This window comes from Theobroma cacao, chromosome 8, assembly GCF_053813885.1.
Source record: "Theobroma cacao isolate CCN51 chromosome 8, ASM5381388v1, whole genome shotgun sequence".
NCBI lineage: Eukaryota > Viridiplantae > Streptophyta > Magnoliopsida > Malvales > Malvaceae > Theobroma > Theobroma cacao.
Genome location: NC_142646.1, coordinates 2,389,117 through 2,655,707, shown reverse-complemented (window position 1 = coordinate 2,655,707; position 266,591 = coordinate 2,389,117). Strand labels below are relative to the sequence as shown.

At 36.9% G+C, this 266,591-nt stretch overlaps 50 protein-coding genes, 2 long non-coding RNA genes, 3 other non-coding genes and 2 pseudogenes across 72 annotated transcripts in view; 32 read left to right on the top strand and 25 right to left on the bottom strand.

Moving 5' to 3' along the window:
- Positions 1–5,815, top strand: part of LOC18591691 (pre-rRNA-processing TSR1-like protein) — a 6,533-nt gene extending 718 nt beyond the window's left edge. Inside the window, exons 4-21 of one of the 2 annotated variants that reach the window (XM_088809211.1) lie at positions 48–179; positions 385–435; positions 544–675; positions 763–885; positions 1,006–1,083; positions 1,336–1,428; positions 1,533–1,625; positions 1,733–1,816; positions 2,387–2,485; positions 2,602–2,817; positions 3,011–3,086; positions 3,497–3,600; positions 3,687–3,946; positions 4,045–4,131; positions 4,210–4,440; positions 4,641–4,719; positions 4,837–4,900; positions 5,350–5,815. In XM_088809211.1, coding sequence (XP_088665337.1) covers positions 48–179; positions 385–435; positions 544–675; positions 763–885; positions 1,006–1,083; positions 1,336–1,428; positions 1,533–1,625; positions 1,733–1,816; positions 2,387–2,485; positions 2,602–2,817; positions 3,011–3,086; positions 3,497–3,600; positions 3,687–3,946; positions 4,045–4,131; positions 4,210–4,440; positions 4,641–4,719; positions 4,837–4,900; positions 5,350–5,468 — 2,121 coding nt within the window. In that variant the 3' untranslated portion in view covers positions 5,469–5,815. Of the gene's footprint in view, positions 1–47; positions 180–384; positions 436–543; positions 676–762; positions 886–1,005; positions 1,084–1,335; positions 1,429–1,502; positions 1,626–1,732; positions 1,817–2,386; positions 2,486–2,601; positions 2,818–3,010; positions 3,087–3,496; positions 3,601–3,686; positions 3,947–4,044; positions 4,132–4,209; positions 4,441–4,640; positions 4,720–4,836; positions 4,901–5,349 lie in introns of both variants that reach the window. The other variant, XM_007017944.3, reaches the window with a different exon arrangement.
- Positions 5,816–5,884: 69 nt separating this feature from the next.
- LOC18591690 (limonoid 7-O-acetyltransferse-like) lies at positions 5,885–7,274 on the bottom strand. Its single transcript, XM_007017943.3, is given in 2 exon segments — positions 5,885–5,918; positions 5,921–7,274. Coding segments are annotated over 2 exon segments (1,383 nt in total). The 3' UTR covers positions 5,885–5,889.
- A 789-nt stretch (positions 7,275–8,063) lies between these two features.
- LOC18591689 (limonoid 7-O-acetyltransferse pseudogene) lies at positions 8,064–9,396 on the bottom strand (annotated as a pseudogene).
- Positions 9,397–9,994: 598 nt separating this feature from the next.
- On the top strand, positions 9,995–17,032 carry LOC18591688 (Tetratricopeptide repeat (TPR)-like superfamily protein). 2 transcript variants are annotated; one of them, XM_018126046.2, is made up of 13 exons: positions 9,995–10,245; positions 10,380–10,437; positions 10,548–10,741; positions 10,963–11,070; positions 11,330–11,512; positions 11,757–12,242; positions 12,489–12,584; positions 12,682–12,855; positions 13,371–13,598; positions 13,685–13,828; positions 13,935–14,123; positions 15,050–15,169; positions 16,045–17,032. In XM_018126046.2, exons 1-13 carry the CDS (start codon positions 10,177–10,179, stop codon positions 16,453–16,455), a joined length of 2,460 nt encoding a protein of 819 aa, XP_017981535.2. In that variant the 5' UTR covers positions 9,995–10,176; the 3' UTR covers positions 16,456–17,032. The 2 variants fall into 2 exon arrangements, with proteins under 2 accessions (XP_017981535.2, XP_007018003.3); XM_007017941.3 differs by lacking the exons at positions 15,050–15,169; positions 16,045–17,032 and adding an exon at positions 14,789–15,033.
- LOC18591687 (uncharacterized) lies at positions 16,988–19,890 on the bottom strand. Of its 2 annotated transcripts, none has more exons than XM_018126047.2 (7): positions 19,431–19,890; positions 19,256–19,348; positions 19,079–19,159; positions 18,839–18,970; positions 17,963–18,181; positions 17,530–17,622; positions 16,988–17,348 (listed from the first exon to the last, which is right to left on the bottom strand). In XM_018126047.2, the coding sequence occupies exons 1-7, from the start codon at positions 19,647–19,649 to the stop codon at positions 17,187–17,189; spliced, it is 999 nt and encodes a 332-aa protein (XP_017981536.1). In that variant the 5' UTR covers positions 19,650–19,890; the 3' UTR covers positions 16,988–17,186. The 2 variants fall into 2 exon arrangements, with proteins under 2 accessions (XP_017981536.1, XP_007018001.1); XM_007017939.3 differs by having other exon boundaries at positions 19,256–19,345; positions 19,431–19,889.
- Positions 19,891–21,261: 1,371 nt separating this feature from the next.
- On the top strand, positions 21,262–21,341 carry TRNAL-UAG (transfer RNA leucine (anticodon UAG)). The gene has a single exon. It is a non-coding gene; the product is annotated as a tRNA-Leu (tRNA).
- Positions 21,342–21,349: 8 nt separating this feature from the next.
- Positions 21,350–26,919, top strand: LOC18591686 (O-fucosyltransferase family protein). The gene is made up of 10 exons (XM_018126195.2): positions 21,350–22,016; positions 22,109–22,165; positions 22,288–22,378; positions 22,539–22,615; positions 23,186–23,274; positions 23,388–23,571; positions 24,338–24,522; positions 24,925–25,027; positions 25,408–25,739; positions 25,820–26,919. Exons 1-10 carry the CDS (start codon positions 21,849–21,851, stop codon positions 26,277–26,279), a joined length of 1,746 nt encoding a protein of 581 aa, XP_017981684.2. The 5' UTR covers positions 21,350–21,848; the 3' UTR covers positions 26,280–26,919.
- A 1,374-nt stretch (positions 26,920–28,293) lies between these two features.
- Positions 28,294–32,792, bottom strand: LOC18591685 (inactive purple acid phosphatase-like protein). Its single transcript, XM_088808954.1, has 11 exons — positions 32,099–32,792; positions 31,603–31,694; positions 31,269–31,462; positions 30,813–30,852; positions 30,506–30,587; positions 30,280–30,357; positions 30,039–30,164; positions 29,562–29,683; positions 29,050–29,089; positions 28,820–28,894; positions 28,294–28,735 (listed from the first exon to the last, which is right to left on the bottom strand). Exons 1-11 carry the CDS (start codon positions 32,389–32,391, stop codon positions 28,573–28,575), a joined length of 1,305 nt encoding a protein of 434 aa, XP_088665080.1. The 5' UTR covers positions 32,392–32,792; the 3' UTR covers positions 28,294–28,572.
- A 1,466-nt stretch (positions 32,793–34,258) lies between these two features.
- DWA2 (DWD (DDB1-binding WD40 protein) hypersensitive to ABA 2) lies at positions 34,259–38,748 on the bottom strand. Its single transcript, XM_018126001.2, has 13 exons — positions 38,589–38,748; positions 38,421–38,504; positions 38,199–38,331; positions 37,655–37,766; positions 37,430–37,529; positions 36,909–37,036; positions 36,549–36,618; positions 35,733–35,821; positions 35,470–35,515; positions 35,142–35,215; positions 34,972–35,045; positions 34,841–34,899; positions 34,259–34,549 (listed from the first exon to the last, which is right to left on the bottom strand). The coding sequence occupies exons 1-13, from the start codon at positions 38,631–38,633 to the stop codon at positions 34,508–34,510; spliced, it is 1,056 nt and encodes a 351-aa protein (XP_017981490.2). The 5' UTR covers positions 38,634–38,748; the 3' UTR covers positions 34,259–34,507.
- Positions 38,749–42,688: 3,940 nt separating this feature from the next.
- On the top strand, positions 42,689–45,053 carry LOC18591682 (uncharacterized). The gene is made up of 2 exons (XM_007017933.3): positions 42,689–43,458; positions 44,157–45,053. Exons 1-2 carry the CDS (start codon positions 42,931–42,933, stop codon positions 44,934–44,936), a joined length of 1,308 nt encoding a protein of 435 aa, XP_007017995.1. The 5' UTR covers positions 42,689–42,930; the 3' UTR covers positions 44,937–45,053.
- A 1,726-nt stretch (positions 45,054–46,779) lies between these two features.
- Positions 46,780–47,278, bottom strand: LOC18591680 (transcription activator-like protein). Its single transcript, XM_088809176.1, has one exon. It carries the CDS (start codon positions 47,221–47,223, stop codon positions 46,945–46,947), a length of 279 nt encoding a protein of 92 aa, XP_088665302.1. The 5' UTR covers positions 47,224–47,278; the 3' UTR covers positions 46,780–46,944.
- A 4,437-nt stretch (positions 47,279–51,715) lies between these two features.
- Positions 51,716–52,818, top strand: LOC18591679 (DUF241 domain protein (DUF241)). Its single transcript, XM_018125628.2, has one exon. The coding sequence runs from the start codon at positions 51,776–51,778 to the stop codon at positions 52,673–52,675; it is 900 nt and encodes a 299-aa protein (XP_017981117.2). The 5' UTR covers positions 51,716–51,775; the 3' UTR covers positions 52,676–52,818.
- A 4,180-nt stretch (positions 52,819–56,998) lies between these two features.
- LOC18591678 (uncharacterized) lies at positions 56,999–61,615 on the top strand. The gene is made up of 4 exons (XM_007017929.3): positions 56,999–58,219; positions 58,298–58,470; positions 58,939–59,162; positions 60,432–61,615. Exons 1-4 carry the CDS (start codon positions 57,283–57,285, stop codon positions 61,180–61,182), a joined length of 2,085 nt encoding a protein of 694 aa, XP_007017991.3. The 5' UTR covers positions 56,999–57,282; the 3' UTR covers positions 61,183–61,615.
- Positions 61,616–64,256: 2,641 nt separating this feature from the next.
- Positions 64,257–68,721, top strand: LOC18591677 (serine/threonine-protein kinase BSK1-like). The gene is made up of 9 exons (XM_007017927.3): positions 64,257–64,970; positions 65,080–65,215; positions 65,505–65,638; positions 65,727–65,832; positions 66,408–66,493; positions 66,966–67,154; positions 67,314–67,478; positions 67,578–67,691; positions 68,213–68,721. The coding sequence occupies exons 1-9, from the start codon at positions 64,602–64,604 to the stop codon at positions 68,465–68,467; spliced, it is 1,554 nt and encodes a 517-aa protein (XP_007017989.1). The 5' UTR covers positions 64,257–64,601; the 3' UTR covers positions 68,468–68,721.
- Positions 68,722–68,787: 66 nt separating this feature from the next.
- VAR1 (FtsH extracellular protease family) lies at positions 68,788–72,273 on the bottom strand. The gene is made up of 5 exons (XM_007017925.3): positions 70,798–72,273; positions 69,995–70,241; positions 69,729–69,912; positions 69,292–69,463; positions 68,788–69,191 (listed from the first exon to the last, which is right to left on the bottom strand). Exons 1-5 carry the CDS (start codon positions 72,079–72,081, stop codon positions 68,970–68,972), a joined length of 2,109 nt encoding a protein of 702 aa, XP_007017987.3. The 5' UTR covers positions 72,082–72,273; the 3' UTR covers positions 68,788–68,969.
- A 493-nt stretch (positions 72,274–72,766) lies between these two features.
- On the top strand, positions 72,767–75,463 carry LDL1 (LSD1-like 1). Its single transcript, XM_007017924.3, has one exon. It carries the CDS (start codon positions 72,807–72,809, stop codon positions 75,156–75,158), a length of 2,352 nt encoding a protein of 783 aa, XP_007017986.1. The 5' UTR covers positions 72,767–72,806; the 3' UTR covers positions 75,159–75,463.
- Positions 75,464–76,004: 541 nt separating this feature from the next.
- Positions 76,005–77,197, top strand: LOC18591674 (uncharacterized; annotated as a pseudogene).
- Positions 77,198–78,171: 974 nt separating this feature from the next.
- LOC18591673 (uncharacterized) lies at positions 78,172–78,801 on the top strand. Its single transcript, XM_018125672.2, has one exon. It carries the CDS (start codon positions 78,172–78,174, stop codon positions 78,799–78,801), a length of 630 nt encoding a protein of 209 aa, XP_017981161.2.
- A 5,310-nt stretch (positions 78,802–84,111) lies between these two features.
- On the bottom strand, positions 84,112–85,944 carry LOC18591670 (cytokinin riboside 5'-monophosphate phosphoribohydrolase LOG5-like). Its single transcript, XM_007017918.3, has 7 exons — positions 85,699–85,944; positions 85,448–85,545; positions 85,313–85,343; positions 85,103–85,202; positions 84,938–85,008; positions 84,703–84,846; positions 84,112–84,550 (listed from the first exon to the last, which is right to left on the bottom strand). Exons 1-7 carry the CDS (start codon positions 85,813–85,815, stop codon positions 84,452–84,454), a joined length of 660 nt encoding a protein of 219 aa, XP_007017980.1. The 5' UTR covers positions 85,816–85,944; the 3' UTR covers positions 84,112–84,451.
- Positions 85,945–91,484: 5,540 nt separating this feature from the next.
- LOC18591669 (DUF241 domain protein, putative (DUF241)) lies at positions 91,485–92,327 on the top strand. The gene has a single exon (XM_007017917.3). It carries the CDS (start codon positions 91,518–91,520, stop codon positions 92,205–92,207), a length of 690 nt encoding a protein of 229 aa, XP_007017979.3. The 5' UTR covers positions 91,485–91,517; the 3' UTR covers positions 92,208–92,327.
- Positions 92,328–93,972: 1,645 nt separating this feature from the next.
- On the bottom strand, positions 93,973–95,701 carry LOC18591668 (NADH dehydrogenase ubiquinone 1 beta subcomplex subunit). Of its 2 annotated transcripts, none has more exons than XM_088808803.1 (4): positions 95,478–95,701; positions 94,889–94,934; positions 94,728–94,790; positions 93,973–94,184 (listed from the first exon to the last, which is right to left on the bottom strand). In XM_088808803.1, exons 1-3 carry the CDS (start codon positions 95,579–95,581, stop codon positions 94,728–94,730), a joined length of 213 nt encoding a protein of 70 aa, XP_088664929.1. In that variant the 5' UTR covers positions 95,582–95,701; the 3' UTR covers positions 93,973–94,184. The 2 variants fall into 2 exon arrangements, with proteins under 2 accessions (XP_088664929.1, XP_007017978.1); XM_007017916.3 differs by having other exon boundaries at positions 93,973–94,212; positions 95,478–95,699.
- A 5,434-nt stretch (positions 95,702–101,135) lies between these two features.
- On the top strand, positions 101,136–104,207 carry OPCL1 (OPC-8:0 CoA ligase1). Its single transcript, XM_007017910.3, has 5 exons — positions 101,136–102,444; positions 103,186–103,331; positions 103,485–103,552; positions 103,707–103,809; positions 103,926–104,207. Exons 1-5 carry the CDS (start codon positions 101,226–101,228, stop codon positions 104,037–104,039), a joined length of 1,650 nt encoding a protein of 549 aa, XP_007017972.3. The 5' UTR covers positions 101,136–101,225; the 3' UTR covers positions 104,040–104,207.
- Positions 104,208–105,205: 998 nt separating this feature from the next.
- Positions 105,206–108,550, top strand: LOC18591665 (peroxisomal OPC-8:0-CoA ligase 1-like). The gene is made up of 5 exons (XM_007017909.3): positions 105,206–106,830; positions 107,457–107,602; positions 107,689–107,756; positions 107,964–108,066; positions 108,202–108,550. The coding sequence occupies exons 1-5, from the start codon at positions 105,609–105,611 to the stop codon at positions 108,313–108,315; spliced, it is 1,653 nt and encodes a 550-aa protein (XP_007017971.3). The 5' UTR covers positions 105,206–105,608; the 3' UTR covers positions 108,316–108,550.
- Positions 108,551–109,094: 544 nt separating this feature from the next.
- LOC18591664 (auxin-responsive protein SAUR36) lies at positions 109,095–109,929 on the bottom strand. Its single transcript, XM_018125618.2, has one exon. It carries the CDS (start codon positions 109,745–109,747, stop codon positions 109,394–109,396), a length of 354 nt encoding a protein of 117 aa, XP_017981107.1. The 5' UTR covers positions 109,748–109,929; the 3' UTR covers positions 109,095–109,393.
- A 4,800-nt stretch (positions 109,930–114,729) lies between these two features.
- Positions 114,730–118,287, top strand: LOC18591663 (lysine histidine transporter-like 8). Its single transcript, XM_007017907.3, has 5 exons — positions 114,730–115,226; positions 115,370–115,506; positions 115,914–116,338; positions 117,443–117,574; positions 117,645–118,287. Exons 1-5 carry the CDS (start codon positions 114,859–114,861, stop codon positions 118,131–118,133), a joined length of 1,551 nt encoding a protein of 516 aa, XP_007017969.1. The 5' UTR covers positions 114,730–114,858; the 3' UTR covers positions 118,134–118,287.
- Positions 118,288–120,001: 1,714 nt separating this feature from the next.
- LOC18591662 (lysine histidine transporter-like 8) lies at positions 120,002–123,037 on the top strand. The gene is made up of 5 exons (XM_007017906.3): positions 120,002–120,613; positions 120,774–120,907; positions 121,587–122,014; positions 122,104–122,235; positions 122,324–123,037. Exons 1-5 carry the CDS (start codon positions 120,231–120,233, stop codon positions 122,810–122,812), a joined length of 1,566 nt encoding a protein of 521 aa, XP_007017968.3. The 5' UTR covers positions 120,002–120,230; the 3' UTR covers positions 122,813–123,037.
- A 152-nt stretch (positions 123,038–123,189) lies between these two features.
- Positions 123,190–125,720, bottom strand: LOC18591661 (uncharacterized). Of its 2 annotated transcripts, XM_007017905.3 has the most exons (3): positions 125,574–125,720; positions 125,326–125,485; positions 123,190–123,890 (listed from the first exon to the last, which is right to left on the bottom strand). In XM_007017905.3, exons 2-3 carry the CDS (start codon positions 125,436–125,438, stop codon positions 123,683–123,685), a joined length of 321 nt encoding a protein of 106 aa, XP_007017967.2. In that variant the 5' UTR covers positions 125,439–125,485; positions 125,574–125,720; the 3' UTR covers positions 123,190–123,682. The 2 variants fall into 2 exon arrangements, with proteins under 2 accessions (XP_007017967.2, XP_017981620.1); XM_018126131.2 differs by having other exon boundaries at positions 125,326–125,711.
- Positions 125,721–128,015: 2,295 nt separating this feature from the next.
- LOC18591660 (dehydrin COR47-like) lies at positions 128,016–129,409 on the top strand. Its single transcript, XM_007017903.3, has 2 exons — positions 128,016–128,510; positions 128,684–129,409. Exons 1-2 carry the CDS (start codon positions 128,238–128,240, stop codon positions 129,113–129,115), a joined length of 705 nt encoding a protein of 234 aa, XP_007017965.3. The 5' UTR covers positions 128,016–128,237; the 3' UTR covers positions 129,116–129,409.
- A 1,916-nt stretch (positions 129,410–131,325) lies between these two features.
- On the top strand, positions 131,326–134,552 carry LOC18591659 (neutral ceramidase 2-like). The gene is made up of 9 exons (XM_088809207.1): positions 131,326–131,636; positions 131,732–131,940; positions 132,052–132,357; positions 132,485–132,740; positions 132,838–133,096; positions 133,205–133,330; positions 133,458–133,521; positions 133,742–133,911; positions 134,001–134,552. Exons 1-9 carry the CDS (start codon positions 131,326–131,328, stop codon positions 134,550–134,552), a joined length of 2,253 nt encoding a protein of 750 aa, XP_088665333.1.
- A 65-nt stretch (positions 134,553–134,617) lies between these two features.
- LOC18591658 (Zinc-binding alcohol dehydrogenase family protein) lies at positions 134,618–138,306 on the bottom strand. 2 transcript variants are annotated; one of them, XM_018125320.2, is made up of 10 exons: positions 138,119–138,306; positions 137,876–138,012; positions 137,729–137,775; positions 137,112–137,437; positions 136,565–136,647; positions 136,403–136,478; positions 136,082–136,146; positions 135,647–135,742; positions 135,212–135,376; positions 134,618–134,912 (listed from the first exon to the last, which is right to left on the bottom strand). In XM_018125320.2, exons 1-10 carry the CDS (start codon positions 138,171–138,173, stop codon positions 134,796–134,798), a joined length of 1,167 nt encoding a protein of 388 aa, XP_017980809.2. In that variant the 5' UTR covers positions 138,174–138,306; the 3' UTR covers positions 134,618–134,795. The 2 variants fall into 2 exon arrangements, with proteins under 2 accessions (XP_017980809.2, XP_088665334.1); XM_088809208.1 differs by having other exon boundaries at positions 138,094–138,288.
- A 1,232-nt stretch (positions 138,307–139,538) lies between these two features.
- On the top strand, positions 139,539–146,987 carry LOC18591657 (Ubiquitin-like superfamily protein). 2 transcript variants are annotated; one of them, XM_018126117.2, is made up of 18 exons: positions 139,539–139,796; positions 140,510–140,661; positions 140,789–140,906; positions 141,726–141,833; positions 141,932–142,050; positions 142,213–142,296; positions 142,673–142,840; positions 142,922–142,988; positions 143,066–143,220; positions 143,879–144,043; positions 144,161–144,232; positions 144,497–144,617; positions 144,712–144,993; positions 145,117–145,208; positions 145,294–145,506; positions 145,686–146,306; positions 146,429–146,584; positions 146,765–146,987. In XM_018126117.2, exons 2-18 carry the CDS (start codon positions 140,533–140,535, stop codon positions 146,834–146,836), a joined length of 2,742 nt encoding a protein of 913 aa, XP_017981606.2. In that variant the 5' UTR covers positions 139,539–139,796; positions 140,510–140,532; the 3' UTR covers positions 146,837–146,987. The 2 variants fall into 2 exon arrangements, with proteins under 2 accessions (XP_017981606.2, XP_007017960.3); XM_007017898.3 differs by having other exon boundaries at positions 139,541–139,796; positions 145,683–146,306.
- Positions 146,988–147,551: 564 nt separating this feature from the next.
- Positions 147,552–150,949, top strand: LOC18591656 (2-thiocytidine tRNA biosynthesis protein, TtcA). Its single transcript, XM_007017897.3, has 10 exons — positions 147,552–147,872; positions 148,021–148,135; positions 148,247–148,389; positions 148,567–148,686; positions 149,298–149,410; positions 149,490–149,582; positions 149,684–149,724; positions 149,882–149,948; positions 150,042–150,153; positions 150,325–150,949. The coding sequence occupies exons 1-10, from the start codon at positions 147,774–147,776 to the stop codon at positions 150,487–150,489; spliced, it is 1,068 nt and encodes a 355-aa protein (XP_007017959.3). The 5' UTR covers positions 147,552–147,773; the 3' UTR covers positions 150,490–150,949.
- Positions 150,950–151,481: 532 nt separating this feature from the next.
- Positions 151,482–152,033, top strand: LOC18591655 (uncharacterized). The gene has a single exon (XM_018125884.2). The coding sequence runs from the start codon at positions 151,570–151,572 to the stop codon at positions 151,885–151,887; it is 318 nt and encodes a 105-aa protein (XP_017981373.2). The 5' UTR covers positions 151,482–151,569; the 3' UTR covers positions 151,888–152,033.
- A 4,989-nt stretch (positions 152,034–157,022) lies between these two features.
- On the top strand, positions 157,023–161,175 carry SKS5 (SKU5 similar 5). The gene is made up of 8 exons (XM_007017893.3): positions 157,023–157,336; positions 157,410–157,519; positions 158,520–158,790; positions 159,386–159,488; positions 159,620–159,965; positions 160,070–160,435; positions 160,525–160,603; positions 160,685–161,175. Exons 1-8 carry the CDS (start codon positions 157,199–157,201, stop codon positions 160,895–160,897), a joined length of 1,626 nt encoding a protein of 541 aa, XP_007017955.3. The 5' UTR covers positions 157,023–157,198; the 3' UTR covers positions 160,898–161,175.
- Positions 161,176–162,497: 1,322 nt separating this feature from the next.
- Positions 162,498–167,082, top strand: LOC18591653 (TCP-1/cpn60 chaperonin family protein). The gene is made up of 12 exons (XM_007017891.3): positions 162,498–162,646; positions 162,929–162,973; positions 163,098–163,154; positions 163,320–163,385; positions 163,487–163,598; positions 163,824–163,952; positions 164,467–164,538; positions 164,759–164,874; positions 165,083–165,159; positions 165,460–165,945; positions 166,029–166,344; positions 166,733–167,082. The coding sequence occupies exons 2-12, from the start codon at positions 162,968–162,970 to the stop codon at positions 166,877–166,879; spliced, it is 1,584 nt and encodes a 527-aa protein (XP_007017953.3). The 5' UTR covers positions 162,498–162,646; positions 162,929–162,967; the 3' UTR covers positions 166,880–167,082.
- Positions 167,083–167,202: 120 nt separating this feature from the next.
- ECH2 (enoyl-CoA hydratase 2) lies at positions 167,203–170,469 on the bottom strand. Its single transcript, XM_018125847.2, has 11 exons — positions 170,177–170,469; positions 170,046–170,068; positions 169,862–169,967; positions 169,483–169,553; positions 169,244–169,316; positions 168,894–168,933; positions 168,477–168,549; positions 168,250–168,400; positions 167,968–168,038; positions 167,622–167,795; positions 167,203–167,503 (listed from the first exon to the last, which is right to left on the bottom strand). The coding sequence occupies exons 1-11, from the start codon at positions 170,231–170,233 to the stop codon at positions 167,416–167,418; spliced, it is 927 nt and encodes a 308-aa protein (XP_017981336.2). The 5' UTR covers positions 170,234–170,469; the 3' UTR covers positions 167,203–167,415.
- Positions 170,470–171,004: 535 nt separating this feature from the next.
- LOC18591651 (Pseudouridine synthase family protein) lies at positions 171,005–175,112 on the top strand. 2 transcript variants are annotated; one of them, XR_001929063.2, is made up of 15 exons: positions 171,005–171,323; positions 171,445–171,773; positions 171,909–172,029; positions 172,190–172,307; positions 172,396–172,556; positions 172,689–172,760; positions 172,901–172,969; positions 173,071–173,151; positions 173,227–173,346; positions 173,445–173,519; positions 173,626–173,706; positions 173,814–173,868; positions 173,991–174,051; positions 174,269–174,324; positions 174,590–174,614. XR_001929063.2 is itself a non-coding variant. In XM_007017884.3 (15 exons), exons 1-15 carry the CDS (start codon positions 171,180–171,182, stop codon positions 174,672–174,674), a joined length of 1,647 nt encoding a protein of 548 aa, XP_007017946.3. In that variant the 5' UTR covers positions 171,009–171,179; the 3' UTR covers positions 174,675–175,112. The 2 variants fall into 2 exon arrangements, 1 of the variants encoding a protein (XP_007017946.3); XM_007017884.3 differs by having other exon boundaries at positions 171,009–171,323; positions 173,814–173,887; positions 174,590–175,112.
- A 619-nt stretch (positions 175,113–175,731) lies between these two features.
- On the bottom strand, positions 175,732–179,636 carry LOC18591650 (uncharacterized). Its single transcript, XM_007017883.3, has 12 exons — positions 179,338–179,636; positions 179,030–179,249; positions 178,745–178,945; positions 178,588–178,658; positions 178,338–178,500; positions 177,509–178,102; positions 177,041–177,421; positions 176,858–176,933; positions 176,716–176,779; positions 176,349–176,484; positions 176,091–176,204; positions 175,732–175,994 (listed from the first exon to the last, which is right to left on the bottom strand). Exons 1-12 carry the CDS (start codon positions 179,619–179,621, stop codon positions 175,929–175,931), a joined length of 2,370 nt encoding a protein of 789 aa, XP_007017945.3. The 5' UTR covers positions 179,622–179,636; the 3' UTR covers positions 175,732–175,928.
- Positions 179,637–179,723: 87 nt separating this feature from the next.
- On the top strand, positions 179,724–181,299 carry LOC148761112 (uncharacterized). The gene is made up of 2 exons (XR_016027892.1): positions 179,724–179,817; positions 180,151–181,299. It is a non-coding gene; the product is annotated as an uncharacterized LOC148761112 (long non-coding RNA).
- On the bottom strand, positions 180,374–184,236 carry LOC18591649 (uncharacterized). Of its 2 annotated transcripts, XM_018125914.2 has the most exons (12): positions 184,037–184,234; positions 183,703–183,922; positions 183,382–183,582; positions 183,222–183,292; positions 182,768–182,930; positions 182,079–182,672; positions 181,591–181,971; positions 181,433–181,508; positions 181,289–181,352; positions 181,050–181,185; positions 180,792–180,905; positions 180,374–180,691 (listed from the first exon to the last, which is right to left on the bottom strand). In XM_018125914.2, exons 1-12 carry the CDS (start codon positions 184,153–184,155, stop codon positions 180,626–180,628), a joined length of 2,205 nt encoding a protein of 734 aa, XP_017981403.2. In that variant the 5' UTR covers positions 184,156–184,234; the 3' UTR covers positions 180,374–180,625. The 2 variants fall into 2 exon arrangements, with proteins under 2 accessions (XP_017981403.2, XP_088665125.1); XM_088808999.1 differs by having other exon boundaries at positions 180,792–181,185; positions 184,037–184,236.
- Positions 184,237–186,910: 2,674 nt separating this feature from the next.
- Positions 186,911–190,281, top strand: LOC18591648 (rop guanine nucleotide exchange factor 1-like). The gene is made up of 5 exons (XM_018125915.2): positions 186,911–187,558; positions 188,016–188,132; positions 188,230–188,768; positions 189,114–189,467; positions 189,735–190,281. The coding sequence occupies exons 1-5, from the start codon at positions 187,267–187,269 to the stop codon at positions 190,092–190,094; spliced, it is 1,662 nt and encodes a 553-aa protein (XP_017981404.2). The 5' UTR covers positions 186,911–187,266; the 3' UTR covers positions 190,095–190,281.
- Positions 190,282–191,102: 821 nt separating this feature from the next.
- Positions 191,103–193,962, bottom strand: LOC108662993 (uncharacterized). The gene is made up of 2 exons (XR_001928909.2): positions 192,753–193,962; positions 191,103–191,598 (listed from the first exon to the last, which is right to left on the bottom strand). It is a non-coding gene; the product is annotated as an uncharacterized LOC108662993 (long non-coding RNA).
- Positions 193,963–204,663: 10,701 nt separating this feature from the next.
- On the bottom strand, positions 204,664–208,964 carry AMY2 (alpha-amylase-like 2). Of its 2 annotated transcripts, XM_018125278.2 has the most exons (13): positions 208,763–208,964; positions 208,383–208,446; positions 208,256–208,280; positions 207,843–207,880; positions 207,429–207,555; positions 207,095–207,321; positions 206,821–206,963; positions 206,614–206,726; positions 206,374–206,462; positions 205,986–206,108; positions 205,518–205,553; positions 205,157–205,255; positions 204,664–205,072 (listed from the first exon to the last, which is right to left on the bottom strand). In XM_018125278.2, the coding sequence occupies exons 2-13, from the start codon at positions 208,398–208,400 to the stop codon at positions 204,878–204,880; spliced, it is 1,233 nt and encodes a 410-aa protein (XP_017980767.2). In that variant the 5' UTR covers positions 208,401–208,446; positions 208,763–208,964; the 3' UTR covers positions 204,664–204,877. The 2 variants fall into 2 exon arrangements, with proteins under 2 accessions (XP_017980767.2, XP_017980766.2); XM_018125277.2 differs by lacking the exons at positions 208,383–208,446; positions 208,763–208,964 and having other exon boundaries at positions 208,256–208,304.
- Positions 208,965–211,149: 2,185 nt separating this feature from the next.
- LOC18591646 (F-box protein SKIP23-like) lies at positions 211,150–212,815 on the top strand. The gene has a single exon (XM_007017878.3). The coding sequence runs from the start codon at positions 211,380–211,382 to the stop codon at positions 212,565–212,567; it is 1,188 nt and encodes a 395-aa protein (XP_007017940.3). The 5' UTR covers positions 211,150–211,379; the 3' UTR covers positions 212,568–212,815.
- A 1,747-nt stretch (positions 212,816–214,562) lies between these two features.
- LOC18591645 (uncharacterized) lies at positions 214,563–215,908 on the bottom strand. Its single transcript, XM_007017877.3, has 3 exons — positions 215,638–215,908; positions 215,253–215,517; positions 214,563–215,014 (listed from the first exon to the last, which is right to left on the bottom strand). The coding sequence occupies exons 1-3, from the start codon at positions 215,762–215,764 to the stop codon at positions 214,792–214,794; spliced, it is 615 nt and encodes a 204-aa protein (XP_007017939.3). The 5' UTR covers positions 215,765–215,908; the 3' UTR covers positions 214,563–214,791.
- Positions 215,909–219,706: 3,798 nt separating this feature from the next.
- LOC148761111 (small nucleolar RNA snoR8a) lies at positions 219,707–219,802 on the bottom strand. The gene has a single exon (XR_016028095.1). It is a non-coding gene; the product is annotated as a small nucleolar RNA snoR8a (small nucleolar RNA).
- A 1,839-nt stretch (positions 219,803–221,641) lies between these two features.
- LOC18591642 (Tetratricopeptide repeat (TPR)-like superfamily protein) lies at positions 221,642–224,878 on the bottom strand. The gene is made up of 2 exons (XM_018125840.2): positions 222,113–224,878; positions 221,642–221,821 (listed from the first exon to the last, which is right to left on the bottom strand). Exon 1 carries the CDS (start codon positions 224,876–224,878, stop codon positions 222,998–223,000), a length of 1,881 nt encoding a protein of 626 aa, XP_017981329.2. The 3' UTR covers positions 221,642–221,821; positions 222,113–222,997.
- Positions 221,646–222,949, top strand: LOC18591643 (uncharacterized). The gene is made up of 2 exons (XM_007017875.3): positions 221,646–221,838; positions 221,941–222,949. Exons 1-2 carry the CDS (start codon positions 221,646–221,648, stop codon positions 222,699–222,701), a joined length of 954 nt encoding a protein of 317 aa, XP_007017937.1. The 3' UTR covers positions 222,702–222,949.
- A 43-nt stretch (positions 224,879–224,921) lies between the features above and the next one.
- LOC108663004 (syntaxin KNOLLE-like protein) lies at positions 224,922–225,349 on the bottom strand. Its single transcript, XM_018125465.2, has 2 exons — positions 225,328–225,349; positions 224,922–225,277 (listed from the first exon to the last, which is right to left on the bottom strand). The coding sequence occupies exons 1-2, from the start codon at positions 225,347–225,349 to the stop codon at positions 225,153–225,155; spliced, it is 147 nt and encodes a 48-aa protein (XP_017980954.2). The 3' UTR covers positions 224,922–225,152.
- LOC148761110 (U4 spliceosomal RNA) lies at positions 225,100–225,250 on the top strand. The gene has a single exon (XR_016028137.1). It is a non-coding gene; the product is annotated as a U4 spliceosomal RNA (small nuclear RNA).
- Positions 225,350–225,365: 16 nt separating the features above from the next.
- LOC18591640 (HMG (high mobility group) box protein with ARID/BRIGHT DNA-binding domain-containing protein) lies at positions 225,366–228,841 on the top strand. 2 transcript variants are annotated; one of them, XM_007017872.3, is made up of 6 exons: positions 225,366–226,408; positions 226,633–226,711; positions 226,823–226,985; positions 227,152–227,250; positions 227,975–228,336; positions 228,535–228,841. In XM_007017872.3, the coding sequence occupies exons 1-6, from the start codon at positions 226,233–226,235 to the stop codon at positions 228,646–228,648; spliced, it is 993 nt and encodes a 330-aa protein (XP_007017934.1). In that variant the 5' UTR covers positions 225,366–226,232; the 3' UTR covers positions 228,649–228,841. The 2 variants fall into 2 exon arrangements, with proteins under 2 accessions (XP_007017934.1, XP_007017933.1); XM_007017871.3 differs by having other exon boundaries at positions 225,436–226,408; positions 227,957–228,336.
- A 146-nt stretch (positions 228,842–228,987) lies between these two features.
- On the top strand, positions 228,988–231,758 carry LOC18591639 (thiosulfate sulfurtransferase 16, chloroplastic-like). Its single transcript, XM_007017870.3, has 7 exons — positions 228,988–229,555; positions 229,663–229,743; positions 229,841–229,954; positions 230,241–230,317; positions 230,904–230,977; positions 231,059–231,112; positions 231,477–231,758. Exons 1-7 carry the CDS (start codon positions 229,476–229,478, stop codon positions 231,549–231,551), a joined length of 555 nt encoding a protein of 184 aa, XP_007017932.3. The 5' UTR covers positions 228,988–229,475; the 3' UTR covers positions 231,552–231,758.
- Positions 231,759–232,341: 583 nt separating this feature from the next.
- Positions 232,342–233,869, bottom strand: LOC18591638 (Ubiquitin-like superfamily protein). The gene is made up of 4 exons (XM_018126373.2): positions 233,580–233,869; positions 233,358–233,463; positions 233,109–233,208; positions 232,342–232,727 (listed from the first exon to the last, which is right to left on the bottom strand). The coding sequence occupies exons 1-4, from the start codon at positions 233,800–233,802 to the stop codon at positions 232,632–232,634; spliced, it is 525 nt and encodes a 174-aa protein (XP_017981862.1). The 5' UTR covers positions 233,803–233,869; the 3' UTR covers positions 232,342–232,631.
- Positions 233,870–234,357: 488 nt separating this feature from the next.
- LOC108660428 (glutathione S-transferase-like) lies at positions 234,358–235,478 on the bottom strand. Its single transcript, XM_007017869.3, has 3 exons — positions 235,241–235,478; positions 235,115–235,163; positions 234,358–235,020 (listed from the first exon to the last, which is right to left on the bottom strand). The coding sequence occupies exons 1-3, from the start codon at positions 235,445–235,447 to the stop codon at positions 234,563–234,565; spliced, it is 714 nt and encodes a 237-aa protein (XP_007017931.3). The 5' UTR covers positions 235,448–235,478; the 3' UTR covers positions 234,358–234,562.
- A 548-nt stretch (positions 235,479–236,026) lies between these two features.
- Positions 236,027–239,562, bottom strand: LOC18591637 (mechanosensitive ion channel protein 6-like). Its single transcript, XM_007017866.3, has 5 exons — positions 237,925–239,562; positions 237,451–237,574; positions 237,069–237,362; positions 236,761–236,963; positions 236,027–236,634 (listed from the first exon to the last, which is right to left on the bottom strand). The coding sequence occupies exons 1-5, from the start codon at positions 239,412–239,414 to the stop codon at positions 236,346–236,348; spliced, it is 2,400 nt and encodes a 799-aa protein (XP_007017928.3). The 5' UTR covers positions 239,415–239,562; the 3' UTR covers positions 236,027–236,345.
- A 1,130-nt stretch (positions 239,563–240,692) lies between these two features.
- LOC18591636 (serine/threonine-protein kinase STY46-like) lies at positions 240,693–248,233 on the bottom strand. 7 transcript variants are annotated; one of them, XR_016027896.1, is made up of 16 exons: positions 247,734–248,233; positions 247,216–247,330; positions 246,925–247,022; positions 246,679–246,792; positions 245,967–246,021; positions 245,745–245,855; positions 245,395–245,445; positions 244,602–244,777; positions 244,419–244,526; positions 243,356–243,429; positions 243,067–243,242; positions 242,367–242,462; positions 242,052–242,145; positions 241,544–241,672; positions 241,325–241,378; positions 241,087–241,101 (listed from the first exon to the last, which is right to left on the bottom strand). XR_016027896.1 is itself a non-coding variant. In XM_007017864.3 (15 exons), exons 1-15 carry the CDS (start codon positions 247,925–247,927, stop codon positions 240,964–240,966), a joined length of 1,641 nt encoding a protein of 546 aa, XP_007017926.3. In that variant the 5' UTR covers positions 247,928–248,228; the 3' UTR covers positions 240,693–240,963. The 7 variants fall into 7 exon arrangements, 1 of the variants encoding a protein (XP_007017926.3); XM_007017864.3 differs by lacking the exon at positions 242,052–242,145 and having other exon boundaries at positions 240,693–241,101; positions 241,544–241,624; positions 247,734–248,228; XR_001929102.2 differs by lacking the exon at positions 242,052–242,145 and having other exon boundaries at positions 247,734–248,232.
- Positions 248,234–256,744: 8,511 nt separating this feature from the next.
- Positions 256,745–258,536, top strand: LOC18591634 (ornithine decarboxylase). The gene has a single exon (XM_007017862.3). The coding sequence runs from the start codon at positions 257,098–257,100 to the stop codon at positions 258,331–258,333; it is 1,236 nt and encodes a 411-aa protein (XP_007017924.3). The 5' UTR covers positions 256,745–257,097; the 3' UTR covers positions 258,334–258,536.
- Positions 258,537–266,591: the final 8,055 nt, after the last annotated feature.

Below are 266,591 nucleotides of genomic sequence, written 5' to 3'. Positions count from 1 at the left end.
TTGCTTTGAGTATGCTGTTTTCATCCTTGTGGTTTCTTTTATGACAGCTTCTTTTCCCGCTTTCTCCATCTGTGAATGTAAATTCACTTGCTGAAGATCTTTTGAGATTGCTATCAACAGAAGGTGCTGGAGCTTTGTCATCAACGGTTGCTTCTTCTGAGTACAAACTGCGAGCAACGGTAGGCCTCATAACTCCTTTCTCCGCATTGTTAGTTAAAAACAGCTGCTATATATGAGAGGGTTTTGGGCATTATTTTTCTTTAATTTGTTATTTTCCGTGATGGACATCTGATTTATCATTCTTAGAAGTTAGATGTAACAGCTTTCAATCCATGATATGAAGTGCTAAAATTTGCAAACTAACTTTTAAGTTGTCCATTCTAGGTACTGCAAGCTCCTCATGGGGATCTATTATCATGTATGGAAATGGCCAAGGTACATATTATCCACAGCATGGTGATATTGTGTGTTGACCTGGTTTAGTGTGATGCTTCTTTGTTTTATTTTGTTCCAATTAATGGTTGACTGCCTTTTGAATTGTAGGTTGCTGATTTGATTGCTTTTGTGGCATCAGCTACTGAAGAAAGCACATGTGACTATATTGATTCATTTGGAAGTCAATGCCTTTCAGTGTTCAGGTCTCTTGGTTTACCAAGCACCGTTGTCTTGATTCGTGTATGTTCTCAGTTTATGACTTTATGTGTTGGGTACATGTGACATTTCTACGAAAGCAAGTAACGGGGTTAAAGTTTTTTTCTCCAGGATCTACCTATTGAGCTTAAAAGACGAAATGATGCAAAGAAGACCTGTACTTCTAGTCTTACTTCTGAATTTCCAGAGGATTGTAAGTTCTATCCCGCGGATACAAAGGATGACTTGCACAAGGTGATTTTATCTGCCATTGATATGCGTGTGAATGAATGAAATTGAGATTGAATGTGCTTGTGACCATTTATTCTCATGTTTTCTTGCTTCTAATACTGTCCACTGATGCGTTGATTGCAGTTTATGTGGCTTTTTAAGGAGCAAAGGCTCACAACTCCTCACTGGCGAAATCAACGACCTTATCTCATGGCACAAAAGGTCTTACTAATTCTTGCAACTTTTTTCTGGAATTCTACTTCATTAGAGGTAGCATGGTGGGGAAACTAACAAATGGTCTTTTTCCAATGCAAATCTTGCAAATCTAAAGGAAAAGTTGAATTATAGGTTGCACACATTCATTTTGGGATGGGTGGTTGCCAAATTCTTTTACATTCCTGTTAATTTTATTTCAGATTACTTGTTTCTGCCAAAATCTTTGAAGGTTAAATTTTACATGCTTCTATGTTTTAGGTTGATATGGTTCCAGATGATTCCAATCCAGGAAAGTGTACTCTTCTTCTCACTGGTTATACACGTGCTCACAGCCTATCAGTGAACCAGCTGGTAATCATATCTCACTAAGCTTGTGCTTTTATGTGTTTATCGGGTGGTTTGTTTCTTAGCCTCTTTTACATTAGGTTCATGTTTCTGGTGCTGGGGATTTCCAGTTGGGAAAAATTGAAATTTTAAAGGATCCTATCCCTTTAAATGCTAGAAAAGAGCATAATGCTATGGATTCTGATGATATTCAAGATGTTGAGGTAAAGAGAATTCCCCACCATATCATAAACAAGAAAGTGTTTATTTTGTATACCGGGTGGCAATGAAGTGGGTAATAAACCTTTTCTTTTTGATTCTTGGTTTATAGGTTATTCGTTCCCTAGCTCCTGATCCGTTAAACGAGGAGCCTTTGCTTGTTGAGAATGTTCCAGATCCACTTGCTGGAGAACAGGTAACATAGACAAGTACCAAAGCTTTAAATATCATGTTCCTATCCTATTATTACTAATACTGTCATAACTTGCTTTATTGGCATGTACATGAACATAGTTACTCCTCCGGCTCCTCATTCTTGTTGAGGCAAACAGAATACTGACTTCCCTAATATTGTTTCATCTCATATTAGCTGCTGCCTGGAGGTATATGACATGTAATAAAAGAATGTTTTCAACTATTTGCCAAATGTGGTCTTTTTGGAGTAATAGTAATCTTCATGCAACTAAACATGTAATAGGGAATGAAGTAGGCTTCATGTTAAAAGATACTGAGTATGCTTAATACTTGAGTATAATTGAATTGAATTAAGACATCAGAACCAATAGTTATATTTTCATACTTCTGCCTCCATTTTAGAGGTGTGCCTTTGATAAAATGTTTAAGTTGCCACTTGCCAGCAGTCCAACCTTCACGCTATTTTTGTATAAGCTTAGCGAGCTGACACACACACACACACACACACACATACATTTAGTGGAGGCTGGGGATGTTGAGCACTACTTATAATGTTGTGTTATTCTGACAGACATGGCCCACAGAGGCAGAAATGGCTGAGGCTGATAGAAATCAAAAGCAAAAGAGGCTGAGAAAGAAGAATCTCCCTCGAGGCACTTCTGAGTATCAGGTCTGAACTTTCTTGCCAATTTTTGGGACTTTAAATGGCTGCTGTCAACCTATATATTTTTATTTATCATATTGATGCATAAAGACCAAGTTGTGATGAATTCACTGTCTTTGCAGGCTGCTTGGATCATAGATGATACAGATGAAGAGGATTCTGATGCCAAGGATGAGGATGCTGATGACGACGACGAGGATGATGATGGCATGGTATTGGATGAAGGAGAAAGTGGATTTCCTAGTCAAGAAGGCACTAATAATCCAGACTTTGAGGACCAAGCTTCCTTGTACTTAAGGGACTCTGATGAAGAAACTGAAAATGATTCAGTGATGATGGTGCGTCTCTCTAATGCATCTTTTACGATGCAACTTTTACATAATTACTTGTAAGGAAGTGTTGGCTATATGTTCTTGCATATGCTTATAGGTGTTTATTTGTTTTGCTTGTAGTACACTGCTCCATCCATGGCATTTTATTTTATTCTCTTAGATGCTCAGAATGTGAATATTTTGCCTTTTCTTTATGCAGGAAGGGGAGAATTTGACGAGGGAGCAGATCGAGGCCGAGATTAAAAAAATTAAAGAGGCACATGCTGAAGATGAGGGTATTTATCCTTTTTGACTAATAGTAGAGTTTGTTCGGAGCATTGCTAATTATTTGTTGTCAACTTTTGTATAAAGTTGGAATAATCTACATGTTAATGGGGGAAAAAACCTGTATTATAATCTTGAAATTATCTATTGTGGCAGAACACAAAATTTTTACTCTTCCAATAAGTTTAAGCCACTAAATTTTGATCTTCAAAGTCTAGTACAGGTGAAAGGGCTTGCATATTAGTTGGCTATTATAAGTGAAAATTATGAGATTGGGCAACTCTCCCTATACCAAATGCACATGCATATGCATTTTCTCTTCCACTCTTTTTAAATCATCACATCTATGTATAAGCACCACTTGTCATCTAGATGCAAATGTACTGTTGATTAGTTGTTAACACTTAGTTTGTAATTTCAGAATTTCCAGATGAAGTGGATACCCCGCTAGATGTTCCTGCTAGAAAGCGATTTGCCAAGTATAGAGGCCTCAAGTCCTTTAGGACATCCTCATGGGACCCCAAAGTAATCTTATTGTGATACCTTTGTAATAAGCTATATAGTGGGTTAATTTTAAAAGTGTTATTAAAAGCTTACTTGGTGATTATTAGGAATCTCTACCTCCGGAATATGCCAGAATTTTTGCATTTGATAACTTTGCAAGAACACAGAAGCATGTTATTGCAAAAGCCTTAGAAATGGAGCAAGAGAGCAGAGACAACCGTGTACCAGCTGGTTCATATGCAAGGATTTATATCAAGGATATACCTCTTGATATTGCTTCAAAATTATGTGCAGTTTCAAGGAGAGCCCCCATTATATTATGTGGTCTCCTGCAACATGAGTCTAAGATGTCTGTCCTACATTTTAGGTATCTTCTTTCATAACACATTCCTGTTTACACTTTTCTGGTTATGAGTAATAGCAATCTACCCCATATTGGTTTTTTTAATATGAAATTTTTTGCAGTATAAAGAAGCATGATAGTTACGATGCTCCTATTAAATCTAAAGAAGAATTCATATTTCATGTTGGTTTCCGCCAGTTTGTTGCTAGGTAATGATCCTTTAAACCTTACTACTGCCTTAGATTTTTGCCAAAATTCTGAAGCCTGTCTTTGTTTCTTTGTTGCAGACCAATATTTTCGACTGACAATGTCAATTCAGACAAGCACAAGATGGAAAGATTTCTTCATGCAGGGCGTTTTTCAATAGCTTCAATATATGCTCCTATTTCTTTTCCACCTCTTCCTTTGATAGTTCTGAAGGGTGCAGGAGGAGCCAGCACACCTACAGTTGCTGCTGTTGGTTCCTTGAGAAGTATTGACCCAGATAGAATAGTTCTAAAGAAAATTATTTTAACTGGGTATGGATTTTTTTTTTGATAAAATTTAATTGAAGTTGTTATGATCTTGTATCTTATAGTAGGATTCTACTGTTTAGTTTTTAATGCAAATATCTGTTGAATTAATACCTAGAATTTCAGGCTTAAGAAAAACTACCTAACAAGTGTAGGAATCATTTTAGTAGCTTGGATTTGTTAATTTGGATTAAATCTTGATGCAGTTACCCTCAACGAGTATCCAAGTTAAAAGCCACAGTACGATATATGTTCCATAACCCAGAGGATGTGAGATGGTTCAAGGTAGGATAATGTTTGCAAGTGCTGTAAAGTACTTTTGTTTAATAGTGGAATAGCCAGTGGAAGAATTACTGTTGCATGGATTATTATTGAAATTTCCTGATTTGGATGTGGTTGCAGCCTGTGGAAGTGTGGACAAAGTGCGGTCGCCGTGGTCGAATTAAGGAACCTGTTGGTACACATGGTATGTGATTTTCCTATCAAATATACCTATGTAGCCTATGTGGCCATCAAATTTGTGGAACCTATTATTTAAAGAACTCATTTCATGAGGAAGTGTTTTCTTGCCATCTATCTGCTGGTAACATTTTCTTTTAAATCCCTTCTTTCTGGAGAGAAAGTAAGAGTGGAGAGAGGAAAGTGGTTATGCATAATGTCTTGAGGTTCTTTGGAGATTATACTTTTTCTTAGGACAGTGATGTTTGTTAAAATTAAGGTATCTACGTCAGTGGTTTTAGCTTTTTGTTATGCTGTTATAAATGCCTTCAATTTTTTATCATCCGTAGGAGCTGAATGTGTTGTGTTATGTACGACTGACATAATGCACGGATCTTTTTCTTTTGGTTGCAAGATGTTAAAATGCACTAGTCTTTGTGGAAAAAGCTGAGTACTGATTTTTCCATTTTTTATCAGGCGCAATGAAATGCATATTTAATGGGGGCCTTCAGCAACATGACACTGTTTGCATGAGTTTATACAAGCGTGCATATCCTAGGTGGCCGGAACACCGGTTCCCTGTCCTAAATGCTTGATCAAGAGCTTCTGTTTTCTAAAGATAGGAGACATGCTTGCTCATGTTGGGAATGAAGCACCGGTTCAGATTATCAATTCCGAATTTCATGTTCGCTGTTTATAAGCTACATTCAGTTGGGGGAATGGTCCAATTTACCCTGCTGTCTTCTTCCTCTCATTGCTGTGTTAGGGTGTTTGGTGTATATCCTATGTGGCGTAGTTTAATAATATATATATGTTTTTATTCGACAAAAACTGATGAGGGAAAAACCAGGAGGGAAAAGAAAAGCTCTATTTTTGTAAACTGATCAGATTTTGTTTGTTATATTTGCTCTGAGCAATGCTATATAATTTCCATTATATTTAATTGATTCACACAGCATAAAGATCATATTCTGTGAAAAGAAATGAGAATTCTTTATGGGGTGGTTATTTAGTACATCATTTCAAGCAGAGTAACCCACGTCGGATGGACTTGCCTCCAAGGAGCCAAATGCAAGGAGCTCCTCGTTCTGCTCTAGCTTGGCCATGTCCTGCTCATCCAAGAACACCCACGCTTCAATCCCATCTCCTAATCTTGTATCCATGAAAACAACCGTATTCGAGAACACAGTCTCTGATTTGTTGGAAGCAGTGCAAGTAACCCACGCAGGCTTTCCCCAGCCAAAATCTATCTCATAAAGACCAAAGTTGCACCAACTAGTAAACCCAATAAAATCAGTCTCACCAGCTGCACCATACGATGCCTTACCCATCATCTCCTCTATGTGCTCGCAAAATTTAAGCAATCCTCCCTCTCCTTGTAGGCTCTTAACGAAATCACCATCAGCTTTTCTTATCTCTTTCCTTAGATGGCAAACCAAGTCATCCAACTCTGTTTCTTCACCCATCACCAGTGCAGTCGCCATGCACAGGAAATTTCCCATCGAATTCTTTGGGACTGGCGGCACTGCCCTTCGACGAAGGTTCACAGCATGGTTTATAACAGTTGGCTTCTGGAAATCGGATTTTGCTTTGAAAGTAGCCATGAGACACTTGCAGAGGAGGGCTGACACGGCCTCGACTCGTGTTGGATCTGGTACACTTGAACTAGCTGTTTTGGCCTTCAGAGAAGCTATTGCCGAGGCGTCAAAAACAATTCTCCTCGACCAACATATTCCTGTTTTGAGAAATGGGGTAAACAGAGCTAGAATGGTTGCCTCCTTGGGGTATGCCTCGCTCTGTGGAAAGACAAAAGAGGCATCGAAATTGGGATATGCAGCTTCTTCACCAGACTTGCGAGTCACTGCAGCCCAACATCTGAGAAAGGTTGTAGCCGCAGGTCCATCGGCGATCATGTGCGAGAGAAATGTGCCAATAACAATGCCACCGCAGGCAAAGTTGGTAACTTGTATCATGGCTACATAACCTCCTGCGCTCGTTGCAGTCCAACTAGCCTCAGCTGGAAGGAGTTCAGGGATAAAAGACGAATCAGGGTGCCTGAGAAATTCATTAAGAGACCAATCAACTCGAGCCTCAACATAGTAAGCTCCCTCATCGTTACAATCAATGGAAAGACAGTCTTTGATCCTTCCAGCGAACGGATAGAAGAGAGTTAAGGTTTCTGACAGAGACTGCTTTAGCAGTTGTGACCTTTTGGAGTTGAAGGCAATAATATCAGTTAAGGGAATGCTCGTTTCTTGGTTCATATAAAAGAAGACCATAGGAACATAAATTAGAGGAATGAACTGATCCAAGAAGGAAATCCTGTGAGTTCTAAGATGATGGGGTGTCGGAGAAGCGGGCTTGATAAATTCTTCGGAAACTACTTCGACCTCCATAACCATTTTCTCTCAGGCAGGAAGACAGAAAGCCAGACACTGTTAAAAGTATGTACCCTTGTAAGTTTTAACAAAAACTCGAGTTTAAAAAGAAGAAAACTGAGTGACCTGTTTTTTCGTTGTCATTACTCCTGAGATCTCCTTCAAGTGATATAGGCCTATATAGCATTCAATGCCTTCCTTATACTTTTAACCCAGATTATATAATCTTTGACCCAGATTCTGAACTAAAAATTAGAGGGCCCCTTTTCTTCTTTGTGCATTTTTTGGTTAAAAAATTTGATATAGTCAAGGGACCTTGAATGCAATTAATTACTAGTCGTAGACTTTCCTGCCTGCCTAGTGTCTAGTTGCATCTTTTCCCTTAAGGCCGAAAGTGCAAGTTCGAGAGTTTGATACAACACCTTCTTCAGATTTTATTGTATTACTGTAAGAACAAATTTGCTCTGTTGTTAAATATAAAGTAACCTTAACGTTTGATCTATTGGAAAGATGAGTGTGAAAATTCTCTCCTCTTGCCCTGGTTGACAAAATTATGGTAATAGATTTCACCAAGTCAGAGAGAAAAAATCACAGTAATCATTTTAGTCTGAATCTCCTACGAGGAGTCCTTAAATCTGACAGCTACAAGCTTTGCAGAAGGACGCGAGAGAGTTTTCTAAGTGCGTTCCCTTACAGGTTTATAAATTGAAATCAAAGATCAAATTTCGTTCTCTCATGTGCCTCTAGAAAAAGATCGCCTCTTCTAGCAGAATTTAAAACTTAAAACAATCACCAGGACAAACAACAGTAAGCTTAATCCTGAGGTTCAAAAGGACTCGGATCCAGGGAAGCAAATGAGAGGTTGTAATATTGCCATGTCTTGTTCATCCAAGGTCACCCATGCTTCTATTCCATCACCATTTCTTGTTTCAATCAAAAACACCAAATTCTGAAACACTAATCCATCTATGCCACCAGGACTCACCCACATGGGCTTTCCCCATCCGAAATCAGCTTCATAGATACCTACCTTGCACATACTGCTAAATGCAAAATAATCAGCTCCTCCATTAGAGTGCACTTCCCCTAACTCTGTGAGACACTCGGGGACCTTTTGGAAACCTTTCTCACCTTGTAATTGGTCAACGAACTCACCACTAGTTTCCATTATCGATTTCCTCAGAAGAGCCCCCAATGACTGCAACTCTAAATTGGCCACTGCGTGACACTGTGCAGTTGCCATCCAAAGAAGATTTCCAATTGAATGTTCAGGCAAGGATGTTGCCGTTTTTCCACGCAAATTAACTATATGGGACAAAACAGATGGCCTTAGGGATCCATATCTTATTCTGGAGGCAGCTGTAACACATATCCATATGAAAGCTGATACAGACTCAACAAGAGTTGGATTTCGCACAAATGACGAGCTAGAAGCTTTGGCCTTCAGAGTGGCTATGCCTGAAGCATCAAATACAAATCTCCTCGTAACACACTTGCCAAATTTTAGTAAGGAGGGCCATATAGCCAACATTGTATCGCTTGGCAACAAACTATTCTGTGGGAAAAGCAGCGGTGCAATGAAACTAGGCCTTGGTGCTTCACCTGAACCTCGAGCAGAAGCCGCCCAGGCCTTGAGAAATGTGGTTGATGTAGGGCCATCAATGATCTTATGCGAAGTTTGCGTGCCAATGGCAATGCCACCGCATTTCAGTATGTTTACTTGAATCATTGCGACAGGAATTCCAGCATTCGGTGTTTCCAACCGGCTGAGGTTAGAAGGAAGCAATTGCCGTATCATTTGGCTGTCAGGTTTGCTAAGAATTTCTGATAGAGAACAACTAATCTTGGCCTCAAAGTACTGAACGCCAGAGTTGTTGCAATCAATGTAAAGACCGTCTTTGATTCTTCCTGCAAATGGGTAAAAGCTAGTCAAGGTTTCTGATAGAGATTGCTTCAGCCTCTCTAATCTTTCACCAACAACACTCATATTGTTAGAGTCACAATTTATGGGCCTGTAAAAGAGAATCATTGGAACATGTGCAGATTGCATAAGCTGATCCAAAAGGGAAAGCTTATAGGTTCTCAAGTGATGGGGTGTTGGGCATGATGGTTTGATGCTTTCCTTGGACATGATTTCAACCTCCATTTTCTTTGTTTTTCCTGGTTTTCTTATCAGTACATCAATTCATTTAGCTTGATGACGCTTTTAAAAAGTATTCTGATCGTGGATACCTAGGAACAAGATTAAAATGTGACATAATTTTTATGTCTCTGCTTTTGCAATCAGTTGTTTATGATTTTCATTGGTAAAACTATGAAGGATAAAGGAACAGTGTGCAATCTGCAGATAAAACTATAGCACCAGACACATCCAACATAGATTTTATCACAGCAAAATGCAACTATTGTATTTCACAATCTCCAGGCCGGCTTTATCTGATTTGTTTGTTCCTCAATCCTCATCATTCTCCTCCCTCTTATCCCACAATTTGAATTCACTTTGTCAGTAAACTTCTCTTTTGAATAGTAGCATCTTATGTTTTGTTGTATAACTTCTAATGTCTGGAAACAATAGTTGATGTTAAGCCACTTCACATTCACTTCTAGTGGATGATAGGTCAGAAGGTTTCGGGCCTGGGAGCAGGTCTTATTGGGCCAACTCTTGACTCAAGGCCCGCCACAATGCGGAGATTAAGATCCGCTGGGTGCGCCTGTATGTAACTATGTTAACCATGTTTGCAACATAGCCGAATCGTCAAACAAATTTCAAAATATTTTCCGCTAGGTCCGACAGTAGGAAATGAACGAGCGATTGTTGAGCTTTCAGCCTTCGATTGAACGCGGGTAATTGTTTCTACTGCTTAAACTCTGAAAGGAAAAGCCGGGTGTAAACTGGGTCGTGACCCAAGAACGTAACGGAAAAGGAATGCGTAGAGTGAGGATTCCTTTGCGGTCAGTCGCAGATACCTTATGTAAATCGAAATCACGTGAACATGTACGTTTTTTTTTTGTTTCACTTCTTTTTCTCCTTGAAGAATTCGATGTTTCTATTTTGGTAATATTTTTTTTCTTCTAATTTGTGGAAATTTTGTTCATAGTCCTATTGGTTAATGATTAATGCTGTTTCAGGGACGAAGAAATGTGAACGGAAGATTGGAATTATGTAGAACTGTTGCAACTATCAATGGTTCGTTACCCCAATTCTTCGATTTTCCTATTTTATTTTGTTTGTTTGATGGAAACTCTTCAATTGCTTTAAGTCTTTGTTTGTTAAGCTCAAGGTATTGATATGAGCAGGTCATGTGTTTTTGGGATATGGGGAAGAGTCAAGAACAAAGACCTTGCAGCTTCAAATTGTTGATGCGCTTCGCTTGGGTGAGAGAAGTAGAGCTTCTAGACTGCTTTCTGATCTTGGTGATGGAAACCAGCCACTTAAAGCCGATGACATTGTTTACATTCTTAACTACTGTGCAAAATCACCTGATCCTCTGGTAAGCTGGAGTTTAGCAACATGCAAGTGTGTGAACCTGAATCTGTTTCTGTTGTATAGACTATAGATTTACAACATAGATAATGTGGACAAGGATCACAGTTGACAAACTGGAAAAGAAAAAAAAAAAAAAAAAGAAGAGTCCAGGAAAGGAAGAGGAAAAAGAAGTATGAATGGTTATACTTGTTAGTAACAGTTGTGGCATTTACTATTTCCATACAGTTTTTCATGGAAACGTGGAGATTGATAGAGGAAAAGGAGATCGGCTTGAATAACAAATGCTATTTGCTTATGGTGCAAGCTCTTTGTAGAGGAGGTTATTTGGAGGAGGTATACATTTTATAGACTAGTGTTAGCTCTTTGTATCCTTGGGTTGATTCATTAACTTAACTGGAACAACTTCGTTTTCTTGTGTTATTGTGAACAACTCCTTTTTGTTATTGCTACACTATTATTGGTACTATTTCTAATCATTAATATGGTTAGTTTTGCCACAATCCAATGTTCAAATGTCCGTATGCTTGTGCATTTGCTTTCCCTCTACTGCCATTACAAGTTTTCTCATTTCTTCTTCTTGTATTTCCTTCAGGCATGCAATTTGATCAAATTTCTTGGAGAGAATCGTGGCATCTATCCTTTTCTGTCAATCTATAACTCTTTCTTGGGAGCCTGTGCAAAAATGCAAACTGCAGTTCATGCTAATCAATGTTTGGATTTGATGGAGCGCCAAAGGGTGGGGAAAAATGAAATTACATATTCAGAGCTTCTCAAGGTGTGTAAAAACAGTGTTGTCCTTGATTTTACTAATAGTAGGTTTATAGTACTAGCTTTCTTTGTTCACAGTTGCCCACTATGTTTATAGTAACATTAAAATAAGTGGTTAGCTATCTTCAAAGTTTGGTTTTATCATCCATCTATATATAGTATTGGTGTTTTGCTGGACTAATTCATGATACTTCTAAACAGATTATCTTCTCTGGTTTTTCTTGCTGTTTTCTTATCCTTTATTCTTTCAGCTTGCAGTTTGGCAGCAAAATCTATCTGCAGTCCATGAAATTTGGAAGGACTATATTAAACACTACAGTCTAAACATAATTTCTCTTCGAAAGTTTATATGGTCCTTTACAAGATTGAAAGATTTAAAATCTGCATATGAAACATTGCAACATATGGTGGCTTTAGCCATTAGCGGGAAGATATTTGTTAGTAGGACTGGTGAAGGAAGGTTGTATTCTTCAAGACTGGACATCCCCATACCATCCAAAGGTGAATTAGGGTCACAAAAAGTAGAATTGGGAGAGAACGAGCAAGATTTTGCTTTGAAATTTGACACTGATGCGTCCAATGTAGAGATATGCAAGTCCGTGAGTGCTACAGTTGGTATGCTGAATAACTATAAGAGAATGCCTGTTATGAAAGTCCTGAGGTGGTCTTTCAGTGACGTAATACACGCTTGTGCACAAGCTCGAGATTATAAACTAGCAGAGCACTTGATGGTGCAGGTAGGACAACTTTCTTTCTAGCCTGAAATTCTGGTTGTTCTGCACAATTCTTATAATATTTGATTTGACGACCATAATTCTAGGCTAAAGACTTTAATTCTGAAATTCTCCTATGAGGAGATAACTGTCATGTTAAAAGTAACTTGAATAAAGTTCTGATCTCTTATGTGTCTCTCTTAGTAGTTAAAATCATTCAGCTGGTTTTTTTTTTAATCCTTTCTTTATTGATTTTTTATGTTTTTCTAGATGCAAAATCTTGGATTGCAACCATCAAGTCATACATATGATGGCTTTATGAGAGCTGTTATCCCAACAAGAGGATTTAGTGCTGGCATGGAAATGGTAGGTTGCATCTTTTTATTGCTTAAACTGAGTGTGTTTGGTGATGTTTCTTTCCTCTTGTACCAATAAATTTTCCATTTGGCCTTATTCTCTGTAGTTAAAAGTAATGGAAGAGAGGAATATGAAGCCTTATGCTTCAACTTTTGCAGCTCTTTCAGTACAATGTAGTAAAGCCTTGGAACTTGACTTAGCTGAGGCTTTGCTGGATCAAGTTTGTGAATGTCCACATCCATATCCTTATAATGCTTTCCTTGGAGCATGTGATACTATGGTAAGTAAACCTCGCACTCCATTGCTTTTTTTTTATCTCCCTTTCTTGTTCGATTGTTTTATTCATTGATTATTCATCTCTGAGCGCATAACAAAAAATTTTGTGCTCAGAAGATTGGAAGAAAACAGTAGTTATTATTCCTTCTCTTGTCCCAAAACAATTTGTGATTAACATAGTTAATGGATCAGTATTTTGTTGGAATCAGTCAGTTTTCATATTTGATTTATTATAAATTTGCTATTTTAAAAGCCTTTTGCTATTCACTATCCCATGTTGCTGCTACTCCTTTGAACAGGGATCCTTGTGGTAATTGGGGAATTAATTCCTCTGTATTTTGTTAGTTAATTGTAAATGAACTATGCTGGGGATTTTCCCCTTTTAATTTCTACTTTGCTTCTTTGGATGAACAAATACAAATTGAATTGTCCAAGAAAGAAAAAAGGAAAAGACACAAATATGAAAATAAACAATGAATGAGCATAATTTATCTCCATTGGTGCAAATTAATTTTGCAGGATCAGCCAGAGCGAGCTATTCGGCTATTGGCTAAAATGAGACAACGAAAGCTTCAGCCAGATATCCGGACATATGAGCTACTATTTTCATTGTTTGGTAATGTGAATGCTCCTTACGAAGAAGGTGATATGTTGTCACAGGTTGACTCATCCAAACGAATAAAGGCTATAGAAATGGATATGGCTAAAAATGGCGTTCAGCATAGTCATTTATCAATGAAGAACTTGGTAAACTCCCTGCCCATGTATTTTATTCATTCTACCTGGACCATGAACAATTTTATGTATGAGTTACTTGCATGGAAAATTTTCAGCTAAAAGCCCTTGGAGCTGAGGGGATGACAAGAGAGCTGCTTCATTATTTACATATTGCCGAGAAACTTTTCTGCCATACCAACACTTATATGGGAGCTCCCATCTATAATACAGTTCTGCATTCACTCATTGAGGCTGAAGAGGTGAGTGCTTCCAACACTGTACTTTACCCTTTGCAATTACTGCTTTGTTAGGTGTGGGTTTATAATTAGTGTTTGCATATAAATCATATCTTCACTCTATGTGCAGAGTGAAATGGCGATAGAAATATTTAAAAATATGAAATCATGTGGTCTCCAACCATGTGCTGCAACATACAATATAATGATTGATTGTTGTAGCGCTATGAGATGTTTCAAATCTGCTTGTGCACTAGTTTCCATGATGGTGCGTGATGGTTTTTATCCAGAGACAATGACATACACATCTCTAATAAAGGTATTCCTTTTTTAGCTTTAGTCCTTCTCTGTCAAATTCATTTGCATTGCAAATGTTGCCTCCATTGTATGCACATTGCAGAGAAATAGGAATTTATTCCTGCTGCCCAAAGTATATCCAATTCATTCTTGCTCACTAATACTGACCTTATCTCCCAGACTCGTTTTATTAATTTTTTCAAGTATTCATTCCTTCATGGAGAAAAAGAATTTAAAAATTTATAAGTTTTATCTTTTACATTCTTGGAAATCTTCTTCTTTAATTAAAAAAATAGCTGTAGAAATTGGCATCATGATACTATGGTGCATTTTCATGTTACCCTTTCAGATCCTCATCTTAAAGATACAATTCTAGTTTAATAATAAATTTCTGTGAGCTGTCCTGCATATTATAACTTTAGAACTAAACCCTGATGCTTTCTTGTAGATGAGAAAACAAGTAATTGCACACATTTTTAACCACCCAAAACTGTCTTCTTGCTATATTTTTAGTATGTATAATAACAAAGCATAGGATTGTCCTGTCTGAAAATATCCAGCTAAAGCAAAATTTACATTTGTCTCTCGACTATGAATACCTTTTGTGAGTAGCAGAGGGGAGCAATTAGTAGTATTTATCATGTAATTGGTCGGAGTTCAGTTTCTAACGCTTTTTATTTTATGAAGATATTGCTGGAATATGAAAATTTTGATGAAGCAATAAATCTTCTGGATCAAGCAAGTTTAGAAACTGTCTTCTTGCTATATTTTTAGTATGTATAATAACAAAGCATAGGATTGTCCTGTCTGAAAATATCCAGCTAAAGCAAAATTTACATTTGTCTCTCGACTATGAATACCTTTTGTGAGTAGGAGAGGGGAGCAATTAGTAGTATTTATCATGTAATTGGTCGGAGTTCAGTTTCTAACGCTTTTTATTTTATGAAGATATTGCTGGAATATGAAAATTTTGATGAAGCAATAAATCTTCTGGATCAAGCAAGTTTAGAAGGGCATCAACTGGATGTAATAATGTATAATACCATACTTTTAAAAGCAAGTGAAAAGGTATTCACCCTGTTCTCTCTCTCTCTCTCTCTCTCTCTCTCTCTCTCTCTCTCTCTCTACACATATATCTTTACTATTTTTGCAAGGCATGTTATTTGCAAAAGTAACCTGAGTAAAATTTTGTATCTTAATTTACTTTTCTGGCTTTTTTCTGTTTATGCATGTTTCATTCAGCATGTGGATTGAATGAGAAAAGGAGTTCTATATCATCTTTTCTTAGGGTGCCTTAGCAAACATCAGAATATCTAAGCAGCTTTCTGCCCTTCTTTGATTGGGTCACGTCTTGGGTATCCATGTGGGATTTCACTACTTTAGTTCCCTCTAGATGCCATAGATAAATGCCGATTCCTTTGCTGTTGTACCCAATGGTAATTACTTTTATGAAGGAAAACTCAAGATATGAGTTCTCGTGTCATAGAAGGTACTGCACCTCAGAGTTGTCTGCTGGCTTCTACTTGGATGTCCTGACACACTTTGGGTTACTAACACCTAGGATATTGTTTATGCTTATCATGCAAGCATCAGTAGAGTATTCAATAACTTGTATCTGGTGTTGCGTAAGAAGTAGGTGTCACCAAAATTCCTTATTGAAGGCATTTTCGTGTTTTTGGCCAGAACTTCTTGAAGGAATTGATAACACGCCGTTATTGCCATCAGAAGGCAGAATGCGCCTTAAGATTGTGTTAAAAAGTGTCCTGTCGCCACCTAGGGGCCTTTCTTCACTAAGTCTTCTTTCTTTATACTTGTAATATCAACTATGTGCATAGAATACAGTGGTAAATATGATTACTCTTGAACATTGATGGTCTTGTGATGGGCTGGTTGCCTTATAAGTTATTGACATTGGTTTTGGATTTTTCGTGGATGAATGTCAGGGAAGGATCGACATAATGGAATTTATTCTTGAGCAGATGCACCAAGACAAAGTCCAGCCTGACCCATCAACCTGCTATTATGTATTTTCTGCATATGTTGATCGTGGTTTTCACAACACTGCCATGGAAGCATTGCAGGTTTTGAGTATGTGGATGATCTCCAACGAAGACAGCACACTTGAAGAAAAGAAGAGACAATTTGAGGATGATGTTGTGCTTTCCGAGGACTTGGAAGCTGAGTCAAGGATACTCCAGTTTTTTAAGGATTCTGAGGAGCATCTTGCTGTAGCTCTTTTGAATTTAAGATGGTGTGCTATGCTTGGGTTTCCAATCTCTTGGTCACCTAATCAAAGTGGATGGGTTAGAAGACTCAAAACTAATTATGACACAGCAAGGAGCACTGTGTTATAAGCGTAGCAGCAGCTAAAATGCCTTCTAATCAGCTTCTATCTTTTTTCAGCATTCAATCTCAGAAACTGCCCTCGATGTCGTGAAAGCTTTGCTGTTCACAAGGGTGCCCCTGCACAGTAGAACACACCAAATTAGGCGGTAATGAGGCCATTGTAGATATCTAACGGTTTTCCATTTGCTTGCTTGACCTCAAGTCCGCATAAGATGAATGAAAGGTGCTAAGCAAGGTTCTTGACACCTTGCAACCATATTTATGCTTAGGAGTTTAGGCGGACTACGAGGATTTAATTGCTTGCAATCAGAGGAGGCAGCAGGACTCCCACTCGCAAAGTAATGACAAATCACAAGAGCCATTTCAAGGATATTAACTAATGTCACCAATGGCAGCGGAGCAAAGATTAAAAGAATGACAGAAATCCGTGGTGATTGACGACCACACAGAGATGTCGATGAGGACTTTGATCTTTTAACTTATTGGAACAGATGGGCATTCAAACTGTAGAAAGAACCATTATGCAGCAGTGTAACCGTGTTCAACCAAAACCTCAACTTAGCTGTGTTTAAAAGTTAGAATTCCTTTGGAAAAGGCTCGTGTAATCAATAAGTTTCAAGTTATTATAAGAAGCCAACCATGCATGGCATGCACAAAATTTTCACCTAAATCATAATATAGCATATTAATTGTGCACCAACTTCGCTATTTGCGTATGTTTGCAATTATCCACCAGCAACTAAATGTTTTCTCCTGGAGGCAACTCTGCAGGCTTTGGAGGAGTGCCAAGCACTCTTTCCATGTCAAAACGGACTTCAATGTTCCTAATGCTGTAACCAACCACCATCAGCCAACATAGAAGCTTGGCAAGTTCGGGTGCACTTGTCTCAGTTACACTTGCCTGTAAAACAATGAATATCAAAGTATAAGGAAGATTTTCAAATATCAAATGACATTATAGTATCTTTTGAGTTCCACATTCTGTCACAAGGTGCATGTATCCAATGATTTCTTCATATGAATGAACATTTAAACCATAATGCAAGAGAATATCCAACAACGAAAAGTAATAGGAAGGTAACCTTCATTTGGTCAGGATCTGAAACAGCTAAAAGACGCTTAATGAATGTGTTCATTGCAAACACAACATCTTCTCCAGCACTGCTTGTCAACTCCTAGAAAACATGTAATTTGAGTCAATACGTGGAGATAATCACTAATTCGAGTGAGATGGAATTTATTCTATTCGACCCTACTAGAATTCAGTAATCGAAAGAAACTTTTAGAGCTAATTCTCCGTACACAGTTTTCCCCCGGTATTTTTAACTTTAAAATACACTTTCAAGTTTCAAGCAAGTTAAGTTTGATGCAGTAAATAATGTAATGCAACAAGTACTCATTAAGTTCTCTCTATAATCATGTATCTATGCAAGCAAAATCGCAGAATCAGCTGGCAGCTATAACCAGGGCAACCAAATTATACAGTAAAAAAAAAGTGGAAATAGCTTTATTTACCTTCAGATTTTGTGGCTCAAGAGACTTGAGAAATTCTAATAGCTCATTTTGTCCGTTTGCAGATTTTCTACCGACTTGACGATTCAGTTCCTCAATCTCTGCTTCAAGTAACTCAATGTACTTTTTAGCATCTATTTTCTCCGGGCCAGAAACATTATTCCACCTAATAACTTCACCAGACACATTCTTTTGTGTACCAGGTGCATACTCTGGAACATCCTGTAAAGATGGAGCCCTTTAGCACCAACGAAAAAAAATATTTGGAGATTAAAGAGCACATCTCAGATGACAGAAGATGATTAGATCAGGGTCTATGATGTAGATGCAGTTGCCACTACACAGGAGTTGTAGGCAACATGGTGAAAATTAAATATAAAGCAGTAGGCAAGCAGTGTGCAGGACCCCAAAGCACTACAATGATTGACACCAAATGTTCTAACAAGAAATACAAAATGAAGTATTGCATTGTTGATTACTTTAGATAAAGCTATACCATCTAGTGGCCCCCAGATTAAATTTACAGTAGCATAAAACTGAACAACATAACTCTCTTGGATAACTTGATAGGATTGAATGACTTAGAGACAAGACAAATAATTCCTCTTGGCAAGTTCTGTTTAGACACCAATGATATGCAGTTACATCACTCTATCATTCCAAAGAGTAATTATTTTTCTTTTCTTGTCTCTACCATTGTGAGATTTCTCCCTATCAGAACCGACTCCATTACACATGGCTCCAGAGTATACCACTATGAAGCAGCTGAGATAGCCATTCCTTATCGGGGTATGGTTGAGTGGCAACCTCACAAGGTTTTCTCCAGATAACAATTACCACCTTGGTTTCTTTCAAGACGCAAAATGGGAAAAGACTAACCTTTTCTTCTTGGACCTCAGGAAGCGCGGCCTGCTCTATACTTTGTTGCAATTCCAATCGGTATTGCGCATTCCTAAACATATATCCAGTCATCATAACACTGTACATGAGTTGTGCAAGATTTTCAGCAACCTAAAAGGAAAATCAAAGAGTTCCCAATAACTGTCTAAACCGACAAGAGTAGATTTCAATAGCACTGAAAAAACATAAAACCAAAACGGAAAAGCATAATATACTTACAGTGGTGACTGTCACAGCAAAAAATTGCGGGGGCAGGGTTCCAATCATATTTGTCACCGTTTGCCGCATTGCCTCAACGACCTGAAGAAACCCAAAAAAAAAGTGTAACATTCAAATTCACTTCATTTCCAGAGCCTAAGAACTCCATAAATAAGGAATAAGAAAAAGAAATGAAACCTGCTGCGGCGCCCGTTTCACGAACAACTCCATGAACTCCGGCTGCACATTTTTGACATACTCCAATAGAATATCTCTCCTGGTTTTCGGCTGCTGATTGCAGAAAAAATGACACTTAAAATACCACTTGCATAGCCAAGAAAAATACATTAAAGAGAGAGACAGAGAGAGATACCAGAGTGCCGTTAGTAGGCTTGGAATCACCGCTGGACTTAGAAGACTCGTCGCTATTGGAAGAATCATAAGCTTCAAATCTCAAACCCAATCTTCTACTGCTCTTGATCTTTCTTGGGAAGCTAACTGAAGGAAGACATTGTTTTGGCTTGCACGATGAGAGGACCGTGGAAGTAGATTGCAACACAAACGAAGCGGGTTTCACGGTCAGGGAATTCATCTCAGCTCCTTCCCAGGTTTATTTCTACTCACCAAAAATAAATAAACAAAGGCTGATTATTTTATCTTTATAGTGCAGACATTAACCCGTACGAAGTAAAGAGAGAGTGAAAAGTGTTGGGCTTGCTGGTGCGCGAGTTCCCAGAGACGAGGGTTTGTTGGTCTGAAAAATGAAAAGTGCAGGTTGGGTTCCACCAGAAGATAGTGGACTAGCGCCTAGAGGATAACTTATGCAGATTCTCAAAATGCTACTACTAGGAATAAAACGGTCAGGATTTCCCGATTGCTTTCATTTGTGCTTTGGAAATTAGTTATTTTGAGAAAGACACTAAATTATTTAAGTAAAAGATATTACTCTTTTCTTTTTTTTCTTTTTTTATTCATATCAAAATTAAGATAATAAATTTTAATTTTAATAGAAACAGATATTTAATATTGTTTAGTATAAACAAATAATGAAAAATAATATTAAGTTTTAAAAATATTCATTTTGAGAAATGTCAAAAAGAAGTGTATAAAGAAAAATAACATAAGGAATATAAAAATTGATAAATATAAAGATTTATTATGAAACATGAACAAATATGTCAACGGGTAAAGTTTTGTTATTTTTTATGTACTTTAACCTAAACTCTTATATTTAATAAATTACTCAAGCCCTATAAATATTCAATTAAAAATTTGAACTTTAATACCCTAGATACTACATGTTAAATATTTGATTAATATAAATTTAAAATCAATTTTTATGTATATTATTAATGAAAATTAAAGTTAGTTTATAAAAATTCAATTAAGATTTAAAATATTTAATGAATTTTATTAAGTCTTACAATAATTATAAGAAATTTATAAATAAAAATAATAGATATATAGAGCTAAAATTTAATATAAAAATTATTATTTATAATTAAAAAATAATATTGGTATCATGAGAACATTGTTCGAATTAGAGACGAGTAATAGTTTTACTATCTTTTATCTACTTAAACTTGAATATGAAATGTTTTAATCTATCTTAATCGTATCAAATAATATATAGACATAATACTCAAATAAGACTTTAAATTATTTAATAAAATTTAAATAAACAAATTTTTATTGCATTTGATTATATATTTGCACTTTTATTTTGAATATGATTAATTATTGATTAATTATCATTAGTCAAAATATCACTTATTATTTTTTACATATGAGACTGAGATAGCGTTAATGTAGAATGTGAAAAATGTTACATGATCATGTCATAATGTCAAATTAACATGTCACATTATAATTAATTGTAACATGTTAACATATCACATTATAAGCAATTATAATATGTTAACATATTAAGTCAACATCATGCAATATAAAATGACAAATGAAATTTTGATTAAGTCAATTATTAGTCAAAATAGTTTATTTGATTTAAAATAAAAATATAAAAACTTTTTTGGTCAAAATAAAATTATAAGTAGTTGATTGAACATAATAAAAATATAAGGGCTTGTTTGAAATTTTTAAATAGTTTAAAAGCTTTTTTAGATGTTATGTCTAATATATAATATTCAATTATAAGATATCCATTATTTAAATAAATTAATAAAAAAATTTAAGCTTACAAAATTGACAGTTTGGCCGAGTGGTCTAAGGCGCCAGATTTAGGCTCTGGTCCGAAAGGGCGTGGGTTCAAATCCCACAGCTGTCATACTTTTGAATAAATTTATCAGAGCCCAATAACTAGGATCAAAACTCACCCGATACTTTATCAAAGCCCAAAACTCACCCGATACATTATAAAAGCCCAATAACCAGAGGCTGAAAACTCACCCGCCTTCCACCGGCAGAGCCAAAACAAATAATGACTAGAATATTCTAACCGTCGGAAAATATTCATGGAAGACAAAAAACAAAAAAAAGTGAAACTGCCCAAGCCAGCTCACCATCTCTCTCTCTCCCCCAGGATTCGTTTCGTCCTGAGGTGGGTTTTTGTTCATTCTTTTATTTCCTCCCTGTCTCTCATTCTCTCACTTCATTTTGAATCTCATTATACAACCACTCTTGTCCTTTTCGCCATAGCCTCTAAAAAATTAAAATAATAGGACTAAATTCAAGCGATGTTGGAGTTATAGCGGAGAGAGCAGAGAGATCAATCAGTTTTCTCTCTCTCTCTCTTTTTGTTTGCCTTTAGAGCGCCGTCAACAGCAGCGCCGCGATGGCCTTGCAACGGCGGCGCCAACATTACTACCACCGCCTTCGGACTTTGGTTCCGGTGATATCCGCCATCTCCGGTGCACTTCTAATCCTCTTCGCTATCCTTTCGTTTCTCGCTCCTTCTCCTAACGAATCGGACCACTTTAACCTCCGCCGCAATCATACCTCCGTATTTCCTCTCTCTTTCTCCGTGTTTATTTCAGTTAGCGTTGAATTTATGTGTGATTTTACTTACGCATTAATTTTTCTCCCTGTGTGTAGTTTAACACAGTTGTTGAGGATCCGATTACCAATGGAGATTCAGTTTTCCGTATTCCAGTTACGGCTCCTTCATTACTTGTATTATTCTTTATAATTTTTATTATGATTTTGCGGTTTTATTTTAGGTTTCTTTGGATCCTAACCGTTTATTAATTTGTGATGTTGTTTCTGAGCATCAGAGTAACGGAGGAAAATTAGATCGTGATATATGGAGTTCGAGAAATGCTAAATTCTTTTATGGATGCAGTAATGCCAGCGGCAAATTTGCCAGTGCGTATAATATTTATTTCTCCAGTTTGATTGATTAATTGTACATTTTATGTTGAAACGTTAGGTTTTACGAAACTGGATTTAGGAAACCTTAAATCTATTGATAATGATGAATGAATTGAGATGATTTAGGATTTTTAATATGTTGATTGTATTGCAGAAGCTGAAGCTGTTACGCATCCTACTCGATACTTGGCTATTGCTACCAGCGGAGGTTTGAACCAACAAAGAACTGGGGTAACTCTGACAGCTACTTCTTAGTACAGTTCTTTTATTGGATGGAATGATGTTTTATAGTATTTTCTAGCTTTGGTTTTGTGTTTGATGTCAAATTTAGCATGAGAACCTGCAAGTAAGATATAAGTTTCTGGTGCTAAAGGTTTATATAGCTTACAATGGTTAGACACATGAATACACGCTCTTGATTATATTCTTCATTGATCAGTGTGGACTTATGTAGTGATTTATTTGTATTACAAGTGAAATATTGAATGAAATTGTATAATGAAGTGGCTGCTTGAATCACTGGCCCAATTGGCAGCATATAATGTATAAACAGAATAATTTTATTAGCTGACATTCAATCAAAAACTGTAACAAGCAAAGGGATTGCATTCTGCTGATTCAAGCTGATGGGAACCTTAATGATCTACTGCCATGCTTAAAGCTATTGGTCTTTGAAAACCCTAGTTTGAGCTTTCTGTTACCATCCATCCATGTCTCATGACAACAATGATTGGATCATTGTTTTATCACTTAATTGATTCGTTTTTGTGATCAAGCTTACTATCAAGTCATGTGTGGCAGATTACAGATGCTGTTGTTGCAGCTCGAATTCTGAATGCTACTCTTGTTGTTCCAAAGCTAGACCCAAAATCCTTTTGGAAGGATGCCAGGTTTGCAATTGAATGAAAGATATTTGCCATTTGAACCATTTTAAATAGAGGAACTACTGCATGAACTGAGTTGTCAAGATGTTATGTGACTATTCCTAACTTTTCATGTGCAGTAACTTCTCAGAGATCTTTGACATTCATTGGTTCATATCGTTTTTGTCAAAAGATGTTAAAATCATAAAGCAGCTCCCTAAAAGGGGAGGGAAGAGTTGGACTCCATACACCATGCGTGTTCCACGGAAGTGTAGTGAAAGATGTTATCAAAATCGTGTATTGCCAGTTCTTTTGAAAAGGCATGTAAGTTCCCTATTGTCAAAATTTTTCGCTTTCAATTTTATATGCTTAGACCTTAACCAGTCACTGGCCACTTTCGGATTGCTTTATTTACTCCGTTTTTCCTGTTTTTAATAGCTGCCCTTCTCATTCTCTCTTACTTTTTTTCTCATGGAGAAAAAGGAAATCAAATACCAATATAGTTGCCTTGCCTATAGAACCATTTCTTATCTTTTTCACCTGTCAATATTAGACCTAGTGAATCTGATAGTAATTAAAAGAGTGGTAGCTAAAAATTTTAAAGAAGTGTATTCGTTATCAGTGTTTGGTGATGCATGGAAACCTTTGCTCTTGCAATAGTAGACCTTTCCTTCGTGGGATGAGCTATAATGGCATATAAAGCTTGAGCTTTGGACCAGTCTAAAGAGAGTGGTGGGGGAACAGGTTGATCCTTTATTCTATAACTAATCTCACTGTTATTCGGAAAAAGAAGTGTCTACAGAACCAGCATATAGAACTATTAGATTGCTAATAAGTTTATGAGAAATTGGAATGTTTTTAAAGTTTGAACTCATGTTTATTGTCCCCTCAGCATTTTGTGTTTTACCTGGATTTAGTATTGGCTGGCTTCTGTTGACATCTGTTTCCCCTTAAGTCTCATCATCTTATTTTATCCATGGCTTCATTTTATCCTATTCTAGGTAGTTTAAGATGGGTTGATTTTACTCGTCCACTATAACTGTCTAATATCTGATGGTTTCACTAATGCCACTTCTCTTATTCTGTGAAGAATGCAGTTCAGCTCAACAAGTTTGATTACAGACTTGCAAACAAATTGGATACAGATTTGCAGAAGTTAAGATGCAGAGTAAACTACCATGCTCTGAAGTTCACTGACCCTATTCTAGAACTGGGTAAAACACTTGTTCGTCGAATGAGGATGAGGAGCAAGCATTATATTGCTTTGCACTTGAGGCATGTTTCTTTCTTTATCTTTGGTCCTGTATATCTATCACGTGTAGTGATACTTATGCGTACAGCTACGTGCACAGGCACACCTGGATTTTGTATACCTTAAGGTTTGAAACTGATAAACCTGCATGCATGGTAATATAAGACTATACTTAGTAACTAACTACAGATAGCCCTGCAATTTCTTTACACTTAGTAAATGACAGCATGACAATTTGCAAACATCTGATGCTACCCACTAACCTTGCATGATTTAAGGATAGGCCTTCAACCAAATTCATCATGATAGATATGTCGATATACAGCAGTAGATCAGTGCATCATTATTTCCAAGCAATAGCTTTTCCATTCAATAATAAAAGACAGGTATGAGATTGTTGATGCAGCTAAACACTTTTGTTACAGGTTTGAACCTGATATGCTTGCATTCTCAGGATGTGATTATGGTGGAGGTGAAAAGGAAAGGAATGAACTAGGTGCGATAAGAAAGAGGTGGAAAACTTTACATGTACGGTTCAAGTGTCAAACTCTGTTTATTTGCTGCGTCCTGATTCTCATTTTTTATAGGCCTAGAACTTGGAATTTGGAAAGTAAATCTGTAAAGTTTCCACTATTATGATCACTCAACATCATTTTCCAGTTTATAAGTATCATTGTCTCCTCCCACCAAGGAAAGGGGAAAAAAGATTCCAGTACAGTTTATGTGAAGTTTTTATGAAGAACATAAGAGGGTACAAGAGATGCAAAGAAAATTCACAAGTGACTGCTAGTTTGAGAACAGAGACTGTAGTCCTTTTAAATTCTCTAATTTGTATTAATTTGACTTCCATCATTCAGCTCCCAACCCCAGATCTAATGCATGTATGGCATCTGTTTATTGGTTTGCAGAAAATTAATCCTGATAAGCAAAGGAGGCAAGGAAAATGCCCACTTACCCCTGAGGAAGTTGGTCTGATGCTGCGAGCTCTAGGATATGGCAGTGATGTACATATTTATGTGGCATCTGGTGAAGTGTATGGAGGGGAGGAAACATTGAGACCCCTAAAAGCACTCTTCCCAAACTTCTATTCAAAAGATTCTATTGCCACAAGGGAAGAATTGAAGCCATTTTCCTCATTCTCTTCTCGAATGGCTGCACTTGACTTCATTGTTTGTGATGAGAGTGATGTGTTTGTCACCAACAACAATGGTAACATGGCTAGAATATTAGCTGGAAGAAGGTAAACAAGTCCTGCTTTCCATTCTTCCCTTCTGTAACTATAACTGCTGGCTAACTTTTTCCATTCTTTGTGTTTTACAGGAGATATTTTGGACATAAACCTACCATTCGTCCAAATGCTAAAAAACTATATCGGTTGTTCTTGAGCAGAAGCAACATGACATGGGAAGCATTTGCCTCTAGAGTTCGTACTTTGCAGAGAGGCTTTATGGGGGAGCCAAAAGAGGTCAGGCCAGGCAGGGGTGAGTTCCATGAGAACCCATCCGCCTGTATATGTGAAGATTCAGAGGCAAAGGAAAAGGCAAAGGCAGGTTCAGGACACAGGAAACATGGGAAAATGGATGATTCATCAAGAAAAGATGTTATGGTAAGTGATGATCAGAATGAGAATGATGATGATGATGAGCCAGAATGGCCTGATCTGGATGATGATGAGGATCAAATTGGGCTTCAAGAAAAGGGTCTGTATAACATAACAGGTTCAGATTATGATGCAGTTATCTCTGATGAACCTGAGTTGGAACTGATGCTTTCAGACTGAACAGAATGAGCAGGATGAACCTGACAATTTCATTCTTGAAACTCCTTGCCTTCTCCTGTGGCTCTGTGAGGGATTCATAGTTTTTTTGACGATAATGCAAGATGTCATCCTGTCTATTAAACCACTGAAATTCTCAACGGTTGTTTTTTGCTTGAGTTTTAGATATCCAGGAGCATGCAACTTGTAATGAAGCATCTGATGGACGGCAGATCAAAGATGGAACTTCTTCCTACAAGTTTCCAGCTTCCAAAAAGTATAAACATGAATTATGGGACCGTGGATGTTGGCTGCCGAGCATTTGTTTTTCCAAAGGTTTACCAGAACAGACCACGATTTCAACTGATTTTTCTGTTGCTAAGAAGAGATTGATCTGGAGCCTCAATCCAATTACCAAGACGAGATAAAAAAACAAAAGGTTTGAAATGCAGCTATGCTTCAAGTGATTTTGTTTCTCTTTTTACCTTCCTTTGGTTTTTTCTGAGATCATTCATTAGTGCTTCAGGGCTACTATTTGGGTTGCACGAAGCTCCATGTAAATTTAATCTTAGTTCTGTAGTGTCAATCAATTCTAAGCTAAACTGATATGATATGAGCGAGATAGGCGGCAGCTGTGACCATACGCAGAAGTTGCTTCTGTCAATTTTCTGTGCCTGTGCGGGATGCCCATCAAGCGTTAACTGTTTTACCATGGGTTGGGTAACTAGGTTTTTTTCCTGAATTAGTTAGCATTTTATAAGTAATTTATTATTATACAAATTATGCATTTTCTTATTAGATAACAAAATATAAATATTTTTGTTGTAAGATTAACGTTTGGGTCAAGTATGGCCCGTCAAAGTAGATTTAGTTTTTGTTGAATTATAGTTAGAGCCGATGCAAATGGCTTTATGGGCTCTTAATGACCACGTAGTTGATGAATGAGTTTAAGCGAGGCCCAAGATGGCACATTAGGACAAGTCAATTCTAATACATTTACCAAGAAAGTCTTTGGGCTCAACGTTGACCCACTAAGTGTCATATGTAGTCCCAGCTATGGACCCAACGATGACAAATTAAGTACCAAATTTCTCGAATTTTGACACGCAAAGGCCCAATATTTGGCACGGAGATAACCATTTTCGCCTAACTTTGACCAACTGAGGCCCAATATTACCCCCAAACCCATTAAGAATCAAAATTCCAGCAATCTTTGTCCCAGTAAGGCCCAAGATTTGGACCACCGATGACCCATTAAGAAACAAAACTTGGCTCATCTTGAACCCACTGAGGCCCAACAATGACCTATGAAGAAACAAAACTTGGCCCAACTTTGACCCACTAGGCCCAATATTACACTAATAAAGACCCATTAGGCCCAAAATTGGGTCCAAAGAGACCCATCAAAAAACAAAATTGGGTTCTACTTTGACCCACTGATGACCGATATTAGGCCCAACGATGACCCATTAAGAAACTAGTTCCGCCCACCTTTGACCCACTACGGCCCAAGATTAGACCCAATGATGACCTATTACGGCCCAACAGACCCATTAAGGAACAAATTTAAGCCCAACAAAAACCCACTAAAGCCCAATAAAAGGCCCAAAGATAAACCTGTAAAAAAATTTGGCCCAACTTTGACCACTACAGCCCAAGATAGGGCTACATTGATCCATTTAGGCCCAATTGTGGACCCGTTATGACCCATTAATAGCCCAAATTTGGCCCAACTTTACCAATTAAGGTCCAATAATAGCCAACGCTAACCCATTAGGCTCAAATATAGGCCAATAGCGGGCCCAATAAGAAAAAATTTACTCCTAATATTGAGACCAATTTTGACAAAGGCCAAGAATTTGGGCCCATCGTATGCATTAAGGCTCAAAAAGTTAGCAACAAGAAAGGACCCGATGTTAAGGATCAAAGTGAGGCCTACCTTGACCCACTTAAGCTCAAAGTTGGCCCAACATTGACCCACTATAACCTATAGCCCAATATTGAAACAAGCTTTGACCCCATTAGGCCCAATCCAATATACTAAGCAAATCAAATGATAAATTAAATAAAATAGCAACATTTTTCAGAAAAGTTATCAAGGACCATTTGAACTTTAAACCGTAGCCCCTGCATTTTTGGAATTTACCTCAGTGCGGTCGTCCAGACGTGGGATGCTCTGACCATTCAAAGAATGAATAAATCGAACAGCAGTAATTCAAAATGTTCCAATACACAAGTTTCAACCAATATGATTGAAATTAATAGATCTAAACCACCTAAAACTATATATATATATAAGGGTTAAAGAAACGGCTCCTCATTGTGAAGGTGGTGGCATGTCAGGTTGCTCATCAACTTGAGGTGGTGATGACCCAAAATCAAGGCTCGGGTAGACACCAGGCGGCCTCTCCCGAGGTTGGATCGATAGCAACTGGCTTGAGTCGCCCACAACGTCTGCCCATCCATAATGAGGTTCAGCTCTTCAACCAAAGTGAAAACTCGTTAATTTTTTGTGGCAAATTACTAATCTTACACATGTTTGTCTTAAATGAGCATGCTCTTACTCATAGTACGTCTCCTCATCAACAACTATATCCCAGCTTTCACCAGTTGTGCTCTTCCCATATTTGTGAACTTTACTGCTTAGGAGACAAGGAATTAGTCTCTCTCCGATAAGAGAGAAAAGACGACAAATAAAAAGCCCAAGTCCACTTATTAATCAAAATGCAATCCAGCATTGAAAATGTGCAAGTAAGAACATGGAAATTCTAGCTAACATGAAAATGTAACATACCCGTTTCCAAAATGCTCCTCTCCCCATGTTCTTGACCAACCTATAAAAATCAAGAAAATCTTAGTTAGATAAATATGATATAAATTCGATGAATAACATTCAATGATTTAACTCTACCGTGAAATTTTAGGCAAAAAAAATCCCTTAGGTCACTTCTGTACCTAAAGTCTCAAAAGAAAACAAAAACAAAGTTCATACCACTGTAAGTCCTTTCTTGTGAATAATGATAAAGACAAATGAATCATTAATACATAGAACAATCATTATCATTGTGATAAGAGTGGTTGTGCTAGGTGCAAAGTATTGAGAAATACATAGAATAGTCTTTGCTTAACGAGTCAGACACAGGCATACACCCAGGTACACACCAGTAAGGTTAATCATTATTGTTACTTGTCCAAGGTTTCAACAAAATGAAGAATATGAACATTGATTGCTGCCAAACAGGGAATTAATCAGACGGAATGAATTTTATGCATCACATGCTGATGGAATGAAAAGACTATACATACGTTCACCACTTGGAGATACATGCCATGTCTCCCCTTGACGTGAACCAATACCAGAAAAGAACTTCTCTTCCCACTTATCTCCCCATTTAGTTCCCAATTCAGTCTCAGCCCATTTATCTGTCCTGCAAATCATCAAAATATAAACTTCAATATAACACTGTAGGAGGGTGCTTGAGGTGGGAAGACCTGACCAAATAGGAAGATAAAAAATAAAGAGAAGAAAACCTTATAATCTCAAATATCAATTGAAGCATTCCTTATGAAGAAGATCAAAAGAAATGCTGCTAAAATTCCCAACACTATAACATATCTCTATCTTTCCAGATAAAACAAGTCATGATATGGTTTCTGTCATATTACCATCTGAAGATACTAATTGCAGCAAAAAAGATCATGAATTCGAACTATTAATGATAAAAAATCCAGTAGTCCACTAGTACACTGAGTGGTTATGCATAAAGGCTAATTGAAATTTACCATTTAAGAACAGATCCTCTTCCATCATAATGCTCTCCCCACTTCTCCCACCATGACTGTTCATTCAGCCTACCATACTTATGCGCCCCTTTTTCTGTCCAGCCTTTAGCATCATACTTCTCCCACCTACCAAAATAAGTTTATCATCAATATACAGTAGATATTTTGCCGTTGCTGAGCTGCACACTTAATGTGAAAGAAATATAATATCATGCATATCATCCATTGGTATATAACTCACCATTTCTCATACCAACCAGCATTTTCAGTGCCTGACTTTGCTTGCTTTTGAGCACTCCTCTCTATCCTTGCTAAATTACTGCAGTTTTAAAAATGTAGCAATGGTTTCATTGACGAAAAATTGCATGCATGGTAAACTGGAGATATCCTGTTTGCCTCTATATGATAATTCGTGGATTCAAAGTTAAGTGTTCCCTGATAAAGCTAAACGATGTGGAAATATTGACCTCCATTCATCTTGATGAAGCACTTCTTGCCATGTTTCCCACCATGAATCTCCTTCAGCATTTCTTCCTGATTTCTCAACACCTATGAGATATAAACTCTACTAAAAGTTAGGCAAATTACTATAGCCATAGTCTGTAGAACAATTTTTTTACAGGGTGAACAATTTTCTTACAAGGGTATGATAACAAGACAAATGACCAAATTCATGCATGGATGATTTTAAAGTCATTTAAAAAAGAATAAACCATTTAAAATTTACCAGAATTAGATCATAGAATAAAGAAATGAAAAGGAAAGTAAAAGTACCTAGCTCTTTGTATCCACTCCAGTCACTTTTCTCCCACCACTGTCAAGGAGATCAATAAATCCAATTAAATGCATCCACCTGGGATGATACTTAATGGGGTTATAAAAACAATGTTAAGTAACAGAATTAGAAAAATGATTACAGTTTGCTAGTAGTTTTGACTTGCCATTCTCAAAATCTTTAAGCAGATCAACTTTTCTTTCTTAATATAAATACATTTGCAGTCAATAAGCCCTTTTGGGTGCTTAAATCTCTCAAACTACACTCTTCTGAATGGCTGAATCTTAACTGCCATGGTGGCAAACATAGTACCTAATGGCTTTAATCTACAGTAGCAAGCAATCAAGTCCATTTTTGTCAATATTTGAAAGAACATAGGAATTGCTTCTGAATTGCCACTCCAAGATCAAGAAAAGTCATAGACATAAAGATCATATAGCAGAGTGATTTTATACCGTTTCCTTCCATTCTGAGGAACCGTCATGGGATTGACCACCCATCCTTGTCCATCTACACCGGTATCCATTTTCACCGAGGTCCTCCCCACTTTCTCGATACCATGTACTGCCATCTTCATTTGTGCCAGACTCATTAACATTCTCACTTAAAAAGCTAATGCCCCAATCCTTCTCATTTGCAATACCAGTGTCTAGATTGAAAAAACAAGTGAACAACCATATCTTTATTAGGCATGGTAATCTAAATGCTACTACAAATCCTAAAGCTATATTCAAGCACAGCAAGAATTTCATAACAAAATTCCACAGTTTAATGAGCATTGCGAGATACCTCTTTTTGGTGGAGTATCGCGAGACTGAGGACCAGAATTTCTCGGAGTGCACCGAGGGTAGAACTTTTCTTGTTTGGAAGCAAATCGCGATCTGTAACAATCATAGCATGAAATTAATATTACATTGCAAGCTTTAGTAGTTGAACACAACATTTAAGTTCTTGCATCAAATTACAACAAAAAAGCTACTAGCTATAGGCTTTGAGATGTGAAAATTCAAAATAAAAAGGAACAACCAAATCAAATTCAGAGCCTGAAATCAAAAAATTTGAACATCCTATTCTCAAATCAAATAACTAAATTAGCAAGCTACTTAAAACTGTTTTTGTTAAAAAAAAAATACATAAATATAAAAATAAATTCAGAATTCCATTATTCAATTTTAAGGAACAATATGAGTATAAATATACGCCAATATAAAGAAATATACGATACGCATACACATTCATAGACAGACTGATAGAAATAGAAGTGAAGGCTGCAAGTGAGACGTACTGAGCCGAAGGAAAAGGCATTGTAGGAGAGGCATGAACTCGAACCCTGTGAGGGCTTTTCTTGTGGTCGAACCGCCACTCCTCCGCTTTCTCCTTGCTCTTCCCCGAACCCGTGGCTCCACGGATCGGGACCACCGGGTCCGAACAACAGCAACTGATTCGACTCAAAACAGCGAGTCGATCACGTTGAAAGCCCATTCTCTTCCTTCTACTTGGTGCCAGTCCACGGGAGACATGGAGCTTGCTGAGTTTGAACTCAACCTGAGTCGCGAATCCTCTGGAACTCACCGCCATAGATTAAGAAAATGCCATGGACGAGCCAAACAAAAAAGAAAAATAAAAAAACCCTAGCAGATGAAGAAAAGGAAGGAGGAAATTTTTGAAAAAGAAGAGAATGAGGAGCGTTTGGAGGAAGTAACAGAGTTTTAAGTAAAAGTAGAGAAGGGAAACTATTAGGAAAAATAAATCTACAGAGAGGGGGCGCCAATGGGAATGAAGGAGAGGATTTCCGGAGAATCTTTGTGACGGGGGACGGGGTACATTTGACGGGGAGGGGAATTTTAAGAAGGAAGGAGAAGAGGCTTTGAGAAATCTTAGACGAGAGAAAGATGCGAGTGGGTTGGAGTCGTAGAGTGTGGAGAGAGAGAGAGAGGTGAGATCAGATCGGTGGCGCTCTTCAGCCGTGAGCTGCGTACAATGCGAATCCCGGGATTTAATAATACACGTGAGCAACTCGGTCCCACTTGGCCGTTTTTTTTTCTTTGTATCCCCTTATGCCTCTATGGATTCGCCACGTGTGTTCGCATCAACCTTCTTTTTTCTTTTTTTTCTTGATTTTGTGAGCTTCTGAAGGGACAATTTTAATTTTTTTTCTAGGAAAAGAAAACTCTAAAAAAAGGCGTCAAACAAAATCTCAAAGTAATATTGGCCAACGAAATTAATCATTTCATCAAATGCAAATGATTTGCTCAATAATCGGTTGCAATTAGTTGTCCACGAAAAAATTATTTACCTTCTTTAATTTCATAATTCATAGTAATTGCTTTTATATGGGTATGAAATAAGTCTAGAATTCGAAATTAATTTAATTCAAACCTGATATTTTCCGAGATTGTTTTTATAAAAAATGGGCATGGTGCAAAATCCATACTTGAAATGCCTACCTGGTAGGTTGTATTGGTTTTGAAATTAAAAGTCTGTTTTGAATGAATTTCATCCAAACGCAAGTTTGTGGAATTTTCCGCAAATGAATCTCTGCCGCGGATAACGTGGCAGTTGGCATACACAGAAACCATAGGATTCTGATTGAAAAAGCGAAATCTCTACTCGCTTTCAAGTCTCCAACTCCGGTCTCCCACCTTATCCAAGCAGAAGACGGAGAAAATTGAAACTGCAACCAGGGCACGCACCATTTTTCCCCTATCCACTTGCTTTCGCCACGTGTCAGCGCCTCACCCATTGACGACGTGGCAAGGCACCTTTTGACCATGAGATTGCAATTGCGGATAAGCTGAAAACGTGGTAGCTTGCGTGTCATCTACACGTGGCAGGACATTCATGGCGGCGAAAAGTGCCACGTGTTAAAGAGAATTGAGACACCTGGAAGGCTGGCATCCCTGCCTCTGGACGAGGAAACCAGATCAAATTTCCATCTCACTCGTGTTCCATTGCATTTGGATAAGCTCCATGTCGCTTCAAGAATTTTAGATGCTCGTACCGAAACAAAATCTAATTTCTGGATTTGTGTCGAGCGATTGCTTTCAATGACAATTACTCGTTTTTTCCAATGTTTTCACCTCGCGTTTTAGGCTTTGCGTGGAGCACAAACCTTGCATTTTACTCGTGGTCGGGTTGTCTACCTTGTTTTTCTTCACTATTCAGTATATCACGACCACAAGTTAAAACATTTCAGACCTCTCTATCACCTTGCGTAACGAAATTAAAAATATGCTCATTTATCCAGATGATGTAATAAGGTGATGGCACCCACATAAGCAATTTCAAGCCCCGTATGGATCAGTCTTCTGCAATAATTCATCGTGAGTGACGCTAGGTGCTCGTTCAGGGTTCAAATTTTGATTTGGCTTTTATCAAGTTAAACTGTCCTATAGATATTTCTAAGGAATAGATGTAATAATAAACACAAGAGAACAACAAAACCTTGGTTCAACTTTCATGGTATAGATCAATAATACACAGGCTGCAAGCGTCATGAAACCAATCATCAGCTCGCCAGCCCTCCAAACACTACATTGACGTGCTGCCCCTCTTACGTCAAGCCGTATCATTGTACTCAAGCTGTAAGTTGCCTAAATATTTTGGGCCTCATTCATCTCTTTGAGCACTGCTGTTTAAAATCGGAAACTTTGCTGAACAAAACTTTTAGAAGAACAAGGACAATGGATAACCTTCATTTTCTTGAAAGGAAAGGCTTAATTGATTCTACGACCACCTGCATTAAAGAAAAAGCATAAATGAAATTGACTGTACAACCACCTGCATGGCATGAAAGGAACAAATTGGCGTGATCATGCAGAAAAGTTAATGTGGTGATTCAGCAATTACTATCCATCAACTAAATTCTCATTCACAGGAATACAAAATATCACCACAAGTAAAACTGAGCACTACGTTTTCTGGATACACATGAAACATGCTGACTGAACTTTTCATTTTCCGATTTTATAGAATCAAATTTGAGTCCCTTCTCTATTTCTAGCATTAAAATTTGTAGAGTTCTTACCCTGCCATCATACGATAGTGAAGCAAATATCCAAGGCTCACGAGAACTCCAAGCAAGGCCTGGGAATATGGTTAAAACCTTGTTAGATTAATATTCATATCATAGTAAAAAACAGAAGTAGCACTGATTACCATATACACTGTCTTCATAATCACTATAGGAATTAAGTAACGGGTCAGCCTGTTGAGTGGGTGATTCAGCTATGCTGTTAAAACAAACATAAAGGAAAAAGTATCAGAGTAGACCAAAGAATAAAGAAGGAAGTTGTAAGAAAACTTCAGATGTGGGAGAATAAAACAACCTTCCAGAGGTTGATTCATCACTGGCAGATGTAGGAGCCAGCCACAAGTTAACAGTTGAGTCTGTGCCAGCACTCTGCCGAAGGGAAACTCTTGTCAAGAAAATTGCAAAATATAACTGAAAGAAACAATTTGCAGTTTAAATTATACAATAATAGTGACCATCATGCAGAGAGATGATGGCACATAAACGAAAGTACATTGTTAGGAATAGTTGATTCAGATGAATATTTGTAACCAGTTTAGTCCAACCAAGACCCTAATTGCTATAAGGTGAATGCTCAATCCAATTAGTTTCAAACAGAGAGAGAGAGAGAGAGAGAGAGAGACCAGAATTAGCCCATCATACTCAGGGTTACATGTGACAGCCCATGTCCTGCCAACATTATTAAACAGATCATGATCAGTGAACTAAAAGTACCTGGATTTAAATACTCCCATTTCATTTTAAAGGGACAGAAACAGTTCAAGCCTCAAACTCAAATGTGGGAAATAAACAACAAAAGAATTAAGTAAAAAAATAAAAATAGTAGAGTTCTCAAACATAAAAATAACTTTAAGCCAAACGAACCACGAGGAGACAAGTCAATTACCAGTGCATATGTCCAGGAAGCTCTTTGACAGGAATTTTGGGCTTTCTAAGATCCCAGACATGTATCCCAGATTCATCTTCTGCAGTGACCTGTGACAAAAGCGGCAAAAATATTGCTCAGAAGTAGTAACCAGAAGACATAACATCTCATTTAAATTGGTTCATTCACAAACCAAAATCACAATTTCCATATTATTAATCATCATTTAACTTATTTTAGCAACTATTAGATATAAGCGAATGTCTCTTATGATCGACAATGCAAAGGATTCACTTCATTCTATGGAAATGCCCACACACCTATGAAAAAATTATTATCTGTGAAGAGTGATCCAAAATTGATAAATTCCCTTTTAAAAAATGTATTGAACATCTGAATACTAGATATTGGCAGATAATTAGCTAAAGCTTTGTAAGTTTACATGTGTGCAAGGCAGATTTTTGACAGGGCAGTTCCCTGCATGGCCACAGCTTTGACCAAATTGACCAAGAAGTACAGTTTAATAGACCAAAATGTCCTGCCAATTTCTCATCCTTACCATGTCAAAGTGACACAGTTGTAATTATGTTACTAGTCTATACATAAAATATCTAGGTATAAGAGGTGGAAGATCTTGGACGTAGCTATAGAAAAAAGAAAATCTCATTTGATAGAAAAAGCAATTGAACATGCCAATTCACCCTAAATAAAGCCATTTCTAAAGATCAATGTTGCAACAAAAATAACAAAAATGCTAATATAAAAGAAAATAATGCAATGGCCACTAAAATTTTAAGGTGGTGTTAAACTAGAAAAATATGCAAGCTATATCCTTACAAGCATATGCTTTTTCTTGACATCATAGTTAGCCTTGCGGATATGGGCACACTCAATTGAATTTGCCTTCCTGTGATTTTATGAAATTGTTGTCAGCCACAGCATAACTCTAAGCGAAGTCAATAAAGCATATCAAGGTTAAACATTCTAAAAAAAATTTTCTGCACAAGAAACTCAATGGTAAAGGTATTACATCCCTCCTCCCTTGCCGTCCTTTTTCAGTTAGTGGAGGCAGGCAATGACATAGCAACTCTTTGAATTGGGTTCCATGCCTCTTAGAACAAGGAATACAAATCAGGAGGGAAATGGAACACCAAATTACATGACCACCACTAGCTTAGATATGCAGAGACAACATACTTCATTGTACGCAGATCCCAAAACTGGACTGATGATTCACAAGTTGCTGCAACGGCATTTACATCATGTGGATCCCATGCTCCACTGGATAAGTAATGAAGCATACCAGCTGACTCCTTAGATTGCACCTAGATTTCCACAACAAGATCTGAATAAGCATCAGAAAGAGAATTCAAAAATTTTACTATATTATAGGTATTTAGAAATTTTTGGTTTATAGTAACCACCATTGATATGTAGTGAATGACTGGGTACAACTACATGGCATCTAAGACAAATGCAAAGTTACCAGCTGCTAAAAAAAATCAATATCAGAAACTATGAAGCTATATTGAATATATTGGGAAGGAAAAATAGGGAGAGAGTGAGTAACTAATGCTTCAAATTGCAAATTTGCTTTTGAAGAAGGTATTTTAGTAATGCTGTATTACCTTCATAAATGTAAAACATCCAGGTTGGCCATTCACACAACTAGAATAACCATCAATGTTAAGAAGAACAGAATTCATCCAGAAACTAACCTGGGCAACCTTTTTTAAACAATCCAAACTCCATAATAGAAGATTTTCATCATCAATGCTGATCAACTTATCATGCCTTCCAGATGGCCACCAGAGAACACTGTTGTTTATATACATACACAGTAAGCAAGCCAAAATAAATTTTTTTTCAAAAATGCCTTGTAGGAAATGCAGAGATCATTCAGTTTGAACAACTTAAGAGGAAGTTCTAAAACAGAAACTCACCAATTAATCTTACCAACATGTGCATCAAGCGAGGCAATTTGTTCCAACTGGGGTGAATTCAGCTGCCCATATAACTCAGGGATCTGCCATATTGCAGCCCCATAAGATTCCCCTTCAATGACATAGAATAATATTAAACCACTCTCCATCCTTAAGCCAATAAACTTTTTACAGGAAATGCTCTTACTAAAGACTAATTATCACGACAGCTAATGCAAGCAATAGTACTAAAACTAATACATACAGAAAAGAATTATAAGGGTTCCTCAAAATGACCTAACTTGAAATTAGAAGGCCTGGAAACCACGACTATGTATAGAATGATTATGCCGGTTATTTTCAATAAGGATCTAATTTCCTTTTATCTTTTTGAGCGGTAAAGTCACCAAAACTAATGAACTACGGGGGGAGCAGACAACGAAGGTCGACTAAGCCAGTCGAATGTTACCAAGATCAAGTTCACTAGCATCCCCATTGAACCTAAAAACAAACCACAAAACCAGAATCTGCAAGAAATGCACGTAAATCAAGATTAATAAGCTACCAGTAGAGAAAACGGTAGAGAAAATCCGTTGATCGAAGGGACAGGAAGCTAGGTCCCAGATCTCGTTAGGATGCGAAAACAAGCCCTCGCAAATGAGCTCGGTTCCACCTGAAGATAGCCGAATCAGATGCACCTGGCAGTTTTCAGTTCAATTCGGTAAGATGATAAAAATTTAAGCATTGTGATTGTGAAATTAAACGAGATTAATTAACGAACAAAAACCTCGTTTTCTTCCCGGAGACTGAGGGTTCCAGTAATGAAGCTGGTGTGATCCGTGTCCGCTTTAACATCCGATATGCATCTTGCCTGCGAGCATAAAAGAGGTAAGCCTTAAACACTTCGATTCTGAGAGGTGTAAAAGTTAGTGGGATTGAAATTTTGAGCGTCGACCTGATATTTGAGGCCGTAGCCGATGCCAGAAGATCCTCCTTGCATCGCTGCACCACCAGGAGCTAACAAAGGCTGCTTCTTTGTCACCGGTACTTTCAACGCCTCGATTTTCCGGACGTTTCTAGCTAAAATGCGTGCGCGTCCTTTTACCGGGTAATCGGCTACGCCATTAGCAATGGGCTATTCATTGGACGCTCAGATTCTAGCCCAAGAGGCTTGACACGGCAAACACAGAGGGTCCATGTTAGTCAGGAGCTTTGGGCCCGTAGAACCCGGCAGCTTGATCCATCGATCTAAAAATTTTAAAATGAACTTAATCGAAATTTCAAAAAATAATAATCATCCATCAAAATATATTTTTAAAATTTAAATAATTGAAAATGAACTAGGCCAGTGGACTCAATCGAATATATTTTTCATCACTTCTCTCCATAACATTTTCAATAATATTTTGAAAAAACTAAAAATTAAATTACTCATCTTCCTATTCTAATCAAGAAAAATTCAACTCACAAAATTATTATTATTAAAAATATTAAAATATATATGATTAATGATCAATTGATTTAGTCAGTTCAATTGTAGTTTTTTTATATCAGAAAATAATTGAATAAATCAAACAAATCGATATTCATAATCAATTTAAGATTGAAATCAACTTAATCAAATGAATTAATTAATTCAATTAATTATTTTGATCTCAACTTAACACTGCTCAACCATACCCATTAATTTCCTCATTTTCGTTCGTGATAATTTTTCATGCATATTACTTGTGATAATTTAACGCAGGATCATGGTTGTTAGCGGATTTGACATGCTATTCTCTTTTGCTTTTCAGTTTTTTTCCAAAGGGGTGATGATCAAACACTGTCTCTATTATAAGGACCATCATGAAGGGCACTAGTTTTTCTTATTGATGAATATTCATCATTATCTGCGTTGGAAGCTTGTAATGATGAACTCACCCAATGACAAATTGGGCCAATTGGGGACATTAAGCAACATTTGCAAACAACTTTGGATTTAATAACATGTACGTGCTATTTAAGCAAATATTTAGAAGTTATCTTAATTTGATTATCTCTATAATGAAGAAAGTAACGAAGAGAAAAATGATATAATCTTACCATAGTGATATGTTTACTCATATTTAAAAAAAAAAAAACATCTAATTTAAAATAACTTAATTCAAATTTCAAATGAACTAATCGAATTTCATTGAATGAAAATTTAGAATTATTAATCTTCTTTTAATTAAAAACTTTTAACATATTTACACTTTAATTTTCCTTTTTTAAACTCAATTTAAATATGCATATATTAAATTAAACATCACTCGTGAATAATGAATTCTAATTACTAATTAAATTTGTAAGAAGAAATAGATAGACAAACAGCATACAAATAATTATCATTGAGATCTATTATGATACTAATATGATAATTTATTATTTTATTTTTTAAACTTTTTAATATTATATTCATATGTTTAATCCAATAATATGTATATATATATATATATTTAAAAAGCATATTTTTGTCACGTGAAAACGAAAGGAAGTTTCCATTTTTTTCAAATCCATGCTTTATGCTTCATATTTGTATAAACTTCATAATTTTGTATAACATAATTAATTATATTAAAATTATATAAAAATTAAAATAACTGATAAAATAATTTTTATATTAAGTATCTATTAAATATTTTTTTTATTTTTTATCTCTTATTAATTCTCAACTATTTATCCAACTTTTCGTAAAGACTAAAACAATTAATAAAATGATCTATTTTTTTACTTCCTCAATTATTTACTTAATAAATTTTTTTAATTTATAATTCATATAATGTTAATAATTCTCAATTACTTTTTTATTTTCAATAAATCTAATACATTTTTAACCGATTAACAGTTTTTTTTAATTTTTATAAAAAAATTTATTTAAATATTTTAATATTTTAAACTTTTAAAAGTATTGAACTGTCCTGATCAAATCATTATTAATTTTTACTGCTTCCTGTCTCGTGGCCACTGCCAAATTGTCTAAAATGAAGAAAAGAAAAATGGAAGCCAAGGAATAGAAAGACGCGGCTCAGGAGTAGGAGGAAGTGGCCGGGGAGGGAGGCAAAGTTTCTATACACCGAAGTGGCGATTGCAGATATATTACGAGATTGGAAAAGTCGTACGTTACGCCAATTTTCAAAACCGTCAAAATCCAACGATGACTTCGTGATCATGAGACGTCTATTGTACTGCAAGTTGCCCAAAAAAGGAACTTACCAAGACTCGCCTAACCTGAGTAATAATCCTCCCTTTTTAAATATTCATCCTTTTTTTATTAATGAAAGAATTCTTTGGCTTTCAAAAAATATATACATCTTTTTTTTATTTTCTATAAAAAATTTGACTTTCATTTATTTTATATCAAAATTTTTAAAATTTTATACTATAAATATGTAACATTTTTAATATTAAAAAGTAAAAAACCAAAAAAAAAATTAAGCATTTAAAAAGTAAAAAATACTTTCTGCGAAATATTGTTGCTAAATGTCAAATGACTGGTTTCCAATAACAAGTGGCTAAAAAACAGTAGGCGCATCTTTTGATATGACACTCTTTTATCGTTTGCCAAAACAAAGTAGGGACGTGACATATGTCATTCTTTCACTTCGCATAATTTTTTATTTTCCTGGAGGGCATAAATTCCATTTTGAAATTTTACTTAATTTCCTCAATGAACTAAAAAGACACATTTTATTTATTTTTCGTTTAAATATGTTAAAGATTATTATATAATAAATATGATAATTTGCACAATTTATTTTTTGTGACAAAATTTAAGTAAGACAATATTAAAAATAGTACCCGCCTAGTAGTATATATTAATTAGTAGTACACGATGACGTCACTTTCCATTTTAACACATAGTAGTGCTAAGTATGTATATTTTATTGCCCTCTTCACGTTTATCTCTCTTGGTGTGCTTAATGATGTCCGAAAAAGGTGACGTTAGTTAAAAGAGGGCAATGTTAGGTATTTTAATACAAGTACTATATTTGTATTAATATTTTAATACAAGTACTATATTTGTATTAAACCTAACATTTTTGGACATCACCATTAATATAACATAGGGTTAAATTAAATGGATCTGAATTTTATATGATGATGTATAGTCCGTTTATAATATCGAAACACTTATGTCACATATGACTTTCCTAATAGTATATGATACATTTAATTAATTGTTGAATAAATTAACTTTCATTATCCAATATATTTAATATGTTTAAATTTATATATTGAGTTATTAGATATTTAAATATTTAAATTTGTCTAGAGTTTAAATAATTGATATAAGTCTACACTAATATTAGATATGGTAATGTTGGATATCATTATTAACATGACACGAAATTAAACGAATTTGAGTTTTATAAAATTATAACGTCTCATAATCGTATCAACCCATCTAAAATACAAAAAAAAAAATTATATCTTATGCGATTAATCTATGTAATTCATATATAATAAATTTAATTAATATCATATTAACAAGAAAATTTTCAAAATTCAAATCTTATGCCCCTGTTTCTCATCTCACTTTGTACTTAAATTCTCACAAATTGTCACTTGTTTATTTTTTATTATTAATTAATGCATATTTGATTTTAATTTTTTTTCTCACAAAAGGATTATGGGTTAATTTTTTTTTTTCTATTTCTCTCTCGTCTCGCGAGAGGAAATACGAGAGAGAAAGAAAGGAAAAAATTTTAAACCGGTAATCCTTTTGATTCAAACTTTCATAACTTAAACTTATAGAAGGAGTTATTAATATTTAAAATACTTAAATATTTTACAACGCTTTTTATCAAATCTTACTTTTCTTTTTATTTGTTCTAACGGCAACAACAGTATCAAAATAAATACCTGAATATATACGCAACAATTCTATAACCAAAGTAACCGAAGAGGTAGCCTGCTCAGCAACGGAAATATGATCAAATGAATGGTCTTGTGCGGTTGTGCCTTCGTGTTAAAACATGTATATGACCTGAAATTCTAAAATTACCCTTCAAATCGTATAATTGCAACCACATACACCAACTCACGCTAAAAGTTCGTCTTATCTTCCCCCCAAATCCATCCTATAAGAAAACAGAAGGAAAAAAATCTTAAGAACAAGAAACCCTCAATAGCTCTTAAAGCTCCCATCATCTCTCTTTATCTATCTGTTCACTTTTTTGGTTGCACTCGACTTCTCTTTATGGGGAAGCCAAAAAACCTCGATATTCAGAGTTGATAACAGAGCGGAGAAAATTAAGAGAATTAAGGAGATCATGATGATAAAGAAGCCACAAAAGATCAACATGTTAATAATGAAATCGGTTTCTGATCTTGATTGGCGTCTTCTCTTCTTAGTAATCACTCCTCTTTCGCTTCTTCTTTTCCTTTCCTTCTCATCTGCACCCATCAACTCTGTTTTCCCGCTCCGATCTTTCATCTTCGACAGAACCAACTCCTCGGGTTTTATCAGTTTATGGTCCCGGGGGCCCCCCAATCGACTAAACTTTGGGTCGACTCCGTCCAAGGCCGAGTTGGATAAGTCGAGGATCGCGGTGTGCTTAGTTGGCGGGGCTAGGAGGTTCGAGCTCACGGGACCGTCGATCGTGGAGAAGGTTCTTAAAGAGTATCCCAATTCAGACCTTTTTCTGCACAGTCCCATGGACAAGAATGCCTTCAAGTTATCACTTTTAAAAACTGCGCCGAGGGTCGCCTCGGTTAGATTATTTGAGCAGAAATTCGTGCCGCAGACGGAGGAGCAGTTTAGAGTCCTCACGGCGGCCAACTCTCCTAATGGTATCCAGGTAAAAACTGTGAACTTCCCTACTCTTTGGTTACGTAAAATTTTGCTATAATTGGGTTTCGTAAATATTTCTTCCACTTTCATATCCTACCTTGTTTTGTTAAGTTGGAACCAATTTTTTGCGTTGGTTGGTGGATTTCGGAGCCGGAGTTGGAACCGTCCACAATTTGGTAGCCAACTCCTTTAGAAAGTTTCTACTTTTTCAATTCGATTTTCTTGATCTTTTTATTGTTAATTGAGCTTGCGTTGTTTTTAATCCTTTTCCTAAAGCTGGGATAATACATTTGAGCTTATTTGATGCGCCCTTTCCATCTAGCTAAACTTTTCCAGTAATAATTTCATGGTCAATTTCAACGTCCAAAGCCATGTTTCCTTAGTCTAGTATTTGCAATAGTTAGCTTTGAAATTTCCCTGGGTGGCCAAATCTACAGAGACGGCTAAGGACTTTCTGATTTATCCCAACTGGGAAAGGTCCACGTGCAGAAGGCCGCCCTCTCTTTGTCAAAAATTTCCTGCTTCTAGTATGGTGCCATTGTACGGCACAACCTTTTTTTCATTTGAAAATGATCAGAGCGAATCTTTAACGAAGGTCCCGCTCCGCCAACATGAATTGGAGCACCTGTCCTGGTTTCTATCACGACTTTTCCAGTGTAATATTTCAGGGATAATCTGAAAGTAAAATTCACGTTTTTCGTACAGGGTCTTCTACAGTATTTTAATCTGGTGGAGGGATGCATCACGATGATCGAAACATACCAAAAGCAGCACAACTTTACCTACGACTGGATTGTCCGAACCAGAGTGGACGGTTACTGGAATGCCCCGTTGTCTCCCCAAAACTTCGTGGCGGGCCAATACACGGTCCCTTCAGGATCAGTCTATGGCGGCCTCAACGACCGCCTCGGCATCGGCGACTTGCGTACGTCGAAAATTGCCCTCTCCCGCCTTTCTCTCATCCCCAAAATTGACTCGGCTGGTTACAGGCAGCTCAACTCGGAATCAGCGTTCAAAGCCCAGCTCACCACCCTAAACATATCCTACGTAGAACACAGACTGCCGTTCTGCGTCATGACGGACCGGACGTACGAGTTCCCGCCTGCCCATTTGGGAGTGCCGGTGGCGGCGCTGTCGAGTCCGGGTCCACTAAGCGGGGCCAAATGCAGGCCGTGCACTCCGGCGTGTCGAGACCTTTGCGTGGCGAATATAATGTCGTCGCTTGACAAGGGATGGAGCTGGACCAACTGGGGTAACGGGACTCTCGAGCTTTGCGATGCTCATGGCGGCTGGGAGAAAGGATGGGAGAAGATTTTCGATAGAGTTGCTGGTAAAAACTTCGCTGCCGAGAGGAGGCGAGTTAACGTTCTGAAATTTGAGGAATGTGTTCGTGATTTTCGAGAAATGATGAGGAAGGCCGCCAAGTGGGAGGCGCCTGCGGTGGAAGATATCTGTAGACTCGGCTTGGGGATGACACGGAGATGATTTTTACTTTAGAGCAAAAGCTTAGTTTAGGCTCTCTTTTTTGGGATTGTATTCTTTTTTCCTACTGTACACACACATGGTTTACAGGTCCTAATATAGTATCAGCATTGGCGTAAACGGGGAAGTAGCTTTAGATTAATTCTTTAACTAAGTATATCAATTAATTCGAGTAGTTTCGATTTTAAAAAATATTGGAGTTGATGGAATCAACTCATTATAAGTATATTTTAATACATTTTCATTTACCTTTGTTGAAAATTTTAATGCTTTTAACCATGTGTGTTAGCATCTTAATGTTATTAAGCTTATGATGCTAAGATTTTAAAATTTAATATCTTTTTTATAATTAATGTAAAATAATAAAACTAAAAAAAGTGAATTAGAGTTCAAAATTTTCAATTATCAACCGAATAATACTTATTCCATCAGATTACTTTTTAAATAACATTCAATTATAAAAATATTTAAATAGAATTAACCTTTTACTCATTTCTTAAAATGAGACATATATTAAACACAACCAATATTCATCTATTAAATAACACTTACTAGTGCACTCAACATTTAATTCATTGAATGTTAAAAAGTATGGTTCGATTTTTTTTTAATTATAAAAAATAACACTTAATAGTAGAAAAAAAAAAAAAAGAGCGTATTTATTGGAGCAAGGAAATAGAGCTTTCATGTGAAAAGGCATTCCAATGAGATCGAGAACGTTAGTTGAAAACCGAACGGCCGCTAGGAACATTTGCAATTCCAGGTCACCAAACCAAACTACCGAAGGCAATTGGCAATGGATGGTGATGTCTCAGTAACACCATCCGCATGGACCACAGAGCTAATCATGTACTTGTCGGGCAGTGGTTCTGTCTTTTTCGACAAGCACTCTTCAATAAATTTCCAGTTTTTGACCTTTTTCCAGGATATAAACCGGCTTCCCTTCCCTGTCCACTTCTGTTGCAATCGTACTAAGTTTTACTTCCAAACTAATTGTTGTAGTACGATTTGGAATCGGAGCCCTGGTCCAACTCGAACGATTTTCCGCCTCATTCCTGATTGCTTAATTAGTTGGAGGAAAAATAAAAGCCGTATTAATGACATGGGAGAGAGAAGGACACTGACGAAATAAAAAACAATCAATATTATCACTCGCCAATTCACTTTTGCTCTTGTATACTTTACATACAGACACGTGTATAATCAGTAATGGCGGTTACTCTCTTATTGAGTAGGAATTTGAAATTAAAGATAAACATTAATCAGTTTCAACCGCCGTTCGATTTGTTTAGATTTAAAATTTTTGTGGATTATTTGCTTTCATTTATTCAATTATTTTAATTATTTTAATATTAAATTCACAATTTATTTATCGAAAATTAATTATAAATAATATATTTTCATATATAATATAAATTTAAATTATATTATGTAATATAAATATTATTAATATATTTATATATAACCGATTTAATCGATAATAAGTTGACGTCGGTTATTTATTAGCTTTCTCTTCATCGTTTTTTTTATACAATCCAGTTGCTGTGAACGAAAATTATGAATGCTTTTCAAAAAACAAAAATATTTTAACACCATCTCTGCATTGGCAGGTAAACAGGTTTTGGATCCATCATGCCAACCCAGTCCCGAGCCTAGAAAGGGGATGTTAACCAATGTGGTTAAGGCCTGTCCGATTAGGACCTGATGAATCCATCCGCTGGTACTGTTTAAGCCCAACTATCAGATCAGTCCTTGATATTGATCTTCTTGGTGAGTTTCATGACATAACAGCGACGTCCTAGAAAGTAATTAAAGCTAGAAAGCATAAAAGCATTGAGTTCCCTGATTCCTGGTATAGGAAAGAGCAACATATTTCATTGTAGCACGCAGCTGCAGACTGGAAAATGAAAACCACAGAAATTAAAGCATAGCGTTTACTCTGCAAGGCAAGAAATCCAAAAAGAAAACAGAAAAACCACACAGGGTAAACAGATAAAGCTGCAATGACGATTTACTGGATATAAGATTGACCAGTAATATCAATGTCTCGATCGCCGGACGACGGTGGGGGTTTGTTCACGGGCTTGTACCTGGCCTCATCAGGTCCATCAGCACTTTGAGTCTCACTGGCAGGCGGCTTTTCCGGTCTCTTCGTCTGTCCCTGCTCCTCGGTTCCGTACATTCCGCCGCCGTAAGCACCGCGTGTCACCGGCTGCATCGGTGAAATATGAGGAGGCTGATGACTCTGCTCCGCCTTTTTTCCTTTTCCTGGTTCACTCTTCCTTTCCATCGTGAATTAACAATTTGACAAATTTCTACCGTTTGTGGAGACAGATCCACTTCCGCATGCATTTTTATTGCATCTTGCCATCTTCAGCTTTGCGTAAACTAACTGCCACGTGTTAAGTAGACAACAAAACATTGGTCAAACGCCACGTGTAAACAAGTACGAGAACACCTGTCAACCTCCGGAAGTCGAGCGAAAGCTTCCTTTAATATAAAGGTTATAAATTACGTGGCATTTGAGGAGCTCAACACCTCATCCATTTCATATAAGACTTTTATTATTACAGAGGAAAACTCGTGCGTTGAACACGACCCACTCAGTTTACACCTGTCAGAATGCGGTCCACCTACCGAGTACATCACAATCTCTGTTGAAGCTTCCATGTGACTAAGTGTAAAAGCTTCGTTAGGGTTTCTTTATATATATAATATAAATTATTAAGTTAAATGTTTAAATTAATATTAAATTAACTTAAGTTTGAGAAGGTAAAAATGAAAAATTTAATATTTGAGAGGGTGAAATTATAAAATTTTTAAAAATAAAAGTAAAATTTTAAAATTTTAAAATAAAATAAAATAATATATATAAATTTTGAAATTTTAAGGGGGCAAGGGCTCTTTCTAGTCTCCCCTCCCTCAACCTCTAGACCAAATATTTTGATACTTTTTCAATTAAGAGTTAAATATTTTAATTATAATAATCAAAGCTCAAACATTTTCGATTCGTTACAATTAAATGTTAAGTTGACAAGTGGATGCAATTTGTATTATATACGATAGAAAATTGAGTTAAAAATATAAGTATTATTTATAATATTAAAATTTTAATTGTTATATATCATATTAAAAATATAATTGTTACATCTCATGTTGAAAATTTAGTTATTATACGTTATATTAAAAAATATAATTGTTACACATTATGTTGAAAATTTAGTTATTACATACCATGTTGAAAAATATAATTATTACATGTCATATTGAAAAATATAGTTTTCACATACTATATTGGAAATTCAGTTGTTACATACCATATTAAATTTATACCATGTTAAAAAATTTAATTGTTATATGCTATGATGAAAAAATTGTTACACGTCATGTCATAATTTAAATCGTTTTGATTTAATAAAAAAAAACTTTATGACAAAATTACCTTTCCATATCTTACCCTTTAAAGTTAACGTCCACGTCATTCGCGTATCTTACATACACCGAACATCTCTTATCTTAATCCTTAATTATAAAAAATAAAAAATATTTAATCATTAATTGTAACAATTAATGCAATTCACCCTAAATTGACAAAAATTTAAAAATTTTGACTCCAAATTAAATATTTAGTCTTATTATTATACTTTCCTTTTGATGTTTGGGGCAGAACAGCATTACAAGACAAGTAATTCTGTTTTGGAGGCCCAAACATCATCCTTTGCATAAGTTTCAGAGGCCCACGTAACGCCTAATCAAATATCTATGTGGGTTTCATTGGTTGCTAGTCAAGGGATGTTTTCTTTTCAAATGGGCTGTCGATTTGGACCGGATCTCTCCTGAATAGATCGCTAGTCTACCCTGTTTTGGCTGCCCCAGCTCGGGAAATTGATGTTACGTCCATTCTTTAAGCCTTTTTATGTAAAGGGCTTTGTGATGCTTTCTAAAACCTCAATTATCATCACTTCCAAGATCCCAAGGTCCCAACTTAAATTCTCTAAAACGTGTACCAATTTATATAAAGTATATTCCCTGCTTAAAGATGTACATTCACTATTGACACTAACCAATTTCAATCACCTTAAAGGCCTATATGTAATTATTTATCATCATATATATCTATATATATTCATCAAGTGTAAACCTAGCTAATTGATGCATACTTTGATTTAGCTTGGTGACGGTTAAGTGATAAATATTTTCCTTGGTGACATGGCCAAATTCTTGTTGTGCATTTGACACTAATGATCTTCATCTTGTTTACCTACCAAAAGAATCAAAAATGAAAAACCTTCCTAGAGTCATTCCCATTCTCATACCCCGCATGTTCGGAGGAAAAATGTTACAGAAAAAAATTTAGTGTGAAACGTGACGAAACTTTTTTTTGGTGAAGATGCCTTCTAATCGTCTCCACCGCTCCACGTGGGCTGAGTGATCAGTCAATGCCAATGAATGAATATGATAATAAATTGATCCCCGCCTTTGGTAAATACAAAACCTTGAACAAATAAATAACTTAAAGCGTCAGTTTTCATAGCATGCTACCAGCTTAAAGGCTTAAGCCTCGCCGTTTTTTTGCGAAAGAATCTCGAGACTTTAATTTTGAAATCTTATCTGAATTATGCTAGTTGGAGGACTTCAAGGACAAGTTGTTCAAAGACTATCTGTCATGTCTGCTTGCCAAACCATGCGTGTTATTGAATTCCACTGTTAGCCAGTTTACTTTGATCGACAAATTGGTTCTGTTCGAGTGACGATGACCAGGATCAAATAAATAAAACTGGGTCAACGAGAAAGCATAGACTAGGGTTTACTTAATTGTTATTAAAGAATTCTCGGTGGTTGAATGTGGGCAGTTATCTTTTTTGGAGCTTATGATTTAAATTTTCTATCAGGAAAATTCTACGCAGTGAGAATGGTTTAACTTTAATCTCCTTTTCAAACTTCTTCAATAAATTGGCTTCTTAATTACTTCTTCAGATGTTGCTACAGTTTCTCTGGAATGGTGGATTTCATCAATTTCTACCCCAATACAGCTAGTCTTTCAGTCTTTGACAGAAGGTAAGCAGACCTCAACATTGCATGAGGCCTGCCACCTATTCATCCTGGAATTGGAGAGTTGACATGGGACAGGAAAAACCAATGTTTATTGCTATACAGATAGAATCCATTCGGTTCTCTGGTTTCGGACTTTCAGCTTTAAAATGAATTAAGTTAAATTTTCCGTTCGGTGTTACTAAATTAAAAGCAGAAAAATATCCACTGGTATATGGTATTATTAACAAGTTGCAAAATCCAAGACCTCTCGTGGCATATATAGAAATACAGGCAGAAGAGCATGTCCGGCATATCTCGTGGAGGGCGGTATGGCGATTTAAAATAGAAAAAAAAGGTTTTTTTTTTTAATTTTTCCTGTATTTTTTCAAAAGTGTATAGTTGTATTTTCCTCTTAACTATTTTTCTGATACGCAAGCATATAATTGCTAGCTGATACGCATTTATGATGCAGGGAACATACAAATGGATTTTCCTCAACCAGTTTGCATGATGTACCAAATTTTCCTTTCCGTGAAGAAAGGCTAATCAGACGATTAATCTGATTAGAACCATTCTTTATTGTTGCAACATTTTCACAGATTCTTAATCTGTGTGTAATCTTGTTCAAGTTCCAAGTTCCGCGTGAACAGTATAGTTAGCTTCTGCATAATCTTCTTCGTTTTCCTGAAACAAAAAAAAATTGTAGTTTTCCAGCGGTTAAAGGGAAGTTGGCAGGTTGGAAATACGTGTGAATTGACCTTACGAGTTAAAAGACAAAAAAAATGAGGTTTAATTGCAGATTTGCTGGAGACCAATGTGTTTTTCGATTCCAGATGCAAGTAGAGGGCGGGTTTGTTTTTTATTTAATAGTGACAGCTAAAGCTACTCTAAGGTTGTTTTCTATGATTTGTTAGTTAGAAACGAGGGAATTGGAGCAGTTTTGGCATATGCGTTGAGATGGCTGAGCCCTCATGCTCTGTCCATTCTTTTTTGTCGTCAGGACTCAGCACAAACATGTTAGTGGAGTAAGACAGGTACACCACAAACATGCTCTCTGTAGTCCGGTTGCCGCCGGCCTGGCTGGTTTGTTGGCATTTCTGTGTAAAATTCAGCAGTCCATGTTGTTGGATTAGAAAACTTGATATCGTAACTTTAAAATTTCTAAATATCTTCTTTGATTTGAAAGTTGAATTGGGATCTGATAAAGCTCGTTTTAACTATATAAAGCAGTTCTTTGTGTTAGCTCAATAGAACTTATACCAACAATGATAGTGCAAGAACGTAAAACTTTTCTGATATTTCAAGTGTTTTTGGTTTAGGGTATGGGAGAATTGGGTAAATGCTGTAGTTTCTAACCCGAGCAGGTCAAGGTTTGGATTGCCTTGCCTCGATGATTGCCTGGATTCAGAGGCGTGACATTATGAGCTAGGCAGCTAGCTAATCAAGATTTACAAGAAGTCCACGAACTTTGAACAACAGGATCACTGGCAGAACTTGCTCTATCGAGCAGAGCTGCCAGCGTGTCGAAACCACGTGGTGTCTCCTCTCCACAGGAAAAGAAACCCATAAGCGCCTCGGTTTGCAAACTCAAGCCCACATGATTGATTATTTGGTTTAGCGGCTGTAACAGCTAATATTTATTCGCGGATCCAGTCCCCCCCTTCCATCACCCCCTCGTGCGCCTTAGTTGTCCTCCCTTTATATACTCTGTCAAGTCTCATCCCTTCTTCATTTCATTGTCAAAGCAGAGCACACAACCCTTGAGAGAGTCAACAACAATCAGATCAAACACCAGCAAACCAAAAAAAATGGTTGGCGTTTTCAGGCGCTCACTCTCTTTCCCAAACAAAACCCCGAACCGTCCATCCAAACCACCAATCTCTCACCACATCAGATCCATCTCCCTTCCATGCGGATCACACCCCTTGATTTCCCAACTCAAAGATGAAATCACTGAGCTCAAAACATGGTCATGCAGGCCTGATAACCGAACCTCTGCTTGGCTTTGTGATGGCTTGAGCCGCCTAAAGGACGTTCATGATGCTCTGCATGATATTCTCCAGCTCCCACAGACTCGTGAATTGTTAAGCCACAAGCGTGAATGGGTTGAGAAGCTTCTCGAAGATTTCCTACGGTTTGTTGATGTTTATGGGATCTTCCAAACGTCATCTCTTGCACTTAAAGAAGAACAACTCGCAGCGCGGGTGGCTCTAAGGAGGAAAGACGACTCGAAGATTGCTATGTATCTAAAAGGTCGTAAGAAGATGGCTAAAGAGATAGCTAAACTCGTATCCTCAATCCGATGCATTGGGCGATACTCATTTCCTGTGTCAGCTTTCGTGTCTATTGCAGATACTGAGCTGGCTGGTGTTATCAGCGATGTCATCGAAGTGACCGTTTCAGTTTCACTGGCTCTTTTCAATGGGATTTCAATCTCATTTGTTTCAAGAAAACCCTCTTGGATGGGGTTGAAGTTGTCAAAGAAAGCCAAGAAGGTTAAGATTGAGGAAAGCATTAAAGAATTCCAACAAATGGGTGAAGCCAACATGATGGGCTTGAGAAAGAAGGGAGATGAGGAAGTGAGGATGGTTTTGAAGGGAATGCAAGACTTGGAAAGGTGCATTGCGGATGTCGAAAGCGGCAGTGAAAAAGCTTTTAGGAGTTTAATTAACATCAGGGTCTCACTGCTCAATACTCTCACCAAGTAGGAAGGAAAAAAGTTATTGACATTGTTTTCTCACAAACAACATAGAGATCATGTAATTTACCTTCTGGTTTTTGTAAACTTTTTTCTCCTGTTTTTCATCCATTAGAAAGAAATGAAACTTGTGAAAAAATTTAGTGCCCAGAAGTGCATGCACAGAGGATTTGAATGCTGTACAGTCCTTCATTTTCTGTAAATTTTATCTTCAAAACAGTTAAATGTTGTTACCTCCTGAATTACCTTCTCTTTGTCATCTCTTACTCTTAATCTGTTATTTGTAGAAGGAGCTGCAGTTTTCCAAAAGCCCAACACATTACAATCTGCGTCTTGCCAAAGTCCAAAAATGGTTAGCTGATTCATGGTTCTGATTGACACTTAACTGTTCTAAGACTATGTTGTTGCCTCCTGAATTACCTTCTCTTTGTCATCTCTTACTCTTAATCTGTTATTTGTAGAAGGAGCTGCAGTTTTCCAAAAGCCCAACACATTACAATCTGCGTCTTGCCAAAGTCCAAAAATGGTTAGCTGATTCATGGTTCTGATTGACACTTAACTGTTCTAAGACTCTTTTCTCAATTGTTGATTTGTCAAATACGAAATACATTCTACAACACAATTTTATTTGAACAAGAGTAATGATATTGAATATTTATATTTTCAGAAAAATTTTAAATTTTAATATAAATTACATTAAAATTAAAATTTTTATCTTAATTTTTTTGAAAATTCATTGTCAACTAACGTAAAAAAAACCCGAAGAATACTTATATTTCTTCTTTTGAGTGTTCTGAATATAACATGACCCCCAGGGAATTTTATATTCAAATCAAGGGCCAAAGGCATCGTAACGGGGAGGCTTATTGCTAATTAATCATTATCTTTGTAGAAAAAAGAGAGGGTATACGCACGTTGGCAGAGCAAAGAAAACAGCACATGGTTTGTTAGACAGACTTCAAATTTGATCAGATGATTTTACTTTTGTTATAATTGAAAGTAATCATTCCTTCATCATGAGTTTTGTCTCAAGATAATATGCTGGATTGTAAAAGAATTAAGTGGATAGACATACTGCTGCATATGATTGGTGGTTGATCCCTTCAACTTGCCTTAGAATTTTGGATTCTCCACCGGCACTGACAGCAGATTTTAGTTCAAAACTTAGCCTATATGTTTCCCTCCCAGCAAAAGCAGAGTATAAAGATAGGCCAAAGAATTAATTTGTGGTCCCTTAGTCAGTTAGTCTCAATTATGTCGATCCCAATATAGCTAGTGAGAAATGTGAAATTAATTGAACAAAAAAAAAAAAAAAAGAACTTTATCATATGCATGAACTGAAACAAGTCTATGATTAGGGAGCTTTGGATCCCTATAATAATTGGAATTTGGGGGTTGGAAATTTGATTTGTTCTTTACTACAAAGTTATTTTGTTTTGAAATCATTCCAATTAACGTGCAACGGGTTAATCGTTTGTGTCAAGGGACCCATCTTTTCCACCTTTTGAATAGATTTTTCACTGATTTAAATATTTTTTTTATACTTGAACATTTGGTTTATTGAATAATACATAATCTCTCTGTCTAAAAAAATAAAATTCTAATTTTTTTTTCTTTCAATTATAAAAAAAAAAAACATCTTCCTTTAAATATTTGGGCAAACAGCCATTTCCATTTTACTCCAATGGGCTTCTGAGCCACTTTTGAAAAGTCTCATACCCAGGTCTTGGTACATGGATCTGCTTGTTCGTGGCCCAAATGATATCGAACCCCAACCAAAATCGTTCTTAGTAAGTCTGGCTTCAATTGAAATTTTATAGCTTTGATTAAGTTACATTAAGATAACTCTCACGACATCAGATTCATAGGCTCAAAATTCTCTGTCATTTTTGTTTGAATATTGAAACTTTTCAACCCTAGATGATCGACGGACTCTACTTGGACCACAAACATTGATAGGACAAGGACTGTACCTGAGGCCTAAAATCCTACTCAGGAATTGATCAGAAGGCCAGTTGGAGACCAGAGAAGGTGGACCATCCCAAGCCTATCCTCCAACCTGTTGGGCTTCGTCATTGTCCTTTGACCGAGCAGGTAGGCTTGCATAGGCCCCAACTTGTTACAAACACCTTTTTTGAAAAAATTTTATGTCTTATGACAGCAAATTTTCCTTTAATGGCTTCAAGGCATGAAAGATTTCTAGTTGAAACGAATTAAAGTGAAAATAATTGAAGAGTGCTTTGATTCTTTTAGACCATAGAAAGTATCAAGACGAAAAAAAGAATTGAAAAGGACCACCAAATAATGCACTAAACATAGTACGGATTAGCTCAAGTGGGGTAGGCTCCCAAGCACATTTCTGCAAATACGAAAAAATTTTCCTGTTTGTGGAATTGGGAGGCTCTAGATCTAATCCTGCTGGCATTATTTCCATTTTCAAGCTTAGCAATTCATGGATTAAGGAACATTGGCTATATCTCTCTGGTAACAGTCCTTGACCATCGGTAGTTTCACTTCGAGTTTGCTATTAAACAGCATAATCATTCATTCTATTTGTTGCCATGATTGCACTGTCGAATTTTTCAAAAACCACTTCCCCAAATGAGACAAATTCTGGGTACCAACTGCCATTATGTGAGGAACAAAAGGACCGAACTGTTGGCCAAATGATTCCTATACAGCAGTACAAGCAACATGGTCATTCAAGCTAGGGGATGTGTCTTAATCTGTATCAGCTCCTCCTTTATTTTAAATCCTTCATTCAAATCAAAAACATGAAAAGGCTAAAAACATCTCAGTTGGAATAAAGTATATTTTATCCAGACAAAGCACTTTGTCCTTCCATGATGTGAGCTCTGAAATGAATGGCACCTGCAATTTTCCGCCTAGTCAGAGAAGCTCAAGGATTGGAGAGCGGGGAACTTGCTGTGCCCTGATGTCGAGGTAGCCCTACAGTCATGTGATGGTAGATTAAAGAAGTTGTCTTCAGCTAGTTATTTTTGCAAGGGCAATAGCAAAAGCTTAGCCTTTTCCTAGGAATAAGGATAATGTAAAAAGCTTTAGGGATGAAAATGAGGGCCATGCCTGCTCGTTCTCCACCTTAAGATAATGAAAAACGATATAAAAAAGGCAATGGGGAGTGAGCGATACAATAAGACAAAGATTATGTCGAGTTGGAATTCCACCACAATCTCCTTTCGAGTTACCATCCAGATTCAAATCCCCATCATGGGACGTGAAATTTGGTTAAACTTTTCCTCTCTTGCTTCCAAAATTTCTTTTGGCATTCGAACGTTAAAAAACCAAACTTTCTTTAGTGTCTGCACCAAGAATCATTCCCCCCCACACGGCAGGTGAAAGAGCATTTACCCAAATGGGTTAAAACTTTTTTCCCCTCCCTGAGCCACACCATCAGTTTTCCAAGGATTCTGCAGAGAGCCATTCCCACTTTTGGTTCAAACCCAATGCTGAAGTAGTAAAAGTTGACCATTTTATTGCGCTTATCATGGAGAACAAAAGAACAAAAATTACATGCATGGTTTCCATTATTGATCATTTGAAAACATGGAGGAAAAAAAATCTAGCTTTTGCGTTGTCAAATCATCATGATAAAATGGCTTTTCTTCTTTAATAGGAGTAAGACGTTACAGAGATGATGCATATGGTGCTGAGGTAATTTAGTTGCTGTAATTAGGATATTGTTCTTCTCTATGTTAATGTAATAAAGCTAACTTTCAAAAGGAGATGCAGCTTCAGACTCAAGTTCTATTCAACACTTCCAAAATTTCAGATCACTTTTTTTTAGAAGAATATCAGAATTTGATTCTTTGGCAGTATCAAGGCTAGAGGCAAAATTGCATTTCTAATTGCAAATTATTAATCTTAAATAACTTGACAAATAAAACATAAAATAAATTTTAATTTGCTTATGTTTGTGTCAAATGTTTATATTTTCAACTAAAAATTTTTTTTTTGAACTTATAAGTCCACTCATCCCATCTTGATCTGTGACATTCTACCTTTCATGGAAAAATTGAATCCGAAGGATATGTCCATAAGATGAAAAATGACTTACTTATAAACTCAAGATATATGTTATCTTTTAATTGAGATTTGTGACACCTGTACGTGTATATTGACCAAAAATGACGAAAAAAAAATGGCACAAATTTGAAAAAAGAAAAAGAAAGGTGCGAGGTAAATGCAAATTAAAAAAGTATTGAGACCACCAGTGCAAAAACAGGAAAATATCAGAGAGACGTTATGCCTAATCCCGCCACTCTTTTCCTTTCTATAAGTCCCAGTCAACTGCTTGCCAGTCTTTACTATGAATGTTTTCTTTTCCAATTTCTTTCCTTTTTTTTTTCTTTTTCTGAATTTCCCCTTTCTTCTAACTCACGGTGCACCTTAAATGCGCAACGAAATTAGAGAAAAAAAAATTACCAACGGCCCTCTCTTAATCTCTGTCATTAATTCTGCTTCCCAAGAGCCGGTGGCCGTTACTTAGAGAATCCGTAGAAGATGTTATCGGAACCCTCAAAATTTTGCCTTGTTTGATTTTTTTAACAATTGTTTTTGCGTTCAGGTGAGCTGGTTATCAAGCGCCACGTGTCTTTCATGGGCTGCGCCACCTCAAAACTGGAGCAGCTGCCGGCGGTCTCCCTGTGCCGCGACCGCTGCAACTTCCTCGAGGAAGCTCTCCAGCAGAGCTACGCCCTTGCCGACGCACACGTGGCTTACATGCAGTCGCTCAAGACTCTAGGCCCCACTCTCCACCGTTTCTTCGACCAAAGCATCAAATCTACGTCCGGGGATGACGACTCCTCCGCCGTCGGCACCGAGAAACCGCCGAAGAAACCTTCTCCTCAGGCTTCGCCGGACCATTCTCTTTCGAGTTCGAACTCAGATTCGCACATTCAATTCGATACTGATTCGGAAGAGGAAGAGACAGGCAAAGAACTTAGTAGATCTTTTAACCAAATCCATCAAAGTTATCTTAATCATGGAATCCTAACATCATACTCTTTGCCTAATCATAATTATAACACTAATACGTACCAAAACAGCGAATTCAGTGGTTCGGGCTGGAAAACACCTCCACCTCCAGCTCCAAGGAGCGCTGCTTGGGATTACTTGAACTTTTTCGATGAAATTTACGAGAGATACGAGTTACCTTACTGTTCGACCAAAGCAGTGAAGAACAAAGAAGGAGCTCCTGATCTTGAAGCCGAACTCGTAAAGCAAATTAATGGAGATGCAAAATCCAGCGCAAATTACACAAAAGCCAAAAAAGAAGAGAACCCATGTGGAAAAACTGTACCAGTAAAGAACGGTGATGGAGAGAATAAGAAGAAAGTAGATTCGGAGACGGAACAGGTTCAAAAGGGGACTGATTTAAATGAACCGAAAAATCAAAGCGGTAAACAAAGTGTCTCTAAGGTAATGAAAGAATTGCAAGTCCTATTCCAGAAAGCTTCGGAGTCCGGGTATGAAGTTTTGAAAATGCTTGACACTGGAAAATTTCGTTATCATCACAAGAAATCTGTCTATCAAGGTATGAGTTAAACCATTTCCTTAACAAAACTGTGGATTGGAATTTCTGTTACATAGTTTTTATGGTTCTGCGATGCAGGTTCGACGAATATTATTCATATGATTACGTCAAATTCATTGGAAACAGAGTCCTTACTATCCAAACAGAAGATTAGTTCTGCGGATAATGATGAGATTGTGAATTCACAGAATCTGTCATCTACTATCAGGAAACTGTGCATGTGGGAGAAGAAGCTCTATGATGAAGTCAAGGTATGGTCAAGATTGCTTTTTTGCATTTACTTTACCTTTTCAACTTTTCCTTTTAATTCATATTTGCGAGCTGACAAGGTGAATGGGTTGGTAAATAAGAGGCTGAAATACTTAATCAAAGTTCATATTCTTGATGTTTTATCTTTAAAAGCTTAGTTTTTTAGGCATCATCAAGATGTTTAATCACTTAGTTTGATTTAATAAAGATAGTATTTCTTGTGAAGTACAGGGGTTCACAATGATATAGGCAGCTCCTGTAGGATGCTCTGAAGTCCAAATTGCAAACATTTTCCCTTTCCACATACTTTTCCCATGCACTTCTTTATCGACCCAATTTTGGAATTCTCCGCTTAAATTAGAGCATACTGGACTGTTATGCAGAATTGTTGTAATATTTTTCCATCTTTGTCCTTGTTTAAAAAAGGTTTTAGTTTCAAAGATGGTGTGTCTTATTGACTTATTTTGTAGGCCGAGGAAAAGCTGCGTATAATTCATGCAAAGAAATGTAGGCAGATTAAAAGCTTGGATCAGAAAGGTGCTGATGCTCGTAGAGTTGACTCCACGCGCACTTTGATTAGGGCTTTATCTACTAAGATGAGAGTTGCAGTTCAAGTTATTGACAAGATAGCAATTACTATAAATAGGCTGATGGATGAAGAGTTGTGGCCACAGATAAATGAACTGATTTGCAGGTACATTATCAGTCTAGTTAGATTTACTCTGTTTTCTGTTGTCCAACTCTCGACAAAATAACAAGAAGACTTTGAGTACAGTGTTCAACTTGTCCATCTGGCGGTATTACAGTCACTATCGTAATAGATTATAGATTAGGAACGAGGATGGGGGCTAATCTCCTCTTGCAAGCGCAGAGCAGCTGTTTCCCCACTTGTTTGAAGAAGGAACAAAGGTGGTATAGAAGAATTTTAAAGAATAAGGAAATAATAATTCATTATTAACAAATATGGGCTGGCACTAAGGTGAGATAGAACATAACATAAAAATGGATAACAATTAAAAACAGAAAATTATTTCTTCAGGAGTCCAGTTAATTTTTCTTTTTGTCTTCTTTTAATTGGATTATGTACAGAATTGGATCACAATATGGCGTTGACATGCGCTGGCACTCCTATGTTGCATAGTTAATATGGATCTTGGATGTTCTGGTGCCTCAATATTTTTTAAGTGCATGATATCTGAAAATTTTCTTGCACTGTTATTTCTGCTCATTAATTTTACTAGGGATATTTGCAGGGAGAAAACAGGGCTTTTCTTTTCTAAAATGACTTGAATAGTTCGGTTTGCATGTGATGCTTGAATTTATACTGGTCTTGCTAGTATTTAAAATTCTTTTCCCTTCCCATAGAAAGATGAATAAAGGGCTCCTACGCGTAGCAAGTATGATGTTTTCCCATTGTTCTTTATATATTCATGATAGATTATTTTGGCTGTAGATATATATAATTATCTAAGCAACTAAAATTCTGCAAAGGAGAAAATAATTATGTTGGGATTGACTGGAATTTATTAGGAGGCTTTTGCAACTATCCATCTTTTCCCTTTATACACTGTTTAACCGAATTGTTTATCATAATAATTGTATTCTTTCAATAGTTACATGATTTCAGCTCTCAAGCTCCTAAGTAATTGCTAGACATTCACTGTAGAGACTGCAGATATCAGGAATAAGTGCAGTCACTTGTGACCAAGAAAATGGCCTGATAATGGACACTTTTGAGTTTGAAGAGAAAACTGATATTCTTTGGTGGTGGCATCACACGGTTGTTAGTTAATGTTGAACTCACAGGGAACTAAAGTGGGATCGGGGAAAATGAAGCAAATTCTTGAGATTATATGCTTCTCTCTCTGACATTTTTTTTTTCATTTATGAAGTGACATTGAAATGCTAGATTTTCTGAAGTTGGTTGAAGAATGGTGGCTAACTTGTAATTTACTTGTTTTAGATTGTTTGAAATGTGGAAGGTAATGCTAGAATGCCATAGCTGTCAGTGCCGAAAGGTTATGGAAGCCAAATGCTTGGATGTTATTCCTCTGAATGGAAAGCTGATTAATGATGCTCAGCTTGAAGTGGCAATAAAAGTAAAGCTTGAGCTTCAAAACTGGAGCCTTAGCTTCTCTAGTTGGATTGAAGCCCAGAGGGGCTATGTCAAAGCTTTGAATGGTTGGGTACGAAGATGTCTCCAATATGAACCCGAGGAAACAGCAGATTGTATAGCACCTTTCTCTCCTGGTAGATGCGGAGCAACCCCTGTGTTTGTGATCGTGAACCAGTGGTCAGAAGCCATAGATAGACTGTCGGAGAAGGAAGTGGTTGAAGCGGTGCATGGACTTTTCATGAGCATAAACCAAGTGCTGGAACATCACAATGCAGATCTGCAACAAAGGATCATTGCTGATAAGGATATGGAAAGAAAAGTAAAGATCTTGGAAAAGGAGGAGCAAAAGATAAAAAAAATAATGCGAGCTCGAGTTAGAAAGATGACACTGTTGGCAAGGGAAGAGACAGCTGCCCTTCTACCCGCAGATACACGTCGCAGTGATATAAGGGTTGCAACTAGTTTACAGGTTGGTTTAAAGCAGATTTTCGTGGGAATGGAGAAGCTTGCCACTCAGTCGAGGCAAACTTATCAGGAGCTTCATAAATGCATTGAACTGTGCCGGGCCTGTCAAGATAAACCTGATTGTCGTCCTTGATCATGGTTAAGGCATCTAAGGCTGGTTCTGAATGGTTAAGGATGACTTCGCTATCTCCTTCCCTTGGTGAAAGTCAACGTCGTGAATTGTAAAGTCGTAGTCGGTAGGCATATTCCAATCGTTTGTCCTTTCGATTAAGATAAGGTTTTGAATTTTGGGTTGAGCAAGATTTGATAAAAGCATCCTTATCAGCTGCAGATTCATCGTTTAAAAGCTGCCAAACTGCTTGAAAGAAGGGAAGTTTCACACCTAGTTTTTAAAGACTCGTTTATGCTTGATTAATTTATTTTGCCTCAGAATGTGCTTTGGCTAGGTAGCGATTTTTGGCATCAGCTGCACCGTGTGCTTGCCAGCATATTATTAATTTATTATTATTATTCTTTATCAGCTTTCATCCTGCATTGTACAACAATTCAATAAACTCGTTCAGTAATTTTATGTGTAGAGTTAGAATGATTTAGCATCCTCTACAAATGATATCAGAGAGGAGTAATTATTGTTTAAAAAAAATTAAATTAATTAAATTCTTATAAAAAGCAGTCGAACCCATTGAACTATTCTTTTAATGTTTGTAGTTGGCACCTTAGACCCGTCATAGCCCGTCGGGTTCAAAAGAAATTCCCGTGCCTGGTAAGGTTTCAAAAAGTTTTCAGACTAGCATTGACGCATTGAAAGTGAATACACAACAGGTAGAAAGGGGAATCAGAAGTAGGCCAGGCGAAAGGCGTATCCAACCCACTCACGCGGTTTATGATGATGCAAAATCCAGCCTTGGGAAATATCCATACTGAAGCTAGAAGACGTGGCCGAAAAGGAAAAAGGCAACAGAGTAATCAAATTGCAAAGCACAGTCGCTTTGCGATGAGGGAGGTTGAAAGGGATTGAGACCTATAACTTTTTGACTTTGCTTATTGTCATTCGAAAAAAGCAAATCCGACACGTTTTTGCGGTTGTGGGGGTAAATGCAAGTGTCAAAACGACGAATGACGCCCCCAAAACTAGCAAAAATTCTTGGCATAGAATACTTTGGACAGCTCCATCTTTTCTTTCTAGCTAGCATCAACCGCCAGTCTGGCCACGTTAGTCTTCTTCCTTTCCTCGACCTCGTCGAATATCTGAATTCTAATTAGAAAAAGTATTTCAGACAATTTGCCCTAACGTTCAAAACTTCCAAACTTCTAAATCAAAACGCTCTTTTTGAATGGAGCTTGGTTCGGTTCCTGATCTGGACCGATTACAACTATATGTTTGGCTTTCCAGGTTTCGGCCAATGGCTGGACTTTTTGGAGACCTCTGGAAAAGAAAAGTTAATGTTGATGTGTTCGGCTTGCATCTGTTTCCTTGCCTCTATTTGTCGATCCCAATTTCCAACGTCCGTTTCCTTTTCTCTGGTTGTCTCCATCGCTCGCTGCTTTCTGCGACTTCTCCACGATAATGAGATTTCTCTCTCTCCATGCATGCATCCTAAAAAGTCAGTCTCTCTATTTCTACGTTCTTTTCTCACCTTGCTTTCTTCTCAATGACACTTTGGGTGGTCATTGTTATTTTTTCCGTTAGAATTAAGAATTTATCTAAGTATAAATTAAAAAATAATAATTAGATTTCATAACCAGACATAATTTAAGAATTTTTTATTATTCAAACCAAATAAATAGATAATATAATTTACATTCAGTGCTTAGATTGGGATGACTTTACAGGTTTTAATTAAAAGAAAGCAGAATAACTGTATCAGAGTGTAGCTGGCGTAAGCTTGGCTGCAGCGATACTGATGTCATCGGCAAGCGCGAAGGGGTTCAATACATTTTAATAGCCGAGGGGGTTGCGTGTGAAATCAGATGAAAAAGTGAAAATGAGAAAAAGACGAAAAGAACTCCCAAAACCCGCGATTAATTGAACCGGAAAGAATCTTTGATTGCACTGACATTCAACTCGTGCTGCACACGCACCGTGGTACCCCGTATCTTTTCGATGGCTAAACGTAGATACATCTCTATCCATTTTATTTTTTCCTTTTTTAAACATATTTTGAAATAAACTTTTTCAGTTATTTAATAATTTTTACTATAAATATTGAATATTTAATTATAAAAAATTTAATATTTTTAATATAAAAATATTAAATTCAAATATTTTATTTTTATTTTAATGAAAATCAAATAGAGATAAAAGGCTAACACTTCCTAAATAAACTACTAATTAAATTTAATAATTTGGTTAATTTAGTTTAAAAAATGCTTTATATTTGGCTAATGTCAATAATAGGTATTAATCCCTTAAGTGACATTTTTTATAAAAAAATTTTGTGATTAGTATTTTCTAAAATTTAATAAAAATAATGCAATAAATAAATTTTTTCTTCAAAATTTAATTAATCTTAACAATCTCATAAAAAAATTAACATTAATAATTAATCAAACCTTTAAATTTTACATAATATGAAAATATATTTGTATATTTAATTCGACGATGATATGCACTTGCATATATCTTTTATATCAAATACAGTGTAAAATTTATTTTATGTATAATTTACTATCATTAAATGATGAAACTCAATTAATAAATGAACCCCTAATAGTTGATTAAATATATAATTAATATACAATCTGGAATTAATTATTGATTGGTGAAACATATATTATGAGTAGTTGTTAATTTAAATGCATATGGCAACTTACAAACTTCATTACTAAAATCTAATGAGGTCTATGGAGTTTTACTTTCAATTTCAACTTACAACACTCTTTTCTTTTATTTTGTAAATTTCATGAATGTTATCTTAAATCAAATAGTTAAGATTATTTTATAGTTTAATTATGTATGGTGTGCCATATTTTTCTTTTTGTTTCTAAAAGAAAAACTCTTTTTCATGCAAATAAAAGATTGGTTCAATAAAAGAAAAAGGAAAAGGAAAATGGAAAGGATAAAAGAAACGACAGCGTGTCACTGTGCGTAGCGTAGAGGAAGGGCAAATGTTGACAATATCGCGAGAGAGGAAAACGATGAGGACAAAAACACCCTTCAAGCACGTAAAAAGGACAAGTCGATAATAGTAATTTAAAAAAAAAACCGTAGAGAGGGACAGAGTTTTTGTCAGTGCAGAAAGGGCAGAAAGAGACGACGGAGAGAGAGAGAGAGACAGACAGAGACAGAGAGAGGGAAAGAAAGAAAAGAAAGGCAATGAGAAGAGAGAGAAAGCTGGCGTAGCTTCTCACTCGTTAGATCTCTCTCTCTTTCACACTCTGTTTCTCACCCACACGAACGCTTCCCCCTCTTTGCCCCGTAAGAAGAACTCCCGAAACCAAAAGCTTCGTCTTCGATTAATTTAAAAAGAAAGTATAAAATTAAAAAAAAAAAGAGGGGAAGGAATCTCCATGGTTATTTATTAGTCGTCTGAGTCAACTCAGCTCTGAGTTATGGGCTGCTGCGAATCGTCCTTTCTGAAAGGACGCGGCTCACGCCGCAAAACCAATTACAACCACCACCACAACAGCAGCAGCAACAACAACCGTCACGCTCAGGCCAATAACGGCCCTCCCCAACCGTCCAACGGAACGGATTCTGTTGGCGGTGGGGCAGGGGGCGTACCGGATTTCGCGGAGTTCTCTCTCACCGAGCTTAAGGCTGCCACCAACAACTTCAGCTCCGATTTCATCGTATCGGAAAGCGGCGAAAAGGCCCCCAATGTGGTCTACAAAGGTCGCCTCCAAAACGACAACAATCGCCGTTGGATCGCCATAAAGAAATTTACCAAATTAGCCTGGCCCGATCCAAAACAATTCGCCGTATGTTTTATTTTCCTTTTTTTATTTTTTAAATCATTGAGTTATTTCCATTTCTAGGGTTTCAATTCTGCTGATATTCGATTGTTTCTCTTTTTCCCTTTCCTTGAAGGAGGAAGCCTGGGGTGTTGGAAAGCTGAGACATAAGAGAGTGGCGAATTTGATTGGGTATTGCTGCGATGGCGACGAGAGACTGCTTGTTGCCGAGTACATGCCCAACGATACCCTTGCAAAGCATTTATTTCACTGTATGTTCCAATTTTAGCTATCATTTTCTTTTTTTGAACAAAAACAAATTAAATTTAATTCAGTTTGAGTGCAATTATTACTTTGTCTGACCCAACTGTGTTTGATGCTTAGTGAGATGTTTCATTAAATTTGTTTCCACCTAATTAATTCTCATCCAGTTAGATCCTGCATAATATCTTCTTAATTTTCATTTTCTTGTAATGCAGATGACATCATAATGCTTTGCCATATTGTCCAATAATTTTTTCTGGCTTGAAGTTAAATTTCAGTTCTTTACTTGCTTGACAGGGGAGAACCAGACTATCGAGTGGGCCATGCGGTTGAGAGTTGCTTTATATATAGCTGAAGCATTAGATTATTGTAGTAGTGAAGGTCGTCTGTTGTATCATGATTTGAATGCATATAGGGTTCTCTTTGATGAGGTGGTGCAACAAATCTCATTTTTCAGGTACTCGTATTTGTTATGATCTTCTATAGAGTGAATTGGTAATTTTTTATTGGTTTTGGCAGAATGGTGATCCTCGACTTTCATGTTTTGGCTTGATGAAGAACAGTAGGGATGGGAAAAGTTATAGTACCAATCTTGCATATACACCTCCTGAGTATCTAAGAAATGGTAACTGCTTTTAACTGTTCTTATTATTTAACTTCTTTCTCTGCTTTCATTAGAAAAGTAATCTTCCTTCGCATTGTATGTAACCCTTAGTTTTTATGTGTAAATCTAAAACTTAGTCTTTTGATCAATTGTTTTGAAAGGTTTAAATATGTATCATCATTCATGTTATCTGCTAAGATAGAGGCAAGGATCCTTAACAGAATTTTAGGACAAACTACAGAAACAGACTTTTGGTAAACACCTCTAGTGAGTGAGTGATCTCTGTCAATTTAAGTATGATGACATGTCTATTTTGCATATGAATGAATGAAACATATTTAAACGTGCTCTTTAGATTGTGTGAGAATTACAACCATCAATTCATCTTACATTAAGCTTCTGTGGATTCCCACCATGGCAACAGCATAATTTGTGAAAGATAAACTGAACTACAGATATCATGAAAATTTTGATTATTTAAAGGTTTGAAGTTTCTAGGACTGATAATTTTCTCCATGGATTATCTGTCTAAGAAATGTTACTGGCTTGAATGATTGATTCTGATCTGATTAACTTATTAATGTGTGTGTTTCTAGGAAGGGTTACTCCTGAAAGTGTTATATTCAGCTTCGGAACTGTCCTTTTGGATCTTCTCAGTGGAAAGCATATTCCTCCAAGTCACGTAAGTAATTATCCTTTTATTGCACTTTCTTTGCTCGGAAAGCTGTAATTGACATACACAATAAAGTGATTCCACTATTTTAGCTGCATGTAATCTTGGTGGTTAAACCTAGATCAGGGTAACTAATGGGGAAACAATGAATAGTCATTTAAAACGGGTTTCTTACTTTGGAAGTGTTGGATATTGGGGTAACAAGGATTTGTGCCTTCTCACGGATGGTAAGATTATAACTGCATGCATTTGGCTTTGTATTGATATAATACAGCCTTCAATTCTGGGATATGATGACTTTGCTATGTGATTTATATATGAAGATTTTTCATGAAGAATAAGGGATAAAATTATCATCTTTGTGGCCACTTGATTTTTACTGTGTTTACTGATACCTTCTGCTTATTGATATTTACTAAGTTGCAACTTTTGGAGTATTATTTTAAAATACTTTCTTTATTCATGTTTTAAATGTATGCAGGCTCTTGATATGATACGGGGCAAAAACATTCTTCTCTTAATGGATTCGCATCTAGAGGGAAACTTTTCAACTGAAGAGGCAACAGTGGTCTTTGATCTGGCTTCACGATGTTTGCAATATGAACCAAGGGAGCGGCCAAACACCAAAGATCTTGTTACTACACTTGCCCCATTGCAAAATAAACCTGATGTGAGCCATCTTTCATACTCTGTCCCTTGAAATTACCTCATTTTTTCCTTCTTGGATATGCATTCAAGGAAATCTTATTTGCGTCTGCAGTTATGTTGTTATGTTAGAGTGAATTTGTATTTTATAAGACTCTTAAGGATCTTGAGTCTTCATTTGCAGGTTCCGTCTTATGTGATGTTGGGAATTCCCAAGCATGAGGAGGGGCCTCCTACTCCTCAGCACCCTCTATCTCCCATGGGAGATGCCTGCTCACGGATGGATCTCACTGCTATTCATCAAATTTTGGTAATGACACATTACAAAGATGATGAAGGAACAAATGAGGTAATTGATTTATACATATATAGATTTGCGGATGCCTATTTTTTTTTTTTTTGGCTTGTTATGTGGTGCTAAATCCTTTTTGAAATGGACTGGGTTCAGCTATCCTTTCAAGAGTGGACTCAACAAATGAGAGATATGTTGGAGGCAAGAAAGCGTGGAGATGTAGCATTTCGTGACAAAGATTTTAAGACTGCAATAGAGTGTTATTCTCAGGTATACATTTAATTTCTTACTGGGATGGAGAGGTAACATTCATGCACGGCAATTGTGTGGTCCAAAAAGGCCTAGGGCCTGTGGACCCAATTAATTAACTTCATGGTGCTTCTTTTCAAAAAAAAAAAAAAAATACTTCATGGTACTTATCATTTAGACCCTGGGAATTTCTGGCTCAATTGGAAAATGAGGGTGGGAAAGTCTAAGCTTTGAGTTTGAGCCAAACAATGAAATAAAGTAAGCAAATTGGAAATTTGAGATCCTCATTACTTCTTATGCTTCATGTATTTGAATCATTTTTTGGTGGCTCAAGAACTTGCATATGCTAGTCTTTTCTTTTGATATTGTCTTAACATGGTCCTGGGGAAGCAATTGGTGGAATGCTTCTTGCTGGATTTAAACAAAGAGGTTAAGATAAATAAGCAAGATGGATGGCATTTTGTATACTGATATTCAGGAAAAGAAAAGATAGCATTTTTATGCATTAATGGTTGGTTCATGTGACCCTATTTTCTTCGCAGTTCATAGATGTTGGAACCATGGTTTCTCCAACTGTGTATGCACGAAGAAGTCTTTGTCATCTTCTCTGTGATCAACCAGATGCCGCCCTCCGAGATGCAATGCAAGCACAATGCGTCTACCCTGACTGGTCGACAGCATTTTACATGCAGGCTGTTGCCCTTGCCAAGCTAGACATGCACAAGGATGCAACTGACATGTTAAATGAAGCTGCTGCACTAGAAGAAAAAAAGCAACGGGGTGGGAAAGCATCTTGAGAAGATCAAGTTGTGGCTCTGTAATATTCTTTTGTTAGGGGCTAGATGCATTGTTGTGGCTGTTGTTGTATCCAAGCATGCGAGATTCATGTATAATGGGAAAATTGGGAATTGTAGTTGCCATCCAAATATGGCATTGTGCTATCGAGGGAGGAAGGCACTTGTTTTGCACCGACAGTATTTGGCACTGCCACCACCGCTGTTTTTCTCTCTTTTATCTTCTTTGATTTTAATGAAATAATTGATTTTGCTTATGAAGACTTCTCTTTCACCCCCGCCCCCACCCGCTCAACCTTCATAGATATGTTGCATCGTTCCAATTTCCACCGCCACATCATCAAATTCAATTCGATAATAAAATATGCCACTGGCAACAACTATTGACTCAGTCTTGCAGCCTTATCTGTTTTCTTTAATTACACAAAGAAAAAGTATGATATTTCTCCAAAAGAAAGTATACAGATCATTTGAACATTTGATACTAGTACGAGGACTGTACAATCTAAGAAACATATAGCTCAGTTTTTCCATCAATGAAGAGGCTCATGAACTCTTCCCCATCAACAGTTTCTTTCTCAATCAGTAGCTGAGCAAGCTTGTGAAGAATGTCAATGTGGGTTGTGATTATCTGCTTTGCCCTTGTATATGCAGTCTCTACTAGTTCCCTTACCTCAGAATCCACCACATCAGCAGTTGCCATGGAGTAGTCTTTTTGAGAAGACATCTGGAATCGAATTACGAGTCAGATTATGTAAAAGAGCGAGAACAGAGGCTAGTGAATGATATGAGATATTGCAAGTAATTACTAAATTGACGAACATCACCTGTTGACCGAGGAAGGGATTTCCACCAGGTCCACCGATGGCAACTTGTCCTATCTTTTTGCTGAATCCAAATCTTTCAACCATCTGCCTTGCCACTCGTGAGACTTGCATAAAGTCATTTGATGCTCCTGTTGTCACATTTTCATCACCAAAAATGACTTCTTCAGCTACCCTGCACAAGTAATGAGAAGGAAGCTCCTTGAATAAGATTATAAGTAGGATAGACTAGTAAGAGGCAGGCAACCACCGGCTACTGCTCCTGCAGTCCTACCACCGGTGAGAGGCATCTGAATTTTTTAAACTAAAATGTTGCCTTCTTTTACAAAAGAATTTAGTTATGCACATGAATCTTATCTGGTCTTCCTATCTCATCCAATGTCCTACGATTAAGGTTGGGCACACTCCTCACCCCAATTGATCAAGACTGAGTAACTAACCTTCCACCAAGTGCAACAGCCATCTGGTTCTCTAGGTAGCTTCGGCTGTAGAGTCCAGATTCGAGCCTCTCTTCACTTGGAGCAAAGAAGGTAAGGCCACCAGCTTGACCACGAGGAATGATAGAAATCTTGGCTACAGGATCATATTCAGGCATAAGTGCACCAACTAAAGCATGGCCAGCCTCTGCAAATTGGAGTTCATACAGTAAGTCAAATACCCAGGATCAAATCATAGACAAAGTAAAAACCAGGGAACAAATGCATACCATGATAAGCAACCAATTTCTTCTTCTCATCTGAGACAACAGCATTTTTCTTCTCTGGTCCAGCAATGATCCTCTCCAGAGCATCAGATATCTCATCTTTGCTTATTTCCTTGAGGTCACGCCTGGCGGCAAGAATGGCTGCTTCATTCATTAGGTTCTGCAAATCAGCTCCAGTGAAACCTGGGGTTCTCCTTGCAATCTTCTCAAAGTCAACATCCTTTGCGAGTGCCTTTCCTCTAGAGTGCACCTACAATACAAAGGAGCATGGATAGACAAAGAGTCAAAGAAAGGGTCAAAGTGAGCAACTCAACAATGAAGTTCACAACAACAGCATTATGTTGTGATAGATTTTGCGAGAATCAAGTCTGAACAAGATGCCGCTAACAGAGCAATATATATCCTGAAAAAAAAAATCAAGTATGGTTTTAAGGTTGGAGTAGTTAGTTTCCTTGCATCACAATATTGAAGTTTACTAGGAAAGAGTAACCCTGCTACAAAAGAAGGCATTAGGAGAGTTAAGAACACAACAAAGGGCCAACCAAAGGGTTGAAGATGAATTTTCAAGCTACTGAAAAACTGAAAAATGCATGATAATGATGCCTTTAAATGATGAGCAATTCATGGATAATCTTCCAGTTGTAATTGAAAGGGAACTGCGAAAATCACTATGATGTTTCTTTTCCAGGGGAACACATTTATTTTACTCCTTCAATTCTTCAACCATATCAGTTTTTTATATCAACAAATTAACATGCCATCTACAATGAAAAATCAGGTGAGCAATGAGTTGATAAATGGCTAACCTGAAGAATCTTCACTCTTCCAGCAACATCAGGCCTATCAACTGTAACCTGTCGGTCAAACCTACCGGGTCTCAATAAAGCTGCATCAAGCACATCCGGCCTGTTAGTTGCTGCCAAAACAATGACACCGGAATTCCCTGAAAATCCATCCATCTCAGTCAACAACTGATTGATTGTCTGCTCTCTCTCATCATTTCCTCCTCCAAGACCAGCTCCTCTCTGTCTCCCAACAGCATCAATCTCATCTATGAATACGATGCATGGCGCCTTCGATTTTGCCTTCTCGAATAAATCCCTTACTCTGGACGCACCTACTCCAACGAACAGCTCCACAAACTCTGAAGCTGCGCATGAGAAAAACGGCACCCCGGCTTCTCCTGCTACTGCTCTCGCCAATAGCGTCTTTCCAGTACCAGGAGGACCCACCAATAAACAACCTTTTGGGATCTTAGCTCCTAAAGCTGTGTACTTGTCTGGGTTTTTCAAGAAATCAACAACTTCTTGGAGTTCCAATTTTGCCTGGTCAGCTCCAGCTACGTCAGCAAAGGTAACTCCGGTCTCTGGCACTTCCTGGAACTTGGATTTGGATCGTCCAAAATCCATGGGTCCGCCAAGCCCACCGGGGCCACCTGGCCCACCTTGAGCCCGACGGAAGAGGAAGAACAATCCGGCGAAAGCAAGGAAAGGGAAAAGCAGATTCCCAATAAAATTGAAAAGTCCGTTACCAGAATCACCCTCGGCTACCGAAATATCGACGCCATTCATTGCTAAAATGTCGATAAGGTCAGGGTCATTGGGGACAATTACGGTGGCTCGACGGCCATCAACGGCGGTGAGTTGCAGGGCAGAACCGTCCTTGCTGAACCTGACTCTCTCCACTTTCCCCTTCTTGACCGCGTTCAAGAACTCGCTGTACCTCCATTGGCTGCCTTCTGGGAGATCAGAGGATTGAGATTGAGGCTTGGGGGCAGTTAAGAGGAGATTTTGAGCGAAAGGTGACTGGTTCGATGGGCTTGGCTTGGTTGGCTGGGCTTCGATTACGGCAGGGGGTGTTGGCGGGGCGTTATCAACGGCTAGTGCTTGTGGGGTTACTGAAGAGAAGAGTAAGGCAGCTAGAGTGGCATGAGATTGGAGTGTTTTTAAGCTTCGTTGTGAGTTGGGTTTCTTGTTGAGGATAGATTGAGTTATTTGGGACTTCCTCGTCGTTTTAGGGGTTGGAGGAGAAAGCAAGAGCTGGGTTCCAAAGAGGTTTGATGATAGCAAGGAGTTCGCCATTGGCGGCATGAGCGGTGAGAGTACCGGTTTCTGTTACTACTGTTATGAAGTAAGGTTTGGTCTGGCTCCCCTTTGTTATTGGTTATCCCTTCAAAGAATGGACAGGAAATAAATAAATCATATATTGAGGCGTTGGTGTGTGAAACTGAAATCAGGAAATGTGAATTGCGGGGAAGCTTGGGCTGATTTTGAGGTTTCGATTTGGACTTTGATTTTGGGAGGGTGCTAGAGTTGGATAAAGCAACGCCATGGAGTTTGATGTTGCTGGGGTTGCGTCCACGTGTTCATCACATCTTCCACCCGTTTTAAATATCTTCGTTCTTGTTAGTCAATTTGCCAAAAGAAACCTGTTTTTTTTTTTCTCTTTTAGAAAATCAAAGTCCCAGGAAGAAATTCATACTTCGTGCTAAACAAAGAGCCAGAAAATAAAGTAGAAAGTTTTGAAAATTGTAGTCCAGTAATTCATTTTCGATGGATTTATCAGTTAAAATCCGTCGAATTAATTATCATTTCATCTGTGCTAACGCTGAGCTATGGTTCACTTCTAAAAAAAAACAAATCAAAATCTACGGGGTGGACTCTCAAAGTATGTTGAAAATTGGGCCATGGCCCAATGACAAGATTTGGACTCACGGTAGAGGTAAAAGTAAAACGACCTTTCCGGCGGCGGCATTGCTTTATTTTTATTGGCAAAATCATAGTCTCGTGATAAACCTTAAAATAAAACCCAAAAAATGGAGCCTCCCCAGGACACCTCCGAGAACCCTAACGATGTTGTTTCCGACGACTTCTCCTCACCGGAGAATACCAATCCGGAAGACCAAGAAAACCCTGGCGCCACACTCGAGCCCCCTATTTCGGATTCCCAAGATGAATCCTCCGACCCCGTCCCCGACGAGCAGCCCCAGAACACTAATTCAAACCCCGCCGAGCCTGGCCCTCCCGTTCGTAGACGACGCCGCAGAAAGCGTTTCTTCACTGAACTCAATGGCAACCCTTCGTTCTCGAAGAACCGTCGCCCTAGGATATCAGGCCTCGCTAAAGAAATGGACACGGAAGCTTTAATCGCAATCTCGGTCGGTTTCCCTGTTGATTCTCTTACTGAAGAGGAAATCGAAGCTAATGTGGTGTCAAGAATCGGAGGCCAAGAGCAAAGTAACTACATCGTCGTAAGAAACCACATTCTCGCTCGCTGGAGATCCAATGTTTCTGTCTGGTTGACGCGTGACCACGCGCTCGAATCAATCCGAGCCGAACACAAGAACCTAGTTGACTCTGCGTACAATTTTCTTCTTGAACACGGTTACATTAACTTTGGTTTAGCCCCGGCTGTTAAAGAAGCGAAATTGAAGTCATTGGATGGCGTGGAAAGAGCCAATGTAGTGATTGTGGGTGCGGGTCTTGCGGGTTTGGTTGCGGCGAGGCAGTTAGTTTCGATGGGGTTTAAAGTTGTCGTCTTGGAAGGTAGGTTGCGCCCTGGGGGGCGCGTGAAGACAAGGAAGATAAAGGGTGATGGCGTGGTGGCTGCAGCGGATCTTGGTGGGAGTGTCCTCACCGGAATAAATGGGAATCCACTTGGGGTTCTTGCGAGGCAAATGGGATTACCTCTTCATAAGGTGCGAGATATTTGCCCCTTGTATTTGCCAGATGGAAAGGCAGTAGATGCTGATGTTGATTCTAGGATAGAGGTTTCTTTTAATAAGTTATTGGATAGAGTTTGTAAGCTTAGGCATGCTATGATTGAGGAAGTTAAATCTGTTGATGTTCCATTAGGGACTGCGCTAGAAGCCTTTAGGAGTGTTTACAAGGTAGCTGAGGATTCACAGGAGAGGATGCTGTTGAATTGGCATCTTGCAAATTTAGAATATGCTAATGCTTCCTTGATGTCTAATTTGTCCATGGCATATTGGGATCAAGATGACCCATATGAGATGGGTGGTGATCATTGTTTTATACCTGGGGGCAATGAGAGGTTTGTTCGAGCACTTGCTGGGGACCTTCCTATTTTTTATGGGAGGACTGTGCAGAGTATCAGGTATGGTATTGATGGGGTTAGGGTTTATGCAGGTGGACAGGAGTTTCGTGGGGATATGGCTCTTTGCACAGTTCCATTAGGAGTTCTTAAGAAGGGATCGATAGAATTTGTTCCTGAGCTTCCACAAAGAAAGAAGGATGCTATTCAGAGACTAGGATATGGGCTGCTGAATAAGGTTGCAATGTTGTTTCCATACAATTTTTGGGGTGGAGAGATTGATACTTTTGGCCATCTGACAGAAGACTCTAGTATGAGAGGCGAGTTCTTTTTGTTTTATAGCTATTCTTCTGTGTCAGGAGGACCACTTCTTGTTGCTCTTGTTGCAGGGGATGCAGCAATTAAGTTTGAAATGATGTCTCCTGTTGAGTCTGTGAAAAGGGTATTAAACATATTGCGGGGGATCTTTCATCCAAAAGGGATTGTTATTCCAGATCCTGTTCAGGCTGTTTGTACCCGGTGGGGGAAAGATTGCTTCACATATGGATCCTACTCTTATGTTGCTATTGGTTCATCGGGGGATGATTATGATATTCTTGCTGAGAGTGTTGGAGATGGCAGAGTTTTCTTTGCAGGTGAGGCAACTAATAAGCAGTATCCTGCCACAATGCATGGAGCTTTTCTAAGTGGCATGAGAGAGGCTGCTCACATACTTAGAGTGGCCAGGAGGAGGTCATTGGCTCTGAGTGACAAAGTTAATAGTGATGACGAGGAAAGTGATGGTTTGAATATATTATTTGAGAACCCTGACCTGACATTTGGGAGCTTCTCAGCTGTTTTTGATCCCATTTCGAATGATCTTGGATCTCATGCATTAATAAGGGTCAAATTCCACGGGGATAAATTGGACTCGAGTTTCTTGTGTCTTTATGGCTTGATAACAAGGAAGCAGACCATTCAGTTAAGTGAACTGAATGGAGATGGGAACAGGATGAATTTGTTACATCGCAACTTTGGGGTGAAGTTGGTTGGTAGGAAAGGATTATCAAATATGGGGGAGGCTCTTGTCTCACGCATCAAAGCAGCGAAATTTAATCACAACGTAGGGGACTAGGGCTAATGCTTCGGTGTTTGCCTCACCAGCTTTCCAAGCATGAGAAAGATGCTGCTGACTCGTTGGCATGTCTCACGTTTGACTTTCTTTCCATCAAACACTGGATTGATTCAAATCGTTTGTATTGGTAATAACTAATAACTAATGGTAAGTATTCCCACATTCAAAGGGGTCCAGGTTAGTGAATTTCAATCTAGAACACGATTCATTCAGTTACCCGATACTTGTAATTCATTGTTAAAATTCCTTTTGAGGAAATGCTGGATTTCCAGTTCTTGCGTATTCTGATTGTGTCAATCCTTCCACATCATTGTGCAGTTATTGTTGTTGTTGCGTTTCAATTAATTGAATTTCTTTTTAAATTTTTGTTTGTTGTCAGTATTGGCTTTGGGAATTACAAATCCTTTTTTTGAGAAGAAACGTGGATTACAAATCAAATTAAACAAACAGCTCTTCGCCTGGTTTCACTTTGGAATAAAAAAACCCCATTTTACTTGAATTCTTTATATTAGTCAATGCTTAAAACTATTTAAACTTGGTGCCGTCAAGATTCCATTTGCACAATTGTACCTAGAGACGTAAAAACTAGAGAGTTATGTATATGTTAGCTACATGATCAATTCGAACGTGAAGCATAAGAACGATAAGAATTTGTCCTGGTTCGCTCTGTCTGGAAGACATGATTGGCAAATATTAAGCAATTTCTTTAGCAACCCACATTATTTAAGTTAAATCATAGTGCCTCAGGTTCATGAATATTAAAGCACGACGATTCTTCATCACAGCGTGAAGTTCGATGTATTTCACACGATTCATTGGATCCGTATCCAAAATTGCTTAGTTCTAATGGCCACCTCCTGTCTTACAGCCGTGGAGCAGTTTGCTTGTGTATGTCACTATTATCCAAAATTGCATAATCCTATAATCGAGGAGGTTCCATAGCTGTCTGGTAACTCACGACATGACAGCGAATGCAAGCTTGGAAGGATAGAGATTAATCGCTGTCTCTTTCTCCTCTATATACAATAAGATCAAATTGGGTTGTTTTCAGCAATTCTGCGAAGAGGTATTGTAATTCAACATTGTAACAGCTCCCTTTGCTAAAGGAAAAAAAAATTGGCTGCCTCAATTGGACATGTTCGTTCAAGCAGTTTGCCCTCCAACACCCATCCTCTAGTTGCAAGTGTTGAGGAGCAGTTATCCAGATTGAAGGCATCACAAGACACATCCTCATCGATCAGCTGCGGATTGGGAGGTCTGAAAGAATTGTACGAGCGTGCTGATGATTTGGTTCATTTGCCGCTTACCCAACAAGCTCTTTGCCGTGAACAGCTAGAGGACGTGTTGGAAGGATCTCTTAGACTGTTAGATGTGTGTGGTACCACTAGAGATGTTTTCTCTCGGATGAGAGAGAGCGTGCAGGTACTCGAATCATCCCTCAGGAGAAGAAGTGGCGGAGAATCTGGCTTGGCAAATGAAGTCAGAGCTTTTATGGTCACCAAGAAAGAATTGAATAAGATGATCTGTCAGTGTTTCAAAAGCTTGAAGGGAATGGATCGGAAGTGTAAATCAACTGTCTTGGGCAAAGATTCTGAAATGGTGGCTGTGCTTAGCATGTTGAGAGAAGCTGAGGAGATTAGTCTTGCAGTGTTTGATTCCCTGCTGTCTTTTCTTTCTCTTCCGAAGCCAAGATCAAAGCTTACCGTTTTACTGCATTCAAAAAGTGCATCAAGTGAAGTGGAAGCAAACGAAGCCCAGAAAGTAGACGCTGAGTTGAGTCTCCTGAAGGCAGGTGAAGACATCAAACTCGTACAAGTGCAGTAAGTATTGAAGAGACTGGAGGCATTCCAATCTACCATTAAGGAAACAGAGGAGGAGTTGGAGTGTGTCTTTAGAAGATTACTGAAAACCAGAGTTTCCCTTCTCAACATTCTGAACCGCTAATGTCCAAGACAATTTTGTACTGTCATACAACTTTGCTTCTCAATTGTACAAATACATACAAAACCAATTTCAATACATTGGATATTTATCTACAATTGCCTGTTCTCTTCCCATACATTTACAGTTTAACAATAACATCCTCTAACTGCATTCCAATTGCTCCATATCACTCGAAATTAAAGGAGACTTGCCTTTAAGCAAGATGATAAGTTGATGCATCCTGGGACATTGATTGATAACTCTGCCTCTCCTCCTTCAGGGCTCTCCTCTAGTTCCAAAAATAGTTAATTGCAGTAATTGCACAAAAGGAAATATACCTTTCCAAGATGCCTTCTACGTGTAATTATCAATTTTTTTTTTTAAATTTGTGTAATTATCAATTATCTTTGGCAAATCATTTAGCAGAAGAATACGTTAATCAGGCAGTGATAATCAGGGGCACAGCCGTCACATTTCAGATTTCTGCGGTTATTATTTATTCCCGGGCAATGGGTAAAACTCTCTCTGCCATGGATGACCTTGTGTTTTTTGAAATTTTATGGACTGGTTAGAAACCTATTCAATGATTTCTCAGCAAATGATAAGTTCATTATTTATCAATATCATGCGCACGGACTGCATGTATTTCAAATCAAATCGAGCTGTAAAGATTCCTTGCTACATAGAATTGCTTTAAAGGTTCTCAACCAAAGAAAGAAAAAGGATTCCACTTGTTGGCAGATGCTAAACCATCAACGGGATTGGCGCAATTTCCTGTCATAAAACAAAACTTTTACAAACTTGCAACATTATAATGTGGCTTCTACATCTTAACGTCTGGGGGACAGGTTAGCAGATTGATGCAGATGACTATATTCTAATTTTCTCTTCATAATATGTTACAATGATGAAACACCAGTTGACTACATGCAGGCAATGCCACTTCAAGGCCAACTGAACATATAAAATGAAAGGATACCTTCTGTCTCCCTTCACCTTATATAAAAGCTGCCTAGTAGGAATGGCCTGAACATCTAACTTTGTATGTGCATCTCAGCAATAAGTTCTCTGTTAAGAAAAGGGAAAAAGAATGGATGCTCTTATTATTACAATGAAATCAAATTTCCATGCTCGTTCCAACAGTTTGCCATCAAAATCCCAACCTCTTGTAGCCGATGTTGAGGATCAGTTGCGCAGGTTTAGAGCCTCAGAAGCAACATTTTCTTCTCCATCAGTTCTATGCCAGAACTTGTCTGCTCTGAAAGACTTGTATGAATGTGCTGATAATCTGCTTCAGTTGCAACTCGCCCAAAAGGCTTTCTCCAATGAATTGCACGATAAATGTGTAGAGGACATGTTGGATGGATCTCTCAGGGTGCTGGACATATGTAGCTTATCCAAGGACGCCCTTTCTCAGATCAAAGGTTGCCTTCAAGATCTGGAATCATCCTTCCGCAGAAGGACTGGTTGTGAATCCAGCCTTGCAAATGAGATAAGAAAGTACTTCATCTCAAGAAAACAAGTTAGTAAAATTGTTTGCAAGTGCTTCGGCAACATGAAGAGGATGCAGAAACGCAATGCGGCAATCCCGGAAAATGACCATGACTTTGTTGCCGTGGTTAGCGTGCTAAAAGAAGTTGAGGCAGTTAGTCTCACAGTGTTCGAGTCTCTATTGTTATTTGTTTACGCTCCAAAATCAAAGTCAATTGGTTGGTCCTAGGTCTCAAAATTGATCCAATCCAAGCGTTTATCCTGTGAAATTGAGGACAAAGAAGATAAAATAAATCATACTTTAGAAGCTCTTATCAAGAACAAGTCAAGCAAAAGCATTGATGTTACCCAAGTACAGAAGGCCCTGAAGGATTTGGAGGCCTTCGACTCAATTATTCAGGAGCTTGAAGGGGACTGGAGTGTGTCTTTAGGTGTTTGATCAAAACCAGAGTGTCCTTTCTCAACATTGTCAACCATTAACCAGTGCCCCTTGGGTCATTTTTTGATCTAGCGATATCCACTTACATCCCCATTCTTTTACAGGGGGCTTGTCTGTGATTTTTGCTGTATAGTTCTGTGTAAATTGAATGAGTTATATATGTACATTGCCTAGTAAGCAAGCCAGAGAAGAAATCCTTTCCCCAAAATCTCTCTTTTTTTTGCTCCTTTTTCTTTTTTTTCTTTTCCTGAACATTACTGATAACACATGGACATTAGGACATAGTTGCTTATTGATATGAGCAGCTCAAATTTCGATTTAATAGAAATTCAATAAATTTTATGCTTTTTGATTTAATATCAAAGACGCCCTGTAAAGTCCAGAAACTTGTAGGAATTGTTTTCTTTCCAAATATAAAACTTGCAAGTAGAATCATCGAGCAACTTACTCCTAATATTAATGTTCTTATATTAATGAATAGATGGTTTATCGAGCTCTTAATTAAAAGTAATGAAGATTCCTCCCATCAATTTGTATTAGGGAGCTCGATCTATTCTACAATAGCTGGTTTGCTAAGGGAAGTTGAAGCAAGCAGTCCGAAGATGTTGAAATCTGTTCCATGGTCTGTTTCTGAGTCAAAGGCAAGTGGTTTACTCTTGGTTTACAAGTTGATTAAAACCAAATCTCCCGAATGCAAGACTAAGAAGCTTACGCCAATGAAGTTGAGAAGAAACCAAAATTTCGTCGATGTTGTCCAAGTGCAAAACATGCTGCTGCTGGGGCCCAATCAACCTAGATAACTTAGCCATCTACCAGAACATGCTGAAAATCAATTTCGAAATTCAAAAAACAATTGAGCATGCTTATTGAAATCAATTCACAAACATCAATCATGGATTAGTTTTGTCAGACGTAAACAGACTGTTGAACTTAATAATGTCAAGAAGCTATTAGTGCTAAATCAAGTTGATCGCTCGCTGTCAAGATTCTTCTTACTTGCTAACCAAAGGCTAAACTTGAGCTTTTGTCTGTCCACATGAATGAACTAAATCTGAGGAAATTAATTTAGGGAGCCAAATATGGAGATATTGTTCTCATCTGCCAGGCTGGTAGGATGGCATGCTATTTTTTTTTTTTTTAAGCCGTGATTTGCTTTATCCGAATATTTTTTATTAGTAATACTCAACTAAGGATGCAGCAATGAGAAGACATTGCCAGGACCATCGGAAGCTCCTCCATATGATACCCTGATGAAGTCCTTATGACAAGATTCTTTGTCTCCTCTCTTCCAATGTATATAGCTGGTTGCTTGGTTTGACGAACTTAAGCTTCAAACCCCATTACCTTGATTTCAAGTGTTGTATATATTGCTTGTGCTAGAAAGGAAGATGGACGCAAAACTTGGTTACCATACTCGTTCAGTCGGTTTGCCCTCCATATCTCACCCTGCAATAGCAAATGTGGAGAACATTTTTACAGGTTAAAGGCCTCAGAAGCCACATCTAGAACAACAGTGAGCCACAAGCTGAGTGGTCTTCTTGCTTTGTACGATTAGGTTGATGATATGCTTCAGATGCCACTCATTCAACAAGCTCTCTCCCATAAACGAGATGACAAATAGGTAGAAAATGTGTTGGGTGGATCTCTTAGGGTGTTGGGTGTTTGTGGAGTCACTAGAGATGTCTTGTCGGAGATGAAGGAGATCGTCCAAGATCTTGCATCATCGAAGAAAAAGAGTTGGAGAAACTGGCCTTCCTGATGAAGAGATTGGAAACCACATGATCACTATCAAAACCATGAAGAAAGGGGTTTCCAAGTGTCTCAAAAGCTCAGTACTTCTTAACGAAGGCAGCAGTCTAGGGGCTACCGTTAGCATTCTCAGTGCTTGAATGCATCTTAGGATCCATTCCTGAACCAAAGGCAAGATCAAGGCTAGGCCCTTGGTCTTTGGTTTCAGAGGCGATGCGACCGACTCGTATAGCATGTGAAGGACTAAAAGGGCATATCAATGAAATGGAAGAAATGAATTATGTCCTGATTGCCTTAACCACCAGGAAGCTAAGCAAGCAAACAAGCGTTGAGCAATTACAGACTTTGCTGAAACAGCTGGAAGCATTAGAGTTGAGTATCCTTGGCCTTGAGGATGGATTAAAGAGAATGTTCAGGCAGCTTGTCAAAACCAGAGTCTCCCTTCTTAATATTTTGAGCCAGTAGGAATCCAATTTTCTTTGTCACAATACACAACTAGATCATCTCCAGTGTCGTCCTAGTTTTTCAAAAGGAACTGCCATGTGATTTTTCCCGTATCCTGTAAATTATCCAACATTATGTACATATGATTTGTCAGCACAAATTTAAGCTATAATTATCCTGCAATTGATCTCATATCTTCTCTCTTAAACCTGTAAAAAGCTCTGATGACATCTGAATTCAGTAACAAGCTTTACATTGATCTCATGTAGTGACGAAACAATATAAACCCTTTCTTTTTTTTCAACACGACCATGCAAAAAGGTGAAGGAGAATATCAGCTTTCGCTGTTGGCCAGAAAACAACACTTTGCCTGCATAAGTATCATTGAGCCAAATAACATCTAGATTGGAGATTGATTAAGGTGCAGAGTTAGATTTTTCTCAGCCAAATTTGCTTTATAATTACTAATATCTCTGAACTCGTTGTTTTTCTCTTTTGGTTTTGGGCTAAACCTAGCCTCTTAATTGGTGTGATCGTTAAGACTTCAGGATCGTTGTTGTTATCAGGTTTGTGGTTGCGGGCGATCCTCATTGTGCCCAAACTGAACCCTCCAGAAAAAATTGTCCAAAGTCGGTGACGGGGGACCATAGTAATTTGAAACCAACCCAAACCTCAGCCTCCCCTCCCAAATTTCCAGGAAAACGAAAAAAACGAAAAAGGTTGGACCATGGGTACTAATTGGCATTCGAGTTGAATTGATCCTTGGGCTTGAAAATGATCCACTACTGAAAAAGTTGTTAACACTGACACATCACCAAACAAAAGGAAATCCAGTGGTTATATTGTGCAGTTCTCGTATGATCAATGGAAATTGAAAAGTGACAACACTGGAAACGATTGTCAGAAGAGCTTGAAGCATTTCATCAATGCATGAGAATGGTGTGCAACGGTGGATGCCAGCCTCGCCTTTCCTTTCTTTTGCCTTGTATTAATTCAGAGTGGGTTAGGAAGGAGAAAAATAGCTGCGGATTTAGGCGTTTAGCAGAACATGGCTTACCTCACTGCACACGTCTTTTAATGCTGTAGGGGCCCAAACAAGCCTCAAAACAACTACTAGTTGCAACTCGATTGGGCCCGATCGAAAGTGACTACCAGAAGGACCACCGGCTCATTAAGCAATCCCAAAAACTTTGCGGAACTCTCCCACGTCCAAAAGCCCGCACTGGCCACAGCCTACCCTGCATTGCAAGCAAATGATCATCATGTAAATGGAAGTTGGGTGGGTTTTTTTTTTTTTTTTTTTCAGTGGGGTGTGGAGAAGAAGTAGTGCTTCGTCGTCTGATGGGGACGTATTTTCTTGTAACATTCCCTTTGTCTCAACTTCTTTCGCTATTTTCCCATTCATTCTCACTCCCAAGTAAAAGACATTTTCTATCTGGAGTTCCCTGCATAGCACTCGACGTAGGCTAGAGGTCCAGTCTATTAATCTTTGATGACTCAATGCTTATCAGGTAAGGTGGGGATAAATTCCTGAGCCCATTGAATATGGACTCTCCATGATTAGCTGGATCGGACGAGACATTCCTCCTGCAGACAAAATAAAAAATCTATCTGCTGTAACGTGTGGACATTCTAAGTTTTGGTACAGTCGTTTCCAAATTGACATGATTTTGCATTATATTTCCTAATCTTTCAGCTCTGTGTTTACCACTGAAAGATACTGCGAAAGGTTTCATATTGTCAGTTTTGATGGGTACCTAACCTAAACGCATTGGATGAAAGGTGTGGTGGGAAATTAAAATTCAGGGGATTGATAAACATATGATTATGATGATAGTTTCGAACCTTACGCAGTGAAGATTCCATAACCATTTGTCCAGTTTAGAGAAATCATTAAGCTACAAAAAAGAAAACATGTTTGTAATCATTTGGGGTCCAAGCAAATAATGCAAAAGCTGAATCATATTGGTCCATGATATCATCTCGGGCAATCATGTAGGCAACTGACAATAGAAAAACATGTTTAATGGTACATTAAGGGTTTTAAAATGTCAAAATGCAGAGAATAAAAAGTAATAGTATCAGGGATAAACAAAGAAGGGGAAGCAGCATGATGCTGATAAAGACAGATCAAAGTAGCTGAAATGGAAAAGTTTTACGCGTACTGGCGAGGTCGCTGGGGTTACATAGATAGGCCAGAGTCCGGATAAGGAACGCGTGAAGTGGTACCCAACACCAAAAACCAATGATGCCATTCACATACGGTGAATTCAAGCACCAATCTGAAGGCTCAAAGGGTTTGCCCTGCCTTACTGTTGCTACTTTTTACTATGCTACCAGTACTTAGCTATTGTTTTTTTTAGCCTTTTCAAAATCAAAACAGTACACTAAATTGAAGGCCATAGAAAATTGACAAAGAAAGAGGTGCAAGTGGGAAATTGAGAAAAAATGGAAATTGTGGACCTCAAACGTGACCTTTCGCGGATTGCCAAGCCGCCATGATTAGTTAGCTATATTCAGGCCACTCATCATTCCCTGTCAATATTCCCTCTCTCCAATCAAATTGAAGATTTCTCTCTTGCAGTAAAAGGGAAATTAAAAACCAAAAAAGAAGCTCAAGGGGAGTAAAAAATATAAGAAAATACATGAATTATGGCTTTTGCCAAGCTTTTCCGACCACTCCTGGTAGACTGGAAGTACTTCTTTCACCAGTTACCATTAGGTATTCGCTGTGATTGAGCAGAAATTTTCTTTTGGGTCCATGATTTTTGAACCACTGCACATGAATTTAAAAAAGAAAAAGCTTTGACAAAACTCCATAATGGAATTATTACCTCCAAACTGCAATAGCTCAAAAGGATGTAAGGAAGAGTGTGAGAAAGAGGGGTAAAGCAGAAACAGCAGGCATGGAAAAGAGAATAAAAAGCTGCATTCTTTTTTTTGTTTTTCCTTCGTGTTCTTTTCCTTGTAACTTTTACAGATTAGCATATGACAAAGCAAACACCACTTGCTACTTGCCATTTTCATCCAACACAAGGAGTGAACAACCACCTAGCAATTTTTGTTTTTCCTTTTTATACCAAGGATTTTTTCTCCTTTCTATCCTAGAGCAACACGGTACATACAAAACTTGAAAGGAGGAACCCTAGCTAGTTGCATACTTACATTTGCTGATCGGAAAAACCATAAAAAAAGAAAAGAAAAGAAAAAAACTTACGAAAGAGAGACCTTTGTCCTCTTTCTCTAATTAACGAGCAATTTCAGATTGCAAAGATGAATTCAGCTCCAATTGTTCAGCCTCCCACCTGGCCTTAGCAACAACTCCATCATGCAGTGGCACGTATTCCTATTCAAACAAAACACTATCCTAAGTTCTCGGAGCAGATATATACTACAATAATTCAATAAAGAAATAAATACTACTGCTAAAATGGACCCAAGAATTCAATCATAGACCTGTGATTATATGCCCTGAAACATTGGAAAAAAAAAACCCACCTCAAGTTTTTGGACAAGTTCTCTCGCAGTCGGAGCGGAGACAACAATACTACGTTGGGATGGTCTGATGAATCCATCATCCACGGCTTTGTCCAAGAAGGTGAGCAGAGAATTGTAGTAGCCATCCACATTAATCAAGCCAACCTGTTGTCAGGATATGAAATAAAAGTTAGTATGGTTTTAGAAACCAGTTTCAAGCCAAATAGATTCATGATGAGACATTAAGTGGCTTTACAGGCTTGTCGTGGATTCCAAGCTGGGCCCATGTTATGACTTCTAATAACTCTTCCAGAGTTCCATATCCACCTGATCAATTGAAAACAAACAATAAACTTAAGCAAAGCATGATCAATTAGAACCATTAATTTTTAAGGGAGAAGGATTGAGACTTGAGAGAGACCTGGTAAGGCGATAAAACAGTCAGAATGGCGGGCCATCTCAGCTTTCCTTTGGTGCATGTCCGCAACAGGTTTGACCTCTCCTACTGTTTCCCCTGTTATCTGCTTAACGAAAGCCAAAAGGACATTTCTGCATTATGGTTTAGTGACGTATCAGGAAAAAGTGTATTTAGTTTAAGATAGAAGAAAAACCAAAAGGAAAGATTTTGGACCTCTTTTCTCATCAGAGTTTTGGGGATAATTCTGTGGATAAAATAAAGAAAATCAACAGCAAGAAACAATTCAGTAGCCTGCAGAAGAAAATCAATTTCCAGTCAGGAATATAGATGGAAGATATGTACTCGTACCCTAAAACATGTCCTCCACCTCGGTGGACCTCCTGAGAAACCAATCCCATCAACCCGACACTTCCTCCACCATAAACAAGATCCAACCTCCTGGATACCTTGAGAGCCAAGAAAGTAAACCCAAGGAAGGAGCTTAGTTACAAGTTGTTAGCAAAGCTGAACGAAAAGAAAGAAAGAAAGCATTGGAGAAGAGAATATATATCAGTAGTAGCTTTTGATCAATTCAATGATGTATATGGTGAGGGGAATACCAGCTCTTTGCCCAGCTCAAGGGCAGCTTCACGATAGCAGTTTCGCTTGCCGGTGCTACTTCCGCAAAAGACACAAACCCTTTTGAACCTGGAATTCACCGCTTTATTCTCCTCCATATCTCTCTTTTTGGTGTGTATTTTTCTTTTTCTTTTTTTTTACTGCTGTTTCTATTTGATTGATTTAACCTAAAGCTAAAGGTAAAGGGTATTTTCCAAAGATTCTTGAGGCAAAGGAGGACCCAATACCAAAAGAGGAACATGGAACTACACCATTTATAGGAGCTCCAGTTGTAGCACTGATAACTTTCGTTACGCGTAGAATCCTGTTGCGCCACGTGGGTCTCGAAACCCCAAAAACTTTGCTTTACCAAATTCGCCGACAGGATTCGTTTTTTCTTAACCTCTCTTGATGCTCTCATCCACTGGCTTGATTCCACGTTGAACAACATTTTCCTTTTCATGCGAGACAGAGATACGCCGAAATAATTTACACTGTGTTTACAGGCTGTTAAGTTTGAAGCAGGAAGTGTAAATTTCCATTTAACTGCTCATAACAATATATACAAGTGTTGATCAATGATATTCACATAGAAGGGATTAGACCAAGATCTTGTCTTTTGACATAGCTAATTCTCAGCCGAGACTCTTGCGTTGTCTAACACAGACATTCTTGCATTTGCTATCAATTTGGTTTCTCTTTTTTCGTTCTTTCTTTTTTTTTTTTATCTCATAAATTCCTTTTACTCTTCGACAGATTTCCAAACTAAAATCAGTTCAAACAATCAGCCATCACCGATGCGGTGCAAGAGGCAAAAATGATGCAGGGCAGGCAGGTATGGCTCCCGGAATTGATTAGAGTTTCCCCCTTTTTCGAAGCCCAGCATGGCACCCAAATCAATGCTCGGAACAATATGACTCGTGTGCATAATTGGCCATTATTTTTGGGCAGCAAAAGGACATTGCTCAGTCTAATAATATTGCCATTATTTTGTCTTAGCTGTATCTTAAAGCCATGCATGTGAACAGAAAGAGAGGGCACCAGATTGACTAAGTATATGTCTTGCATTTAGTCATCGTACGAGCTATAGCTCTTGTTCCCTTCTTCCGCGTTGATTTCCACTAGGAACGTTAGAATAAGTTAATCAGATTTCTTGATCACGAACCTCGAATGATTAACATTAAAAATAAAACAACTACATGCAAAAACTCTGTAGGGGGACTAGTCTAAACAATTTTTTTACTTGATAAATTGAGGAAGCAACGTTAAACTAACGCTTGGATCTGCGAGCCAACTGGTGCGAGGTGATAGGTGGCCGCCATAGGGGTAGCTGGCAAACTGGAGGCCCATTTTGTTATCTTCAAATTTGACGTAGGCTGTTTTTATTGCTTGTGAGGCCCCTCTTTCAAGCGTCAACTGGTTCCGTACTACGACCAAACATCATCGCCAACACGTGCAAAGGATAAGATACGCTTGGTTATCCGTGCAAAAACTTTTCGACCGACAAATTTGGGCTCGCAACATTCTTTTTTTTGTATTTGTCTTGCTTCTCAATTCCTGCTTAAACCAGAATCAGTCTAATAGCAGCTTGAAAGTGAAACTGTTCGGTTTGAGAATTTTGCTTGTAAAATGAATTTGGCAAAGCATGGAGAGCTTGCAGGCTTACATCTATTAAAGTATCGAAGAGTATCGAAGAAGTTGAAGTGTTTAAGTGCAAAAAAGAAGAATTTAGACAAAAAAATATTGTAAATCTTGTATCTGTTATTTTGTACAAATGACTCCTATTTGTAATTAGTTACAAGTACTATAAGGAAAACTAACTTTCAACAAACAGAGTAAAACTTACAATTCTTAATAACTACAATAATTATTAATAAATTATTATATAAAGCTAAACACTAAACACTTGTTTTTGACTTAAAATTTTCTTTTGTTCACGTGCTTATCTTCTCCTTTAACAACATCAGACACGAATTTAGTTCCTTTACGGGAACGAAAATTAATACATTTGTCATTCTCTTATTTTACCGACAGATAAGATTAAGAACCCAAATCAGTACTATTAATCCACGGAAGAATTTTTATACGAAAAAGTAGCATAGTCGTCATTTTCTTCAACAAAGAAAGTTCTTTGGTTGAATAGGTTGTTGAAGAAATTAATTAATTAATATTAGGAAAAGATATGATGAGAAAGTCTTATCCTTAGCATGATTTTCAACTTTTTGATCCATTCAGTCAATCGTAGGGAACCCTATTCTTGGACCTACACTCCCAATTTCTTCCACAGCTTCGGGTTCACCGGGGCTCCACCCTAACAACCAACAAATTCAGATTTTTAAGGAATATTAATCAATTCCAGCAATTATTAATTAGTCCCCATTGCCATGGTTAACCACCGCTTTGTTGATTGGGTCAAAATGGCAGAAAACTAATGACGGCAGTAAATTTATTCTTCTACCCCAATTTTTGATTTACCGAATCAAACTACCAAGTCTGGCCCTATGTGTACAATTTGTCAAGGGTGATACGACATCAGTTTTCTTTTCTTATTCTTTTCCAGATATGCAAGTCAAATCTTACAAAGATGTCTTCAATTCTTCACGTCAAGCTGTTGTAAGCAAAGCTCATAACCAAAGTTTTGGGACAGTACTCTTCAAGCTAAGTCAGAAGACTTTGCCAATGGATCATGCTCTTAACCATGTAAACACCTCTTTATTTCTTTTTCAATTGTCAGACTGCTGTCATTTTTATCCTTCCGTGCCCGAAATTGCGTATGAAATTTGATCCAACATGTCCGCACACTGGGTCATCTAGTTTTCACGATTTTTCTCTCTGAAGATCAGAACAGACTCATTCGTTGGACCTAGCTGTGGTTTTCTTTGTTACGTATACAACTTTTCCCAGAATTTCTTGACAGGAAAACGACCTTTTGTTGGACCTGTTTGATTCCCGGTTTCATTACAACCTAATAAAGTAGAAATTAAAATAGAATTTTTCTAAACTCTTTTCCCAGGGCCTCCCCCTGGCCTTTTTCTCACTCTCTCCCTCAGGGGTGCTGATCGCTGACTCTTGGAGAAAAGTTGTTAGATTAAGCTTTTTGGTCGGCAATGATGGCTCTAAATAAGTGACAAGTCAAAGGCAAAGCTGGGATAAAGTAAGGCTGGCTTGATTGCCGCAGCGCAAGCAACGGTCTAGTGTTGGCGCCTATCCTCCTTTCAAGTCCTAACATTCTAATTCAGACTACCGAATACTTTGTCTAACTTTATTTTTTTTATTCGATATTTAACCTCCTTGTAAGTTGAAAAGTAGCCCACACTCGGACTTCTTGGAGGAAGCTTTTGAGTTCCGACCAGGTAATTTGGATTGTGGGAACTTTGCAAGTAGGTAAACACATTCTCAATCCAACTTTTGTTGAAAGAAAGTACTATCGTAAAAAGTTACAATCCCACTTTCTCTTAATTTGAAATGACCCAACATAATTAGATTGACAAAAATTTCAAAAAAATTAATGATCTTATAAGTTATAATATAAGATTATATATTCATTAACCCTTATCAAGAATATTCGAGAAAGTCTTGAATTTAAATTTCAAATCTTTAATTTTTTTCAAACTTAAACAAATATGTTTACTTTAAACACAGGTATTTACAGACTAAACTCACCTGAAGCTCCCTTTTTTTTCTGTCGCGGTCCATCTTTTATTCCTTCTTAATTTTCTTGTGCAAATCAAGCATATATTATATTTCTCATAGTGCTGGGTGAAACAGTTTAACATCAGTATGAAGAAATTATGAGAAAAAACAGTGGCAGAGCCAAGTTATCAGCCCGCCTGCATGTATCAAGTGGATCTTTATAGCTTATATCTTACTTAAAAGCAAAACCGAAAGTCATCAACACTGAATTAATTAAGAACGAGTAGGTCTTTTTGCTTTTCTCTTGAAATTTATAGCAGAAGTGCATAGCTTAGTCAACACTGACAGAGGTGTAACGCTTTATATTTTAAACCATAATTAAAATGAATGATAATTCACATTATTACTAGTTAAGACCTACTAAAGCAGAGTTTATCGAATTGCCACCACCCGTTTTACACTGCTTATTCTCACGTAATAATTTGCTTTTCACATGAAGGTGGTCTGACGCATCAATGATTTATTTCAGGGAAAAAGAAAAAGAAAAAGGTGATATGATCTTGTTTTTGTAACTTTGGATATGATTGGATGTTTCTCACGTATAAACTCATTATTCAAGCTCTTATACAGATATCATGATTAAAATCCACTCGCCTTAACCATTTAAATTGTTAAATTAAGGCTAATAGTACTAACTTTTAGTTATATTTAATATTTAATCATACATGTATGTATATATGAATAAATATGTTCTTTTTCATACACTATTTGTGTGTATATTATAATAAAAAGGATCGAGCTATGTGATCCGGATATATCCAAAACTCCTTTATGAAATTTTTAAAATTTATATGTCAATTTAAATAATATTTAAAAGCTTGGTATATTAATTTTTAAAAGAGATTTATTATATATTATTATTATTGAAAATAATTTGTTTCGATCACTCGTTTCAAAATCCAGTCGATGAGTTGATACCCATTGATACCGGACCTTACACCCACCGAACATGTGGATAGGCTTTGAGATTGGTATCTCTCTCTGATAGTAAACGTAGGCTCACAGTAAAACAAAGCCCAAAAGTCCGGTTTAGAAAAGAATTTCAAAATCCGAGCTCGGCTGGAATAATTATTAAACAGTTTATCTTTATATATTTTATATTAAAATATGAGATAAAATTATGATATAGATGTTTAATACTTTTTAATATGAAAAACTAAAAAAAAATTATGAAAAATATATTTATAATATACAAAATGAATATTAAATGCTTTAAAAAATTATTTACAAATATTAAGAGAGAGATGGACAGGCTAGTGCTAGCCGCTGACCAATCTTCAACGAATAATAGCTAGGGGTAATGCAGCAAACCAAGCTGTAGAGTTGAAGTGAGTTTGCCATCTGTGCCATGTTCGCCATTGCAAAGTCATCTTATAGTGCATGGCAGCGTGAGCCTAATTAGAACACGTAAATAAAGACCGTAATAATTATCCCAGAAAATCAGCTGTTGTCATTTTCCTTTTGGCCTGCAAAATCCAATTCCATGTTCCCCAATCTGGAAAATTATGGTTAATAAAACTACAAATCCACTTGGTTTCTTTCTACTAAATTATTACATTCTCCCGAATAAATGATATATATGAAGGAACCTTCACAAAAATCTTCTTGGAAGTTCCTCACCGGGAGTGTGAATCTTAATTTAAGATTTTATGTTGTGTTCGCAGAAAACACGACCATGCAGAGTACATGCTACCAGAAAGGAAAACAACAGAAAAGAGTGGCATATAAAAAAGACTTCCCTCATTTTTGCAACATCTTGTCTCTTCCTTGTAAGAATTGAACACAAGCTGGCATCCTTCTCTAGTGCATGCATTCTTTTCTATACCAGTCGATGTCACCAGCAGCATTATCTTAACCACTTTGAAAATGCTGCTTGTTCTCAATCCCAGGCGGAAAGTTCCTGCAGACATTTGGTCCCTTAGCTGTTATCAATTGTCCCCAGTCCATACTCTGGAGGATACTTCATAGTCCTTTTCCTCGAGACCTGAGATCCAATTTAGGATAAGTTTGTCTTATTGAATCAATATAAAGCCGCGGTCAAGAGAGGTTATTGACCTTCACTGACCATCAGCCTGTATCCCCGCTCAAATTCTTCTCAGAAGATACTCTCTTGCTTCTTTGGTTGACAATGGCAAACCTGAACTTCAATGCTCTTAGAGACTTACATAACTCCGCTAATGACCTCCTTCACTCACCGACAATCAAGCGGACGCTTGTTCACCAGGGGCAAGAAAAATGGGTTCATCAAGTCTCGGAAGCATCTCTGAGAATGCTGGAAGTTTGCGGCATTTCCAGAGATGTTCTGTTGCTTGTCAAGGAACATGTGCAAGACCTACAATTTACTTTGCGCAGAGTGAGCGCCGATGAGGCAGACATTGGAACCAAAATTGCAGCTTACAACCGGTATGCAAAGAAACTAAAGAAAGAGACCCTGAAATGTTTGCATTCGCTTAAAGGGATGAGAAACAAGTCTATCACTTCTGACATACTATCACCTATAGACGACAATCTCATGATGGTAGTCGATGTGATGAGAGAAGTGAGAGTGACAGCTATATCCGTGGTGGAGCCACTTCTGTCCCTCACTTCCATACCCTGGTTAGAGAGAAAATCAGCTAAAGGGTCTTTCGCCTCAAAGTTCGTACGATCGAGTTGCCAGAGCTTGTACGATATAAGCGATGAGATGGCACTGCAAAGCGCAAATAACAGATTGGAGGCAGTGGAAATAACCATCGAGGATCTTGAAGCTGAGCTAGAGTGCATATTCAGACGTTTGATCCAGACTAGAGTTCTACTTCTTAACATACTTACCAACTAATTCAGAAGCTATAACTTTTCCTTTTCATGTTAAGTTGGCAACTCATGATTTGGCAATTATTTGTTTTAACGGTTTGCTCATATTGAGTTGCCATGCTACAGTTTGGTATATAACCAGATTTAGTCATCGATTGAACAACCAAATGTAAAATTCTTTGATTCTTTTCAATAAGATAGCGCAGTCCTAATTGCCAATGCATTCCTTACTTTCTTTCTTTTTTCAGTTTGATTACTTGTTGAAATTATATCTTTTTTCTTATGAATTTTTCTGATTTTTTTTTTTTTTTTGGTTTCCTTGCCATGTGAATGCTCCACTATGTCTAGTTGGAGAATAAAACGTTTCTTCTCAAATGCATTATGTTGAAGTCCAACTTGCTATTAAATTTGGCACAGCTGCTAGATTGTCTCATTTTCAGGAATCTCCTCCTCAGCTTCCAGCAGTGTTTGAAGCATGCTAATATCTTTTTTTTTTTTTAAGCATGCTAATATCTTAAACAAATTAAAATTTGCAGGTAATGATTTTTAGAATGGTGTGGACAAGGCCTCGTTGGATGCCCAAAGAATTGATTCTGAATTATGATGACAGCAACGAGAACAATCTATCATGCAAACAACAGGTGCTAATCAGGACTGAAGCATAGGAAACATAAAAATCATAGGTGGTTCATTGTTCCCTGATTAAGCATGCCATGGCGATATGAATCTGGCTGCATCGGTTTAATTTTTTCCGTCTGTTCAGTGTTCATTGGACAAACCAGCGTAAGACCAGCTTGAATTATGCTCGTAACAGTTGGGAAATTGACAACAATTGAAGAATCCGATTGTTTAATCTCATTTGTTCAGAACAATCGATTGGCACGGGCGCTGATCTGCCCTTTTGTCTTATTCTTCTTCTTATTGACCTTGCTAATTCTGTTGCGTGAACATCTAGACAGTGGTTCAATTTAGAATTCTTATGCACCTTTCAGATCAGTTAGGGTGACACATCAAGGCACAGAATCTTTAATATAACTCCCTGAACTTGCACAAGCAGAAAGAGGAGGATCAATGCTCATCGGTTGGGCCAAGTCGAAGAGACTTGTGAATGAATGCCCCAAGCCGTTCTGAGCTGTGCTCGGATCAATGCTCTGGGCCAGGGACAACCATCCAAAATGAGAATATCACATTTTAAAGCATATTATGTTTTAACACTTCGAAGCCCTTAACAGTTTCTGTCCTAATATTGTATTAATTTGATAGCTTTACAAACAAGCATAAGCTTGAATTCAGGTTCCCTTTATTATAAAAGGCAATAATTACCACAAATTTTGCCATGAAAACCACTCTGTGAAAGCATCAAGAATTCGAGATCACTCTCAACTTAAGGCTGTGTTAGTCACCAAAATGGGCATTTGTCATTTAACCCATTAAAGAGGGAGGGGAAGTCTCATGCTCAAAACTGGACGACGCAGCCAGCGTTGCACTTTCAGCTAAACCAAGTCAAGTATTCAGGGCTATCTGTAAGTTCATTCTAGGTGAGGAACAATAGAAAGTGTTTGAACAACAATAACCCATAAGAGAAAACTTGAATCTCAACCATTGTCCAAGCAAACTGGTAATTTGCTTTCTACATGGCAACGGAATGGTAATTTTGTAGAATAAGGCACAGCAATTTACTAGAATAGACTAACATAAAGATACTTCAAGTGACCCTAAATCTACCTTCAGCTGAATAATGATAATATTAAAAATCAAAGTAAGAAAGAAAGAAAGAAAAGAAAAAGAGGTGCACATAAATACATTCATTCATTCAGAAAAACCATGCTTACAAAGAAAAAACCATACGTTTAACTAAAATGTTGTAATGGAGTCTCATATTTCATCTCATTATGCTTAAAATCCCTTTTCACAATCACTTTATTGAATCAGAAGTAATTAACACAAGACATCCAAAACGGCATCTGCACCAGCAACCGCTAATCAGATATTCTTCTTCAGGCTGCAGCCGAACACAGTGCCAATAATCACTGAAATTGAAAACAAGTTTCTTCAATTTCATACTGCATTCTTACCATATGAATATAAATATTACCTTAACAAGAGCTTAAGAAGAGTACCATAACAAACTATATGCACATCTTAATTGGCAGCAAACAGATAAAAGGGGGCAAAACATGACCACTAACCACCAAATGAAATGAATGTTAATCTCCTAAGACCTTCGTAAGTGACAGAATAGGCAAATATAGAAGTCAAGAAATAATTAAATAACTAAAAATGCCTTCGCAATTCCTAGGTTTAGCTCTTCCCTAATCTTCTTTTAGTTATAATCCTTATGCATACATATGTAGATACCATCAATTACATAACTAGAGTGCCAGATCATAACGCCTTCAGTTTGGTAGACTTAAAGCTCAAAATATATAGTCGCATATCTTTTAAGTTTCATAATGAACTCCTACTACAGCAAAACTAAATCAGATTATACAATACTGAAACTACAAATTTGTGTGAAGCAATCACATAAAAAGAAAAACAGTACCTAATGCTTGTCTCCATGGCCGTGAGAATGGTCATCATGTCCCTCCCAAGGGTGCCGCCAGCCCTAAGAGATACATAACCAAAATCAGTCTAAGCCAAGAAAGCAAGTTACTGATAATAAGGACTTGACTATCAAGAATGCAGAAAAGAGTTACTTCGTACCAATACTACGGGACCATCTTGCTTAGCCCTGTACAAGACCCAAAACCTGAAACACCAAATTTCAAGAACCTTCATCAAATCTACCAGCATTGCAGTAATGAATTACAAATGTAAGCAAGAAACTTCTCCAGCTATTATCTATCGTTCAGAAGGATAATTTAGAAACCACATATTGGAAGCAAAAATCAAAACTGAGTTTAACGGAAAATATACATGATCCTTATTAAAAAAAAAAATTCCAGCCCAACCAGGCAAACAAGTGAAACCCTAGAATTAAAACCCTATGAAAATAAAATTAATTCAACCAAATTCAAGCCTTTACTGTACTATTCTTCAGCAAAAATCCCCAGTTCTCGGCATATCCATGACTTCTTCTTCAGCTGTGCTAATTGCACCCAATTTGCCCAATGACTTAGCATAAATGCATCATTCATTAAACTAAATCTAACAAAGCAAAGCTAGCGGATCGGGATTATACTCAAGCGTGTTTCATATAATTAGCCAATTTAAAACCGCAGATTAATGCACAAGATGACAAATCAAGATTCAGATTAAGTTAAAAGTAAACGAAAAAAGCAAAAAAAATTACCACATGATGGCGCACAAGCCCTTGCCGGTGACGGTATGCCATCGCTTTGGATGGTGCAAAGTTACACCTTTGTAAGTCGTGCTCCCTTCGTGGCCTCCTCCCATCTCCGTTCCTCTCCGTCACCAAACCCTGAATCACCAGAAACGGTCCAAATGTTCGACCCCGAAATTGTTCTGGATGAAACTATGGAGTGTACTGCCGGTTGGTTTGATTCGAACGATCCCAACCGTTGGATTCTAATATGATCATGAATAGCTGCTAAGGGCCCGATTCTTATATCTGCTGGACCGGATCCTAAATCGTTTCTGATACTGGGCTTTCTAGTCCTTATTCTCACGGACTAAACAGAATTATTGAACAAAACCCCAACAAAAATGATAATTTTTGTCCTCATTTGTTTTTCTTCTAAAGGAATCAAATTTAACAAAAAAATCAAATTAAAAAAATTCTGCAACTCGTTTTTCATTTTATTTATATAATAATTCGTAGAAGTAGTAGTAGAATTTTTCTTTGCGTTGATAAGCGGAAAATAGTTTTAAAAGCAATAAGATGAAACATCAATTATGTTATTATTAAAAAACTATTATCAAATATTAAAAAGTTTGGAATTAAAGGAAGAATTCAAAAAAATAATAAAAAAGAAGAAAGTAGAAGTAATGAAAATCATGGGAAAAGAAAAAATTAAATATTTGATTTGAATTCTTTAATTAATTTGACGATTTAAATTTTTTTAAAAAAATAAGTGATTTTTTTAAATACTCTTAAATTATATCCTAAGCTATTAACTTATTCAGTCTAGCAAAATCAAGTGGCCCAGATAGTAGCTATAAATATATTCGATTTCTATTTTCTAAGGGGGTTATAAGTTAATGCATGGACCAAGTTCTAGTTGTATGTAATTTTGGAAAAGCAAGCAATATCAGCCTGTCAACTTTGAAAATCATTTTCACTAGCAACCTTTTTCTTTTTAATTTGCAAAAAGAATAATTATGTACATTAAAACAAAAATGTACTACCAACCTTTGCCTACCCGGAAAAAAAATATAAAAAATAAAAAACCAATTACCGTACATGAATGTCAATTTAAATAGTAAAGTTTGACATAAAATCCAATTTTTATATTTTCTTTTTGTGTTGCAAATTGCTTATCAATAATAGATTATCACTTAGAATTCACAATTTATTTTTAATGCTTTCTTACATTTTCAAGTTTGGGTGTAGTTTTTTGCAACTATACTACTAATAAATGACAATATGTACTAAAAACCTAAAACTCAATTATTGCACAATTGAAAAGCTTGCATTCATTGAAAGAAAAGCAAAGAAGTGTACATGTTACCAACACAGAAAAGCAGCTATTCATAATTTGAATTATTTGAATTTTATCCAAATTTTGTTAAAAAACTATATATTTAGCTTAATTTTGGATTTAATGGTTTTTTAATTTTTAGATACTCATTGATTTTGTTTGGAATTTGAATAAAAGTGTGTAAATAGTTAATTCGGTTAATTTTTTTTAACATAATGTGTTGTGAGAATTAATTGAATTGATTGATACAGTTAAAGATCAAATTAATAAAAAAATTTAATACTATTATATAAACACTAGGATGCTGCCTATAACTATGCTATGAAAAATGTAACAGGAATTATAGATTTTGTTGTATTTTCAATTTGGTACCTTCAAAAGATAAATTGTTTGTAGAGAAAAAGATAAATTAATATTAATTACAAAAAGTTATTTGATTTGATTTCAATAATGGAAAAATTGATAAAGGATAAATTTTTTTCAATAGTATACATAACAACAACAGTTCTTTAAGTAAAAGAGACAATAAACTAATCAAAAGGGAACACCATAAGCAAATCAACTTGTCAAAAAAAAAGTTCCTATTTTGGTTAAACAAAATGATCACATGATTAGCTGACTATCAGATATGTATTTTTTCCATTTGTTTGGTTTCTGTTGTTGTGCTGCTTTCGTTAGACCTGTTGTATACATGAAAAGATAAAATCTGTTTAGCATCTAATTTTTTTATAAGCTTTTAAGCTTATTATTCCTTAACAAAACTGATGTATCAATACTTTGTTCATGTTTATTATACTCAGAATTTGGAACTCCATAAATGCCTTAATATTTTTGAAAATTACAGAAACAATGTATAAGTAAATGTGTTTTTTAACTACAAATTAGTTGTATAATAATATAATAAATAACTAGAAAAAGTAAAAGATTTGAAAATATTGAAACATACCTTCTACATCATTTCTTCTTTCTGTACTACTGGTTGAAGATATAGACTGTATAAAGAAACAATCCATTATGGGTACATATAAAGGCTTTTTACACTCATTATTTTTGTATAACTGGTTGAAGGAACAGACTGTGTAAAACGTAAATCCATAATGGGCACATCTTAGGTTTCTTTCAATAATAAAATTAACTTCAACAGTCACATTATTCATAGTTTGAACAACATTCTCATTCGTTACTACATCACTTTATCATCTTGCAAGGAGACAAAGCATTACTAAGCCTAAGATTTTAAGGCCAACGAACCATATAAACTCAGAAACCTGCCATATCTTTTATTACTTTTCAAGGTCACTGAGTTCCTAACTATGATGTAGTCTTTGTGGAACACCACATCGATGTAATAACTGTGGCATCCACTTGGAATGGGTTAATCAGTACGGCTTCTTAATAACTTTAGACTTAAGGAATTCCATTATTTAGTAATATAATATTTCATTACAACACCATTAAACAAAGTCTCACTATTATTTAAATTTAATTACCATTCTAACTTTTATAATCAAAATTCGTAACATAAAACAGCTTGAAAATAGAAGAGCATAAACCTAAATTATTCATCTCATCAAAAAATACATCTTTTAATCCCAATACAAGCCCAATCAACATCGTATAATTATTAACAATGTCTTCATATTTAAGCTTCTCCAAGGCCCTTTTCATCAATCCATAGATATATATTTATTCTTTCCATTTTCTTCACATATAAGTCTTTCTCAAGAAAAAAGAAAAATTTCTTCTGTAAATTGAGCAATATCTGAATTAAGGTCTTTGCAGCTCTAACTATTGATGTTGAAGGCATAATAACACATGTCAAATCTAAATTATCCCACACTACGATTCACATACATAAAGGTGACTTGCAGGAAAGAAAATACTATTACCTAGTTATAAAGCATTACATAGTTTGCATACTGAACTCTTTTTGTAATCTCCAACAAAATTAATATCAATAACCAAGGATGTTAGACATGCAATTTCTACTTCATAAATCTACCTTATGGTATATTTTCTGTTCTGATCTTTTTAAAATTCACACACAGATTATGAAACTTCAAGCAGTATCTCCATGCATTGATTAATGCTTTTATGAAGAAATGGATGCACTCTACTCCAACAGTGTATCTAAACCAAAACTTATCCACTAGAGAAACAGTATTCATTTTAGACCAAAAGGTCGGACAAAAGATTTATTAAACCTATAGAAATATTGTTTTTGTACTATTGAGTAATGTTGTTCTTATGAATCTATTGATGTAAGGATTTTGCTATATATATAACATCACAATCTTATTGAAAACACACAATGGAAGGCTATGTAGCAACGATGGGAATTCTAAAAGAGAATGACCATGGAATGCAATACTGATTGCTTAATTGCAACATCTTAAAGATAAGCTACATGGAAACCTAATAACATTATTATAAAAATATTTCAAAGCTTAATTTTACCATTAAGTTTTGGTTATAAAGGCTCTTCTTTGACATGATTAAGCTGGAAGACAAACTCATACGAAAAGAAGCCGACAATATTGTTATCTCATTTGAGAAATGATAAATAAACATAATCTAATAAAAGAAATATTAACTTACTAACAATTCCTCAATATACAAGGAATATGATTTACATCTTTAATACGCTGATCTATGAAAAGTTATACATCTTTAATATTTTCTTGTTAAAGAGACTTCTGAATATTTATAACGTGCGAGAAATCATACTACCCATACCAGCACAACAGCCATAGACTAACACATAAAAATAGCTCAAAATTAAGGAAATCTAATCATTACAATAACTGCATTCCATTTATGAAGAAAACAAAAATAAAAAGCCAACGGGGATTGGAATCTAAGTGATTATGAATTATACCTGCCACAAACCAAAGGAAGTTATAATAAAAAGCAGTTGGGTGAAGGAAAAGCTTGCGAGAAAAAGAGCATTGGCTTGAGTGAATAAGCCAGACAATGGAAACAGTATGAAATTGTCAGAGAGTGCTGGTAATGGAGAAATTAGAAACATATAGGTCAAATTGGGACTTTGACCATTAGAGTCCCAAGTACTTTAGGGCACAGCTTTGTAATTGTTGGAGAATTTCTCCAAAAAGGATGAACAAAACATATGTTTATAGTCTCGAAAGTTTCCAACATGACTGAGACCTACAAAATGAGAAGAAGAAAATGGGGACGAAGGAGATGCTACGAATAAAGGATTAATTTGGTAGATGCTGCTCAAACTATTTAACTAATTGAGAGAGAGAGAGAGAGAGAGAGAGATAGGAGGTACCAGCGGAGGAAGGAGAGTCCAGCGTGACAGGGGAGGAAACGGAAGCTAAGCGACGGGCAGAAGAGAGGCTAACGACAATTGAAAGGTGGATCGTCGAAAGCAAAGATAACAAAATAACAAAATGAGAAGAAGAAAATGGAGAAGGAAATCAACAATAAGAGAACAATCGACTGAAGGGTAAAAAAAAAACCTCTTAATTGACAATTAGGAATGTAAAAGACTTAATATCAATACGACGTCGTTTTTAATAGCAATAGCCAAAAAAAAAAAAGACAGGCCTCTAATTGAATGACACTTGTCATTCAATTAGAGACTCAATTGAAAAAAATTGATCAGTAATCAAATTATCCTACATTTATATATAGTATAGATATATGTTATAATATATTTATATTATCATATAAATATATACGCTATAATATATTTTATATTATTATATATGTTATAATTTATAAATAATTTAGAGATAAATAGATTAATTCGAATGATCAATAAATTGTTATAAAATTGTAATCAATCAAATTAATTTATTTAATTATATTTTATTTTTAAATTATTCGAATTGATTGAACAGTTTTAATCGAATTGATTGAAAGTTGCTAGATTGTTGTTTTGTACTTTGGGCACATGCCCTGACTGCTCAGTAGTTACTAGTTAGTAGTTACTACACTTCCTCAAACCCAATCCAATTTGAACTGCAAGGTACACAAAATGGGGAGTGGAGGATCACACGAGATTCATGACCGTAGACAGTGCGACGTGACATAAGCACATAAATTCTCACGTGCCCAAAGACTCAAACACGTTTCTCAATTGAAGTTTTAAACTATCAAGAACCACTTCCAAATTCAGCCAAAAAGTCGTAAATTTCTTCATACGATCAGCCATCAAAACTTCGACTTCTGACATTTTTTCCCATCGGACGATTTTGATCTTGCCACGAAAGGCTTCCGACCACGGGAGAGTTTCTCGGCAAAATCGACAGTAAAAAGTCAAAGTAGCTCAACTCACGGGCCCACGGTTCGTCTTTTTACAATATAAAACATTATTCGTTGGCCTTAGCCACCACTTGAGGTGAGACCTTAAAAAATCGACAGGAAAAGCGACAGATCCGAACAGTGTTAGAATCTTAGAGAACTTGAAAACCATGGCGCAAAACATCAACTCAGCAATCGATCCGAGGAGCGGCTTTTGCAGATCCAACTCAACCTTCTACAGCAAACGCAAGCCTATTCCTCTCGCGAAGAACGATTCCCTCGATGTCACCACGTTCATCTCTTCTCGTGCCCACCACGGTAAAGTTGCTTTCATCGACGCCGGTACCGGTCGCCAACTCACCTTTTCGGAACTTTGGCGAGCGGTTGACTCGGTTGCCACGTGTCTTTCCGACATGGGAATCCGGAAAGGCCACGTCGTCCTGCTACTTTCACCAAACTCCATCTATTTCCCCGTCGTTTGCCTCTCAGTTATGTCTCTCGGCGCTATTATAACCACCACCAACCCCCTCAACACGGCTGCTGAAATCGGAAAGCAAATCTCCGATTCAAAGCCCGTTCTCGCCTTTACTATTCCCCAACTCCTCCCTAAACTAGCCGGGTCCACCATTCCCATCGTGCTTCTAGATGATCACGCGATCAGTAACGCGAGCCAGGCGAAGATTGTAACAACTTTACATCAGATGATGAAGACGGAACCGAGTGGGAGTCGAGTCAGGGACCGAGTCAACCAGGATGACACGGCGACTCTGCTTTATTCGTCTGGTACAACCGGTGCGAGCAAGGGAGTGGTTTCGTCTCATAGAAATCTGATAGCGATGGTACAAACAGTGCTAAACAGGTTCAGTCTACAAGAAGAAGAAAGGTTTATCTGCACCGTTCCTATGTTTCACATCTATGGCTTAGTAGCGTTTGCCACTGGGCTGCTGGCGTCGGGATCAACGGTCATAGTTTTATCGAAGTTCGAGATGCACGACATGCTATCAACGATCGAGAAGTACCGGGCCACCTACCTCCCTCTCGTGCCGCCAATACTCGTGGCGATGGTGAACGCCGCGGATCAGATACGGAAAAAGTATGATTTGAGTTCGTTGCATTCGGCGCTGTCGGGTGGTGCTCCGCTGAGTAAGGAAGTGATTGAGGGGTTTCTGGACAAGTATCCTACCGTAAAAATTCTTCAAGGGTATGGATTGACAGAGTCGACCGGGATTGGTGCGTCAACGGACTCGTTGGAGGAGAGTCGCAAGTATGGTACGGCGGGGATGTTGTCACCGAGCATGGAGGCTAAAATTGTCGACCCGGATAGCGGTAAGGCTTTGACGGTGAATCAGACGGGTGAGCTTTGGCTTAGGGGTCCCTCCATCATGAAAGGTATTATATTAATTGTCTTTTAATGGTAATTAAAAAACAAAGGAAAAAGCCCTTTTTGCTTTCCCCTGTTCTGGCCTTTTCTGTAGGATGCTGGTATATCTCTCTGGAAGCTGACCAGTAGAGAATTAGTAAAATGGATAAGAAGTCTTTGGGAATTTGCTTTATATGTGCTGCCATGTTGAACGCGTTCTTTTCTTTATATTTATATTAAATGATTTTTAAAGGGTTTGGTGGCTGAATTTAGTGGTGAGAGTGGTGACAGTATTTCAGGAAATCTGACTTAGAAATGCCTGCTGACTGTGGTGATTTTGATGGTGCTGCCCCCACCCAAAATAACTAGAAGCCTCTGTTTTTTTCAAAAAAAAAAATATTTGATTCATTTCCTAATGCAGTGATTCAGGTTTCTAAAGGATAAAAGAGTTATCAGCTTATACCTGTGATACGTGTTATACATGTGGTTCATTTTCTAAAGGGTTTGTACTTTGCAGTTATTTGCCTGTACTTCAAGTGTCGCGGTGGGCACTGAATTAAAAAGAGTATGACAGTGATTGACTTACACTCTGTTTCTATTCTGAGAGCCTATGCCAAAAATTTTGTAGTATTGATTGGAGATGTAAAGGGTTGATTGACACTTTAAGGCACGAGATAGACCTTTTCATGACATTTCCTATGTTCCATTTTTGGTATTCGTTGATAATCTTTCCCTTTCTTTGATGCTTAATTGGTGACCTGTCATTGTAGGCTATTTCAGTAATCCAGAAGCAACGGCATCAACTCTTGATTCAGAGGGATGGCTGAAGACAGGAGATATATGCTATATCGATGACGATGGTTTCATTTTTGTAGTTGACAGATTGAAGGAGCTGATTAAGTACAAAGGCTATCAGGTGAATGAACCCCTCCTCCCTTCCCCAAAAGTGGCCTTTCTTTGTATTTAATCATTGTAGAATTGAGGATGAAACTATCATGTAAAATAATGTACACAAGACGGTTTTTAAACGTTGGTTTTATGTTCTCATAGTTTTGTGGTGACTTGGCAGGTTCCTCCTGCAGAACTTGAGGCATTGCTCCTTACTCACCCTGAAATTTTTGATGCTGCGGTTATACCGTAAGTTTTCCTCTTCCCTGGTATGTATGGCATTGAAATTCTGGTTCTTGTACCGAGACACCCGGCCATTTCCTCTGTTTTTCTTGATTGGAAGAACATATATATTTTCTCGGAAGTAAGAGCCCAATTTCACACCTCTATCTTTGTGTCTCAGTTTTCCTGATAAGGAAGTTGGGCAGTTTCCAATGGCATATGTGGTTAGAAAAACCGGATGCAATTTATCAGAGACTGCAGTCATGGATTTTGTAGCCAGACAGGTATGCATGAAGGACTAACCAGGGAATGCAATCATTTACGTTACTTTCCAGAACAAGATGCTTTAATTCACGCAAAATTTCAGCTGCTATATGACATTATGCTGCTAAATCCACAGGTTGCCCCATACAAAAGAATCCGGAAAGTGGCATTCGTATCTTCAATACCCAAGAATCCATCTGGCAAGATTCTCAGGAAGGATCTAATAAAGCTCGCAACCTCCAAACTATGAGCGGTTCTGGTTTAGGCTTGCGTCTGGACACAGTCAAAGAACGGTAGTATTGATGGTTCTGTTAGCATAATATTCCAATTCATAGCCAGTTTGGTGCTGTAATGGAATTTCTTTGCTTGTTTATCAGAACTGAGTTAAGAAAATAAGATCTATGCCATTATCTTGTAAGATTTTCGATCATTTATCTATGTCCTATATTGTAGCATACGTACGGCAGGATTTAAATCGAAATGCTATCAAAATTAATTAAAATTGGTTTTTTCCATTTTGATATTAATCATTGAATGGATAGTTTATTTAACTATTTTCAATCAGTTTTTAATATTTAAAATTTTCAACCGAATTTATTGAAATTAATGACCAGAACGATCAAGGATAACTCTGCTGTTACCCAATATAGCTGTTTATGGACAGGGCTGCCGTCTAAGTCAGTCGGCAAGACGTTATTATTTCACAAAATAAAATAATATTTTATCAAAACAAAATAAAATAATATTATATCAAAATATTAAAACTAAATTTTTTATTGTTTTACATACTTAAGTCTGAGTCTATCCTAATAGGTGGCCTTCGGTGGGCAAGGGGTTAGCTCCCAAAATATTTGAACCCTGTAAGACGTGAAAGTTATAAGCCTACCACCTAACCCATGAATGTATGCGTCTATTAATTAATACTAATGAATGAATTAGTACAATTAGGTTTTTTTGGCACATCTATTACGTGGCAGAGGAAGGGAAAAGAAAAAGATGGATGATGATTTGGAAATAAAAAAAAATTTGAAAGGGTGATTTGAAATAGAATAGAAAGTTATTTATTTCAAAAATTTTATTGAAAAATAAAAGGACATATATAATATATTTTTATAATTTTATTTTAAAATTGAATTGACATTATTTGATTTATAATATTAAACTTTATTTATAAAACTTAAAATTACGGATATATTTATCAGTATTGTATAGCAAAGATATCCATAAAAACAATACTGCAAGATTAAACAAAAATCACAACAACAAAAATTAAATTACATAATAAAAGTCTAGAGAATAAATAATTGTATCAAAAGAAGATATCACTCCTACAAGTTTTGAATTTGGAATAAAAATCTTTTGTTACATACAATTTTGTCACAGAGTAAAATATCAATTATATTAACTGGATAATGATTAACAGTATTAATTTTGTTAACATTTATAACTGAATACAAATTAGGTTTTTGAAGAAATGGCAGTAATTGAGTATGGAGGCAATAACGTGGCATTAACCTGAGAACGGACAATGATGGGGGAGGAGAATTATTGTTATTGTTATTGAAATTCGCGTGTCTGAGGGGTCAAAATCTTATGGAAAAATAGAGGAGATTCGATATTGAATTCCATTGACTGTAAACTAACGCATGAAGTGTCCCTGCATCCTGCTGTCAGGAACGACACGTCTTCAGCTACTCTAATGTCTCAACCAATATAGATAATGAGGATAATCTTGGTGTTTGCAATAAATCATCATTAGCAACCCAAGTGCTGTAATGCGCCCAAGGCAAAGCAGATCAAGAAAAGGAAACTGAAAACCATGGCTCAGATTACCAACTTAAGAATCGATCCAAGGAATGGCTTTTGCTCTTCCAATTCCACATTCTACAGCAAACGCAAGCCCTTTCCGCTTCCATCCAACCGCTGCCTTGACATCACCACATTTATTTCCTCTTACCCCCACCATGGCAAGACCGCCTTCATCGAAGCCGCCACCGGCCGCGACCTGTCCTTTTCCGAACTCTGGCGAGGGGTTGACTTGGTTGCCACGTGTCTGTCCGATTTGGGAATCCGGAAAGGCCACGTCGTTCTCATCATCGCACCGAACTCCATATTCTTCCCCATGGTTTGCCTCTCTGTGATGTCTCTTGGCGCTATTATAACCACCAGCAACCCCCTCAACACGCCTCGTGAAATCGCGCTACAAATGGCGGATTCAAAGCCCGCCCTCATCTTCACGACCAGCCAACTCGTCCCAAAACTTGCTGGATCATCTCTCCCTATCGTACTTCTCGACGAGCAGGAGATCATTACCACGAGCGAAGCCAAAATAGTTGCAACCATGGATCAAATGATGAAGAAGGAACCAACTGGGAGCCGAGTCAGGGATCGAGTCTACCAGGACGACCCGGCCAGTCTACTTTATTCATCAGGCACAACGGGTGTCAGCAAGGGAGTCATATCATCTCACAGAAACCTCATGGCGCTGATGCAATCATTTTCATGCATGGCCAATCCAGACGAAGTATTGCAAACGCATATCTGCACCGTTCCCATGTTCCACATCTACGGCTTCGGAGCTTTTGCCATAGGGAAACTCACGGCAGGATCAACGGTGGTGATTTTATCAAAATTCGACACGAACGAAATGCTGTCGGCGATTGAGAAGTACCGCGCCACGTGCCTCCCCCTCGTGCCACCTATACTCCTGGGATTGGTGAAAGGCGCGGATCAGATACGAAGGAAGTATGATTTGAGTTCGTTGCAATCGGTTCTGTGCGGCGGGGCCCCGCTGAGTAAGGCACTGATCAATGGGTTTTTGGAGAAGTTCCCAACGGTGAATATTCGTCAGGGGTACGCGTTAACCGAGACAACAGGGTTTGGGGCGTCCATGTATTCGCCGGAGGAGAGTAGGAAGTATGGAACGGTGGGGCTGTTGATGGCCCGCCTGGAGGCCAGAATTGTGGACCCTGCCACTGGTTCGGCCTTGCAGGTTAATCAGACGGGTGAGCTTTGGCTTAGGGGCCCCTCCATTATGAAAGGTATTTCATTTTAGTTTTTTTTTTTCTCTGTGCATGACTCATCTCGTTTGTTCTTTTTTCTTCTTACAATTTGTCAATTTGGTTGCTTGTGGTGGAAGAGAATTATAACAGAAATTTAAGTACTGTATTATTTAATTGTTTATAAAGATTTTGGGTATACTTTTCAGGGTGCAATGGTCAATGTCCTTAACTGTTCTTTTAACAAAAAAAAAAAATTCTTGATATGATTTGCTTGCTGAGAAGTCCATGAAATCGAATCGCACGAAATCTAATTTGAAAAGCTATTGATTGCTGTTGATGTCAACCATACATTACATTAATCATAGAATATGGAAGAGTATTAAAATGAATAAACAGTGATATTGCTAATTATTTAATCACTCTTATGTAATTTCAACTGATCACATTTTTTTGGAATGTTATTTGCCAATTGGTTTTAACTCGGTTATCCTGAAAATTTTTGTTGCTATCAAGCAGGCTTAACCCCAACTTGTTAATCACAGCATCACTAGGCTTGCATAACATTCCTGCTTGATTTTTCTTTTTTTTTTTTTGGTTTTTCCTTTTTCTTTTCAATTTCCTTGTGTTTTCTCCTCTTGTTAGTTCTCAGTGGCCTGGGACTGTAGGTTATCTTAACAATGTAGAAGCCACAGCATCAACTCTTGATTCGGATGGATGGTTGAAGACTGGCGATCTTTGCTACATCGATGGGGATGGCTTCCTTCACGTAGTTGACAGGTTGAAGGAAGTCATTAAATACAAGGGATACCAGGTGGATAGAACATTTGAGTTTTATATTTTCTAGCAGTGTCAACTCAATCGTCATAGGCTCACATGGCTTTTTTTGTACTGCTGTAGGTGCCTCCTGCTGAGCTGGAGGCATTGCTCCTTTCTCACCCAGAGATTTCTGATGCAGCTGTCATACCGTAAGTTTTCATCTTCAGTGATTTATATGGAGCTTGAAACTCCTTTCCTTGTACGATATACACATATAATATATATCTATATTACATATTCTACCATAGTCGTAGCAAAGTATATTTGGCGACGAAGCAACAGACAGTCTCTAAAAGACATGTTTCTTTGATCTGATTTCTTTTGAAGAGAGTTGGATTTTGATAACTTATGATCAGGTTTCCCGATGAGGAGGTCGGGCAGTATCCTATGGCGTATGTGGTTAGAAAAACTGGAAGCAATGTATCGGAGACTGAAGTCATAGATTTTGTAGCAAGACAGGTATACAATTACATTTCTATAGAAATAGAATTAGCCAAAGATTGCGAATAGCTTTCAAGACTTTAGCTATAAGTTTGCATCGGAACAAGTTCATCTCATGTGAGAGTGAAAACGTTTTGCTGTGATGAACACCAGGTGGCACCATACAAGAAAATCCGCAAATTGGCGTTTGTAACTTCAATACCCAAGAACCCATCGGGCAAGATTCTCAGGAGGGCTCTCGTTAAGCTTGCAACTTCCAAAATTTGAGTGATTCCGACTTTTGATGGAAAATAACTTGGAAAGTTGTCGCTCGATAATGATAAATTCATGTTCAAAGCAAAGTTCTCACTCTACGGTGAAAATTCTTTGCTTGTTTCTCGATCCATGGAATTATGTAAACAGGAATCATGCATTTCGCTGTTTGCTATAAATTTCAGGCATGAGTGCGTGACCACATGTGATGTGTCTCTGCTAATAAACCAAGAAAAATGAAAATTGAGCATCCTATCTTTTTTTTTACTGAAATATCCTTATTTAGTAGTATTAACAGATTGAATTCCATTCTTTCATAGATGGCACTGCCCTGTAACTGGTTTTAGGCCCCTGTTGAAACTCGATATGACTGAAGGTAAAAACTTTGTGCTAGAGAGATAGTCCGATGGTCATATCATAATCGTTGCACACAAAAGAAAAGAAAAAACAAAAATCCTCCGCTGAAAGGCTGGAATTGAGGTAAAAAGTTTTCCAGATGTGCTCGCAAGCATCAATACAGAGCAAAGATCTTATCTACATTTGGGTCCGGAAAATACCATTGAGTTTGAGTTCATGATTTGAAGTGGACAATTACCATCCACCAGCAAGTACATCTGGTTTGGGCCATATGTAATCACCATCTCATAATCTGGACCCGAATTATACAATCTCAAGAAAAAACGTGGTCTTTTAGTCCAAAAAAAGGCCCTGTTGTTTCTTGGAGAGCTTCATGTTAACCATTAGGATTTAGGAATACATTATACATGTAATTTGCATCCGAAAATGTTAGATCATAGTCCAAATTTCTTGTAGATTTCATAAGTTGTAAACGAAAGAGTAAAGACGAGCCTGGAGTTGTGGAACGTTGGCAGCTAAAGCCGATGAATGGTGAGCTAAAATTGTAGATTAACTAATGGAGTTTTAATCATTTTAAGTGAATTTATTGGTAGATAATCAGTACCCTAGCTACCCTATTTCTGGTCTAAACTAGATATAGGGAACTGGGAAGAGAAAACTGTCCCAAACTCATCCAATGCACCAAAGTGTCCTCAGCCAGCAAAATAGTGTGTTAAATCCTTGAAATTTTTGTGTCTCATGAAACCATAGATTGGTGCTCACCTTGGCTAAGGAAAGAAGATATTGAAGCTCCCCTACAAGTAGTGATGGACGCTAAAGCTTTGTCTACATTCACAGAAGGATTCTTCCTTAGCAGAGAAAGAATGTAGTCCATCAATTCTTCCTCACACGGAACTTGCAATGGCCCATGATTTGCTGTACCAAACTCCTCCTCGGCCATCTCCAATAGCACCCTGAAGATAGGGTGATTCAAATAGTATAGGGGCACAACGAACCGTTTTCCTTCCCTGGTGTAGATAGCAAAATGGCCCTTCTTCCTCCTCTTCCACCTTTCTATAATCTCACTGAGCTTCATCGAAGAACCCTTCATTTTTTTCCTAACTGCCTTTTTTCGATCTTTTCTGTTGTTTTTGGTATCTTTTTGGAGTTCTGATAGATAAGTTGAAGTGTCTTATAGATTGGACACTTCCTATTGATGGGGTTCGGCCAGGCTTTTAAAGGCAGTTGGAAGGAGCTAAAAGGTGAGGTGATAAGAGTGAAGATTGCCAATGTGTGGAGGAAATGGGCTGCCTTGTGACTTACTTTCTAGTATTTGCTACAAAAAAATAGAGGTGAAAACCCCCCATGTGCTTTTAATTGATACAAAATACAGTCTAACTTTATCTGGAAAAATTTGTGGCCGGAGGAGATGTTTTACAAAGGATAGGGTGGTAGAATTTAGATAGACATGGTCGCGTTGCACCCCCAACTTCTTTTCTGCTGTTAAAATTCAGAAAAATCTCTGCAATGTTACATACACTAGGGATCTTTTTCAGTTTAATTGAGGAAGTTGGGGTCTGAGACATGTGAGCTCAATTAATGAAGATATTGGTAGTTTATATCTGTGTGGCCTTTTAAGCACTGTCAAGGCCTCAGGCTTTGATACTTTTGGCTGTAGAGACAGATGGATTGGATCATTTTCCTGTTAGCTTTTTGAATCTGTTTTGAGAGAAAAAGACGGGCCAACTCTCGTTTATTGGCTGTCTCAAGTGTCTCCAAAGCACGACCCGCCTGTGATTGTCTACGTCTATGCTACTGCATTGAGAAAGTTCTCAATTGGTAGTTCTCTCACTGTTTCAAATGTTACTGAATGTCTGTAACTTATCTAACTCTGAATTTAGAAAGCTTCGACTCTCTCCCTATATCCTTAAATCTAGCATTCAACTTTGTATCCTATATCCTTAAACTGTGTCGCAATGAATTTCATGCTTGAAGAACATGTTCATGTGTTATAAGGTTCTGCCGTTTTCGCACTCTGAACTGTGATCGCCGATGTTAGACAAAACAAGCCCACCGGCACCGCCCTAAGTTAATTAACCATGTAGCTCAGGTGGTGAATTCACGTGTCTTAGCGTTTCCTGCACCTCAGTATCCAGGGATACGACAGCTTTAAGCTTTAGATTTACCATGGTTCTGAAAGACTAAAATGGAAAGAAATGACAGGGATGTGAATCAATTAAAATGTGACGTGATTACTTAGACTTCCCCGTGCTTTCTATCCATCTGTAATCTGCATTCTGAACCCTTAAATCTCTTGGAAAGACAGTTGAATAAATCTGTAATGGAGGGAATCTTTCTTAATCAATCGTCCCCTGCAGCCAACAACTAGTTTCCTTCCACAGGCCATAGCAGGAGGAAGACATGCAAAGAGAGTGGATTAAAGGATGTTATTTGGCACTCAGAATCCCCGTCGGAAAGCAAAATCTCCACTGCTGACATTACTATCTTAAAATAGGCATTTTATTTTGCTATATCTTGTCCTGAAATGCTTGCAGATCAGCTATGGGTGCCAATACTTGTCGAAGGTAGCATAGTTATGGCCAGAGCCATGGTCAGGCCCTTGCCCTCAGCGACCTCCATAGGAAAGACCAAACAACACAGAGAAAGAAAGTGGATTGCCCCTGAATCTGGCTAAATATGTACTTCTCTGTTCTAAAATTCATTCTGTTTCTTTTTTTCTAAGTAAGGAATCCTGCTGAAGCCTCCAAGGTTTCAGCAAGTTCTATAAGCTGTTGATTTTTCTTTAGAGGATCAGGTTTCTCTTTCATGACTGGAACGAGGCATGGATATGACGTTTCCCGCTTCTCAAAAGTACTAAAGGTAAACACGAAATTTTAAAACAATATTTACAGTGATGTTTGCACATGGACATCGACCGATTCTCAACGCCCCATAACAAAATCTCATAAACGATTTTATCAAAGATCATACTATTCACCCGTGGTGGGGGTTAAAGGAGTAGCTTAACTTTTCACTTCTTAATTTCCTTTTGTCTTGCACAGAAACTCGATGATGAGGATTCATTGGCTGACAAAGCTGATACAAAGTCGCAATTTATTGTAGTTGAGCACGGGAAATTCTGGAAATTAGAGTAAAAGTTAAAATATCTGTGCAACTTAAGCCTGAAATAGTTTGCAAGCTTGCAATTAATGGACAACAGCATTAAATTTTGTTGATTTCTTCATCACGTTTGTTGTCAGACACCAACCGCCCTATCAAATTGCTTCTGAATACAGAACGAGACTGTTTCAGCTTGGGAAAGATTCACCACCTCTTACCCAAAAAAAACCAGGAAACTTCGCTGCCACTCGTTAACATAGGTTTGTTAGCACTGATCAGTAATATATATCTGAGACCGCATGTGTCTGGAGATGAACTTGAAATGATATTTTGCATTTCTAATATTTGGGTAATCAACAAAAAAATTGAGGAAAAAAGTTAAAAACTTGTCATTTGGAGTTCATCAGTAATTGCTGACTCCACAAATTTGCCTTCCAATCTATTTCAACCTACGTATAAGCAAAGAAGCGTGGTGGTCAGAGTAACTGTCTAAAGACCATGTTCTTCAGGTAATTATTTGAGTTTCACTAAGCACTGTCGATGTAAATAGAACACGTGAGAATCAGATTCAATTATTTTTAGAGTGAACTGCATGCAGCCTGGCCCTTTGCTCCCTTTTATGATCGGCTGTTCATTTGTTCTTCATAAACCATTTTTATCTTGAAATGCAATTATTTGAGCGGGAAGCCCATAGAGACTAATGTCCATGTGGATTGCTAGGGCCCCCGCCAGATGCTCACGAAAATCAAAAGAAACCCACGTCCAAAACCATCTCTCCCATCCAATCCGCACATGATTTTGTTGAAACTCTAATTTTGCTTTCTAAGAAAGAAGTATATATGTTAGTTCTTTCGCAGAGTTGTTCTTATCAGAATCGGTTTACAAACCCAAAAAACCTGCTTTTAACTGTCGATCACTACGGTATGCTTATTCCCATGATCAGCTTGAAGAAACTCATCGCCCTCGCGAGGAGGTGGAAAAAGATGGCTGGCATTGGAAGGGGAACCATATCGCTCCCTAGGATCAATGGCAAGCTAGCAAGGGCAGGCCATTTCGTTATCTACTCTGGATAAGAGACGTTTCGTTGTTCGTTTGGCATATCTCTATACCAACATTTTCAGAGAGCTTTTAAGATTGTCCAAGGAAGAGTTCGGACTGCCGAGGGATGGCCCGATAACTTTGCCATGCTATGCAGCAGTCTTGGAGTACGTCATCTCGTTAATTCAAAGACATGTCTCTGAAAAGCTGGAGCAGGCATTGTTTGTCTTGTTGGCCTCTCATCAAGCCACCATGAAAAACCAACTTTTGGTGTGCAATTGCTCCCTCTTAGTATATAATTAATTAGATAAGTCTCTTTGTATTTGAGTTTGAGTTTGTTTCGCAGAAAAAACTCTAGGAAGAAGCTAGTCGTAGCCATTTTTGGCTGAGGCTAGAAACATTTTGCTGATAAGTACTGTGAAAACTAGCTAGTCTAGTGTTAAAAACACACTTATTATTTTCTGGCATTATCTGAGAATGTCAGATCATCAGGAGCTGATAATTGAGTATACAGTTTCACAGAAGATGTTTCAGAAATCCGGACTGTATGTTCCACGTGAGTTTTCGTTGCAATAAAATGATCTTTCCCTTTCCGATGATGAAGACATTATATAATTAATTAGTAATTGAAAAGCCTCCTATGACAGTGGAGGTGTTTTATGTTTTTTACCCATTTTGGGCTATGGGTTCACTTAAAATTACTAATTAATTATAATATTTGCCTACACCCACCTAATTATATAAGCTAGAAATTTCTACACAAACTTTTAATAATCTGACGTAGATTGCAACTTCAACGGTAGAATGTTTGGTTTGGTTCTAAATTCATATCGATTGTGTGCTCTCTTTATTAATTATGAAGATTCATCCAACTTATTTCACTTAACTAGTCTGATTTTTATGAAGTATAGATTTGACTTAATCCTTTGTCAACCCCAGAATAGCTTATTAAAATGCTTTTGCATAATGTATGACTGTAAAACAAACATATCTGGCTGATTAAGATTAGTTTTTCATTAGTTATAGGTGCATGGCCCCATCAAAGAAAATGGCTCATATGTAAACAAATTTTCTTCGGTCCAACAAAGTGGAAAGAGGAAATAGTTGCACCCCTGCTTTTTCAAAGCTTCGAGATGTTGGGAGTCAATCGGAGTGAAGAAAGCTGCGGATTCTCCAATCAAAACGTTAACGTGAGGCACCCTCTTCCGAGGTGGCTTTTGACCGGGGCATGTAGCCTAGAAGCGGGAAAGCCATGAAGAAATTTAGGTAGGAAGATAAAAAGCCAAAATTTCAAAACCGAATGGAACCAATAATTTAGATATTCCGCATGTTATCATGGACACTAAAGTCCATGCAATAATTCTTCTGGCAAATGGTGGGAAATTCCGATGGAGAGGAAAATGATTGAAAGGAAAAAGAATACGCGTAGAAGATTAAATTAATATTTAATTTTCCGTCTAGCTAGAAGTCCTAAGTCAAAACTTACATTTTGTTTCATAAAGTATTACTGTATTATTAGTTAATGCATGGTTGAGAAACGTATTATATTAATGGCAAATTCTATATATGTTAATTATTTACGTGTGGATTTCTTTTCCAGGAAAGTAAACTCTTAATTTCCCTACACTTTCCTCCAGCTATATAACATTTTTGGTCACAATTCAATAAACTTGGTCCAAGTCAAGCGGAAGAAAACTTCAGCGAAGGAAGTGCTTAAAAAAATATATTAAAAAGCTTCATGAATATTAAAAAATGAGGAGCAAATGGGAGAAAAGAGAGAGCTTGGCAAACCAGCCGGTTAATTAGCCCATTTAGTTGCATTAGTAATGAGTGCCGGTCAACAGACGTTGTCTACTAGAACTTCGTTCACCACAGTCCACAAATAAATCCATCAACCAGTTACTATATATCTTTTCCGTTTTTTTACATGTTTTCAAGCTTTTAATATCTTTTGCATGAAACGACTATATATGGGTCGTTGGCCTATGTATCTGTGTGACAGGGTGTGAACGAAGAGTTAATTAGATAAGAGGAAAAGAGTGGGAAAATTGAAGCGAGAGAAAGATGGGTGAAGTAGTTGAAGATGGTTCTGCTCCAAGGCATCAGGCACAGGCGATACAGGCCCCTCCCATGCAGATGCAGTACAATTCACCTTCTTTGTCAAGAAATCCGCTGTTGCTATCAGTACAATCTGATGGAGATGCAGCAAACAGAACCCAAAAATCATCTCATCAAGCTCCCAACTTCCTCAGCCCCTTGGGTACTCCACTTAGGAAGGCTATCCAACTCACCAAGCTTGACCCGCAGGATGCCTGGCTTCCCATCACCGAGTCAAGAAATGGTAACGCCTACTACGCTGCCTTTCACACTCTTTGCTCTGGAATTGGAATTCAGGCCCTTGTCCTTCCAGTGGCCTTCACCATTCTTGGGTGGTATGCTTTTAGTTCATGTACCTTAATTAGAGTTTTCGTCTGCATCCAGCAGCAGTCCTTCGAAATCGATAGCTTTAATTTTAAGTAATATTTTTACTTGGACATTCAGAATGATTTCTTCTTTTAATGTGCTTGGGATGCAGGACATGGGGAATAATAAGCCTGATAGTGGCTTTCATATGGCAGCTTTACACGCTATGGATATTGGTCAAGCTTCATGAATCCGCGGAAACTGGGATGCGCTATAGCAGATATCTCCAACTCTTCAGTGCTACTTTTGGTCAGTATATCATTGGTTATTTTCCTCCTATACTTTTGTACTCCAACTTGTTGCATCAGAAAATTCAAGTGATCAAGCATGTGATAAAGTATATAAAGAAACTTCATCCCGTGCCTGAAACTGTGACCTTTTCCTCTCTCAGTTGACTTATTTGTACAGGACAGTTTAAGAGGGAAAAAAGAAAAGAAAAGCAGTGGCAAAACTTTTTTTTTTTTCTTTTGGGTACACGAGGAGAGTGTTATAGCTCACGCTTGGAATAATCACTGTCCAAACTCCAAACTTACCTAAACAGAAGTATACAAGCTGAAATTTAAGTGAAAAAAAGAAAAACTAACAAATTCTACGCAAGCTGAGTTACTTCTAGGAAGGACAAAATTTGCATAACCTGATGCATTCCCGTTAAACAGGTGAGAAAATGGGCAAGCTGTTCGCCCTGTTTCCAATTATGTATTTATCAGGCGGCACATGCGTTGCACTGATTATCGTTGGCGGTTCAACCATGAAGCTTTTCTTCCAAATTGTTTGCGGGCATTGCTCTGCCAAGCCGTTGACGACCGTGGAGTGGTATTTAGTGTTTACGTGTGCAGCAGTCGTCCTATCTCAGCTACCCAACTTGAACTCCATCGCTGGAGTCTCCCTGGTCGGTGCTGTCACCGCCATTGGCTACTGCACAACGATGTGGATGATTTCTGTGACTGAGGGAAGGCTGGATGGGGTGTCTTACGATCCAATCAAAGAAGAAGACAACATGGCTATGATATTCAGCGTTCTAAACGCCCTGGGGATCATTGCTTTTGCTTTTAGAGGCCACAATCTTACGCTTGAAATTCAGGTATTGCATGGTTTCTACAACTTTGCCCTTTCCAACTTTTTTTTCCCTCCTTTTTTTCCTTTCTCTTTTGAAGTCCACGAAAATGGACAAAGAGAGGCCCAACCCATTACCATGGAAACCTCTTCATTCTTGGGCTAAAACATTGGGCCATGTTTGGGCCTTTAATTTACAATCCATTGATCAAACAATCTTGGACTTGTTTGATTACCAACTTATCAAGTTAACATTGAGGCTGGGTTTAACTCTGAATCAGTACAAAACAAAATTTAATTCCTTTTTCTGATCAAGAAAATTTTAGTTAATTAGTATCAAAAAATTAATTAACATGTCCATTTATGAACGATTAAAACTTAATACAAAGGACCCGAAGTTATTTTTATTAAGAAAATTACTTTTCACTTTTGTAAATAAGTGTGAGTTTCTAGTATTTAATATTTATGTTGAATACAAATATCTTCTTAGAAGGCTTTATTTCGAGTAATACAAAAACAATTTTCTACTTATCTGATTTAGCATTAGAGTGCGTATCTATCAATAATTAATGAACACAAAAAACTACTAAATTCCAAATTGGAAAGGAAGTTTGTTTTAAACTTGCTTATGTTTACTGTGCTTTGACAGAACATTTTTATCAAATAGACAAAAACTCATAAAGTATTGTGTTTCTCAGAATAGTAAAATGTTTTTTTAATGATTAGTCATTTTAGGATCAGTTTTTTTATTACTATTACTTGAATTACATTAAAAAAAAAAAACTTGGGAAAACGATTGCCACTTTCAGTCATTTGTTGACAAATGCTTGACAAAAAGGAAACAGAGCCTATTTGGTTACTAATACCACTTTTCTCAGACAAAATCAAGAGACTGTGCATGTTGATTATTATATCCCTATCATTATCATCGCATCCAAAAAGTTAAAGAAGGATAATGTTCCCAATATTCAATCCCATAGTTTAAACCAAATTGCCAATAATTACTTCCATGCTTTTGAATAAAATATAGTAGTAAGTAAAGAGATTTTCTTGAGAGTGAATTCAAAGGATGAAAAGGGCTGCAGTCAAAAAGGTTTCCTTTAATGATGTGATTTCCCATATCTTCACACAGGCGACCATGCCCTCCAGTGAAAAGAAACCATCTAAGATACCAATGTGGAGAGGGGTGAAAGTTGCATATTTGATCATTGCATTGTGCCTGTTTCCCCTCGCGGTTGGAGGATATTGGGCTTATGGTCACAAGGTATGCCTTAATAAATTAACCCAGAAATATTCTAAAGAACGGAATGCTTATGCTTCTCCTTTAATTTCAGATACCTGCAAATGGTGGAATGCTGACAGCAATTTATCAGTATCATGGACGTGACACTTCCCAAGCTGCCCTAGCCTTAACAAGCTTGTTTGTCATAATTAACGCTGTGAGCTCGTTCCAAATCTACGGGATGCCGATGTTTGACGACATGGAATCCAAATACACCAAGAGGAAACACAAGCCATGTCCATGGTGGCTCCGGGCAGTGTTTAGGGCCATGTTCGGATACGGTTGCTTTTTCGTGGCAGTGGCAATCCCTTTCCTGGGCAGTCTAGCAGGTTTGATTGGAGGGATCGCGGTTCCGGTGACATTCGCTTATCCATGTTTTATGTGGCTCAGGATTAAGAAGCCTGAGAAGTATAGCGTAATGTGGTGGGTGAACTGGGGACTAGGCCTCTCAGGCACTGTTCTCAGCGTTGTACTCATAGCAGCAGGGGTTTATGTTGTGATCGACACAGGGATTGAAGTCAGCTTCTTCAAGCCTCACTAAAACTGATCATTGATTAGGAAAGGTAGACCTATTGAATATTTCAGATTTCACTCTGTTAATTCGGTTGAACTTGCTATTTTAAGAAATATGTGACCATGGTTATATGTCAATACTTTGTTTCTCCTTAGGTTTCAATATGTTTTCAGTGAATTAATTCTTATTATCATATATACAACCACTCAAAGGAAACAGTAGTTAAGTAGTGGTTGGGCTGAGAGACTTAAGAGATGACAGTTATCAATTTGACTAGAAAAATATGCTCATCTGACTAGAAATATGTATAACGATTGGAATATTGAATGAAGGAAGATTGTAAATCATTAGGCCAGCCAGCTAGCTAGCATTCTCATACCTTAACCCTCAGCTGTTTTCAACACACGTTTTTCAATTATTTTTTCTTTTTCTTTCCTTTTTTTTAATTTTAATTCCTTTTAACAGCTAAAAGTAATTCACCAAGGCTTTAGAATTGAAGATCTTGCATCGAATCTTACTTTTAAAGAAAATGACGAGATTGTGTATGGGTAAAGATGGAGAAGGACTAGTCTTATTATGTGACTTATCCTTTAAACAGAAGAAAAACAAACGAAAAGAAATCCATTACCACATCCACAACTTTAATATCATTGATGCAAAGGTATGAATCTATGATCACAATCCTGGTCAGCAAAAGAGAACAATAAAAATTGGAGATGCTTCATCAGAGGAAGGAAAAAAGAGAAAGCTACAAAACAACTTTCGCAAAGGAAAACGAGACAGCAAACATATATATATATATATACACGGTTGTCTTTAATGCCACTAACCATATATATATATATATATACACGGTTCTCTTTAATGCCACTAACCAAATACTAAAACGGTATCTGAACTTCATGGAAAGTGCCCTTGTTGTTTGTAGTAACTTAGTTATATGGCTTAGCCCAGCGGCCACCAACCATATGAGCCAGACGTATTAGGATTTTATTTCCCGCCAGCCATCCAATCTCTCTTTTGATTAGTCTATTCATGCGCTATAGGGACTTCACATGCATGCTACTGATATTGGGTACTATTTCACCAGACATCCACCACCAGGCAAGGCAGAGGAAATTATTCAAGCAAAAAGCAATTTGAACAAGACGAGGAGAGAAAAGAAGAATCAAAGAAAGTAGACTAGCCTTTGGGGTATTGCGGCAAAGGTTGCAATGGGAATATGTAGCGTTTTGAGCTGCTTAAAATTGTTGGTATCTCAACTTTTTTTTATCCGGCCCTGTTGGTTTAAACCTAATTTAGTCAATCCCATGAATCAACATCGTTCCAAGACCGATTCACGTGAATTGCAGTTAAAAAAGTAAGTTTGAAATGAACAAATTCACATTTCAGACAATTATCAGTCATAACTGTACAACAATGCTCAATAAATCACAAAACATTTTCTAAACTTTATAAATATCAGCTGGTTTGTAGACTGCATAGCATCACTACACCCATCAAATAAGGTGAAATATTCCATGTTCTTTCGCTGAATGAATTGTTTCATTTTCGTTTCTTGAAATTGTGACCACAATTAGATTGATGTAACTCAAGTACATAAACGAAATGATGATGGAAACGAAGCTGATATAATGTGGCTGACATAGGCATGGCGGCTGCCGTCAAAGGTCCAAAAACAGACAGAAAAAAAAAAAAAAGTTTCCGAACACTTACTGGTGGGTGATCTTTTTAGATGAAAAATAAGGGCAGCCAACCGAGGTCTGTCAAAGCTTTCTCTTTATCACACTGATCCCCCACTATTGACCCCTGTTGGGTTCCGTATTTTTACCTACTCAGCATCCACAACCACCATGACGTCAATTATACTTTAAAAGCATGCTGCACACAAACAACAATTATTTGAATGCACATCCAATCACAGAGGATCAGATTCTCTCCCTGGATTGTTCACTTATATTTAGAGGAACAAGCTCTGCTGAAAAGAGAGCTTAATGTACCAAACCCCTCATCAAAACTTTGTTTGATCACTTACCATTTTACAAAGTATAGCAACCTCTATAATCCTTAAAGAAGAGAGAAATTAGTGAGAGAGAGAGAGAGAGAGCATATAACTTAGTAGAGATGGGTGAGCTGGTGGATGTACACTCGGGCCCAGCAACGAGACCAGGGTTGGAAACGTTGGTCATCTCCGCACCTCCACTTCAACTCAATTGCCCTTCAATGACTCGGTCGCCTCTGCTTGATTCAGCCCCAAAAACCCCCAAGAGTCCCTTTGTTACACGTCTGATGACGCCTGTAGCTAGCCCCATGAAAAAGGCAATTGCAAGCATGCAAGGGTACTTGGAAGAAGTTGGACAATTCACCAAGCTTGATCCACAGGAAGCTTGGCTTCCCATTACTGAGTCGAGGAATGGTAACGCATACTACTCAGCATTTCACACTCTGAGTTCAGGAATAGGATTTCAAGCACTTGTTCTTCCGCTAGCTTTCACCACTCTTGGTTGGTAAGTAGCCAAACTCTCTACTCACCTTAAAACCAAAAAAAAAAAAAAAAAAGCAGGAAAAGCCGCCAAAACCCTTTATATTTCAATGAATTTCCCTTGCGGACCGGAGACTTCTAAGTTCTAATGAAAATTAAACAACCACATATGCAACTTATTGCAGGGTCTGGGGTGTTATATGTCTATCACTGGCTTTTATTTGGCAGTTATACACCCTATGGTTACTGATTCAGCTGCATGAATCAGAATCTGGGATGCGGTACAGCCGATATCTCCGACTTTCCATGGCAGCTTTCGGTAAGAACTGACCGAGACTCATGTAAACCTTGACGGATAGGCTAACTGTAGAATTTTGGGGAATTAAATTCCATGAGAGCTTGACCAACTCATTATTATTTTCAGACCCTCAGTTCAATATATTCTATGACTTCGGAATATCACCAGTGAGCCTAGAGATCAAAGGTTTAATCGTGATCAGTTTTACTACGTTATACACTGTTTTCTAAATACATGCATGTATTGATTGGACAAATTCTTTATTTCTAATCATGTCATGTTTCCCTTATGTTTTGCTTGCTTCACATAATTTAGCAAACTTTAAAGATTGAAAGTGCCCATGGAAGGAAAAGTCTGTTAGAGGAATTAAAATGGTGATCTTAATCTTTTACAGTATAAGTTTAATCTAAATCTAACAAAAAGTCTTGTTTGATCTGATTTAAGACTTTAAAAAAAGGTGAAACCCCAAAGTGGAACTCTAATCAAATCTTTTTTCACATGAGATGATTTGACTAAACTAAGGAGACAACTTGATCACAGTGTCCATGCTTTTTGCTCGAGATAATGAATTAAATAGCATAATTAAGCGTCGACCAGTGCATGCAAATGGCAAAATTTGTGCATGGGAAATTAATATCCTTCCTTTTGAAAAGTCCAATTTGAATCTTGGACTAATTAAGGAAAGCATGGTGCTTTTCAGGAGAAACACTAGGGAAACTGCTGGCTCTTTTCCCCATCATGTATTTATCAGGGGGTACCTGTGTGACCCTGATCATGATCGGAGGTGGGACCATGAAGATATTCTTCCAGATCGTGTGTGGGAACACATGCAGCGTGAAACATCTCTCTGTCGTAGAGTGGTACGTGGTGTTCACTTGCTTAGCCATTCTCCTGGCCCAACTTCCCAACCTGAACTCTATAGCTGGAGTTTCCCTGGTCGGGGCAATCACCGCCATCAGCTATTGCAGTTTGATATGGATCGTGTCTATTACCCAAGGTAGGCCAGAGGGCGTGTCCTATGACCCGCCTGCGGCAAACTCGGAAGTGGCCAGGCCTTTCGGTATTTTTAATGCACTTGGAATAATTGCCTTTGCTTTTCGAGGCCACAATCTCGTGCTGGAGATACAGGTAAGGCAAACAGATTCAGATGAATTGATAGCGTCTCCCTTGATTGTAATCCAAAGATGCTTTTTCTAATCTTTTTTCTCTCGGCACAGGCGACAATGCCTTCCAGTGGAAAGCACCCTTCCCGTATACCGATGTGGAGAGGAGTTAAGTTGGCTTACTTGATTGTTGCAACCTGCTTGTTTCCCCTTGCAATCGCTGGCTTTTGGGCTTACGGAAACTTGGTAAGAAATGAAAAACTTGGGTAAACTGGGGCCATGCCCATAAACTCATTGTGGCTAATACATTTGTGCCATTGTGGTGTATTCTCAGATGTCTGAAAATGGATGGATCCTCAGTGCTTTGTACAATTACCACAAACTCGACACATCAAAGCTGCTTCTGGGGCTAGCAAGCCTACTCGTTGTAATTAACAGCCTCAGCTCATTCCAAATATACGCTATGCCAGTGTTCGACAATTTGGAGTTCAGGTATACAAGCAAATGGAGAAGGCCATGTCCAAGGTGGTTGCGCACGGGGATCAGAGTTTTCTTTGGATGCCTGGCATTCTTTATTGCGGTGGCGCTACCATTCTTGCCAAGCTTGGCGGGACTGATTGGAGGGATCGCATTACCGATCACCCTGGCATATCCTTGTCTCATGTGGTTGATAATCAAGAAACCTCAGATATTTAGTCCATCTTGGTGCCTCAACTGGGCTTTGGGAGTGTTAGGGATGGTCCTCAGTGTCCTGGTGACCACTGGAGCAATATGGGGCATAGTGACCAAGGGAATACAACTTCGCTTCTTTAAACCCCAGTGAGCGACAGCTGCACGATTAGAAATGTCGCGAATCGAAGCTGATCAACAAGCCTTGGATCTCCTCAACCCAATGCCCACGCAGTGAAAGAGCCACCATATCAAACATGTGCAACATCTTTGAATGGTTCTATAATCCCTGTGCACTGGCTTGGGTCTTGGTTTATAAATATATACATATCAAACCTCCTGTACTTATATTTACATAAATGAAATCACCTTATTAACATGCCTGTTTGCTAAAACTTAGTAGCATAATCTCGTTAATGAGTTTTTGATAATCTGTGGACTCTGAACTTTACGCCTTAAATAGACAGATCCAATGTAGTACAACCAAATATGCGAAATTCTGGACGAACTTAACCCTTCTATCAACTGGAATACTGTAAATCATGTATAGTTTTGATTGGTCGCAAAACAATTGTACCAACACATCATACATGCAAAATGTTTCAATCACTCACAGCACCCATTATCATCCTCTGATGTGTTATAAACTACAAACATGTCTAAACAAATTACAAAATAAAGAAAATATTGTTCACTACATTCCCACCAGGATTATCATTCCAATATAGTTTCTCAGAGCCATGCATATGGCACAAAGGTAGTGAGAGTGACACCATACCTTAAAACTAACTGCTCCCAGTTCAATTAGAACATCACAACTTTCCATCTCAAATCTTTAGCCTCACCGTGGTTCACCAATTTTTGGGGTGATCATATCAAATCATATTCCTCATCAGCTCGCTTCAGGCACAATTACATATTCCAATAGACCAGAGCAAGCGTGGGCCAAATGCAATGATCAATAAATCTCAAATTTACAAGACAAAGTTGGTCCCATTTAAACAAATCCAAGCTTCATGTAGTCCTACATAGATAATGGAAGAAGCATCCTTCTTTTCTTTTTCCTAGCCAATCTCACTTGCTTTGTGATTTTCATGCAGAGAAGCAATAACATTGTGATGCATACTAGGATAAAGCCAAGTTGCATATGCCTAAAATATAAAGAAACAGCTGAAAAAACCAGGAAAGCTAAAATAATGAGTTCCCATATAACGAAGACCACAACATCCACCCTGCACCCACGAAACAATAAAGCACAACTATTAGAATTGGTCTTATCCAGAGACAGCGAAGAACAAATAGCGAAATGAAGGCTAAATTAACAGATCCCAATAAACTTCACAGCTAAGTATTACTCTCCAACAAAAATTTGAAATCTCATCCCTCATAAAATTTACTAATCTAAATGATAACCTTAGAAACATGTCAACACTTGCTGGAACGAGGACAAAGTACAAACATATCAAAGCCATGAATATTTTCCATGCATAAGTAACACAAAAGTCTCAGTACACATGTTACAAAGCACAGATCCAAAGGCAACAGTTTATTATTTTCAACTTCTGGCACCAAGAGTTCACAGTCTTAGCTAGCATAAGGACACCTAGCCTAAGCCCCCATAATCTGAGGAAAACCAAATAATTCCATAAAGCACCAATTCTCAGCAGAGTGGCAAGCTTTCTGCTGTTATAGATACTTCATAAAAGCTACGGAAAAAAACTTGAGATACACATGATACACAATCATAACAGCTGAGTGAATGGCAAGATGGCTAGGCAACATCAGTAAACACACGTGTATATTGCCTCATTTCCGCATCTCCTACCACCATACAGTTAGTTACACATCAACCACCTAATTCAGTCAATTAAAAATATAAATATAGCAAACCATACAAGTTGAAAAGCAAGGCTTAGCAAGATACTTGCAGTATAAAAACAAAATTGAATTTCTTGATGCAGTATTAACTAATAACCATACTCATTACTACAACAAACTCCCACAAATAAACTACATGAAACAACCACCACAAGAATTTTCTTCTTTTTCCCCCACCCCCCAGTGGCAGGCTTCTTTCAGCCAACCAATTTCTAGTTATGATGAAAATTAAGCTGAATAAACAATTTCAAACATTCTTCTTCTTTCCTTTTTAAGGTTCTACAGCACATCATAAGGATTCAATAGCAGCTTATCGATACTCCAGAATCAATTTCGGTTTTCTTGACTACCTAAAATTTCAATATATTTTCAAACCGATAATTTAATTACAACGAGAACCTTTCAAGCTCTTTTTTTTTTTTTTTTTCAATTTTCAGTTTTTTACTACATGCATCAATAGATTGAGAAAATAAATTCAATAAAGAAACAAAATTTTTCAAAAGAAATTCAAAAGGATATCATAATCGAGAAGCTACAGCTGATCTTTTGAACGTAATTATCCTATAAAACCCTAGCTTATCTAAATAAATCCGTAACGCTTCGATCGAAGCTCAAATGAACAACATTTCAGAAACAGCTCGTTGAGCACGACGATCTCGTTATCTAATGAAAACCAGAAGAAAAGAAAAAAAGACAAACTTTCAACCTTTCATTTCGAAACAGCAAAATTTTGATAATAAAATACAGAAAAAAGCAAAATTAGAAGGCAAATTAAGGAATTAAGCTTACCTAGAAGATGGGAAATTAGACGTTGATGAGAAAAACGAAACGGAGGCCCAATCGTGCTTAGATCGAATCTGATACTCTCTCAATTGCTCTGCTAAATTCGATCGCGTTATCATCGCTTCCCTCCTCCTTTCCCTGCCTCTCGCCTTTCTGCTTTGTTTGGCTTCAGAGGTCAAAAAATCGTTAAAAATTGAAAATTTGCAGAGCAAGATACGAATTGGAGCTAGAAAAAAGGGAAGGGAGAGCATCACTATTCGATTCGAGTTGGCCTTGGTTCGTTGCGTTGCGTAGACCCCCTCTCACTCCTGATCTTCTCTCTTTTTTTTATTCGCCTTCTCTTCTTTTCCTTCCCATTCCTGTAGAAATGAAAATACTAATGAATTTTTGCGAAAAAAAATGGAGCCGCCGGGTTTGACTGGTATTCCATCTAACTGCTAAACTTAGTTGGGCTTGTATTTGGTATGGGCCGGACTGTAATCCGAATAAGAAGAATATAGAATTTGAAAGCATAAGCCACTAGCTGATCTCATCCAGGACGGGCCATCAACCCAAACTAGGCTAGTGATTGGCTACAGTTGACGCCAAAAGTAACCAAGCCGAATAAATGGGCCTTTTACAAGTTAACTGTGTGCCTGATGGGCAGAAACCTTTCAATGCCACTCCTTACCTTTTAACCTTAAAATGGATTATTGTTATATGGATATCCGTCACTATCCAACTCGAAAACATAAGATTATAATACCATAAATAAGGTTATAGGACAAATTAATGTAAGGTTTTTAAAATTTAACATGAATTTGGGTAGGTTTGGATCACTTTTAAGATACCTTAAACCCAAATCCAATTATATATAATGTTACAAAAATTTTAAATTTTGTAGAATTTGAACCTTTGTCCTCTGTATTTTAAGACAATATTTATCATATCAACTAATCTACCTTTCATAAATTAATAAATGTAATATTAATTTATATTAATTGAATTATGTTGTAACAAACTTAAATATGTAAAATCTTATTACAAGTAAATGGGAACCACTTCAAGTGTTTGTTAAATTTACATTTAACAGATTAAGATAATTAATAGATAAATTTTTATTAATATGATATGGTTTTTGATAATATTTTGCAAATTTATGTGAATTTTAATAAAATTTTGATATTTTAATAGCGAAATGGTTTCAGGCTGAATACTTTCAAAATAATAAGTACCTTACCTATTTACTTCTCTAATCTCATAACAAGATCCAACTTAATATAACTAAAAAGATTATAATTCTCAGTATCTTATAATACACAATGAGTATTATAAGATACAATATTAATAAAAATAAATATACGAATTAATCTATTATATTGTATTTATCAGAAGTGTAATATTTCATACGCAATAACGGATATAATTTATTCAAGATTATATTAAATTTATCTTCTTTAATTATTAAAAATTTATTTTCTATTTAGTTATTTTTTAGTTAAAAAATAAAAAATTACTTTTAGTTTTAACCTTCAAGGTTTATTCGACAAAAAATTGTACAAAAGAAAAAAAAAAGCACCTTTTGTCTTGACATGTCTAATACTTTTTACTTTTAGTTAATAATTAATATGAAAAATGATATTTTATTTAAAAATATAATATTATAGAGCATATTTAGAATTTGAATTACAAAGAAACCCATATTTTCAATCTATGCCACATAATTCTCAATCATATTAATAAATATAAATATATTATTTATAATTAAATTTAAAAATGTTTTATACTATATAATATTCAATAATCGAATTTTAAAAATAAAATTTCAATATATGATATGTGTTTCAATTTAAAAAGTACAGAATATAAATAAATAAATATTCTCTTAATAGGCGTTTTCGTCAAAATTTTGTCACCTTGAGTCTCCCTTATCCAAAAATTTATCATTGATAATTTTTAATTAATTTGCATGCTGTTCCTATAATGGCTTGTACCGACGTCGTTTTCCTTCCGACGTTCGGGAAATTGCAAGCAATTTAGAACCCGTCACGTGCACTAACACGTGCAAGTGGCATTATCAAAATATTATATTGGGTTGAGTGGGTAAATCCCAAACCGCCAACTTGTCCCCACAGGCTCCGCCTAAGAAACGTAATCTCTGGAAAGCCACGACATCCCAAATAAATAAATTTGGTATTAAAGTGAGCTCAAGCCCACTATTCACTGGGCCCCTCCCTCGAACCTAACAGTCGCAAATCTCGAAGCCTCCTTCCTTCAACGACGCAAATTGCCATGTGGCCCACATCTGCCTCTTGCCTGGGCCCCTACACCGACCTTTCCACGACCGACAATTCCGGGTCCCACCAGGGACAACTCATCCATGTTCTTCTTCCACGTGTCATAGATTCGAATGGTAGCATGCTCGCATGACTAGCCCAGTCCAGAGTGTATCTCTCTCTCTTTTTCTCTACTTTTCTTCTTTTCGGCCTTTTGACTGTTACTTTCCACAAGCGCTAGCTCATAAAGCACGACTACACTTGCTGTCATTAGTTGGCACCTATGCATGAAAGACAGATGTCGGATAGATAAGGCGAGTACGTTTCGATTAATTATCCCGAGAGAGTATATTGTTTAAGAATTTTTATCCTTTTGTTTAATGCACAAGTCGGTTACAGGAATGGCGTTCGATTGGCTAACCCATAGCTTCCGTTGATGATTTTTTTTTTTCTTTTCTTAATCGCGTCAGTTGCGCGTAGTGAATGATGCTTTGGATGCTATAAAAACCCAGTTTCTCTGATTGCTCAAAATCCATCAATCCGTTTCCTACTCTCTAAGTGAAGTGATCCAGGAACCTTTTTCATCTCGTTTGCGTCCTGTTCAAATACACTGAGCTTTGATCATAGATCTGTTTTAGTGCTGGTTGAATAGTTTTATCAAAAATGGCTGAGGAGCATCACAGCAAAGCCCCTGAGTGCGAGAGCAACGTTGCTGGCGAGGGAGCTGTAGAGACCAAGGACCGAGGGTTGTTCGATTTCTTGGGGAAGAAAGAGGAGAAGAAGCCCCAAGAGGAGGTGGTGATCGCCACCGAATTTGATGAGAAGGTTAAGATAGAAGAGACAAAGGTAGAGGAGGAGCACAAGAAGGAAGCAGGAGAGGAGAAGAAACACAGTCTCCTGGAGAAGCTTCACCGATCGGATAGCAGCTCTAGCTCTGTAAGTACTTTGATAATCTTTTATGTTAAAACAGTACAAAGAGTTAACTGGGTGGAGAAAATTTCCATTTTTATCTTACAGTTTTAATTAATCACTATATATTTAGTATCCCTTGATCATGAGATTTATCGAGACTGATCTCGGAATATGCAATCTGTTTTCTGAATGTGCAGTCCAGCGACGAGGAGGAAGGTGAAGGAGAAGAGAAGAAGAAGAAGAAGAAGAAGGAAAAGAAGGAGAAGAAAGGACTGAAAGAAAAGATCGAGGAGAAGTTGGAAGGAGAAAAGAAAGAAGAGGAGATGAAGCACGAGGACACCTCAGTCCCAGTGGAAAAGTGTGATGAGCCAGTAGTCCAAGCAGAGCCAGAAAAGAAAGGTTTCCTTGAGAAGATCAAAGAGAAACTCCCTGGACAGTACAAGAAAGCTGAAGAGGTCCCCCCTCCTCCTCCTCCACCCCCAGCTGAGTGTGTCGCCGCTGAGCCCCATGAAGGCGCCGAGGCAAAGGAAAAGAAGGGAATTTTGGAGAAAATCAAGGAGAAGCTTCCTGGTTACCACTCCAAGACAGAGGAAGAGAAAGAGAAAGAAAAGGAGAGTGCTTCCCATTAAGAAGTCAATCTGTTTCTTCCAAGTAAATGCTGATGGTTGTGTGGTTATTTGTTGAAAATGTCTGTTCTTTTTTGGGTTTGTATATTTCATATAAGTTCTCTTTCCTCCTGCTTTGATTGTAAGTTTGCCATAACAAAAAAAAAAAAATATGAAAGTTTGTTTATTTAAGGGTTTTTAATCATATACTTAGTACCAGTATTTCATGATATGTGAGAAAGGATATGTTATTTCCTTCCTTTCCTATTTTTGTGATTTCAACAGTATTAATGTATTATTTTCTTCTGTTCTTGTGTATGTTCTGTCTTCGTGATCATTTCTAGTCCCACGCCGCACCCACTTTCCTCTACTTTTTCTGAAAGGTAATGTAGAATTTGGATAAACATGAGCATTCCGATAAGTTCATAATATCACATCTGTGCATGACATCCAATGAATGAGAGAGACACTTGGGGGATCAGTGCATAGTGAAGGGCGAAGATCTTGAAATGGTGTATTATTGAAGTTTTGGTTCTGTCCAAAGCAAAAAATTCCACGAAATTAGTCATCACATTCTTGGTGCATTGAGTGCGACATTGGCAGATGTATAGCACTTGATTACATATGTAGACACAAAAACTATAGTCCAAGGAGTAAAGGTTGACAATTCTTATGACGAATTTAACAACTTTGTGCTTCCCTAATTAGTTAATAGGCCAAATAAATTATAAGATGAAATGGGATTCTTACTATTACTTTCACGACATTATTAAAAATAATTTTAAAATAATAAAAGAAGTAATCAGCAGACAAGCAGGTATGGGAGCGTCATCATCACCTCCTCTCATTATTTGGACCAACCCTTTGGATTACAAATTAACCTAGTTGAACAGATATAATGTTTTAACTTCAACATTACACTTTCCTTTTTGGTGGTTTCGTTTTCTAATGGATGAGGGCAAGGAGTCTGCATAGTGTAAAAGGCATTAATTTCAAACAAAAGTGGTGCATTCGCTTTTCTTTTTTCCTTTCGGTTTCCTTCGGCTGAAATGTTAAAGGTTTTCATTTGAAGTTAAGGACCACCACGATCATGCTGGATAATATCTCAGACCAAACGGAAATAGCAGTACTTTAAAATTACCTTTGAAATTAACATGCATATGAAGTTTAACTTCTGTCTCTCTTTCCCTTTTTAACCAATTAATTTACAAAACAAGCGGTTTACTCTTGTGCTTCTTTTTAAGTTGTTATTATACATGAAATAACTGGTATGTATGCTTTGATATTGTTTTCTATTAATTGACCAAGGTAAGTAATTACAAAATAATCGTTTTCATATATCTTTTCTATCCATCCAATGCATGTCACAGTCCAACACACAATTAATACTCTAGTTTTTCTTTCAAATAATGGGATCTTATTAAGTTAATTGCGTACGCGGTTGAAACACATCTTGAGTCATATTGAAAGGCGCAAATGCATGGTTTTATTACTGATGAGTTGACAATAGCAATTTCTCATATTAGAAAATTTTCTTGTTTTCTTTTTAGTAATACTTTGTTCTTCCGATGTTTGTCATTTTTGTTCTTTCAAGCTACGGTTTAAAGAATTTAAATTCTCTCTTTTTTTTTTTTGGGAAATTCTAATAAAATTGTATTGTCTTTCAAAACAGAAATTCTGTATATCCATCAGCTAATTTACTGCCAATTAAGTATATATGTTGTCATCTTCAAATTTGATCATTTTAATAATTTATTTCTTATTAAAAATATAAGTTCAACTTGTGAGTTGGGAGAATTTTTTAGCTTGTATTTTTTGTGAACTTTTATTTTTTAAAACTCTAGTAAAAGAATATTTATTTACTTGAAAGTTGTATATGAAAAAATTGTTAAACTGATCTCCCACGAACAAGAGATCACCGACTCGGCCGCAGTAGCATCAGAATACATTTAGCAATAGACAAGCTCACACCTTGTCAGTCTCCCTCAGCTGAACAACCCAAGGAATGATGCTCTTGTGCCAACTCCAATTTTCAAACCCCTCAGGCAAATAGACAAAGGAACAAGCTGATGATCCCTCTTTTTCATGTTCTATATGAATCGAATCCGTTCACTAAATACTAGGAAACATTTGCCAGAAAATCCAAGAAACTCGAATTGAAAGCTAGCTAGCTTTATATATATATAGCTTCATGGTTGATGGGATCAACTAGTTTGAAACAGACTCTTAGCAAAATGCGTAAACACCTACATTTGCTATCGCCTTTTGTTGCTCTTTGTACTGCTTTTGCCTTGATAAAAGAAGTTGATGGCGAGTACTTGATTGGTGTTGGGAGCTACGATATGACGGGTCCTGCCGCTGGGGTTAACATGATGGGCTATGCTAACATGGAGCAGAGCACTGCCGGTATCCATTTCAGACTGAGAGCGAGAACTTTCGTCGTTGCTGAAAGTTCACAAGGAGCAAGGTTTGCTTTTGTTAATCTTGATGCAGGCATGGCATCACAGCTTGTCACTATAAAAGTGCTTGAGAGGCTCCAAGAAAGGTAAACCCAAAGCCATGCAAGATAAATTATGTAACTTCCGAAACCTTGAGATATCACCCTTTGATTAATGTGCATGAAAAGTTTATTTTTTGAAGGTTTGGAGATTTGTATACACAAGAAAATTTGGCGATCAGTGGCACTCATACTCACGCTGGGCCTGCTGGTTACTTGCAGTACGTGGTTTACTCTGTTACTTCTCTAGGGTTTATCAAACAATCATTCGATGCAATTGTAACGGCAATCGAGCAGAGCATCATTCAGGCTCACACCAACCTCAAACCTGGCTCGATCTTCTTGAACTCAGGTAAGGTTTTTTTCTGACTTTGAAATGCTTAATTTCCTTTTCCATGAAGGCACGAGCATCCTTGTAGCTCTTTCTGAGCAATTATATTTCGTGACATATATATTGTTTTAGGGGACGTGGAGAATGCGGGGATAAACAGGAGCCCAAGTGCATACCTGTTCAATCCACCAGAAGAGAGGGCTAGATACCCCAGCAACGTCGATACAACAATGACCCTTTTGAAGTTTCTGGATATTGAGAGCAAGAACAGCATAGGTGCGTTCAGCTGTTTCGCCACGCATGGAACGTCCATGAGCCGAGGCAACAAGCTCATCAGTGGAGACAACAAGGGCGCTGCTGCCAGGTTCTTCGAAGACTGGTTCTCTTTTGGCAACAAATCCCTCTCTACTCCAATCACCAGGTCTTCTGCCTCTCCCGGTAGGCATATCTCTGACTGCCTTTTTCAAACAATGAACAAAAAAAGAACGTAACAATGTAAAGCAAACTGAAATTACTCGCACTGATTACTGATTATGAATTTACAATATATTCTTGTGAGAGATAGACATCAGCAAACTAATAAAGAAAGCCCAAACGATCAAGGCCACCGGAGGAAAACCCTGTGGGAAAGCAACAAGCGAAGGCTTCAAGGTAAGGAAGAACGATGGGTCCGGATTTGTGGGAGCATTCTGCCAATCAAATGTTGGAGATGTGACCCCGAATGTGCTAGGAGCATTTTGCACAGACACTGGGAAGCCTTGTGATTTCAATCGCTCCTCTTGCAATGGCAATGACCAGCTTTGCGTGGGCCGTGGCCCTGGGTAGTTACACCTGCACCACTTGCTGGAATGGCTGATTTATTCGATTGTTTTGAATTACTTGGGCTTGATTGACAGAAAATTTAACTTTGTATGACAGGTACCCAGATGAAATATTGAGCACCAAGATCATTGGAGAGAGGCAATTTCAAAAGGCCGTGGAGCTATTCACTTCTGCTACTAACCAATTGAGTGGAAAAATTGATTATCGCCATGCGTATCTAAACTTCACCAACATCGAAGTGGCGTTGGATGAAAACACTGTAGTAAAGACTTGTCCAGCAGCCCTTGGGCCGGGTTTTGCAGCTGGAACTACAGATGGGCCTGGAGCCTTTGGTTTTCAACAGAGCGACACAGAGGTTAGCACTTACAACCTATCAAATCGGGCTGTCACTTGCTATCTTGGATCTCTTGCGTATTTGTGTTTCAATACCTGAGATTCCGAATCTGATGTTTCTCTTCTGCAGATCAACGAGCTGTGGAAACAATTAAGGGATTTGTTGAAGGAGCCCAGCCAATATCAGGTGGACTGCCAAAAGCCCAAAGCCGTTTTGCTAAGCACAGGCGAAATGTTTCGACCTTATGCCTGGGCGGTAAGACCATCTTTTTGTTGATGCATCCAGTCCAATTGAGCTTACATCACAAAAAGAAAAGGAGCAAGGAAACTCTGACTTCCTCTAAACTGTCTCACATCACTGCTTTCTGTCCAAATTTCTGCAGCCCGCTATTCTTCCCATTCAAATGCTGAGGTTGGGAAATTTTGTTATCCTATCTGTGCCTGGAGGTTTGCTTTCTCTTACCTGATCCTTCACTTTTATCTTTCTGTGACTGAAGTTTCAGCGCTTGCAGTGACATAACCAAATAACTCAATTGCCTCAGTTAAATGCTTCTCTTTATAGGAAAGTTTTTGGAAAAAATCAGTCACACAATGCTGCACAGTCAACCTAATACGTAGTATTAAGTTTTCTTCATTAATCACATTCAAAAAACTTGGAGTTTTGCAGAGTTCACGACAATGGCTGGTCGGCGACTGAGAGAAGCAGTCAAAGAGACGTTGATAAGAAATGGAAATGGAGAATTTGATGATGACACCCATGTTGTAATAGCAGGCCTTACAAACACGTATTCTCAGTATGTAGCAACTTTCGAGGAGTACAAGCAGCAGCGGTATGAGGTATGGACTATACAAAGCAGATCAGACGAGAAATCTATTTTAAGAGGCTTCCTTTCGATTCAATATCTTATATGCAATGAGATATGCAGGCTGCTTCAACACTCTACGGTCCTCATACATTGTCAGCTTATATCCAAGAGTTTAAGAAACTGGCAGTAGCAATGGCTACAGGAAAAAAGCTCGGGGGAACAGGATTGTTACCACCGGATCTTTCCTCTGTTCAGCTCAGCCTCTTATTAGACCCTACAGGAGACTCGCCGCCACCTGGCAAAAGATTTGGAGACATGCAGCAAGATGTAGGGCAACAGAAAGGCGGGTCATTCAAGAAGAAAGATAAACCAAGTGCTACATTTTGGAGTGCTAACCCGAGGTATGACCTCTTGACAGAAGGCACATTTGCTGTAGTGGAGATGCTTCAAGATGGGCGGTGGATTCCAGTGTATGATGATGATGATTTTTGCTTGTATTTCAAGTGGAAAGTAGATACTAGTTTGTATGGTTTAGCAACCATTGAATGGGAAGTGCCAGAGGAAGCTGCCTCCGGTGTTTATCGGTTCAGGCACTTTGGGTCATCTAAGAAAACCAGGGACTATCCAAATGAACACTTTACAGGCGCATCTAAAGCATTCGCAGTGGCATGAAGGCCGTCGGTGTGGTCTGCATCTTCTTTAGCAGAAAATAATGCTAAGCTGTCCACTGACATACGTTTTCTGAGATTTTTTAATCCAGACGACTGTAATTTATTTGAACATTAAAACCAGCAAACATATCGTTCTCAATCTTACAAAAAAATCAGACAATGATCACAATATCAGGGCACATGAACAAGTCAAACCCTGTTATTAGCATAAGCATCTAGCCCAAGTGAAGTGAGACGAAATTTCTCATTTATCCATCCATATCACACAGCGGATGCACTTCCCTTCTATAAGTAATTCAAAGGCTTTGTTGATGTCTTCAAATTTCACCTCATGAGTGACAAACTCGTCCAGCTGCAATTCCTGGAAAATGTACAAGCAGTTAAGCACACATCTATAGACTCAATTCGCATTAGACATTCCATAAGATTAGCAGGGGAATCTTTCACATGAAATGTATTCACGGAAAAAGAGTTGGGTTAGGGTTTCCATTAAAGCAACTAACATAGCATGGCAGGCCACTTGATGAGTCTGAAAGTATAAATTAAGCTTAGAATACAGGGCAGGCTTCATGATCAAGCTAGGACAAGCAAAGATAGAACAAGCAAGAAAGGGAGTACAGAAAGGAGATAAACTAGTAAGTAATCACTGTAAAAATTTACCTTGTCCATGTAACGCTTTATCAGAACTGGAAGGTCGGATTTGGCTTTGACTCCTCCAAATAAGGATCCAGTGAGGACTTTCCCAGAATGAAGGACATCAAAAGAACTGAAGTTCAACTGTGCACCTGGCTTGTCCACTCCCACAACAATCGTCTTGCCCCAACCCTTCAATTACACACAGAGACAAGGATACAAAAATGATGAAGTTATCCCCATGCATTATTTAGCAGTGAATCGTATTTTGCTTAGTAAGAGACACAGAAACATAAACAGATCATACAGTCTTTATGTCTAGAATACATATCAAATTGTACAAAGAAAACACACAAATGACAAAGACATCCAAATATAAGTAAGCTAGCGAGAAACTATGGGTAAAGCTTTAGTAAGTGATTAAATGTGTGAATATTTGAGAGAGAGAGAGAGATAGGATACCTTACGGCAGCTTGCATAGGCTTCTTGTACCAAGGATCCCAAACCAACACATTCAAAGCAATAATCAGCACCTCCTTCGGTCATCTCAATGATTACCTGCTCAAAGTTAGATAGGAAAGAAAAACAAAAACCGAAATTTAGCAAATTAATCAGTTAGTCAAGATAAGCCAACAGATAATGTATATAGATTCTTCGTTGTTAAAAAGCATCATAAAGATAACAGGATGCTCATCAAGCTATCAAAAAGGCAACTAATCCGTCTCAAAGCTCAGAAGCTGTATGGTCTTAAATGTCTTACTATCAACCTCATGGTATATAGGTTTGATGACATCCAAACATACATGGTATGCTTTCATAAATAACAAGTTTTGAATTCAATGTTTACAGCTATTAATTTCAACAAATAATATCATAGACATAGACTGCAAGGAAGACCTGGCTCAGAGATTTGTTCCCACAGTCTTTTGAATTGATAAACTCAGTGACTCCAAAATTTTTCCCTGCGCCAAACATGAAGGAAACGTCAAGTAAAATTCACACGAAACATATCATCATAATCGTGTAAGATGGAACTGTTTGCACTTAATAGTAATCAACAGCTAAAAGTATTGATCACAGAGTAATCTGCTTTCAATTGGGCACATGGTGGATCATTGCTTCTCATATAAGAAGGTGATTCTGGCTATGGTTCAGATGACTTCAAGCTTTCAACAAAATGAAAATTCAATGACAAGTGTGAGACATAAATTTACTCACCAATTTCAAATTTCTCTGGGTTTATATCCACTCCTATAATTCTTTTTGCACCACATAGTCTTGCTCCCTTTGCAACCTAGGAACCAAGAATGCGAGTCAGTCTTTCAAACTTAACACATATAAATGTCAGATACAGGGTGAAACTTTTCTTCAAGATCATACCGCTAATCCGATTGATCCCAGCCCAAAAATAGCAACAGTTGATCCTGCCTCAACATTTGCCGTTTTGCAAGCAGCACCAACCCCTTAAAAACCAAAAATTTAGCCCATATAGTAGCAGTACTTTCTATCATCAGACTTTGCCAATGGTTATGTAAATTTCACAGTGCTTGGGAAAAATCATGCACTAGCACAATGGTTGATACTGCTGATAGAGATGTGTATAATAGTTATGAAACTCATTGCGCATGGGTTAATAAACTAAGAATCAAGTGACCATAGTAATTTCAGATATAGTAACAATGAGTATTAAGTCCAATGCAAAAAGCAGCTACCTCAATGGCCCAATCAAGTCCAACTTGATTAACAAACACCAGAAGAATTAAACCATGATAAATGGAAACTTTTCTGAACACACTTTAGTTCATGGCTAAAAGAAAATTGACTAGAAGTCATCAAACAGAAGGTTGTTCATAGACTTTTAGATACAGAATTCAAGGTAAATTTTGAAATTTTAAATGCCATAACATGAAAATCAAAACCCCATTACCTGTAGATACACAACAGCCAAAGAGGCATGCCCTGTTTGGAGGGATTGCAGGATCAATCTTCACTACATGGGTGATATCTACTACTGTGTACTCGCTGAAACTCGAAACGAATAGAAAATGATATAAAGCCTCTCCCTTAAGATCAGTGAATCTGCTGGCGTCATATCTAGGCATCCAGGGGTGGACCCTAAACGGGAATTTTGAACATAAGTTGCTCTTCTCTGAACGGCAATCTGCACATTCTCCACAATCTGACAGGAACGTTGGGATGACAACATCTCCTTCCGCTACCTCGTCTACATTCTCACCGACACTCTCCACCACCCTACAACCACAATGTCAACTTGTAAATTGAACATAAACAACTTGTTGCCTTGCTATATTCAGGTTTAAATCATAGAAATTATATGCATTTGAGTTTTAAATGAAGAAAAAGAAGGACGCCAATTGCCAAATTATAAAGAGATTTTTTTTTTAAGAAAGAGAAAGGAGAAAAACAGAGATGACGTCACTTTCTGAACGTCAAAAGCAACTTCATTTTCCCATCTTGTATAATTGCCGGAAAAAGAAATTTACTACGTAGAGCCAAAAAGGTCAACGAAGAAATCAATCTCACCCGACGGCCTCGTGGCCCAGAATTCTGGGGAAACAAGCAGGAGGCACCTTTTCAAACAGAGACAACAAGTCAGGTAAGCAACAATAATGCCGAAATTTCAAGGGAATAAGTTACGGATCAAGAGAGCTGGATCGACAGATAGACCACCTTCAGTTTCCAAAAGATGATGTCGCTGTGACAGAGAGAGGTGCAGATTATCCGAATCCGTACTTCGTAGGGACTCGGAGGGGCCACCATGATTTCCTCGATCACTAGAGGCTCCCCTGGCTCGCGCGAAACCGCAGCTAAACGCAGTAGCAACACGTGGTTTCATGCTCTAACAAAAAAACAAGGAGAAGAAAAACAGAGACAAAAGAAAAACAAACCTTGAGGGAGTTCATTTACAGTTACCTTTGCACCGAATTGGTTTCCCAGCGGTTTTGCTTGACAATTTCTCGTTATCCATGGCCACAAAATTGGAAAGCTGATAGCTCTGTCTTTGGTGGTTGGTAGCAGTGGTGCCAGGCTAATACAGGACAATGCTCGCCCAAGCGACACCTGAATATTTCCGGTGTATACCAAGCTTTATGACTTGAATGAATAGAATAAAAGACGCTGAGTTGGTGTGGACCACCGACCTTTTCGAGTTTCTTGTTTGACCTTTATCTCTTAACCATCATAACAATTACTCCTTTGTCCAGTCGTTGACTTCTCTGCTTGACCTTTCTCCTTTCTTTCCCTGGCTTTCATGGATTAACTGTGCTGCATGGAAAACAGAAAGAGAGAATTACGTGACCAAGTCTACAAATTAAATGTGATCCACGATAAGATTGCAGTTAAAAATGAACGTGGCCAGGGCATGGCTGGTCCTGCTCAAGGGTAACAGCTCCCCATGATTTTGGACCAAGATTCTTTCCAATGCTATCGTGACATTGCACTGTTTCTTCATGATTTTGGTACTTACCCTGCGAATAGACTATTGGAGCATGTTGATTGGGCAATCAATCTGTGAAAAAGAAAGGGTTGGCAGTTCTCTTACCTCTAGAACGGAAAAACAAATAAATTCTGTAAACGGCTGAATGACTTCATGTAGTCTGATCCTACTCTTTACTTCTGTGACCAAAACCCATGTATGTTCATCTTCAAATGAATGGAAAAACTATTTCATCCCGAGCAAGGATTTTATCTGATACTAAAATTACGTGGAAACATCCAGTACTTGTCTTCCTCATATACCCGGCATATTTTGATTTTGCACCATACAATCAAAATTATTATTATTACCATAATTTTCGAATATTGCTTCAACGTTTACTTATTTGGATTGGTACCAAACTCCATATGGAAAATTGGCATATCTTATGATTTTATTGGTCCATTTCAATGATTTTATACCAAAAAGATTCAAAGACTTACTTCTATAGGAATTACTTAGCATAATAGAATCTTGACTCAACCATTTGTAGAATTTTGATAAATAAAATTGTTTTCTTGGTTTCTAAATATTTGTTAATTTTTAATCTTTACATAAAAAAAACTCTGATTTTATGTATTTTATTTATTTTTATTTTATAAAATAAATATTTAATTTTTATATAAAAAAATGAAGATAAAAGTATTTTAAAAGCAACTTTTTTTTTTTTTTAAATGAAGTTATGGATTGACATTTGTTCGTCCTAGGCTGGGCTTTTAACACATTGTAGCAACATGGGCTTAGTTCTTAGCTAGGATCCCGGCGCCATTTTAGCCCAAGAAAACGGAGAGAAAAAGGTAGAGGAGAAAAGCTGGAGAGGAGACTACTAAAAGAAACGACGTCGGCTGGAAAGATTACCGTCGCATCACGAAATGAACAACGGCTTGATCTAGATTCTTCTCGAATTGAATAGCTCGTAAACAAAGCCAGCCACATTGGCAGCGTCGTAGCCGAACTCAGCTTGGCCCTCCTCCTCTGCCCGAACCGTTGCGATTTTTAGCGAACCCTAAGTCGTCCGGTTTCGTACACATTCAGTTGCTTTTTCATCGGTTAAATCGAATTCTCAAGTTCGTTCGGATTTTCACTCATCGATTTCAACTTCCGTGCTCTAATTAGGTTCGTGCCTTCGGTTCCTTTTTTTTTTTTTTTTAATTTTGGATTAGCATGTTCTTACGAACCATAAACATAATTTATTTTATTTGATTTAATGCACATTTTATGATAATAATTTGCCTTAAATTATTTTGATCTTATTTGTTTTCATCTAGGTTCTTCGATCCGACTTTAGCTATGTAATTGTTTATTGGTTGATGTTATCGTCGATTCTGATTTGGTATGTTGCATAGCGTGTTTGGTTGTGAAAAGATGTACCTTGAAATGTAGGGAATTTTGACTTTTGTTGACCATTGCAAACACAATTGCTTTGCATTGCTTGTAATGTGTTTGTTTGACGGAAAGTATATTTCATGATATCATTGTTATGCAAGAAAAGAAGTTCTATCTTTATGCTAAAATGGATGTTTACGGATAAGATTCTAAAATTGTGACAAGCTATTATTACTTTGCACCCCTCGTGCATTTTTTGTTCTGTTTTATCTATCTTCTCAATTATTCCATGTTGCTAGACAGCTAACTTAATTGTTGACCTGATAAATAGATAAATTAACTAGACAAAATAATTGTCTTCTGTGACCTTGGATGTTAATTTATTGTGATTACGACATCTTTTGGAACGAATTTTTGGCTGATGATAATTTACTTTAGGAATCTGAATTAGGGCATGATCTTGATGGAAATGATAGTAATACTTTTCCTTTTGGCTGTTTTAGGTGTTTGTAGCCATTGAACTGCTATGGCAGATCAGCACTCTAATGAAGGTTTGAGTACGGGCAATGTCTCCGGGGAATCTTCAGATTCATTTGTAGAGCTTAAGATCAAGACTCTGGATTCACAGATTTTTAGTTTCCATGTTGACAAAAGTGTAAGGGTTTGCCTTTAAGCATGGACGTTCTCAAAATTTTCTGCCGTTCAGTGCATCTTTAAATTTTAAGAAAAGTTGTGTGTCATCCAGCTTTTTAGCTGATACATTATTACTTGGATGAATTCAGACACCAGTTTTGTTGTTCAAGGAGAAAATAGCTAATGAAATTGGCGTTCCAGTTGGTCAGCAACGGCTGATTTTCAGGGGGAAGGTCTTAAAGGATGAACATCTCCTTTCAGAATATCGTATCCTATTTTTTATGTTGCTAGAGAATATCTTTGCCATTAGTTAACTAGATTTCGTCTATATTTAAGATTTTCAGTACTGCAGTTTGGTGTCTGACTAACCAATACCTTCTTAGTTGCCATTTTCTTGAGCAGTATTATCCGAACTGTATAATTTTAAGCATGAGCCGTGCATATATTTTTAGTATTACTATGCATGCAGAATTGTTCTGTACGTACATTGGTTTGGTTTTGTTCCTGGAAAACTATGTAGATTGCTAGTGGGGATAGCTGCTTCGTTAAATTGACCATTATGTATACAAGCAGTGAGTGAGTCTAAGCAGCGACTTTTTTGCCCCTCTATTTTCTTGCTATCCCTTTAATACTTGCACTTCATTGTTACATGATAGTCCTATTACCTTTGCAAAATTTGCTCAACCCAACATCATTCCAAAGTGATCACTGACTAAATGGCTCAAATATTTAGCCGTAGCATACAAAATATATTACTTCTTAGTCACTTCATGTTATGTGTCATAAGTATAATCAAAATTGGAAATAAGCGTTTATTTTTCATTAATTTAGAAATGTATATAGTACTTGTGGATAAAGATTGACTCATATAGGTGCCATAAATTCTGGATATGACCTTCGTGGTAAAGCCCTTGTCTTAAAAGTGAGATATGGTTGATTTTTAGTAAATGTAACTATCAAAAAAAAGGTTAACTCAAGATGCTCTCTTGTCTAAAGAGATATGATTATCACAACATCAAGTCCAAGTTTGCGACCATTGCCTATGTTGTGGTTCATTTTATAGCAGTTAACCTTTACTGTTTTTAGATGTTGAGAATGGGCACACATTGCACTTAGTTGAAAGGCAGCCAGCCCAATCACAGCCTTCATCTGATACAAGTTCAGGAGAAACAAATGGAAATAACACTAATCAAGGTATTGATTTGCACATTGGTGTTTGCCTGGTCTGTGAATTCAGAGCATTTTACTAAAAGTTACAGCTGTCAATAGTTAATTAAACAATGAATTGGCAGGAAATGATGCTAGTGCAGGCATTCCTCGTAATCGAGTTGGGCAAATTTCGCACAGTGTGGTTCTTGGGACCTTTAATGTTGGAGATCAAGGTGAAGGCATAGTTCCAGACCTTACTCGGGTGAGTACTTTGTCTTTTTTTGTTATTTATTTTTATTTGTGAAGTATTTCAGTTCAGGTTTAAGTCTGTTTGATAAGTTGACTTCTTCAATTGCCAAGTGAAATCAGTGAATGTGAATGATATTGATTCTTATTATTTCATTCTTTGTTGCTTGACTTATAGGTTATTGGGGCAGTTCTAAATTCTTTTGGTGTTGGAGGTCAGCCTACTACTAATGGTATCAACAGTACACAATCTTCAACATCTGTGAGTAATACTTGATTTCAATTTTGCTTCGCTTAAAGTTAACAAGTTAAATTTGACTTTGGGTGCCTTACAAAAACCATGATTAATTGTCTTCGTCACTAGGTGCAATGGATGCACATGTTTCCCCCAAAGCTTCCTGTTGGCAAATGATTCAGCTTGAAGCATATCAATTCTATTCAAATTTTCTACTATTATAGCTAAATGTATATGTCAATGATTTAAATGTAGCATGAGGGAAACTAGAAAAGAATGTGATGGGTTATGGGGTTTAAGTAACTGTTGATATTGCTTTTGGTTTCTTAAGCAGGTAGTAGTATAGAATGCTCGAAGTAATAAAATGATCTGTGTATATTGTTAAAAGAATGCTCTCTTTCAGGCGTCTCAAGGAAATGAAACAGATGGAGCACCTAGTGGTGGTCAGAACCAAGCAGGAAATCAGACACAGTCTGCTCAATCATTTCCTGGTCAAACATTTCAATTTTCTCCTCAAGTTATGCCAATTTCTTTGACTCCGGCAGCAATGCCTGTTCCTTCACTTAATTCGGTAGTACAAATGAACTTATGCATTGTTTTTGCAGATTATAATTTGATTGTTATCTAATTCCATCATTTTCTTTTTCTCCAGCCAATTCCTGATGCTTTAAATACTCTCTCCGAGTTTATGAACCACATGGAGGCACATTCCCCAAATGGTGATAGTACAAAAGGCATTAACTGCACATTTTGTTTGAAAATAGTTACAGTGACTAACTGCTGCTGCATTATGTAGGCTATCAGCTGCACTCTTCTACAACTAATAGAGGAGACCAACCTAGGGTAGAATTACCGTCTGATGCACGGGGCTTGCCAACACCTGAAGCATTGAGCATTGTGATGCGACATGCAGAACGGCTTCTCAGCAGTCATGCTATTGCTGCATTGTCTGTAAGTGTCTTGCCTTAGCTTGTTTTCTGTGTTTACTGTCTTCTGGAATGCTTCACGCTTTTCTTGTTAAGTTTTTAAATTGATGCTGGGATTAATATTATACCTAGAATACTAGTTTTTATGTAGAATATTTGATCCTTATATCTGTTTTACGCTGAAATCTATGTGAACTCCCTTTCACATGTGCATTCTGATTTGATTTCCCAATCTGCCCGCACTCTGTCCCAGCAGGTATCTGGGAGAAAGATTATTGTATTCTGAATTATCATGTGCTTCCTTCCATCTGGTGAAATGTGCTTGATTTATGATATATACTAACATTTTAGGACCTGCAATATTAATGGGCTTTCTCTGAGTGAAACTTTTGTATGTTATAAAATTCATTAGTACATGTAGATTGTGGAAGCTAAATGAGACATTCTCTCCATTATATGATTTGAAAATTCATAATATAAGTTTAATTGGCTTTAATGAAGTGGCAATAGATATATATATATATATATATATATATATATATATATATATATATATATCTATCTATATTTGAGGATTCTTTACACTGAATCAATTTCACATTCCTTTTCTTTTCTCCCTTTCAAGTTTGAAAATTTTATTATCTGATTCTGTGTGTATTTTTAATTTGCTGCAACTTTTGTAGCATATTGCAGAACGTTTGGAGCAAGAGAGGAATTCTCCTGATCCTACGGTAAGGGGGCAAATTCAAACAGAATCAGTGCAAGTAGGCCTTGCAATGCAGCATTTAGGTGCCCTTCTTTTAGAGCTTGGTCGAACCATTTTGACGCTGCGTATGGGACATTCTCCTGTATGGTTCTAAAATCTCTTATATCCTTATTCTCTGTTGTCATTGAATAAGAAATCCTTATGCTCTGTTGTCATCGAATAAGAAAATGTCAGTAAAAATGTTTCATGCAATTCACAGGCAGAATCTTCAGTCAATGCTGGACCAGCAGTTTATATATCTCCTTCAGGGCCAAATCCTATAATGGTTCAGGTGTGCTCAAAATTTGTTTGCATATCAACTTGGTCAAATATTTGCAAAATCCCTGCTAATATATCTTATTGATTTGTAATAATATAAATATCCTTGTTATAAGAGTCTCTTGTTATATGCACCGGACATTTTGCATGAGGTTTGATACCATTGGGTCCCTAGCCAGAAACATTTATGTAAATTGCTTTGATTAGTTAGAATTAAGTTTTTGAACTCCCTTTATAATCCTATTAATCACGCATGCATTGATTTGTTTATTTGCAGCCTTTTCCCCTTCAAACCAGCTCCCTCTTCAGTGGTTCTCATTCTCCATCAAATCCTCCGACTCTAGGTCCTGTTGGTGTTGGAACTGCTCCAAGGCACATCAACATCCATATACATGCTGGTGGGTAAAATCTGCTTCAACCCTGACTATAATTTTCTTTTTCTTTAAACTGAAGCAAAGTGACTTTTATTTAATGATTATCATAAATTATCAGGCACCGCACTGGCACCCATCATTTCCGCAGTTGGTAACAGAACAAGCAATGGGGAAGGGGTGCAAGGAGAACGTGGTAATAATGCTGGTTCTGGTTCAATGCGGGTTCTTCCTGTGCGAAATGTTCTTGCTGCTGCTGTCCCAGCACGTCCTACTGGTGCAGTGTCCAGTGCAGCACAATCTGCACCAACTGACTCGTCAATATCCTCTATTGTTGCTGAAGTCAATTCGCGACTTAGAAACTTTGTTAGTAACATGCAAGGAGGAAACCAGGTTGCATCAGGTAGATGGCCGTTAATTGTTTTGAGACGGTGATAACTGCAGGGTTACTTGTTTATATGGTATCTCTGGTATTTAAGGTCAAAGCAGAATCTGATGAGAAAATCATGTGTTACATCTGGTGCAGGTAATGGACAGCCCGGTAATGTGGCTGTTAGTGGAGCTGGGGATTCTAGTGTTGCATTACCAGCAGACATTCTTCAAACTGAAGAACAGAAGGTATGCTTTGTTTATATTGTAATGATCTTATTAGCAATTATCTGTTTATTATCTCTGATCAATACTCTGTTACTATAATAATCAGTCACAACCTCAACATGCTGAAGGAAGTAACAATATTATGGAGAGTGGTGTGAGTTCAAAGGATGTATCAACTGGCACAGTGGAATGCCCTCCAAGTTCAAGTGGAGAACTCTTGGTAAAGTCAGAAGACCCTTCAGGAAGTGTTCTGAGATCCGGTGAGGATAATGCCAAAGCTGTTCCACTTGGATTGGGGTTGGGGGGTTTGGAACGTAAGGTGTGATGATCAAGTCTTACTTTATTCTAAATTATCTTAGTTACTTTAGTTGAAAATTATCATTTGATTTGCGTCTACTAGAACAATATGGTAAAACAATGTTAGCTTATAGTTTCTGAAGTTTTGTGGTTTCTCATGATTTTTAATCTAACTTTTTATATCATCATTGTGGTCAGAAGCGAATCAAGCAGACAAAATCACCTGTTAGTACTGGTGATAGTGGAACAACTAGTTCTTCTCTTGATCAGAACTTGAGTGTTAGAACAACTGGCCAACAGATTTTGCAATCACTTGTATCTCGGAGCTCTTCTGTGAATAGGGTGGAACATGATGCGTCCCCAAGTAATCCAGGTGTTCAGAGTAGTAGATTGTCAGGAGGGCAAGGTTCTGATGATCAATTAGATGCTGCTAATGCTGTCTCTCAAGTTCTTCAAAGCCCTGCATTAAATGGCTTGTTGGCCGGGGTTTCAGAGCAGACTGGTGTTGGTTCACCAGATGTTTTTAGGAATATGTTGCAGCAACTCACTCAAAGCCCCCAAATCATGAACACTGTCGGTCAACTAGCTCAGCAGGTTGATAGCCAGGATATTGGGAACATGTTTTCAGGATTAGGAGGAGGCCAAGGTGGTGGAATTGATCTGTCACGGATGGTACAACAAATGATGCCTATCGTTTCTCAGGCTCTTAGTCGCGGGGCATCTGCACCTCCGCCATTTCCTGCTGTAGAACCTCAATTGCAGGGCCAGCTTGATGGGAGGAAGTCAAGTGCAGCTGACAAACCTTGTGATCGTGATTTTCAGGTTTTTTCTTTTGTATAATTAAGATTTTAATTTTCTCTTTTTTGCCATAAAATAGTTAATTGGTATGTAAATGTAAGAGATACTTACATGGGGACTGCTGTCCTATCTGCCATTTCTTTTAGGATGATATTCAACAAATGGCTCAGAGGATTGAACAATCGAATTCCCCTGACGATGTCTTCCACACTGTTGCTGAAAATGCAGTTCGGGTATATGGCAATGGAAGGAATGCTGAAGAACTTCTGAATGAGCTGTGTGGTGATGAGGGTCTTGCCAAGGTAAGTTCCCCGGCCATGGGATTGACTTTTGATGTCTAATTGTATTTCCAATGTGGTTAAAAATTTGCTTTCGTTTTGGGGAGAAAGAACAGGGATTAAGCAAAATTGCCCTTTTAATTTTCCTAACTTTTCGTGGTGATATTTGCACGGAAACTCATTAAGATTTTCTGGCGTGTTCAGGAATACACAGAGATGCTACAGCGGGACGTACATCAAAGATTTCAGGACAAATCTGAGGAGGACAAGAGCTAAGTTCTTCAATTTTGAGAAGTCTTGTCCTGTACTGGGGGGTCATTTTCTTTGTTTTTATCGGTTCATACCCAGAATCCATGTATAAACTTTAGGCTTCTGGTGGCTTTGTTTGATATACGCTTTAAGTTATATTTGATCTGTTTGTTTCAAATGTGCTTTTTTGGTTAATTGTGCATCAAATTGGAATTATGGTGATATCTATATGTCCTGTTCCCTGTCAGAATGATACAAATTCCAGTAGCACTTCTTTGAGGCTGGTGTTCTGGTGATCTTGTTTAATTTTGAACAATTACTCCTTAAGGGAGGGAATAGAAAGAAGGAAAATGACCAGCCAATTATATAAACTCCTCGGTTTTTTTTTTCTTTTAATTGATAAAATGGGGGAAAATTTGTACCTTGACTTATTAGTACTACTACTATTCGCGATTGCTTTAAAATAAATCTGAAAAACAATCCATGTGAACAATTTGCAGTTCTTTCTTAAATTATTACTAGTAGACATTTGTATGGGGTACTATGAAAGAAATAAAATAATTTATAGTATTCTGTTTATCTCTAAATAATTTTTTTAAAATTTTTATCGAGATTAAGATAAATATTTAATTTTTAAAATTTATTTGAAATTTGAATTTTTTTAATAATTAAAAAATTCAATGTTTTTAATATAAAAATAAATATAATATAAAAAAGTATAAATATACTTTTGGAAAAAAAAGAACTTAATTTCGCAGTAATACGGTTTTACCCAAACGAAGCTCAGTTTTTGGGGAAAAAAAAGGGCTTCGTTTGGCGGCTGGTTTAGACGCTTAGGCCTGCCTGAAACTTATGCCTGCTGATTCTGAAAAGCGGTTAAACCGTTAACTGAAACGAACCTAATACCTGTTAACTCCATCAGTTGCTCCTCTCAAACGCAGTTCTCTTGAAACATCTGGCGTTCATGGAAGCCGACGCAAAGCCAAAGAAATCTGGACCTCGACTTTGTTGCATTTGTAACCAGCGAAGAGCGGTCCTCAAAAGGCCCAAAACCCTAGAGCAGGTAACTTCTTCACTTTCCTTTGTTATAGTAATTCAACTTCAATCTGGCAACAGTTGGGGACCGCTGGGTTTATTTCAATCTCTTTTATTTTCTTGGATTTTGGGATTCTTTTTGTCATTGTTACTTAAATTATGCGCTTGGTTAAAAGATATGCAGGGAGTGTTTTTACGAGGTGTTTGAGGAGGAAATTCACCAGGTAATTGTGGAGAACCAGCTGTTCAAGCCCGGCGACCGTATTGCTATTGGCGCCTCTGGAGGGAAAGGTTGATCCCTTTCTCTCTTTCTTTAAGCTGCTTTTAAGCTCTATAGGTTGTCATAGCCAAGCTTTATAATTCTTCTTGTCTTTCTAATATCTGCTGCTGGGGTTGTTGCAGATTCGACAGTCCTTGCTTACGTGTTATCAGAACTGAATCGACGACATAATTATGGCCTTGATCTTTTTCTTTTGTCTGTTGATGAGGGCATTACGGGGTACAGGGATGACTCACTTGAAACCGTCAAAAGGAATGAACTTCAGGTCAGTTTTTTCCATCAACAATGATATTCTTGAAGTTCTTAGAGTAGATAGATTTTTAGTTGTTGCTCTCCAATCTCCATGCTAACTGTTTCAAGAATGTTTGCTTTTGGTTATTTTTGAAACTTTTTCCTCTCAATTTTCTGATACTATAATTCTTTCTTCTCATTGGTTTTGCAGTACGGGCTGCCTCTAAAAATTGTGTCTTACAAGGATTTGTATGGATGGACAATGGATGAAATAGTAAAGATGATTGGCTTAAAAAATAATTGCACGTTTTGTGGGGTTTTTCGCCGCCAGGTAGAGTTATTGTTTTCTAATAAAGCCTGAAATCATAACAAATGTTTGCTGGTTTCACTATTTCTTCTATTTCTGATAGGCTGTACATGTGTACATACTGAAACTATGTTCTTAGACCTAGTACCTCCATATCTGAATTACAAGATGGGGCATTCATTTCTGCAGATAGTGTTTCTGTCAGAACCCTTTTGTTATGACTCATAGCTACTCATTATACCCAGCCAAGCACCATTGATTTGATCTACTCCTTATGTTAAACATGGTTTTATTTTATAAATTTGTATATTTATGGTGTGAATCGCACCTGTCTGTTTCTTTGTTCCCTTCAAGTATGATTTTTACCTGCATTATGACTGGTTTCTTTTGTCTTTGGTTCTTCTTCTTCCAGGAGAATTGGCTCATGATCCAAATTGCTGATTTGAACTTTTTCCTTTTAATGAATTTTAAAGCAACTGAAACCATCAACTCCAATAAGGGTTCTTTATAGACATTTTTAGATAGTATAGATGTCCATACACCCATTCTGATGTAGCTGTTCATGACTTTGTAACACTTTCATTTGTGTTGTGGTTTAAGATAGAATGACTTGTTTGACTTTCTTTTTGTTAAAGGCCCTTGATCGAGGTGCTGCATTGCTGAAAGTTGACAAAGTTGCTACTGGACATAATGCAGATGATATTGCTGAAACTGTCCTGTTGAACATATTACGAGGTGATATTGCTAGGTAATGGATTGACTATGCTTTTAGTTTCCTTTTGACTCTCTTGATTGTTAAGCTAAGATAATGGCTTTTAATTGTACAGATTGAGTAGATGCACCTCAATTACTACTGGTGAAGATGGACCTATTCCAAGATGCAAACCTTTTAAGTATACATATGAGAAGGAGATTGTGATATATCCTTGAAATGTTCATTGTTCTGAAAGTTTTATTTGTGAATTTATTAATATTAGTTTCTCATTTCACTTAGTTGCCAAAACCTTAACAAGATATCCACGTATGCTTATTTCAAGAAGCTAGACTACTTCTCCACTGAATGTAATTTTTATTTACCATTCCCTTTCATGCTTTTTTTATTTGGAATTTGACTGATTGAGTTGTCAAGCCCATTTATTAAAGGTTTATATTTAGATGGTATTGCATGTCCCATAATGTCTCTGACTCTAATCAGACAGTGGTGTTCTTTAAATTTTAGGTATTTATTCTCCAAATGCATATCGTGGTTTTGCTCGTGAGTTCATAAAAGATTTGGAGAGAATCAGGTTAATACCTTCTTTTTATGTTCCCACTCTATCCTCACATCTGTCAAGTTTGAAAATTCTGTAGTTGTTTACTATTGCGGCTTACTATTGCAGGCCTAGGGCTATACTTGACATCATTACATCAGGGGAGAATTTTAGAATTTCCACTTCCACCAAAATGCCAGAGCAGGGAACCTGTGAACGATGTGGTTATATTTCCAGCCAGGTGACAATTGCTTTTACCTTACCTGATACCTTAGATCTGTGTGAAACTTTAGCATGCATTTGATGTGCCATATTTATGGTAGATTTTCTGCCTTCTATTGGAGTATTGTGAGCACTAACAGCTGAATGCAATATGGTTAAAAACTGATGCAACCTCATACATGGTATACAGAAATGGTGTAAAGCTTGTGTCTTGTTGGAGGGGCTGAATCGGGGTTTGCCAAAGCTTGGCATTGGTCGTAGTCGAGGCCTAAACAATGACATTAAGAAAGATACAAAGCAAGGTGGTGGAACAAAAAGTATTGAGAGCAAGCAATGTGGAAGTTTGGACTTCTGATGCAGAGTGTAGGCATCACTTAAAGTTTTGGTTTATTCAGGGAATTAACTCATAGTTGTCAGATTGGCCACCCATGCTCTCTTCTCTTCCTTCCTTGAGCTTCTAAGTGAATCATTAGGCAAAGTGCAAACAGTGCAGTTCATTGCACCCTTTGGGGTGCTGGAAAGAGTCATGGAACCGGAAGAGCCGGTGTTTAATCATATTTTTTGACGAGGGACAGAGGATTGATTATTAATTATTATGTAGCATTGAATATAAAAGTAGTCCATAAAAGATTTGGAACGAGAATTCTTATGCTTTTGGAACTCATTAAATAATAGGAGAAAGCAGCTCTGCCTAAATGAAGACCACCAAGACAGAGGCAGGCCTTGCAACTCAATTTTCTGCCATTGGATGCTATTTATTCTTCTGTAATTTTACAAAATTTTACATAAAAGGTATCAGTTACATTTGCTTCAAATTTCAGTTCATGGGAGAGTTTGTAATTCTTGGAATAACTTTTAGTTATACCATGTGATTGCTTTTCCCATGATTTAATTCCCGTACAGATCAGAACTTCAGCAGAAGAGAAACGCACCAAAACGAACCGTTCAATGGTCATGCTCTGACCTTCAAATTTATTAAAAGAAAAAAGGATACTACTATTATCTTAAAATACACTCCTCTCATTTTTTGCTTTTCCTACCTTTTCTTCTTTAGTTCATATTTCATTTTATTATGTGCATGGATGATGGATTTGTATTTTCGATTTTAGATAGTATTTTGTAATTTTATTCGAATTTTATTAAAATTGAGATACTTTGTTATTTTAACGGATTCGAGATCGAGTATTGAGAAAGACGGGCACCCAACCGTCTACGTCTCTAAGTAATACAAAATATTTCTATCATTGCACGAGAATGGGGGCCCAATAAGTAGCATACGGCCGAAGGGCCCAAAGCAAAGGGGAAATAAAGCCTAAGACTTAAATAAAACGCTGAATAAGTTGCCGTTTTGTTTAACAGGCGGTTACTAGCTACTGGTCGAGGGCAAACATTTCCCCGTTGCAGATTTGGGGTTGCTTCAGGATCGGTATCGCTCATGGCTTCGCCGGACTCGGCCACCACCGGCCGAAACGCTGGAAAGTCGCTCGGGTTTATCTCAAACGCAATGAAACACAGACACAACTTCATTCAGTTCTTCGCAATGACCGGGATTTTGCTGCTGAGCGTCCGATCGTTGGGCCAGAAGTACCGCATCCACGATCTCCAAGAGGACACCGCCGCTCTCAAGCAAGAGCAAGAATCTCTCACTGACCGCATGAAGAACATAAAACGTGGACTCCTCCACGAGGCCTCTCTCGAGCCCACTGGTCTTTTCGCCTCTCGCCTCCGCCTCCTCTTCGGCGACGATAATTAGACTCTACTGAACCCGCTGGCTAGTGAGCTTCTATAAAAAATATATCTTTATTTTGTCAATTTTACGTTCAGAGACTGGAATGAAATTTTCAGGGGGTTTATGTTCTGCTCTTTGGGTTAATAATATAAGTTGGAATCTTTCTTGAATCTGGGAAATGCTCTATCTTTGCTTATGCTTTTTGTTGGATTATATGATGTGAACAAGAATTGATTAAATTAGAGCAAGTTTTCTTGCTAGAGTTTGTGCTGGTATGTTTTACCAATCGAATTTAGTGGTAAGGGTTTATCTAGGTGCCATTAAGTTGAATAGAAGCGTTGTTCACGTCTTTATATATTTTTGGCACTTGTATATAATCTGTCATGTTTTGCTTCAACTATAAGCAAGGATGCCATGTTTTAAAAGTTGCAGTAGTTGAAATCATGAGGTTTGGAAACATTTTCGTTGTTTAATGTCAATAAAATGCTTCAAAGGAACATAGGATCGTAGTGATGTAGATTATCATTGAGCTACTCAGCAACAAAATCTGTGTTTCTCTACGTTTACAAGTGTCAATTGTTCTATGTGATGGGGAAAGAGGTCTAACATTTTAGCTCCTAATTCTTATTGATCCTTGTCTTCCCTTTGGCTGCTTTGAGCTAAGAGTGGACGAAGTTAGTGGGGGCCAAAAGTGTCTTTCTCATTAGAACACTTTGCGAGTTAGTTAACTGATAAGCACCCTTGGTTTTGTCTTATTAGGAGTTGGATGTCCTATGGGCAAGGCTCTTAAATGGAGCTTGGTTCATCGTAGACTAATAGCCCACTGTTTTTCTCTTTCCTTTTTATTTCTTTAATTTTTCTTGTTGTTGGGGAAGGAGTAAACTTATTGTTTTCCTGTTGTATTAATGATGATGGTGTATGTCCAGATCCAGTTATCCAGTGAGACTATTTTTAGTGTGTTAATCTGGTAAGATGATACCTTTGCTCATTTCCAAGCACAGATGTGCTTAATATGTGAAAGTGCTGTTAGAAGCCAACTTGCTCAATCACTCATTGCTCTTTCTGTGAATTCAAGCCTTATGGAGGATACCATCTGAAAACTCACTAGGACTGTAAGTGTGAATTGGAGCATTAAATCTTGAGGACCATCTACCATGTGCAACATCATCTCAACTCTCAAACAAGTTGGGACCTCCATGCCTAAACAGCCATCTGCAATACTCAGGCTTTGCCTTCTTTGAGTGATTGAATAATTTGAGTTGCTTCCCAGCTACTCTGACTCTTCTCTCTTGTTTTTTATTTTCATGAGGAGGAATTAGTCAGGACTTTTCGGATGGTGTTTTGGTTGTTTAAGATAATGAAGACATGCTATGGCTGTTTTTGTTCCAACCATGTTGATTATGAATTTATGATTGTAGATTAGGAGTGATGAATTTCATCTGTTTAGGTTCATATATGAGGTATGCATGGTGAGGATATTGAAACGTGGAGCTGGTGACAGTGTATTTCTAACGTGATAGAATTATAAACCATTAGCGGAAATAATATTTGAATACCAAATCTGGTGACAGTGTCGTATGGTGGAGAGATGGGGAGAATAAGGGGTTCTAGGCTTCTTAACCTTGCACACCATTTGCTGCAGAAAGTGTTGACATTTGTATTTGATGTGGGCTGCGAAATATGCATGTGGGCACTTGTCCTCTTGTCAATTTCATTGGCTTATCTTACTGTTATTTATTCTGCACAGCTAATGTTATCCTGCCTGTATGGTATGAACATAACATGCCCTCTAATTGCGGTTGATTGGTCCTACTAACTTGCAGAATTTCCTAATCAAATCTTAGCAAATATATCATTTAAAATTGTTATTTATCTAGGTTGGTTTTCATGTTGAAATTTGAAGCGCGTAAACTGTGCATTATGCCGCGTTACAGATATCCATCCCAAAGGTCCTGTAATTTGGGTTCGAGCCAATCATGCAGACACTGCAATCATGGCACATGCTACTAAGATTAATCTTTGGGACGTGTGGACGTTGTCTCTCGGAAGCTCATGTCCACTCATTAATGGCAGAGCTTGCTTAAGATTATTTCTTCTGTCAGGCCCATTTGCTCTCGGCATATGTTGTGATTAAGTCCCATTCCAAATCATTGGTTTTTGCACATGTCGTCGCACCTTGGGAAGATCTAGAGTCTGGGTTAATTCTTCATTACCACATGAGATTCAAGGGAGATGAAAATGTGAAGCTTGACGTAAGGTTAAAGGATAATGATACGCTGTGTGTTGCTTCCAGTTCACCAAAAGCGAGCCCCAGATGGAAAAGCTCATTGCCCGAAGTCGCTGGAAAAGCAAAAAGTGAAAGGTTATGGTGGGATCTCTTTCAGTGAGCAGTTCTTTATTGGTCTTTTTGTTCGAAAAGGGCGTCGGCTAATCATTTGGTTTATGCTAATCAAAAACAGAGACTTTGCTATGCAAGATCTGATCCATCAACTTTCAATCATAACCAATTTTGAAACAAGACAGATGTTAATGGTTTGACTCAGCGAGTGATTTGTTGACTCAAGATTGCTGCGATCCAGGGTGAATTTTCAAACTCACTCTGCTGTGCTGTCTTTTTCCTATCCTCTCCACCCTGTGAACCTCCCTTGTTTTATATAATCATCAACATTCTTTCGAAAGCTGCTGATTTCAAACATCCTTTTACCTCCCTTATCCGGCTGCTAAATTCAATTTTGTTTTCATTATCACTTTAACGGATTCTCTTTCTCAAAAATCTCATAAAATTAATTATAAATCACAATATTATTACAAAAAAATATTATAATAAGATTCATCGTAATAAATTATTATAATAAAACGGTATAAAATCATAAAAATTATATATTTATTAAATTATGTTACTAAAAAAGCGTTCGAGGATAAAAATAGATTAGAAAACTTTAATCTAGGCTTAATGTTATGGATTACGTATCTCTCATGTCTCTTAATGCTAACACCGATCCTATTATGTCATAGCACTTTTAATTACGATTCAATTGGCAAATGAAAATCCTAGCGGAATGCGAAGAATGTTCCCAAGCTCCAGCATATTCATGACTATCCACATTTCTATCTACATTTCTAGCCAGAATAAATATGGGCACTTCTTTTTCATTTATTTATTTTCATTATAATTTATTTTTTCAAAATTTAATATTTTATATTATTAAATTTAATTTTTCATCTTAATTTCTATATAAAAATGTTTTAAATGGGGATGGACACTGATTCGTGTCAGCGCTTAATACAAGAGTCAACATCGGCTGAAGCAGGAAGGCTAAAATATTTAGATAAGCCAATTTTGTGTCGCACGGGCGAGACGAACATGGACATATCTTATGCTTTACGGAGTGAATTTTTATTTTTATCTTTTTCATCCCTCTTACCACCGACCCAATAAGTAAAATTTAATCCGAAAATATTTTACTTCCCCCACGTGACATTTTACTTTGACCAGGGATTATAAATCAATATAAAAGTTATAATCATATTAATCTTTCATGTGCATCTAATGATCATCTTTAATTCCATTAGCTGGTGTTTCAATTTTTCCAAACTGATCAGTTTATTATTCCTCGATTATATAAGGCTACTAAGCCAACTCCGATAGGTCCACACATACTTTTTTGTCCTACAACATTGTTTAATGTTACTCTATCTGCGCTAAATAATTTTTTTTTATTTTCACAGAAATTAAGATAAAAAAACTTTGATTTTAATGTATTTTATAATAAAATTTGAAAAATTTCTTGTAATATAGATTTCCAATATTTTTTATATGAAAAATAAATTTTATAATATAAAAAATAAAAGTATTAAGTGTGTTTAAGGAATTCATTTCGTGACATCTCAGACAAAACTTTGATTTTAATATATTTTATATTAAAATTTAATTTTTAGTAAATAGTTTAAATGTATGAAAAAAATAAATTTATGATATAAAATAAATAAAAATATTAAGGATAACCCGAAATTCTATATAAAGTACAACTTTCTGTAAATTACTAATAGATTCCAATCTCAGCAGCTTTTTTCTTTTCTCTTTTGTGCTATGATTCTGTTCTTGGTAGCTTTGCCAAAATGAAAATTTGTACCACTCTACTTGTATAGAACTATTAAGAGGCATCAGTCAATGAACTCTTCTGATATTTGCCATCCCTAACCAAGCTATAGCCTGAATTAACAACAATCCATGAAAGCAATCCATATTCAACGCTTTGAGTTTTGACTCAGCCCTGAATTGGTAAGAAACTCGTTGAGTTTCTCTTCCTGCCCTGTTTTTTCTTTTTAACAAATGCTCGTGAGTAGTTTCACAAGTACGAGAATTTGTTAATTAATGCTTGAGCGGAAGAAACCAACAAGAGGTTAGATTGGATTATTCAAGCAAAAATGGCAGTAATTAAAAATGAAAAGTGGAAAAGTAATGTGAGATCTTAAGAGGGGTCCCCTTCTATCTCCCTGCCTGTTAAACTTCTTCACATGCAATCCCTGTTTCAGAACAAAACAAACCACCCACCACTAGTCCACCACCCCTCATATTATGCAAGAAAACAAAAGTTTATATAGTGAAAAAAGAAAACCCTTGCATTATGCCTGTTTCTTCAATCGAATGCTTCTTCTTTTCTTTTATTGTACTTTAATGAATTTCCTAAATTTTAATTGATATTCAAATTAACTATCGATAATCAATTAATATTTTATGTCTGCACGATGCATCATTTAATAAGTTAATGTCCTCAAATGAATCATGCCTACAATATGCTATGTCCATAGGAATTACTAATTAGTATTGGGTTTGACAATAGCTAATTTTTATTATGAGTAAGGGTTTATTTGGAGATGGATAAAAAATTAAAAATTTATTTAAATATGATAACAGGTTAGGGGTTCGATTGAAAATTTTCATAATTTAAAGACTTGTTTTGCTATTAAGCCGAACAAAAACAACAACGAGCCCATGTGGGCGACAAACACAAATAGTCAGCTAATGTGAGGACCCCACCACCGACACTTCAATCCCCCTTTTTTTTCTTTCTTTTCCTTTTTCTCAAATTTTAATTTTCCCTCCTTTTATTGTGTTTTTGGCCTTTGCGGCTTACATACACTCACACCCGTCGCCCTCCTCTGCACCACACTTAAATATTGCGCCATCCCTCATCAGTCCCTGCTCCTCCCAACCTCTTCTTTTTAAAGTCTCTTTCTCTCTTTGTCTTCCTTTCACCTTCACTGCACCAACAAACTGAGACCCAAAAAAGGAGTCTGTCGCTTTATTTTTTACTTTTTTTATACTCCCAGAATGCCGCTTAACTTGGCGGTGGCACTGTTTTGTGCCACAGCTTCTCTTTTCGCCATTGCCGGTGCTGACGATCCCTACAGGTTCTTCAACTGGAATGTTACTTACGGTGACATCTACCCTCTCGGCGTCCGTCAAACGGTGAGCCTTCAATCATCTGATCTGTGTGAAAATGATGCTCATGTTGATGGTAGTCACCTTTTTTTTTTTCCAGGGTATTCTCATCAATGGGCAATTCCCAGGCCCTGATATCCACTCTGTTACCAATGACAATCTCATTATCAACGTGTTTAACAGCTTAGACGAGCCTTTTCTCCTTTCCTGGTAAGATCCGATCACCCCGTTGTTCTCTCCACAAAGATTTTGTGCAACCTTTTTACCCGCCCTTTCTTGAAAAAGATGAACCTACCCCATCGTTATTCACTTATTGCTCCCTGCCGTATGGGGACAAGTTTGTAATCTACTGGCATTCTTCGGACAACCATCAGCCATAGTCGGTCGCTAAACAGTTTTTTTTTTTTTTCTTTCCTTCCTCTGAGATTGCTTTAAATTTGTGATTAAAAGAATGTCTGATCGGCCTGGCTGAGTCACGTTACTTTCTTCCGTACCATTATTGTCTTCTTTTCTGCATTGTTAAACGTGAACGCTGGAGAAAACATCCATGTGCTTGATGTCACGGTAGATCTGGCTTTAACAGACCCGATTCATTTCATTTCTTAATAATACAGAATACCAGTGTTATTTTTCTAAAAAAAAAGATTGTCCGCCAAATTGGGGCTCCAATTTGCACTGTTTGTCGTGGTATTAGATGAGCACATGAGTATCATTATCAGTGTTTTAGCATAACTGAGCAAGTCCTCTGCTTTGCTGTAATGGGAAAGCGACTTATCCATGATTGAGATAGGCAGGAAGTTAGCTGTTGAATTAATTGGAAAAGTTTGAATGGCCATTAATCTACCTCATTTAAACCCACTAATAATCCATGATCCAAGTGGTCTATTTTTTGATTAGCTGTCTCCCACCCATGGGAGATATGGGGAGATGCTCTGGCGGGTTAGGAATTTTGGGATAGAGATCTGGACTCAGAAAAGAAAGATATTAGTAGTATCTTTTATATTTTGTTAGCTCGGAAGCAATTTTGTCTGCCCGGAACTTACTTTCCGCATTTTCCTTTGATAAAAATCCGAGGCTATAAATGTTTTTGCCTTGGATAAATGAATTCATTAATGAACTTTGCAACTAAAACGTCAGACACTAAATCAAGTACTATTGGACTATACTAGTAGTTTTCATTTGTTAACTTCTGTCAAAACGGTACATGTAGGAACGGGATCCAGCAGAGGAGGAATTCTTATGAAGATGGTGTATACGGAACAACATGCCCTATTCCACCAGGGAAGAACTTCACATACATTCTTCAGGTCAAGGATCAGATAGGGAGCTTCTATTACTTCCCCTCTCTTGCATTCCACAAGGCTGCTGGTGGTTTCGGAGGGATCAGGATCCTCAGCCGACCACGGATTCCGGTCCCCTTCCCGGATCCTGCTGGGGATTACACTGTTCTTATTGGAGATTGGTACAAGTCCAACCACACGGTAATCATCCCACCGGTTTTCCAAAACCTTGGTGTATTTAAATTTGATTGCTTTTTTAGGTGGCACTGATTTGGAAAAATGCATGCTATTTATATCTGTGGGGTATACAAAAACATAGTGGGATCGCTGCTCTTCTGGGGATTGTAAATGTGTCGGTAATGTAACAGAGTGGGATGGGCATTATTTGACTATTTGATGCTATGGCTTTCGTGCCTTTTGACAGCTGGATTTGCTGTCCGGCCTTTTCTGTTGTCATTTCCTGCTGAGTTGGAGAACTGGGGAGTTTATTTTGAATTGAAAGCAGCACGTTTTAAATGATTATCTGAAAAAGGCATTTGCTTTTCCTGTTATGCATTACGTATTTCCAAATGGAGTATCATTCTCGATTATCCAAAAGCATTAGGTGGTTCTTGCTTGTCATGCAAGTATTCATCAATCATCATGTGGCTTTGCCATCTGGGCCACTGCGCGTCTGCAGAGGTTCCTAAATTCTGTTGTTAATCAATTTGTAGTTGAACTAATGATTCTAACCGATTTTATTGATGTCTGATATAGTTTAGTCCGGCTAATAAGAAACTAAAATGTACTTGTGCAGGATTTGAGGGCTCATCTAGATCTTGGTAAGAAGCTACCTTTCCCTGATGGAATCCTTATCAATGGTCGTGGACCTGGCGGTGCCTCCTTCAATGTTGAACAAGGTATATACAGTCAATCTAGTATTCAAAATCTAATCTTTCTACATTTTCTTTTTAGTATTTTCTTCTTTTCGGAAAAGAAAGAAAGAACAATGTGATTCAAGCCTAAGCATGTTCTCTATCATCTATTGCAGGAAAAACCTACAGACTTAGGATATCAAATGTTGGATTGCAAAATTCTCTCAATTTCCGCATCCAAAACCACAAGTTGAAGTTGGTAGAAGTAGAGGGAACACACACTCTGCAAACTACCTACTCATCGATAGACATTCACGTTGGCCAATCATCCTCTGTTTTATTTACAGCTGATCAGCCTGCACAAGACTATTACATTGTAGTCTCCACTCGCTTCACCAACCCGGTCCTCACCACTACAGCAACTCTTCGCTATAGCAATTCCGCTGGCCCTGTCTCTGGTCCTCCTCCTGGTGGACCCACCATCCAAATTGACTGGTCTTTGAACCAGGCCCGCTCTATCAGGTATTTTCTCAATCAACGCGTGACAAGCTGCACAAGCCTTCTGGAAAACGACATGTTTTAATATTATGTGTTCAAATCTAATTATTCACTTGTTCCTGTTTCAGGACTAACCTTACAGCAAGTGGACCAAGGCCTAACCCACAGGGGTCATACCACTACGGTCTCATTAACACAACCAGAACCATCAGGCTTGCAAATTCTGCCGGGCAAGTCAATGGCAAGCAAAGATATGCAGTTAACAGTGTTTCCTTTGTTCCTGCGGACACTCCTCTGAAACTTGCCGACTATTTCAAGATCGGAGGAGTTTTTCGCGTTGGAAGCATATCCGATAATCCTTATGGCGGAGGGATATACCTTGATACTTCAGTTATGAATGCAGACTACAGGGCTTTCATTGAGATTGTATTCCAGAACGATGAGGACATTGTACAGAGCTGGCATCTTGATGGATACTCTTTCTTTGTCGTCGGGTAAGCACATCATTTTACTTGAACAATCCAAAAAACGTGCTTGGAACTGAACTGATATACTTGGTTTCTGAACCATTTTGAAAATGCAGTATGGACGGAGGGCAATGGACAGCAGCTAGTAGGAATCAATACAACCTCCGTGATGCAATTTCACGTTGCACCACTCAGGTAACAAATTAACATCTTTCTTCATTTATCTCGTCAACCAGGATCAACAGGATCGTAACATTTCATACGCTGCGAATGCAGGTGTATCCAAAGTCATGGACCGCCATTTATGTGGCCCTTGATAATGTAGGAATGTGGAACTTGAGGTCTGAGTTTTGGGCAAGACAGTACCTCGGACAACAGTTTTATCTGCGTGTATACACAGACTCATCTTCACTCAGGGATGAATACCCGATCCCTAAGAATGCACTTCTCTGCGGTAGGGCAAGCGGCCGAAGCACCCGACCCCTGTGAGGCAGGATAGAATCAAGGATCCAAGAGTTGGGTAGAGAAAACCTGTCCAGCTTAGGTGGATAAAGATTGAATACTAGAGTTTTGCCTTCTGATCTTGTTGTTTAGCGCATCAATGGTGCTAATGCGAAGTGCCTAGCATTTATGAGTTAGAACTCTTAAGTTACTAGACCTCAGCTCGAGGTCGCATTCTTTCTTACTATAGATTTGTATTCCCAATTGTATTGTCCAAGTTTTCATACCATTAATCCTTATTATTATTATTATATATTTAGTCATCATTGTTATGTTTGTTAATCAAAGTCTTGCATTATAGTACTGCTTTCAGATTCAAGGCCCATGGGAAATTCAACCCATGTTGAAAGAGCAGTCTTGAATCGGAATGAAACCAGTTCTCAATTTCCAAGAGAATGTATCAACTCTCAAGGATTCAAACTTTCCCAAAAGATTAAAAATTTAGTTCGTCAACATTAAATAAAAGCTTTAGTAGTGTATTTTGAATTCTGAATTTGTATGAGTAAAATGATGTGTGTGATATATATCGAGATAAGACACACATCACCAGGTCAAATGGTATAAGGTCAATTCTGAATTTTATTTAGTAAGTTAATTTTTTTTATTGAAATAGTATGAGAGCCAACCTTATATTCATGAGGTTACGAGTTTGATCTCTTGTGAAATCCTTGGGTTCTTAAGAGAGAGATTAGATGGAGATTCCAGTGTCGTGGGATGCACCAATAATGCACTCTCCATACAAGAAAATAGTAAGAAGTGGGAAACACGCCTGGAGACCGAATGATAATAGTTTAAAAGAAAGTCAAGTTAATAATATTTAATCATAATTGTATTAGAATCGAACAATATTGTAACTGTATAATAATTTAATCAAATTGATTTAATCTATATTCTATATAGAGGTTAACAAGTAGAATTGATCTTTTTATTTCTTCCATTATCAATTGGCTATTGCAAATCAGATGATAGCTAGAGCAAAATCTTGGTGGAAATAATACTTTGTTAGATAGTGACCTTTATTTTAGTGCTTAGTTCTGCCTTTTTTCAAATTGGCTATAAAGTAAAATCAAATTCAAGAAAAAAAAAGTAAAGACTTATAAAAAATAGTATTGATAGTTTAAATGGTGTTCAACTTTTATTTCTAAATCATACAAGATTATTTATTATTTTTGTATCTGAATATGTTATTAATTTGTGAAAGTGAAAAAAAAATTAATAAAAAATAACACAACCCGAGATTACCTTATGGGATTAAGCTAGGACCATTTGATTTTGGGTCCAAATTGCGGGTCATGCAGAAACTTCATGGGCCTATTGGGCTAACCGTGAAAGAAACTTGGGTTGGACTCAAAGCCCAAAAAAGGGCCTAACCCACTTACTCCCACAATCTCCCTCTTCTCAGTAATTCGCGAGAGTTCCGCCCACACCCTGCCGATACAAATTGCATAAAACCATAGGAATCCCCTCAAATCATGCTTATTACGCATCTAAGGATTCTCCAATCATATAATCCCACGTGTAACTCTGACCAGCCGATATGTATTAGTCAAACCAGTCAACCAATCCTGCGGATATAAGCAAAAGAACGCAAAAACCCTTGTAAGACATTTTATAAGTATCACTCTGTTTATAGTGGAGCAAAGCAAAGCCCTTCGAGCCTGAGGAAAAACCCTGCTTCTGTTTTCTGTTCTCGGCGGGATCCAAATCTCAAATTATCTAAATCACGGTTAAGATCAGGTAATAAGCTAGTCATTTCGAGGATTCCTAGGGTTTCTGACACCTGTCGTTTTTATTTCCTTTTTTCGCTGTTATGTTACTGTTTTTTCCTTTTAGAAGTTTTTTTGTGTTAGTTTCTTAGTGAAATGAGGGAAATGAAGTGAAAATGCTGAACATAGCATTTTTCCGGCTCATTATACAAATTTAGGGTTTTTTAAGCAGCATTTTGGATTCGATTGTTTTTAGATGTGTTTCGTTTTATGTTGTTGGATTAGAGATATTTATTGTTTTTTCTTGATTCAGGGCTTCATTTGTGCACCAAGGCTCAAACTAGTATTTTCCATGGCGGTGCGTTTTTTGCCCATTACGTCTTATTTTTAGTTTGATAGCTTTGTTTTGTTTTATTTTATTTTTTGTTCTGTTTCTTATGAAGTTTTGCTTTGGCGTATGCTTTGCTTGGTAAATGTGATAGATTGAAAAAATTCTTAAAGATGACGCTAGTGAAGAGAAGGGGGAGCGTGCCAGAATGGTAAGTAGTTATAATTCATATGTCTAACGCTGATAATCTGGTTTAAAGGAAAAATAAAATAACATATGTCCTTGTTTGGAATTCTGTGATTATACTTTTTAGGCATTCTTGCTATTTTGGGCATCTTATTTTCAATAACACATGCATGCTCTCTATTATTTTCAGGCATCATTTGTTGGGGCAATTGCAATTACTGACTTGGTTAAGACAACCCTCGGACCAAAGGGAATGGTAAACTTTTCCCATTGTGTTCATAAATTCAAAGACTCTAGTAACAGTTGTAATTCTCTACTTTAAATCTTGACTTTCTTGTTGGTGAAATTATCTGGCAGGATAAAATTTTACAGTCAACAGGCAGAGGACATGAAGTCACTGTTACAAATGATGGAGCTACCATCTTGAAGTCCCTGCATATTGACAACCCAGCTGCAAAAGTCTTAATCGGTATCCTTGTAATTGTTTTCATTTTCTTAACTACTCTTTATGAGTAACATGGTTGTTTTTTTGTCAACATTTTTAAAAGTTGCATGGGTGTTGAATGTTTTTTGGTGCACAAGACTATATGATGGAAGTGTTAATGGTTCAGTTAGCTGTGCTAACAGCATTGATGAATTTTGTGTGGAAATAGCTTTTATATTATTAGATAATAATCCTTAATACAAAGTTCAGACATCTCAAAAGTTCAAGATGATGAAGTTGGTGATGGGACGACTTCTGTTGCTGTTTTGGCTGGAGAGCTTTTAAGGGAGGCGGAAAAGCTAGTGGCTACCAAGATTCACCCCATGACTATAATATCAGGTTCTTTTGGCCTCAATAGTACATTGCTTGTTCTTATTCTTCTTGTATGCTGCTCAGTATCTTCTTTTTTTCTTTCACTGACTGGTGCATATATGTTTTGAGGCTTCTATGTGGTATTATTGCAAAGGCATTAAACTGCTAGAAAAGTATACTTTGTTATCTATTTTCCATATAACTATAGCATTAATGAAGGAGTCAGGGCATGCTAGCCTTGTGATTCTTTTGTGTAATATTTTCTGACTTGCATCTATCATAAAAACTTAAAAGGAATTGCATTTAAATATGAACCTGAGAAATAACTTTTAAATATTAATGCTTCTCTCTCTTTACTCCTGATAGGAGTAAATTTTTCATAAGTACAATTTCTATGTTATTTGTTCAAATTTTTATTGTGAATTTAATACCAGTTCAATTGCATATTTATCTAGAATATCTAGCGTTTATTTTGTTGGTGTGCCAATTGCCAAATAAGTTGTGTTTCCACAGTTTATAACAATGTGTGCGGGTTTTATAGGTTATCGGATGGCAGCTGAATGTGCTCGTGATGCATTGTTGCAGAGGGTTGTGGATAACAAAGAGAATGCAGGTGATGATTGCTGGCTATGAGTACATTTGTTTTCTTTGTGTATGCATTGTATGAAAACTCTATCTGTTGTATTCGTTGCACTTGTTGATTCCTCATTGAACTAGATTATATTAATGTGTTTGACTTAATAAAATCTGTAATTGACTAGTTCCTGCCATTAGGATTTGTCTTTACCCTATTATAGTTGTTTCTTAAGTGTGTGGTATTTCTGAATTTGCAGAGAAATTCAAGACAGACTTAATGAAAATTGCAATGACCACTTTGAGTTCCAAAATTCTCTCTCAGGATAAGGAGCATTTTGCACAACTAGCTGTGGATGCTGTTATGAGGTTAAAGGTGATAATTTTTCTGCATCTAACATTTTAAGATTAAGGATAAGTGTTTAAATGCTGTTGGGTTTGGGAATTATGTTGTTCTGAAGCTGTTCTTGCTTATGGAATGATTTTGTTGAGAATTCCCCTTTCCTCTGTTTTATTGCTTTAATTGAATTTCTTTTTCCATTTTTCCTAATTGACTTTGTATGACATGCTGTTTGAAACTGCAGGGGAGCACAAATTTAGAGGCCATCCAAATTATCAAGAAGCCTGGAGGATCTTTGAAGGATTCTTTCTTAGATGAAGGGTGAGCTCTTCTGAGCTTCTTGTCCCCTACAATAGTTTTGTGGTGGGATCAGCTGGGTCCCTAGTACATCACCCTTTTCCTAGTTCCCCTTTATTCTGCAAAAGTTTTGCTCCCAGCTTATCACTATTATTCTCATAGATAACCAATGTTTGATGTATCCAAATACTGTGAGAAGGAAGGATACAATCAGCATCATTTTGTTGCAGACTTTGGTGCATTGTTTCTTATTCTGTCATTGAATGGTTCAAGGTATCACTTTGGAATTTTTATTAATTTAGACATAGAATTTTATGCTTTCAGATTCATTCTTGACAAGAAGATAGGTGTTGGACAACCAAAAAGAATAGAGAATGCTAAGATTTTGGTGGCAAATACTGCAATGGATACGGATAAAGTGAAGATATATGGTGCACGTGTCCGTGTGGATTCAATGTCTAAGGTTGCTGAAATTGAAGGGGCTGAGAAGGAAAAGATGAGAGAAAAGGTGCAAAAGATCATAGCACATGGGATTAACTGCTTTGTTAACAGGCAGTTGATTTACAATTTTCCTGAAGAACTCTTCGCAGATGCAGGCATACTTGCAATCGAGCATGCTGATTTTGATGGGATAGAGCGTCTGGCTTTGGTAACAGGTGGTGATATTGCTTCAACCTTTGACAACCCAGAGTCAGTTAAGCTTGGACATTGCAAGCTTATTGAAGAAATTATGATTGGTGAGGACAAGTTGATCCACTTTTCTGGTGTTGAAATGGGTCAGGCTTGCACAATTGTGTTGAGAGGTGCAAGGTATGGTATTTCAGTATTTCCTTTAGTTGTTCTCCTCACTTGATATGTTTGCAATCTCCATGACATGCTACTGTTTATGGCAGCCATCATGTGCTTGATGAAGCTGAAAGGTCTCTGCATGATGCCTTGTGTGTGCTGTCTCAGACAGTCAATGATACTAGGGTATTGCTTGGAGGTGGATGGCCTGAGATGATAATGGCAAAGGAAGTGGATGAACTGGCTCGGAAGACTCCTGGGAAGAAGTCTCATGCCATTGAAGCTTTCTCGCGGGCACTTGTGGCCATCCCAACAATTATTGCTGACAATGCTGGTCTGGACAGTGCCGAATTGATAGCTCAGCTTCGTGCAGAGCACCACAAAGAAGGATGCAATGCAGGGATTGATGTCATCACTGGATCTGTAAGTGCTGAAACTGAGTTATTTTAAAATTAAAATAGATTTCTTTGTATTTATTGTTTATGGTTATGGCTACATATTTGCTTCTTTGGCCACTCTGTCAAATATGTCCAGTCAGTAATTTCTTGTTACATCTTAAAAGATATTACACTTGGATTATAATACATATGGCTGCTTAACGTAGTTACAGACTATGATTTGTACATTAATTTTTTGTTTAGATATTTGATTTATTGGGGGTGTCAATCTAATGTTATAGATTCACATACTATATGGTTTATGGCCTATTTGGTAGACAAGACAGGTTATGATTGTATACAACCAAACAACATGGAGACCTTATAATTTTTATTCCTTGCTGTAACGAATTGCATGATTCAACTTTTAACAGGTAGGAGATATGGCTGAGCTAGGAATCTCTGAATCCTTCAAAGTCAAGCAAGCTGTGTTGCTCTCTGCAACCGAGGCTGCTGAGATGATTCTTAGGGTTGACGAAATCATCACCTGTGCTCCAAGGAGGAGAGAAGACAGAATGTGAAGATGACCCATGGTCGTCAAGGGCACATTTGTTGTAATGGACAAGTATCTTGGCATTTGCTCGTTGATGTTGCTGCAGTATGGTTGAATTCTAGAACTGAAGTTTTGCGGCTTGTTTAATTTTTGACTGAAACTCTTCTCAAAAAATTGAAACTAATGTCTTTCTGATTTGGTAATCATATTATTAATGATTAATTTTCTATAGCTGGTTGAGGTGCATCTTTTACCTTTTCTGTTTCTGTTATACATATTTGTCGTTGAAAAAAAATACAAGATTGTAAAGAACCGGAAGCTATCGTACCAATAAAATAAACTACTCAAATATTCCCCAGCAAACATAAAGAAGGCCTTGTATTATTTCATCCTCGATCAGCAGTTTATGATCTCATGTTCACAGTTTAGGAACTTTTACCTGAGTTGCTTGGAGAATTAGTTACAGAACTCTCAGACAATGATCTAAACCCCAAATAAACTAAGAAAGTAGAGGCGTCCAAGCCAAGGAAGCTAAAGTATGTTTATTTGACGAATCTAGTTCATTTATAGTGAGGAAGCTAAACGATGGAGGTGAACATAGCCGGACAGCACAGCTCGATTTCTTTCTTTCGCCTTTACCTGATATATGACCCTGCAGATTACGTCTCCAACATTAGATCTCCACTCTTTTCAAATGTGACACTCGAGTTTTAGCATTGACTTCAAGTGTTGCACAGAAAAAGGATGCAGTATAACAAACAAAATTGTACCTCAAGCCTTTAAGCCACATCTCAGTGACCAAAGTTTCACCAGGATACACATGTAAAAGGAATCGTCCGGATATGTTTTTGATCATGTCTGGGTCTCCCTTGCAAATGCATTTGATGATTGCCCGAACTGCGAACCCAAGGGTGCACAATCCATGCAAAATTGGCCGCGAGAATCTTTGAACATGGGTTAACAAAGAATAAATCAGTATAAAGCTTAGGGTGCAAATAGCTGTGTCAAGAACTGGAAACCAAATTTTTCCATGAAATGCAAGCATAGCCTCAAGATAAGAACAAGTAAGCATGATTAGCCTGTGGTAACAGCTTTGCAGTGAAGTTGTGCACTAACCCTGCGACTTTTGCAAACATAGGATCTGAATGCAGAGGATTATAGTCACCAGATAACCTATACAATAATGCCTGCCAAAGCAGAAAATAGAAGTTCAAAACTCGTGGAGAAGCTTGTTTTCAAAAAGCATCTCATGGCCATTCAAGAGAGAAGCTGATATCAAACTACCCCACAGCATAAATTATATGGACGAAAAGAGGTTATAATTGGATAACACGTATTTTCTTTCAAAGGCAATGGAAAAGCTATTAGGAATTAAATCAGGATATCAATGCTACATGCCTGAGATGATTGGGTACAATCCTCAAATATTGCAAAAGGTACACTTTCCGGGATTTTCATAGCGGGAGCCGGGTTGGCTGGATAGTTCGAGTATGTAAAAGGCTGAGATGGATCTGAGAAGCCACCAGCACCTCGCAGAAAGACAGTTGTCCTAAAAAATCATTTCTAGATTAATTAACAACCACAGCATGACAGTTTTAGATCAGATAATGTAAAGGAGGACTCACCGATTCATGCTTAATAGTTCACCAGACTCTTTCTCATAACTTCTGGTTTCAATCTCAAGTATTGCTGCTTTACCTTAATATTTCAAGGGAATGGAAAAAGCTATCAAGATCAATGCTTGAAACAGATCACAATTATTATGAAAATATACTTGAAAATATTTCTTCCCTTTCAATTTTATTTTTTACAGTTTTTCCAGATGCTAACAAAACAAGGAAGCAAGCAACATCCAACTTCTTTGTGCTTATTATACTCAAAAGTTTACTTTACAATACAGAGTTACAGACACATTCATCAAAGTCAAGACTGCCAAAGCAGCAGACTTATACTGCCACAGAACAACTCGACTTAATCGTCTCTATTTAGAAACATTCCACCTGAAATTTTAGTTGACAGCACTTCAGGTAATGAGTACAAACCTTTATCATGCAATCCTGCAAGACTAACTTTATTTCGTATCTGCAAAAAAGGTTTAATAATAATAAGAATTAATTACAGTAGTAAACAGCAGTTGAAAGAGAGATTCAAAACAATTGACTTCCGCTAGAAGACAACTTTTACATCCCAATGGTTTATAAGCATACAGCATCAAATTTATGTACCAGATGGTCTTCATAAGAATCAAGAAGAAATTCTCAACCTAGAATAGTCAGATATGCGGGATTCTGACCAATTTAACTTTGATATCAACCCAAACATATACAATCCAGAGATAACCACATTCACTCCTATTATACACAACTCCAGGTTGGCAGTACTATGGACTTACCCTGGCATTTGAAGGAAGCGGCTTGTGTACTTCTATGTATTGTTGTCCATGCAACAGTAGACGTGGTTCAAACCTGTTAATAACAAAAACACAAACAGTTCAAGAGTTCATCCTATGAAGCTTTAAACAAATTGTAAAATGCTTTTAATAAATCGAACAGAAAATGAGTTTGTAAGCTAGAAAGACAGTATTTTGCGGCGCCCCGGGGGGTGGGGGCGGTGTTGCAACTTAGAACTTACGTCAAGCCAGGAAGATCCAAACCATCTGGCAGAGATTCAAGTGAAAATAAAGCAGAAAATGTTGGCAAAACCTGAGAAGCAGGAAATAGGAAGGTTAGTTTATCCATAAGTAAACTTACAAGCAACCTCCACCGGCTCCCACGAGGTAAATACAAAAACTTCTTTTTACTCAAACCTCAGTTTGGATTAACAATTTTGAACATATTAGGCATCCCATTTGCAGTTCAAATCAGCATTCAGGGATCGAAATGCAATTCAATATTCACCCGTAGCAAACACTAGTTACGCTAGATCACAATAACAAACCATATATACACATTTTCCAATTAAAGAATCATGACCGGAACATTATTTTTAACAGAACCAACTGATAGATAACCTTGATAAACTGCTGTCCATTTTCATGGTGAACATATTTAAGTTCATCGGTATCAACAGCGTCCCGTCCACATGCTCCAACACCCAAGGCATAGACAGCTACATCTCTGTATCCAAGCAAACATATCATTGTCATACAAATTACATAACCACTTTAAGTTCTTCACACAGGGCGGGGGCAATACCTTTCAGTGTAGGTATATGTTGTCTGCGACAAAAATTAGGATAATAATCAGGTAGCGGAGTCAAAGAGCAAAACAAGAAGTCAAGAACCGGAATTTTCATATAAGCCCAAGAAAAGGAAAAGAAGAGATACCTCTGGGAATTTGTGAGAAAGAAGGAGCTGCGGATTGCAAGCCGAACTAACCGCCATAGCTAGCAAGCAGAATCAGATTGCAGCGAAGCTGACGATGTCCGATAGTCAATCCCAATTAAACCGTCAAATCAAACGAATCCGATACAGTGAATATTGAGGATCAAAATTTGGATAGAAGCTGAAAAAGAATATGATAAACTAATGAAGCAGAGGATAAAATCATCACCGGACACGAAATGGAGACAATAAAGGGCAGTTTGGTCTTGGCACAGTGGGCCCGTGTTGTTTTACTTGTTTTGAGCGTTCAAGTAATCGAGTTTTGTCTGGTCTGGTTCGGGGTCTCGGCGTTGTGACGGTATCTTAGTGTTTGAAACTAGAATTAATCCACTTACCAAATCAGCTGTTTAGGATTATATTGACATTTTAATTTTTATGTAGGGTATTATATTTCTTAAAATAACTGAAATCACTGAAATTATAATAAAAAATAAAAAATAAAAAATAATCAAAATCGATTTATGTGGATAATTCTAATATTTATATTTTTTAAAAACTAGTAATTTAAATATATTATTAATGATAAATTTTTAATAAATTCGATTATAAATTTTAAATATTAAAAAATCGAAATAATTAAACAAATTATTCATCTTAATCTATTAATAGAAATTAAAAAATTAAATTAAATTAATTCAAAATTCGATCTATTATGTCGATTTAAATGGAAATATAACATTTTACATAATATTTGGTTGGTTTTGGGCTTTAAAGGTCTATTGGACCATGGATGTGGTTGGCTTTTCTCTTTTTTGTGGATTTTTGGTTGAGTGATTTCGACGGTCAAGATTATGCATAGAAGTTTGTTACCATGAGTATTTGGCTTTGTTGGGCCATGGTTGAATCATGGTCTTCTCTTCCGATCCTGTTCGAACTCATCTAAACTAAACCACTTCGTTTAGTGACTGCCGCCACGGCGAGTGAGAGAACCAAGAGCAGTTCGAAAATGTCCAACGATACCGAACCCGCGCAGGTCAGCTCAGTAGCAGCGGAGAGCCACGCCGGTGCCTGCGACGCTGAGATGCAGCTTCTCGAAGGCGCCGTTCGGTCCTTGCCTTATCATGTCGTCAAGGAACTTTTGTCTGTCGGGGTAATCATATCTTTTGATTTTTACTGTCAAATCACCTATTCCAAATCCTTTTATATTATTGCGTTAACATTTGAATTTGATAAAGTAAGTCAAAATCAATCAAATTTGGTGTTTGTTTCAGGTTTGTGCGAGATGCGTCCTTCGGCTATTTGGTATCGAGGAGCATATTTATTGTCATTCCTCGTTTTCACAATCGATGCTCGGCTCAATTCTAGAAGAAGAAACTTCTTTTAAATCAGAAGTTGAGTTTCAATTCTGCAGCGTATGCTTAGGTGTATTGCAGTTCAGTTATTGCGATGATGGCGAAGAAACGGTGGTAAAAAAGGAGAGTGCAAAGGACATGGCTTTAAGCATTGCGGAGTTAGTGAAGCAAGAAGGGCATCAAATTGATGGATTCTCACTAGAAGTTTCTGTTCCACCGCTTATCTTGGAAAACGAATCTTCGCTTTTGTAAGACTTGTTTTTGCTCTCTTTGGTGGATTTTGTTTAGAGTTTCTTTTTGGCCTTTTTGGGTTTTTGCCTGTGCATTAATAGAAAGCACTGAAGATGATGATTTCTTTTCCTTTTTTGGTCAAAATTTTGTAGGTCACATATGAAAAAGAAATATGAATCAGAGCCTTGGTTTCAAGAAAGGTTGCTTTCCAAATGCCATTCTGTTAAGGATGTTCTGAAATTTGCTATAACAAAACCCCTTGAAACATTGTTGGTAAGTATAATTTGCTTGTAACTGGTTTGATGTTTCTGTTTAGACTGGTTGGAATCACTCATTAAGGTGGCGTAGTAAGAAGATCATTGATTTTATGTTAATAGAGAGCATATAAAATCAATTGGTTATATTAATACTAAATTAAATTAAAGTTTTGCAGGGTGTTAAAGCTAGTGCAAGCTCCTTTCGAATTCGTTTGACTTACACTCACAAAAGGGCATCAAAAAAGGTTCAGAACTCTGTTGAGAGGAATCAGGAATGCAAAAGGCGAAAAACAGGTATTTGAGATCTATTGAAACAGATACCAAAGAACTTGGTTGCATCTAGAAGGTCATTGTGTTCAACCAAGTTCATTTATTGATGCAGGCACTGAGAATGCGTTGCACAATGTTAATGATGAATCGGTGATTGCTGACAAAGATTGTTCTGGTTATTCTACCATTGAAACAAATTCTGTCACTGGAATATTTTCCAATGGCGTGCAAGATCAAGAAACTTCTGAACACTTTGAATCCCCCATAGAGAAGGTTGTCTATTAAAATTTTTTCTGGCTCAGTTTCTTTGCTTGCAAAAGTTTTTACTAGTCTGAACTTGAAAATTCAACATTGTGTTTTATCATGATGTTTCTTAGTACTTAGTTTGGTATTTTGCCTTTTTAGGTCAGTGAACCTTGCCACTTGGTATACGTTTGCTGCAGGACACATATTTACCTATGTGGTCGATATCTGAAGGTAAGCTAATACATTAGAATCTCCTTCAATTGCCTTCACGAAATAACCAAAAAATATAATACACTTGGAATTATTGAGATTTTGAGCAATCCTTAGAGTCTGGCTTGTTTACAATGTATGCTAAGCTCCTTTTATTGCAGTACTCAAGAAATGTGAGTCAAACACGCTGGATAATTGATGAGGAAAGGATGGGAGAGGCATCTGTTGAGGTATTAGCTACTCCTATGTTTTTCTGTATTGTCCAGATGAGGTTATTCTTCATATGTAATAATACGTGGAAACTTAACAATTTTATTTGTTTGCTCTTTAGGAGATAATAGGTAGCAACATTCTTCCTATATGTCAGGGAGATAATTACAAGTTTCATGCTGCTGGCAGAGAAGATATCGATGTAATGATTTTCTGCGTTATTGATTGCTTGTTTAAACTCAATGAATGTTGTGCTCATCTATGGAACCTATTGCAGGTTCGGATGTTGGGTTCAGGTAGGCCTTTTCTGCTTGAGATACAAAATGCCCGCCAAGTCCCATCAGAGCTGATTGTTAAGGAAATGGAATCAAAGATAAATGGCTTGGAGAATAAATCAGTGAGTTCTAATACCATTTTCATGCTCATGTGCGTGTGCAAGCACCCATTTGTGTATCAAATGATTTAGAATTAGTTGCACATAACATATTCTTGCAGGTTGGAGTTAAAAATCTTAAAGTGGTTGGCAGCCAGGGTTGGGCACTGATGCATGAAGGAGAAGCTGAGAAGCAGGTGGTTTTGTCTTTTATAATTCTCTTATCATTTGGATAGAAATATGAAGTTCAAATAAAATTAGACCTGGATTAGACCTAGATATAAGACGTCCTATTTCATGCAGAAGCAATATTGTGCATTAGTGTGGATTTCTCGTCCGCTTGAGGATGAAGACATGCAAACCATATCTTTGCTCAATGACATGGTTAGCTGTTCTGTGAAATTTAATTTTTCTTTTCCATGATGTATGTAGAGTGTGTACTATAATAAACCATTCTATTTGGTAAGTTTTCTCTCTCTGTTGTTATGCAGAAAATTCTGCAAAGGACCCCAATACGGGTGCTTCACCGTCGAAGTCCATTGGAACGTGAGAAAATTATACATTGGTTGGCACCTTTCCATTATACATCTTAGCTCCACATTCTGGTCTATGTTCAAAATTCAAAATGCTTAACCCTGTTTCCATTTTCCATTTTAAATCCCATATAGGATGAAGATTGAGAGGATTGCTGGAAGCTCTCAATATTTTCTTTTGCATCTCTGCACCCAGGTAAGAAATTTAATTCTCACTTGAACATGGCGGCATTCTCCGCCATTTCACATTTTATTCTCACCCAGGATGGCCTCTACTAATTTAGTACCCCATGCTGTATATCACTATGTGCAAGAAAGGAGCTAGCATGGGTGCTTTTTTAGCTTGATAAAAGCCTAGTTTCTTGTGTTTATTGTGGGGGAAGATGTAATGCACTTATATATTTGGAATGCAGGCAGGAACTTATATCAAGGAATTTGTTCACGGTGATCTTGGGCGTACACAGCCAAGGTACTACACTAAACTGAAAATGATATGGTTGCACTATCAAGTTCTTGTGGATAGTGAAAAAGCTTCAACTATTGTTTGAAGACTGTTCTCACTTTTTCTTAGGATTCAAACTAGTTTCTCTATCATTTATTGTTAGCAGAAGCAAATACCACACTAAATAGTTTAAATGCAATAAAGCTTTGAGCCTTTGACCTTAGATGTATTTGTCATAATGTATGTATGCTTGCAGTCTCATGGAAATCTAACTGAGTCTTCTCTTTCGCAGTGTTGGATCAATTCTAGGATGCAGAGCAGAGATACTGCAGCTGGATGTTACAGACGTGAAAATGGATTGTTTTGTGACTGAATGAGGCATACACACTTCCATACCCCTTTACCATATATGATACTAAAAGTTTTGAGTTGGAAGATTGCCCGATGAGCTTTGCATTGTCTAACAGTTGGCATTAATCTTTGCACTTTCTTGGGCGGTCAGCTTCTTGGAAACTATCTTGTGGTTTCACTTTGTTGTTAAAAGTTTTGGAAGACGTTCTAATGTAAATCATCTCGAGTGATTAAGAAAAATATAAAAAAAAAAAAAGAAAAAGAAAAGAATCCTCCTCTGAGGTGAAGAGGATTCTAGCCACCCTCCTCCTTATTGGGCTATTTGGAGTTGGGTCAATGTGGGTCCATATCATGGTAATTTGCATAACCGCCTTGTTTTCAGCCTAACCTTCGGCATTGTAGGGATTTGGCTGAATGGGCTAGCTTGGCTCATTTTTTTGTAAATGGTAACCTCTGGTTTTAGCTACCTGGGTCAGGGCGGTCCATGTCATAGTGAAACATATCTTGGGAACTCGTGGTTAAGGTACTACATAAGTATCAATGGGTCAGTTTTATGTGCGGACGCGGCCCATATGCAGTAATACAAATTGTTTTGTCAAGTTGAGACTACTCTGGTAAAAGGTATAATATTAAAAAAAAATTTTAAGTTATTTAAAAATATATAAATAAATTATTTTTAAATTTTTAAATTTTTATTTTGAATCAAATAATTTTTTTATAATTAATAATTAATTGAATTAAAATATTATTTATCATTTTATATTATGTAATGTTAACATAACATATTCAATATGTTAACATATTATAATTGATGATACCATAACATGTTAATTTAACCTATAACAATATTATGTCAATCTTATGTAAATATAAAATAATAAATAATAATTTAACTAATAATAATTAATTAATTATAAAAATTTATTTGATTCAAAATAAAAATATAAAAATTAAATAATAACAAAATAAATGTTTATATAAATTTTTTAAAACATTTTAAAAGTTTATTTCGACATTATGCCAAAAAATAAAAACAATGGTTTTAGCTGAGGCCTATATCTTAGAAATTGGACAAACAACCAATGGTTTTAAGTTTTAACCACCGGGCCAGCACGGCCCATGTCATGGTAAAAAATATTTATTGTAAATTGTAATCAATAATTTCTTCTTGCTAAAGGGAACTAAAATAAAATTTTGTGAAGAAAAATAAGTATGCAATGGAATTCTTCCCGGCGGGCATGTTGATTATATCATTCATATCCTCCTTCCATCGCTAGAAGCTACTCAACCCAAGATGCACCCAACATCTTTGCCATGAATCCAAATCGCTCAGCAGCTTCATCAATCTGCATCACGGAAAGCCAAGGCCCACGTTGCATGGACTAGCAATGGATACAAAACTTCAAAAGGGCGGACGAAAAGAAATGAAATTAAATGCTTACCATTTTCTGCGTTGGGCGTCCGGCTCCATGTCCAGCCTTACATTCAATGCGGCCGATAATTGGGTTGGTCTGGGGGCTCTTCTCTAAGCTCGTGCACAGAACATATTGCATTGTCTGAGAAAGAAAGTGGATCAGCGTTACACATAGCTAAACTATAGGAGCAAAGCAATGAAGGAGAGAGAATATGTTTGGGGAGCTTCAGGGTTTTGATATGCAGATGTGTCAAATATATGAGAACTGGATGATTCAAGGACTCACTGCCAATAATTTCAACGAGTGTAATGGCACAACTCGGTCATCGTGATCAGCAGTCAATAGCATAGTAGGCGGGTACTGCAATGGCTGACCAGGATGCTGTTCCCATGGTCTTCGTACATTATGTAGAGGTGAGTACCTTGCAAAAGAATAATTTAAATTCAAAAATTGTGCCCAATACCTAAGCTTCATAAGCAGTAAATATGCTGTAGTCCATCTGATTTTAGAATGCCCTGGTTGGTGAAGACCACCTTTTTACCATACATGCTCGACATCAGATAATTGCTAATATGCCTGATTTATATAACTGTGTTACAAAGCTAGAGATATGAATAAAAAAAAAGTTTCCATAAAATAGAAATTTGCTCACTTGATTAGCCAGTTAAACTCTTCCTCCTTGTCCGAACAGCCATAATCAGATGTCCATGCATGGCCTTCAAAGCAGAACCTTGATCAACATATAATACTAAAATAAATACTCCACCGAACCAAAAAATGTAGATCAAACTAACCAATGGTGAACTTGTGAAATCGCAGCATGTCCATCACACCAACATGAGCCAAAGCACAACCAAAAAGATCAGGTCTCTGCCGAAAACAAAATAGCTCAACTATGAACAAAGTACAATAATGATGAAGGATGAAAAAAATAAAAAAAATAAGAGAGAAAATCAATCATTCAAATTTCAGTGCACCTGGTTTATGCAAGCCCCAATGAGAAGCCCACCATTACTTCCACCTTCAATACACAACTTTTTGGACTGAGTGTATCCAGCAGATATAAGATACTCAGCAGCAGAAATAAAGTCATCAAAGCAATTTTGCTTATTGGAAAGAGCACCAGCCTTATGCCATTCCTCTCCATATTCTCCACCACCACGAATGTTGGCAATGCAGAAAAAAGCACCCAGATGCCTTGCAAGTACAATACTACTCACACTAAATGTGGGTGTGAGACTAATGTTAAATCCACCATATCCATACAACAAACAGGGGTGTGATCCATCCAAATTAGCATTCTTCTTGCCCACAATGAACATAGGGATCTTGGTACCATCCTTACTTTGCACAAATACCTAGAATGAAATAAAAAGAATAAGAGAACATACTAAACGCACACCATCAGAACTCCGAAGTCACCAAATTCCAAAAAATAATCACACCTGAGTGACTTCATACTCTGAGCGATCAAATCCAGGCACAGTAATTTCACGGAATATCTTCATATCTGGAACCTCAGTGCCAATGTTGCACTGATATACAATACCGGGAGTAAGAAAGCTGGTAAAACCAATAAAAGCAACACTGTCTTTCCGCCGTGCTGAAATCCCATAAACAGACCCAATGTCAATTGGCAACTGATGCAGCAGCAATCCTGTTTTCAAATCCCTTATTTGCAGCACATACTTCACATCACTTAGGTAACTAACAATCATTTGATTAACATTGACAGCATATGCTGATTCAAGCACATCTTTTTCAGCCTCTGGGATCACATCAATCCAGTTACTTGGTTCCTTCAGATCTACCCGGACTAGTTTATATTTGGGGGCGTCTTTATTGGTAAGGAAAGTAAAAACTGTGTCATCATTTGCAATGGCTTGATACTGTGCATCAAATTGATCTATTAACTTAACAAACGGGAGAGGGCCATTTTTTTTCCTGAAACCTTCAAGACCTTCAGGAAGTGAGGACATGTCACAGTAGTATAGTTTATTGACAGGGTCACAACTCTCCCCAATAGACAGGAGAAGATACTGCACAAGACAATTTAAAAGAAAAAAATGAGAAAATACAAAGTTTGCTCTCTCCTGACATGTGATCTCCAGGCTCTTTTTCAGTTAGCATAGTGAAGTAGTAGCTCCATTACTTGTGATACAAGTTAAAAGAGTTGCTTAATGTTACTACCACAACACCAATAAAGGACATGAAATCTAGAACGTCATCAAGTTGTACCTACATTCCCATTCCCCATACATGGCATCAACTTACCTTTCCATCATCTGTAACACTGCCATCAATCAAGTGCTTAGGATTTTCAGGATCTCTCCAGCATAAAATATCTTCAGATTGATCCGCACCGAGAAAATGATAGTATAGCTCATGATTAAGGTTAGAATCAGTCTCTGTCCCAGCATCTATATTTCCTCCCTCTCTACATGATAACAATACCATCAACATATTTTCAATTTTCAAAATCTAAAAAGGCTTTTACTCTTATTAAAACATCATTTTTACTTACTTGGGTGCTGGATAACGACTATAGAAAAACCCTTTGCTATCATGGGTCCAACTTATACCCGAAAACTTCACCTGTGAGCAAAATGAAAAAGAACATCAAGCTCAATGCTCATTAAACAGACCAACTAATTAATACATTCATAGTTCAACTAGCTCACCCATGATAAAGTATCAGGCTCAGCTGACTTATCCTCAACTCGCATAACTTTAATGGTCACCCAATCACTGCCACTGGAACTAAGCGCATAAGCCAAGTACTTAGCATCCTCACTCACAGACGGCGTGCTCAACGACACTGTTCCATCCTCACTGAGCGTGTTGGGGTCAAGCAAAACCTCTGCTTCTCCTTCCAAACTATCCTGAAAAAAACCCAACAACAGGTCAGCTCTTGAATCCTTACAAATTAAAAAAAAAAAATTGAATAAGATTCTTGGATTACAGACCTGAACATAAAGGACATTTTGGGCTTGGAGTCCAGTGTTGTGGAAGTAGAAATACTTGTTGTTTTGCTTGAATGGGACATCGTAACGCGGGTGATCAAAAAGCTTGGTAATTTCGTCGCGAAGCTTATCCCTTGCTTCGCATTTTTCAAGCACCGATTCAGTTAATTTCACCTGTTTCTGAACAAACTCCTTCACTTCCTCAGCATCAGGATCTTCAAGCCTACAAGTTCAAAACAATTAAATCTCAATTTTCAACAAAACAAAAGAAATATGAGGGTAATTAAAAAAAAAGAAAGAAAGAAGATTACCATCGATAAGGGTCCGCAACCTTAACGCCATGGTAATCGTCGACGACAGAGTCGTCTCTGCGAGCAATTGGGTAGTCTAACGGCTCTTTCAAGGCAGAAAGCGAACCCATGAATCTAGCAGTCGAACGAACTGACGGCTGCCGCAGCTTAGAAAAAGGGTTGTGGTAGTGGCAGCTCTTCGGCCCAGCTGAGACTTTTGCTAATAGATTGGGACCGACGTTTCCCAGTCGGCCCGTAATGCGTGGAAGATTAATAAGGACAGCGTGGCTTGCGTGTAAAATCATCAAATAAATATCGAAAAAAGAAAAGAAAAAAAGCACAAAACAAGTGGTCTAGGTGACTACCAATACACGGACTTTCCTAGTTTCCTTCGAATTTTTGGCCATACAAATTTCTCAAAGGTGGTTGCTTTGGGGGATCTTCTTGGGTTTAAGTGCTGCCATTTTGGCTTAACATGTCGCCATTTTTCTACAGCTAGTAGTAATTGTTTTACTCTTGTTATTCCTTTTCTTTATTCTCGATTTCGTTTTCCTTATTCCATTTGACAAGCTAAACGTAAACTAATTGGGTTTAACTGTCTATTCAAGCCGAAATTTTCAAAAGATTCCAACATAAACAAAATCTACATTCTTTTTATGCACTTGTGCTCATTCAGACTGCTGTGTTTTTTACTGTGTTCAGTGTTAACTTATGTAAGTGAGGTGTGGGCAAATAGACATATATATTTTAGGAAAGTTTTCAGTTGGTTTCTGTTTGTTGATTCAGTTGGGATTTTGTGACATGGGAGTCATGTTTTGGCTTGTATATGCACAGCACTTGGATGTGGGCAACGAACCTAAAATCCCATGTTGTCTTATGGTTAGATGCCATGGGATGAGTGGAAATCTGAAAATGAAAGTATTTATGAAAATCTCTTGCTCGAAGAACGTCAAACAATTACTCTCAGAAGCCATATACTTGGAACAGCTTCAACTCTGCTTATTTTGCTCAACTTGGTGAGATTTTCAACTGACATATTATATATAGAAACACGAGAGAAGAGAACAAGAGAGTCTTAAGGTATGTATTTCTATAACCCACTTTGCTGGTTGACTTGATTTTTAACTTAGTCTCATCTACAATTACAGGGGAAACTAAGATCAGGGTAGTGGATGCTAAGTAAATATTTAACTTAAAACTCAGCACATATCTGTAATTTATAATCACTTTGTTGTCGAAAAAGGGCAAAAGAACTTGGCATGTGTCCCTAGGAAAACTTAAATATTTAATGTATCTTCAATTCTTCATGCTACTCGACCCAAGTTGCTCCCAACGCCTTAGCCATGAAGCTATACCTGTCAGCAGCTTCATCAATCTGCAGCAGAAAACGCCATGAGGTCAAGACTCAAGAGTCCAAGCCCTGGTAGTGGCTAAAAGAATAAGGCTGATAGGAAGAACTGTAATCAAGTGATTACCAATTTATTTGTTGGACGTCCACATCCATGTCCGGCCTTACACTCAATGCGTCCAATAATCGGGTTTGTCTGGGGACTGTTCTCCAAGCTCTTACACAGAACATATTGCATTGTCTGAGAAGAACAAAGATACCAAGTCGCCTTACAACACGGCAGTATTATAGGAGGGAGATGGGATATGTGTGAGGAATTACAAGAGCTTGCTGTGCAGGTGGATGATAAACGGAAATCAGAATGACATGGAACTATGGAACTTACTGCCAACATCTTCAGTGAATGTAATGGAACGACTCGATCGTCGTGATCTGCAGTCAATAGCATAGTAGATGCATACTGTGTCAGTCCCCCAGGATGTTGCTCCCATGGTCTCCTTACATTATGCAATGGTGAGTACCTTGGAGAGAGAGGGTGAATTTGATGTTTAGTCCAACGTCCAAAGAAGTTAATTCATAACCTCCAGTCCACTGTAATCAGAATAATAAGAAATTTTTGCTCACTTGATAAGCCAGTGGAAGTCTTCTTCTTTGTCCGAACAGCCAAAATCACAAGTCCAAGCATGGCCTTCAGGAATAAAATTTTCATTAACATAAAATTGTGAGCTTCTAATTACATCAAAATAAAGAAGGTAAGAACAGACAAACCTATGGTGAACTTGTGAAATCGTAGCATGTCCATCACACCAACATGAGCCAAAGCACAGCCGAAAAGATCAGGTCTCTGCCAAAAATAAGAACTAACATTTTATGATACTGGAAAACGATACAGGTGAAAACAATCAGTTATAAAAATAGTAGTCCACCTGATTTATGCAAGCCCCAACTAAAAGCCCACCGTTGCTTCCCCCTTCAATACATAATTTTTCAGGCCGAGTATACCCAGAAGATACTAGATACTCTGCAGCAGAAATGAAGTCATCGAAGCAAGTTTGCTTGTTGGATAAGGCTCCAGCTTTGTGCCATTCCTCTCCATACTCCCCACCACCACGAATGTTTGCAATGCAGAAAAAGGCACCAAGATGCCTAGCAAGCACAATACGACTAACACTAAATGATGGTGTGAGGCTGACGTTAAATCCACCATATCCATACAACAAACAGGGGTGTGATCCATCCAATTTATTATTGTTCTCGCCAACAATGAACATTGGGATCTTGGTACCGTCCTTACTCGGTACGAAAACCTAAAATTGAATAAAAATAACAAAAAGATAACATACCAAATGCAGAACAACCAAGTTAGCAAGATGGTCACCAAACTAAAACAGAGCAGCTATAAGCCAGTAATCACCTGATTGATTTTGAGCTCTAAGCGATCGAATCCAGGCACACTAATTTCACGAAATATATTCATTTTTGGAAACTCAATCCCTAAGTTGCATTGGTATATAACACCAGGAGTGAGAAAGCTAGTAAAACCGATTAAAACCGTGCTGTCTTCACGACGAGCCGAAATCCCATAAACAGTTCCGATGTCAATGGGCAACTTATGCAGCATGGAACCTGTTTTCAAATCCCTTACTTGGAGCACATACTTCACCTCGCTCATATAACTCACAATCATCTGATTGCCGTTTACAGCACATGCTGATTCCAGAACAGCTTTTTCATCCTCTGGAACAACATCAATCCACCTACTCGGTTCCTTGAGATCAACTCGGACTATTTTATATTTCGGAGCATCTTTGTTTGTCAAGAAAGTAAACAAGGAATCATCATTGGCAACCGCAAGATAACGTGCGTCGAATTGATCTATCAACTTAACAAACGGGAGCGGGCCATTTCGTACCCCGAAACCTTCGAGACCTTCAGGAAGTGCAGACATGTCGCAGTAGTACAGTTTATTGACAGGGCCACAGCCTTCATCAATGAACAAGAGAAGATACTGCAGGATAGCATTCAATAGTAGAATTTTCACCTCAGACATCGACATGAAATCAAATTGGACCTACATAGATACATTCTTAAAGATCAAATTACCTTCCCATCATCCGTCACACTTCCAGTAAACATGTGCTTAGGATTTTCAGGATCTCTCCAGCATAGAATGTCTTCAGATTGATTTGTACCAAGAAAATGATAGTACAGCTCATGATGAACGTTAACACTCGTTTCTATACCAGCATCAAGGTTTTCTCCATCTCTGCATGATAAAAAATAGAATTAGTACGCAGTTTAATAAAGATACTTGTGCTACAGCACGTGAAAGATGTAAACCAACTCTAGAACAAATATCTTTAAACTTTTTTTTCCCAAAAAGAAAAGAATCGAAAAAGAGATAGTTTCTTGAATATCTATGAAGATGAAATTCTTTCAATATATGAGAAACCATGACAAGATCATGAATTAGTCTACAACTGACAGAACCAGAGGATAGAGAGCTAATTCCCTTAAAGCAGAACACATAAATTTTCAGTAATTTAGTACTATTTACTTGGGCACTGGATAGCGGCTATAGAAAAACCCTTTGCTATCATGTGTCCAGCTGATATCCGAAAACTTAACCTGCAACAAAAGCAGAAGAATACTTCTGTGAGCCGATACTGATCAAAAGACTCTTCCCATAGTTCATGCATCAAAGCACAACAACTCACCCATGCTAAAGCATCAGGTTCCCCTGTTTTATCCTCAACTCGCATTACTTTAATCGTCACCCAATCACTTCCACTCGAACTAAGCCCGTAAGCCAAGTACTTGGCTTCCTCACTGACGGACAGGGCCTTCAACGACACCGTTCCATCCTCACTAAGGGTGTTAGGGTCAAGCAAGACCTCTGGTTTTCCATCCAAGCCATCCTGAAACCAATTGGAGGGATAAAAAATTAAAAAAAAAAAAAAGTTGTTGCATGAATTTGCTACAGAGCATTAAAAAAGTGGTCCTAACTATTTTTTTATTGCATATTGCTTCTGACAGACCTGCATGTAAAGGACGTTTTGTGCTTGGAGCCCGGTGTTGTGGAAGTAAAAATATTTATTCCCTCGCTTAAACGGCACGGTGTAGCGTGGATGATCAAAGAGCTCTGTGATTTTCTGGCGAAGTTTACCCCTAGTTTCGCACTTTCCAAGCACTGATTCCGTCAGAGCAACCTGTTTCTGCACAAACTCCTTTGCCTCTTCAGCGTCAGGATCTTCAAGCCTATACGTAATTATCACAAAGAAAAAGAAAATTACACTTAAAACCAAAACCAGAGAAAAAACATTTGTTATCTATCAAACAAAAGAGATTTGAGGCAATGTGAATTTCGATTACCATCGATAAGGATCAGCCACCTTAACACCGTGATAATCATCAACCACAGACTCGTCCCTGCGAGCATTTGGATACTGCAAAGGGCCAAAGGGCTCCTCTGGGACGCAGAGAGAACCCATGGATACAGAGCTTGAACCTGGCAGAACCTGACGGTGAAAACTTCAAACGATAACTCAGAAGAATTTATTGTCCTAGGTTGTCTTGGCCTATAGACAAATTTATATAGGGTGGGCGTTTAAGCCGGGGTGTGTAATAGATGAAGTCATCTTAAGCCGTTTCTTTGGAGACAATGTTCTTCACAGTGGGTGTTTTGGGGATATTACGTCCTTAAGGTGTCGCCATTCTGGCTTTAACATGTTGCCATTTTTTGGAAATTTGGGCTCCTGTTTATTAATGGGAGAAAGTTCTTTTCTATTTTTTTTTTCTGGGAATCCTGTCCTTTTAAGTAGTTCTAGTAACTGCCAACTAACATTTGGATTTGTCTGTCTTTCCATTTTAATGTTTTCAAAACCTTACAATTTATATATATATTTAAGACTAGGGTAAAACAAATAATTAGTTCAGTTTTGAATATATAATAATTGAACTCATGCTTAAAAATAATCGAAATCAAACATAATTTCACAAATAGCAAAACTAACTAAAATCGAATTAATTCAGTTAATTCGATTCAATTTTCAAAAATCAAACTTGAAAATTTTTTTTATTTGCATATATTTATTTATGTTACATTTTTTTATAAATCGATATTACAAACCTATTAAAAATGATGATAAACAATTAAAATAAGTAAGATGGATATTTATATAAATAATTTATAATTTAATTTTCATGTGAAATTTTTATTATATCTTGATTCAAATTCGAATAATTTGATTAAAAAAATTCTTAATCGAATTAATTCTAATTATCGAATTACTCAAGAAATTAAACTAATCAAACCAAAAAAAAATCAAACTTACTTTAATTTGTTTCGATTTGCATTTTCACACTCTTATGTAAGACGAATCTAACATCTTGAGCTCGTTCATATGATTATGAATTTATAGAAATTAAAAGTTGACCAAAAAATATTTTATAATTTAAAATGTTATCTGACTTCAAGACAGTTTGCCCTGGCTTCCTAATGATTAGCAACCACATGCTTGGACGTATTATTTTTCTGTTAAAACCTGACAAGATTCTGGGCTTGAGTAACTTGTCTCAGCCTTCAGTTCAAAAGAGTTTGGTTTTGTCTCTTTTTGTGGTTTGGATATGATTTTTTTTCATTTTAAGATCAGTTAAAATATTATTTTATAATATTATTTTTATTTAAATGTAATTTTTAATTTAAATGAAAGTATATGTATTTGTTAATAAAATTTATATTTGATGTAATCAATGTATTAATAAATAAATTTAAAAGTTAACATTTTTTTTATATTTGTGAAGTGACCGTCTATGGTTAAATGAAAATAGACAATGCATCAAATATAAATTTTATTTATTATGGTAATTTTAATTAGTGCTTTTGAAAATTTTTGCTGACAAAATCTTTTAAAATATTCATTTTGGTGGAAAGAATAACAAAGAGGATACGTTTTTTGCCCTTTTAGCACATAAAGTTAGAATATAACTAGCACATTCTTTTACCTCTGAAGAAAGATTGGCCAAAAAAATAAAATTGGAGAAGGAATTAGAACGGGTTTAATTGACAACAAATGAGGGTTTTGCAATAAGGTAAACATTACAATTTGCTATCAAAATTTTATTTTTAATTTATAACCAAAATCAACGTTTTAAGGTTTTACAAATAAGAGTGTGGCATGTTTTCAATAAATGAATTAAATATTAGTTTTGGTTTAATAGTAAACAAGACAATTCATTTTTCATTGTTTTCATATATATATTTATATAAATTTTTAAATATAAAAAAAGGGACATGCTTTTATCAAATTCAATTTACATTTGACTAATGAATTATCACAAGAATGAAGTTACTTATTTATTTTATTGTAAGTTAATAATTATGTTACGTGTTTTACATTAATAAAAAATAATGAGTCTTGAACTTATTAATGAGGGTTAGCCTTTATGTAACAAGTATATTTTTTATATTATAAACGTCAACCTATGATAAAAGGTATTAAATTCAAATCTTCACTCACGTAAGATTTCATAAGATATAATAGAATTAAGATAGACTCGAATCAATGTGTGATTCCTCTCCTTTATAGATAAAAGAGATAAGATAAACTCGTGGCAATTACATACTCTTGCCAATGGTGAAGCAAAATAGGTGCATTCCATGGTTGGCAAGGGATTGGCGGATGGGAAATAGGAGATGTTACTGCTATAAGGTGTTAGCTCCGTTTATAAATGTTCTTAATGCTCGGTGCCATCTGTTCTTTTTAATTATGTTTAGTCCCACCTAAACATGATTGGAGTAGATGTGACAATTCCCTAATTAATGGAGACTTAATTAGGAAACCATCTTTTCATTTCATTTTCTTTCTATTTGTAAAAATATAATATTTTTATTTCACTTGCCTTACAAAATTATTTTTCATGATTTTTTTAGTTTTTAATATTAAAAATATTAAGTATTTATATTATAGAAATTTCAAATTTTAATACAAAATATATTAATAAAAGAATGACAATTAAATCTCAAACAAAGCGGCTTAATATCAAATTAAATCCAGCAAGAATGAATTATAAGCTTACAAAAGAAAAAAAAGATTAAATTAAATAAATGCCTTTCATTCAAAACGAGAACAAAAATGGTGGGATCCATAAAGATAAAACGACCACATTTACCACCTCAACCTAAGCCGATCTCGTAATTAAACCGCGCAACTCGTAAAATTTCAGCGCGTGGGTAAAGATCTCCAAATCCCTCATTGGAATCTTTCGGCAGAAACTGGAGCGTGCTCGTCACGCTCCATGAAACAACTTAGGGCGCTCAGATCACCCTCCAAATAAAAAGAGTGCCCGCCACAGTCTTCCATGGCCGGGACTGGTTTTCACACGCCATAAACTAAGTTTGAAAGAGCGAAAGCGAAAGCGAAATAAAAGAGGCAGATCATTGTCCCCTTTGAAGCTCTAGTTTTGCTTTCTCTTTTTAAGTTCTTTTTTTCTCTTCCGTACGGAAAACATTCCGTCAACCGAACGAAAACAGTACGGTCGCGTAATGCTGGCAAGAATTTGATAAAAACGTTGGAAGTTTGCTGAGCATTTGATCTTGAAGAATGGCGAGCGTTTCGTCTGAGGAAGGTTTCGATCAAATAAGCGAGCGGTTAGAGAGTTACAGTTTGAGCGCCGACGTGAGCGAATCGGAGAGCTCGAGCGGGTATTCTTCGTGTCGTCATTTTGACCAAGAAGGCGGTTCGACTTCTTTGACCTCTTCGTCGCTCGCAGGACCGGAGTTCGTTGACGGTTCTAGTTTTGCCGCGCGGGTTCCCGTGATGTTGCCGGTTGTCGGTGGTAGACACGTGGTCATTCCTGCGAAGAAGGCGGAGGTACCTGAGGCAGACACGTCCGGTGAGTTCACTACAACTTTTGCTTCTGATCTTCTTAGTAAGGACTAAATTGAGATTCGAATTCGTTGCTTCGTTGAAAAGTTTGGAGGAAATTTTAGTTTAAAACGGTGAAGACTGAAGACTTTGAGTTAAATATTTTGCTGCATTTGCTAACCGTACTTAGTTACTGACGTTTTCTAGATCTTTTACTTATTCTGATCTTAAAGCTCTGTTTGGTTGCATACTTTTCCAATGATTATCTCGTTTTAACTTGAAACCAAACCAGCGGCGCAAAATAGAGGAAAATGTAACGCTAGAATTCTTCTCTTTTGCACATTTTCTTGTTTCTTTCCTTTTCTGGTACAAGGGGAGTTTTGAACCGTGCAAAGGCTAATAAACTGAAAAGATCTTCTGCAGAGACTGAGTTGACTGTGTTATTCATCTGTGTTTTAATTTCTTTGGATTTAATGTTATTGCAGAGGTAGAAATGATGAAGGAAAGGTTTGCTAAACTTCTGCTTGGAGAAGATATGTCAGGTGGAAGGAAAGGAGTTTGTACTGCTCTTGCCATCTCAAATGCCATTACAAATCTTTCTGGTTAGTTCTTGCATCTGCATCTCATTTTAGTTTTAGTTTGTTGGGTTCATCACAAGTAAGAGGTAGAAATCCGAATCAATTTGGTAATTTTTTGCAGCTTCTGTGTTCGGGGAACTATGGAAGTTAGAGCCACTACCACCGCAAAGGAAGTTGATGTGGCGTAGAGAGATGGACTGGCTTTTGTGTGTAAGTGATTACATAGTGGAGCTTAAACCATCATTGCAAGAGTTTCCTGCTGGGGGAACCTTTGAAGTTATGGTGGCCCGGCCACGCTCAGATCTATACGTAAACCTTCCAGCGCTCAAGAAACTTGATGCAATGCTGCTCAGCATTCTTGATGGCTTTCGTAATTCTGAGTTTCATTATGCTGATCGTGGGATAGTTATTGCTGATACGGATGAAATTGAAGCATTTCCTTCATATTTGTCATCTGGGAGGCCTTCTGTTAGACATGAAGAGAAGTGGTGGCTCCCATTTCCTAAGGTTCCCCCTACTGGTTTATCTGAAGATACAAGGAAGAGATTGCAGCAGTGTAGGGAATGTACAAACCAGATCCTTAAGGCTGCTATGGCAATTAACAGCAGCGTGTTGGCTGAGATGGAAATCCCAAGTGCTTACCTGGACAGCCTGCCCAAGGTATGGAGACTGTCTGTATAGTATACAGAATTATTCCATGTAGCATGAGATAAGTTGTAGTGAGATGAAAATGGTTATTAAATGGGGAATCCATGAGACCAATTGTGTCTAATTTTCATGCATTTATGTTTCTGCTGAAGGAATGGTCCTTTGGTTCAGTGAATAGAAAGTGTCATTTGGATCTGAGCTTCTGTATTTCTCACAATTATTGATTCACTATGCAGTTTGACTGATTTTTTTCAGGAAGAATATTATTGCTCATGCATCTCTTTGTTTCCATTTTTCTTCCCATTGGGTATTAGTGTCCTAATAATTCTTTTGAATTGTTTTTTGCTTGCCTTCCAGTGTGGGAAAGATTGTTTGGGGGAGGTCATGTATCGTTACTTAACTGCTGACCAGTTCTCCCCTGAGTGTCTTCTTGATTACTTAGACCTGTCATCAGAATACACTACTCTGGAAATAGCAAATAGGATTGAGGCTTCTGTGCACATTTGGAAACAGAAATACTTAAAAAAGCGTTCACTTCGTGCAAAGGTTGGAAAGGCATCATGGGGTGGAAAGGTCAAGGGCTTCGTTGTCGACATAGAAAAGAGTAAGGTTCTAACTCAGCGGGCAGAGACCCTCTTACAGAACTTAAAGCTACGGTTTCCAGGCCTTCCACAGACTTCTTTGGACGGGAGCAAGATACAATATAACAAGGTGCTTCCTCTTAGCATGAATTAGTATCGAAAACCATTACTATAGTTCTGGTGCTCTTGTTTCCATCAATAACATGTGTCTCTGTTCTCCAACATGTCACATGATTTAATATTTATCCAGAAGTAGGAAAAACAGCTATCTGTTTGAATATCAATTGAACTTGTATGCTCATTTTTTTTCTTCTTTATTCTTTTTCTTTCTTTTGCTGAAGTGCTGTAATATGCTATAAAGGTAAAGAGGATACAATGAATTTCTTCTTTTTTGTAGGATGTAGGACAATCAATTCTTGAGAGCTACTCTAGAGTCATCGAAAGCCTAGCTTTCAACATAACGGCAAGGATTGATGATCTGCTATATGTGGACGATGCCACAAAACAACGTGCAGCAGCAGAGTCAATGCCTCTGTATGACCAGGGGCGATTTGGTGGTGCTCTTCCGAAACAAAGGCTGGTATCACCCAGTCCTTTCTTATTCGAACATGCTCCTTCTGGGAGTCCATGCGCGATGAGAGCATCCTACACTTCAGATGTCATAGGTGAAAGCCCTGATAGGAGGATTTACCACCCTTTACATTATGGCAATCTTAGAGACCCTCTGGATGGCTCACTCGAAAGGGTTGCGTTTTGACAAGCGGAAGGAATGTCTTCCTGCTTCACCAACCTGAAAACCACAAAAGACTCTGGTAGTACTTCTGGATTAAGATTGAGATAGCAGATTCCATTGCATACAGCTGAAAGCTGATTTGTTGTTCTGACCGGTAGCGAAGGCGATTAGATTGAATCTTGTATATATTCCTTATGATTAGAGGCACAAAGTAGAGATTTTTCATTTAGTTAGCTGGATTTCTTTAAAGAGTTACCTCTTTTTCGGCAACTATTAGTATTTCTTTTCTGTTGATAGTGTAGAGTAGTATCATAAACAACCAAAACTTGGCTTCCCGGTTGGGATTAACTCCAAGCTCTGACTCACACTTTTTCATATGTACTCCCAAAAAAGGTAACAAAAGAGTGGAAAACTATCATCTTTACTATCAACTTATGACTAAACATTCTTTTTGAACAAAGTGGAAATTTCCTGCCATCTCAATTTGAGTTCAAAAATTGGAAAAAGACAAAAGAAAAACCGTTGGATGTCTCTCTTAATGGAACGGATCGACTAAGGCCCAGTCTCAGAGACAAGAGGCTGTGGGCTATATGAGCCGCCGAACAGCCCACACACAAATGGCCCCCACCCCAGCATCTCTACCATCGAACTTGTGTAGCCCAGGTAGGACTCTTTGTTTTCTGCTTTGTTTCTGGGTATGTGATCTTATAGCTAACAATTAATCATGCAATTTATTTCATGTTCCTATAGGCATTTCGCCAACACACAGCAATATTAAAATATTCATAATTCATGTGTTAATAAATAAAAGAGGGCACATTCGTATCTTTCTAATCTTATCTGATGTTTCTAGAAAAACAGTAATATAAATATGAACATAAACTATTCTTATTATTCAAAAAAAAATGAACATAAACTAGTAATCATTTCTGTAGATAGATCTGAATTCTTTTAAACATAACACCTCTTTTTATATTTATTATTATTATTATTATTATTATTATTATTATTATTTTGTGAGAAAGAGACATACGCTATTAACTCCATCAGAGAGTGAAGATATCATTGCCACTCGGTTCAGGGCCCATAAAAGAACCAAATGAAGGAAAAGAAGACTATCCTGGGGAAGAAAATACCTCTCTAAGCCAACTTTTATTTTTTTTTGCAGGGAATCAGTCCCAAAACTATACCAGGAGAAAAGGTACGAGTGACAAAATAAAAATAAAAATGGAAAACACCAGCAATGGTCCCCATTGATTATGAGTATCATTAACCATCTTTGATTTTAGTCGTACCCTTGACCAAAATTCTTACAACATTGACTCAAAGCAACCACGAGCAGCACGTAGTAGGTCCGATGGTCCACCGGCACCACCCCATTAACCTCAAAAATCGACAATGATATGCCAGGGCCCGAGCCACCATGGTGCAGCCCCGCAGCACGGCTCCCCTTGACCAATATTCTCCCTGTTCAGACTGATCCCCGAATGCCCATGGAAGCCGGCTAAAGAGAATAGACCTTACGAAACTATCATAAATAAAAGAAGCTCAATAATTTCATCAGAGTTAAGAGATGGAAGGAGAGAGTGAGGAAAACAAATGAAAAGTGAAGCAATTCCAGTTGAACTGCATGATTAGATGTTTTACCTACACCCACTGGAAGGAAAGGCCTGAGGGATTTTTTTTTTTTTTGGTTTTGCTTTATAACAATTTAAATAATAGTATTGTCAGTCTTTCAATCATAAGGCTACGTATAATGGGGTTTGGGAGAGTGTAGAAACGTATCATTAAGTACTAGGGCTGCCCTACAGATTAAATGGTAAGTGTAGTAAATAAATGACTGACATCGTGAAATTGGTGGCAATCATGCATGAGGCCATGAACATAAAAATATTTTGCTTTGATTGTAATAAGATAATCAACATGATTACATACAATACAGTATCGGACAAAGTTGGTTCAAGAAACAAAAAAAAAAAGTTTTAATTCAAAACCTTTCAATGGAGTCATCATTTGAGTCTCATGAACTCTGACAAAATCTTCTTGTTTCTGTCATTGGGTTTTTCTTTTTTTAGAATTATGCAATTTCCTCCCTCTTGTTTTGAAAGGGAGTTCACAGATCCTCCTATTTTTACAAATGGTTTTAATCAAGGATCTGTGCTGACCCAGATGCATACAAGAACAAAGAGGCTGATAAAACCCTAGATGGAACAGAAGGTAGCACTGCAAAAGAAAGAAAGAGACGAAAGCATTCTAGTTCAAGTACTGTTTTGATGGCTACAAACGAGATAAATAAGTGGAGAAAATAAGATAAAAAGCTAGGTTCTCAATTAGCAGTCAAAGTCTCAAAGGAGATCTAGAACATGACCAGGTAAGTGAATCACGTTGCTCAACCCCTCAGACCTCAGTACAAAACTGCTGACAATCAAACCCTGCAAGCAGCAGAAGAATGATGAAAGTACCAAACCGATAGAAAATTTTTCTTCTCCTTAATTTTTTAAATCCTTTTGCAAGATAACATAGTAAAGTTCAGGTTATCTAGGCTAGCTTGTAGATAACCAGAAGGGTCAGAAGCTGCCACAACATGATCATTCTTTCATCACTGGAAAAATAGCATAGCAAAGAGAGAAAATGAAGAAATGTTTGAATGAAGATAATCATAAGAATATGCATGCTATTTACCTGGATCCTTCTCGAAGGAAGAGAATAGCTGGAAGAAATGCATCACAAGGGTTTTACAAAGAGAAGCCAACAGAGCCCAGTTGGCAGTATGCCCACCTCCATGAAAGAGAGGGGAAAGGAAAGGGATTTTCTGTGATGGGAGGTGGACAGAATGCCAATAAACTCTGTAAGAAGCCCTTTGCTAAACCCCCATGAAAGCACCAAAACGGTCCTTGTAGAAAGACACGCAAAACACGTACACGCGGAGCGCGAGAGAGAGAGAGAAAGAGTGTTTAATGACGGTAGAGAAGCAGAAGATTGGAGTAGGGGCAGATGGGTTCTTCTATTAAAGATGCAATGAAGGAAGAACAGTTAATAAGGGAGAGAGAGAGGGGAAGAGGAGGAAGCCTGGGTGTAATTAATTAAAGAGAGAGAGGAGAAGAAGAGGCGGTTTCACACTCAAAAAGACAGATAAATAAAATCAGATTGGATTGGATGGTTCATTCCCCTATAGGGAGGGCATATTTAGAAGGATCAAAGGTTCATCATCATGGTTATGCTTGTCTTCCCTCGTTTCTGGCGAAAAAACCCCCTCTCCCTTCAGTCTTTTCTTGCGTTCCCTCATCTCACCCTTTACTAGTCCCCCACCCTTTCCACCCCTCGTTTCTGATGAAACTCACCCCGATACTACACCAACTCTCTCTCTCTCTCTGAAACTGAAAGAAAAAAGGGTTTGGCTTAAGTAAGGGGCTTCTTGGTCTTAGACTCATTATCTGACCAAATAATGACAAAACTAGAGCAAATATGGCAGCTTTGTTTGTGGGAAAACATGGGTTTGGCTACAACTTTATGATCCCAACCGTTTCATCTTTTAGAGGGCAGCTAGGGGTCCGGCCATCTGTCACCACCCATCTGGACCCTGGAGGGGCTGAGCAGGCAAGTTTTTTAACCCATGGGAGATTGAATTGAACTAATTGAAGGCACGGAGAGAGAACGGTTTTAAGCATACTTCAAAAGTTACGGCAACTAAAACCTCCATATATAGTTGTATTCACCTTATTGGCGATATGTGGATAAGCCACAGACAAATTTGATGAATACGGCATGTGGCACCCGAACAGTAACTATGAAAGAACGATTCTAATTTCGGGCATCTCTTCAGTAAAAAAGAAAAAAAAATGGTGATGTATGAAAGAACGATTGCAAACGTCGACAATTTATGGCTGCTGAGAACCATATTCAAGAGTCAAGACAGATTTCTAATAGCAATGATATGAGAAAAAAATGAAAGTGATACTGAGTAAATCTTAGAAACTACTGATTAACAAAGATAGCCAGCTCTAAATGTATTGGCAAATCTTCCACCATCAATTGGAAATTGAGTCCTAAGTGAATTGCACCCTCTCGATCTGCTTTGCATTTATGAGAAAATGACACCTAGAAAACCAATGAGTGAGCAATAAGTGCTTTTGTTTTAATTGAAGGAGGAGGGAAATTGAATAGTAGCAGTAACTTTCAATTCTTTTGCTAGCTTAAGCCTAGCTACTGATCATCACCCGAAACTCTCAAGTCTCTTTCTTCATTAAGTATTTATGGACTTTGTTTCCTCTTGGAGCATGTTTGATTGGATAGTAATCGTTATAGCTAATCCAATAACTCAACCACCAGTGCACCATCATTCACCAAATTTCCTGGAATGGACCCTTGGTGTTCATATACCATTCTGCTTGTTTCTGTCTTATTTTGGTTTGTAAACCAAAATATCTGACGACTTGCAATGTTTTCACAACATTGATGAGAGGCAATTTATATATCCAGCAAAGCAAAGGCCAAAGGGCGTGTGATGGAAAGGAGCCAACTTCCAAGTTTTTCAATTCAATGGTCCTACAATTACAGCACTGAGTGTGGAATCCTAGGTACTCTCCCCGCTCCCTGTAGAAGAAGCTTCAAAGTTGAAACCCAAATTCCTTTTGACCTCTCAGGCTATCAAACATGTTTAAAAAATGAGATTAAAAGGTAAACCATGGATAGGTCAATCTTCTACCATATTATAATATGACTTGCTTTTTTTCTCGTCTGCAGCTGCTTTCCAATTGATTGAACTACACAGCCACTCCATCTTAGAAAATAAACAAAAAAGAAAGAGAGAAAACCCAGAAAACCACATATGCCTCTTGGCCTAGGCAGATAAAGAAATAATATCACTAAAAATCTTCCCTTTTGTCGACTGATACGTCGCACTCATCACTCCCACGACCTCCGCTCCTCAAACCTTGTGTTGTGACCGTGGGATTTTTCTTTCTTTCTTTCATGTGCAAGTTTGTGTTTGCCTTTTCTCCGATTAGTATAATCTTTTATTGTTACTAGTAGCATTAAACAAAGGAAACTCACCGGCTCCTGCTATTCCCAGCATTAATATTTTTAAAGCAGAGAACAAACTCCCACACATACTTATTACATGTATATAAGCGAATTTATGACACCAGCACACACACACACACAGCCACCATTTATTGCTTTAAATCCACCCCCAACCATATCCAATTAATTTTATTACAGTTCAAAATTTCAAAATACAAAAAGAAAATCACACAAGGTATCAGGTCAGATCCCCTCGGAGAAGTTGCAGACTGATATTGACTTTGTTCCCTCAACGTCCCATTAGCCACTCAAGGGTACATACCCAGTTGTCATACTGAGCTACTGTCAGAGCCATGATTGAATCATTGGGACAATGAAAAATTTAAGATTAGTTATTTTGCTAATCTAGTACTACTCCTACCATTTCTAGTAGCAATTTCAACATTCTGGTGTAAGTAACACTAAACTGTTATTTGTATACATCAAACCTTACTTACCTGCTTAGAGTTCATTTATATTTGTTCTTTAATTTTTGCCAACTCAACTAACAAAATGTAATAACTTGGGAGGTAGAGGGTGGGTAGAGCTCATATCAAGCAGATCAGTTTGGTGTGAGGTTCAATGGCAGATGCAATGCCATTGACTACTGTCAACAAATATTTAATTACCACAGTATACCCAACTTTGTTGGTAGCTGTAATTAAATGGAACATGCCCAACTTTGTCGTATGGCAAATATCGTGACCAAACTAATATGTTTGTGTAATTGTCACTAAGGCAAACATTAATGACATTAAATGATTGTGTAACCAAATGCATTCTCAATTAAATGTTGTCATGTCGATTTCATTTCAAAGCATGTTGAGTGTCATAGCTTTGGTGGTGCCACCATGATTACTAGGATGTGGGGGGAGCAGTGGACGAGGCTGAATCCATCAAAGGATTGGTGTAACCAAGTGTGTGAATGACACCTCGGGTAGCATATGGCTTGGCGCCGTGGATCGCACTAGTGGGCTATGTTAGAATTAACTAGCATATTAGGAATACCTATTTAGAATTTTAAATTTGTAGACAGTTATTGTTAATTTTCTTTCTTTACATGTTGTTAGTGGCATTAATTCTTAGTTTGAATTTCTTATTCAATTATGGTCTCTCTCTTTTATACTTCAGCTTTAAAAGGTTAAGATGTTCTAATGAATACATCTTAATTCAGCCTTTGTTTGTTGATATTTCATCCTAAGCTTTTTCTTTATCCTTTCCTTTCTCAATTTGTTAACATGGTATCAAAGCCCCTACGGATCTTAAGGGATCTGTGAAATTTCCTTTTTTCTTTTACCTTCAAAACAAAGAAAAACCAAGCTTGAACCCCTAAAACCCGAAACCAATAAGAAAAATTCAATGGCTTCCTCCAGTTTCAGTTCACCTTCACCACCTGTTTTTACAAGTGAAAACATTTCCATATGGAGTGTTAAAATGAAAGCCTACTTAAGAGCTTTCGATTCGTGGGAAGTTGTAGAAATCGGGAGTGAGCCACCGGAGTTAAGGAGAAATCCTACTGTTGCACAAATCAAGCAACATAATGAGAAAGTTGCTAAAAGATACAAGGCACTATCTTGCATACACTCCATAGTTTTAAATTCCATTTTTACTCACATAAGGGCCTTTGAGACAGCCAAGGAAGCATGGGACAAGTTTAAGGAGCATTACCAGGGAAGTGCCCATACACGGCAAATGCAGGTACTTAATTTATGGAGGGAGTTTTAGGTATTAAGGATGAAAGAGGAGGAATCGATAAAAGATTATAGTGATAAGGTTATGAAAATAGTTAATCAGCTAAGGCTTCTCGGTGAAGAGTTGAATAAGATGAGAATAGTCAACAAAATATTAGTAAGTCTGCCTGAAAAATTTGAGTCCAAGATCTCATCATTGGAAGACTCCAAAAATCTCTCAACTCTCACCATGACAGAGCTTGTCAAAGCTCTCCAAGCTCAAGAACATAGAAAAGTCATGAGAAGTGATGATAAGAGTGAAAGTGTCTTGCTGATAAAGCACAAAGGAGGTGTTAATAGTGGCACCAAGAATAAAGAAATGGAGAAAAGAAAACCAAATGGAAAATACCCTCTATGCCAACACTGCAAAAAACAAAATCATCTTGACAAATATTGCTGGTTCAGGACGAATGTGAGATGTAGGACCTGCAATCAGCTTGGCCATGTTGAGAAGGTCTGCAAGACCAAAGCAAACCACTAAGATGAAAATGCAGCAGTGGTTGAACACAAAGAAGAGACAGAAGAAGTTTTATTCATGGCCAAGATATTTAAAGTTTCAAGAGAATAATGAGATATGGTTCATTGATAGTGCATATTCGAATCACATCACTGGCAATGACAACATTTTGCTAACCTGGATCGAAACTTCAAATCTCAAGTTGAAATTGGAAATGGATAATTTTTTAAGATTTGTGGAAGAGGCACAGTTGAAGTGGAAACTGCTAAAGGTATGAACAAAATTTCTAATGTTTTTTATTCACCAAAAGTGAGCTACAACTTGCTTAGTGTTGGGTAGTTACTTAAAGAGCATTATTCACTTGTATTTGTGGACAATTTATGCACTGTATTTGATCCTAATGGTAAGAAATTGTTCTCTGTTGGCATGAAGAACAAGTGATTTCCTTTAGATTGGAAGGAAACACATCATCAAGCTTACCAATGCTTAACTGATCAGACTGAATTATGGCATAAAAGGCTTGGTCATGTGAACCATGATTTCTTAGAGCGCATGGCATCATCAAATCTGGTTGAAGGTCTTCCTAGCAGGATCAAGATAGGACAATTGTGTGATACATGTAAGTATGGGAAACAAAGTAGAAAAGCTTTTCCAAAACAGAGCACGTGGAGAGCTGCTGACAAGTTGAAGTTAGTGCACTCGGATGTAAGAAGTCCCTTCTCTAAGCAATCATTCAATGGCAGTAAGTACTATCTCACCTTCATTGATGATAAATCTAAATTCAATTGAGTTTATTTTCTTAAGCAAAAGTCTGAGATGTTCAATTGCTTTGTTAAGTTCAAAGTGTTTGTTGAAAATCAAGCTAAAAAATCAATTAAGACACTTAGAACAGATAATGAAGGTGAATATGTCTCAGATGAGTTTGAAAGATAGTTGGTTAAGTGTGGCATAAAACACCAGCTCACAATTCCCTACAATACACAACAAAATGGAGTAGCTGAAAGAAAGAATAGGACTTTGCTTGAGATGGCTAGATGTTTAGTTTTTGAAAAAAAACTATCAAAAATTTTATGGGATGAGGCAGTTAACACTGCCAATGATTTGCTAAATATCATTTACACCAAAGCTCTTGCAAATGAGACTCCACATGAGTCATGGTATGGTGTTAAACCATTAGTGAGTAGCTGCAAGGTATTTGGATGTATAGCTTTTGCACATATTCCAGAATGTAAGAGATTAAAGCTTGATGAAAAATCTAAAGTTGCTATCCATCTCGGACTCAATGAATCAAGTAAGGGTTATCGACTCTTTGATGTAATGACAAGAAAAGTTTTTACTTGCAGAGATGTGGATTTTGTAGAAAACAAAAGATGGAATTGGATCTCTAAAGAAATTGAGTTGTTAGATGACTTGAGAATTGTTGATGATAGTGAAACTGCTCCAGTTGAATTAATAAATGAAGAAGATGTTGATCACTTGCCTATTAGAGGAATTAAAAGCCTTCAAGAAATATATCAAAGGTGTCATGTGGCCATGATTGAACCTTCATCATTTAATGAAGCCTTCAAATCTGATAATTGGAGAAAGGTAATGCAAATTGAGCTCGAGATGATATAAAAGAATAACACATGGCAACTTGTTCAAAGACCAACCAATCACAAAGTAATTGGGGTCGAGTGGGTCTTTAGGACCAAAGTAAATCCTGATGGCACTGTCAATAAGCTGAAGGCTCAATTAGTAGTTAAGGGTTTTGCTCAGGAGTATGGTATTGATTATACTGATACCTTTGCCCCTGTTGCAAGACATGACACTGTCAGATTATTAGTTGCACTTGCAACTAAAGAAAGGTGACAGATATGGCACTTGGATGTTAAATCAGCTTTTTTAAATGGCATACTTGAAGACGATGTTTATATTAAGCAACCACAAGGCTTCACAGAACCTAGAAAACAAGACATGGTTTGTAAGTTAAACAAAGCACTCTATGGCTTGAAGCAAGCTCCTTATGCTTGGTATGGGCGAATTGATTCCAACTTGTGAAAAAAGGGTTTCATCCGCTGTGAGAATGAACCAACATTGTACATAAGAGATTGTGGTTGCCAGCAGCAAATTGTAGTTTTTATTTATGTGGATGACATACTTTTTACAAGTCCAAATAGCTCACTTATGGTTAGATTCAAACAATAAATCATGCAAGAATTTGAGATGACAAATTTGGGGTTGATGACCTATTTTCTTAGAATGGAAATTTTTTAATATGATGAATGGTTATTTATCTATCAAAGGAAGTATGCTTTCAATCTACTAAAGAACTTCAGAATGAGTGAATGCAAGCCTGCATCCACTCCATTAGCTATAAATCTGCAATTAACAAAAGAAGATGGCTCGAGTGCTGCAGATGCTACATACTACAGAAGTATTATTGGTAGCTTACTCTATTTAACAGTTTCCAAACCTGAAATAATGTTTAGTGCTAGCTTAATGTCTAGATTCATGCAATCACCAACCATGAATCATCTCTCTGCAGCAAAAAGGATATTAAGGTACATCAAGGGAAACATTTATTATGGAATCAAGTTTTCCAAAACTTCAAGCTGTGAACTAAGAGGATATGCTGATAGTGACTGGGCAGGTAATATTAATGACTCAAAGAGCACCTCTGGTTTTGTATTCTCATTTGGAAGTGGAGTCTTTTCATGGCATTCTAAGAAACAGGAAGTGGTGGCATTGTCATCTGCAGAAGCTGAGTATATCTCAGCATCATCAGTTACCAACCAAGCTATATGGTTAATGAAGATGTTGCTTGATTTGGGAAAGCCACAACTGAATCCTACTATTCTTTGGATTGACAATCAATCGGCTATTGCATTAGCCAAAAATCCTATTCAGCATGCTCGCACCAAGCACATTAAAGTGAAATATCACTCAATCCAAGAAGTCGTGAAGAACTTGGCTTTTGAAGTTTGCTATTGTTGTTCAAATGAGCAATATGCTGATATCATGACTAAGAGTTTGTCAAATGATCAGTTTATATGTATGAGATCGAATTTAGGTGTCACCAAATTAAATCTCAAATAGGTGTGTTAGAATTAACTAGCATACTAGGAATACTTATTTAGGATTTTAAATTTGCAGACAGTTATTGTTAGTTTTCTTTCTTTACATGTTGTTAGTGGCATTAGTTGTCAGTTTGAATTTCTTGTTCAGTTATAGTTTCTCTCTCTTGTACTTCAGCTTTAAACGGTTAAGATGTTCTAATGAATATATCTCAATTCAGCTTATGTTTTGCTAATATTTCATCCTAAGTTTTTTCTTTATCCTTTCCTTTCTCAATTTGTTAACAGACTAGATTAGATCTGGTAATTTTGAACATGACACTAGAAGATACGGGTTAAACAAGTTTTGAGTTTAGTCTTAACGTGTTTTGTATCTAATAGTGTCTGACACGTTAAGACACGAAAATTTTCATGTCGTAACGTGTCTGACACGACAAACACATTTAAACACGTTTACTTAATCGTGTTTAATCGTATTATCGTGTTTAAAGATGTATACGTGACACATTTATTAACCTATTAAAAATTAATAATTAAAAGCTATTTTAACCTTATATAAATAATTTTAAATAATTTTTTTTAATTTTATAAAAAATATAATGTAATTATACATGCTCAATCTTAATTTTTAACTTTTGGTAATTATTTGATGTTATTATTATTTTTATTTTATTATAATTATATATTTTAAATTTAAATAATAAAATTATATTTAATTGTAAATATTTTTATTTAATCATGTTAATCGTGTTAAACGTATTATTAATCATACCGTGTCGTGTCGTATATTGACACGTTTAATAAATTGTGTTAATCGTGTCGTGTCGTGTTACATATGTATTAAACATGTACGTGTACGTGTACGTGTTTTAAATTTAAAATATAAATATTAAACGTATCGTGTTTATATTTAGTCTTAATATATTTCGTGTCTAATCGTATCTGACACGTTTATCATACGTTAACACGAATTATTAAATCTAAATTAGAGTGCCTGGAGGCTGTGCTTAAGGAAAATGTGCAGCGGGTGAGTAACAAGGGTGGATTGGCTTGACGAAATGCATTGTCATGCTCGGTTGATCTAAAGAACACAAGGAAACTGCTCTCAAACTGGTGTAATATGCTACATAGTAAATCCTCCAGATTCTAATTGGATAAGAAGCAATGAACAGCATGGTTTCTATGCGGATGAAATCGGAACCTTGTCCCATCAAAAAGTTGTGAGGAAATACTTGACTTTTGAAGGGAAAAGATTGGAATTCTTGACCCATTTCCTCTTTTAAAAAACAAATTCAAGTTAGCACTCATATCAGGGCTAAGTTATAGGTTCTTTAATGTCCCATAAGGTAGGATGATGCATAGAACCTGTCACTCAAACCCCAATGTGCAAAACCATATGCAAAAGGCACTGAGAAAACTGGCTATCACATCACAAAATTTTGACGTTAGAAGCAGAAAAATAACTTTCCCCTACTTTAGTTTAAGACCTGAATCCAAGCTTTGCTAAAAAAAAAAAAGCTTCGTGCCCTTTGTTCCCTGCGCTCTGTGCAATTTCAAGTGTCAACTTTTATCTTCCTATACACTTTTGTTTTCCTTTTCGGAAAAGCTTTAATTTATGCTGTGGTGCGATTGTGGGGACAATGGTTACTGTTCTGCAAATCAGTGGGTGACCAAAGGTACTTAAAGAGAAATATAAAGAAAAGGGGGCATCAAAGCATCTAATTATTTCTTAGCATTTCCATATCTGGCTGCTGTCTGAAGATCAAATTTGAGTAGCATAAACTTTTGTCTATAAGCTAGGTTTCAACGAAGAGGACCTACTAGTTGAAATGGTGATTTGGTTGACCAGCTGTTTAAGTTTTTTATAATTAAAGGAATGAGGAGGCAGGGCAGCGAGAGCATCGGCTACAGGTGGGGGGGGGGGGGGGGGGGGGGGGGGTAGACTTTAGTTAAATCCCACAGCTCGATGCATGGAAATCCACCCTTTTTCATGATTGTGAAGCCATTGTTGGGCTTCAAGTGGATCCGCTCTCACAGTCTCACGTAAGCTTTAAAAAGTTTCTGTGAATATAATTTCATGCCGTCTACTTTAACTACCAAAAAAAAAAAAAAAGCATTCCAACCATACCTGGTGGTGCTGCTCAGGCTATCAGAATCACTGCCAAAATTTCTTTGGACTTTGGTCTTTCCTCTTTTTCCTTTTGAAAAATTTTGCCTGCGAAACCATCCATACCCTTTTTAAACGAAATCTTGATTTTTATGGGTTATTCACGTATTGAAGCAAAAATAAAAGCATCTTTTATCTTTTGAGGAAGATATTTGGCCTCAAAGTCATGATAATGAGTAAAATGTTGGGAAAACGAATGGCAGAACCGTTCTAATTTGAACTAATAAAACTGTCCCACGGTAAGAGAAAGAAAGAAAGAAATTAACTAATAAAACTGCCTCTGGTAATTGGTTGCAAGCTGTAGTAATCCTAAGGTTTGAAAAAGCGAGTGGAAATGTCAACCCACAAAGGATCAGGAAAGGATATTTAATTGCTAACAATTCCATGACCGTTCGAGTTGTAGCCATGCATCCATGATTATGGCTCTAGCAAAGCTAAGCTCCCCCTTTCACTTTTGATGCATGCGGACCACCTCTCAATTCTCATGCAATTATGATACTCTCTGATGCACCATCACCCATTAAGTTTTTATTTTTACTTTCTGCTATACTAATTAGTTTTCCTTTAGGAGTTCATGCTGATTCCTACCAGGGACTTACACATGTAATACTACTGCAGCGAAAAGAGTAACATTTTCATGTTGGGACTTTCTTTTGTAAGTTTTTGGGTAATTGACTGATTGTTATGAACTTAAAATCATTGGCCTGCTGTTGTTGTACTTTTTTCATTTTGCTTTATAATGGTAAGTCACGAGAATCTTTACAGTACATACATGTATAGGCAAAGTTAGTCCAGAATCAGTGAATCCTGATGAATTTCTACATATGATAATCTCACGGAGACATGCTGCTTTCTGACATATAGTAGAAGTGTAGAAGGTTTATCCACAAAAGCGCAGGGTGAGTTTTGAAAGGAAACGTTGGATAAAGCAAAAGAAGGTGATGATTGAGATTGGAATAGGAAAAAGAGAGGGGTGATTGAAAATAGAAAACAGGGTTTCTCTCTCTTCTTTCTTTTTTTCTAATTTTTCAATGAATGACAGATTTTGACGCAGTGCATGTCACGTGCGAGAGAGTGAAAGGGAGGGCAGTGATTTGCTGTTTTGGGTGTTAGGCAACCCCCATAAAATATGTCATGTTGTTTGGTCGTGTTCGAGAGGGCAGTGAGGTGGTGGGGAAGGAGTTTTTATTTAGTTTCAAAACATGAAATGATGATGCCGATGACGATGGTTATGATTGTGATAGAAGTGAGCCTCTTTCCAGCTCTACTGCCATGTGACTCTCTCTCTCCCTTATCTCACACTCACACTGCCTACATAACTAAGTTGCCTGTTCCTTCCCTGGTAGGTTGGTCAAAAGACTCGAAACAATCTGTCAAACTGTGCTGATACTTGTCATATAAGATTTCTCCATTATTTTCAATCTAGGCTTCCCTACATGTTGTTGAAGGCTTGGAGCCCATCCACAAGGATGCACACATCAGCCCAAAGTCTGGATTTTCCCCATCATCTATGCCATCTCGAGTCTTAATCCACTTGATGGAAAATCAAAAACTTGAAATCAGATTATCAGTAAAAAGCATCGAACTAAGCTTTATCTAATCCATTCAGCTTCTTTTTAACTTTGATATGTCAAACTTGGTGCATCAAATTTGTCAGACATAATACAATCTCACTTTCTGGCATTCCATGGGACCTAACCTCTCTTTTACAAGAATTTATGATTACTTGCATGTCTCGTTCTGTTACCAATTCTTTGTTACTGTAATGTCGTTGAAAACTTGTCTGCAGCTCCTTTACGTGTTTCAGGTTAACTTGTAGTCAGCCCTCATTCAAAAAGATAAAAGCAGTTCCCAGTCACCTTGATAGAGATTTTGCTGCATAATCATTACTCCCTAGCATTTTCTATTTTGTCTGCGTTTTGTTTTCTCCTTGCTTGTTAATAATCAATGTCTGTTGCTTTCAACCGGTTGAATTTTGTACAAGCAAGCTCCTTCCTGCCACTAGTCTGGCAATTACTCTTATAATTAGGTTCTTTAAGCCGATCAAAAGACCAAAAGGAAGAACAAAAGGGTACAAAGAAAAAAAGGTTTTCAAGTTTTAAATAGCATTGATGACAAAATGTTAGACCAGACCAAAGATGCTATCTATTAATATTATTGATAGTAAATGCAGTTGATCTCAAGACATACAAAGCATCACCAATGGTTTCCAATGCAAATTTGGAGATGGGATGCTTTATTTATGAGATATAAATACTAGCCATCATGCCAGTGGTTGTGCACCCATTCCCCAGTAAAAGGGGAGTACAAATGAATAGAAAGGAGGTGTACAGGAATCATTGCTTCTGCCATACTGCATATCTTTGTCCGCAGGTTGCTAGTGTCCACTCTCTGCCAGTTGGGCACCATGAGCCATCCCCAATCTTCATGGATACGTTTTCTCCAATAATTGCGGAATAGAGGTTGTTCTGGGCCTCCAGTATTCTGACAGATGACCGGCTGTGAATACCTTGACGCCTTCGAACATCCATCTGCATACAAAATTTAGAAGCATTCAACGGAAAATATTTGCTTGGAAAACCAAACTAATGCATGGAAATGGCTGTGACGCATACCAATTTGACAATTTGTTCGTGGATGGAATCACCCCAATCATAAAAGTGATCATAAAAAACTGTGGGTATTCCTGGATGTGTGAGTATGTATGCGTAACCCTGTAGAAAAACATGAAGCCATAACTGAATAAAACAAATACCCAGATCAATAATCACAAACAGCTTTGTGAATGAAGAATGAGACTTAAAACATTACTTTGATGATAAAATCAACACTTTATAACACATTGAAAAAGGTTAATTAAAAAAAAGGTGTCCTAAGTCTTATAACTTGCGTTGTAACAGAAAACAAAATCCACAGGAAATTGCGATGCTAGTCATCTTGGGCTGTTGGGTGTATGCAAGAAACAGCATCTCATACCTCCATAATATGATTTGAGGGGAAAGGCCAGTGAGCCTGCAAGAATAAAACAACTGGTAGGGTGAGTAGATTCCAGATTGACCGATACTTCTTACTGCAAATGTTCAGCAGAATGAATCCCTACCACTCCTAGGAGCAAATCTGAACCCTTTCTACTTTAAGCGCAGGGTAATTAATTGTTCACCAGATGGGCATTTCTACTCTTTAATACTTACGGTTTCTCAGAATTGCCAATCTACTTAAGCAAAAGCATATAAGGAGTATATACATGTTTTTTTTTTACTTCGATGATTTTAAATTGTAAGGACATCATTTCATGTAAGTGAAAATAGACCACAATACAGCCCAGCCAACTCAAAGAGTGTCAGTATTCTTAAGCTGCATGTCATAAGCAAAAATTATGTGCTCCCATGTTACTCTCAGAACCATTTAAGTTGCAAATGAAATATATCAAGAAACTTCTAGTACCTGAGTTGAGCCTGTATCATGGTTATCGATAAATGTGACAGCCCTTGAGGGCCACCACCCCATAACACCCGGTGGCTTCCCTTGAGGGTCACGCAGGCGCCAAAACTGCCCCTTCACAGCTTCCTGCAAAGTTACAACTAAGTAAATAACAAAAAAAATTGAAAGACAAAAATCTGATTTCATCTGGAATTGAAGTAACCTTACATAGCGGCAGGTCTTAATCAGGGGGAAGACAGTGAAGCAAGTATCTAAATAAAGACGAAAGAGAATTTTTTTTTTTTTTTTGAAGACATTGGCATTATCATTATCAGCAGAATATGGTGTCAGATTAGATGAAAACGCCAGTCCTGTTCTCTTTGTAAACAGTAGTATACTTTTTGGATCATACCTGAAGAATCCCTTTGGTTGTGAAGTCAAATGCAGTTGAAAGCTGTCCAGTGGCATCAATCCAATTAATGATCCTTTGTCTATGGCTATCTGCAGTAGTGATTGTGAATATAATGAAATGCCTCCAAAAATCATATTTAACCAGTCAACTATAAATATATCAATAGCTTTATTGATGAAAATGAATTAAGAATTTTTTTATGAATGATCTCAAATATGAAAAACAGATCAAGCCCATTACCTTGGTTGTAGTCTAATCCATATCCATTGTAGTTGCAAGAATCCCAATACTCCCCAACAGAAAAAAGAGGCTTTGCTCCTTCAATGTATTCTTTGACATATTTTGCTAAGTAACTGAAGCAAAACATTATATAGCAATATAAATTCCATGATAGAAAGCAGATCATTTCGAGACAACAGTAACCTATGAGTACGGTATAGTCATTACCCCCTTGCAAAATCAAAGCGAAAATCTTGAAAGCCCACACTGCGTAGCCACTGCAGCCATCCTATGATGTCCTTGCGAACAAAATGTTGGCTGTGATCAATATTTGGAACCCCATGGAAGTTGTCTCCAGTGCTTCGATTACCCTGAGACATAAATTTGAGGTCAGAAGATATCTTACATTACAGTATATATCCACAATTACATCAAGAATTATCATTTATTGCCAACTAACATAAAGCATCATAGAGGGGTGCCAATATATTGACTATTATACCAATCCACCAGTACAAGATGTGACAGCATGCTCATCCCATGCTAGTGGAATTCCATCATAACGGTTATACAGTCCTCCATGACCTTGAGTAGTCCCAATACGATGATTGATTACTATGTCAGCCATTGCTCTAACTTTGCACTGCTTCAGTTTTTGGAGTAAAGCTTTCAACAGCTGCTGAGAGCCATATGAAGAATTGAGTGAATAAAGGTTTTGGGGAAGGTACCCTGCAATAAAACATGAGGAAAACAGATACATAAATATAAATCCTGGTCAAGCATGTGTAGAATCGATAAGAAACTAGCTTCTGTTTAAAAAAATTTTGCTGTCTGACCTTCTGGTGAAAAAGAGTTACTTGCTGGTGGCAACCATACAGATGTAAACCCAGATTTTGCGATGTCAGGAACTTTCTTTTCTAAGTTTCTCCACCAGTCATATTTGTGAGACTCCCAGTTAAAACCCTGTTGAACAAATTATGCAATTTTAAAGTTCTTCCTCAGCTTCAGCAGTCAAACGTTTGTTGTGAAGAATTTAATGCAACTATTCCCATATACTTTATATTAACATGGTTATTTCAAAACAGAGACAACCACTTTTGAATGAGTAAAGAGATCAGTCCAGTGGTATAGAGTATATCTTATATATTATAAATTTATAAATCAACACATACAAAACCATAAAGCATTTATCAACTCAACAAAGTCTCCAAGTTCCTGTAAAAGAGAATGATCAACATTGTCTAATTTACCTGCAAAAGGATTTCCCTTCCATTGCGCAACACAGCACCTGAAATTAAATCCAAAAGTATACTTTAGAAGCAATTTTCTCTTGCACTTTTCTCAGATCATTAACTCTAACAAATCAAAAAAGGATTATTATTGAACATATTCAGCTTATTGTTAGATTTTCTTTCTTGGACTTTCTCACAGATTGTCATACTGAAGTATGCCATTTCAAAAACAAAATTTTTGCACAATTGAAGTACAAAATAAATGAACAAGAAATAAAGAAACCTAAACAGTACCAGCTCTAAGGTTCCATTAAAAAAACGTTCATATCCAGCAACTCCAAAATCCCCATTATTATTTCAGGGCCAAGAGTAAACAACAAAATAACAAAGAGAGAAAACAACATATACGGAAAGGAAACGAATGAGCATACCTGGATCAGTGCTTTCTTCAACAGTCTGCATTTCAACAAAAGGTGACATCAGAGAAATAGTATACACGCATACACAAAAGAATGCAAAAAATATCATAAAAAAGAAGGAAAAGAGCAAGAGAATTACGTTGTTGTAGTTACCCATACTCAAATTTGACGCTGGATCGTCGAAAATGGAGCACAGAGATACCCTGCATGCGCAAACAACCCACAAGTTTATAACTTCGATCCTGCTTATAAAACATAAACGCAAGAGCAAGACTCTGTTTGATTGCCAAAGGAGAACGAAAGAGTAGAGTAGCCAAGCAATCTGTTTAGAAAAATAGTTTTTGTTTCGCAATGATCGTCGAGAAAGCTAATTCCTTACACGCGAAAGTCAAATCAAATCAGTTGACGAGTAACAAACTTTCAAATATGCAAATTAACGCGGCAACATTGAATCAAGAAACGATATTTTGAAAAAAAAAAAAAAAGAGAGAGAGAGCGAAATGAACGAGCAACCAATACCAAGGAAAACTGAGGTTGCGATCGCAGCGTGGATTGGTTCTGGCTTTCTCGGCCTATTAATAAAGGGAAGAAGAACAAAAGAAGAAAGAAGGAAAACTTGGACAAAGACCCGCGAATTGGAATCACGGAGTTGCATCCATGAGATAAAAAAGGGGAAAAGGAGGGAATATTGAAATCCGCCTCCCACGACCACCGATACCGAATTTGGCAGAAAGGAAAAGGCGGTGGTGGAATCTGCTTTTGGAATGGGAGAGAATTTATTCATATTTCAACGGTAAACAGCGGCAGCTTGAATCGCTGAGTCGGATCGTTTTCGATTGTGATGTGAGACTTAGAGAAGGAGGGTTAAGGAATCGAGCGAGTTTGAAAATGTTTTGGATGGCTGAGATTTTCGGAATACACCCAAGGAGAAAGAACGGTTAACGGTTAGGATCGCAAATAGCCATGAATTTTAGAGGGAAAGCTTAAGAGTTAAGTTGAGTCAGCGAAGCGACGGTGTCGTAATACTAAACCAAACTATTAATTGGTTTTAATAGAATAAATTAATTAAAATTTCGATTAATTTGATTCAGTTTGTTTAATTTTGGTTTTAATGGATTACTTATTTAATTTATTACCTTCGGAGCAAACTTGGGTTGGTTTACTTTAAAAGGGGCTTCCAGCAGGCTACATGGGTCGGGTCCATAGCTAGGCGGGGCAAGCTCATTGATATTTGTTATTTTATAAAATAATTTTGACATAATATTTTAAAAATTAGTATAATGCTCGACAAATGTTTGAATTATTTAAGATAATTCAAGTAAATTTATATTCTTCTATTTCATTGAATCAAATTTTTATATTTTTATTTCAAGTCAAATAAATTATGATTAATAATTAATTAATTATAATTAATTAAAATATTATTTATCGTTTTATTCTCATATAATATTAACGTGACAGTAACATAAGGAGTGAAAATAGTCATCATATCACATCATCATATTACGTCAATACCACTTGATATAATATAAAAAATAATATTTTGAGTAAGTTAATCATTAATTATTGAGTAAGTTAATCGTTAGTCATAAAAACTCATTTACCTCGAAATAAAAATATAGATTTTTATTGAATACAATAAAAGAATAAATATTTTATTTAAATTTTTAAAATAATTTATGATTTTTGTATATATTATACCTATTGTTACATTCAATCAAACACTTATATTTTTATTTTGAGCAAAATAAGTTTGAATAATTAATAATTGATTAACTAACATTAATCAACACAACATTTGTTTTTTTATATCCATATAATGCTAATATGACTTCGATATAAATAGTAAAAATATCACATCATTTTCATCATATCGTATTGTTATTTATTATGATATATAAGTGATATCGAATAAAAAAAATGACATTTTAATTAACAACAATTAATCATCTATTAATAGTAACTTCTCAAAGAGAAAATCATTATTAATATTAAAAAGTATTTTAAAAAATCTAAAAATATAAAATTATCATTGAATGGAATAAAAAATAATAATTTATATGAATTTTTTTAATAGTTTAAAAGTTTATATATTTAAAAATTTAGACATTTATATTATATTTTTCCTCGAATAAATTTGGTTAACTTTTGTACAAGTAATTAAAAAAATTTAAATGAGAGAAATTATCCAATAAATAATAATGACGTTTTTTGAAAATCTAAATTAGATACTTTTTCCATATCACCATTATCATTATCTTCATTTGACATTTGTTCTTTTACAAAAAAAAAAAAAAACATATTTAACAATTTAAGTGCATGTTTGGCCTAATTTTTTTTCAACTTATCTACCTCTTAAAAGTAAAAGTTAGACTAAATATAATATTTTGAGAAACTCTTAAAAAAATAATTTTCTTTTTAAGAACAAAATTAAAAAAAAAAGCTTAAAAAAAACTCAAAGAATGAGCTTTTTCTCCTCTTCTTTTAAAAATGCAAGAATTTTTTTTTATTTCAAAAATATCCTCATTTGTTAAAAATAATTACAATATTACCCTATAAAAAAATACCTTCTATGATAATTTTAATAAAAATTATAACTTACAAAAAAAATTATAAAAAAAATTTATCAAATAATTTTAACTTAATTTTAAAAGTTATTATTTTTCATAAGAATTTTATAATAGTTTTTAAATTAGAAAAAAACCAAGTCAAACAGGCTAAGTCAAATAAATTTATCTTGATCACCTAATAATTTTGATTTTTTTTATATTTTATTTATATAAATATTTTAAAAATAATATTCGAAATGAAAATGTCTATTTTTTATCACCAAAGGATTAGGAGATCAAAAATATTTGAAACTCATATAAAATGTCAAGATATGCCCAAGAACGAGGTCGTTTAATCAGACCAGACAAGGTGCCACGTGACAGTCAAGCAAGAGCTTTGAGGTACTTCATGTTTGTCAGTTCCGTGAATCTCTCGGCTGCCAGCCTTCATGCGCTGATCAAATATCCAAAGCAGAAATCTTGTTTCCGGCGAAACAGATTTATTAGAAGGAAGAAGAAAGAAACAATTTCTGGTAGAAAATCCCCCAATTCGCAAGAAAATTTCACGCTTCGATAAATACTGTAAGATGGGCGTTGGCTGGACCCAACTCCCGCCAGAACTCCTACAATCCATCTCGGAAAACCTCAAAATCTACGCCGATTACATCCGTTTCCGAGCCGTGTGCCGCAGCTGGCGATCCTCAATCCCTAAAACCCCTTTCCACCTCCCTCCTCAGCTCCCCTGGCTCATGCTCCCTCCTTCCCAATCTCATCAATCTCACCGCGCCTTCTACGATCTCTTTACCAAGAGACTCCTATTCCTCTCCCTCCCCGAATCTTCCAACCCAAACAAGCGCCACTGCGGCTCTTCCCATGGCTGGCTCATCATCCTAGACGAATCCCCTACTATTCTCCTCTTGAACCCTCTCTCCCGAGCCAAACTCCACCTCCCTCCTCTCTCCACCTTCCCGAACGTCGACAGTTTTAACTACTCCGACATCGGGAAGGAGTATTCCCTCCGCTCCCCTTCCGGAGGCCGTTACACCCGCAATTTGCGGCAAATGCGAGACTGGTTCATCAAAAAAATCGTGCTCTCCGCCAATCCTTCCAAGGACCCTCGTTTCGTGGCAATAGCGATTCTTAATCAAACCGGTGAGTTAGCTTACTGCAAAAACGGCGACAAATCTTGGCGCTTTATCGAAGGTGGGCATCCCTATTCCGAGGATGTTATATATTGTAGGGGATTGTGTTTCGCTGTTGATAAACACGGAGGAATTGTAATCTGTGATGTTCGCAATGATTCGCCTAGAATTTCATTTATTGAAACGCCGAGACAGTTAGGCGGTGATATGCAATATTTGGTTAATTCTGGAGATGAATTGTTACTCGTTACGCGTCACCTTGATCTTGATTTCGATTTCGAGCCTGATCCGTCGCATTTGGTCTTCAGGACTAAGCGGTTCGAGGTTTCTAGGCTAATTTGGAATGGACCGTATTGGGAGAGAGTGAATAGTTTAAACGATAAGATGGTGTTTGTAGGTGAAAATTCTTCATTATCTTTGTCAGCTTCTTATTTTACAGGTTGTATGGGGAATTGCGTGTATTATACAGATGATTACTCGGAAACTAACTATGGTGGTGCTTTTGGGGAACATGATATTGGTATTTACAATTTATGGGATGGGAGCATTGAACCATTGCCTTGTTATCCACGGAATTCTTTCTTCAGATTGGGTTGGCCAACACCACTTTGGGTTACACCTAGTCCATGCTAATATGGAGCATGAATGTATATGTAAGTATCTTCCTTTGATTTGCTACTAGTTTCATGTAAAAATATGTACATAATCGGTATCTTTGGTATATATGATGTTGTATGAAAATTGTGTCTTCTGTATATGCTGCTTCATCTTTGTGCTTGAGATGTTTATATATGTATAAATCTCAGCAAACACTTGCTCTGGTGAGACGTTATAGTTTGTAATGATATTGTAATTTATCTGAAATCGTTGGTGTCTTCTGTTGAATGTTCTATGTCTGTATATGCAGCTTCATCTTTGTGTTTAAGATGTTTGTATAGGTATAAATCTCAGCTAACACTTGCTCTGGTGAGAACTTATAGTTTGTAATGATATTGTAATGTATCTGAAATCGATTTCTTTGATAATATTCAAGAACTATAATGTTTATTAATGTAGAAATGGTTGTAATAATAAGGTTTTCGATAGGATGTGAATGGTTCTTGATGCTGTAAAAAGAAATTGTAATAGGTGATAGGATGAATATAAAAACCTAAATGTGAAACGAATATGATTAAAAAATTGGTGGTCTGTGTTTCGACTATAGCGTCTGACAGTAGTTAATATGTGGATGGTTGGTTGTGGAAAATGAATTGTTAAGGCCTGACATGGAATGCCAGACCTTAAAAGTTTACTCAGTTTGAATTGAGATTCTGTAGGCAGGTCCTGAAACTGTAACTGCAACTTAGTTATGGGTAGACGCCTAGAGGAGGAATGCTGTAGGTGCAGACAGTTTTCTATTGGCAATTTAGAATAGAGGATGCTGCAGTCACAAGTTCCAACCTCTTAGCTCTTGCTAGTTTTTAAAAGACACTCTCAATATCCCTACAATTAGAGGCCTTTATGAGAAACAGTGCCTCACGCGGATAAGGTAAATGCAACTCTTATCCATATAAGAAATGGTGTCCACAGGGACAGTATATGCAACTGTTATCCATTTGAAGCTCATCTTGAGGTCATTGGCAATAATAGATACAGAAAAATACTATGAATAGGGAATGCGAGAATTTTAAGTGCCCATCAGCAAGGATAGAGTTGGTGGAGGGAATGTACTAAAATAAAAAAAGAAAAGCATGTCTAGGGGAGAGCTTATGGTTACGTATCAGCCTCAGGTTCTTGAACGTATCTGAACTCATTCGGAGATTGGAGTGTGATTTGTCGTCTTCCTCTAAGGTTGTGCAGTAACAATATCAAGCAGTTTTGTACTTTCAAAATCTTTCTTGTAGAAATGACTGCGGGACTAATGACTACAGGACAGGACTTGCAAATTGTCATTCCCTTTGCGGCTTTTCTGGGTAGGGCATGTGTGTCTAGTGTAACTCCAATACTCCAAATCTCCAAATAGGGCCAGGCTAGGGACACTATCTTCTGGTTTTGGAGTGTAAAAGCCAAGTTAAGCCCCATATTTTGACTGACATTCGTCCTGAATTGTTTAGCATTGCTAAAAATGAAGGCCCGCCTCCCCCGATGACAATGTTGGGAGGAGTGTATCCAACGGTAACTTTCAAACGAACTCTATTCATGCTTAATCCTTTCAAATGAAAAATTAAATGGGAAGTTCGGTCTGATACTATCCTAAGACACCGTTAGCTCTTGCTGTGACTTCAACAACGGGGTGAGGACGAAATATCAGCACGGACCAGACAAATATAAAGCAGTAGAACACGGATGCATCATGCTGCGTTTCTGATTTGGAGATTTTTAAGTGCCGACTCCTCGAAATTGTGCTTTTTGTGATTGTATGAAATGATTCTTTTGCTAAATTGCTCAATATAAAAAGGGCGTGAAGCTGTCGTATTGAGTTAAAGTGAAATCGGAACTGCTTTTCTCTTCCTTTTTTGTTTATCCCTTTCAACTCTTTTCATTTTTACAGTGTGCTCTATCCATGTTTAGGCTCTTTTGTCCCTCTTTATCTTGCTGGGTTCTTGGGCTGGGATTAATTTGCTATAGAGGCATAAAGCAAACTCTCAGTGACCCAAGAACAGATTTTGGTTTTTCTCACACCCACGGAAGGATCCATTTCAAACTTTCCCTTTGTACAATATGACCAAAACTCCTAAACACTCCTCCATCGAAAGCAAAATGAGTAATGAAATTTGATCTCAAAACTCAAATCTTCACAAGTAGAAAAGCAAGGCCCCAAACTCCACTACAATCTACGATCGACAGTTGCACTTCCATTTCCTAACACCCTCCAAGCTTAAGCAATGCACCTCATGGAGTACATGGAAATTGGGTCCACGGGGACGGAGGGCGCAGAGTAAATTCTAGGGTGGTCGCTCTCCAATCCATAGTCCATCGCCGGACGGTGCTCCAGCTCCTCGTCATGATCATGCACAAACTCTGGTATCTCCATCTCCATCCTCCTCACATGGTCCCACAGAAACTCCAGCCTGCTCACGTATTTAAGCTTCGCATACAACCTGCGTGAGTAACACCCAATCATTCATTGTCCTGCCCATCCCTCAAATAAAAATGAAACCTTCAACTCTAAAGTGGCAGTGCATGAGCATTAAAGGGAAAAAAAAACAAAAGCACCATCGGCGTGATTATCGTTTGTCTTCATTTATCAATGGCTAAAATGGGCCAGATCGATGTGGCTTTCTCCCCTTTTTATTTTTCCTTTATTTGATTTGAATAATCAAAAGAGATTATCCTTACCCTCCGCTGAAAAACAGACGGCCAAAGGTGGCAAGGAACAGTCTGGCCTGTAAACCAGGATGCAAGAAATAAACAGCCTCGAGATTGTCCTTGACTTTGGTCGGAATAGCATCGTAGATTGATCGAAGGGCTGAGATTCCAGGGAAATTTTCACTCCTTTGAACATCTGTGTGCACGTACACCACAGAGAACGGCTTCGCCCCCAATTTGGGGTAAACCTTGTCCTCCAAGTACTTCTTTATAATCTCACTGCTAACCATCCGAGCTGTTACCATTAAAAAGAAAAAAAAAACAAGTCAATTAAATGAAACAAAGCAAGAAACATAAAAGAAAAGAAATCCCCGAAAACGTACAAAAAGATGAACATGCATGTATCGTTTGTTACCAGGAAAGTGCTTGCCGATGATAAGAAGAACCTGACGGCCACGTTTGTCTCTGCCTTTAACCTTGAAGACATCGAGTTTCTCCAAGAGATGTTCTTGATCTGATTCAGAAAGGGTACAATAATTCATAGTAGTTCGATTTTTACAGAGGTTGTCTTCTCGTGAACAAGATCACCGCAGAGAGGTTTTATCCAGTTGGCGGTGTGTATTTGTTTTGAGAGGGAATCTCTAACAAAGAAAGTGATTTTCAATTGCGGAGAAGAAAAGGAGAGGAGGAGGGCAGGTTTATATAGGAAAAGGGTGGTGGGGAGTTATCCGCATGGGCTCGAAGCCGAGGATTTGGTTCAGAACGGTATATTCTCAAGCATCTTCCGTTTTGGAGCCCAGTGAGTCTGTCTTAACTTGCCGGAGTATCACTTGAGTCATTGACACGTTTTGGGTCCCCTAGGCCTTATCTGGAGTTCCTAAAGTGCTAACATTTAACTTTGCTTAGTGACTTAATTGGACCTTAATTTGTGTAATTAACCTGTTACTCGTGAAACACGCAATCAATCACCTGTGCAATTAATTACCTTATTTTGCATTTCTTTGGTTCCGGAAATTATAACTGCTTTTATATTTGATACAATTACTTATGTACTAATTATATTATTATTTAATTATATAATGTTATTTCTTACATATATAAAAATAAGTTCAGTAAATATTTTAAAATTTATAAATATTTATTTTTTAAAAATTCTTGACGTTTAAATTATTTATTAACAAAATAATCATATTTAATTATTGATATCTTATAAACTTTGTAACAAAATCGATGAAATTACAATTCGAAATAATTAGTGGAAAAGTCTTATCCCAATCATATCTTATCCCTTGATATTCACCCAATCAATGAAAGTTCATAAGTTGTTGAGGTCCAAATCGAAGATTAATAAAAATAATTGCTAAGTAATAAAAAAAATCTTATTGCCTAAAAAAATAATTAAAAGAATGCTTGAAGATCATTCAATTGATAAAGACATTGCATCCAAGGTTTTCGGCTCGAGTGGGTCCAAATAAATAAAAGCCCCATACTTTCAACCGCCCTTTAGACAAAGATAAGAAATAAAAAACAAAGCTTTTGTTTTATACCATCCGTTTTAAGATATTTATCAGTTTTCTTTTTTTTTTTTATGAAAATTTTAATATATTTTATATTAAAATATGTCATGAAAAATTATAATATAAAAAATAAAAACATTAAAGGTTGAGGTGGCCCATGACCAATTGTTTGAGGAAGAACACTGCTGGGACGATGTCGTCATATGTTTAAATCAAAAATAAAATATTTTAATTTTTTAAATTTTTAATCAAAATTTTAAATAAACTCATTAATTTTTAAAATCGATATTTCATCTCAAAAATACAAACATGGTCAGCAACAAAGATTAAAAAATTAAAATATTTCTTATTGATTTAAAAAAAAAATTAAAAAGAAGAGCACCAATCGGTGCTCCACAAGTGAGGGGAGCACCAGATCGGTGCTTTCCTGGGAAAGCTTGATGTTCCCTTAGGGAGCACCAGATCGGAAGTCTCGATCAGACTCCTTAACTAGGAGTCCGACTGGGGCTCCCAAGGAAGTTTTGGAGAGATTTTTTTAATTAATAAAAAAAATAAAATTATATAACAATAATTTTAAAAATTAATTAAAATTTTATTTTTTATTTTTATCACGTCAATAAATTAATAAAAATATTAATAATTAAATTTACATGTCTAAAAAAATATATTTTTAAAATAAAATATTTATTTAAAAATTAATTAATTTTTATATAATTTCAAACAAAATTTAAAAATATTTTACCTTGAAGCTTCAAAACTGATCGGGAAATCAAATGATAAGAAATTTTGATCAGTCGAAAGTTAGTGGGCCAGATGGAAACAGAGGCCTATCAGATTACTGTTTTAAGTGGGGCAATGCTGCTGGAAGTTACGTCCAAGTGGCGGTGGAATCAAGAGACGGATACGACATGGCCCACAATTTAATAATACCCATGAACAAATGGCGTCAAATAACAGGTATATGATGTTGACAAATTGCTATTAATTATTCTGCATTTCTTCTCATTTAAACTGTTACATTTAATCTGATAAAAATTACTTTTCTATTCTTCAATATTTATCTCTCTTTAATTCTCATGAAAGTTAAATTTTTTTATATTTTATATTAAAAATTGAAAAAAGAATATAATATATATGTTCTATGTTTTTTAATATAGGAAAACATTAAAAAAATCATGAAAATTAAATTTGTAATGTTAAAAAATTGATTGTTTAAAAATAAAAAAAGTATTTGTAAATGTTCAAAAATAATAATATGGGACAAAAGGAGTAATACAATTATATGATTTTTTTTATCAAATTGGGGTCAAATTTCTTGTGTCAATCAACTCATAAGAAACGTGTAAAGCTTTTGTTGCTTCAATCATTAGAGAGAGAAAAAGCTTGTAAATTTGGTTTTTTTAATTTTCTTTTTCTTTTTGATGCGAGTTATAATTAGGATGGAGACAGTTTCTCAACTAAAATTCTATGGTTTCAGCATTTTCATGATACAAAAATCAAAATCTCATCCAAGTAATGAACCTTTTAAACTAGATCCTTGTCTTTGCCATCGAGATTCTCTATTGAACGAAATAAACAATAAATATTATGTAAATATTCGATTTTGACTATCTTTATATATTATATAATTTTCTTAACAATGCTTATATTGATACATATAAGTCAATGAAAGCGACCAAAATGAATAGAATAATAAAAGATTTATATGAATCCATCTTTGTTAGTGTATTTTTGTTTAAGTATCAATTAACAAGACTCATCCTAGGGATAAACCACGGGCTATCACTAAAACCATGAGCTGTATAAACATGCATGCTACCAGATACGAGCCAATTTTTTTTGTCAAAAAGTCTACGAAGTTTCTATATTCATGTATTTTATCTAATTTCGTCATTGTATTCAAAATTAAAATAATTTAATTTATTGATTTTGAAAATTATTTAAATTTAATTATTTTTTTAATGTATTCAATTTCACCATTAAAAGTGATGAAATTAGTACTGACTCGATACTAATGTGACATATTTTGATGACGTAACATTGACATAATGATGTGATAGTGTCATGTGTTACCAATGTGATGACACGATGTGCTAAGTGACACTGACACAATGATGTGGCATTGACATGCCGACATGACAGATTAATAAATATTTTTTTTTTTCAAAAAAAATATATATATCACGTCATACAAATTAAATTGAACAATAATGTATAATACATTAGCTAAGTTGAATAAAATTAAAGTGTTTATGGAGTAAATTGACAAAAATATTTAAAAACTATAAAATGTTTAGTAGATGATATATATACTTATTAATAAGCCAAATGATATTTAAGTGTAACAAGTTACGGTGTTAAATAATATATATATAAATATTTCATTACTTGAATATTTGATTTCAAAATAAGTACATCAATTTATCCTCATTGGAAAAATTAAGTTTAAATTCCCATTTTATAAATTTTTTTTTTAAATTTATACCTAAAGCCAGATTTGGATAAATAACTTACATTATGGTAAAATAAAATAATATAAAAAGACTAAATAAAATCTTTTTTCTTCTATTTATAATTGTATAAAAATTTGAAACTTATATTCTAACATTAATTTATCTCTTTTGCAAAAATTAAGTTTGAATTCTCCTTTTATAAAAAAAATTTCAAAATTCAAAAAAAAAAATATACCTAAAGCCATATTTGGACGAATAACTTACATTATATTAGAATAAAATAATATAAAAAGACTAAATAAATTTAAATTATGTTAAATTTAAATTTAAATTTAAATTATTAATTTAGATCTACAAAAAATGTATAAATACAAAATAAAATGATACAAATATTTGCAATTATATTTAACACTATTAGCCATAAATACAATATTTAATTTAGAAAATTTCAGCATAAAATTTTATCCTAAAATATTAAACAAAATAAAAAAATAAAAGAATTTGAAATAATGGAGTAACTCATAGTCTATGAGTAATAAGAAGTCTATCATGCCCAAATTGAATTGAGTAAGTCAAAATAATCAATTATTTTTATAATTATCACTAACCCCATAATTATTATAGAGTTGTTTGATCTTTAAATTAAAAATATTTAGAAAAAATAATTCAAATTAGAATGGAAAAACGTAAATCTATCGTTATTGCTCTAATTTCGTAACAATTAATCGATGAATTAAACTTTTGATGAGAAAAACAAATAAAAACATAGAACGGAAAGAAGATTGAAGGGTGGCTAAGGAAAAAAGTAGCGATTACCTTTTAAGATAAAATATTAGAATTTTTTTTATAAAAGGGGAATTCAAATTTAATTTTTACAAAATAGCTAAATTAATATACTTATTATAAAATTAAATAATCAAGTAAAAAAATATTTATATATTTTATTAACAACATAAATCTTTTACGCTTAATCATTTAGCTTATTAATAAGTATGTGTATTATCTACTTAAAAATTTTTATTTTTTAGTTTAATTATTAAAATTTTAAATTTTGTTCAATTTAATCATTTGTATTATACATTTTTGTTCAATTTAATCTTTATGCGTGACATAATTTTTTTTTTTTAATTTTTTTCATTCTGTCATGTTAGTATTACCATGTGACACTGAACGTCAATTTGTCAGTACCACGTTAGCATTGCTATATCATTATGTCATTGCCATGCAGTACTACAACATCATCACGACAAGATCACGTGATATTGTCACATCCTCATGTCATGTCATGTCATGTTATAAAAATGTGTTGTATCAATATCATCATTTTTAATAGTAAAATTAGATATTATTAAAAAATATATTAAATTAAAATAATTTTTAAAATTAAAAAATTAAATTATTTTGATTGTATAGATATTAAATTGAATAAAAGGCATAAATACATGAATTTAGTAAATATTTTAACTTTTTTTTAACCTAACAATGGAAGTAATTAGGAATAAGTCGACGTAAGCAAACCTTAGGAGCCAGAAAAGTGAGTACCGACTACTCTCCTTTCGAGGCAATCTCTTTCAGAACTAAATTTCCTTTGTTTTTTTGGACGGGAAAGATCCACTAGACAAAAGAATGAGGCGTGGGCGATTGGGAGGCAGCAGGAAGCTCAACACGCAAAGCCATTGTTTTTGGATTAATCATCAGTCTCGAGATAAGATCATGCATTCGAATCCTTCGAAATTGGAATGCTTTCATTCCCATCTTTGCTCCTTGCAAATAGTTCTGAAGTTGAAATGCAAATATTTCACAAACAGAGCACGTGCGGGACCAGGATGCGTGGTGGTCATGATCCACAATTGTAGACGTGGTCCAGCAAATCGAGCTCATTGAAACTCAGCCCAATTTGTCGGCCCTTCTTCCTTGGATTCCTGCATTGCTGGGTATTTCTCGTAAGAGCAACTGCCTGATTCCACACCCACAAAATGGAGCCCCTTAGTTTCTTTATCTGCTTTGTCTGTTACCGCCATGGCCGACAGCAAGTGAAGAGCTGAGGTAAGCCCGGCCTGTCTCCTCGTGGGTTTACTCCTATGATTGTAAGGCCTTTGTCGTTCAGTTGAAAGCATCACAATTTCATATCCCATTCTTTTCTCTTAAAACTTGGAAGCTTCGAGTCTCAAAGAAGGGTTAGACCTCAATTTTTAATGTTCAGCGAGTTACCAACTTTGAGATTCGATAGCGTCGTAGATCCATTAATCTAGTCTTCATTACCTGGAAGGATGTGTTGACTTGTTGATTTTTTTACAAGTTTTGCGCAAGCAAAACACCTACCTTTCTTGTCTCACTTCACAGTGGTTAGACAGCAATGAAAAACAATTCATGCATCGAAGCTCCATCATGTTATATAATTTCAATAATTTTTGGTTGCAGCAATAGAATAGAAGAAGAAGACAGGACAAAAAATGAAATTGGAAGTTGCATTACTTCTCTTTGGGATGCTATGCTTCGACATTGTACCTTTAAAAAAAGTAGGTGCCAGAAAAGCTGCTTGCCACGACCCACTCTTTGGGAACTGCTTTGGCATCCTTCACAACTGTCCACCAGGTTGTCCTAATCTATGTGAGGTAGATTGCAGGATCTGCAAACCTTTCTGCGGTAAGCTAGTTTTCTTTAATCTGAGTCTCACCCATTTTCTATGTTCAATCATACATGCACTTGTAAGTGCTAATACAATTTCATATTTTATGCATGCAAAAGCTTGTGATAGGCCAGGAGCCGTTTGCCAGGACCCATGGTTCATTGGGGGCGATGGCATCATGTTTTATTTTCATGGCAAGAAAGACAAGGAATTTTGCTTGGTCTCTGATTTCAATGTTCATATCAATGCTCATTTTATTGGCAAGAGGAGCAGAAAGGGAAGAGACTTCACCTGGGTCCAGTCCATTGGTATCTTGTTCGGTTCTCATCAGCTCTATATTGGCGCAGAAAGGGTTGCCAAGTGGAGGGCATCAGTTGACAACATGCTGATCAAATTAGATGGAAAAGATGTCCTGGTGCCCGCCGGTGAAGGCCAAACATGGGTGGCACCGGAAGCAGGATTAAAGATACAAAGGCAGGCAGAGACCAAAAAGGTGAGGCTCAGAGTCGAAGGGTTGCTTGAGATAACGGCACGCGTGGTTCCAATCACTTCAGAAGAATCAAGGGTGCATGGATACGATGTGACAGAGGATGACTGTTTTGCGCATTTGGAGCTGAACTTCAAGTTTGATTGTTTGAGCACAATGGTGAACGGAGTTTTGGGACAGACATACAGGTCAAACTACCAAAGCAGAGTAAAATTGTCGGTTGCCATGCCGATCATGGGACGGGCAGATAAGTTTGCCACTTCTCATCTCTTTGCCACAGATTGTGCAGTTTCCAACTTTGGTTTGAAGGCGAAGACGCTTGGGAGTGGAGAACCATTGAGCTTTGAATGTGGAGGTGGATCCGGAGGGAAAGGGATAGCTTGCAGAAGGTAGAGTAAACAAGAAGGGAAGGCTCATTTAGTTGTAGCAATAAGATCATGGGTATTACTTGTCTGCTTAAGAATCGGAAGAATGTTTGAACCTGTCTGCTCTTCTCATCAGGCAAAAAATATATAAATATATGCTGTCCACTTGTACTTACAATGGCTCACAGAGCTGCTTATTTGCTCCTTTTCATCAGTTAATAAACACCACAACCAGAATTAGTATTAGACTGTGAATAAAAGAATTCTAACATATTAGTCCACTGTTGCCAATGTCACACCATGTCATTAAGAACTGTAGAGGGCTTACCAGTAATCTCCACAAGAACATAATCCATTACAAAAATGATGAAACCGCTTTGGATCTCGAATTATGAGGGTACGCCTCTCAATCAGTGATACAGCCTTTGCCATGCTATGACAATCACCACATATTCTGAGGTTTTTGGTTATAATTAGCGGCATTGCAGCATCAGTCACCAAAAGCCCGAATGCCACGGCTAACTTCTCGCTGTGCTGATTGATCATATTCTCTTTAACTTCCTCATCAACATCATGTAGAACGAATTCTGTTTTAGACATGAAACCAGAATTCCTTATCTTTCCAATTAGTTCTTCCAACTTATTATATATCCTCTCTGCCTGAGGGTGAGATCTATCACCCACAACAAAACGATAGATTTTATTTCCATGCTCAACAAAACTACATCCAGGGGTTCTGTAGGGACTTCTCTCTTTCAGTAATGCCCTCACTTCTGAAGCCTCTCTCCATAGTCCAGCTGAAGAATATATATTTGACAGCATGATGTAATTTCTGGCATCTAATGGGTCTAAAGAAAATAATCTTTCTGCAACTTCCTTTCCAAGTTCAGTATTACCATAGACTCTACAAGCATTAAGAAGAGCACCCCAGACACCAGAAGTAGGCTCCATTGGCATGCATCTAATCAGATCATAAGCATCATTGAGACGTCCTGAGCGACCAAGAAGATCAACCATGCATGAATAGTGATCCAACTTCTGCTCCACCCCATAAACTTCAGACATAATCTTGAAGTAATGCTTCCCCTCATTGACAAGTCCTGAATGACTACAAGCACTTAACAAGTGAGTGAAGGTGACATGATCAGGCTGTACACCTTTTTGCACCATGACTTGAAAGAGCTTTATTGCATCTTTCCCATAACCATGCACAGCATAGCATGCAAGCATGGCAGTCCAGGCCACACTATCCAGATCAATAATCTCTCCAAAAACCTTACTTGAAGCTTGTAAACACCCTAACTTCGAATACAAGTTTAAAAGTGCAGTTGCAATGGTCACATTAACAGTTATACCAAACCTTAAAATTAAACCATGAATACTCCCAGCTAAATTTCTCACGCCTAAATTTTCACAAGCCTGAAGAACAGTCAACATAGTAGCTTGATCAAACTCAACTCCAGCCCTTCTCATCATAATGAAAATTCCCATACTTTCCTCAGCAAGCCCGTTTTGAGTGTAAACTGTGATAATTGAATTCCAAGACACCAAATTCTGCAATGGCATTGCCTCAAATAACCAACAGGCTTCACGTAAATATCCAGACTTTCCATACATGTTAATAAGAGCATTTACAATTTTCACTTCATTTAGGATACCCAATTTCATTGCAAAGCCATGAATGCACTTGCCTTCACTTAGAGCTCCCTCATCACTACAAGCTGAGAATATAGATAAAAAAGTGACATAATTTGGTTGCATATCCATTTCAAATCTCATTTTACAAAATGCACTCAAGCATTTAGTGGTAAACCCACTTCGGCATAATCCTGAAATTAAAGAATTCCAGGAGACCAAATCTTTATTAGGCATTTCATCAAACAAATTTTGCGCATATTCTGGGTATCCTAATCTCGCATAACTAGACACCAACTGATCACCAACGAATCCGTGACGGTAATTCACGGCTTTGATAACTCGGGCGTGAAAAGCCTGGCAATAGGAGACACAAGAGCAAGAGTTTACACCAACAATTAGTGCTGAGACAAGCGATTCTGAGTATAAATGCGAGTGAAGTTGAAGGGAAGATCGTGAAGGAATGACATTGGAAAGACCTTTCCGGCTGAGAAGAAAAGGTTTTCGTTGTGCATAGTTGGTGTAAAAGTTGGAGAAAGAGACTGCTGAACAAGAAGCTACTTTTCTCATCTCCCATTATTCAACTTCAAACAAGCCAACAAGTTAAGACATGTTTCTTGGTCCCAAGATAAAGGTTCATCATCACCTGAAAGACAATCCTGATTCGTTTGAATATCACAGGACAGAGGAAGACAGTCCAGGAAGGCTAGATGCAATCCCACATTTATAGCATACAAGCTCTTGACGATTCCTGACATTTATAAAAGGACAAAGGCTAGATAGGCTCACGTATCTTTGCGCTTGGGGCAATGACGCAGCTCATGAGGTTCTAACCGAGGCGCGTCTATTGCTGGTTGAAAACTATTTCCAAACCCCCTCGTAGGCCTGGGCTGGTCCTTGGCCTTCGAGAATTTCTGGAAGGGCTCCCTTTGGGGTAAAGCCCTACAAAAGTAGTCCAAATGGTTGCTTCTTAATAGAAATGGTCCATTGTCGTAACGCCAAAAGCTGTTTTACTTAACTCTCAGGGCTCCAATGATCCATTGTGGGCCTCAGCCTAGGCTAAGAATGTTTGATGGAGGGAAATTATTCATGTTGGATGCCGGTGATGCATTGAAATAGTCGAAGGATCTCTCCAGATGCTCTGTTCCCACATGTATTTATGATTATGAGTACGATGCGGTTGAAAAATTCCTCACTTTGATTTTGTGGTCAGCGATTCCAGCCATGCAGTCAAGCTTATATATGGAGGGCTGAGACATGTTTCAATATTCAGCGGATATAAAGATGACCCACTGCGGGACGCGTATAAAGCATTTGACCAAATATCAAGAAACTTCACGAGTAGGGAGCGTTTGAGATTTTTCTCACAAATCTACGATTGAGATGCCTCTTGAAACCTATCTACAGCGTTCTCTGCTGCACTACAAGACTGTAACCCAAAAAAAAAAGACCTTTCTGCAGATATCTTCCAACAGATGTACGCTAAGATATGTTCAGAAAATCATCAGAACAAGAAGCGCAAGTGCATGTCAACGTTTGGCGAAAGCAAAAGGGGAAGAGCAAATCAAAGCCCTTTCAGCTGCAGCGATGTCAGGCTTCGAATGACACGAGAGAAAAAGAGAGAGAGAGAGAGAGAGATGGGGGAAGGTAGTGTGTAATAATGAACATAGCCAGTGCAAATTAATAAGCATTAGGACTTTACACAGTGGTTGGCCATTCAAAATGCCAGAAAAAGCCAATTTTGCATAGCCGTTACTTGCTCACGCGTCCAACCCCGTTTCTTTTAATTTCCAGCTTTCTGCCCCTTAATTACAATCTTATCTTCCAAATCATCTCTTCTTCCCTTTGTCTTTATTATCTCTCTACAGTAGTACTAGTACTCCTTCTCTAGACTTTTTTCTACTAGTGTCTCCGGCGACCCTTAATGGAAGAGGCCAGCAAAGCAACGTCCTCTGCCGGGAAAACTAAGGGTCGAAATGGGGCTGTTGAGAAGAAAGAATACCCGGACCCTCTTGCCTATCATGAGGAAGTTGTTCAGGACCCTATTGTTTTCTGGGATACTCTTAGGCGCTTTCATTTTATAATGGGCACCAAGTTTATGTAATTCCTTTCTTTAACTCTTTCTTTTATACTCCTTCCATTTATCTTCTTCTTTTGCTTGTTCTTTTCAAAGGAGCTCTAGTGCTGATTATTGTATTGGATTATGAGAATGTGATGCTTTTATTGGGAACTTATACAAAAAGATGATCTTTTTCATGTTCCTTTGTATTTTTATCTTTTTCTTTGACGGTTGTGCTTCTGTATTCTATCTTTGTAATTTAAAGGATTCCTGTGATTGGAGGGAAGGAGTTAGATTTGCATGTTCTCTATGTAGAGGCTACCAAGAGGGGTGGTTATGAGAAGGTTAACTTTTTTTTTTTTTAATACTATATCTGTTCCTTCGATTTTCCTCAAAATACCCATGTCATTAAAGTGTAAGCTTGTATACCCTACTTTGATTGCTATGGCGTGTAGGTAGTTGCAGAGAAGAAATGGAGGGAAGTGGGTAGTGTTTTCAGGTTCTCTCCAACCACAACAAGTGCATCCTTCGTGCTCAGGAAACACTACTTCAGTCTTCTCTACCATTACGAGCAGGTTCATTTCTTTAAGATGAAGGGTCCTCTACATACTCCAGCAGGTATTTGATTTTTTTTTTCTTTTACGCTCATGCTTTTCTTCTTGCATGGGGTTTTCCCTGTTTTCTCGTTCTGCTGTAGCATAATAGTGTTAATTGATCCTGAGCTCTGTTTGCTCCTGGTTTTTATGCAATTCGTGTACGGTTCTAATGTTTTTTCCCACTGCAGTTGCATTCCCTGTTAACGACCCTTCATGCAGACCTGAACTGGCTCTCGTGGAATATTCCCCTAAACCGATAAGAGAATTCCCAGATCCACTTATTGAAGGTAAGTTGGTTTTCTAATTTCTCCATTTTATTATTTCATAGGGAAAGGTAGAGGAGGATAAAGGTAGTGTCATCCACACAACACAAAATGTTCGATTGAATTTCTATGCTCCAAAATTTTCTGTTTGATTTCTGAGTTTGTCAAATAAGTCCACTGTGATAACTTAGGATTACAAGTTGGGCTATAGCCTATTTTGTTAGTGTGGTCTTTATACTTGATGTGTATGTTGATAGTTTTAGTGATTCCTCAATCTTCTTTTTCATTATGGGGTCCCACTACATCTATCCTTACATTTCTGGTATGTGGTTATGGTCCTTGTGACATTTTTGTGATATCTCTTGCCAAACAAATGTATTTATTCTGTCTCTATCAATGGTTCACTCCAATGTTTTCAATTGCATACAACCACATACCTAGCAAACAGTTGTTTTTAGAAGGCACTTCATGTTCAAATCTGCTTCAAACTGCGACTGGAAGCAAAATGCAACAATGACATTTTCAATGTTTAAATAGATAGTGTAAACCTACCTTTTGGTCAAATTCTTAATCAATGGTATATGAGAACTTTTTTAAATTTCTTTTAACTTAATATTTTGTATGTAATATGCTGTCCGAGTAACTTCATATTGCTAGGGTGTTGATTTGAACTTCTCTGGGCTAGCAATTGATTGGATGTTGACCTTACCTTATATGATTCTCTATGTAGGAACTTCTTGTTTTTCAGTTTTTGGAACAATTGATGGGAAGTTCGATTGTGGTTATTTGATATCTGTGAGGTTGGGGTCAGAGGTTCTTAGTGGAGTACTCTATCATCCAGAGCAGCCAGGCTCTTCTGCCTCCACACCTGAATATAACAATGCCCTTGTCCCGTATAAACGCATTCACAAGTCCCGGCATTCTGTGAGGAGGAGGAGGAGAAGCAGAAGAGCAGGAGACCCCAGCTACCCTAAACCCAACAGGAGCGGTTACAACTTTTTCTTTGCTGAGAAGCATTATAAACTCAAGTCCCTCTACCCAAATAGAGAGAGGGAGTTCACAAAAATGATTGGCGAGTCTTGGAACAGTCTCGGCCCGGAAGAGAGGATGGTAATCGCAAAACAATCAGAAAACTTTTCGTTGGTTTCTTACATTCTGTTTCTTGCAAACTAAATTGTTCGATTTAAACACTGTTTTCATTGTTTTTGTTTAGACCTCCCAAATCTTCTTAGCAGCCCTATTTGCACTAACAGAAGTCAAAATAGGACCAAATAATGCCAATAAGATGATCAATCCATTTCTCTGTAGGTGTACCAGAACATCGGATTGAAAGACAAGGAAAGATACAAGAGAGAATTGAAAGAGTACAAAGAGCGACTGAAGATCAGGCAGGATGTGGAAGTTGAGAGACCAGACTTCTAGACCTTAAAGAGGAGGAAATCAGCGTTAGCCAAAGAACCCAGAGCAGATCTTTGTGACTTCTAAATTTATGTAGATAGAAGAACTACCATTTTGGGGAAGTCTTAACAAAAAAAGAAAAAACCTACTTTCAGCTTCTTATAGATATGTTCACTCTAATGATCTTTCTTAAATATGAAAATACTTCATTTTACTACCTCCAAATGTGACATGGTCCAAAGGCATAAGGGATTAAGGATTTGTTTTCTTTATTTCATGCTAGATTTCTCATTGTCTTTAGTCTTGCAATAGCACTTGAAAATGTAAGTTAGACAAGACTGGTTATCTTATATGGTCAAAGATTATATAATTTGATGAAGGGGGACAAAATTACATAATTTGATGTGAGCATTTGTGCTATGCGTACATTAAAATAAAATTAAATCAAAATTTTGGTTAGATCCCTCTCTTCCTAAGCAGCGGCGGATTTAATTCCAGGGAACTAAGCTTATTCGAGTAGGTGCCATTAATGTTAGAAACAAGGTAACGGCAAGCTGCAAACTCTGGGCCCATTGCCAAGACAGATACCTGATTTGCCAGATAGCTTCCCATATTTCTCCCATGAAACAGCTGATAGACACTTATAAATTTTCGTCCTATTCCATTGCCAAAGCAGACAGACACTCTGTCATCCCAGATAAACAATTTCCTGAGAGACTCTACCCATGAAACAACTCGCTCTTTTAATACTGCTAACCGTCCATTTCCTAGAGATAAATATATACATATATGTTACGTGAATCAGAAAACATGCTATCACTATCAAGCAAAGTTTTTAGAATACAAAAGAAATGGACCCTTCGGCTCCCTCTTCTCGCCTGGCTCGCTCCATGCTTCCTATCTTTCTTCGCCCCCAATGCCTTAGTATAAGGTGAATCTCTCTCACTTTATGATCTATAATTCTATGTATATACACACACTTTTGCATAAACATGGGCAGAAAGATTGTACTGAACTGTAAAATGGAATGTGGTTTAGGTGTTCATCATCCCTGTTGACAACACCCAAGTTTCAAGTGGAGCATGGACCCAGTGCAAGGAACAGGGTTCTGAGATTTGGGTTGGTGTTATATATACACTAGATTTTAGAGTTTGCGCATGGCGACATGATACGCTTGTTAAACTGTTTAATGAACTGATCTGATAGGGTGATGCAGGTCAGTTGCAAATACTGAGGAATATAAGGGAAAGATTGATGCAAAGCCAAAGTCAGTATCGGTGAGGGTGGCCTACGAGCTTCTTCAGGCAGGACATCGGTATCTGGATGTCAGGTAGCTAACTAACTAATGTTTCACCACTTTGAAAATGACAAATCCAAGTCGAGTGATGAAGAGACAAAGTAACTTGTCGTTCTCCCTCCTCATATGTAACTAATGTTTCTTGGGCTTCTGACTTCTGTTCTTGACCCTTCTCTCATGTATTCTGCTACACAATTGTTCCTCGGAAATTGCTGTAAACTAAGCCCTGAGGCTTGCTTTGATTCAAGTTTACAAGTATTGTTTGTGAGTGTCGTGTGGATGATCATATCACTTCCATTTTTTTGGTTCCGTTTTGCAGGACTTGTGACGAGTTCGATGCTGGGCATCCTCCTGCGGCTATTAACATTCCTTACTTTCACATCTTAAATGGAGAAGGTAAACATCACAAATCTAGTTTGCAGATTAATTTTGTGGTTTAAGTATTCGGTCAGATAGAAGAATAGCTTTGTTCCAAAACCAATTTCATTAAATAAAAAACAAATTTTCCTGTCTAACAAGAAACTCAACTCTATCTGAAGAGATTTGAAGTTTCGAACTTACTGGCTGATGAAGTTTTTCTAACATAATTGCAGAAACAAAATTTTCCATTCCTAAGTTCTGACAGTTTCCATTATTTCTTGTGAAGAAAAGTGAGCTTGATTCGTTTCCTGTTTGATTAAATTTTTTGACAGTCTGCAATGAAAAAGTACAGCTAACAATGTCTCTGATCAAACTTTCATTTTGCTGCATAGAGTGCCTTAAATTTCCATAAGCCACATTCCTCCAAGGAAATACTCATGATACTAGAACCCCCCCGACCTGGTGGGTTTTGCGTCCTTCTGTGACATGTATGAAAAAACAAACTACTGAAACTAGTACAAACATAGCCAGCTCTCTGACAATCTAGCATTTATTAATCATTCATTGGTTAAATGACCAATCAGCACAACCATGTTGAGTTATTGTCTTTTACTTTATGAAGGGATGTCATTGAAGAATTCAAAATTTTTGGAGGAAGTATCATCAGAATTTGGGAAAGAAGAGAAGATCATAGTTGTAAGTTTTTTTTGAGCTTGCTAGTTATTAGTTATGGCAGATTAGCCCTTATGATCTTATTGTTGCTTCATCACTCATCAGGGATGTAAAACAGGAAGGAGGTCACTAATGGCAGCAACTGATCTGCATGCTTCTGTAAGTTATGAATTTTGAAATTTCATTGTTCATTTCCTGTTAGAAGCCTAAGTTGCCAGCATAACTCCACAAAACAAGATATATCAAAGGATTTTGATATCTACACTCTTATTGCAAGTAAAATATTAATCAAAAAGTAAAGTTTGAATCTTCACTTTCTTAAATTAAAAAAAAAGATAATGTTGGAAAATGGGAAATACGCGAGAAATGTAACTATCATATAAGCATGGAAGGAAATTAGTATTATCTAGGAGCAGGCTTAATAACAAGCAGCTATGGCCGTAAAAGTTAACAACAATTCCTAAAGTGGCTTCAATCTGTTATATTTGCGAGAAAATTGATCATAAATTTGATGCTCCTGCAGGGTTTTACCCATGTCACTGACGTTGCTGGTGGCTATACTGCATGGAAGGAAAATGGGCTTCCTACTACAGATTGAATGCAATAGTGTTTCTTTTGTATGCTTCCCCTTCCTGAAAATTTAAGAAACTATTCTCTATATTGGTTATATTTCATCAATTTCCGGACTATTGTTGCTTTCTAGCAGACATGTCCTGTTTCTTTTGAATCAGTGGTTTTCTTTTATCCAAAAGGGTTTCATCCGTTCATTGTGATAGAATTGAGCTATAAATGATCAAAGCTTTAGGTTCGTATCTTATTCTTGTTGGCAGGAAAAGTTCAGGATTCATAAGGCTGGAGCTATGGTCTGATAGCAGCCTTAAATCAAAAGGTTTTTTCTGAGAAGTTTGCCTTGAATCAAAATTTTAACGAGTTAGTGAGCAGCAACAAGTTTGTTCTAGGATGATTAAAACTATGCACAGGCCAATGTCCACCGCTTCCTAACATTAGCCTCGTCAAGGCTGGCAATTACCCCAAGGCCGAAAGGGCCCCCTTTCACGAATTCTGTAAAGTCCCGGGCTAAGTGAGGGTCTGGAAATGGTTTCAACTTTAGCCAGTCATGGGTCTCTCATTATCCCCATGTGTGAGGAAAGAAGCCCAAAACAGAACTCATTTGACAACACATAGCCCAAGGTTACTTATTTGTTGAATGTTAATTGATGAGAAAGAAAAGAAAAGCGATTTTGGACTGATGCAAGGCTTCTCTTTTCCCAGAGACCAAACCTTGGAAGCACATGGAAATCCCAATAAGACTAGAAAATTGTCAGGACTGGCAAATTCTTTTTCTGTTAAAACAAACAGGAATAACAAAGGATTTTTACGGAAATTAGTTGCAATCAAAGGAACATCTATTAAGAAATGAAATTTCAGAATCAAGTCCCTGTCAAGCATCATGTATTATTCCTTTAGTTTTACATCATATATGGTACTACTACATGTGTCTTCAAGCAAAAATTTATCAACAAATCACCTAAATATTTCAGCAAATCAGCCCAAAATGTAATACTTATGAATTTCTAGAATGACTTAGATTAGATAACAAGAACTTTCGCATGTTTGTGTATGTGTAGGGAAAGATCACCATTGAGCCATGAGATCAGTAACATGATTGAATATGTATTCATGAACGCTTGTTCAGGCCATGGAAGAAACGGTGTTTTCTCCTCTTGGAATGGCTCCCAGAACCCTTTGACACAACATAAGGCACAAACTGTACCTGCAGAAAACAACACATCTCCCCATGTTGAGACCAAGGCATGATTATAAGATCTCACAGAACAATAAGAGAAGGAAGAAATTCTTCGTGTTTCAAACATCTAATGCTTTTGAAAGAAATAAATTCTAATCATAGATGTTGAAGGATAATGCAGCTAGACATTATAGCCATAATTGGAAATGAGAACCAAATTTCTAGGTAAGTTTAAGTAGAGTTTCCATTATTCACTAGAATATAATTCCTTTGAAGAAGCACAAGTATTGATATATGCAATTTCAATGAATTTAGAGCTCCAAAGTGACATCATAACCAGGAAACCGGTAAAGAAAAACCAGAAAAAAGCACTCTTGCTAGAAAGATGAAGGGGGGAAAAGCTAAAACCTGAGAGTTATTTCGAACACCAAAATCCTGAAGAGCAGCTCCCTCATCAAGCAGCTTCTCATTGTGGTGTGCTAGGCAGAAATTGGCCCATACGTGCCTCCTACAACCCAAAGTAAATATAAAGCTTAATCTTCAAACACAAAACTTTACACTAGTATTTCCTGAGAATCTTGAACAGCAAAATGTACAAATCTCCAAATACCATGATGGGTGCTTTAAGAGTAAAAAAAAAAAAAGAAGATGATATACCATGAAATGTGGCGATGACCCATCTTGGACTGCTCGAACTCGATCACTTTCTTCTTGATTGCGAGCTTCAAGTCTTTCACCGTGGCCGAATTCATCACCGCAATATCTTCAGCACCAACGAAAACCAACCAATTCACAAAGGGCTTTCTTAACAATTCAAACAAAAATTAGACTTTTGTCTAAATGCCTAGCTGACAGAAAGAGAGAGAGTATGTTAAGTACCGAAGGAGGTTCCATCTAATTTGAGGATGGAGATGCGCATGGCACTCCCCAGTTCAAGGCTGATGAGGGTATCGACATCGGATAAAGTGGGTTTCTTAGGGACATCGGCGAGGATTGGGTCGTCGAGGAGAGCGGCGAGTGTTGAATGCAACTTGGCTTTCTTCACGTTGTTGTTGTTGTATCCGACCACGCTCTGTTCCTCCTTCGCGCCTGACTCCATCATGCTTTCTGCTGATACATTCACCAAAAACCAAACGAGAAAATGGTTCCATTAACTGTTTAACCGATCTGATTTATTGGAAATTTTTGGTAGAATATTTCCAGCCATGAGATGGGCTCACAGCCAAGACTAAGAGCCTTAAGCTAAAGCTATTTGGGCTTTCAACTCATATCATTGATTAACCCATCCCAGGTTTTCAGGTCCACTCCATTGAACGGTATTGTTATCCGAACATCAAACAGACGCCTGGTGCCAGTTTCATGGCATAACCAGAAATTCTCCATTGATTTCCCACTCAATGCCAAGCATTATGGTTTAAACGGAGTTGTAGAACTAGTTGGTTTGATTTTGAGGAAACTAACAACCTTAACTATTTTGGGCTTTTCTTCTTTCTCGAATTGAAATACTGGGAGATGATGAAGAGTAAAGACAATCTTTGGTGCCCACCTACATACTCGCAGTCGGGAAATGGATGGGTCACCAGAGAGTAGTTCCCAATTTTCATTCTTGCATTGCATAGTTCAACTTGGTAGTAAATTGTTGTGTGACGAATTGAACTGATAGATGAAGGATTGTATTTTAATTCTTAAAACCAAATACATTGATCGTGTCATGATTTGTTCGGGGAAATCCACGAAATATAATGGTAAACAACAACGGTAACAACAACATGGAAACAGAGCAAATATGGAAAAACCCTAGTTGAACTTGAAGCAAAAGCTCAACAAGACTACCATGTAAGAAAAGCCAACAAAACCATGGTTCAAGTCGTCTGCTTCTGCATTTCAACCACCTTCTTCCACGAATCACGGCTCGAAATCTCACCCCACCACCTCCCCACGTTTTTCTTGAAAGTGAAGAGCTCTCCCCTATCAGAAGCATTCACCAAGTAATGTGTGTTAGGCAAGTGTGAAAGATCAGCTAAGGAAAACTCATCGCCCGCCAAGAACCGACTTTCCCCGAGCCTCTTCTCGTACACCTCCAGCACTTTGGCGAGCTTCTGTTCATTTTCGTTGATTACGGCTTGGTCTTGCTTAATCTTCATTCGTGGTGCAAATGCGAGCTGGAACACGAGGACTGAGCTTGGGGGGTTAAAGCTCTGCCCTTCAGCCTCCAGCCATTGATCGATGGAAGCTTTCGCCAATGGGTTTGTCCCGTACAATCCTGTGTTTCCCTTCTCTGCGTACTTTTCACATAAGTACCTGCATATTGACCTAGACTCTGCAATCCCAGACCTAGATTTTAGGCACTGTCCAACAAAAGGGAGAACAAAATTGGTCCGAAGTAGAATAAAACCAAAGTTGTGGATGATTACCAAAGAGGGAGGTGCTCTCATCTTGAAATGCCGGTACTTGACCAAAGGGCTGTTAAAGCCAAGAATTTGTGAGGAAACAAGAAGGTACTAAACCAGAAAGCAGGCAAGACAAATTAACGTATGTACCTGGATTTTGAGGAAATCAGGACTCTTGTGCTCGCCCTTGAACATGTTAACGGGGATGAGCTGGAATTGCACATCTTTCTCGAGAAGACAGGCTAAGACTCTAGATACGGCAGTGGACATTGGTGGGCCGTAAACTTTCACCGGAGTTGCCATTGGGAACTTCTGGTCTTGTCTATCTGTTGATCTTCTTGTTACGCTCTCCACCATATAAAACAGAATTTTCTGGCCGCTTTATCCCTTGCTTGATGAGGGCAGGTAAATTGGGTCCACCTAGGACATAAAGAGGAGCTTGATGGGACTGCGGCAGCCTGCACCAATATCGTTATGGGCTCTACCACTGGTAAGCTTTGGGTTCCTAGTTTCTATTGGCCTGAAATAACTGATGGAAACATGGAAGGGATAGTTGATTTGATAACAGGCTCAATTATTTATCATCATTTGGCAGACTAAAAACCTTAGGCTATAACCATTGGGCTTTTTATATTATGGCATCGTTAGCCCATATCAGGTTTTCAGGTCTATTGCTTGTGCAGTGCTACTATCAAGGCCCACAAGCAGAAGCTAAATAGCAGTATGCACCAGCACCATTTTGGGCTCTACTTGGCTAAGTTTGGGTTCCTAGTTTCTGTATATGTATCATCATTTGGAACCCAGAAACTAGGAATTACCAAACTCCATCGGCTTGTGTCCTGAAATTCTGAACATGGCAATTACCACGTGCGAGGTGTTTGCACCTTTCATTTAGTTCAGCAATGAGAAATATAAGAAATGTTCTGAACATGGCAATTACCAAACTTCAGCAATGGAACTTCTCATTTAGTTCAGGGACAAATATAAGAAATGTTCACAAACATACACTATAATTAATGCAAATTCTAGTACACAAAGAGAAATACTCAGGTTACATTTTTCTCGATTCCTGATTGTGGGATCTGCCATGTTCCTATGCACATGGATACCCCCTTATCTGGTGCCTTTAAGATCGTTGGAGACCTAACGGTGACTTCAGGTTCTTTTTGCCAACTGCTGTTCATTCCAGTGCTTGCACTTTTATGTTATCATGTCCTCAGGACATTATTCAAGAGCCGGTTTCTAAGTCAGTAAATTAGCTAGTACAAGCAATCCAATTTGAAGGCAGCCTATGTGAAACCAAAGTCGGCATGTTCCGCACATTCACATCGAGAGGCAGCAGGCGGTATTCAATGTCAAGGTCTTTCAGTATCTTAATCGTTTCTTCAAGTAAATGGCCTCTCCTACCCCATCTCTCCGCCATGTTCTGGTAGTTCATTTTGTGCTTAGACGACACTGAAAACTTCAGTTTGTTCATGTCTTCCACGTCAGTCACGACCACCAGAGGATTCTTGTGCCAGTGGTGCTCCCTGCTCTCAATGTACCTAGAATTGCGACAGTTGCTGTTTTAGAAAGCTCAAACGTATCCAATTCGACATTTTATTCTCAACAAGGTGAAGCTAAGGTACAGAAAACTAATGAGAGAGGAGATAAATCTTACTAATACTTACCGAATTATTCTTTCTTTCATGATGGCAATCTTCTCTGATGGAGTTGAGACATGGATACAAAATTCAATTGTTTCTATCATGTCAGGACTGCGGTAGAAGTTGCCAATAGGCTTGGTAGATAATAAACTATTTGGAAAAACGATCTTTTGGCCATCAAACCTTAAGAACACTGTGGTTAATATATTCATTTCTTCCACTATCATCTGAGGTTCAACAGAACAAACATTAGTAAATACTAAATAAATACTTTCACCCTGGAAAGAAAGGAAAGGAAAGGAAGAACTTCAAATTAATGATGGTTTCTTTACCTGCACTCCATCCACCTCACAACGATCACCCACATCAAATGGATGCATTATGAATAAAAAAATTATTGCTTCAAATACTGTCTTGCAGGTATTCCCGAAGATAAATACCACCAAGAGAAGCTGTGAGCTTATGAAAACAAGGAAGTGGGTGACAGGAATTCCTAATATGATGAGCCAAATTACGGCAATGACAATGGCTACAAGGATGTTCAACATATTGTGGAGTTCATCCACAGCTGTTTTTGTATCATTCAGGGACAGTGCAAGTGCTTTTCGATCTCTGAAGGCATTGACCTGGAAGAGGTAAAGAGTCCTTTAGGCTGTTTCTAAACAAATTTGTGAAATTGAAACCTTAATCAATTCCTATTTAGACACCAATTACCAGCCAATTGTTGAGTGATGCCTTGCTGATTCCTTCTTCTTCACTTCCTGCTCCGAAGAGATGCAATGCCTTCAAAGCTTCATCTCGACCCATAAAGCGCATGATATCTGCAAGGTAAATGCATCTGATACAGAGATTCGCGTCATTAAGTTGTCAGCATCATTGAACATCAATAGCTTAGAGATATTCATCAATGCAAAGCTTCCCAAACTTCATTTTGGCATCATTGTCTAATAAATTCCTCAAGTCTATATCCATACACATAAAGATGGATACTATTTATTCATTCATTAGTTTCTTTTCTTTGTTAGAAGATTAATATATCACCAAATTAATCATTGTTTCTCATTAAGCTCAAAAAGGTTGATTGAAGAAAAATAAGCTGTAAAACAAAGAAGAGCTATGTTCGGGTAAAGATGGTCAGATACTCAAATCAACTGCTCAAACACTTAGGCGCAAGGGAAGAGAACTTACTGAGATTCTGGCCGAGCCACATTCTGGAAAATCTTCTTAGCTGCTTCTTTTGCTTGGCATTCACTTTTAATCTGCACTGAAGATTCATCATCTATGTCGGAATTCAGTATCTGCTCATCTAGAGTAGCCAAGTGCCCATGGCTAACCATATTAATCATCCTCCTCATATTCCAAGCTGATATATTCTTCTGAGTCAGCTTACGAAGGTGGTCAAGTTGGATATCCTTATCTTTCATCTTAGACATTGTCCTTGAAATTCTGGGACCGTTGCCAACCTTTGTGGTATTTTGTTGTTTTGGAGGAAGTGTTGCCCTGAGGTTATCAGCCGTAGTAGTCCCATCACTCCGTGACTCCTCAACCTCGGAGGTATCATCCTTTTCCTCTCCTACTGCGTTATTTATTTCAAACAAGGGTGGACCAGAGAGCATCTCAATGACATATTGATTGAATAAAGCTTCCTGGATTCTGTCAAAGAAGGTGTTTACATGGAATGATGAAGCAAGGACTTTAACAAGGAGGGTTTTCACAAGCCATATCAAGGTAGCCACCAAGAAACATACGAGAATCTTTGTTACATAGGGTAATACCTCGCTGTTGGTCTCCTCCTGGACCGTGTCATCAAAGATCGAATGCCACACAAGCAAAACGAGGCCCAACCAGAGGCAATTCTGAACAGCCCTTCTCAATCCGTAAACAAAATAGAGAACTCGTTTCCGCAAAAGAAAATTGCGCTCGATAAAGATCACAACAACTCGAATTGCCCAACCAGAAACCAGCCGTCCACAGATTAATGCCAAAACCATGATCTCCCATTTCCATAACTGAAGATCCCAAAGCGTTTGTCTCTTTATACCGGGGATGGCCACGCTACAAACTAAGGCTGCTATAATCAGAACGAGACTCAACCACTGAAGTATTGTCAGTGCACTGAATTTCAGCAGCTTATATTCATCTGGAATGTCTTCCATGTCTTCCTCATCATGGTTATTTTCTTTGAACTCTTCTCCAGAGTTCATTCTGTCGCTCCTTCCATATGGGTCCTCGAGCGGGTCAAGCAACCTGGACTTGGTCTTGCTCACCAGTTGCCTCCATGAGTTCTGTCGAATATAGTCATTCGAATTGCACCTCGAAACCTGTCCTCCATCCGAACCAAAAGACCATTGGCGTGTTTCTTTTAGGCCTGAGGAGTCCTTGCTCTTCTGCCGAACAGCTTCAGTTAACACTTCATGAAATGAAACTTTGGGTTTCTTCGATGAACCTGAAGGCTTACCCCTTGAGTTATCACCGGTGATCTTTGAAGTGTTCCCATTTTCTTTGACCGCAGCATCGGTATTGTCAATGTTAACAACGATTTCTCCTTCTCTCTGCTTTTCAGAGGACTGTGCCATTTGACTGTCGTTGGAGTGAAACAGGAGAGGTTGTTCCTCAGGGTTTTGTAGCTGTTTTGCATTAGAACAGTATGATTTCAAAGACTTTCTCAACGGTTCCATTACAGGAACTTATCAAACTCTTCCAACTCCTCGTATGGAGAATTACTAACCATTCAAAGCACTTTTTAAATCGCAGGGCAGACAACAGGATGGGAAGTTTTTTCCTTGGAAAAAATTCGAGTACCATGCACTGTTAAATTGAAAAACAATGGGACCAAGCCGAAGTTGCATTTGTGAAAAGACCCTCGTGAGTCATGCGATCAAAAAGGTTCCAAGAGCATCTTATAGTAATGGAGCATTTTCTTTTCTTTCTGGCTTGGAATAAATTCCCCTGTCGAGCCTCAAGTTCTCCTTACACAGTTACACTTGGCTGCAGCATCTAGCTTAATTCCGATTCCCAAGAAAAATGGAAAACGAAGCTCTTGTTCCAGAGTGAAGAATTGGCCAACGAACGTAGATTACATTGCATCATTGAGTTATATAAATAAAAACTAAACCTAGCTAAGGTAGTAAAGATAGTAGAAAAGAAGTTGGAACTTTCTACCCTCCATAGAACAATTTTGCATGGGCTTAAATAATTAAAATGTCTAGAATTACGTATTCTATTTTAAATTATCATTAATAATTGTATACATATAAAATCTAACTCTATATATTGATTTAAAAAAAAACGATTAATAATGATATATCATATTATCATATCATCAGATTTTATTGTATCTAATTAGCGCATCATGTCAAATTTCATGAATATAATAAATAATACTTATTAATGGAATATAACTTTTATGAAATTATTAAATTTCATTATATAGAATAAGTATAGTTTAACTTTTGGCACGATAAAAAGGCCTAGGAAAAGAGCAAGCTACAAGGAACGGCAAAGTAAATCAAATATGCTCTTTCCAACAGATGGAATCCAATATCCTGAATGATTTTGCATCGGTACAACATATTCATCGTCCATATTCCCTTCACTTGAAAAAGCGTTCTTCACAGTAAAATTGTTCGAGCACTTGAGCAAATCATGTTGTCGTGTTTTTGGTCCTAATCTTCTCTAAGGAGTGATCATGGGTTAAACATCAAGAAACATATCAAAGTAAACGAATAAAATGCTTTACCTAGCATCAGCAGTGGAGAATTCAGTATTTACAGTGCTAAGAATAGCATAAGAAAAAGCAAGGCAGTCTGGATCAAGGGCATATTCTCCTGAAGAGTAGGCAAATATCGAGTTTAAACCGATTATTCTTATTGATAAACTCGATTAGATATCAAGCAATGGCATCTCCTATTTTCTCTTTTTAGGTGCAAATACACGTAGAGAAAATGTATTCATAGTTTGCAATGATAAGCAGCTGCCATGTCAGCATAATTACCCATTACTTTGAAAATATAGCGTTAAGTCCACAAAGAAAGAAAAAGAAGCATGCATACTACAAGCTACAAAAATTATCCACAGGGGCTTGCCATCTTGCTGGCTTCCTCCTGCAACCTGTTTCAAACTTCCTAGGTGATTTTTCCTTCCCATTTCTCATCTGCAACCCTTTCAAAGATTATCAAAATTTCTAACAAGAGGCATAAGCAAAAGGATGATTCTTCCAACTTTTCCCTACCTCCCTGCTATGTCTTGCAAAAGATCTGAAATTTCAGAGAATTCAGGTCTCAAGGATGGCTCCTGTTGCCAGCATCTATCCAGCAGTTCCACAAATTTCGGGTGAGTATGCTTAGGAATCACTGGCCTTAGACCCTGAAATCCACATAAAGAAAGCTCTTTACTGGTTCAAGGCACTTACACTGGGTAGTCATAAATTAGAAATCTTGTAGTGAAACAAGTACCAACTATCCTGGAAGGAAAGTAACAAGACTAAATTTTCATCGTACTTTCATACATGTGAGTGGAGGAATATATATACGAATATGTGTGTGACAAACAAAAATAATTCAGCTAGTTCTATTTCATAAAAATATACCTTCTGAACAACTCCCAATGCAGCTTGTAAGGGGGTTAAGTTCTCATATGGAAGCTGGCATCAATCACAAAAATTAGAGGTTTGGTTTTAAGTATGTGCAATCATAAACTACTAGAAATGAAAGCCAAAACAAAATAAACCTTGACATGAAGATTGAGCTATCACAGTGAAAAAAGAAACGAGATGCTTTTTTCAATCCAAATATTGCCAGAGAATTACCTTTCCCGTAAGCAGTTCCCATAGTACAACCCCGAAACTGAAAACATCAGCTTTGTGATCATATGGTTTGTGTTCAATCACCTTCCATGGATCAAGACCAGATAATCATGTCAGAGAGCTGGGAGGAAACTAGCAAAGGCAAATAATGGTCATCGTCAACACAGTCATGATATGCAATATCATCAAAAGGTTCATGTCTCATCATGCTCCATGAAATAGTTAAAACAAAGTTAAATAGATTATGGGACACACAATTGTGGGGCTGCTCAAGGTCTGAAATTATACCATACTTGTAAACAAAAGAATTAAGGCCTGGAAACTGAAACAAGAAACATAAGAGCATTTTAAAAATGAAAAAGGAACAAACTATCTGGAAGGTCATCAATAGAAACAATTCTCAACTTGGTTAACTTATTAAAGCTATGCACCAACAAAAAAATAACTGGATATAGCCTTTGTCCTAGTTCTATTCTACCTAGGTTCACTTTTTGTTAAATGAGACCGTCACCTCTTACAACCTCAACTCATGCTCCGGTAAATGCACCATAACCCTTGCTGACCTTCAATTTTCACCACAGCAAACAATCTCTTAAATCCTTCACCTAATCAAGATTCACTGAAAATCAATTTAAACTGCCCTTAGTGGCCATTAAATGATTTTTACAAAGGCCCACTTAGGGCAAGCACCCTGCAGGATTTCATGCTAGAACTGGATTTAAAAAAAATGATTTGTTATGAACTAATATTCCATATCATCAATTTTCACAAGGTAAACAAAATGTTAGATATCCATGAAAGAATGATCATCAACAAGAATACCAACCTCTGGAGCCATCCAACGATATGTTCCTGTTTCTGCAGTCATCACACCTGACTGAGCTTGCACCCTAGCAACACCAAAATCAGCTATCTTGACAACCTGTGACAGAGATCCTTAGTGTGTAAAGAAAAATGGCAATCAAGGACCAGACAGCACAAGCAATGTATATATAGCATAAACATAATCTGAATGCAAGCAAATGGACCAAAAATAGTCAATACTTCATGTTATGGCCAATCCTCCCTACCCACTCCCAAATAATATTAATTTCGTTCTAATAGAAGATAAATTTCATTGTTAGTTTGATACTTTGGTTGAGTTTGACTATTAATACCAAAAGCATAGCACAAGCCATCAAATGGAAATGGGGCTACAAACTGCCTAGTAGCATTTATAGAAATCCCAAATCCATTAGGTGTCATGTTCATGGGAAAAAAAAGATCAAGATTCTATACCCCTCTTATCCAACCACAGCCATAACCCCCATAAAATACCCGTACCCAGTATGAATTCCTCTCAAACTCTTAATCCTCAAGGTATTATTCTTTTAAAACCAGAACCATCAACTATAATTTAAAAAGCCTCAAGAGATACCTCCATAACCAGTAGTAGAACTTTTTCAGGATTCAAGAATTAAGATTATTGTTCACATAGAAGGCAACAAATTTACAAAGTAAATACCATAAAAAGGTGAATCTCTTACTCCATTTTCATCCATCAGAAGATTGGCAGCTTTCAGATCCCTATGCATTATATTATTTTGATGCAAGTAGCTCATTCCCTTGGAAACATCAATTGCTACTTTGAGTAAGAATGGAAGCTTAAAACCAGATTTTTGTTTATGCAGAAAGTCATACATGCTTCCACCAGACATGAACTCTGAAAAAGAACAGAAAATATACAAATTGAAATCGGAAATAGACTGAAAAATGAAAATGAAAATTACATATTTAGTCAGGAAGCTTGGTGTAATAGAAAGTCATAAGTCATACCTGTCACAATGCACAGGCTTGGAAGTCTGGTACATGCACCAATGAATTCAACAACATTCTTGTGCCGAATTTTCCTGTAAATTCCAAAGAAGCAAACAAAGGGAGAAGAAAGCTAAATTTCGCGATAGTAGGATGTAGGTAGTAGTTTATCTTTTCTTAAAGAATCCACAGGAAATTAAATTAGCTCATCAAAAATATGTAAGACTATGTACAAAGAACTATCCAAAAAGATATGGAGGAAACAAGAAAATTTGGACTTTTTCGACATTTTCAGAAGGCAGAATCAACACTCTGAAGCAAGACAAGGATAAGGAGAGCTTATGATAATTAGAGAGCTTGAGAAGGTCATCGACTTGATACTGAGTAGATACATTTCTATATCATTAATTCATGACCAGCAAGGAACATTATGAATACTATGACAATTGGCATGAACTGTATAGTGACAATTCAACTGGAGCAAACTGGATAATGTTTTTTCAACTCAGTTATATGGGGAAGAAGAAAAAGATTCACTCTACATCAAGAAAATTACATCCACATGAGGGAGAATTTATCTTTTAAAAGATTTATATAAGCATTTTAGATGCTATGGCTTGTCTGCTACATATGCATAACTCCTTTCTCTATAAGATAAAATGCATTACCAAATTGGAAGTCCTAGATGATCAATAAGAAGTCTCATGTAACACTTCCGAGTCGTAAGTTTATAGGAGATATCATATCCATCTACAAGTCACTTAAATAAGAGATAAGCCAAAACAATGCACATATACAAGGATAACTGGAGTAGGAGTATCTTTCAATTTCAAGGCTGCATATGAGAATGTTTTCACCTGGAACAACTACTTTACAAAAGAGGTTAAATTAGAGGGACATATTTGTTAAATCTTCAAGAACTCTCAACAAGAAAAATTCTAGATAAGAATTATTAAGTTGAAAGTGCACCAAATTAATAAAAGTCCATTGGGGACAGTGACCATACAAAGAAAGTATAAACATGGAAAAAGAAAAGTAGATGAAAGAAGAGTCTACAGTAATTACAAATTGCGATTAATCACACCTCATGATATTAACTTCTTGAGTAAATTCCCTTTGCAAGTTCTCATTTAGATGCTCAGTCCTAAGTACTTTAATGGCTACATCTTGACCACAGAAAGTACCTTTATACCTGCACCAGTCAAAATATATAATTCACAAGTATTATGCACAAACAGAGCAAGGCATTTTGGGACAAAGAACTCACAAATCACCATAGGAGCCTGAAGCCAATTTGCTTTCATACTTTAACAGGCTAGTATCAATTTCCCAAACACCATTTCCACCAGAAGGGATGTTTACATGACTGGAGGCAAGTTTGTTTCCAGTTTGCTTTAGCTCCCTCCCATGATACAAGGCATGAGATTTTGACCAGGAATGCTTCTGCAGAGCACTTCAAATTATCAGAGACCTATGCACTGCTATAAGATCACTATAAACAAGATACTTCAACATTTTCCTTTATAATGATTATCCTCTCTTTTTTCTTTTAGAAATAATTCGTAGGTTAGAATGATAAAATAAAAGGAGCACAGGCAGGAGCAAATATAAAGATAATCAAGAAAATTCAATTTGTTAAAGTTTTCTAGAATATTAGGCCATATCCTTAATGAGAAATAAACATGAAATCACCAAAAATTCATTGCACCAAATAAGACATACTGCACCAAAATGTTGACAAAGTATTGTATTACTGAAGAACACAACACAATTAGTTTTTACTTTACCAATCAAAATAATCATCAATGTGGGAAGATAAATGTTAGTACAAAAGAATATATTTTCCATAGTCACTTCAGTTAGAATACAAAAATAGAATGATCCAGAAATGTGGTCAGCTGAACTTGTACTCAGTTTAACATAAACCATTGAGCTAAATTAGACTTAAAAGTAAAAATAGGTGACTAACAAACATAACATCCTTGTCCACCATGAGAAAGAACAAGATATCAAAATAATGAATTATTGTAGCTATAACGGAGAATAGCAAGTGAGCTTACCTCAACTTTGGATATCTCCTTTATCAATACATTTCTAAGCTGGTCAGTCTCCTACAATCCATAATATAAAAGAATGTTAATCCAAGTGATTAACTGATGGAAAGGCACACAAATTTATTAGAAAATTCAAAGTCTAATAGATCTAGATGTGAGAGTCAATAAACTAATTCAAAGACTGATAAATGATAATGAAATCAGAAAGAAAGAAATCGATCTAAATGCTATAACATATGCAGCTTAAAAGACTGATACATATTCTATTGATACCATTATCAACTCTGTGACATTCTTCCCCAGGGAATAGTGATTTGGTCTGATATCATATCAAAAGAGAAGAAAGGGTAAAATACCTCAAGTGCCCAACCATCAACAACGAACACATCCAAGGAATAGCCATCTGTCGTGGAAAAAGCATGTGCTTCTTGAATGTTTAGCCCAACCTCAGATAGTAAAGAAGTCAACTGAAATTTCAACAAAAAATACCCTTAATAATGAAATTAAAAAGACTAATGACCAGATATCCTATCCAAAAATCATTTACACAACTAGACAAACCAAGAGACATTGACCACCTGTGTTAGAAGTTTTGGCTTGTCATTTGTTGAAATAGTGATCTCATGCATCAGCCTACAAAATTATGAATTAAGACATATTATTTCACATACAATCAATAGAAACTTCCAGAAATAATTAGAAAAGACTTCCTAACTTTCAAAGTTGTATACCTCTCATTCACCAGCAAGAATAAGAAATAAAAGGAAAATTTAAGGAGAAAAGAATAGCATTAGGCAGGAAGCATAGATGACATTGTGGACAAGAAAGTATCTAACAACAAATATCCAAAGCAATGCAGAGCCAGTGTAAATCAACAAGGTAACTAAAACTAAGTGCAGAATTTAAAAGTACAGAGTATCTAACAACAAATATCCAAAGCAATGCAGACCACATACCATGACACAAAATTACACAGTTTTGCACTTAGCTAGTAAGTTTACAGACCCAGATGTCAAGACTTGAGAACAGTTTGCCATAGTATACAATAAGCACACAAAGGATAATTTATTAACTAGGAAGACATCCTTTCTCCTCTGGTTATATCTTTTAGTTCTTCTACTATGCTTTCAAGAAGGTTATCCTAAATGAATCCATGCAGTTGATCTGCATGAAGTTGTGTAGAAATTGAATAACTATGGTATATAAACATTGCACAAAATTCCCAAGGAGATCACAAATAAAAATAAAAAATACCAAAAAGCAGGGGAGAACCTTTTTAGAAGTATTTACCGAGAGTCAATTAGATTGCCATTAACTACAACATCCATATCTTTAACACCTCTTTTAGCTTCATGCACAAGCTCAATACCAGATGATGTACCAAAGGCAGGTGGCGGATGAAACCTAAAATAGGGGAGAAAAAACAAAAAGGAGGAGCAAGGAAAGCATTCAGGAAAATAGAACTTAGCAGAAACCTAAGCCATATCAGAGTTTACATTTTTGAAGAAGACCAAATAGATGTTTACATAACCATGCCTCTTTTTGTTGGGATAATCAGAACACTGAGCATCAGCTTTTCTTGCAAACTTCAAATGCACCGACCCAACCCTATTTCCATCAGAGGCAGAATGAACCTGTATAAGAGAAACATTTGTTAAATTGCTACAAGGCCTTCAAAGGGACATGATAAAGCAACCAACATAGAATAATTGTATGATACCTTTCATGAACAAGCATCAAAGATCACTAAATAAGACTAATTTGCTATGGAAAAAGAAAAGGAGCAGCTGGTATTGATAGATGAATGAGAATATGCAGTAAAAATACTTGCACAGGCCGAACTTCGATTGCAGGTCTGGTAGCAGGATCGCGTGCCTTGTGAAGTAATCTTTTGTGCATAAGAACATCTTGTGACCTCTCCACATTTACATCAAACGCATACCTACAACAAACAAATACGCTTTTTAACTCATTGAATCTACGCCAAAAGAGCCAGTGAATGGAAATTCCAGTTAACTTCATTTCCTGATAAATAAAAGAAAAAACAAAAAGAGAACAGCAGCATATGGCAGACGCTCTGTTTGGCAGCTAAGAAACCAGAGGAAAGAACCCAGCAAAAACGTGAAAAAGTTAACTAAACTCTCTTCAATTACACTTTCCTCCCTACACAAAACCTCACTAACCTCAACTCGTAATTTGCTGATATTTGAAATTCTCGTTTTCTTTGTCAGCAAACACAAATATACTTACTTTTAAAACTTGAAATTCAGTCAACCAAGCAAATTCCACAAGTAATACGCAAATGAAAATGGGCGGCAGCAAGGATTCAGTGCTTGTTGGAGTACCTAGCAGGAAGTCTAGAGAAATGAGCCCACAGTTCATCTTCGAAGGCAGGGAAGCTCGCCTCCTCGATATTCAAGTCCCTAAGTCGACAAAGAACTTCGTTAAACACTTCAACCTTCTGCCTCTGTTTCCGACTCTGACACGGCGCGAAATCCACCGCTCTGCTACTGCAACTCTCCGTATCCCCCATTACCATCCAAAACACAAAGAGCAAATGAACCCAAAGCAAAAACAAAAACAAAAACAAAAAACGTTTCTGATTCAGATTTTAAAACACGACCGTATCGAGGATCAGACGTAGAACGCAATGGCAACAACGAAAGCAAAACGACGGAGAAAACTTTTCTTTCTTTGCGTAATGATAAATTCAGCTTTGCACCCATGGCTTCTCCATTTTCTTTTTTTTTTTTTTTCTTTTTTTTGCTTCTTTTTGGGCTTTCCCTCTCCCTTTTCTCCGCCTTTATAAACTGATAAATTTTGGTTGTTGAACGTCTAAAGTGAGGGCGTAATGCGCACCCACAAGCGCAAGACCTACGTGGATTCTAACGATACTGCCTTTGCTTTGCTTATATCACCCGCGGTTTAAAATATTTTTACTATTTAAATTAATATTAAAATAAACCCGGTAATAATTAGAAGGCAATTTTCCATTTTGTTTATTATGTAATCCAATGGGGTTGGTTCTATGACATCATCACGCACCTCCAGTCGTAACCAATGGGACTTCGTCTCCAGTCCCATTCCCCCACCTAATCTACTCTTATTAACGCATGATCACCACTTTCACTCCATGGAATCTTTCTCAAATCTCTCCCCTCCCGCTTTGGTAATTTTAAAATCTTGGGTGAATATTCTCACTAATCGGTGTGGGTGGTCTTCCGCTGTTTCGACCTTATTATATTAAAAGCCGGCTTCGACTGCTTTGAATATTTTAAACATTTTAGATCAGATTAATTATTCTTTCATGGTTTATGTTATATGCATGATTCATGTGAGTCGTGTTAGTACAAACTTCTGCTTAAACCAATTTAAAAATGGAATCTGTAAGGAAAGTCAATCGATAGCGGAATGATAGAGGGCAGAGGATGTGACATCTCAACCTATAGTAATCAAAGGTACGGTGCAAAAGCTTGAGGAATGGTAGCATTCGTAGTACGTAAAGCAGTACATCATGTCAGTATAAGAAGACAACTCATATACTATAAAATTGTGCATATTATATAAATTAAATGAGTTATATAAATATATATTAAAAATTGTAATATAGAATATTGTAGTCTAATTAAATAATAGTATTGATTTATAGTTATAATTAAATAATTTATATAATTTTCTTAACGGATTTCAAAAGTGAACTTTACTTGATAATCCTGATTTCATGTTATAAAGAAGAAACCAAGATTAAAATTTATATTTGACTAATCCAAGATAATTACAATAATTATCCCCGAAATGTGATTAGTTTTCCTTGGAAGCATCTTGTTCAAATTAGTGATTTAAAAGCTCAAAAATAGGAAATTTGTTGAATGTGGCTAATTAACTTACTTTTCATTTGAATTGCAATTTTGCAAGGATAAAATTAAATTGAATAGTTTTATATAATTATATCGTGTCATGAATTGTGAATTGTTAAGTTTTGAATTACCGTTTTCATCAATACCTAAATTAAAAAAGTTGTTTCCTTTATAATAATCTTTTAAACATTATTTTTAGTAGCATTAATCAAGTCTTAGATGGGAACTTCAATGATGATGATGATGATGATACAAAACCGTAAATTATTTGGTATAATTTGATATTTTAGCAATACGAAGAGCATAAAAGAACTTGAGCAATCTTTATTGGAGATGAGCATTAATCTATTTAGACTATTATAATCGATTGAATTTAACTAATATTTAATTTTTTTAAATTTCGATATTATTTAGTTAAGAGAGATAATTTATTAAGTTACTTTGATCAATTTTTCAATATTCAAAATTTACAAACGAATCAATCGAAAATGATTATTAATAATATAATTTGAAATATTATAATATTTATAAAATATACTTCAAAAATATATTTCACATATATTGTTAATATTTATAAATTATACCTCAAAAAGGCTCCTTTATTTAAATAAATAAACGTTGGTTATTTTCAATTTTTATTATAATTCAATTGATTTCAATTAGTTTTATTAAGAATTCGAATAATTCAATTTTTAAAATTTTAAAATCGAATTAATCAAATGCTCACCTGTAAATGTTATAGTCAACAAAAGAATAAAAGGAAATAAATAAAATAAAATAAAATGACGATTGGGTGATAGATAGAAAAACACAAATATTAATACTATAACATAATTATCGTCAAAAATCATCACTAAACTATAAAAGTATATACTTTTTTTCAATATTTATTAATAATATATTGTCAAATCCACGGCCGTAGTTGAAGAACAAGGCAGAGTTGGGTTTTAACGTATCCAAAGAGAAAAACAAAAAATGAGAGGGCCACGAGAGACACTCCAGTATCTGAGCTGAAGATTCTAAAGCATGGCCACAGCATGAGTAGGCGGGTTGTACGGTATGGCGGCAGCAAAACCTGGTGGCATGTCTCGGTGATGGGGCGCATGCATATTGCACAGCGTACTCATTTCTTCATACGGCGGGGTGTATGGACTATGATGTACGCTCGCTGGTGTGTAAAAAGTAATGCTTACGCTTCTCCCACTCCAGGAAAGCCGGTCCTGAATGGGAGACGAGACAAGGACTCATCTCTGTGGATGTTGCGAAGCTACGCCTACGCCACATGCCTGACATCCACCCACTTTTCCCATGGAATCCCTGCACCGGACCAACCACTTTCAGAATTACGTACCACGTTTGTTGAACTCATGGCGCTCCATTTTCATAACGGCTTGCCGGTTTCCTCCCCTACACGGGCTGTAAACACAGCCCATCTATGAGCGCTATTCATTGGCCGTTTACGACCACTCTGGTCCAAAGTTTCAAGTCCAAAAAACTCGTTCCTTTCATATATTCTCCAGGCCCAGCACCTCAAAATCCTATGTCTGAACCCCTCCTAACACTATAGTAAACTTTAAATTTTAGATGTACGACTCAATTAATTAAGAGATGCTTGAATCCTAACACTATGGTATAATTGAGTTGATCATGTACCGCAAAATATTAATTAATTAACCTAATCAAGTTTTTGTAGCACACCCTGTGCCACTGCTAGTTCTTATACCTAAGTTAGGTTCATGCATGATTTTTTTTATTTATTTATTTAGCAAACCATACTAACAATCATAAATTAGTTCAAAATTGATTACATGAAAAACTAAGATAGGGTTACATGATGGGAATAAAATAAAAAGGGCCTAAGTTAATTAAATAAGGAAGAGGAGCGGATCGGAAAGGGGCCCAAAGCGTGAAATGTCCTTCAGATCAGAGCCCCCTGGGAGAACATAACATTTCTAATGAGGATGGGGTCGGTCACTGAAGTTCACCAACACATACGCCAGGAATCTAAAATGGTAGGTGACCAACCGGACGAATATATCTCGTTAATACGATGAGATTCCACAAATAGTAGTAATTAAAATGGCAGCAGTTCGGAGAGTTACAGATGCATAGTTATGGCCTTAAGGAGGAGGTCGATTCCCCTTATTAATAATGCTACAGTCTGTGCCTCTGGTTAGTTAGTCCAAATTAACAAGAGAGAGAGAGAGAGAGAGAGAGAGAGAGAGAGAGAGAGAGAGAGAGAAGATCACAGCCCAATTCCATAAGGCTATGCTACACAGTAGCCAGCAAGTTCGGTTAGTGCTCGTATTTGAGAGAGAGAGAGAGAGAGAGAGAAAGAGAATATATGGGGATGGGGTCGTCGTGAAGGTTGGTATTAAATGCTCTGGACCTCGATGTGAGTTTTGGTAGTCGAGGTTTTTAATGCACCACTGCAACTCCCCTCTTCTTTTCATGTCCTTAAATACGATACCAAGCAATTCCCATTTCTTCTCACAACATCACTTCCATCTCCCATATCTCTTTCTTCTCCATTCCTTACTGCTATACAATGCCCCATTATCTCCTGTTTTCCACTTCTTCGGAATAAAACCATGCAAATTCATCACCTGTGTTTCATTCTTAACCTAAAAGAACTGCAGCAGAGATGCCTTCAGAAGGATTTGATTTGAATACAATATAGTTCTGTTGGTTGCAATAGTCACTACGATGTTGGCTCGGTTCACTCAGACAAAATCAACCCTACGCTTCTCAAGCACACACACACAAAAAAAAGAGCTTTAGATTTTGCGTATCTTCCATGTGTTTTGATTGAGCCGTGCCAATATCCTAGTGCCTTTTCAATTCACCTACCGCACTTAAAAGGCGAATAAATCCATGCCAAGGTCCAGCAACGCCATTGACAGGTGCTCCGTCTGTATCAAGGTATAGTCTCGACTCTCGACCCTGCTCCGTTTTTTGTTTTCCTTCAAGCTTTCCTACCTCACTTTCCAACTGAGCACATCACATTGGCTCTCCCATATGTTTCAAACGTTCAAACAGAAGTGCTATTGTTTACTTTTCACGAGAGGTCATGTTTTTGTCTTTCCATTTTTGTGCGCAGCCCTCAGCTGACAGTTTAGCAATTAGCATATAGCTATAAAGCAAGGTTTTGGAAGTTTTAACTAATTATTAAGTAGAAAAATTAGTACTGCATACTATTATATTAAAACTGAAATGAAGAACTAAAACCTACTTGCAATTCATCAATTTCTTCTTTTGTAAAAGGGTGTGTTCTTTAGCCTTTTACATCTCTGACCAAGGGATATCCTGATCAATTTGTTCATCTGAAATCTTAAACAGTTTAGAATATTAATTGAAGCCAATAAAAAAGTGGCTTTTACGTACCTTGCGTGGTGCTAAATATTTTGATCAGCTACATTGCTCATAGACAAAGTTCAGTACCCAAAAGTATGGTGAGTTTACATTTGTTCGAAAACAAAAATTCAAACCTGAGCTGCATTTGATTGATTATGAGTATATAAAGTGACAATTCTGCAATAAATGGACGACAAAAGTCGCAAAAATTTGTTGTATTTATAACATTTTTTGTTGCTCTCCACTCAGTCTGCAGGGACATAATGGTAGGAAACAATATATAGCGTACCTATTCTCTCTTCAGCACATGCTTGGTAACTTGCATACTCTCCGAACAATCTGTAGATCCACCCTCCATCTCCTTATATTTCAATCTGGTAGCGTTGCAACTAGCAAGACGTTTCCCCCGAGGCAGAGAACTTTTTTTTTTTGAAATTTCATTTGAATTGAAGAAAGGGAGAACCTGAGTTCACCACTTACAACAATTTTGTAAGGTTATGCTCCAACAAAGGACCAGGGGTATACCATTACAAAATTCTCTCATTGTCAAATTCCCTCTACACTTTCAGAAAGAAAACCAGCCTAAACACCCACAGTGAAAACAGCCAACGCCACTAACATCTGGTTAGCCACCTGCACCCAAAAAGCACCCTCATACAATGAACAGAATGAAAAGATAAACACCTAACAGTAAAACAGTCCCCTGCATCAACAAACACCACTATAATCAAGCAAAAAGAGACCAACCAATAGCACTACCATTACCCATCAACCGCGTAGGGACGCCCCCTGCAGGGAAAAGAAAATACAAACCCTTGATTGCTTAGCTGATCACCACTCAGGATCAGATATATATATGCATCATCTCTATTGTTATTGTGTCTTTTTATTCCATTTAATCTCTTAAAAAGATTAGGAAAGGAAAGCAGACAAAGAATCCAAACTTTTCAATGAAGCAAAGAAGACGAGTTGGTTGAGGAGAGTTAATGTGAGAAGTGGGAGCGTTGGCCAATCTTTAATAACTAGAGTAAATTAGATAGGTGGCAAAGAGGAAAAGAATCTGTATACTTTTATTTACAAGGAAGCCTGCTATCACTTCGGCAGTCAGACAAAGATTCCCTCATTCATTACTGTACTGTGCGTGCATGCCGATCTTCCCATTTCCTCCATGTTCTGTTCCCATACAATCCCATTTTCCCCCCCATGGTCCACTTTCCCTTTTAGATATGAAGAAGGATGAATTCAAAAACGATTCAAACTGTTTCATGCATCTTGGTATATGTATACACTCCATTGTCCCACTATGAATAAAGGTACTTCTCTCTGTTTGCTCCCATTTGTTACTATCACCCTGACCCTACAGTTCTTTTCCTGTCTGAAGAGCTTTCCCTTACTGTCAACCAGATTCTTGTAATCAGTATGATCTGCTAGCCTGATGAAATTAACTCGAATGATTTTCATGGTTTTTGCTACCATTTTAGAACCAAAAAACACCATGTATGATCATAATAACTGGTTAAGCTCTGGTTCAAATGAACATTTATACCAATTTACCTTCTAGTTAGCTAGCTAGACTGGTGCTAAAACATAAATGACTTCAAAAAGATATAATTTCATTATCCACTAATAGGATCTGGAACTTTTTGTTGGCACTTAACTTGCTCCGGAAGACCAGTTGCCCATAGCCAGTGACATGCACTAGACAGAATCGTGGCAGACACCTTTTTCTCGAGTCTTGCCTCTAGCCAATGCCTGAGAAGGAAAAGTCAGTTCAACTTAATAGATAGGATTCCTTTTTTTACCGATCTTGCTGCCAGTAATGTATAAGACTTTGGGCAAAAAAGTTCAGAGACCTTTGGGAATCATATGTATTAATGGTAACATTGTGAAGTACTTTCGAGGGTTGCTGGAACATGCAATGCGTTATTTAAGGACCAGTAGATTGAAGAAAAATGTCTCAATTCATCTTAATATAAACTAAAACCTATCCAGGTAACAAGCATAATAATAACGATGATGATTACTATAAGGATGATATTAGATTAACGGGAAACTTTTTTATGTGTGAAGGAGAGTATTAGGATACCTTTAAAAGCTTAGTGTTTAAATATTTAAATAAGGTTTTTTTATTGAAATTTAAAAAAAATTATCGCTAGTTGGAGATTATTAAAAACATATTACCTTCATTGAAAATAGAAAAAATAATTAAGAATTATTAATATTATGAGAATTGAAAAGTGATAAAAAAAAATAAAAATTTATTAGACACATAATTAAAAAAATGAGAGAATATGTAATTTTATTAATTATTTTAACTTTTATATAAGTAAGGAAGTGAGATAAATAGTTAAAAATTAATAGAAGATAGGAAGTGAAAAAAAATAAATATTTAATAGACACTTAATTTAAGAAATATTTTATTAATTATTTTGATTTTTATTTATATTTAATATAATTAATTATATTATATAAAATTATGAAGCTTGTAAAATTGTAAGACCTAAAGTAAGAACTTTGGTGGCTTTATGCAAAAGCTGGGCCTGCTGATATTAGGTAATTGTTTAATAGGAATTAGCATGTAAACGGAAGAAACATATAGACCCAACTAGACGATAGTGGGAGGTTAATTTGGTGCATTGAGTCAATGAAGTTTCCGATGGCCTATAGTGGAAGGTTGCAGCCTTATTTTTGCATGGTGAAAATATGCCGAGCCCACCAAGGTAAACAAATCAGAAATATTGATTACCAAGAGCCAACCACATTGACTAACTTTTCAGTTAATTTTCCATGCCAACTGTGGGCGAACCATGTTATGACCACAGGCAATGACGAAAGCAATCTCCTTTGTCAACCTCCATGGTTATGCTGCCTCCTTTATTACAACATGAACAGCACATAGACACACGGATCCAGGGGGGCCATCTATACATTATATAACTTGATACAGTCATACTGCTTACAAAAAAAGTGTCGTTTATATTTGAAAACAAAAGGAAAAGAATAAACCTAATGCATGATGCATAGGTCAATTCTTGGCCGGTATTGTGTGGGCTTGAATGGAATCGATTGCTTAAAAAAGTTGTCAAATCTAAGCACCTTGACCAATTGCACAAATTTTTTGTCTCGATTTTCCAAATCTTTGATTGCTAATCGTTAGGCCAAGTTTGAACTTTGAACTTTGAAGCTAGGACTGATGTTTTCCCATCCCAAGCATTCAACAACATTAGTCACATGGAAAGTTAAACCAACATTTTTCAACATGTTTACATGATCAAGCAACATGCATTCTAATTAGTATCAGGTTCAAATTTTGACATCATTTGTTTCAGCATTTTCTGGTTCATGTCATTGGGTTGTTTCATAATTAATGTTTTTCATGCAATACCAAAAGAGGGTACTTAATTACTTCTTTGACTTGCACACGAAACAATTAGTAGACATTAAGATATCATTAATTCCCATTAATTTAATTCAATAAGAAATTTTATAACATAAGAGTACTGTGAGAATACTTGTTAACTAATAAAATTTTAATTGAATAATCAAACGTGGTCTCTTAATTAAAAATTTCGGTAGAGCGTATTGTGTAAACTGATTGAAGCTGGAAAACGTTATCATCTAATAAACCATGCTATGGAAAATGGTTCCAATTGCAAGTTCATAACACAAGAGTAATTTCAATGCCAAACTTATTTCCTCTCATAAAGCCAAAAAGAAAATTGACATTTCTAGAAAAAAAAAATAATTAAACATCACACGCAAACGAACTTGATTCACACGCCTAAGAAATTGCCTCTTGCATCATGGCTTCGGTGGCAGGATGATTTGCATTCCACAATTTCAATTTCAATATTCCCGTTCGTTTGCACATGCTCATTCTTTTTCATGAGAGTTGAGTTTTGAAAAGTAATCTATTAATTAAAGATTTCTGCGACTGTATCAATAATTCGGTATTCTAATATTAATAAAATTGCTTTGTGAATATCAAAAGGGAATCACAAAATCAACATCTGTATACTTTTCCACAAACATACGTAGATTCCTCCAATTCGCCGCTTACGCGAAATTTCCGCGGTTAGAATCATTCGCAGGAGCATCCTGGTCCACTAGAGAGTCTTTGGTTATATACCTGAGCATAATCAAACGGAACCACAGTTTTCCATGGAACTCCAGACACACCCAAGCTTCCTCTGGTATCATCACCAGGGATTTGTACTTTGATTCATTGTTCACACTTTGGATTTCCTGCAATTACTGTTGCCTTTTGGGATAATTACTTTTGGTGCTTGATTCTTCAAGGATGAAAAAGGCTATTCAATTATAGACACCTTTTTCTCCTTTTCCTCCACCACCATCTCATGATGTGGTGCCACCCTGACCCTGTCTCTTTATATATAGCCACCCAGAGTACGATTATAGTGCTTCTACTTTCGGAATTCTCATCTTGCTGTTAAAAGCCTTATACTTTTTAGTTCTTTCTGAGTCTATTTAGGTTGCCATGGGATCCAGCCCCAGGACCCTCCAAGCCATTGTGGGTGCGCCTGGGGTGAGAGGAAAGAAGGTCGCCGCTCTGTCGAAAGATGGTTTGACTGCTTTCATTCAGTCAATCGTTTCCACCAAACAAGAAATGAAAGAGCCCTTTTACGTGCTGGATTTGGGTGTTGTCATGGCTCTGTTTGACAAGTGGGCCCGTAACCTTCCCATGGCTCAACCTTTCTACGCCGTTAAGTGTAACCCCAACCCAGCTTTGCTTGGGGCATTAGCTACCCTGGGCTCAGGCTTCGACTGTGCAAGTAAGGCCGAGATTGAATCCGTTTTGTCTCTTGGTGTTTCACCTGGTAGAATCATCTTTGCTAATCCATGCAAAGCAGAGTCCCACATCAAGTATGCTGCAACAGTCGGTGTTAACCTGACAACTTTCGACTCCAAAGAGGAACTTGAGAAGATTAAGAAGTGGCACCCTAAATGTGCCTTATTGATCCGAGTCAAGGCCCCGGATGATGGCGGCGCAAGATGCCCTTTAGGTCCCAAGTACGGTGCACTTCCGGAGGAAGTCACCCCTCTTCTCCAAGCTGCTCAAACTGCACGGCTCACCGTTACAGGAGTCTCGTTCCACATTGGCAGTGGAGCCATGCAGTTTCGAGCCTATCGAGAAGCCATAGCAGCAGCTAAAACTGTGTTTGAAACGGCTGCTAGACTTGGCATGCCCAAAATGCATGTGCTAAACATCGGTGGAGGGTTCACAGCCGGCCCACAATTCGCTGAAGCAGCGTCAACGGTGAAAGCCGCTCTCCAAGCGTATTTCCCAAACGAGCCAAGCTTAACAGTAATTGCGGAGCCTGGTCGTTTTTTTGCGGAGTCAGCTTTCACCCTAGCCACCAACATTATAGGAAAGCGCGTTAGGGGTGATTTAAGAGAGTATTGGATCAACGATGGGATCTACGGCTCAATGAACTGTATTCTCTATGACCATGCGGTCGTCACCTGCATGCCTCTCGCAAGAGCATCCAGTCCCAGGTGCAAAGGAGCCAGGACCTACGATTCCACCGTGTTTGGACCCACGTGCGATGCGCTTGACACGGTCTTGAAAGGTTATCCGCTGCCAGAACTGCAAGTGAACGACTGGCTGGTGTTTCCCAACATGGGGGCTTACACGGCGGCTGCTGGGTCCAATTTCAATGGGTTCAACACGTCAGCCATCCTGACGTACCTTGCTTATTCCAACCCAAATTGAGTGAGGCCCTTGGCGAACTGGACTGCATGGTTTCGTGTTTGACATGCCATCGATGCTCTCATCATTTGGTCTGCGATTGTTGTGAATTATTTTATATCGTTATATTAGTTTCTGCTTGAAATTTGTATCTTCTCTATTGGAATATGATTCTGCAACTAAAAATTTAGACACCTAATGCTAATAAGACAGTATCTTCTATTCAATTTCTCTATCACTCTTTTCTTTTTCCCCTCAAAGGTTCTTCTACAGTAAGCCTATCGGTCGGTGAATAAAAATTAATTATTTATATTTATATTATTGAATAAAAAATTTAATCATTTACAAATGTTAATTTATAAATATATAATAGTATGAATACAAATAATTATAGTGAAAATTAATCATTTCAAATTGTTAGCCGTAAATTTGTGAGAATAAACACAACAAATCATAAAGTTGAAATAAATATTATTAAAATATTATGTAAACCTTAATGTAACATGTCAATTTAGACAAAATGAGCATACTTTTAATGAAAATTAATCATTTATATGTATATGCTTTAGAAAAAATATTTAATCATTTACAAATGTTAATTAATAAATACATAAAACTAAAATAAAAACACTTGTAATGAAAATTGATATTTAAAAATCTTAACGTAAATTTATAAGAATAAACGTAAAAATTCATAAAGTTGAAATAAGATTTTTAAAGTATTGACATAAATGTTTAAGAGTTATCATAACAAGTTAATTTAAACATAATAAATATACTTTTAGTGAAAATTAATCATTTATATTTATGTTCTCAAATAAAAAATATTTAACCATTTACAAATGTTAATTAATAAATATATAAAAATTAGCCATTTAATAATCTTAATGTAAATTTATAAAAATAAAGGTAAAAATGGTCATAAAAGTACAAAAAAGGCATTAAAGATTTGTAAGAGAAAGGGTTTGGCCATAAAGTGTGATTTCATTAAAAATCTGTAAAAGTGCAAAAAAGGTTAGCCATTGGCCAATTACCAAAAAACAAGATGAGAAAGACATCAAGTGCCCCACAAGATGAAGATGGTGTGAATTTTAAATATCTAATCTCTTTTTAATACATAATCAATGTGAGATTCATATGGTTCTCCGTTGAAATCATAACATTTTATATTCTATAAGAAAGCAAAAAAGTTATGGCCAACCTTTGACATCAAACATACATATGGTATATCTTGTAAGAATACAAAAAAGGGTTGATCTACATCTAATATATTCTGTAAGAATACAGGCCAACCCTTGATAACAAATAGACATCTGGTTTATTTTATAAGAATACAAAAAAGTGCCAATAGGAAAAAGACATTTAGTATTTTTTGTAAGAACACAAAAAATGGTTGGTCTTTATGGTGTGAATTTTAAATGTCCAATCTCATTTTAGTACATAATCAATGCAGAATTCATAGCTTCCCACTGAAATCATAACATTCTTCTCGACATGGGATTAATAGTTCTCGTTGGGACCGTGACATCTAACCTATTTCATTATTCTTAATCAAAGTTGAATCTTCTATAGTATAAAGGTATAATAACAAAAGTTTACATAAGTAAACACTACGAAATCTATGTGCAATTGAGCATAAAAGGTTGATACAAACAGTTTAATAAGAATGAAAAGTTTCAAGGACATACTACAGGAAAAAAAAATGATCGCATTTGAGCATTTGGTTCATTGGTTGGTGTATAATCCCCTGCCTAGAGAGTAGCGTTTGAATCTCCTTTTCCCAAATTTAAAAAAAAAACTAAAGAAAAAGAAATGGTAAGATTTTTTTGGCTAATTGCTCAAAAAAAATTTCAAATTAAAATAAAACTTTTGTTCAATATCTTACTCCATATCAAACTTATTATTTTATTTTGTTCAATATTTTTTCTGTATTTCTTAGTACCAAAAATAAATAATAAATAATACAACATAAATTTAAGAAAAAATAAAATAGATTACAAACATATATAAGAATTAGGAGTGAGCATTCAATTAAATCGGTTAATTCGTTAAGGAATACCATTAACCAACTTAATCGACTTTCCTAAAAAACTTAATCGAACCAAATCAACTTAACGGCTTTAACTACCTTTAAATTAACATACTGTAGCTGATTAAATCGGTTTTAACCAATTTAAACAAAATTTTCAAAAATTTTTTGTTTTTAAAATTTATTTAATAATATATTTTAATGTACTTTATGTTACCACATATTACATTATTACTTATAATTTTACAAATATGCTAATATAGTATATTGTTAATATATATTTTTTTACTAATTAGTATATTAATAATTAAGTATACTATGTAGTATATTTGTTATACTATATATTGATTAATTAGTGTATTAATAAGTATATTATGTATAGTGTATTAAGATATATATTATATAATGTATAACTGTAAACAATGAATATAACTATATATTAATACTATGTATAGTGTATTAATATATTACTATATATAGTTAATATATACTTATATAGTGTATAAGTATAATAAGAAGTCATATAATATATATAGTATAATAGTATATGGTTATATATAATAATATATTGTTATTGACTAATTAGTGTATTAATAAGTATACTATATAATATATGTTCAATATTGTTATATATTATAATATAATAACATTAACTCATTAAGTCATTAACATATCAATATATAGTATATTAATAAGTTATTATATTTAATTACTAATATAAGTTATATTACTATGCATAGTGTATTAAGATATATATTATATAATGCTTAAATGTAAATAATGTATACTGTATTTATATTTACTATATATAATTAATATATAATTATATAGTATATATATATATATTATTAATATATATATTATATTTAGTGTATAACTATATACTAATATTGTATAGTGTATTAATATATTACAATATATAGTTAACATATACTTATATCGTATATAAGTATACTAAGAAGTCATATAATATACATAGTATAATAGTATATGGTTATACATAATAATATATTGTTACTGACTAATTAGTGTATTAATAAGTATACTATATAATATATGTAGTATCTTGTTATATATTATAATATAATAACATTAACTCATTAAGTCATTGATATATCAATATATAGTATATTAATAAGGTATTATATTTAATTACTAATATAAGTTGTATTACTATATAGTACTAATACTTGTAAAAGTTAGTTTTTTTTTTTTTATAATTGGAGGGAGAGTAGATTCAAACCCTACTCTTTAGGCAGGGAGATCATACACCAACCAATGAGCCAAATACTCGGGTATCTTGTAAAAGATAGTTTAGTAATATAAGTTATATTACTATAGTATACTAATTATATTAATAATTTAATATAACTTATACTATATTACTATAGTTTATTAAGTTACTATAGTCTATAGCGTATAGACTATATATTGTTTATTAATAAATATGCTATATAGAGTATAATAAATTAATAACTTATCAATACGGTATTAACTTAAATTTATGGTAGTTTTCATTATATTTTGCATTATGTTCAATTTTAAATAACTTTTTGTGTGATTATATTTATATCAATAATATTAATGTCTAAATAAAGTATTTTTTAAGTGAAAATATTATTAAGATCGAATCATTTTGAAAAAACAAATCCCTAATATATCATTCAACAATAATCTCTTAACTTCAATAGAAAGAGTATTAGAAGTTAAAAAAATTCTAATTTGTAATAAAAACAATACTCGTTATATGATTAGCTACATTATTTCTTTCATGGTAAATGTGCAATACGTTCACCTCTCAGTGCTAGTGAAGTAGATCATTAAAGAACTTGGATTAAATCCGAGTTTGCACACGGATGAGCTGAGAGTGAAGTGACAACCTGTACCACCATCTTATTATCAACTTGGAGCATAATCTTTCTGAATTCAAGTCCCAAGCAAGCTTAAGGCCATGATTAACTCCCCACAATTCAGCTCGATAAGCTGAGCATTTGACTAGTTTCATTGGATAACCACTTTGCTAATTCCCTTTTGCATCTCAGATAACCCCTCAGCACCTACTGTTTCAAGAGATCTCCGAAATGCGCCATCAAAATTAATTGCAATCCACACAATTGGTGGCATTTTCCAACCAACAAGAATTTCTTATTTTCTTGTATTTTGCCCATTAATGGAATCTAGTACAGAAAAAGCAGTATTGATCGATAGCGCCATCAATATAGAAAAATGTGAGAGTAAATACATGTAAAAAAAGCCTTCTTGGTGATTAAATCTAGTCCTTTATTCATATATATGTATAGAAAAATTGTGAGTGCATACATGTAATAAAACCCTTTAAAATATATAAAATTCAAAATCAATTAATTCGATTAACAAATTTAAATTTTTTCAACTAAATTAAACTGACTTAACCAAACTTTTTAATCAATTTAACTAAATCAAGCTAAATTAATAGAATTTATCGATTAATTCAATTTTAACCAAATTTGGCTCACCCTTTATAAGAATATCAAAACCATAACTTTTATTTAGGTTGGGTTTACCTTTTAGAGAGCCCACCACTTCAAATGGTCTATGGGCTTAAAATTAAATCAAAATGAACCGGGTCAAAGCTGATCAACGGTTAATGCCAATCAATGCCGGTCCATTGTAAAAAAATCCCAAAAATTCTAAAACGTCTCGATCTCCCCTTTCACCTTATCAATTTAATTTTCTCAAAATCCTCACTATTCTTCCAGAAAATCAAAAGAAAAAAAGAAAATATTTTAAATTTTTGTGTTTTGTCTTGTGCTTGCTAAGACTTTCCTCTGAGTTTATTTCTGTGTTGATGTCTATGGATGTTGAGGGCTTAGAAATTTGTAAGCATTAGCCTTTCCTTGTAAACTATTTGAGAACTTCGCCAAGCTATGGATTTTTTTTGGTACATTAATTAGTTCTGGCTCCATTAAGTATAATGTAAATGCCGCATTTTCTATTAATAAAATTACTGTACGCCTTTCCAGAAAAAAAAAAGTATAATGTAAATGACTATATATGGAACTGCAATTTTTCCAAATTAAAACCAGGGTTTGCAAGAATAGCTAGCTTGTGTACTCAAGGATCAATAACAGTCTGGATCCATTGGGATTTCTCTCCTCTCACCAAGTGGACTTGAAAGTAACCATGGTGATCTCAGTTTCAACAAGCTGGATCTTCTCTTTCTAAACTATGTCTGGGCTCTGTTTCTTTAACATTTCTCGTGAATCCAATCTTCCTCATCTTGCTCTATGTAGAAAATGGATGTAGTTTTGTCTTTTGATCTTGGGATTGGGTGTTACTAATGCTGATGTGCTCTTTCTCTTCTCTCTGCTAAGAAAATTTCTTTTTCTTTACATAAAAGTATACATGCAAACCGAACAATATTGATTAAAACGTATCCTTTCTTGCCATGAAAGTAGATATAAAGAACAGTTAACAGACATGAATATGATCGCAGTAATTCAATTGTTGCAAGAAAAGTGGGTGCGCCTCTGTTCATGTGGCGCAGTCATCAATCTCAAGGCATGCTTTTCATGCTTACGAGCTAGCGTCTTCCCATCATCTCTTCCCCAGCTATATTCCTAACTAAGATCATGGTGACTTAAAACGAACATCTTCAGCAATGTGACAAAAGATGGCTGAAATGGACTTTAGCTAGCTGGCCTGCTTCCTTTGAATTCGTTTTGGTCTTTCCCTTTCTACATTGATACACTCAGTCGAGCTTCGGACAGGTAGTCCTCATTCTTGCTTGATGCTATAATATCTTTAGCAAACGACAGAGCACTGCCTTCACAAGCTGTCATGCATGCATCTTAAACAAAGGAATCCTGTACGCTGACTCGTTTCTTGGCAGCAATGGCACGCAGGACTCTCACAACCAAATTTTCGAGCCATGACCGACGCAAGGGATCAATGGGCTCAGCCTACCAAGCCCAAGCAAGTCTACTTACATGATCTTATACGTTAATCCGTATTCCTTTAGAATCCAAAATTCATAATGCTCAATTACAATTCCTCTGAAAACAACTCACAAAACCCAATCATGTATTCATAATGACATCATTAACCATTATATACATACATATAATTTGGCAAGTGAATCTCAGCATTTCACAACAAATAGTCATATACACGTAATTAAAATTTGACCATCAGCGGAATGATTCTAGATGGGAGATATGACTACTGAATGTCAAAATACTTGTCCAAAAGATGGGAGTACGTGAACACCTCAATCTACATCTCAACCACCCCTGAATCTGAAAACATGAAGTTGAAAACGTGAGTATAAACTCAGTGAGTGAACATAGAAAGGGAACAAGCAATTACAAGAAATGATTTAGAAATCATGATGCACTTAAGTTTGAAAACAATGCAACCTAGTTCAAGTTCTTATTAAAATCCTTCCATCAACCCTGGGTTATTAAATCATTTCATAATAAAGGAACCATATTTAGCAGAAAATCGAAAAGAGAGGAAATTTTCAGCAATCATCCAAGCAAGGCAGTATAAACAGAATGTTCTTGTTGCAATAAAATTAATTCACATGTAAATGGAAAATTTTCAAGATTTATCATGCCATATAATCACATATTATAATCATAATTTTTCTATTGCATATACATATGCTTAAACACATATCAATTAATATACCACCACACCTCATCCAGCTCATGTACATCATCACCGGCATGTGCACTGCCCGCTCCGCACATGCACTGTTGTAATTATCACGACAACATCATTACCGGCGTGTACACTGCCAACTCCGCACATGCACGGTTGTAATTATCACGACAGCATCATTACCGACGTGTGCACTGCCCACTCGGCACATGCACGTTTATAATTATCACGATAACATCATTACCGGCATGTGCACTGCCCACTCCGCACATGCACAGTTGTATTTGTCACACAATGGTACCATTTATGACATAGTATATATATATATATATATATATATATATATATATGTATATTATTATACAGAAACATATGAATTCATCACACTATCCATTTCATAACATAAAAACATTTCATAAGGGCTTGTTCCCGTGCAAGTTTTTTTTAAAGAAAAGCCAATAAAACGTTTTAGAGGATTCAATCAAATATAAACGTGTATATCCCAAGACATTTTAATACAAGTTCACTCACCTGGCAACAATGAGATTTTAAGTCGCTATTTGTTCGGAGGTGTCTCTAACTATTTTCACTGGCCGATCGCTCGTTATTTACTCCGGCATGCCACCACAGTTCTCTAACTTTATCTTTGTACTTCCTAGCAATAATACGAACCCAATATATCTAATTACATACGTATACGAGTAGCATTTCAATCAATTAATCCTTATTCAAATTTACATTTTCATCCTATCATGAAACCATCTTCAATTAACTCACATCTTAATACATTTTTACCAAAATTACTTATATCCATTGCTTACGAAATTCCTTTGATTATATCACCGACAACTCATTTATGATGTCACGTGCCTACTTCAACATTTTTAAATAATTTTTGCTCAAATCCATCTTATATTTTCACACATAATCCACATATATGGCAGCAACAATCATTCTCACTTTCACTCGATTATTTCATAATTTTCATGCATTGTTATCTATCTAACTTTCAATACTTTGTTTCTCAATCCTCCATCCACAATATTCCTTTTTCATTTCTTTCAAACAACATGCCATACAATCTTAATAATTTCAACTAGCTTAGGCAAATAAATCCTTTCAACAACCATAAGTCCTCACAATATTCAACTAACCGTAAGCTTTAAAACATAGTGTTAAGCTTACTATTTTCCTTTTCCACTTTGAGTCCTTCATATACCCATGGGTTTATTGGCTTACATGTTATCAATTTTTCTCAAATCAAGCCAATCTTTGCTGCCACAAGAGATTTCTCTAAGTTACTAACTCATTTTCAAAGACTACTCAAGCCAAAAATAAGAATTCTGATCGATCCTTGCTTGAATCACCAAAACCAAGCTTTTTCTTCCTTTCTCTCTTTTTCTTTCTTCTCTTCCTAGGGTTTAGATGTGTTGAAAATTGGGATTAAAGGCTGTAAATTTAGTGCTCAAGAAGTTTGGAGAAGAAAGGAAAAGAAAACATGGAAAGAAAAATGAAGAAAACTTGGTTACATAGTGGACAAAGAGAAAATGGCATGGAAGCTTCAAGAATGGTGTGGAGCATGGAGGAGAAGAGGAAAAAAATCTTACTG

What these genes read in the sequence shown, in the direction of transcription:
- LOC18591637 (XM_007017866.3), bottom strand. Translation starts at nt 239,414, where the DNA reads ATGGAACCGTTGAGAAAGTCTTTGAAATCATACTGTTCTAATGCAAAA. An exon ending in CATCACTCAACAATTGGCTG is followed by an intron (nt 237,363 to 237,450) that starts GTAATTGGTGTC and finishes TACCTCTTCCAG; the next exon opens with GTCAATGCCTTCAGAGATCG. An exon ending in ATGAAAGAAAGAATAATTCG is followed by an intron (nt 236,635 to 236,760) that starts GTAAGTATTAGT and finishes TCGCAATTCTAG; the next exon opens with GTACATTGAGAGCAGGGAGC.
- LOC18591638 (XM_018126373.2), bottom strand. Translation starts at nt 233,802, where the DNA reads ATGATGGAGTCAGGCGCGAAGGAGGAACAGAGCGTGGTCGGATACAAC. An exon ending in ATTAGATGGAACCTCCTTCG is followed by an intron (nt 233,464 to 233,579) that starts GTACTTAACATA and finishes TTGGTGCTGAAG; the next exon opens with ATATTGCGGTGATGAATTCG. An exon ending in GGTCATCGCCACATTTCATG is followed by an intron (nt 233,209 to 233,357) that starts GTATATCATCTT and finishes TTTGGGTTGTAG; the next exon opens with GAGGCACGTATGGGCCAATT.
- LOC18591646 (XM_007017878.3), top strand. Translation starts at nt 211,380, where the DNA reads ATGGGCGTTGGCTGGACCCAACTCCCGCCAGAACTCCTACAATCCATC.
- LOC18591662 (XM_007017906.3), top strand. Translation starts at nt 120,231, where the DNA reads ATGGGTGAGCTGGTGGATGTACACTCGGGCCCAGCAACGAGACCAGGG. An exon ending in ATCTCGTGCTGGAGATACAG is followed by an intron (nt 122,015 to 122,103) that starts GTAAGGCAAACA and finishes CTCTCGGCACAG; the next exon opens with GCGACAATGCCTTCCAGTGG. An exon ending in TTTGGGCTTACGGAAACTTG is followed by an intron (nt 122,236 to 122,323) that starts GTAAGAAATGAA and finishes GTGTATTCTCAG; the next exon opens with ATGTCTGAAAATGGATGGAT.
- LOC18591649 (XM_088808999.1), bottom strand. Translation starts at nt 184,155, where the DNA reads ATGGGTTCTCTCTGCGTCCCAGAGGAGCCCTTTGGCCCTTTGCAGTAT. An exon ending in AGCCGCTATCCAGTGCCCAA is followed by an intron (nt 182,931 to 183,221) that starts GTAAATAGTACT and finishes TTTATCATGCAG; the next exon opens with AGATGGAGAAAACCTTGATG. An exon ending in TAGAGCTCAAAATCAATCAG is followed by an intron (nt 181,972 to 182,078) that starts GTGATTACTGGC and finishes ATTCAATTTTAG; the next exon opens with GTTTTCGTACCGAGTAAGGA.
- LOC18591661 (XM_018126131.2), bottom strand. Translation starts at nt 125,570, where the DNA reads ATGCTCTCCCTTCCCTTTTTTCTAGCTCCAATTCGTATCTTGCTCTGC. An exon ending in TCTAATTTCCCATCTTCTAG is followed by an intron (nt 123,891 to 125,325) that starts GTAAGCTTAATT and finishes TCGTGGGTGCAG; the next exon opens with GGTGGATGTTGTGGTCTTCG.
- DWA2 (XM_018126001.2), bottom strand. Translation starts at nt 38,633, where the DNA reads ATGCAAGGAGGATCTTCTGGCATCGGCTACGGCCTCAAATATCAG. An exon ending in CTCTACCGTTTTCTCTACTG is followed by an intron (nt 37,767 to 38,198) that starts GTAGCTTATTAA and finishes ATGTCATTGAAG; the next exon opens with GGGAATCTTATGGGGCTGCA. An exon ending in TTATGAAGACAGTGTATATG is followed by an intron (nt 34,900 to 34,971) that starts GTAATCAGTGCT and finishes CCATATTCCCAG; the next exon opens with GCCTTGCTTGGAGTTCTCGT.
- LOC18591636 (XM_007017864.3), bottom strand. Translation starts at nt 247,927, where the DNA reads ATGGTAATGGGGGATACGGAGAGTTGCAGTAGCAGAGCGGTGGATTTC. An exon ending in GGCAATCTAATTGACTCTCG is followed by an intron (nt 246,022 to 246,678) that starts GTAAATACTTCT and finishes ATAATTTTGTAG; the next exon opens with GCTGATGCATGAGATCACTA. An exon ending in CATTGGGAGTTGTTCAGAAG is followed by an intron (nt 241,102 to 241,324) that starts GTATATTTTTAT and finishes TGTGGATTTCAG; the next exon opens with GGTCTAAGGCCAGTGATTCC.
- LOC18591648 (XM_018125915.2), top strand. Translation starts at nt 187,267, where the DNA reads ATGGCGAGCGTTTCGTCTGAGGAAGGTTTCGATCAAATAAGCGAGCGG. An exon ending in ACCTGGACAGCCTGCCCAAG is followed by an intron (nt 188,769 to 189,113) that starts GTATGGAGACTG and finishes CTTGCCTTCCAG; the next exon opens with TGTGGGAAAGATTGTTTGGG. An exon ending in GCAAGATACAATATAACAAG is followed by an intron (nt 189,468 to 189,734) that starts GTGCTTCCTCTT and finishes TCTTTTTTGTAG; the next exon opens with GATGTAGGACAATCAATTCT.
- LOC18591670 (XM_007017918.3), bottom strand. Translation starts at nt 85,815, where the DNA reads ATGGAGGAGAATAAAGCGGTGAATTCCAGGTTCAAAAGGGTTTGTGTC. An exon ending in TTGAGCTGGGCAAAGAGCTG is followed by an intron (nt 85,546 to 85,698) that starts GTATTCCCCTCA and finishes TTGGCTCTCAAG; the next exon opens with GTATCCAGGAGGTTGGATCT. An exon ending in CTGTTTTATCGCCTTACCAG is followed by an intron (nt 85,009 to 85,102) that starts GTCTCTCTCAAG and finishes TCAATTGATCAG; the next exon opens with GTGGATATGGAACTCTGGAA.
- SKS5 (XM_007017893.3), top strand. Translation starts at nt 157,199, where the DNA reads ATGCCGCTTAACTTGGCGGTGGCACTGTTTTGTGCCACAGCTTCTCTT. An exon ending in AACCAGGCCCGCTCTATCAG is followed by an intron (nt 159,966 to 160,069) that starts GTATTTTCTCAA and finishes TTCCTGTTTCAG; the next exon opens with GACTAACCTTACAGCAAGTG. An exon ending in TACTCTTTCTTTGTCGTCGG is followed by an intron (nt 160,436 to 160,524) that starts GTAAGCACATCA and finishes TTGAAAATGCAG; the next exon opens with TATGGACGGAGGGCAATGGA.
- LOC18591658 (XM_018125320.2), bottom strand. Translation starts at nt 138,173, where the DNA reads ATGGATAACGAGAAATTGTCAAGCAAAACCGCTGGGAAACCAATTCGG. An exon ending in TCATCTTTTGGAAACTGAAG is followed by an intron (nt 137,776 to 137,875) that starts GTGGTCTATCTG and finishes CTGTTTGAAAAG; the next exon opens with GTGCCTCCTGCTTGTTTCCC. An exon ending in CCCAGAGAAATTTGAAATTG is followed by an intron (nt 136,147 to 136,402) that starts GTGAGTAAATTT and finishes TGTTTGGCGCAG; the next exon opens with GGAAAAATTTTGGAGTCACT.
- LOC18591678 (XM_007017929.3), top strand. Translation starts at nt 57,283, where the DNA reads ATGGGCTGCGCCACCTCAAAACTGGAGCAGCTGCCGGCGGTCTCCCTG. An exon ending in CAAGAAATCTGTCTATCAAG is followed by an intron (nt 58,220 to 58,297) that starts GTATGAGTTAAA and finishes TCTGCGATGCAG; the next exon opens with GTTCGACGAATATTATTCAT. An exon ending in AGCTCTATGATGAAGTCAAG is followed by an intron (nt 58,471 to 58,938) that starts GTATGGTCAAGA and finishes CTTATTTTGTAG; the next exon opens with GCCGAGGAAAAGCTGCGTAT.
- LOC18591653 (XM_007017891.3), top strand. An exon ending in AGGGGGAGCGTGCCAGAATG is followed by an intron (nt 163,155 to 163,319) that starts GTAAGTAGTTAT and finishes TATTATTTTCAG; the next exon opens with GCATCATTTGTTGGGGCAAT. An exon ending in AGCTGCAAAAGTCTTAATCG is followed by an intron (nt 163,599 to 163,823) that starts GTATCCTTGTAA and finishes TACAAAGTTCAG; the next exon opens with ACATCTCAAAAGTTCAAGAT.
- LOC18591639 (XM_007017870.3), top strand. Translation starts at nt 229,476, where the DNA reads ATGGACCCTTCGGCTCCCTCTTCTCGCCTGGCTCGCTCCATGCTTCCT. An exon ending in CATCGGTATCTGGATGTCAG is followed by an intron (nt 229,955 to 230,240) that starts GTAGCTAACTAA and finishes TCCGTTTTGCAG; the next exon opens with GACTTGTGACGAGTTCGATG. An exon ending in TCACATCTTAAATGGAGAAG is followed by an intron (nt 230,318 to 230,903) that starts GTAAACATCACA and finishes TACTTTATGAAG; the next exon opens with GGATGTCATTGAAGAATTCA.
- LOC18591680 (XM_088809176.1), bottom strand. Translation starts at nt 47,223, where the DNA reads ATGGAAAGGAAGAGTGAACCAGGAAAAGGAAAAAAGGCGGAGCAGAGT.
- LOC18591679 (XM_018125628.2), top strand. Translation starts at nt 51,776, where the DNA reads ATGGTTGGCGTTTTCAGGCGCTCACTCTCTTTCCCAAACAAAACCCCG.
- LOC108663004 (XM_018125465.2), bottom strand. Translation starts at nt 225,349, where the DNA reads ATGGATCATTGGAGCCCTGAGA. An exon ending in GGATCATTGGAGCCCTGAGA is followed by an intron (nt 225,278 to 225,327) that starts GTTAAGTAAAAC and finishes ATTTCTATTAAG; the next exon opens with AAGCAACCATTTGGACTACT.
- LOC18591659 (XM_088809207.1), top strand. Translation starts at nt 131,326, where the DNA reads ATGCGTAAACACCTACATTTGCTATCGCCTTTTGTTGCTCTTTGTACT. An exon ending in TTCAACAGAGCGACACAGAG is followed by an intron (nt 133,097 to 133,204) that starts GTTAGCACTTAC and finishes TCTCTTCTGCAG; the next exon opens with ATCAACGAGCTGTGGAAACA. An exon ending in ACAAGCAGCAGCGGTATGAG is followed by an intron (nt 133,912 to 134,000) that starts GTATGGACTATA and finishes TGAGATATGCAG; the next exon opens with GCTGCTTCAACACTCTACGG.
- LOC18591665 (XM_007017909.3), top strand. Translation starts at nt 105,609, where the DNA reads ATGGCTCAGATTACCAACTTAAGAATCGATCCAAGGAATGGCTTTTGC. An exon ending in GGGCCCCTCCATTATGAAAG is followed by an intron (nt 106,831 to 107,456) that starts GTATTTCATTTT and finishes CTGGGACTGTAG; the next exon opens with GTTATCTTAACAATGTAGAA. An exon ending in TCTGATGCAGCTGTCATACC is followed by an intron (nt 107,757 to 107,963) that starts GTAAGTTTTCAT and finishes ACTTATGATCAG; the next exon opens with GTTTCCCGATGAGGAGGTCG.
- LOC18591643 (XM_007017875.3), top strand. Translation starts at nt 221,646, where the DNA reads ATGAAATTGGAAGTTGCATTACTTCTCTTTGGGATGCTATGCTTCGAC. An exon ending in GATCTGCAAACCTTTCTGCG is followed by an intron (nt 221,839 to 221,940) that starts GTAAGCTAGTTT and finishes TGCATGCAAAAG; the next exon opens with CTTGTGATAGGCCAGGAGCC.
- OPCL1 (XM_007017910.3), top strand. Translation starts at nt 101,226, where the DNA reads ATGGCGCAAAACATCAACTCAGCAATCGATCCGAGGAGCGGCTTTTGC. An exon ending in TTTGATGCTGCGGTTATACC is followed by an intron (nt 103,553 to 103,706) that starts GTAAGTTTTCCT and finishes TTTGTGTCTCAG; the next exon opens with TTTTCCTGATAAGGAAGTTG. An exon ending in TGGATTTTGTAGCCAGACAG is followed by an intron (nt 103,810 to 103,925) that starts GTATGCATGAAG and finishes CTAAATCCACAG; the next exon opens with GTTGCCCCATACAAAAGAAT.
- VAR1 (XM_007017925.3), bottom strand. Translation starts at nt 72,081, where the DNA reads ATGCCGCCAATGGCGAACTCCTTGCTATCATCAAACCTCTTTGGAACC. An exon ending in GCTGTTGCACTTGGTGGAAG is followed by an intron (nt 69,464 to 69,728) that starts GTTAGTTACTCA and finishes TTACTTGTGCAG; the next exon opens with GGTAGCTGAAGAAGTCATTT. An exon ending in ATCCCTTCCTCGGTCAACAG is followed by an intron (nt 69,192 to 69,291) that starts GTGATGTTCGTC and finishes ATTCGATTCCAG; the next exon opens with ATGTCTTCTCAAAAAGACTA.
- LOC18591682 (XM_007017933.3), top strand. Translation starts at nt 42,931, where the DNA reads ATGATGATAAAGAAGCCACAAAAGATCAACATGTTAATAATGAAATCG. An exon ending in ACTCTCCTAATGGTATCCAG is followed by an intron (nt 43,459 to 44,156) that starts GTAAAAACTGTG and finishes TTTTTCGTACAG; the next exon opens with GGTCTTCTACAGTATTTTAA.
- LOC18591656 (XM_007017897.3), top strand. Translation starts at nt 147,774, where the DNA reads ATGGAAGCCGACGCAAAGCCAAAGAAATCTGGACCTCGACTTTGTTGC. An exon ending in TGGCGCCTCTGGAGGGAAAG is followed by an intron (nt 148,136 to 148,246) that starts GTTGATCCCTTT and finishes GGGTTGTTGCAG; the next exon opens with ATTCGACAGTCCTTGCTTAC. An exon ending in TTACGAGGTGATATTGCTAG is followed by an intron (nt 149,411 to 149,489) that starts GTAATGGATTGA and finishes TTAATTGTACAG; the next exon opens with ATTGAGTAGATGCACCTCAA.
- LOC18591650 (XM_007017883.3), bottom strand. Translation starts at nt 179,621, where the DNA reads ATGATTTTACACGCAAGCCACGCTGTCCTTATTAATCTTCCACGCATT. An exon ending in GTTGCGGACCCTTATCGATG is followed by an intron (nt 179,250 to 179,337) that starts GTAATCTTCTTT and finishes TTGAACTTGTAG; the next exon opens with GCTTGAAGATCCTGATGCTG. An exon ending in ATTTCACAAGTTCACCATTG is followed by an intron (nt 176,780 to 176,857) that starts GTTAGTTTGATC and finishes TCTGCTTTGAAG; the next exon opens with GCCATGCATGGACATCTGAT.
- LOC18591655 (XM_018125884.2), top strand. Translation starts at nt 151,570, where the DNA reads ATGGCTTCGCCGGACTCGGCCACCACCGGCCGAAACGCTGGAAAGTCG.
- LOC18591660 (XM_007017903.3), top strand. Translation starts at nt 128,238, where the DNA reads ATGGCTGAGGAGCATCACAGCAAAGCCCCTGAGTGCGAGAGCAACGTT. An exon ending in CGGATAGCAGCTCTAGCTCT is followed by an intron (nt 128,511 to 128,683) that starts GTAAGTACTTTG and finishes CTGAATGTGCAG; the next exon opens with TCCAGCGACGAGGAGGAAGG.
- AMY2 (XM_018125277.2), bottom strand. Translation starts at nt 208,304, where the DNA reads ATGTCACCTTTTGTTGAAATGCAGACTGTTGAAGAAAGCACTGATCCA. An exon ending in TAACTCTTTTTCACCAGAAG is followed by an intron (nt 207,322 to 207,428) that starts GTCAGACAGCAA and finishes GTTTTATTGCAG; the next exon opens with GGTACCTTCCCCAAAACCTT. An exon ending in ATGATACAGGCTCAACTCAG is followed by an intron (nt 205,554 to 205,985) that starts GTACTAGAAGTT and finishes TTATTCTTGCAG; the next exon opens with GCTCACTGGCCTTTCCCCTC.
- LOC18591640 (XM_007017871.3), top strand. Translation starts at nt 226,233, where the DNA reads ATGGAAGAGGCCAGCAAAGCAACGTCCTCTGCCGGGAAAACTAAGGGT. An exon ending in AGAGGGGTGGTTATGAGAAG is followed by an intron (nt 226,712 to 226,822) that starts GTTAACTTTTTT and finishes TATGGCGTGTAG; the next exon opens with GTAGTTGCAGAGAAGAAATG. An exon ending in TCCTCTACATACTCCAGCAG is followed by an intron (nt 226,986 to 227,151) that starts GTATTTGATTTT and finishes TTCCCACTGCAG; the next exon opens with TTGCATTCCCTGTTAACGAC.
- LOC18591664 (XM_018125618.2), bottom strand. Translation starts at nt 109,747, where the DNA reads ATGAAGGGTTCTTCGATGAAGCTCAGTGAGATTATAGAAAGGTGGAAG.
- LOC18591657 (XM_007017898.3), top strand. Translation starts at nt 140,533, where the DNA reads ATGGCAGATCAGCACTCTAATGAAGGTTTGAGTACGGGCAATGTCTCC. An exon ending in ACATCTCCTTTCAGAATATC is followed by an intron (nt 140,907 to 141,725) that starts GTATCCTATTTT and finishes TACTGTTTTTAG; the next exon opens with ATGTTGAGAATGGGCACACA. An exon ending in CAAATCCTATAATGGTTCAG is followed by an intron (nt 144,233 to 144,496) that starts GTGTGCTCAAAA and finishes GTTTATTTGCAG; the next exon opens with CCTTTTCCCCTTCAAACCAG.
- LOC18591634 (XM_007017862.3), top strand. Translation starts at nt 257,098, where the DNA reads ATGGGATCCAGCCCCAGGACCCTCCAAGCCATTGTGGGTGCGCCTGGG.
- LOC108660428 (XM_007017869.3), bottom strand. Translation starts at nt 235,447, where the DNA reads ATGGTGGAGAGCGTAACAAGAAGATCAACAGATAGACAAGACCAGAAG. An exon ending in CTGATTTCCTCAAAATCCAG is followed by an intron (nt 235,164 to 235,240) that starts GTACATACGTTA and finishes TGGCTTTAACAG; the next exon opens with CCCTTTGGTCAAGTACCGGC. An exon ending in TGAGAGCACCTCCCTCTTTG is followed by an intron (nt 235,021 to 235,114) that starts GTAATCATCCAC and finishes CTGGGATTGCAG; the next exon opens with AGTCTAGGTCAATATGCAGG.
- LOC18591677 (XM_007017927.3), top strand. Translation starts at nt 64,602, where the DNA reads ATGGGCTGCTGCGAATCGTCCTTTCTGAAAGGACGCGGCTCACGCCGC. An exon ending in CATTGCAAAATAAACCTGAT is followed by an intron (nt 67,155 to 67,313) that starts GTGAGCCATCTT and finishes CTTCATTTGCAG; the next exon opens with GTTCCGTCTTATGTGATGTT. An exon ending in ATGATGAAGGAACAAATGAG is followed by an intron (nt 67,479 to 67,577) that starts GTAATTGATTTA and finishes GACTGGGTTCAG; the next exon opens with CTATCCTTTCAAGAGTGGAC.
- LOC18591687 (XM_018126047.2), bottom strand. Translation starts at nt 19,649, where the DNA reads ATGAATTCCCTGACCGTGAAACCCGCTTCGTTTGTGTTGCAATCTACT. An exon ending in AGCCTACTAACGGCACTCTG is followed by an intron (nt 19,349 to 19,430) that starts GTATCTCTCTCT and finishes TTCTGCAATCAG; the next exon opens with CAGCCGAAAACCAGGAGAGA. An exon ending in TGAAACGGGCGCCGCAGCAG is followed by an intron (nt 19,160 to 19,255) that starts GTTTCATTTCTT and finishes GGGTTTCTTCAG; the next exon opens with GTCGTTGAGGCAATGCGGCA.
- LOC18591686 (XM_018126195.2), top strand. Translation starts at nt 21,849, where the DNA reads ATGGCCTTGCAACGGCGGCGCCAACATTACTACCACCGCCTTCGGACT. An exon ending in CAGTTCTTTTGAAAAGGCAT is followed by an intron (nt 23,572 to 24,337) that starts GTAAGTTCCCTA and finishes TATTCTGTGAAG; the next exon opens with AATGCAGTTCAGCTCAACAA. An exon ending in AGAATATTAGCTGGAAGAAG is followed by an intron (nt 25,740 to 25,819) that starts GTAAACAAGTCC and finishes TGTGTTTTACAG; the next exon opens with GAGATATTTTGGACATAAAC.
- ECH2 (XM_018125847.2), bottom strand. Translation starts at nt 170,233, where the DNA reads ATGGCGGTTAGTTCGGCTTGCAATCCGCAGCTCCTTCTTTCTCACAAA. An exon ending in ACATATACCTACACTGAAAG is followed by an intron (nt 169,968 to 170,045) that starts GTATTGCCCCCG and finishes GCTTGGATACAG; the next exon opens with AGATGTAGCTGTCTATGCCT. An exon ending in ATTGTACCCAATCATCTCAG is followed by an intron (nt 168,039 to 168,249) that starts GCATGTAGCATT and finishes CTGCTTTGGCAG; the next exon opens with GCATTATTGTATAGGTTATC.
- LOC18591673 (XM_018125672.2), top strand. Translation starts at nt 78,172, where the DNA reads ATGGATGCTCTTATTATTACAATGAAATCAAATTTCCATGCTCGTTCC.
- LOC18591685 (XM_088808954.1), bottom strand. Translation starts at nt 32,391, where the DNA reads ATGGCGGTGAGTTCCAGAGGATTCGCGACTCAGGTTGAGTTCAAACTC. An exon ending in ATGCCTTTTCCTTCGGCTCA is followed by an intron (nt 31,695 to 32,098) that starts GTACGTCTCACT and finishes TGATTGTTACAG; the next exon opens with ATCGCGATTTGCTTCCAAAC. An exon ending in CTTCATCAAGATGAATGGAG is followed by an intron (nt 30,358 to 30,505) that starts GTCAATATTTCC and finishes TTAAAACTGCAG; the next exon opens with TAATTTAGCAAGGATAGAGA.
- LDL1 (XM_007017924.3), top strand. Translation starts at nt 72,807, where the DNA reads ATGGAGCCTCCCCAGGACACCTCCGAGAACCCTAACGATGTTGTTTCC.
- LOC18591645 (XM_007017877.3), bottom strand. Translation starts at nt 215,764, where the DNA reads ATGAATTATTGTACCCTTTCTGAATCAGATCAAGAACATCTCTTGGAG. An exon ending in CATCGGCAAGCACTTTCCTG is followed by an intron (nt 215,518 to 215,637) that starts GTAACAAACGAT and finishes TAATGGTAACAG; the next exon opens with CTCGGATGGTTAGCAGTGAG. An exon ending in CGTCTGTTTTTCAGCGGAGG is followed by an intron (nt 215,015 to 215,252) that starts GTAAGGATAATC and finishes TTACTCACGCAG; the next exon opens with GTTGTATGCGAAGCTTAAAT.
- LOC18591651 (XM_007017884.3), top strand. Translation starts at nt 171,180, where the DNA reads ATGTCCAACGATACCGAACCCGCGCAGGTCAGCTCAGTAGCAGCGGAG. An exon ending in ATGGCTTGGAGAATAAATCA is followed by an intron (nt 173,347 to 173,444) that starts GTGAGTTCTAAT and finishes ATATTCTTGCAG; the next exon opens with GTTGGAGTTAAAAATCTTAA. An exon ending in AAGGAGAAGCTGAGAAGCAG is followed by an intron (nt 173,520 to 173,625) that starts GTGGTTTTGTCT and finishes TATTTCATGCAG; the next exon opens with AAGCAATATTGTGCATTAGT.
- LOC18591663 (XM_007017907.3), top strand. Translation starts at nt 114,859, where the DNA reads ATGGGTGAAGTAGTTGAAGATGGTTCTGCTCCAAGGCATCAGGCACAG. An exon ending in ACTCTTCAGTGCTACTTTTG is followed by an intron (nt 115,507 to 115,913) that starts GTCAGTATATCA and finishes CCCGTTAAACAG; the next exon opens with GTGAGAAAATGGGCAAGCTG. An exon ending in ATTGGGCTTATGGTCACAAG is followed by an intron (nt 117,575 to 117,644) that starts GTATGCCTTAAT and finishes CTTTAATTTCAG; the next exon opens with ATACCTGCAAATGGTGGAAT.
- LOC18591669 (XM_007017917.3), top strand. Translation starts at nt 91,518, where the DNA reads ATGGCAAACCTGAACTTCAATGCTCTTAGAGACTTACATAACTCCGCT.
- LOC18591688 (XM_018126046.2), top strand. Translation starts at nt 10,177, where the DNA reads ATGCGTAGAGTGAGGATTCCTTTGCGGTCAGTCGCAGATACCTTATGT. An exon ending in CAAAATCACCTGATCCTCTG is followed by an intron (nt 10,742 to 10,962) that starts GTAAGCTGGAGT and finishes ATTTCCATACAG; the next exon opens with TTTTTCATGGAAACGTGGAG. An exon ending in ATTTATCAATGAAGAACTTG is followed by an intron (nt 13,599 to 13,684) that starts GTAAACTCCCTG and finishes GAAAATTTTCAG; the next exon opens with CTAAAAGCCCTTGGAGCTGA.
- LOC18591668 (XM_088808803.1), bottom strand. Translation starts at nt 95,581, where the DNA reads ATGGGAGGAGGCCACGAAGGGAGCACGACTTACAAAGGTGTAACTTTG. An exon ending in GGCTTGTGCGCCATCATGTG is followed by an intron (nt 94,935 to 95,477) that starts GTAATTTTTTTT and finishes TTGGTGTTTCAG; the next exon opens with GTTTTGGGTCTTGTACAGGG. An exon ending in AAGATGGTCCCGTAGTATTG is followed by an intron (nt 94,791 to 94,888) that starts GTACGAAGTAAC and finishes TGTATCTCTTAG; the next exon opens with GGCTGGCGGCACCCTTGGGA.
- LOC18591642 (XM_018125840.2), bottom strand. Translation starts at nt 224,878, where the DNA reads ATGAGAAAAGTAGCTTCTTGTTCAGCAGTCTCTTTCTCCAACTTTTAC.